Source organism: Manis javanica, chromosome 3 (genome assembly GCF_040802235.1).
Source record: "Manis javanica isolate MJ-LG chromosome 3, MJ_LKY, whole genome shotgun sequence".
In the NCBI taxonomy this organism is placed as follows: Eukaryota; Metazoa; Chordata; class Mammalia; order Pholidota; family Manidae; genus Manis; species Manis javanica.
Window position 1 is genome coordinate 32,296,870 of NC_133158.1, and position 277,583 is coordinate 32,574,452.

The 277,583-nt window shown below is 39.1% G+C and overlaps 2 protein-coding genes and 1 long non-coding RNA gene across 3 annotated transcripts; 2 read left to right on the plus strand and 1 right to left on the minus strand.

Moving 5' to 3' along the window:
* The first annotated feature begins 584 nt into the window (after window positions 1–584).
* Window positions 585–208,254, plus strand: SYN2 (synapsin II). Its single transcript, XM_037000264.2, has 13 exons — window positions 585–1,137; window positions 160,512–160,569; window positions 161,823–161,914; window positions 164,154–164,310; window positions 168,842–168,931; window positions 178,999–179,061; window positions 179,452–179,594; window positions 184,119–184,193; window positions 184,648–184,750; window positions 186,231–186,380; window positions 200,562–200,622; window positions 204,655–204,904; window positions 207,368–208,254. The coding sequence occupies exons 1-13, from the start codon at window positions 749–751 to the stop codon at window positions 207,501–207,503; spliced, it is 1,767 nt and encodes a 588-aa protein (XP_036856159.1). The 5' UTR covers window positions 585–748; the 3' UTR covers window positions 207,504–208,254.
* On the plus strand, window positions 21,934–28,885 carry LOC140848335 (uncharacterized). Its single transcript, XR_012129031.1, has 3 exons — window positions 21,934–22,335; window positions 23,211–23,263; window positions 24,245–28,885. It is a non-coding gene; the product is annotated as an uncharacterized lncRNA (long non-coding RNA).
* On the minus strand, window positions 168,283–176,790 carry TIMP4 (TIMP metallopeptidase inhibitor 4). The gene is made up of 5 exons (XM_017655856.3): window positions 176,568–176,790; window positions 175,392–175,489; window positions 174,849–174,963; window positions 172,003–172,127; window positions 168,283–171,366 (listed from the first exon to the last, which is right to left on the minus strand). Exons 1-5 carry the CDS (start codon window positions 176,704–176,706, stop codon window positions 171,169–171,171), a joined length of 675 nt encoding a protein of 224 aa, XP_017511345.1. The 5' UTR covers window positions 176,707–176,790; the 3' UTR covers window positions 168,283–171,168.
* Window positions 208,255–277,583: the final 69,329 nt, after the last annotated feature.

Here is a 277,583-nt window from a genome sequence, read left to right on the forward strand (position 1 = left end):
TAGTTCTCTTCCGTCTTACCAAAGGGTGTGTGTGTGTGTGTGTGTGTGTGTATGTGTGTGTGTGTGTGTAGTGGGAGCGGATCATTCCTTCTTCCCTCACCTGGGGGTTGGGGAGATGGCACCTTTCTCCCAGCTCTGGGAAAAAAGCTGGTTCTTTCCTTTCCTTTCTCACTACAGTTTGTGTTCATGTGTCTGCGCGCGCACGCGCGGGGTAGAGGGGATGATGAGTCCTTTCTCACCTCCGGGTAAGGAAGCCGACGCCTCTCTTCCCTCCGAAGAGAGCGGGAACAGTTTCCTTCACCTCCATCTCAGTTGGGATGTTTTTTTTTTCTTCCCAACCAAAAGGGTGTTAAGGGCATTCGACTTCCTTTTCTCTATTCTCAGGGAGCAGGACTGGTTCCCATGCCCTCCCCACAGAGCCACAGTCAGGCTCCAGGAGGCCCTCAAGCCCCCAGACGCGAGGGGCGCGCGGCTAGGTGCCCCGAAGGCGGGGGGCGAGCGGGGGCGGTGCCAGCTCTGCGGCGCGGGGCGGGGCGAGCCATGGCCCCGCCCCCGTTCCCGCCCGCTCCCTGGCGCGGAGCCCCGCGCAGCCCGGCTCGCACGGCCCAGTGCGCCGCGGCTGTCTGCTGGGCTCGCGCGCCGCGGACCCGGCCTCAGCCGCCTCAGTCTCCCGGCCGCGGCCGCCTCAGTTTCGCCCTCAGCGCCGGCCGGCCCCGCCGCCCCGCGCGCCCCCAGCCCCTCAAGCCAGATGATGAACTTCCTGCGGCGCCGGCTGTCGGACAGCAGCTTCATCGCCAACCTGCCCAATGGCTACATGACCGACCTGCAGCGGCCCGAGCCCCAGCAGCCGCCGCCGCCGCCGCCCCCCGGTGCGGGCGCGGCCTCCGCCTCTTCGGCGTCCCCGGCCGCCTCACCGGGCCCCGAGCGGAGGCCGCCGCCGGCCCCGGCGCCCGCGTCGCAACCCGCCCCGCACACGGCCGCGGCGCCGTCGGTGGGCAGCAGCTTCTTCAGTTCGCTGTCCCAAGCCGTGAAGCAGACGGCCGCCTCGGCGGGCCTGGTGGACGCGCCCGCGCCCGCGCCCGCCGCCGCCAGGAAGGCCAAGGTGCTGCTGGTCGTCGACGAGCCGCACACCGACTGGTAGGTGCCGGCGGGGCTCCCGGGACCGCCGGGAAGATGGGCCCGGGCGCTGAGGAGACGTTTCCGACCAATAAAAAGGAGGGTCTGCGGGGTCCCGCCGCCGGGAGGTGGGGGACGTGCGAGGCGAGTCTGCGTTGGGGGTGTGGGGTGGGGGCAGAGTCGGCCTGGAAAGGTGAATCCTTTGAGGTAAAACGCGTCCTCACGTGTCTCAGATCCCCCAAGACACGTAAAAGAGGGAGCTAACTACTCTGTGCAACAGGGAAGAGACTTAAGAAATAAAGTTTTTTTTTTTTTTTTGAGGAGGGCAACAGAAGGGACGGATTTTTCAGCCCAGACACATGAAAGCTCAGGGGAAAATGACCCCAGATCGCTGAAGGGCTATTCAAAGGCAAAGAGAAAGGTCTTACATTATGAGGCCAGGAGTGAGTTTGAAATTGAAATAGGGATTTTGTGGGGAGAGGTGATGGGGGTGCTCTTCACCCGCCCAGATGACAGCATTGACATCAAGGTTGGTCACATCCCCGATGTGAGAGCCCAGGTGTAGCCGGGCTTGTTCCTGTGGAGCATGGCTGAAGGCCGTTTCAGAAGAATCAAATTCTTGTATTTTATGCAGCAGGGAGGGGATTCGTGCGTTTGTTTGTTTGTGTTTTTTTTGCTATGTGTGTGTTTGTGTGTGGGGTGGACATGATGGTGTCTTTTTCCAGCTGGAAAGCTGATGACCGAGGTAAAATATTCTGAATCATTAAAGGGACACAAATAAGAAGAGATCTGCCTTAATGCAGTAGACGGGCAACTTCAAGAAATAATGGTTATTTTTCTTTCCTTTTTTTTTTTTAAGGGCTGTTCCAACTTAGCATGGTGAAGGCTGGGGGAAAATGATACCTCTAGTTGATAAAACCATGAATGAGATCCGTTAAAGCATCACTTTTGAAGAGATTTCTGTTTTATGTAGCAGGAACTTGGCCCAGGGAATGGCTGGGGTGGGTGGTGGTAGTGGAATTGACTGAAGCTTGAGGAAATGAAGAGGTGAGGATTTTTCTGTGTTGCTTTTTCTTCAGGAATACAGGAAGGGTTTTATTTTTTTCTTTCTCACAAGTGTTGAGGTTGGAGGCTGGACCTGAGTGTTTCCTCCTGAGGGAAGTACAGAGGGGGTCCACAAAGCTGTTTATCTCCGTTTTTTCTTTTGGCTGCTTCTCGGCTTTCCTCTCTCTATCATTTACTCACTGGGAGACTTGCAGGAAGGGAGTGCTGGCGTGGGTGTGATGAAGTGAGATACAGCTCTGGGGTGCCCTCTTGCTGGCCCCTAATATGTTCATTCTGAATAATCATTTGGGTGACTTGTGTAAGTTGGCTTTTTCTTAGGTCATTGGAGCAGCAAATCTGAAGGGACCTTTATTAAGAAGTGACAGACACACAAACATGAATTTAAAGGGGAAAGTCTGAGAGTGTGTGATGGTGCCGCAGGTAGCCCCCTAGGAGAATTACTGTCAGTTCAAATCAACAAGTGCTTTTTAAGTGGGAAGGGATGCTTACTAATCTTTAATGAGCATCTGAACACTATGCTCTAATATATACCTCATTGAATTCTCACCATGAAACGGATACTTAGGAAAAGTAAGTTATGGGTTTGCAGTCATATAGCTGGCAGTTGGTAGAACCAAGATTTGAACTTAGGGCCATTTGACTCCACTGTTGACACTCTGTAATGTTATATTGCCTCACTACTATATTATTAACAATGTTAATAGTTAGCTCCCTCTAGGGGTTAGGAAGGGTAGGGGACTTCCAGAGAATTCACACTCAAATTTAGGAGACAAAAAAGGCAACGTGGAACCCTTGACCAAAAGGAATCTAAAATTATTAGTTGACACTAGTGTTTTGGGCATTCGATAAATGAAGTGATTAGTGAGAACCAGAATTATTGGAAAAAGCTTCACAAAAGATGAGTCTTGAAAAAAGGCCAGGAAAAGGAGGGGAGAAGTGGGAATGATACTGGTGCTTCATTTTTTATGCAGGAATCTGACCCTCCTGCAGCGTGTTATGATCTCCTATCCTGTTGAAGGTGTTTGTTTTGGGTGTGATTAGGTAGGAATATACTCATTTGTATGAGTCTGATAAGGCTGCTCTACTTCTGTGTTTATTTCTAACTGCTTCAGTGGCTTGAGATTTGAAATGCTCCTTGGATAGTATTATTTTCTAGGAAGACTGCCTGCCTGGCATGAACCAGAGAATTTGCCTTGCCTTGGAGACTAGACTTCTGATGGAAGTAACAGAAGCCACTTTCCTATGGGCTGACTCCCAACTGTTTTCTGATTTTCTCTGAAGTAATAACACTGATTTATTGAAACTCATAAACCCAGTTTGAGTTAGTGCTTGACAACATTCTGTGTTTCTGTATTTCTCAGAATTGCAGAATTTATTATCTTCTAACATGTCTAAATTTGTTAAAAAATAACTCGGTTAAATATCGATGAGTGGTTTTATTGAAAGATCTCTATGAGTTGAGGAGCAGGTGCCTGCTTATGACAGGCACAGTGACTTAAAAAGGTGCATTTTGTTTGGAAGGCTGATTTTAGTAAATTTGTCTCACAGATTAAGTTACTTAGATAGTATTCAGTGAGCAGGTGTAATATTTGCCTGATATTATTTTCCTGGTGCTTGGATGGGAAGTCAGAGTGTAGTCTTGCTGTAGAATTTAAGAATATTGGTCCCATCCGAATTATAGAATGCTAAAATAAGGTATTAACAAGCATTTAAATAATTGGAGATTTAAAAGAAGGGCTTAAAATAGGCAGTCTCTCAGAGCAGCCTTAATACACAGCAGATTTCCTTTGAATTTCTGTCAATGTAATTGTGGGCAATGGAATTTGGGGACTTTACCACTGACTAGGTTGATGGGAAAATTGGAGGGTGTTTCTGTCTCTTTCTTTTGCTTGAAATGTGTTTTACTGGTTGCCTGAGATCTTCACTTTAATTGCACACTGAAGTATCATTGAAAACTATATCTGCCTCACTGAAAAATTGAAATCAAGCTCATTGTATACCTTATTAGTAATTATTATTAGTATTCCTTTAAAATATATATATTGCCTGAAAATGCATGTCTTCTTTTAAGGTTCATACCTAAACTTAAAGTGCAGTTGGTACTGCACTTGAATGATCTTTGAGCTTAAACAAGGAAGAGCATCCATTTGTATGTTGCTTTTTCTGTGTATTATACTCTCAGTGGTGAAGAGGTAAGTTTTCCCTCAGATTCTCATCTGCCTCTAATCCAGCAATTCCAATTCCAGTGACCAAGTGAGCTTTTCATCCTGGCATGTCTCAGTCTTTGATATGAAAATCAGTATAACCCAGGTGTTTTAGATATCATCTAGATTATCTAGAGACTGCAGATATGGTAAGTCCGCAGATGTTTATTGAGCACCTTCTTAGGGTAGAGTATGCTAAGGAAAATGAGACATAGTATCTGTCTTTCTTTTGAGATCTTTCTGTCCAGGTGATTAGATAAGATAAATATATTTCTTAAAAGTTTACTAAAAATAGACCCTTGTATTCAAAGTATGGTCCTTGGATCAACGGCATTGACATCAACCAGGACCTTTATGCACTACAAATGATCAGGTCCTCTTTCATGCTTACTGAACCATAAGTTGCATTTGAGTAAGATCTGCAGGTGAGTCACACGCACATTAAATTTAAGATTCGCTGCTCTCAAGAGTATGTGATTAATGCTAAAGGTATGGTGGTAACATCAACTAGTATCATTTATTCAGCAACTGTTGTATGCCAGATGTTGTACTAAGCTCTTTACCAATATCATTTAATTTCTACAACAGCAATGTAGTATTATAGAAATTTAAGAGTGAGAGAGGAATACAGGGTAGAGTGGGAAGCTTCATGGAAGGAGTGAGATCTGAACTGAGCCTTGAAGAATTTGAATCAAAAGAGATAGGTATGGCTCAGTTCAGACAGTGGATAGTATAAGGTAAGTACAGTGGTAGAAAAGAGAGAGACAAAGAAGAGACTGGATTGAACAACACTATCTAGGCAGCACCTGTTTCCATTCTTTCCTGTTCAGTCTTTGGGTATTTCATTATGAATAAGGAATTCAAAGTACAGTGGTCTGGGCCAGTGCTTATGAGTGGCCCTAGAAAAGTATTTGAATTGGAATTTGGGGGTAAAGCTCGAGTGAAGATTGAGGCTCTGTCTGCCAAATATTTTATCTGTATATTCTGTTTCTGAACTGTGAACACAAACATACTAATTCCATAGAATTTCCTTGTTCATAGCAGCAGTAGCTTAGAGCTTAGAATTAGGTTATTAGAGCTGGAAGATCATCTGTGTATTTTACAATGGAGGAAATTTTTATCTGAAGAAGGAAACTGACTTGTTCAAGGTTAGTCAACTAGTTAATGGCAGAACCGAAACTAGAATCTTGAACTTCAGTCTCTCCACCAAGCTTTTTATCCTCACTATACCGCAGTACCGCAGTAACCCTCTATTTTACTGTCTGTCTTTCTGTCTTCCTAACTTTTGTCTTTGTCCATCTCTTATGCTCTCAAGGACTGATAGTGACTTTCTGATCTTACAATTACAGCATTTAAACCTGGAGGAACCAGAATGATCGTCTAGTCTAGAGAAATGGAATGCTATTCCCAATGTCAAATAAATTAGTGTGAGAATTGACGACTAGAACTCACATATTCTGATTCCAACTGAAGTTTCTATTCTTAAGTCACTTTTTCTCAATTCCCTCAAATTTAATCCTTTTTTTCCCTGGAAAATATTGTTTCTGTCTGCTTCCTGTAGATTCATTGTGGAGTTGTTAGTAAATGCTTAAAAAAGAACCACAGGAGCATATCACACTATTCACACTACCAATTTCACTATCTTATTTGTATTATTGTTGTTTCAACAAAATTCATTGTAAAATGGTTGAAGGAGACTCTTAAAGACCTAGTCATCAAAATCTAGCATATAATAAAGTTAGTAGGGTTGTGCCACAATGATGATCTTCCTTTCAGGAATCCATTTTTACCTTAGTATCTGTATCTACCTACAACTGCTTGCTGTCTTTCTGTACCTAAGTTCAGATCTGTAGTAGAATTAACCTTTTCAATGTCTTCCTAAGCAAAAAGTAATGGAGGCCTAAATAGCAAGTTTTCCAGAACTGCATACCTTCTCCTCAAATCTACAAAACAATTTCAACTGTGACATGTTTAATGCAGTTGAGCATCTAACACATGCCAGGTACTGGGGATGGAAGGATAAATTGGGCATAGGCCTTGTCTACTGAGATCTTCCAGTCCCATAGGGGACAGGACAGACACTTAAATAAGAGTTTAATGTAGTATGGTAATTAGTATGCATAGGCTGCTGTGAGAACAGAGGTGGGATGTCCTGGGGAATGAAGATGGTGTGGTTAGAAATGTTTGTACCATTAAAAATGTGCCACCATTGTATTGTTAGGTAAACCACTTTGTCTCTTTGGATTTTGATTTTCTAAAAGTCTGTCAAATGAAAGGATTGAAACAGACATTCTCTAAAGTCCTTTGCAGCACTACATTATTTCCATGTTACAGTTTTTGTGCCATTTTCTTTCAAAAAACTTTAGCTCTCTAATTTATTCTATGTGGTAATGCTTACAAGTCTTTGAAAGAGGAGGCATAGGTCCATAAATGACTAAAAGTGTCCTTGGGTGAAAGCTCTTCTTAGGTACTCTGCATTCAGTACTTCTTTCTTACAGTGTTGCTTCCATGTGGTACCTTTAGAAAAGAGGCTAATCCTGTAATGCCTGCTATATGTGTTTCTTCCTCAGTCATTGGAGAGTTGTAGTTGAATTCTTCCTTGATCTTAGAATTTTTGTGTACATTTGTTGAAGTGTTAGCTAATAACATTTATATCTGATGCCTGCATGTATACTGTGCTGTACAGTTTACACAATACATGCATCTCCATTGTTTCATTTTGTCTTCACAATGATCCTGAGCAGTAGATAAAATACCCATTTCATAGATGAAGAAACAGATTCATTAAAGTAGTCATTTTCCCAATATTAAATACTATTAAGCTGAAGTGTCAAAATCTGAGCTCAGATTGATAGATCCTAAAAAAGAAAGATAAATTTGATTATTCTTATAAAATAGGTTGTTTCTTTTGCAAAAGGATTTAACACGTGATGCATTTAAATAATAAGTGCTCCACTGCTTTTGAAATTACTTGGTTTACAAAAATGTTATATACACACAGCTTTTTAGGATCATATCTATTGCACAGAATGAGGTCATGGCATGGTTGAACACAGTGGCCTCAGGATGGAGAGTTGCATCCTGTTTTTTGTGTTTAATGGCACTCACACAATGTATCCCCTCTAAATTTTGTGAGTGAAACCTTTTGCATTCTCATTGAATGGCATTGTCATCTGTTCTAGCTTTTCACATGGTTGCAGTTGAGAGGATGATATTGAAGCCTTTTCTGTTCTGCAGGCACTGTTTCAGTGCAGCAAGGGGAAATAGCCTAGCATAGGGCAGTGACACATGGAGAGAATAAAGAGCAAATACCACTGATCCCTGAGCTCTCAGGACGCTCATGCAGCATACCTAAGAATAAGAGAGAATATACTTACAAAAGTGTCCCCTTTTTTTGTTTCCCCAAATTTTATTGTGCAGGTGATTGTCTATTTTACACACTTCAAGAATGGGACATATATATATATATATATATATAGAGAGAGAGAGAGAGAGAGAATGGGATATATATATATATATATATATATATATTTTAGATTGAGGGCTACTGGCTCAAAGACAAAATTATTAAAGGCTTTCTTTGTTATTAAGAGGCAATGTAATTTTGCTTCTTAAAAATAAGATAGAAAAATTACCCATTTGATTTAGCTATATTTAACAGTTGGGGATAGGACCATGTTAATCTTTATTTAATAAATGAAATGAATTCTAAAATAGCTGTACTTCAGTCTCACTTGTGACTAATTAAGGAAGAGTGGTTCAAGATATGAAGGAAGAGAGAGATATAGAATGGCTTTAAAAGGTGATGCCTGTATTCTTTTCCCCTATCTCATCCATCTTTCACATCACTTTCAGAGTATAAAACAAAACAAAAACATTCACAGATCTTAGTTAATTTCCTTCTCAACATTCTTACATAACATATGGTTACTCATTAAACTTATTCATAACCATGCTTTAATGTATCTTCTCAGATTAATTGCTCACTACTCTCTAAATCCTAAACTTTTGTGATGCCCTCTTTCAATTCTGTGGATATCTTTATCACTGGACCCAGCACGATGCTTATGTGATAGTGAGTTCTTTGTGGTCAGGCTTAGTGTTTTATTCATTTTGTCTCCTTAGTACCCAGCAGCATGTTTGACACATCGTCTGATTTCAGTAAATCTTTGCCAAATTGAGTTGAGGAGAAAGAGATTCAGAGAATGAGGGAAGGGGTAGAAGGGAACAATTGTAAAAGTGAATTATTCTAGGATTAGAGGTATATGTTATGATGTTGAAAATTGTCCTTATTCACTACACAAACAAGCTTTAGAATATTTTCACTCTTAATGCTCTTTGAACTACAAATTAACTTTATTACTAATTTTCAACCATTCCAAATCATAAATCTTTAGAGATTTAGCTCTGAATGAGAGCCATAGTAGCCCATAATGCTGGAGAGTATTACCTGGCTCATGGCAGCTCTGAGCAGAGCAAAGGCAAATGGAATGAAGTTGAGGACCAGGTTACTCTTCCTTAAACTATATATTGACACTAGGCACTCAGGGAGCCCATTTTTCTGAAGTTAAACCTGTTATCTTACCATATCCACAGAACCTTTCCCTCCATGTGAAACTCCAATCTTGGGCCACCCAAGCTTGCTTGTTTCTTTCCCTTTAGTGAAAAAATTCCTTTGGGCTATTCAGAGGATAGTTTGGGAGAACTGACTGCATTGTGACTAAGAAACATTGAAAGAAAGTTCACATTGAGCGCTTCATGATCTGACCGCTTACTTCTTCAGTTCTACCTTTTTACCCACTTTGATGAAGTCATGACAAGCTACTTAATTGAACTGAATGTGCCATGCCCCTATATCTTCATTTTTACTCTTCCTACTACCTGAAAGGCTTTTCTTTTCCTGTCTCTTTGCCTGGACAATTCTGGATAATCTTCAAGAATCAATTCAATTGTTGACTATTCTAGAGTCAGGACTAGACTTATTCCTTCCTTACATTTTAAAAATTCATATTAGAAACCATAAAACACTTGCTTATCTCATAAATTATTGTATTATGATAAGTTTTATTTGTCTCTCTTCCCATCTTCCTACCTTCAATGCTGGGATCCACTTGAGGACAACTGTAACTTTAATTTTGGTATGCCCATTATTTGGTATGACGAAAGAGGTTTTTAATAGTTTTTTGTTGAACCAAAGACTTATGAAAAAAATGATTGAAATGTGAATGACCAACAAAAGCAACTCTTCAGCTCCCTATAAATATAAACACCAGCCACATTAACCAAAGTGACTTATTCAATAAGAAGTGGTATATATAAAAATATTTTTATAAACTGTAATATAAACTATAAAGTGCTATAAAACATTAATTATTATTACTAGGTTAGAATGTCCTACACATTCTAATATTCTAATATTAATAATAAAAATACAGCTGAAGGCAGTGTTTTCTTACACTTACAGGTGTCAGTGATATGGAGTGAGTCCTCTATTGGTTGGATCCTGTGATATGACTGTAGGGATACATATGGATATATTTCCCTCTTCAGACCCTATCACCCCCTGATGAATAGCTGATGGTGAGAATTTAGGTTGTATAGAGTTCTATGTTTACTAACATTTTAGCTGTTGGACAAAAAGGCATCAGTGAAAGATCGATCAGTGAGCAAACAGGTACTAACTCCAGTGTGTTAGTTGCCATGAAAGGTACAAAACCAGTTAAGTATTTGGAATAAGATAATTATGGAATATATGATTTCAGTTTTGAGAACTTGTATAGAGTCTTAACGAAGAGAAAATTAGGAATGTGTAGTGGAAAGAGCATTGCAAACATTTAAAATATCTGGAATCAAGTCTACTCTGTCAACTAACTTTCTGTGTCATCATGGGCAATTTAACTTTTTAACCTTCAATTTCTGTTTCAAAAATTAAGGATTTGGACTAACTCATCTGTCTAGAGATTTTCTAGAAATCAAGTGATTTTTTAAGGTTAGGTTGTTTGACACTAAAAGAGTTGTTTAGAGAAGGAAGAAATCACTGTGGACTGGCAAAGTCAGAAAATATTTCACAAAAGGTGTAGATCTGAGCTAGGCTTTGGAGGCTGAGTGGGATTTAGATTAATAAGGAAGGAAAGAGGCATTTTAGTTAAAAGGAAGAAAAAGAGCAAAAGCATAACAGTAATGAGTAAGATGTGTATAGAGGAGATTTAGAGTAGTTAACATAAAGATTTCAGGGCAGGGAAAAGAGACGTTTGAATAAGCATGGTAGGAGAAATGATAATGCCTAATGTACTACATGATAGGCAAGTACAATTCTAAGTAGATGCATTAACTCATTTACGAAGTTATGAAATAGGTTACTATTATTAACCTAATTTTACAAATGAGGAAACTCAAGCTCATGGTGAATCCATGATTTGAACCCAGGTAGTCCATTCTAACGCCAGTCCATGGTCTTAACCCCTGGGTTTTGTAATCCCTAGATAACAAGGTTCCAGACTTCTCCTTGCCAATACAATAAACATCTTAGTGTTTCTTTTCATCAGGGACAAGACACATATTTGACCTTGGGCAATTTTTTGTTCTCTCTGAACTTCAGTTTCTTCCTGGATACAGAGGAGATAAAATATATCTCAGAGGGTTCTTATGAGAATCAGTTGAAATAAACTCTGAAAATACCTAACATTGTGTCTAGGACATGGGAGATTTTCAATAAATGTTCGACCATGACAAGCAGATTTCCATACCAGCTTTAAGACAGTAGCTTACCATATGAGTATTTATAAGAGCCTGTAAGTCAAGTAAAATCATTTGTAGACAGGTTTCCATGACACTAAAAATAATTTTGAAAAATAGTACAAATGTAGATGAACATTCCTTCATTTTGCTTGGAATAGTTTGTTGCACATAGCTTAGAAAACTGATCACTAGTGTTTTGAAAGTCTTTTGGGATGTTTTTGAGATGACTTTTGTAGAATATACTTTGAGCACTGTCACATGCATTGTCTCATTTAATCATCCACATAATACTTTATAATCTGTATACTTTGGCTTGCATATCCTCTCATTTAACTGTCATCTTAACTTTGTGAGGTAAGTTGGTATAATTTGCTATTTTGATTAGGAAACTAAGGCTCAGAGAGATTGTGATTTGCAAAAGTTACAATATGAAATAAGTAGAGCTACATCTGAAATCTAGATTCTTCTTTCTCTACACTCTTTTCTCCTCAGTACCCCTTTTCTTCATGCAGCTAAACTCCTTTCTGAGCTCTACATTAGTTAATTATGATGCTTCTGCCTAAAAGCACAAAGGATGGATAAAAAATTGCTTAAGCTGCAAAGAGTCTGTATGGTCTCTGACAGTTGCTGCTTAGGTTGGTTGAAAAACAACTTAAAAGATTGTCTCCTTTTCCTATGTGTTTTTGATAATGCTTATAATACTTTTATGACTTAAGAGTTCTTCTGGTGTCTCTAGCATATTTCAGTCTAACTTAAGTTGTCAAGAAAGGGGGTTTTCACTCCAGAGCTCAATTCTTTTAAAGTTTCTTATTTCCTTTGAACCTGGAAATTTATTTCTTAGCCAGAGCTCAGGGTGGTCACCAGACTTAAGTTCCTACTAAAAAGACTGACTGTTCGCTGATCTAACTTTTTCTGCTCTCTTTTTATTTTTATTTTTTTACATAGCCAATCCTTCTCACTATCCTGACCTCTAATTCCAGCTGTAGCTATATGGAAGGTTCCAGGAGTCAAAGGGCAATGAGTTTTGGATTAGGGAAAGGATATGAATCACCTGTTCCTTCTGATTCCATGTGTTCCTGAACACCCTGGGAGTACCCCGCTGCTGTGCCCACATCCTGGGGCCCTTTTCCTTTCTCCAGACCCTTTAGGAGCAAAAATCTTTGTAGTAGCCTTGACGGAAGAAAGACTTTCCAGAGATTTTTCAGTGGGGTTGATTTAGTTTTTCCCCATAGTTAGAGCTTAAAAATGGGCACATAGAGATCAGCCTTTTGTTTGTTTTTAATGGTCCACTTTCTGTCCCCTTGGGGATATTTATTTTGAGGATTCCCATGTATTTCATTTATTCTTTCATGAATTATTCTATAGGAGCAGGTGCTATAATGCCAAGCACAAAAGACATTGTCCTGTCTTCACAGAGCTTATAGTTTACTTGGGAAGATAGTCAATTAAACAAATGTAGTAAAGTGTGATTTGTTGTTTTATCAACAATTATTAAATTGATTGAAGTCTTAAATAGAATATTTATAATATTGAGCACTGAGCTTCTCTCATAATTTCACCATAGCAATAGAGCAGCTGCTTTCACATTTTTCATATTCTCTTCCAGTATTTGTTCCTATGCAAATATATTTATACATAATTGTGATTGTTATCTAGCTGTAATTTCACATTTTGTTTTTTCTAGTCTTAGTAATTACATATTCCTTCATAGCTATTGTGCCATGATTTATTCAATTATATTTCTATTAGACAACTGTGTTGACTTCCAGTTTTTCACCATTATTATATAGTAAGACCATAGACATTCTCAATTTTCAGGAAAACTCTACTTGATCAAAGATTATGATGATATATGTAGTTTTTTTCCCCAGTTTGCAGCCCATCAACCATTTTGCACCTCCCTTTCCACACACAGTGTTATCTTTTTGAGTATTAATATAATAGGTATAAAAGCAGTGTTTGACTTCTTTAACATATATTTCTATGAGTACGGGTAAGGTTGAAATGTTTCCTCTAATGTTTGTTTATAAAGATGTTATATGAAATGACTGCTCTGGTCCTTCAGCAGTTTGTGTGTTGATTCACATAAATTACTTGGTGGTTTGATTTTGAATGGCACATTCATTGTTAGTGAGAGGAGCCGAGGACAATGGCTAGAATGTCTTCTTGGGGGTTGGCTCTAACTTGGCAAGAAAACTTCTGTGATTGTGGAGTTAAGAATGAGATTCTTTGGGCTACTATCAGTACTGTGTGTAGGACTGACACCTCTGGGGTCTACACTAGGCTATGAGTTTTTTCAGAGCAAGAGCCATGTTTTATTTTTTGCCTCAGCATTTAATAGTCTGGCAAATAGTAGGCCTCAAAAAATAGTTGAAGAAAAATAATGTTTTGGGGGCACCAGATAGTCTTCTCTAAATATCATTCTCGTATCTTATATTGCCTAAAATTTTACCATGTAAAATTAATTCTTTGGATCTTGAAGACTTTCTATACTTGGAGGCATCTAGGAATGTGTTAGTACCTTAGTACCTATAGGCAATGAGTATGGTGGTCACAGACAACATACTAGAGATTATAATCACAACATGAGAGCAACACTCTGTAGGGATGGAATATAGAATAGATGCCTGGTGGCAGAGGAGTGGAGATGGGATAAGAGAGACGCTAAGTAGAGTAGTAAGAAGTTGTAAGAAATAAACCTCATCTCTTGCAGAGAGTTCCAGTAATATAAGAACTGGAAAGTAATCATGGTGATCACCTACGCCTTGGTATTCTTATGTGTAAATGTGGATAAGAATGCCTACTTTCTTGGGCTATTGTGAGACTTGATTGAAATAAAGTAGGTTATGAAAGTGCTTCGTAAAATCTGAAGTGCTGTGTGAAAAACAACCATTGCTATCATCACTGTCATGTAGGAAACCAAGGAATAGAAGGATAAAGCTACTTTAATTTTTTGCCAGAAGCTAGATTTATTCTTCATATTTTGCAGCCAGTCTTTATCATTTGAAGATGAAATTGAAGTTTCTAAAGTATTATTTTCCCCCCAAGGAAATAGTGAGGAAGGGTGGGGGATGCTGGATAGCTTTGAGAGTGAATACACCTTGTTAAGCTTTTTATCACTTTAGCGAATGATTAGTTTCTTTCTGTCCAAGTCCTTTTCCTAGAGTACAATGAAGTATAGCAAAAAGAGGAAGATAGAACAACAGGGGCATGGCAAAGTGTGAGCCACATCACAGGCAAGTAAGTGATTGACTGAAGCAGTGGGTTAGGATAAGGAGGCATCATGAGCTGATCCTGGAATAGTGGATTGGAATCTGATAAGGAGAACCTTGAATGCCAACCTCAGAGGTTTTTACTTTATCTTTTAATCATTGGGGAATATTGAAGGTTTTGGAGCAGGTTAGTGACTCAATCAGGTATACCTTATGAAGGTTTATCCAGAGACAGTGTAGAAAATGGGGAGGAGGAAGTACTTATGCAGGCCTTGAAACCAATGTAGGAGCATGTTTTGGTGTTCATATATGAGATACTAGAGGCTTATAATAATAGGACCCTGGCTGGAGAAGGAGTGGATATAAGGAAACTAGGCTAAAGTAGGTCTGGGACCTTACGACCTTAAATCTGTTATCTCCATAAACTTAAAAAACATTGCAGTATAAAAATGCACAAATAATAACTGTATAGTTCAATGAGATTTTACAAAATATAAAGTATCACACAAGTCAAGATGTACAACATAGCCAGCACCTGCCAAGCTTCTGTAATACCCCTTTCAGTCATTACTTCTCCCTCAACGTGTAACTACTGTTTTGACTTCCTTCACCATATATTAATTTTGCCTTGTTTTGACCTTTATATAAGTAGACTCATGGAGTATAAATTCTTCTGTGCCTGGCTTCTTTTGCCTGACAGTATTTTCATTTTTCTTGTCTGGAGAATTAGTTCGTTCTTTTTCATTGCTCATTTGTACTCTGTCATCTGAGCTTATCACAATTTATATACTCATTCTGCTGTTGAGAGATCTTTCAAGTTGTTCCCAGTTTGGGGCTGTTATGAATAATGCTGCTCTGAACAATTCTTAGACATGCCTTTTGGTGAATAAGCTCTCGTTTCCCACCCAGGAGTGGAATTTTCTGCATGAAGGCGTATGTATGTTCAGTTTATTAGGTACTACCAAACAGTTTTATAGAGTGTAAACTGAGTTTACCAGTTTACACTCCCATTAGCAGTGTATTGATGCTCTTCACCAATGCTTGTCTCTTAGTCCATTAAGGCTGCTTTAACAACTATCATAGGCTGGGTGGCTTCAACAACAATTTTATTTCTCACAGTTCTGGAGGCTTGAAGTGTAAGGTCAGGGTGCCAGCATGATCAAGTTCTGGTGAAAGTCCTCTTGTTGGCTTGTAGATGCTGCCTTTCTGCTGTATCCTCACATGGTAGAGAGAAAGAGCTTTGGTTTCTTCAACCCCATTTAAGGGCACCAATCCCATCCTGAGGGCTTCACCCGTATGACTGCATCTAAATGTAATTACCTCCCAAAGACCCTGCCTCTGAATATCACCACATCTGAGATTAGGGCTTCAACATACAGATTTTGGGAGGGGCACACAAACGTTCAGTCTACAATGAGTTATACAATAATACTCAGTATTGCAGGATTTTAAATATCAAAGGCGCTTAAACTTGAACAGAGAGGGCCATACCTAACAGAGGAAGAAAGGGATGCTGGTTATTGAATGCTTGTTATGTACCTTGTATTGCCTAGGTGCTTATGTTTGCATTGTCTTGTTTAATCAAGTTAATTCTCATGTACATTGTGAGATCAGTGTTATTGTGTTGAATTTACAAGCCAGGAAACTGAGACTCACAGGTATCAGGCAGCTTATAATTGCCATAAAGAATCCAATCCTAACCAGTTACATCACATAGAAGGTGTAGTTTGTCATTGAAGTGTGTTTTTTTGTTTTGTGTGTTTGTTTGTCCCATGTGTGTGTGTGTATAAAGGGCTCTTCTTGATGACCAGGAAAGCCCATTATATAGGTGGCCCCTGCTGAGTCTTAGTGCTTAGCTGGCCCTGCAACACGCAGCAGCCACTCAACCAGGCACCTTCCCCTACCTTTTACCCCCTCTCCCTCCCCACTGAATCTCTTAGCAGCTGGTCATTAAGACTGTCTCAAAGTAGATATTATACTGGGACATCCTCTGCTCCATCTGGCAGGCTGATGGAAGAAGCTCTCATAGATTTTTTTAAGGCTCTTATTTCTCTCTCTCACCAGTTTCTTCAGGTAACCTTTTCCCCCCAAGAGCTGGAAGGCAGGAATGACATGTAATAGTGCTATCTAGAAGGCAGGAAACCTATGTCCTGGCCATAATACCAAATTGTTGTATGCTCTGAAATACTACACTTCCCTTCTCTTCACCCAGGTTTTCTAATTTATAAAAAGAGGGGTTGGATTGGGTTTAGTGGTTCCATGGCCCGTCCTCATGGCTGGCTGTGGGGAGACCCAAGCAGGAAATACTTTGGACCCTCTGTATATTATTGCCACCAGAGCAACTCTGGGTATATTTGTGGTATATGTATTGAATTTTCTCTTGAGATTTTAGTTAAAGCAAAGGATTATATGACAAATATATGCTTGAAATCCACTAGACTAGACAATCCCTACTAAGTGAAAGTATCATGTTGTGAAAATTTTGTGAAAGCTTAAAAATGGCAAAACTGAAATGAGCAAAATGTTCACCCTTAACATTTCCTTTATATACACAAAACCTCTATGCTATGCTCTGAGCCACCATGGGGGAATGGAGTGGGTATAATTAATTTTACCCAGGCTAAGAAGTTGGGGAGCAAGTAACTGAAGACAAGGCATCTGAGCTAGACTTAAAGGAGGAGTAGAAGTTCACTAAGTAGATTAGGAGATTGGGGGGAATAAGGTATTTCAGATAGAGGAATGAGGGAGAAAGGCATGGAAAGACATTGCTAATTTGAAGATACTGTGTTCTTGGTGTAGATATTATGTATGATGAAAAAGGGGAGAAAGAGTCCCTTTACCTGCTTTGTAAAGGGACTTGAATGGCACAGTGATGAGAACTAATGAGAATTGTAAGTATCATTTGAATTAGCACTGTTTAATGAATTTTGGGCTCCTCTGGACTCAGGACCCCTGATCCACACAGCAGTGTTTGGATGGTACTTATGGCAATAGTGAAGCTCACACGCTCAGAAGTAATATTGATTAGAGATAGCCTAGACCTGGGGTCTACACTAATTTCTTCTTAATTGGCTTAGATTATGGGATATATGTGTAATGCTTGTGTAAAACAAAAGGGTAGGGAATTTTAGGGGAGAGGGGATCTCTGCTGATGGCAGCAAGTCCCTACACTATAATATACACAGTGGTGTCCCTACCATTTGAACCCATCAAGAGGTGGAAGAGGCAAGATCATAATTTTACCTCCTGTGTGATAAATTAGAGTCAGTCTTGTGGCTCAGGCTTCCCAGCTCTTCTCCGCAACAGATCTCCTCTTTCTGTCTGGAAAAATATGTTTATTTGTAATGCATTCCATTTGTGGTAATTGGATCAACATGCTTTCTCATTCTCTGTCAAACACCCATCTCTCTGCCTAGAGAGGCTTAGAGCCTGATGTTAATGAGCCTGTGAATTACATTAGGTTGGGAATCAGGTTTCCAATTAAACATGTATGAAGATGTCTCACCCATTTGCCCCTTTTTATCATTTGTGCCCTTGAGATGTCCCTAGATCCCATGAGTCCTATCTTGGATGATTGGGACACAGTATCTGCCCCGTTGAGTCCAATGTCAGCTTCATCCATTTTACACAACAGTGAGAAGGAATGAACTGACTTTTTAAAAAATTGAGGTATCCTTTAAAAAAATTTTTTTTATTGGAGTATAGTTGATATACGATATTATATTGGTTTCAAGTATACAGCATAATGACTCAGCAGTTATATATGCATTATTAAAAGCTCACCCCAATTAGTGTAGTTACTGTCAACATAGAAAGATGTTACAGAATTATTGACTGTGTTCTCTATGCTGTACTTTCATCCCTGTGATTAATTATATTATGATTGAGATTTTGTGCCTCCTTATCCCCTTTGCCTATTCCACTTACCCACCCCATGATAACCACATGGTAACCACCAATCACTTCTCAGTGTCTATTGAGTCTATTGTTGTTTTGTTCATTTTGTTTTGTTTTGTTTTTAGGTTACACATATCAGTGAAATCATATGTTATTTGTCTTTCTCTGCCTAGCTTATTTCACTGAGCATACTATCCTCTAGGTCCATCCATGTTATTGCAAATATCAGGATTTCTTTCTTTTTTATGGCTGAATAATATTCCATTTATATACATAGCACATCTTCTTTATTCCTCTATATCCATATTCATCTATTGACAGACATTTTGGTTGCTTCCATATCTTGGCTATTGTAAATAATGCAGCAGTAAACATAGGGCTGCATATATCTTTTCAAATCAGAGATTTTGTTTTCTTCAGGTAAATTCCAAGAAATGAAATTATTGGGTTATATGGTATTTCTACTTTTAGTTTTTTTGAGGAACCTCCATACTGCTTTCCATAGTGGCTTTACCAAGTTCCATTCCCATCAACAGTTTAGTAGGGTTCCCTTTTCTGCACATCCTCCCCAAAACTTGTTATTTCTGGGAGTAAACTGACATTGATTAAAAAGTTACTATACCAGGGACTTGACTTTTATTATCTCATTGAATCCTTACACTTTCTTTTTTTTTTTTAGTTAAAGTATCATTGATACACAATCTTATGAAGGTTTCATGTGAATAATATTATGTTTTCAACATTCACCCATATTATCAAGTCCTTACCCCCTCCCCACCCATTGCAGTCACTGTTTGTCAGCGTAGTAAGATGCTGTAGAGTCATTACTTGTGTTCTCCATGCTGTACTGTCTTCCCAGTGACCTATTGTGTGAATCCTTACACTTTCAAAGAGGTGTTATTGCAATTTTACTTATAAGCAGATGGTTAAGTAACTTCCCTAAAGTTCAGTACAACTACAGAATAGTGAAGATTTGAATCTTTGCATTCAAAATCCATGTTTTACCCAGTTCATGACTCTGAAAGCAGACTGACTGCTTTAGAGTCATAGCAGTTTTGTAGCCACATGGAAAAGTTAAGAGGGAGGACTTCAGGCATCAAAGTCAGAAAAGAGGTTTTGGAGAACCAACACTTAATCAGAAGAGTAACCTTTATAAAGTATATGGAGAAAGATTTACAAGCAATTCTGGTATTTTTCTCACTTTGGGAATAAAACCCATTATGCTCTGGCCAATAGTGAGTTCAGGTAATTTCGAGGTGTGAGCTGGAGTAGGGAGCAAGAAACTGATATGATACATAGTTGGGGCTTTAAAAAAAATTGAGATATGATTTGCATACCATAAAATTTACCTTTAAAGTGTACAGTTAATTGGTTTTAGTATATTTAAAATGTTGTGTATCTATCACTACTGATTTTTAGAACATATTCTTCACTTTAGAAACCCTATGTCCATTAGTATCATTCCCCATGCCTCCTTTCCTCAGCCCCAGGGAGCCACTTAGGTTGCTTTTTGTCTCTATGGATTTGCCAATCCAGACTTTTCATATAAATGGAAATATACAGTTTATGGCCTTTTTGTCTTCTGTGTCCACCTTCTTTCATTTAGCATCATGTTTTCAAGGTTTATCCATATGGCAGCATGTATTAGTACTTAGTTCTTTTTTATAGAGTTTTATTTCTTTATTCCATACAATATTCCATTGTGTGGATGTACCACATTTTATTAATTTTATCCATTTTTCAGTTGGACATTTAGATTGTTTCCATTTCTGTGCTATTATGAATAATGCTGCTATGAACATTTGTGTACAAGTTATTATGTGAACATGTTTTCATGTCTCTTGGGTATATTCCGAGGAGTGTAATTGCTGGGTCATATGATAATTCTATATTTAACGTTTTGAGGAGCTGCCAAACTGTTTATCAAAGCAGCTACACAATTTACATTCCTACCAGGAATGTATGACGGTTTGACTTCCACTTTCTCCACATCCAATAACAAGACATTTGTTACTGTCCTTTTTAAAAAAATTATTATAACAGTCTTAGTGTGTGTGAAGTGGTGTATCACTGATCTTGATGTGTGTTTCCCTATTGATTAATGATGCGGAGCATCTTTTTTGTGTGCTTATTGACTATTCACATATCTTGGAGAAATGTCAATGCAAATCCTTTCCCATTTTTTAATTGGGTTAATTGAGTCTTTTTCTTGTTGGGTTATAAGAGTTCTTAATATGTTCTAGGTATAAGTACTTTATCAGAGATAAGATTTGCAAATATTTTCTCCTGTTCAATGGGTTATCTTTTCAATTTTTTTTCCACTTTTGATAGTGTTTTTTTGAAGCACAAAAGTTTTAAATTTTGATTAAGTCCAGTTAATTTCTTTCTTTTATATTGCCTGTGACATTGGTATATTTTAGGAAACTATTGCCTAATTGAAATTTACAAAGATTTACACCTGTTTTCTTCTTATATTTTTCTCCCTTATATTTAGGCCATTGACCCATTGCATTATTTTTGTATATTGTGGGACTGCAACTTCATTCTTATGGATTAAGTTTTACCCAGAACCATTTGTTCAGAAGACTCTTCTTGAATTATCTTGAAATCTTTGTTGAAAATCAATTCAGTGTAGAATTATAGTTTCATTTTTGGATTCTCAGTTCTATTACATTGATTCGGTGGTTCCAATGATCTATTATTATCTGTCCTTGAACCACTACCACATTGTCTTCATTACTGTAGCTTTGTAGTAGAATTTTGAAGTTGGAAAGTGTAAGTCTTCCAACTTTGTTCTTTTCCAAGATTTTTGGCTGTTCTGGGTTCCTTGAATCTCCTTATGGAAATTTTAGGATCAGTTTGTCAATTTCTGCAAAAAGGCAGCTAGAAGTTGGATAGGGATTGCATTGATTCTGTAGATTAATTTGAAGATTACTGACATCTATTAACTCTTCCAATCCATGAATACAGTTGTCTTTTCAATTATTTTGATCTTCAGTTTTTTTCAATGATGTTTGTAGTTTTCATTGTACATGTCTTGTATTTCCTTTTAAACATTTATTTTCAATAATTTAATTCTTTTTGATGCTATTATAAACTGAGTTATTTTTCTAGTTTAATTAGTTTTTAAATTATTCACTACTAATATATGGAAATACAACTGATTTTTGTATATTGCTTGCATATCTTGCAATCTTGCTGAACTCATTTATTAGCTCTAGTAGTTGTGTGTGTGTGTGTGTGTGTGTGTGTGTGTATTCCTTAGAATTTTTTATATAGAAGATGATGTCATTTTCAAATAGAGATAACTTTAGTGCTTTCTTTCCAATCTGGTTGCATTTTCTTTCTTTTTTTTAATCTAATTGTCCTTGCCGGAATCTCTAATAGATGTTGAATAAAAGTGGAGAGAGCAGACATCTGTGTCTTATTATTGATCTTTGGAGAAAATCTTCAATCTTTCACCATTAGTATATGGTTAACCGTGGGGTTTTTTTTTTTAATAGATGCTCTTTATCAGTTGAAGAAATTCCCTTTGATTCCTAACTAGCTTAATTTTTATGATGAAAGATATTGGATTTATCAGATACCTTTTGTGTGTTTATTGAGACCATCATGTTATTTTTGTCCTTTATTCTATTAATATGGTGTATTATATTGACTGATATTCATATGTTAACCAACTTCACATTTCTTGGATACATTTCATTTAATCATGGTATATAATCCTTTTTATATATTGCTAGATTTGGTTTTCTAGCATTTTGTTTCTATTTGGGTTTTTGCAGAGTGTGTTTAATAGATTTACATAGTGAAGAGAGAAATGGGAAGTGCCTCATATTATTTCACCAACTGCTAAATGCTACCACCCTACAAAAGGCCTTATAGAAACTTATCCTATTTACTTCTACCTTTGTGCTAGATGGAGGTCATTTAATGTTCTAATGTATCCTTTGTAGGGGTGCTCCTATCTCACAGATGAGAAAACAAAGAGGCAAAGATTTTTTGGGGGGGATTGTTTAACACTTATCCTCTCTTAAATAGGGATTGATGCTGCAAAGAAAATAAGTGAGACAGAGCCAAATAAGCAATGGATTTTTTTGAAGGTGTGTCATGAGTTTTAAAGCTAATGTTGTGTATGTCATAACAGAATTGGATTTGTTCTGGGTATAAATATAGACTGGAGATCTTATATCAGGTGAGGGGTTGGGGACAGAGAGAAATTCAAGTTTTCTTTTGGAATGGCTGTCTTTTTGGCCACCCTCTTTTGAGACCTGATAGGATTAGAACTTAACCCCTAAATGAAGGCCATTTTTAAGTCTCAAGAAGACATGTTTCCTGCCTTTAAGTACTTCATGGTATAGTTGTGGATGACACGCAAACTGTACAGTGAAGTTCTAGGCCTCTAGAAATGGCCCAGATTAACTGGGTTGGCTCTGGTGTTGGGGAAGCATGGAATACTCATTGAATACTTGGTTATAATAATAAAGTATGGAGTTATTAGGTATAAAGTATGCTGGTTTGGGACACAAGTTGGTGATCTGGGACATTTATGCCCATGTTTGTACAGAGGAGAGACTCCCTGGATATTTCAATAGTTGGATTATCATGAATTAGGATTTAATGGAGATACAGCTTCCCAAATATGATATGATTAGAATTTGATGAGAGCTGGTCTGGCGAGTGTATAGTTGTAGACAGAAAAGGCAGTAGACTTTGGAGTGGAAAAGTAGGAGGTAGAAGGTCTTTGGATTAGTAAATTATCTTATTCTGATGACTAGGAGAGAAGAATGGTAAAAACAAAATTCTGCAAAGTGATTAATTACTTCTGATGGAAGCGAGGGTGGGGCAGGAGGGTGTGATAGACAGCTTTACTGTTATCAACAAGTTCTAAAGCTTCCCTCCCTCCCTCCCTTCCTTCCTTCCTCTCTCTGTCCATCTATTATTCTTTTTTCATTTTGGCCATTGTTTTTTTTTCCAGAAACCCCCTCATCACTGAAGATTTATTGAGATGTAATTGACCCATAACATCGTGTAAGTTTAAGGTGTATAACTCATTGCTTTGATGCAGTTACATAGTGAAAAATGGTTACCACCATAGCATTAGTTAACACCTCCATCAGGTCACACATACAGTTGACCCTTGAACAACGCAGTTTGAACTGTGTAGATCCATTCATACATGGATTTTTCTCAATAAATACTGTATAGTACTGTATGTATTTTCCTTGTGACTTTATTAGTAACATTTTCTTTTCTCTAGCTTACTTCATTATAAGAATACCACATGTAACACATGTAACATACAAAATATATGTTAGTTGACAATTTATGTTATTGTTGGTAAGGCTTTGAGTCAGCAGTAGGCTGTTAGTAGTTGTGTTTGGAGAGTCAAAAATTATTTGTGAATTTTCAGCTACATGGGAAGTCAATACCCTTAATTGCTGTGTTGTTCAAGGATCAACTATAATTACCTTTTTTTTGTGGTGGTAATATTTAAGACCTACAATTTTAGCAGCTTTCAAATATATACTGTATTGTTATTAACTATAATTACCATGCTGTACCTTAGATCCCTGGAACTTATTTATCTCATAACTGGAAGTTTGTACCCTTTGACCAACATCTCCCCCTTCCCCCTACATCCCAGTCCCTGGTAACCAACACTGTACTCTTTGTAAGTTCAGGCAAGCACATTTCTTGAGTTTTTTTCCTGTAGCTTATAAATCATATGATTTTTAAAAAATTTTATTCCAAAATATATCCATTTCAGTGTTTAAATTACAACTGAAAAAAAATGGCATCCAGTGGTTGAATGAACTTTGTTAGTGGAAAGCATAACATTGACTAGCTAAAGCTTAAGGAAAAAGTGACAAGGTAAATACAAAAAAACAGGATTCTTTGAGTAGATTTAATCAAAGGTATAGGGGATATATTTGAAAATTATTAAGAAATACTATGTACAAATCTTTGTTAAAAACAAAGAAAAAATAGATGACTGTATTATGTTTCTAGGAAGATATACATGACCAAAATATATTCTAGAAGTAGAAAACCTGGATTAAATATGGTGGTGTGAGAGGTGAGACAGAAACCTCCACCCAAAACCACATGTAATATGAAAATGTAACAAATACGTCAAATCCTGAAAGAGCAACAGGAAAGAAGGCTGTGGCAGACTGTCTATACCTGGGGAAACCAGCAGACCTGAAGGAAAAGGGTAAGTACCCTGGAGGGACCCAAGCTCTTCCCCCTGCCCAGCTCACCAGAGGGAGGAAAGGAATGGAGCAGGAAAGGGGTGGAGGCCTAGGACTCCTGAACACCCTGCCCTGGAGATCTGCTCTGGGAGCACAAACCTACATTACATGGTGCTCTGGAGATTAGTGGGATTGGAAAGCGAAGACAGGTAGAATACTTGGAGAGACTGAAATTCCAGCTGCTTGTGGAAGACAGGGATCCACATCTGGCCACTCTGGGACAAAAGAAGGTGGGCAGTCTGAGAGACTTCCTAACAGCAAAAGGGCTGCTAAAAGGGCAAGGATTGTACAGAGCTTCCGGCTCAGGAGACAGGTGGACAAAATTGTCCGGGTGCACTCTGCACAGCAGATTGGGAACTTACAGGAACTTCAGGCGCTCCATCTCCCTGGCTGGCTACACAACTCCAAGGCCCCCCCACCATGACACACAGCCTGCTGTGCCTTTTTCCCGGCCAGCATGGACTCACAAATCAGCTGCTCCTGCCATTGCAACAGGCCAGCCACAGGGCAGTGCCACCTACGGCAGCTACAAGTGCAAAGCATAGAGGCTTCTCCCTGCCCACTCAGCTCACTGGCCCTGGCAGTGGAGGCAGGCACTACAGCCAGGAAGCAGGACAGACCTCTTTTCTCCCAACAGGTACTTGCCTGCGACCCCCACCATTGCTCCAGGGGCTGAGCAGCTCCAGAGAGTGGAGCTTCTGGGCACTAGAGGGCTCCTCCACCTACAAATAAGAAACATCAAAGGAACCTGGTTCAAACCAAAATCCCACAAACACCAGAAAGAGGGCCAAGAGAAACAACTCATCAATCTTCCTGAAAGAGATTTCAAACTAAAAATCATAAATATGCTCATGGAGCTACAGAAAAATATTCAAGAACTCAGGGAGGAATTCAGGAATGAGATACAAACATTGAAGAATATAGTATCTGAAATGAAACATACAATGGAGGGATTAAAAGCAGATTAGATGAGGTACAGGAGATAGTAAGTGAAATAGAAATTAGAGAACAGGAATACAAAGAAGCTCAGGCACAATGAGAAAAAAGGATCTCTAGGACTGAAAGAATATTTAGAGAACTGTGCGACCAATCCAAATGGAACAATATTGCATTATAGGGGTACCAGAAGAAGAAGAGAGAGAAAAAGGGGTAGAGTGTCTTTGAGGAGGTAATTGCTGAAAACTTCCCCAATCTGGAGAAGAAGATATTCTCACAGGCCAAGGATATGCACAGATCTACCAACACAAGAGACCCAAGGAGGACAACACCAAGACATATAATAATTAAAATGGTAAAGATCAAGGATACAGACAGAGTATTAAAAGCAGCCAGAGAGAGAAAAGGTCACATGCAAAGGAAAACCCATTAGGCTATCATCAGCCTTCTCAATGGAAACCTTACAGGCCAGAAGGGAGTGCTATGATATATTTAATGCCATGAAGCAGAAGGGCCTTGAACCAAGAATACACTACCTGTAAAGATTATCATTTCAATTTGAATGAGGGATTAAACAATTTCCAGATAAGCAAAAGCTGAGAGAATTTACCTCCTACAAACTGTCTCTACAGTGTATTTTGGAGGGACTGCTATAGATGGAAGTGTTCCTAAGGCTGACTAACTGTCACCAGAGGAAATAAAACCACAGTAAAGAAAGTAGACCAATTAATCACTAAGCAGATCCAAAATCAAATCAACCACTCCCAAAGTCAGTCAAGGGATAGACAAAGAGTATAGAATACTATCGTATCTAATATATGAAGAATGGAGGAGGAAGAAAAAAGAGGAAAGAAAAAAGATTCTTTAGATTGTGTTTGTAATAGTATACTAAGTGAGTTAAATTAGACTGTTAGATAGTAAGGAAGTTACCCTTGAACCTTGGTAACCATGAATATAAAGCCTGCAATGGCAATAAGTACATACCTATTGATAATCATCCTAAATGTAAATGGTCTGAATGGATAAAAAACAAGACCCATCTATATGCTGCCTACAAGAGACTCACTTCAAACCTATAGACATGCACAGACTAAAAGTGAAGGGACGGAAAAAGATATTTCATGCAACTAATAGGGAGAGAAAAGCAGGAGTTGCAGTACTTGTATCAGACAAAATGGACTTCAAAACAAAGAAAGTCACAAGAGACAAAGAAGGACATTGTATAATGATAAAGGGGTCAGTCCAACAAGAGGATATAACCATTATAAATATCTATTCTCCCACACAGGAACACCTACATATGTGAAACAAATGCTAACAGAATTAAAGAGGGAAATAGAATGCAATACATTCATTTTATGAGACTTCAACACACCACTCACTCCAAAGGACAGATCAACCAGACAGAAAATAAGAAAGGAGACAGAGGCACTGTACAACATGTTAGAACAGATGGACCTAACAGACATCTACAGAACACTCCACCAAAAAGCAGCAGGATACACATTCTTCTCAAGTGCCCAAGGAACATTTTCAAGAATAGATCATATGCTAGGCCACAAAAAGAGCCTCAGTAAATTCAAAAAGATTGAAATTGTACCAACCAGCTTCTCACACCACAAAGGTATGAAACTAGAAATAAACTATGCAGAGAAAACAAAAAATCCCACAAACACATGGAGGCTTAACAACATGCTCCTAAATAACCAGTGGATCAATGACCAAATAAAAACAGAGATCAGGCAGTGTATGGGGACAAATGACAACAATAACAACATGGCAAAATCTGTGGGATGCAGCAAAGGCTGTGCTAAGAGGGAAGTATATTGCAGTAAAGGCTTACCTCAGGAAAGAAGAACAGTCCCATATGAACAGTCTAAACTCACAGTTAATGAAACTGGAAAAAGAAGAACAAATGAGGCCCAAAGTCAGTAGAAGAAGGGATATAATAAAAATTAAAGCATAAATAAATAAAATAGAGAAGAATAAAACAATAGAAAGAGTCGATGAAAGCAAGAGCTGGTTCTTTGATAAAATAAAATAGATAAAATCCTAGCCAGACTTACCAAGAAAAAAAGACTGTACCCATGTAAACAGAATCAGAAATGAGAAAGGAAAAATCATGACGGACACCACAGAAATACAAACCATTACTGGAGAACACAATGAAAATCTATATGCTAATAAACAGGATAACCTAGAAGTAGTGGACAACTTTCTAGAAAAATACAACCTTCCTAGGCTGACCCAGGAAGAAACAGAAAATCTGAACAGACCAATTACCAGCAACAAAACTGAGTGGTAATCAAAAAACAACCTAAGAACAAATCCCTGGACCAGATGGCTTCACTGCTGATTTTTATCAAACATTTAGTGAAGACCTAATACCCATCCTCAAAGTTTCCCAAAAAGTAGAAGAGGAGGGAATACTTCCAAACTCATTCTATGAGGCCAGCATCACTCTAATACCAAAATGAGAGAAAGACACAATAAAAAAAGAAAATTGTAGACCAATATCCCTGATGAACATGCAAAATACTCAACAAAATATTAGCAAATTGAATTAAAAAATACATCAAAAAGATCATCCATCATGACCAAGTAGGATTTATTCCAGGGATGCAAGTATGGTGCAATATTCTAAACTCCATCAACATCATCCACCACATCAACAAAAAGATGGACAAAACCCCACATGATCATCTCCATAGATGCTGAAAAAGCATTTGACAAAATTCAACATCCATTCATGATAAAAACTCTCAACAAAATTTGTATGGAGGGCAAGTACCTCATCATAATAAAGGTCGTATATGACAAACCCACAGCCAACATCATACTTAACAGTGAGAAACTGATAGCTTTTCCTTTAAGATTGGGAACAAGACAAGGATGCCCACTCTCCCCACCTTAATCAACATAGTTCTGGAGGTCCTGCCATAATAATCAGACAACACAAATAAATAAAAGACATCCAGATTGGTAAGGAAGAAGTCAAACTGTCACTGTTTGCAGATGACATGATATTGTACATGGAATCCCTTAAAGAATCCACCCTAAAACTGCTAGAACTAATAACTGAATTGCAGGATAGAAAATTAATACACAGAAATCTGTTGCATTCTTATATACTAACGATGAACCATCAGAAAGAGAAATCAAGAAAACAATTCCATTCACAATCACATCAAAAAGAATAAAATACTTAGGAATAAACCTAAACAAGGAGGTAAAAGACCTATACTTGGAAAACTATAAGACACTCATGAGAGAAATTAAAGAAGATACCAATGAATGGAAACACGTCCTGTGCTCATGGATAGGAAGAATTAGTATTGTCAAAAAAGCCATCCTGCCTAAAGTAATCTACAGATTCAATGCAATCCCTATCAAAATACCAACAGCAAGGAACAAAACAGCAGCAGACTCACAGAACCCAAGAATGGACTAACAGTTACCAAAGGGAAAGGGACTGGGGAGAATGGGTGGGAAGGGAGGGATAAGGGGGAAAAAGGGGCATTACGATTTAGCACACATAATGTAGGGTGGAGGGCATGGGAAAAGCAGTACAACACAGAGAAGACAAGTAGTGATTCTATAGCATCTTACTATGCTGATGGACAGTGACTGTAATGGGGTATGTGGTGGGGACTTGATAATGGGGGGAGTCTAGTAACCATAATGTTGCTCATGTAACTGTACATTAATGATACCAAAATAAAAAAAAAATACCAACAGCATTCTTCAATGAACTAGAGAAAATAGTTCTAAAATTCGTGTGGAACCACAAAAGACCCTGAATAGCCAAAGCAATCCTGAGAAGGAAGAATAAAGCTGGGGGGGATTATGCTCCCTGGCTTCAAGCTCTACTACAAAGCCACGGTAATCAAGACAATTTGGTACTGGCACAAGAACAGACCCATAGACCAATCAAACAGACTAGAGAGCCCAGATATAAACCCAAGTACATATGGTCAATTAATATACGATAAAGGAGCCATGGATATATAATGGCGAAATGACAGCCTCTTCAACAGCTGGTGTTGGCAAAACTGGACACTACATGCAAGAGAATGAAACTGGATTATTGTCTAACCCCATACAGAAAAGTAAACTCAAAATAGATCAAAGGCCTGAATGTACGTCATGAAACCATAAAACTCCTAAAAGAAAACATAGGCAAAAATCTTTTGAATATTAACATGAGCAACTTTTTCCTGAACGTATCTCCTTGGGCAAGGGAAACAAAATAAAAAATGAACAAATGGGACTACATAATGCTAAAAAGCTTCTGTACAGCAGAGGACACCATCAGCAGAACAAAAAGGCATCCTACAGTATGGGAGAATATATTTGTAAATGACATATCTGACAAGGGGTTAACATCCAAAATATATAAAGAACTCACCTCAACACCCACAAAGCAAATAACCCTATTAAAAAATGGGCAGAGGACATGAACAGACACTTCTCCAAAGAGGAAATTCAAGATGGCCAACAGGCACATGAAAAGATGCTCCACATTGCTAATTATCAGGGAAATGCAAATTAAAACCACAATGAGATATCACTGGCACCAGTTAGGATGGCCAACATAGAAAAGACTACGAGCAACAAATGCTGACAAGGATGTGGAGAAAGGGGAACCCTCCTACACTGCTATTGGGAATGTAAATTGGTTCAACCATTGCGGAAAGCAATATGGAGTTTCCTCTAAAAACCAAAAATACAAATACCATTTGACCTGGAATTCCACTCCTAAGAATTTAGCCAAAGAAAACAACTTCTCAGATTCAAAAAATGTATATGCCCCTATGTTTATTACAGCATTATTTGTAATAGCCAAGATATGGAAGCAACCTAAGTGTCCATCAGTAGATGAATGGATAAAGAAGATGTGGTACATATACACAATGGAATACTATTCAGCCATAAGAAGAAAACAAATCCTACCATTTGCAACAACATGGATGGAGCTAGAGGGTATTTGCTCAGTGAAATAAGCCAGGCAGAGAAAGACAAGTACCAAATGATTTCCCTCATTTGTGGAGTATAAAAATGAAGCAAAACTGAAGGAATAAAACAGTAGCAGACTCACAGAGTCCAAGAAGGGACTAGCTGTTTCCAAAGGGGAGAGGTGGGGGAGGGTGGGTGGAGAGGGAGGGAGAAGGAGATTGAAGGGTATTAAGATTAGTACACATGGTGTGTGTGTGGGGTCATGGGGAAGACAGTGTAGCACAGAGAAGGCAAGTAGTGACTGGGGCATCTTACTACACTTATGGACAGTGACTTCGATGGTATGTTGGGGGGACTTGATAATATGGGTGAATGTAGTAACCACAATGTTTTTATATGAAACTTTCATAAGAGTGTATATCAATGATACCTCAAAAAAAAAGTAGGAAACCTTAATAGATCACGTTAGAAACTTGTAAGAAAAAGACTAAGAAGTGAATTGGCTTCTCAAAATTGAAATGTGGTTGACATACAATATTGCATTAGTATCAGGTGTACAACATAGTGACTCACCATTTGTATACAATATGAGGTGATCACATAACTCTAGAAATCATCTGTCATCACATATTATGAATTATATTTCCTATGCTGTATATTATATCCCTGTTTATTACTTATTTTATACCTGGAAGTTTTTACCTTTTAAGCCCCTTTGCCCATATTCCCCATCCCCCTTCCCCTCTGGCAAACACCAAATTTTCTCTGTATCTGTGAGTCTGTTTCTATTTTGTTTTTTCATTTGTTTTGTTTTTTAGATTCCACATACAAGTGAAATCATATGGTATTTGTCTTTCTCTGATTGACTTATTTCATTTATTAGTATATTACTCTCTAGGTCCAAGATTTCATTCTTTTTTATGACTGAGTAATATTCCAGTGCAAGCATGCATGTGTGTGTCTGTGCATTACATCTTCTTTATTCTTCTGTTGATAGACACTTAGGTTGCTTCTGTATCTTGGCTATTGTAAATAATGCTGCAATGAATATAAGGGTACATATATCTCTTCAGATAGTGTTTTTGTTTTCTTTGGATAAATATCCAGAAGTGGAATTTCTAGGTCATATGGTATTTCTAGTTTTAATTTTTTGAGGAACCTCTATACTGTTTTCCATAGTGGCTGCACCATTTTGCATTTCTGCTGACCATGCACTTGGGTCCCCTTTTTGCCACATCCTTGCCAACACTTCTTGTCTTTTCAATGCTGGCCATTCTAAGCAGGTGTGAGGTGACTGTGGTTTTGATTTGCATTTCCCTGATGATTAGTGATATTGAGCATCATTTCATGTGTCTATTGGCCATCTGTACGTCTTCTTTGAGATTTGTCTATTCAGGTACTCTGCCCATTTTTTAATTGGGTTGTTTGTTTTTTTGATATTGAGTTGTGCAAGTTCTTCATGTATTTTGGATATTAACCCTTTATCAGAACTATGATTTGCAAATATTTTCTCCCATTCAGTAGCTTGCCTTATCACTTTGTTGATGGTTTTCTTGCTGTGCAAAGGCTTTTTAGTTTGATATAGTACCATTAAAAAATTTTTGCTTTTGTTGTCCTTGCTTAAGGAAACAGATCCAAAGCAGTATTACTCAGACTGTGTCCAAGAGCTTACTGCCTATGTTTTATTCTAGAAGTTTTATGGTTTCTGGTCTTAACATTTAAGTCTTTAGTCCATTTTGAGTTTATTTTCACATGTGTAAGAAAGTGGTCCAGTTCTAGTCTTTTACATATAGTTGTCCAGTTTTTATATTTCTTAAAATGAGTGGTAGGTCCATGAGTGTTCTTTTTATTAGTAGGCTTTCTAAGTTCTATATACATCACATTTAAAAATATTTCCAATATCTCACTTAAAAAAGGAGGAGATAAAAGAAAGAAAGATGGAGGAATAAAGGAAAAAAATCAAGTCCTAGCAAGGAACTAACATGTTAAAAATGAAAAAACCAGACAGCTTTTACTCAATGTATGTTTTATTAAAGTCATCTTGCCCATTTGGAGTTTTTAGGGGAGTGTGTACTTCTGTATTCTCTTCCATAATCTGTAATTGAAGGGTAATTTCTTAGATCTGGGCTTTGAAAAGAGGAGAAAAGATGAAGCTTTGAAACGATTTTGTTTCTACCTCTCAGAGGAGAAAGTGGTGGGTGTGGGGGTGGGAGCTCATGTGTTCAGGCATCAAAATTGGCAGACAACTCCTTCAGAGCAGATGGAGTGAGGCTTTCATCACCTGACAGACTGACTCAGACCTGCCTGCTTGCAGCCAGCCACTACTGGGCATGGCTTGAATTTCTGTCAAAAGCTGCAGGATCATGTTATTCTGCCTTCCACTCTAGCAGTGGTGAACTCTAATCTTCCCAGATGAAGAGCTGCCCAGGACTCAGGCAGACCAGGTCTTCCTGCAAGGAGCTGATGTGTTGACCCGGGTTGTTTGCAGGGATGTTGGCTTTGGTGAAATGGGTGTTTCTTAGGCTAAAGTGTTTAATTAGAGGCTGTAACTACCAATGGATGACTACCCCAGTCCATGTTGCTTCAGAGAGGATTTTTTCTTTGGATTGGATTGCCCATGTGTCCTCCATGCTTCTTTTTTACCTGAGATTATGAAAAATGTAAAGTGGAAGCTTCTATATAGTCCAGTGATTGGTTTAATGAGGTCAGCACAGGAAAAAAAAACCCTAGGAAAGACTTAGAATTATTGCCTAAGCAGTAAGCAGCTTTCCAGAAATTACAGATCTTGCTACCAATCACAATTTTAGCAACCACTGAGGATGAACATGTTCTGGATTGGTGCCCACAGCCTTTTAGTTGGTGTCCTTTCCTTTAGTCTCTCCCCTGCCAATCTAGGCTGTAAATGCTGCCAGGCTTTTTTTCTTAATACCCTGCTTTCATTATGGCACTCTCCATTCAGATACCTCCAGTAACTCCCTCTCTGTTTCCAGTCTAGGCATACTGTCTAGTTTTGAATTTTGTTGTATCTGGCCTTAATGTCTTATCTACCCCACAACATGCATTCCTTTCTTCTGTAGCTAAAATCTACCTGTCTTGTAAGATTTTGCTCAGTTTCTTTCTCCTTCAAGCTAGCATTGATCGCTGTCTTTTCAGCTCTATCAAACATGTATAGTAATTTCCAAATAATTTAGTGATAAATTCTTTCATAATCTTTATTTGTATATTAGTGTTGGACTGTGAGCCCTTTGAAGTCATAGACCATGTTTCCTTCTTTTATCTCCTCATGATACGTAAGATGGTACCTGACATGAATCAGTACATTTTGTTAAATAATTAAATATTGAAAGTTTTATAAATAATAACTAGTATTTGTAAATTATTTTAGAGTTTACAAAATGCTTTCACACTTACATCTTACTTAATTATTCCCCAGATTTTGTGATATTCCCATTTAAAGATGAAGAAATTGTATCTTAAAGAGTGGATATAATTTGCCTTCTCACAGTTGTTAATTGGTCTAACACAGAAGGGAAGAAAAATTAATATTTACTAGAAGGTCTCTTATATACCAGGCATATTTTAGGCACTTTAATGTGTTAATTTACTTTACCTGTTAGCAACTTTATGTGGGTAGAGGTTATTTATCCATATTTTACAGGTCAGAAAAATAAAGCTCAGCAAGATAAAATAGAAAGCTTGTGTCTTACGAATATTCTATTATTCTGTTTTTAGCTATATACTTTCTCCTTCTGTTGATTGTCTGAAGAATTTATTTGATGGCCCCAAGGGTGACTGGGAACTGAATTTCCATGGTCTGTCCTTACTGGATTGGTTAAAGATGGGAAAGGTGAATTAGTTAAAAGAGGGCCAGAAGTCTCATACGACCTGCCATCTGGGGTTTCAGCATCTGCCTCCCTGACATCCTTACCTGTTCTTCGACCCCTACATATTAACACCTCCTTCATGAAACTTTCCTGATTCCTTTTTACTTAATATTCTCTGTCTCTGTCTCAATCTCTGTATCTCTCTTTCTTATCTGAAACTCCATCGCAGTTTATCTGTTTCAATTTTATTGCACTTAAAACAGTCTTATTTTTTATTATGTGATTTTTGTCTGTTTCTTATTTGCCCAGGTATGTTGTAGGCTTTGAGGGTGAGGCTTTTGTTTGTTTTTATATCTTACATATTACCTAGTAGGAATCCTAACTCATAACATCTGCTAATTAATTGTTAAGGTCCATTTTCCTCTTCTCCCCCTACCCTACTCTCTCCAGGTTCCAATGCCAGTCTTTGGAAGGCAATGTTGATCTTTGGTTTCTTCCTGTCTTCCTTCTCAGTGATGTCATTTTCCCTTGTGGTGTACCCCACAGCCTCCCTGGACCTTGTGCCCACTGACTCTTTATTCTGAAGTGATTGCTGTGCTCTGTTCCAAATCACTTTATAAGAGATCTATCATAGCTATATCACAAGGCTGTACAATTGTATTAATGTCTGCCTCCACAACTGCAAACTCCTCAAAAGGAAGGTTTTTCTTGCATATTCTTATACTCAAAATGCCCAGCTTTTTGCTTCACATTCTTTAAATGTTGATTGAGTAAATTAAAGGTGTTTGTCTTCCTACAATGTCCGTATTTTTCTAGGAAAACTGATAGACTGATAGGCCTTTCACACTGATAGACTGATAGGCCTTCCACTTACAATTGGATTTGGTGGTAGAATTAAAAAAAATATTTATAAGTAGTGAGAATAGAGGTCTGGGTTGGGAGTCTTTTGATTCCCCAAATATTCAACCTTATAGGTTACCCTCTAGTTTCTATGGCTGGCCTGCCAGGTACAGATGGAAAGTAGATCATAAGGCCAAGATCATCTTAAAAACTGATGTTGAAACTCTCCATATGGAGCAGAATTATTTCCTGGAGAGTTTTATGGAGCTGTCTTTTCATGAAAATAGCTTTTAAAGAAGCAAGGCAAAACGTTTTATGCTTCAGATAATTCAAGGGCTAGAGCTGATTGAGATTCTCTTTTATATCCTTCCTCCAGGAAGCATAGTATAGTATGATAATCTAGTTTGATATAACACGGAAGTGGGAGCCACAGGCCAAGTTCTGGCCTCAGATGTGACTCCAGTTAGTTACATATTATAGTGGACTTCTGTTGTTTTTGCCTCTCAATGTCCATTTCCCCCTCTTTTACTATCAGTGCCCAGATTTTCTCCTGGGGAGCCATCTCCTCCCCAGAACTCAGGCCTTGTGCTTTGAACAGAGCCTGCTTCACTCCTGGCTCCAAGGATGGGAGTGTAATTTATGCCTTTTTAATTAGAGTATTATGTTCTTCTGATCAGGGAGATTGATGTAGTAATGGCCACCAATCACAATATAGATGGATCAATGACTCAGTTTTGATCAGTTTTTTTTTAGAGCAAATAGGCATTCTCTTTACATTGGACATGAACTTGACAGGATGTAAGACTTGGGTCCTGAAGACAAGTTCTGCTTCGAGTGAAGCTGAGATGAGATGAAGAGCAGCCATGTTCTTTGAGCTCCTAAAGTCTATTGAACTGAAAACTAGACTTTTCAACTATGTAATTTAGTAAGTTATTTTTGCCTAGTTTATATTTGCAAATGGAAGCGTCTTAGTTGAAAAGTTACTTTAAGGAAGCTTTTCTGAGCCTTTATTATCACTCAAATGAGTATACTGGGCTTATTAAGAGGTAGATTTACTTCTATCTTCATACCTGTTTGAAATATATTGGATTAAAAAAAATCTGAATAATCCAGATTGGTGACCTAGATGTTCTAGGTGCTACTCAGTTGTGACTGTGTTTCCCTGTAGTTAAATCTGACCACTGACATTTCAGTGGATTTATAAAATTAAAGCACTGTCATTTACTCTTCTGTAAACTTAGCCAAACCTGTTAGCCTCTATGTTGTAGTTTCTTCTCTTAGGATACTGATGCTGATAATTCTCTGACTCAACTCACAAAGTCAAATATAGAATGAAATCAAAGGGTCAAAAGAAAGTATGATTTAGTCCTTGAATAGGTAGAATTCAGATGAGGAGAGGTAAAGCATGAATGTCAACAGCATAAGCAAAGGCAAAAAGAATGGGAATTCTTCTGTTAGTCAAACTTGTTTGGACTCTGGTGGAATATTATATTTTATTTTGTCTTTCCCATTATGTGGGTAATTAGATTATCAAAAGATTTGAAATAAGATCCTTGGGGAAAAATAAAGGGTTCCAGAAATATGACTGACAACTTAGTAACTATCTAAAATAATTTTGCTCTGTAGTCAAAATAATTCTGAGCAACTACTTTTCATTCTTTTAGAGGAAAGAACTAGGGTGATGGGCACACGATATTTGGAATCTGATGAAGACATTTTTAAACATTAGAACTACTCAAAACAAGAGGAGCCCTTTTATCTTGGGTCATGATCATACAGTTTTTTTTTTCAAGTCACAAAAAGTTGGTTTCATTTTATTATAATTTAATTGCATATTATTAATTTGGAGAGAAATAATCATCTAGTTTTATAGAAATGTGTAGAGGCATTGAAGTTTCTAGACAAGCAAATGGCATCTCTTATCTGTAAGTCTACCTGGTTGTGATTTCTTGTGAACTACAGCACATTCCTGCTGCTGGGAAATAAGAGGAATACTAGGTTTTCTATACTTAATTGTGCTCTATGGCATTGGGTTTATAGAATTCGTAGGATTTTAGAGCTGAAAGAGATAATAAAAATAATATAGCAAATATTTATTGAGTACTAGTTGTATGCTAATGCACTGTGCTAATCTTGTCACATATATAATTCTTCCAATTACCCAATGAAATAGGTACAATTATCATTTCTATTTTATGAATGAGAAGATTGAGGATTAAAGAGGTTAAGAGAGGTACCTGAGGTCATGAAGCTGAGAAGTGTCAGAGCCACTTAAGGAATCATTAAAAGTCTGATTGTGTGCCTTAAAGGTTATATGGTCCAGAGGTTCCCAGCCTGGTCTCTAGGTGTTTAGAAACCTTGGTCATATCCCCTATTTTCAACCCAGGGTCATTCCACTATGCTGCCACCAGGGGCTGTGCCTGTGGTGTAACAAAATCTGTTTTAAAACAGTGGTTATTTTTTTCTAAACTTCAGCAACTGTTTGACGACTGAGACACGATTATAATAAATTAGAACTTTCACACTTTTATTATTTTATGTAATAAAAGAGAGTGGATAAAAAGTAAAATACATAAATTAATTTGTTCTTTGCTGCAAATAGAATTTTATATGTAAAATGAGTTAAAATGAGATGCTAAGAATGAATGAGGAAAAATGTATTTCAGGGTTTTTTTTCTGGCATAAATAAATAAATGACTGTATTATTTTTCTATTTGAATAGATGTTTTTTTTGTCTGTGGAGGATTCCATTGCTTATACCATCACCACTACTGCCATCACCAATAACAAAAATTTGAATAATGTTTTACGTTTACAGAGTATGTTAACTTTTGTTAGTATTCCAGACAAAATCAATCTTTCTATCTTTAGTGTTCTCATAGTCCTCAGCACATAGCCCTGGACTGTATTGTAACTACTTTTTATATGTCATTTACTGCTATGGTCCACCCCACTCCCAGAACAGTGCTCACAGGGAGCTCATTTATGGGCCCTGTGGAGTTAGAGTGCTGCCATGATGAGTAGTGGGGAGCTCAGGACTGCCTCCCAGAAGCACAGGAGAAAGCTATGCAAAATTTAAATCTGCTGAAGTTAAGAAGAAAAAAGTTAAGATCAGTTATGCTTAGAAATAAAAATGAAGCTTGAATTTACAGCATAGTGTAGTAGGAAAAAAGCATAGATTTTGGGGTCAGAAGATCTGGATTTGAATTCCTTCCTTCTCCCATTTGCCATTCATTCATTCATTCTCAAAGCAGCCTCTACCTTCTCCCTAATAGTACTTATGACAACTGTAATTAAAATATTTGTTTGATTCCATTTTCCACTAGGATGTAAATTTAATCAGGAAGCATACTGTCAGTATGTTCAGTTATATTCTCTACATGTAGCACAGCAAATGGTGTAGTTGAGTTGCTTGGTAAATATTTGTTGAATAGATAAATGAATGAATGTCTGGGGAATTGTGTGTGTGGAATAAAATTGTCTTGACTAAATTTGAGTTGGAAAAGGTTTCACTGAGGACATTACATTTAAAATGAGAGATGAAGGGTGAATAGGAGTTGGTTAGGCAAATCAGAAAACATTCCTGGAGAAAGAACATCTGTGAAGCTTCTGAAAGGGAAAGAGCATAGTTAGTTTGAGGAAATATATCACTGTGTGACTGGAATGTGGGGAGCAGGGGATGGTGGTATGAAATGAGAAGAGATAAACAGAGGTTTGATCATGCAGAGGCTTATAGATTTGCCAAGAATTTTGCACTTTTTTCTAATAGAAATAGCAGTTTTGATAGAGGAGAGCCATTGATCAGATATTGCTTTCGAAATGACTGCTGTGGCTGCAATCTAGTGCAGACTCCATTGGAGGAGGGGAAATGTGGATGCCTAGAAGCCATTAAAGAGCTATTGGGGAAGACCAGGTGAGAGGTGATGGTGGCCTGGACAAAGATCGGAGAGAGGTGGGACAATATGAGAAATATTTAACTGGTAAGATTGTCAGGACTTGATTATTGATTAAATGGGATATAGAGAGGGAGGTAGTAAAGTATGTCAGTCAATTAGGTTCTAAGTGGGAACCTGCTATTTACTTAGATGAGGAACCCTGGAGGAGCCTGAAGGAACAGATTTTAGGGGGAGGTGATAAGGTTATTTTAGACATTTTGTGTTTGAAGTGCCTATGAGACATCTAAGTAGAGGATGATTATGGGCAGTGGGTAGATGGGTTTGAACTTCAGGAAAACATATTGTATTTTGTAAGTCTATCTACCTTCATCTTTTTTTCATGATACCATCATATTTCATTGTATATACTAAGGTACCAATTGTGTGCCATAATTAACTTAGTGAAAAGGTTACTCATATGGAGAGAGAACAATAATTGATAATGTGAGTCTCCTTTAAGAGAAAGAGGAAATGAGATCCAGCTCACAGGTGTTTTTGGTTTTAGATTAGAGGAGGGCCACATGATTTATTATTTTAAAGGGATGGAGGAGAATATGGGTGAAAATACAGAAATTTGTGTTGATTGGATGGTGGGAAGTTGAGGATGTATCCATCTGGTGGATTCTGTTTTCTCTGTTAAGTAGAAGAGTAGGTCATATACTGAGAACAGGAAGGAAGGAGAAAGAGGTGCTATTTGAAGGGAATGAATAAGATGTGAAATCACCTTTGTCTTTTGACCAAACACATTATTTATTGATCCAAGTTTGTCCAGTTTTATACCCCTGTTCATGATCATTATAATGGAATTGCAGCAATCAATACAATCATGTCAGCTTTTAGTCATCATAGCAGCTGGTTTATTAATTTTGCAATCACATGCAGACCTGAAAGCTTGTGTGTCAGTCTTTTGAGTTCTGTGTAAGATGGGATTGTCAGGGTTTTATGCATATGAAGGTGAGACATGGTGAAACTAGAGGCACTTGAAGGTAAGAAATGCTTATAGTCCCATAATTATCATCCATTCAACAAACATTTATTGAACACTTGAGGTATACCAGCCTATTGTGCTGGGTGTATGGCACGTAATTCTAAATTCTTTCTGGTGTAGTATAACTTTGGGAAATTTAACATTAGGGCTCAAAAAAGAAGGAAAGGAATTGTAGAAAGAACATTTTATTGAAAGTTGAGAGATATGAGATCTAGTCTGGTACCAGAATGTTATAGATGATATAGGGTTGTATAGGAAATGGTTCAATGTCTGTAAAGTAGCTATCACATGTTGAATGAAAACTGTGGTTTGGAACTCATTTTGTTTTGCAGTCCTGTGATGTTTTCTGTTATGACATTCTTCTCTTTTGTTCATTCATATATTCACTGGGCAGTGCATGTATTTGTGTCTCTGTTTACGAGACTGTTAGATTTGGAGACAAGCTTGCGTCCAGAGGTGTGGAAGGGCAGATACCAGGCGGAGATGTAATCAGTACCCTGGAGAACCCCAAGCGGATACTAGGCCTGCATGACACAAACCAATGTTGGTGGTTCTCAGCTTGTCAGTGATTATACTTGTCTACAAGAACCTTAGAATGTTAACAGATCCTTATGTTACTCCTTTCATGTAGTGGAGATTCCTTGACAGTGATAGCTCCAGTTTGGAATGATTTCATAGGTTTGTAGACTTGGAAAGATCTTTGGAATCGTATAAGTTTTTCATTTCAAATGTAGATAAAACAGAGACCCAAAAGGAGAATAGCAAAAGCTTAAGTGTCTTGTCAAAGGGAGTGGGTGCAGCAAGTCCAAAGGAAAATCTGGATAAGAATCCAAGTCTTTTGACTTGCAGGCCAGTACTTACTGTGTGACGATGGCCCTACCTGTCTTTGATTCTTTGAGTATCCTCTCAATAAAAGCAGTTTAGAATATGAGGATAAAAGAAGTAATAAATCTTACACAATATCTTTAGCAAAAAACTATACAGCTTTCTGAATGAATACCTATTTGGGTTGGCCTCAGAGGACTGGCAAGGGCAAATACAGTGTCAATTTCTGTAGGTTAACTTGTGGCTTTCAATGGAGAATATTCCTTATTATTGGAACATTAGCAGGAGTTATTGTGCTGACAGATGGATTGTTACATTGTTCTACATCTCTAGCAGGGGCACAGGAACCGAAAATTTCTTCTGAAAAGCTGCTGCTGTCTTCTAGCTTTGGATGGTGGTTGTCTGTTCAAAACTGCTACTGCCCCAGTAAGTTTTCTTAGTACAAATGAATCCCCCATTGTGAGAACTGAAAGCTCTTAGAGATCTTATATTCTACCTCCTTTACTTATGGAGTACTTTTAGCTCTGAGCTACTCTCCAACATTAAGTGTACCTTGAGGTTTTCAAACTGAACACTCAGACTTGTTCCTGCATTACCCCACTTGGAAATGACTTTCCAGAGGTCTTCTCTGGACCAGAGGGAATCATTCTTAAATGGGTCAGTTGCAAAGAATGTACTTTCAAGTACACTCAGCAACAGCATTGCTTGAAGGCTTGTGTGTTCCTGAGTATTAGGATCTCACTTCTTCAGACAAAAACTCCCAGGTATCCATTGAGCTTCTCCATGAAAGATGTTTTCTAGAGGTGAGAAATCTCATTAAATACACCATGTATTTCCCATGTGGGCTATTGCTTCTAGGTTGGCTCCCTGCTAGTTTCCTCTTCCATTCTGTTTCTTTTTGCTGTGCTTGTAAATGATGATAATTCTTTGTTTTTGATGAGTGTTTTGGTTTTAAAGTACGTTAACACATCCTTATTTAATCCTCACATCATTCATATGCGATGAATATTATCCACATTTTAGTATTTAGATTCGGCAAAAATTGAATACTAGTTACATGCTAGACATTGTGCTAGACTCTTTCATACATACCATTTTATAAGTCTCACAGTGTCTCTGTAAGATATTATCCACATTTTGTAGAAGAGAAACTAGAAACTTAGAGAAGTTAAGTAACTTCTGTTTGATTCACTCCTGTTTTTTCAATACCTGTCACCAGATCAAAACTATGCTTAGTACCATTTAGAAGTAAAATTCCTGTTTGCTGTTCTTCAGAATTCATACAGTGCTGAGAGAGTCAAGATTTGTAAAGACGGGTAGCATTTGATAAAATATTATGAGTTAATTGTTAGTTATACTTCCAAGAAAAAAAATCAAGTTGACTGTTGGAAGAGGGTAAGAAAAACAAAAATCTGAGTAGACCAGAGAAGTTAATACAAGTTTATGGAGAGATAGAACCTAAATTGAAGTTTCTGGAGTCATTATAGTTCCCTTATCTATGGGTAACATGATAAAGAGTTAGATTAGGAATGTTAAACTAGATAGAAAGATTGATGGAAAGAGAGGATTAGAGGCAGGGAAACAAGTTAGGATGTTGTTTTAATCAAGATCACTCATAGGAGAAAGGTCTGGTCATGACTTTCTCCTTCCTAGGGAAAAGATACTTTTTTTTTTTAATGCCAAAGGATCATAACATTCTTGAAATTCTTAGCATTGCCCTTGCATTTTATCCTTCAAAAAAGTGGTAGATTGGAGGATTTGGATTCATGTCCTATTTCACTTCCTTTGACCCCAAAATGCTGCTTTGAACTTCCTGCTGGTTTTCCATGCCTCTTCAGAAAGATGACTTTTCTATTTTTCAACATACTTCCACACACATTGTATTTGTCTTTACAATAGCCCTGCTGCTAAAAACATGGTAGGCATTGTTCCCATTTGAAAAATGAAGAGTTGGAGACAAAGGTAAATTAGACAATTTGTACAAGATCACACATTGAATTACTTTAGAGCAGGGAATAGGATCCTGAGTGAATGATCCTTCTTTCTCATTACCTGGTAGAGGTTAACTTAATTCTCACACTCATCCTCTATTCTCCATCCATCAAATTTAATTATTCCACAATTTTTACTTATATCAGTGATCAGTGTTTATGTTATTATAATTAGGTAAACACTGTTTTCTTCAGAGCTAGATGATATATTGTATTATGATTACAATGCTTACCTTACGCATCCTTTTTTCCCTTTTGAGTTTGTAGTATTCTGATATTTTTCCTTGGATAATTTTTAAAAACCTGAATTAAGAATTTTCATACTTGTTCTGCAGGAGCACATCTTCCAGGAATTTTTCAAGAAAGGGTGCTTTCTGAAGATGAAGATAAATCTTTTCAGAAATTGCATGTTCAAAATGTCATTCTATTCATATATTTGGTTTGCAGTTTAGTAGAATATAGAATTCTAGGTTGAAAATAATTTTTCTCCTAAATTTAGAGAATTTTTGCTTCTGTCTTCTAGCATCTTGTATTACTATTGAAAAGTTTAATATTGATAGGTCAAGAGGCAGAATTAAGAATTGAAAAGCTTTGGATATAAAGATTTTTATATCTAATGATTTAAGATACACATTTTTATTTATGAAAGAATATGAACAAGTCATAGAGAACACATCAGCAAATTTCAAAAACAAGTATTATAAAGAATGATTTTTGACTACCACAATGAAATTGGAAGTCAATACAAAAAGAAAAATTTTTTAAATTCCCTATTTATTTGGAAAACTTAAAAATGCATTAATGCAAATTTAAACAATCAAAAACTGAATGATGATGGAAACATTACATAGCAATATTTGAGGGGTAAAGCAAAGGTGGAGTTTGGAAGAGAAATGCATACATTAGATGAGAAAACTTTAAAATGAATGGCCTGAATGTCCAGTTTGTGAGGTTAGAAAATGAAGACAATTAAAGTGAAAGGAAAAAAAAAAGACATTAAAATACTGGATTTCCATGCACTGAGAAAAGACCTGCTGGAATTTTTGTGATTGCATTGACTCTGTGGATCAATTTTGGGAGAAATGACATCTTTGCAACTGTGAATCTAATAATTCATAAATATGATGTATTCTACCATTTATTTGATGCTTCTGTAACTTCAATTTCACTCTGTGGTTTTCAGTGTGGAAGTTTTTTTTACATATTGTAATTGCCTTTATCCCTGGGTGTTTGGAGGTTTTTTTTGATGCTGTTGTAAATGGCATTACTCTTTGAACTTCATTTTCTATTTATTGGTTGCTAGCACATAGGAATAAAATTTTGCATAAAAATGACAAAATTTAGAGTATTACGATTTTGCAGCTCCTAGTGAATTCGTGTTTCTAGGCATTAAACATCAACAGCTGTTAATATCACAAAAAGAGAGACAAGAAGATATTATGAGCTCCTGTTAAAAAATATAAAGGGATCTAACATGAGTCTGAGCAAGCCTCTGAAGCCAGCTGCGAATTTGTGAAATCACCGAGGACTGAGGAACTTGTTGATTTTTCTTGTGGAAAATTCTATATATGGATCAAATGCTCCAGGTTCTTCAACAGATCAACCATAAATAAGGAAAAGAAACAGGTGAAGGGGGAAACCTGTGGATTGAAAGGGACTTAGAAGACACATAGAGTTTTCTTTTTTTAATTGCAACTCTTAAGCTATAGGGTCTAAGAATGTACACTGGATGCAAACACAAGGAAGTGACTACTGTAATAGAATAGAGTTTACTTATGGGGAAGGGGAGGAGGTAAAGGTTGGGATAGGGCACTGGGGCAGCTGCTGTGGTGGCAGGCAAAATTCTGTTTCTTAACCTGATGAAGGATACATGGCTGTTTACCTTATAACAACTTATTAAGCTATATATTTTTTGATTTGGCTTTCTATATCTTTGCTTTATTTTACAACATAAAGGTTAAAGAAAAGAATGTCTTCTCTGGTCCAAACTAATGAGAAAGAGGATTAGTGGGCAGAGAGGGGAAAAGAAGGGAGCTTTATATATCAAATAATTTTGTAGACTACCTTGTGCTAGCCTGTGTTCTCATGTATTTCACAGATGTTATCTTAATATTGAAAACTAACTATCCTTGTTTTACCAAGTCTCGTAGAAGTTAAATAAATTGCTCATGTTATTGAGTAGAAGAGTAGAAATTCAAGCCCATACCTGATCTGGTTCCAAAGCAGAGACTTCTACTTTCCTCATTGAGGAAAATGTTGGCAAGTAGAAGTGTGGGTGGTACAGAATTTTTCTGTAAGGTCAGGGTCTATTGTGTCTATCCTTCAGCTAATCACTCTTCTGAAAAGTTGTGTGCTTTGTGTATATTAAAAATTCTGTGGAAATGTGTATATTCTCTTCCCCCAACTGATCTACTATATAAAAAGACTAATTGTATTACCCATTCTAAGAAAAATATGATAGTTCTAAGAAGACAATATCAGATATGAAAATATATTGATTCCTTTAGATCCCCTCTTTTAGGGGATTTGTTTTTCTAGTGAAACATGAACAAAGGTATTTGAAATAAATGTATCTTCAAAAAATATAATGACGATACTTTAATTTCAAATATACTCTAGCAGCTGAGCAGTATACCAAGTAGTCTTAAATATATAGAAATATAAGGTATAGGGAGGGATTTTATTTTGAATATTTTATGTGGTGTTGACTTTAGTCCCGAACACTGTTTAAACTAGGATTAGACATGGCTGTAGGTCAAGAAAGATTCAATCTGTTATTTCTTTGGTTGCAGCTTGATTTGAGCAAGTTGGTTTAATTTTAGTTTTAATTTTAATTTATTTCTCTTAGCATTTTATCGCTTAATTTTATTTGTACTCTTAATTTACAGGAAACTGACCTCTTCTGCTTTCCCTGGCATTCTGCTTTTCTATTCCCTTGGCATGCTTTTATTGTTAATGTAAGATAATCAAGGAAGATTTTTGTGAAAAAATATAATGATGATACTTAAAATAAACATGTAAATTGAATTGGTTCTATAATTTTAAAAGTGTTAAAAAATAATTATACAGGTATACTTGAAATATATTTTTATTCTGATCATTTTAGAGCATAGTCTCTCAAAGTGTGGTACTCTGTCTACCTGGCATTAAAATCACCTACAGTGCTTTAAAAGCATACTCTGTGGTCCCACCTCAACTCTTCTGAGTCAGAATCTCTGCATTTTTTAGCAAGTACATATGACTGGAATTTGATTCTTACCCTTTTTTCATTTTCCCTATTTATTTCTTCACTTGTTTGAATTTCTTCTTTACAATGTCTATAAGGGTATATAGGCCTCAGTAGCCCATCTGGATCTTCATTTGGTAGACTGTTTGCATGTATTTGAGACAATATATTTCTGATGTAAATTGGAGATCTTGACAGCATACATCCATTTTCATTCCAACAAATTAATTATCTCTTTAATGATAGTAAATGATTTTTGAATGATTCCCACCTGCCTTATCAAAGACATTAAATTAAGATATGCTGTTAGGCTGTGTGTACATATAGGACTATAAAAGAAATCAAGACTTAGAATTTTTTTTCCAGAATGAGTGTCGGTTATTCCATTCATTAACCTTTGTGTATTTGTGTGATATATGGTAACAGTAATTTGCTTCTTTTCCTGACAAGCAGTTGTTCCCTCTCTGTTTAAATATACCAGTGGCAGGAAATTTTTTCCTGAAGCAAACTGTTTCTTGCAGTGATGGACAATTTACCCCAATTATTTCCACTTACTCTAGTATTAGCCCTTCTGATAACAATTAAGCTCTAGTATTTCAGTGTGGACCCACTGAATAAATAAATCAAGATAAAGCTTTGGGGAAGGGTATGCGAAGGCAGTGCTGAAACAGGGAGAGGGTCATGGACAGAGAAAAGCCGAAGAAAGGATTATGGGTGCTGGACATCTATTGGATAATTTTGCTTTCCCTGATATAGTCAGAAGATTCATTGTAGTGTCATAATAATGCTGAGAATGGCTTCTAAAAGGAGAACTGAACTTTTTCATCATCCCACCCCTATGTTATCTGAGAGTCCCTTCTTTTTTTTTTTTTTTGAGAGGGCATCTCTCATATTTATTGATCAAATGGTTGTTAACAACAATAAAATTCTGTATAGGGGACTCAATGCACAATCATTAATCCACCCCAAGCCTAATTGAGAGTCCGTTCTTATTCCAGTTCCATGTTGGTTTCATTACTTTCTTGTCTTATAAAACCATCCTCAAATGATAGCACTTGAGCTCCACATCACCACAAGTTTGAAATGAGGGTGTCCTTAGTATCTAGCTAGGAGCTGAATCTCACCATTGAGGCATATCTAAATCTATCTCCCTGGTTACTTGCATCCCAAGTAATACATTGCCCAAGTGATTCCTCGAGAGAGCAATTGATTAAACTATAAGGGTAAAAGTGCAAGCAGCAGGTATCTGCTCCAACATGTAATAAGCTTAGAAGTCATTACTCCCATCCTTCTTTACACAAGAAACAGCTGAGCAAAATGATAGTTATTTTTCTTGCACAGTAAGAAATCAGTAATAAGTAAGTTTTCTTATCAGGGAACTACCCCAAAATATCTCCATATCTCCCATTACCTGGGAGAGACAGGTAAATCTAGAAAGTCATAGTGGAGATCTGCTTTCCTGGAGCAGAAGCTTCTGGAGTCATGAACTGGTAGGAACACTCAATTGGTAATTTAGATGAGTTGCTGGAGGCTGAGTGTGGACAAACTTGAGAGTGAGAAACTCCTGGGGATGCAAACTTTTTACTTTCACAACTCTACCAGGTTCTTACTGTAAAGAGCCAAGAAAGATCCCATCTTGATTCTGGCAGGAAGAGGAGAAAAGTAACCATTATGACATATATCTAGAGCTTTCTTCATAACACAAATCTGTGCCTGAGAGGAAGACTTTACCAGAGCCTTAACCCACATAGGGAAAGGACATTTTTCAGACTCTAGCCCCTTCTAGTTTTACTGCTTCACCTAATTGAGGAGATGGGAAAGAAGCTGAGAAAGTCACAGCTGGAGACACTGGCCCACTAAAAAACTACAATTTAATCATACAATTACAGAACATTTTCTTTCCCCTACATGTTATTACAATACCAGTAGGGCTCCAATATAATAACTGGGTTACAGATGAAAGAGCTGTGACACACAGACTTTGAAAGGGGAGTTATCAGGGAAGCTCAGTGATAACATGGAAGACACAAGCAGAGGCATTAGAGAAATTTGAAGATTCTGGCACCTACTGCTATATAGCAGATATTATACACAGGCAAATGCCTAGCTAGATTAACATAAAACCTCACACTGAAGTCCTCCTTAACCCAGTTCCAATTCCTGTTCCAAGTCATGTCTGGCTTTCAGTAAAAAAATTGCAAGGCATGCTAAAAGGAACAAAACAGTGTGAAGAGAGAAAGCAACCATCAAAACCAGACTCATGGAATTATCCTACAGGAAATTTAAAATAACTATGATTAACATGTTAAGGACTGTAATGGAAAAAGTAAACAACATGAGTGAACAGATGGATAATGTAAGTAGAGAGATGAAAACTGAGAAAGAGTTAGAAAGAAATACTAGAATTGACAACATGATGGTGGCATGAGTTGTTCCTTTTTTCTCTCCTCTTCAATTTGGAACCACAGTTAACCCTTAAACAGTGTGGGTGTTAGGGATGCCAAATATCTGCATATAACTTTTGACTCCCTAAAAACTTAATCTACTAATTTCCTACTGTTGATTTACTAATAACACAAACAATTGATTAACATGTATTTTGTATTTTAACTGTATTCTATATTGCATTCTTATAATAAAGCTGGAGAAAAGAAAATGTTAAGAAACCATAAGGAAGAGAAAATACATTTACAGTACTATATTTATTGATGCCATAAATATGTCATCTGCTTACAAGGTGTGAATCATCTCTCAGTCAGCACCTACATTGATATTGTCTTATGTGATACAAAATACTATAGATGTTTTATGTATTACACTATACATCAAAATAATAAGATAATGTGAAAAAGAAATTCATATTTATTTACAGGTACTGTATGTTTATTGAAAAAAAATCTGTTTAAGTGGACCCACACAGTTCAAACTTTGTGTTGTTAAAGAGTCAACTGTCCATAACCAGAAAATGCACCTTTGCACAGTGTACCAGGATATCCGAGAGATCCACTCATCTGTGCACCTGAAAGTGGACTGGACAGTGGAGGTGGCTGCAGAGTGAGGGAGGTGGAAATAGAGCCAGCAGCGGTGGAAGAGAAGGTAGCAGGGGATCCAGCAATGGGACAGCACAACCTTTCTGGCAAATGAGGTGGAGAGTGAAGGTACTGCTTTTTGTTCTTTGTTAATACACACACTTCCAACCTTAGCAGTCAGCCAGCTCTGGTAAGAGAGACCAAGAACTTGTGTTATAGTACTACCTTCCAAGAAAAAAAAAGAAAGACTCTTTATTACCAATCTGTTGAACTGTTAAAGTAGACAAAGCTTGCCTAAATTAGAAAGGTGTTCATGGCAGCAGTGGTACTTCTTATCAAACAACACGAAAAATCATGATAATATGGTATCAAAAAAAATAAAATGACAATTTTCTAGCAACAAACCCAAAGATATGGAATATTGCAATCTAACTGATAAAGAATTAAGAATAGCTGTTATGAAGAAATTCAGCAAGCTACAAGAAGACTCAGAAAGGCAATACAGTGATTTCAGGAATAAAATGAATCAACAGAAGGAGTACTTTACCAAACATATTGAACTTCTAAAAAAGAAAGACACAGAAATTCTGGAGCTAAAGAATGCATTAGAAAGCATTGAAAATAGAGCAGAGCAGGCAGAAGAGAGAATTAGTGAGTTGGGAGATAGGAATCTAGAAACTATTCAGGTAAAGAAGAGAGAGAACTAAGGTTTTTAAAAACTGCAGAAACCCTATGAGAGCTATTAGATGCCATTAGAAAAGACAAAATAAGAGTAATGTGTATTCTTCCGGAAGGAGAAGACAGGATGATGGTGGCAGAGAATTTATTTAAAGAAATACTAGTTGGGAACTTCCCAAACCTGGGGAAGGAAAACTGGATATACAAGTCCATAAAGGTGATAGGACACTTACCTCACTGATCTCACCCCCATTAGACTATTAGCATATTTCTCAGCAGAAACTCTATAGGTCAGGAGAGAGTAGAATGACATATTCAAAATATTGAAAGATAAAACAAGAAAAAATATATTGAAGATAAAAAGTGCTAGTCACAAATACTCTAACTAGAACCAGCTTTACAAGAAATGTTGAATGGGGCTCTTCAAGCTGAAACAAAAAGTTGAAAGTATGTATAATTCAGATTAAGATGACAAACTGTCAGAATTAGAAAACTATAACTCTTTTTTAGAATACTATATTACACTCTTAATTGTAGCATGATGGTTAAAGGAAAAGATCACTAAAAATTTTGACATAAAAACAAAAGATGAAGAGTAAAAGGATGGAAACTTCATAAGTAAACGAAGATAAATTGCTATCAGCAGGAAAAGGACTATTTAATATATGAAATGTTTTATGTAACCTATGGTAACCAGAAGCAAAAATCTAGAGCAGAGACATGAAACATGAAGAAAAGGGAGAATGAGCAATTACCATGGATAACTACTAACTTACAAAGGTAGACAGAAACTGGAGGAAAAAAAACATTGGAGAGACAAATAATCAGAAGACAAAAGATAAAATGGCTGTAATAAATCTTTATGCATCAGTAATCACCCAAAATGTAAATGGATTGAATTCACCAATGAAAAGGCACAGTATGGCTGAATGGATAAAAGTACAAGACCCAACTATATGCTGCCTGCAGGAGACTCATCTCAGCTCCTTAAACTGAATGCATAGACTCAAAGTGAAAGGATGGAAGATGATAATCCAAGTAAATGGAAACTAAGAGATAGGCATAGTTATACTTATATCAGGCAAAATAGACTTCAAGCCAAGAGGGATAACAAGACACAAAGAAGGTTCTTATGTAAAGAGAAAGGTGTCAGTACATTAAGAAGATAGAACAATCATAAATATATATGCTCCCAACACCTGAGCACTGAAATACATTAAGCAGATAGTTAACAGATCTTAAGGGACAAATAGACAACAATACAGTAATTGTAGGGAACCTCAGTACTGAACTATCAGCAATGGATAGATAGTCCAGACAGAGAATCAACAAGGAAATATTGGAATTGAACTGTACTTCAGAACAAATGGACTTAATAGACATATTCAGAACATTTTATTCAAGAGCAATAGAATGCACATTCTTCTCAAATGCACATGGAGCATTCTTCAGGATAGATCATATGATGGGTCACAAAACAAATCCTAGCAAATTTAAGAAGATTGAAATTATGCCAGCTATCTTCTCTGACCACAGTGGTATGAAACTACAAATCAATATAAGAGGAAAGTGAAAATATCTATATCTACAAATATGAGGAGACTAAATAACACACTTTTAAACAGCCATTAGGTCAAAGAAGAAATCAAAAGGGAAAAAGAATCTAGAAAAAAATGAAAATAGAAATATAATATATCAAATGTGGGACACAGCAAAAGCAATTCTGAGAGGAATGCTCATAGCAATAACTGCATATATTAAGAAATAAGAAAGATCTCAAACAACCTAATTTTACACCACAAAGAACTAGAAAAAGAAGAATCAATTAAGCATAAAGTTAGCAGAAAGAAGGAAATAATAAAGATCAGAGCAGAAATAGAGACCAGAAAAACAACAGAAAAGACCAATGAAAGTAAGAGCTGGTTCTTTGAAAAGATAAAGTTGATAACCCTTTACCTAGACTAAGAAATAAGAGAGAGAAGACTCAAATAAATAAAATTTTAAATGAAAGAGGAAACATTATAAACTGATACTATAGAAATACATAAAATCATGAGACTATTATAAATGTGTGCCAAAAATTACACAACCTGGAGGAAATGGATATATTTTTAGAGACACACAACCTACTAAGACCGAATCAGGAAGAAAAAAAAAATTTAACAGTCCAGTAATGCATAAAGACAGTGAATCAACTCCCAACACAGAACATCCAGGACCAAATGGCTTCACTGGAGAATTCTACCAAACATTTAAAGAAGAACTAACCTAGCCCTCCTCAAACTCTTCCAAAATATCAAGAGGAGGGAACACTGCCAAACTCATTCTACCATGCCAGTGTAGGTTCCCAAATCAGAAACCAGATAAGGATACCACAAGAAAAAAAAAACCTGTAGATCAATAACCCTGATGAATATAGGTGCAAAGATTCTCAACAAAATAGCAAATCAAATTCAGAAATATATTGAAAGGATTATATATCATGACCAAGTGGAATTTATCCCTGAGGTGCAAGGATACTTCAACATATGCAAATGAGTAAATGTAATGCATCACATCAATAAAATGAAAGATAAAAATCACATGATCATCTCAATAGATGAAGAAAAAGCACTTAACAAAACACAACATTCTTTCATAATAAAAACCATTAACAAATTGGGTATAGAAAGAACATACCTCAACATAATAAAGGCCATATATGATAAACCCACAGCTTATACTTCATCTAGAAAAACTGAAAGTTATTTCCTTTAAGATCGGGAACAAAGATGCCCACTCTCATCACACCTATTCAGTATAGTACTGGAAGTCCCAGCTAGAGAAGTCATGTGAGACAAAAAATAAAAATAAAAAGCATCCAAATTGGAGAGGAAGAAGTAAAATTTTCACTATTTGCTGACAATAAATATAGAAAACCCAGAGTCAGTAAAAAAACTACTGAAGTTAGTAAACTTTCAGTAAAATGGTAGGAAAGAAAATCAATATACAGACACCAGCTATATTACTTTATACTAATGATGAAGCATCTGAAAAAGAAACAAAACTACCCCATTCACAATGGCATTGAAAACAGTAAATAGGAATACTTAGAATATAATAAATAATTAGGAATTATTTATTCCTAATTATTATAGAAACACAATAAATACTTAGGAATAAATTTAAGGAAGTAAAAGACCTATACCATGAAAACTTTGCTGAAAGAAACTGAAGAAGACACAAACAAATGGAAAGACATTCCATGTTCATAGATTGGAAGAATTAATATTGTTTAAGTGGCCATACTATTCAAAGTCATCTAAGATTCAGTGCAATCCCATAATAATAACAAAGACATTCTTTACAGAAAGAGAAGAAACAATCCTAAAATTTGTGTGGAACCACAAAAGATCTCAAATAGTCAAAGCAATCTTGAGAAAAAGGAACAAAGCTGGAGGTATCATACTTCCAGATACCAAACCACTACAAAGCCACAGTAATAAAACTAGCATGGTGCTGGTACAAAATAGACACATTAGCCAATGGAACAGAATAGAGATCCCAGAATTAAATCCCAGCATATATCTATTTTCTATTATATAGATTCTATAGAAACTATATATATATATATTGTTTTTCACTATAATATGAAAACAATATGGTGGTTCCTAAAAAAATTAAAAATAGATCTATGATGTGATCCAGCAGTTCTGCTTCTGGGTATGGAAAGGAAATGAAACAGGATTTCTGTAAGGTATAGTCACTCCCATGTTTATTGCAGTATTATTCACAGCAGCCAAGATACGGAAACAACCCAAATACTCATTGATGGATGAATGTATAAAAAAGATGTGGTACATATACACAGTGGAATATTTCTCAGCCATGAGAAAAGAGGATATCCATCCATTTGCAATAATGTTGATGGATCTTGAGCACATTGTGCTAAGCAAGATATGTCAGAGAAAGATAAGAACTATATGATATCACTTATATGAAGAATCTAGAAATGTTAAACCTGTAAAATACATATTAAAATGGTGGTCACAAGAGGATGGAGCTTGGGGATAAGAATGATGATGTTTATAGGGTACAAACTTATAATGAATGGTAAATAAGACATAGATATCTAATGCACAGTATAATGAATATAGACAAAAATTTGTACTACAATCATGTGATGTGATAAATATTGCTACACCAATTAAATTATAATATGTAAATGTATCAAAATAACAGGGTACACCTTAAAAGTTTAAGGTTACGATTTGACAATGTTACATGTCAAATTTATTTAATAAAAAAATTCTAGAAATAACATTGTAACAGAAACAAAGAATGTCTTTGTGGCCTAATATGTAGACTAGTCACAGCCAAGGAAACTTAGCATGCTTGAAGATATGCCAATAGAAGCTTCTCAGACAGAAATGCAGAGAAAAAGCAATGTTAAAAAACAAACAGAAATCCAAGAATTGTGGGGCAATTTCAACAGCTTTGATATTTATCTAATTAGAATATCAGAAGGAGTAGAATGAGAAAAGAGAACATAAGAAATATTTGAATAATAATGGCCAGGAATTGATGCTGAAAAAGCCTTTGATGAAATGCAATGGCGTTTATGATAAACACTGTCAGCAAACTAGGAATAGAGACAAATTTCCTCAACTTCTTAACGAACATCTCACAAAAAACCTACTGGACTCAGTTATGAAAACTGTATGCTTTCCTCCTAAGATTGGCAATAGGCAGAGATGTCCTCTCTCACTATTCTTATTTAACGCTGTACTGGATGACCTAGCTAGAGCAATGACAAGAAAGGGAAATAAAAAGTACACAAATTGAGAACGAAGAAATAGAGCTATTTTTGTTCACAGATGACATGATTGTCTATGTAGAAAATTACTAAGAACTGACTAAAAAACTCCTGGAACAAATAAGCAAGTAGAGCAAGGTTTCAGAATATGAGGTGAACATACAAAAATCAGTTGTCTTCCTAGTGATTCTATAGCATCTTACTATGCTGATGGACAATGACTGCAATGGGGTTTGTGGTGGGGACTTGATAATGGGGGGAGTCTAGTAACCATAATGTTGCTCATGTAATTGTACATTAATGATACAAAAAATAAGTTGTCTTCCTATGTACCAGCAGTGAATGATGGAATTTGAAATTCATAAAACATTACTATTTGCAATAGCACTACAAAAATACAAAAAGAAACACTAAGGTATAAATCTAACAATATATGTACAGGATATACATATATAGAAAACTACAAAACTCTGATGCGAAGAAGTCAAAGATCTAAATAAGGAGAGCTATTCTGTGTTTATGGATTGGAAGACTCAATATTGTTAGGATATCAGTTCTTCCCAATTTGATCTATAGATTCAGTGGAATCTCAACAAAAATCCCAGCAAACAATTTTGTTGCAGATAACAACAAACTGATTCTAGATTGTATATGGAAAGACAAAATACCTGCAGTGACCAAGACAGCATGAGGAAGAACAAGGTTGGAAGATTCACATTACCAGATTGTAAGACTTACTATAAAGCTACAGTAATCAACACAGTGTAGTACTGGTGAAAGAATAGAACAGTGGAACAGAATAGAGAGCCCAGAAGTACACTCACATAAGTATAGTCAAGTGCTCTTTGACAAAGGAGTGAAGACAGTTAAATGCAGAAAGGATAATTTTTCAACAAATAGTGCTAGAAAAATTGGACATGCTATATAAAATAAATGAACATAGGATTTACATATTTGATTAAAATTTATCCAAAATGAGCTATTTTAAACCACAATCTAAAATGCAAAACTAAACCTAGAAGAAAACACATGAGGAAATCTAGGTGACCTTGGGTTTGGCAATGAGTTTTTAGATCCAACACCAAAGGCACAATCCATGGATGAGAAAAACTGGTAAGTTAGACCTTATTAAAATTAAAAAACAAAACTATGCTTTGTAGAAGAAACTATTAAGAGAATCAAAAGTCAAACGACAGCAAAACATTTATCTGATAAAGGACTTACTTGTATCCAAATATATAAAGAACTCCAAGACTCAACAGTAAGAAGTATAGACTTTGGAAAATAGGTAAGCAGTTTCTTTCAAAGCTAAACATAATTTTACCATACAATCTAGCATTCATACTCCTAGGTATTTACCCAACTGGCTTAAAAACTATGTTCACACAAAAACCTACATGTAAATGTTTATAGCAACTTTATGATAGAAACTAGAAGCAACATGTTCCCCTGATAGTAAAGGAATTCATACAATGGAAAATTCTGTAATCATAAAGAAATGTGCTATCAAGCCATGAAAAGACATGGATGAACCTTAAATGCCTATTGCTAAGTGAAAGAGGTCAATCTCAAAAGACCTCATGTTATATGATTCCAATTTTAAGACATTTTGGAAAAGCAAAACTATAGTGACAATGAAAAGATTAGTGGTTGCCAGGGGAAGGGGAGGATGGAACTTGAAAAGGTGAAGCATAGAGGATTTTTTTGTGGGGAGGGGTACTAAAACTATTCTGTATGATACTGTAATTGTGGATACATGACATTATGCACAATCTATGGAAGTCAAAAACGCAAAGTGAATCATAATGTTTGGAAACTTTAAAAAATCATTTAGGAGGTTGGGTGATCCCAGGATGGAATGCAGACTGTAACAGAATACCAATGTGTGAAACAATCTCACTGAAATGAGTGAGGGGAAAAGGTGGGAGTAGAGTTTGTAAGACTAAAAGAAAAAAAGAATGCAAAAATCTTGTACATTAGCACAGTTCTCTAGTTGATAAAATTGTATCCCAGGGGGGTGTGGATTAACAATTCTGATACTGCTAATATGAATACTGAAATTGAACAATTAAGTAAATGTATGGCAGATAGTAGAGTCAGGTTTCCCACTGTTGGAGTGGAAGCTTACAGATAAGTATGGGAAGGAGGCTAGAATAATCCATATAGCAGTGGATAGTGTTGGAGACATTAGTATGAACTCATGTTTGGGTTATATTAGGTACAGATACTTGCATATGGAAATATTTATAAGTATATTAAAAAAGAGACATTGATGGGGGTGTCAAAGAACACAGGAGTCAACTGAAAGAGTTCCCAGTGGCTTAAGCTGGAACAATTTGAGCAATAAAATAAAGTGGCATTATAACCCAAAATATATAATAAATATCCATATTGATATATATAAATTATTTGAATAATTAAATGGAGAGAAGGGAAAAATCTCCCTTATATAATAGAGAAATAATGAGAAATAACTTGTGTAGATACTCTACCGTCAAGGTGGTAGAAGCGTAATTTCCCACTCGCTGAGTGTGAGATAGCAACTTCTTTCCAAAGAGCACAGTATGGAAAGTGGGAAAAAAAGTAATTTTATAGTGGAGAATACTGACAAACACTACTTCAGTCAGGTGGTCAAGGTCATCGTTAACAGTGACAAGTAATGTTGGTACTATAATGGACATAATGTGACTACAGTAGCACTTTATCTCTGTGGTCTTCCTCCCCAAAAGCTATAACTCTAGTATAATCATGAGAAAAACAGATATATCTCAGTTGGGGCACATTCAGCACACACAATGCCTGGCCAGAATTTATTAAAACTGTCAAGATTGTCAAAAACAGAGTCTGAGAAACTGTCACAGCCTGCAGAAGCTTCAGGAGACATGGCATCTATATGTAATGTGGTGTACTGTATGTGATCCTGGAACAGAAAAAGGTCAGTAGGTAAAAACTCAGGAAACCACACTCAGAAACAACCAAAGGAAATACAAATAAATTGAACTCCATCAAAATTAACTTGTGCTTCATATGACACTATTAAGAAAGTAAATAGTGTGCAAAATGGGAAAAATGTAAATCATGCAGCTGAGAAGGTTCTAGTATCCCCACTATATAAAGAACTGTTACAGCAATAAAATTACAACCCAGTTTTTAAAAGGGAAAAGGTTTGAATAGGCATTTCTCCAAAGAACATATACAAATGGTCAATAGCACATGAAAAGATGCTCCACATCATTAGTTATTAGGGAAATGTAAACCAAAGCCACAGTGAGATAGAACTTCACACTCACTGGGTTGACTATAATAAAAAAGACAGACAAGTGTTGGAGAGGATGTGGAGAAAGGACTCTCATACACTGCTGGTGGAAATATAAAATGATGCACTTGGGAAAACATTTTGGCAGTTCCTCAAAAGGTTAAATACAGAATTACCAAATGAGCCACCAATCGCATTCCTAGGTATACTCAAAGGATTTAAGACATGTTCACATAACAACTTATACACAAATGTTTATAGCAGCATTATTCATTATAGCCAAAAAGTGAAAACAGCCCAAATGTCCTTCAATTGATAAATGGATAAACAAAATGTGGTTTAGCCTTATGATGGAGTGTTATTTAACAAGATGGAATGAAGTACTGATAACATGCTACAACATGGATAACCTTGAAAATACTATGTTAAGTGAAAGAAGCAAATCACAAAAGCCTTCATATTATAAGATTCTATTTATATGGAGTGTTCACAACAGGCAGGTTAATAGAGCCAAGTAGGCTAGTGGTTGCCACAGCGTGGAAATGGGGCATTGGTGGGTGACTGTTAATGGGTACATAGTTTCTGTTTGGGATAATAAAAATATTCTAGAATTAGGTAGTTGGTGATGGTTGCATAACCTTCTGAATATACTAAAATCCACTGAATTGCACACTTTAAAAGAGTGGATTTCATGGTATGTGAATTACATCTCAAGAAAAAGTGAAAGTTATCAATACAGTATGTAGTATAGTTAATAACAATGGACAAATAGTGATTTATTAATTATAACAAATGTACCATACAAATGTTAAGGTGTTAGCAGGGGAAGCTTGGTTTGGGGGCTATGGGACCTCTGTACCATCTTTTCAGTTTTTCTGTAAATCTAAAGCTGTTCTAAAAAATAAAGTTAGTTTTAAAAAATCAAAGCGGCTGTTTCAACATCAGAAGTGAAAACAAACAAAATCTCACTTATGGAAACAGAGGGATAATTGGAGCCAGTTGTTTTAGAAAAAAGATTCAGAGGGAGAAAAAAATCTAATCAAACTGCAAGGCATGAATTGAATATGTTCACCAAAACTCTCTGAGGCATTGGTAGAAAATCTGGCTGACTCTTAGGCAAACAGGTATCATATTTGCATAGGTACTAAGTTTTTCAGTCCAAATATTTCTCTCTAAACTTCCCAACATTTGTATACTGATAACAGAATGTTTGTAGCATGTAGGATATGGAAATAAATAGGCTGAAGTCTAACATCACAGAGGGTGGCATGGTAGTTAACGTTTAGAATATAGAGCATTACCTCTATACAAACTGTGTTAAATTCTGTTCTACATCTCTCTAGGGAAGGAAGGACAGCTGCAGATTTTAGCAAAGGAAAAGGAACAGAACAAGCCTATGTCAGATTTTAATGCAAGCTGTTAATTCATAAAAGAGGAAAGTTAACTTTTTATTCTTTCAGCTCTGCCTAATCTCTTCCCTTGTGAAATTCTTTCCATCATTTAGTGCTATTTCCTATATAAGCCTCTGTTTCTCTCTCATACATATTATGTCCCTTTGTTGAATTGTTCTAACTATAATTGGCATCACTACTTTGGTTCTTAAATAAGAGTCTGTTAGAATATATGTTTATTATTTGACGCATCCATATATATCATATATGTATGTTTCCTTTCTGTGAGAATTTATGGGAGAAATTCTTTCCAGATTGTATGATGAGGCCCAACTAACTGGTTTGTTTTAATAATGCTGCAAGTCTGATTGGTTTTCTCTCATTGCTTTTTTGTGCAGAAACTGAGTGCCAAATTTATTGTCCATCACTAACTATATACAGGACCTTAAGGCATGTATCTGTACTGTTCTTCCTCCTGGCTTTATTATTTGCTCCTGCTGCTATTTTCTCTGCCTTAACTTCATCAATAGTTTATTTTTTATTCTTCTCTGTTGTATATGTGTTGGGAATCACTCTTAAATCCTTTATGAAAGGTCAAAAATTATTATTATTATTATTATTATTTTTTTTTTGAGCAGTGAGAAGGCTTTATTTAACACAAAGTACACACTTGAAGAAAGGGGAGTGCAGGCAGCCTCAGAGAGGAGGCACACTTAGAGCTTAGAATTCATGTCTTCTAAGGATAGGGCAAAGGGCAGAGTTGGGGGTGGCATAGGCCTTGACATGTTGTCTCCTTATGTTTGTCTCCACTGAGAGACATTATGTCACATTCATAGTCCATCCTCTTGATGTTATGTAAGATAAAATTAACACAAGGAATTTCTTGATCTTATTCTTCACCAAGATAGTGGTGACCCTCAAGCAGTGGGGACATATCAGTGAGGCCTGCTTGCCCTGCCTTAAGATAGATTTGGTTGTGGGCTAATCATATGAAGTATGTTAAGAATCTTACCTCGTAACTCACTGGCTTTTTTTTTTTTTTTTGAGAGGGCATCTCTCATATTTATTGATCAAATGGTTGTTAACAACAATGAAATTCACTATAGGGGGGTCAACGCTCAATGTACAATCATTAATCCATCTCAAGCCTAATTCTCGTCAGTCTCCAATCTTCTGAAGCATAACGATCAAGTTCTTACATGGTGAACGAATTCTTACATAGTGAATAAATTCTTACATGGTGAACAGTACAAGGGCATTCATCACAGAAACTTTCGGTTTTGATCATGCAATATGACCTATAAACAATCAGGTCAAATATGAATATTCGTTTGATTTTTGTACTTGATTTATATGTTGATCCCACATTTCTCCTATTGTTATTATTATTTTTATTTTTAATAAAATGCTGAAGTGGTAGGTAGATGCAAGATAAAGGTAGAAAACATAGTTTAGTGCTGTAAGAAGGCAAATGTAGATGATCAGATGATCAGGTGTGTGCCTATGGACTAAGTATTAATCCAGGCTAGACAAGGGCAGCAAGACATCCACGGATGCAGAAGATTTCTCTCAAAGCAGGGGGGGGGTGAGGTTCTGAGCCTCACCTCTGTTGATCCCCAAATTCTCACCTGATGGCCCCCTGCGACTGTGCCTGTCTTAGGTTGTTCCTCCCTTGAGGAATCTTACCCGTCTCTGGCTAACCAGTCATCTTCCGGGGCCATACAGGGAAATGTAAAGTTGGTAAGTGAGAGAGAAGCCATATTGTTTGCAAAGGTTAGCTTTTTACTTCTTTGCAGATTTATGCCTTGTGGCTTCTATGCCCAGCACTTGTCTCGAGGTATCTTTACCACCTGAAGGAATTATGATACTCGGTAAATTCGATATGAGGCACGAATTCTATTTAAGGGTTGTAATTAGGAAGGAAGAAGAAAAGCTATAGATGTAGCATATGAAGGAAACATGGGAGGATTGATTATTTCTTTGACATATCTTCTTGTAGAGTACCTTAAGTATGTATAGGTTTTAAACTACTAACTAATTTGCACACACATATTAACATAATAGGAATACGGTGACATAAACAAAGCAAATCTATAATTACCATCCATCTCCAGTGAAGCCAAGAAAACCATTTAGGCACCCTAGGCATTTGTGAAAATTTGTCTATGATATGATGGATATTGTCCAACTGTACTTGAACCATCAGACAAATTAAAGCAGCCCATTTCTGGGATCTGTTCACATCCCATATGTTCTTTTAACCATAGATAGTCTATAGTCATGAGATTTTGGAGTGCTACAACTTGCACCCCTCCCAACTCCTGGTTGAGTTCCAACAGTACAGATCCGGTCAAATTCGTTGTCTCACTGTATGCACATGCCAGCCTAGACATCTCCCTCCTCATTCCTATGGCAAGTCCAGGAGACGGTGGCCTGGATGCAGCCACAACCGCAGCATCGTCCGGATACCTGTGGAGGCTTTTTGATGATCATCCCCCGGCACAAGTCCTCCAGAGAGTGCTGATGCCGGAAGCTCCTCCTCATATCGTATCTTAGTTCATTTTCTGGGTATCCAAGCTAGGCCTTGATCTTCTGCGTAGAAACAAACAGACCCTTTGCCCACGCTTTGACATGCCCTCTATACCACTGTGCAGAACTCATTGGAGGTCAGCACACAGTAACTGCTTTTTTTTTTTTTTTAATTAAGAGAAAGGAATATTATCAGAAAAGAGTACCTCCATAGCTGATCATCTGACACCCTTTAAGTGATCAACATTAAGGATATTTAAAGCATGCGTTGATCTTTGATTTACCAATAGTTTTATCCTGTTAAGGAGTAATCCCCCTTTTCTTTCTTTCTTTCTTTCTTTCTTTTTTTTTTTTTTAATTTTTAATCTACACTTACATGAAGAATACTATGTTTACTATGCTCTCCCCTATATCAGGTCCCCCCTAACAACCACATTACGGTTACTGTCCATCAGCTTAGCAAAATGTTGTAGAGTCACTACTTGTCCTCTCTGTGTTGTGCAGCCCACCCTCCCCTTTCTCCCTCCCCCTCCATGCATGCTAATCTTAATACCCCCCTTCTTCTTCCCCCCCCTAATCCCTCCCTGCCCACCCATCCTCCCCAGTTCCTTTCCCTTTGGTACCTGTTAGTCCATTTTTGGGTTCTGTAATTCTGCTGCTGTTTTGTTCCTTCAGTTTTTCCTTTGTTCCTATACTCCTCAGATGAGTGAAATCATTTGGTATTTCTCTTTCTCCGCTTGGCTTATTTCACTGAGCATAATACTCTCCAGCTCCATCCATGTTGCTGCAAATGGTTGGATTTTTCCACTTCTTATGGCTGAGTAGTATTCCATTGTGTATATGTACCACATCTTCTTTATCCATTCATCTACCGATGGACATTTAGGTTGCTTCCAATTCTTGGCTATTGTAAATAGTGCTGCGATAAACGTAGGAGTGCATCTGTCTTTCTCAAACTTGATTGCTGCGTTCTTAGGGTAAATTCTTAGTAGTGGAATTCCTGGGTCAAATGGTAGGTCTGTTTTGAGCATTTTGATGCACCTCCATACTGCTTTCCACAATGGTTGAACTAATTTACATTCCCACCAGCAGTGTAGGAGGGTTCCCCTTTCTCCACAGCCTCGCCAACATTTGTTGTTGTTTGTCTTTTGGATGGCAGCTATCCTTACTGGTGTGAGGTGATACCTCATTGTAGTTTTAATTTGCATTTCTCTGATAATTAGCGATGTGGAGCATCTTTTCATGTGTCTCTTGGCCATCTGCATTTCTTTTTTGGAGAACTGTCTGTTCAGTTCCTCTGCCCATTTTTTAATTGGGTTATTTGTTTTTTGTTTGTTGAGGCGTGTGAGCTCTTTATATATTCTGGACGTCAAGCCTTTATCGGATCTGTCATTTTCAAATATATTCTCCCATACTGTAGGGTTCCTTTTTGTTCTATTGATGGTGTCTTTCGCTGTACAGAAGCTTTTCAGCTTAATGTAGTCCCACTTGCTCATTTTTGCTGTTGTTTTCCTTGCCCGGGTAGATATGTTCAAGAAGAGATCACTCATGTTTATGTCTAAGAGGTTTTTGCCTATGTTTTTTTCCAAGAGTTTAATGGTTTCATGACTTACATTCAGGTCTTTGATCCATTTTGAGTTTACCTTTGTATATGGGGTTAGACAATGGTCCAGTTTCATTCTCCTACATGTAGCTGTCCAGTTTTGCCAGCACCATCTGTTGAAGAGACTGTCATTTTGCCATTGTATGTCCATGGCTCCTTTATCAAATATTAATTGACCATATATGTTTGGGTTAATTTCTGGGGTCTCTAATCTGTTCCACTGGTCTGTGGCTCTGTTCTTGTGCCAGTACCAAATTGTCTGGATTACTATGGCTTTGTAGTAGAGCTTGAAGTTGGGGAGTGAGATTCCCCCCTACTTTATTCTTCTTTTTCAGGATTGCTTTGGCTATTCGGGGTCTTTGGTGTTTCCATATGAATTTTTGAATTATTTGTTCCAATTCATTGAAGAATGTTGCTGGTAATTTGAGAGGGATTGCATCAAATCTGTATATTGCTTTGGGCAGGATGGCCATTTTGACGATATTAATTCTTCCTAGCCATGAGCATGGGATGAGTTTCCATTTATTAGTGTCCCCTTTAATTTCTCTTAAGAGTGACTTGTAGTTTTCAGAGTATAAGTCTTTCACTTCTTTGGTTAGGTTTATTCCTAGGTATTTTATTCTTTTTGATGCAATGGTGAATGGAATTGTTTTCCTGATTTCTCTTTCTATTGATTCGTTGTTAGTGTATAGGAAAGCTACAGATTTCTGTGTGTTAATTTTGTATCCTGCAACTTTGCTGTATTCCGATATCAGTTCTAGTAATTTTGGAGTGGAGTCTTTAGGGTTTTTTATGTACAGTATCATATCATCTGCAAATAGTGACAGTTTAACTTCTTCTTTACCAATCTGGATTCCTTGTATTTCTTTGTTTTGTCTGATTGCCGTGGCTAGGACCTCCAGTACTATGTTAAATAACAGTGAGGAGAGTGGGCATCCCTGTCTGGTTCCCGATCTCAGAGGAAATGCTTTCAGCTTCTCGCTGTTCAGTATAATGCTGGCTGTGGGTTTATCATATATGGCCTTTATTATGTTGAGGTACTTGCCCTCTATTCCCATTTTGCTGAGAGTTTTTATCATGAATGGATGTTGAATTTTGTCAAATGCTTTTTCAGCATCTATGGAGATGATCGTGTGGTTTTTGTCTTTCTTTTTGTTGATGTGGTGGATGATGTTGATGCATTTTCAAATGTTGTACCATCCTTGCATCCCTGGGATGAACCCCACTTGGTCATGGTGTATGATCCTTTTGATATACTGTTGAATTCTGTTTGCTAATATTTTATTGAGTATTTTTGCTTCTACATTCATCAGGGATATTGGTCTGTAGTTTTCTTTTTTGGTGGGGTCTTTGCCTGGTTTTGGTATTAGGGTGATGTTGGCCTCATAGAATGAGTTTGGGAGTATTCCCTCTTCTTCTATTTTGTGGAACACTTTAAGGAGAATGGGTATTATGTCTTCTCTGTGTGTCTGATAAAATTCCGAGGTAAATCCGTCCGGCCCCGGGGTTTTGTTCTTGGGTAGTTTTTTGATTACTGTTTCAATTTCTTTGCTTGTAATTGGTTTGTTTAACTTTTGTGTTTCTTCCTTGGTCAGTCTTGGGAGGTTGTATTTTTCTAGGAAGTTGTCCATTTCTTCTAGGTTTTCCAGCTTGTTGGCATATAGGTTTTCATAGTAGTCTTTAATAATTCTTTGTATTTCTGTGGAATCTGTCATGATTTTTCCATTCTCATTTCTGATTATGTTGATTTGTGTTGATTCTCTTTTTCTCTTAATAAGTTGGGCTAGAGGCTTATCTATTTTGTTTATTCTCTCAAAGAACCAGCTCTTGCTTTCGTTGATTTTTGCTATTGTTTTATTCTTCTCAATTTTGTTTATTTCTTCTCTGATCTTTATTATGTCCCTCCTTCTGCTGACTTTAGGCCTCCTTTGTTCTTCTTTTTCCAGTTTTAATAATTGTGATGTTAGACTATTCATTTGGGATTGTTCTTCCTTCTTCAAGTGTGCCTGGATTGCTATATACTTTCCTCTTAAGACTGCTTTCGCTGCATCCCACAGAAGTTGGGGCTTAGTGTTGTTGTTGTCATTTGTTTCTATATATTCCTTGATCTCTATTTTGATTTGTTCATTGATCCATTGATTATTTAGAAGCATGTTGTTAAGCCTCCATGTGTTTGTGAGCCTTTTTGTTTTCTTTGTAGAATTTATTTCTACTTTCATACCTTTGTGGTCTGAAAAATTGGTTGGTAGAATTTCAATATTTTGGAATTTACTGAGGCTCTTTTTGTGAGCTAGTATGTGGTCTATTCTGGAGAATGTTCCATGTGCACTTGAGAAGAATGTATATCCTGTTGCTTTTGGATGTAGAGTTCTATAGATGTCTATTAGGTCCATCTGTTCTAGTGTGTTGTTCAGTGCCTGTGTGTCTTTACTTATTTTCTGCCCGGTGGATCTATCCTTTGGGGTGAGTGGTGTGTTGAAGTCTCCTACAATGAATGCATTGCAGTCTATTTCCCTCTTTAGTTCTGTTAGTATTTGCTTCACATATGCTGGTGCTCCTCTATTGGGTGCATATATATTTAGAATGGTTATATCCTCTTGTTGGACTGAGCCCTTTATCATTATGTAGTGTCCTTCTTTATCTCTTGTTACTTTCTTTGTTTTGAAGTCTATTTTGTCTGATATTAGTACTGCAACCCCTGCTTTCTTCTCACTGTTGTTTGCCTGAAATATGTTTTTCCATCCCTTGACTTTTAGTCTATGCTTATCTTTGGGTTTGAGGTGAGTTTCTTGTAAGCAGCATATAGATGGGTCTTGCTTTTTTATCCATTCTATTACTCTGTGTCTTTTTATTGGTGCATTAAGTCCATTTACATTTAGGGTGACTATTGAGAGATATGTACTTATTGCCATTTCAGGCTTTAGATTCGTGGTTACCAAAGGTTCAAGGTTAGCTTCTTTAGTATCTTACTGCCTAACTTAGCTCGCTTATTGAGCTGTTATATACACTGTCTGGAGATTCTTTTCTTCTCTCCCTTCTTATTCCTCCTCCTCCATTCTTCATATGTTGTGTGTTTTGTTCTGTGCTCTTTTTAGGGGTGCTCCCATCTAGAGCAGCCCCCGTAGGATGCCCTGTAGAGGTGGTTTGTGGGAAGCAAATTCCCTCAGCTTTTGCTTGTCTGGGAATTGTTTAATCCCACCATCATATTTATATGATAGTCGTGCTGGATACAGTATCCTTGGTTCAAGGCCCTTCTGTTTCATTGCATTAAGTATATCATGCCATTCTCTTCTGGCCTGTAGGGTTTCTGTTGAGAAGTCTGATGTTAGCCTGATGGGTTTTCCTTTATAGGTGACCTTTTTCTCTCTAGCTGCATTTAAAACTCTTTCCTTGTCCTTAATCCTTGCCATTTTAATTACTATGTGTCTTGGTGTTGTCCTCCTTGGATCCTTTCTGTTGGGGGTTCTGTGTAATTCCATGGTCTGTTCGATTATTTCCTCCCCCAGTTTGGGGAAGTTTTCAGCAATTATTTCTTCAAAGACACTTTCTATCCCTTTTCCTCTTTCTTCCTCTTCTGGTATCCCTATACTACGAATGTTATTCCTTTTGTATTGGTCACATATTTCTCTTAGTGTTGTTTCATTCCTGGAGATCCTTTTTTCTCTCTCTATGTCAGGTTCTATACGTTCCTGTTCTCTGGCTTCTATTCCTTCAATGGCCTCTTGCATCTTATCCATTCTGCTTATAAATCCTTCCAGGGATTGTTTCACTTCTGTGATCTCTTTCCTGACATCTGTGATCTCCTTCCGGACTTCATCCCACTGCTCTTGCATTTTTCTCTGCATCTCATCCCACTGCTCTTGCATTTTTCTCTGCGTCTCATCCCATTGCTCTTGCATTTTTCTCTGCATCTCTTTCAGCATGTTCATGATTTTTATTTTGAATTCTTTTTCAGGAGGACTAGTTAGGTCTGTCTCCTTCTCAGGTGTTGTCTCTGTGATCTTTGTCTGCCTGTAGTTTTGCCTTTTCATGGTGATAGATATAGTTTGCAGAGCTGGTACAAGTGGCCGCTGGAAGAGCTTCCCTTCTTGTTGGTTTGTAGCCTTTTCCCCCTTCGCAAGGCGCTGGGTTCTTGCAGGTGTGGATGTGGTCTGGATGTTGTCCTGTGTCCTGTGGTCTCTATTTTAGGAAGATTTTTCTTTGTTATATTTTCATAGCTCTATGTGTTTTTGGGAGGAGATTTCCACTGCTCTACTCACGCCGCCATCCTGGCTCCGCCCTCCAAAAATTATTTTTTGAACTGAGCATTTTTCCAGGCACTTGTTTCTGTATATGGAGTCATTGTTATTAATATTTTCAAGTTAAAATTATGCATGGGTGTGTGGTTACAGTTGGTATGGTAAGACAGTAAGTAGGAAGTAGCCGATTTGGGTTCTCATGTGAGCTGGGTCATTAATTAGCCACTTGCTTTTTCTAGCCCCAGTTTCCCCATTTACAAGATGAAAGAATTATCTTATATAATTTCTGAGGCCATTTCCTGGTATAAAGTAAGTGTGTATGTCAGTCTCATCCTGCTATGTGAAAGTTCTCTGGCAGCAGAAATTGTCCTTAGTCTCTTCTAACTTCCAGAGCATCTTACATAGAGCTGAATACCTGTTAGGATCTTGATAAATTATTTTTTGAACTGAGCATTTTTCCAGGCACTTGTTTCTGTATATGGAGTCATTATTATTAATATTTTCAAGTTGAGATCAGACTCATTTTACTAAAAGATGGGAAGGTATGTTAATTTCATGTAACACTCAGGAGTATAGATGTTTCTATGCTGTAGGGATATGAGCTGTTTGCATGTATCCTAGGGCATTCTGTAGGGCGTTGGCAAATAAGTGGCTGTGCTTGTGCCAAAATTATTGATGTTTTGTTTGGCCCATTTATCAGCTGAATTCCTGTAACCTCTGTAGTACATACATTGATATAGTAGTACAGGATTGTCAAACATTCAGTGAGATAGATAGCAAGTGTACAAATGTGTTATCAATGATGAAAGACAGGGTAGGAAGAAATGTAAGAGAGTTAAACATAGAGTTCCAAGTTCTGGTTCTGACTCTGCCTCTGATTTTTATTTTTGAGACAATACAGTAGATGTTTTTAAAAATCTGATCCCAACGTTATTGATCCCAAATCATTTTACACAGAATTTCTGATCTTCTTTTAACCTTAGGAAACAATCACTATACCTCTGAAGTCTTTAGATTCTTTATCTTCACCCTGAGGAGTTGGACAAGGTGATTGTTGCAGTCCTTTCCAGAGCTAACACTGGAGAGTTTGTATGGTTTACATATTAGGTAGAAGATGACAGGCTTTGCTTGAAGCTCCTGGTGTGTGATAAAAGTGTAAGAATCACAACCACATTCATTGCTTGAGCCTACAGCACTGTGAAAGTCAATATTTTCTCCTAGATAATACTTCTTCAGTGACTGCCTCTTCTTTTACCCTTTTAAGCACCATCAGCAGTATTACCTCTTAGATAGATACCCTTCATGGTCTTTGCAGCTCTGTAACAGCAAGGTTTATATAAAGTTACACAGATCTAACCTAAGGATCTGATTGCAGTTGGTGCTGATGGTGTTCAGAAAGTTGTTGAAGATTTCATGGGTATCTATTTAGCTCCTTAGGAGGCTTTATGCTGTAAATGAAACCTGGCAGAGCTACTGGATGGGGCATTTCAAGTAGCATCAGTTTCTCCCTCTCTATTAAATCATTCCCGTCAGCATATTACAATCTCTGGACTCATGTATCTTTAAAAAAAAAAAGCTTCCTTGGCTCCTGTACTATTTCCCAATTTCCTTGTCCTTTCCTAGATAAATTTCTCAATCTGTCTTCATGTCTTCACCTCTCAAGCATTCTTTAAAATATTTAAGTTAAAATTTGAACTCAAATGTAGTAAGATATTGCATCTCTCTTTCTTCTTATGGAAACATTTAAAGTTTGACTTTTCATTTCCGAAAATATTTTTATAATACTCTTGCTCTTAATTGATAGGTTGCTGGCTTTAGAATTTTAGGTTGGAAGTCATTTTCCCTTAGAATATTGAAGGTGTTGCTCAATTGTCTTCTGGATTCCAGTATTGTTCCTGGAAAATTCAAAGCCACTTTGATTCCTGATCTTTTGTGTGTGATCTGTTCTTTTCCCTGAAAGCTTTTAGAATTTTCTCTTTGGCTTGCTCTTTTGAAATTTATAATGATGAACCTTGGTGAGAATCTATTTTCATGCATTGTGCTGAGAGCTCTGTGGAGCCCTTTCAGTTTGAAAAACCAGTCCTTCAGTTCTGGGACATTTTCTTGAATTCTTTCATTGTTGATTTCCAATTCATATTTCTGTAGTCTTTCTTTCTGGTCCTACTGTTACTTGGATGTTGAAACTTCTGACCATATAATTTTCTTAAAATTTTTTCTCTTCTGTTTTCCATCTCTGAGTTTTACCTGTGTTTTTAGGAAGATTTTTTAAATTTTTCTTCCAACTGTCCAATTTCAGTGATATTATTTTTTATATTTAAAAATTTTCCCAAAGTATGCAATTCAGTGGTTTCTACCATTCCCACAAGTTATGCAACCATCACCACAATTGATTTTAGAACATTTTCATTACCGCAAAAAGAAACTCTGTTAGTGGGTCATAGTCCAAGGAGCTACAAAATTGTTTTCTTAAGTTGATGGACATTTTATCAATTGATGGACATTTTATTTTTTGGCTGTTATAAATAATGCTGTAGGGAGCATTCATGTGTAAATTTTGTGTGGATATATTTTTTATTTCTCATGGGTATATACCTAGGCATGGAACTGCTGGGTCAAGTGGTAACTCTAACCATTTAAGGAATTGCCAAACTGTTTTCCACAGCAAATGAACCATTTTACATTCCCATTAGATGTATATAGTTTCCACTTTCTCCACATTCTCACCCTTACTTGTTATTTTTTGTCTTTTTGATTATGGCAATCCAAGTGGGTCTGAATTGGTACTCATTGGGGTTTTGATTTGCATTTTCCTGATGGTTAATGATGTTGAGCATCTTTTCATGTGATATTGGCTATTTGTTTATGTTTTTGGAGAAACCTCTATTCAAATCCTTTAATTGGGTTGTCACTTTATTAATTAGTTGTAAGAATTCTTTATTCTGGATACTATACCCTTATCAGATACATAATTTGCAAGTATTTTCTTCCCTTCTGTGGGTTATCTATTCACTTTACTAATAGTGTCTTTTGAAGCACAAAGTTTTTAATTTTAATAACGTTCAATTCATATATTTTTTTCCATTTTTGATTGTGCTTTTGAGGTCCTTTCTAAGAAACTGTAGTTTAATTCAAGGTCCTAAAGATTTATGACTGCTTTCTTCTAAGAGTTCTATAGATTTTGCTCTTATATCTAGGCCTTTGATCCAATTTTGAGTTAATTTCTACATATGGTATGAAGAAATAATTTGTTGAAAAAAACTCCTCTTTATTGACTCTTCTTAGCATCCTTGTCAAAATCAGTGAATCATAAATGTGAGGGTTTATTTCTGGGCTTCTCCTATATATATGTTTTTAACTTCTGAGAACTCTTAGTTTTTCTCTGATTATTCCCTTTTCTTCCTGTTTTTCTATCATGGGTGCATTATCTTTCTAGGACATTAATGATAGTCTTCAGAGCTTTCACTTTCCTGCATAGGCTGTTTTTCCCCAGGTTGCTCTTTAATGTGTTCATGGGGTCAATCTCTTCTTCATTTCACAGTGCCCACTAAAATGTGTATCATCCTTAGCTGCTCTAGTCTAACGATGGGACAGTAAAGGCCTATTGAAAGCTCTGTGAGTTTGGGCAGAGCTTATCTACTATGGGCTTCTCTATAGGGTCACCCATCTAGAACTGATTGGTATGTCAATATCTTAAATCTTTTTTTAAAAAATAACTGAAGGCTCTCTCACCTCTCCTCCTGGGGAATTATAATCATGGCTTCCAGAATTCTGGAATTTCAGTACGGCTGGGGCTAGGGTTTCTCAACAGCTCACCTGAAAGTAAGCCTTCCCTTCATCTACCCTGTTTTAGGTTAAGTATCCCTACCTTCAAGTGTGCTTAGTGGCGTGTAGTCAAAAAAACCTTTTATAAACTCTCCTGAGAATAAACTCTAGTTTTCTACCTGGATTAAGGAGGCTCAAGGGAATTTGTTACTGGACTAAGTGTAGTGGTAGAGGATATAGAGGCTGTTTTTTAACACTCAGTTGATCTGCTCACTTTTACTTATAATGCCATTTCCATGGACCTTGGCCTTTTGGGGGTTCCATTGTAAAAACCAGGCCACTTCTCTGCTTTGCCCACTCCTGGCTTAGGATTCAGCATTCTCAGATCTGCTGTCCATTACCGCTCCTTCTGTTTTCCAGTGTTCACAATTTTGTGGCTGTCATTCCTTCTATTCTCTTTCTCCATGTATGTTTATAACTTCAAAAGAAAGCCAAAAATAAAGCCACCCTTTACATTGATTATAGTTGGATTTCTGGAAGTAACAGAGTTAAGTTCATCTTTAATAAAAATACAATGTTAAAAAATATTTTTGTTACTGATATCTAATTTAGTATATTGGAGCCAGGGATTGAATCTTTGCAATTTGTTGAGGCTTAACACCTTAGTTATATCAATTTTTATCACTGTACCATGTGTGCTTAAGAGGAATATATATTCTTTAATTGTTGGTATCAAAACCATTTCTTAGATCAAGCTTACTAATTATTATACAAGTATTCATGGACTTAATAATTTTCTTCTTGATTTAGCAGTCACCTAAAAAGGTTTGTTAAAACCTGCCACTTTCAGTTATAGGTTTGTCACTTTCTCCTTGCAGTTCTTTTTTTTTTTTTAAGGTATCATGGATATACAATCTTAGGAAGGTTTCACATGGCATCATTGTGGTTACAACATTCACCCACATTATCGAGTCCCCCCGCCACCCTGTTGCAGTCACTGTCCATCAGCGTAGTAAGATGCTGTAGAGTCATTACTTGTTTTCTCTGTGCTGTACTGTCTTCCCTGTGGCCCCCTTACATTATGAGTGTCGATCATAGTACCCTTTAATTCCCTTCTCCCTCCCCAGCCCTCTCCCCCACCCCTTTCCCTTTGCTAACCACTATCCCTTGGAGTCTGTGAGTCTGCTGCTGTTTTGTTTCTTCAGTTTTGCTTTGTTGTTATACTCCACAAATGAATGAAATCATTTGGTCCTTGTCTTTCTCTACCTGACTTATACCTTCTAGCTCCATCCGTGTTGTTGCCAGTGGTAGGATTTATTTTCTTCTTATGGCTGAATAGTATTCCCTTGTGTGTATGTACCACATCTTCTTTATCTATTCATCTACTGATAGACACTTAGGTTCCTTGTAGTTCTTTTATTTCATGTATTTGGAAGCTGTAAATTAGGACCATAAGTGTTTCCAAGTAGTTATATCTTCTTGCAGTTGCTGTTATTAATTGTGTATAATAAGCCTCTTTATCCCTTCATCTATGGTTTTTGCCTTTAGTTTTGTTTAATCTGATATATAGTGTGTGATATTAGTCTGATATTTTTTCCATTCTTTTATTTTCAACTTTTGATGTTTATATATTTTAGGTGTGTCTTTTATAAACAATGTAAATGGGCCAAAAAAATTAATCTGACAATGTTTGTCTTAACTTGAAATTTTTTATAATTACTGATATGTTGGATTCATTTCTGTTTGTGTTACACTTATTGCCCTGCTTTTACTATTCATCATTTTCTTTTTCTTTCCTACCTCCTTCAAGACTATAAGTTTTTTCTCCCTGCTTTACTGTCTTTATTACTTTGGCAGTTATACATTCTGTTTGTATTTTTTTAGTGAATAGTCTTAAAATTATAAAGTTGCAGTTGACTTAAGTCTTAATTCAGTTAATTTATTTATTCTCCTATAGAACAGTTCCACAATTTTAATCTGATTTTTCTTTTCCATTTTCTGTGTTATTGTGTAGTTTTTATACTGCATTTGCTCTTATATTCAGATTAGCTAGTATTATTCTTGTTCTGTGTCCTGGCTTTATGCAGGACAATGCCTCAGTTCCAGTGTATATCTTGTGAGGCCTCACTCTAGTTTGGACATCATCATCCAAGTCCATGCTATTTGTGATACTAACAGATTGGAAACAGCTTACATTTACATTATGATGATATATCTACCCAATGGTAGGCTGTACAACCATAAAAAGGAATGAGAACTTACCTTTCAGGTATAATAAGTGAACAAAGCAAGTTATAGAGCAGTATGTACCAGATGCTTTTATTTAAGAAATAGGAGAAGTACAAATATTTATTTTATTTTTAAGAATAAATACAAAAGGATAAATGAAAAAAATTAATAAAAATGATTAACCTCTGCCAAAACCTTGATTTCAGACTTCGGGCCTCTAGAACTATGAGAGAATAAATTTCTGTTGTTTTAAACCAAAAAAAAAAAAAAAAAGAAGATTAGCTGTGGGAGATGTGGTCACTGGAGAACAAGGGGGCAGGACAAGACTAGTAGTGAGTCTTCTCTGAATATACTTTCTTATTCAGGACCAGGCCTTGAGGAACTCTTTAGGGTCTGGATAAGGGAAGGGGAAGAGCAAAAGGGATTGAGAAGGTAGGTCAGTGAGATAGGAAGAAAGACACTCTCCTGACTTTTTTAAACCAAAAGTTCTAGAGTTCCTTATTATTCTAGTCCTGGCTTCATCATTCTCTCTATCTATGCTCTCTGTGAGTCATGTCACACCATCTATGCTTGACAAAGCTTATTTCCTTCAGTGCTTATGAGTATCAGTAATTATTTATTTGTATATTTATTTTTATACTTGTTTATTCTTTCTCTTTCTCTACTAGAATGTAAACCTTGCCTCTACTAGAATGTTCGGGACATAGGTACTCAGCTAATATTTGTTGAATGAAAAGGTAGAGGGAAGCAGCATGTGCAAAGGCGCAGGGGCTGGCAAATGCACAACATCCGTGGGGGCATAAGCCATTCAGTTGGATGGAGTATATTTGGTGTGAGTTGAAAGGCGGCAGGTAGTTGAGTAAGACAAGGCTGGGAATTGCTTAATACTCGGAGTCCTAAACTTTAAAACAGAATTAATCTTCTAGCTTTCAAGATAAAAGAGAGTTACATTAGGCTTGAGTTAATTATTTAAATAGTTTGCCTGTAAACATGCTTACATTTCCCCTGTTTCCACCCACTTTGGTCACACTGTGTGACCTTGAACCTGGAACAAAAATGTATGTAAGTCCTTGTTTTCAGGGTTTAATATCACCTGTTGAGGTGTTTGTCCATCTTATGATGCTCTCGTTGTTCTGAAAACTCTTCTCTCCTCTACTCAGTTAATTGGACCAGGGTGGACAGCAGAAACTTTCCAGTCAGGTTAATCCCTGGAAACTGGAGGTTGGGCCCAAGAGATGCTATTTTAAAGCAGAGAAAAGCCAGGGATGAGAAAGAGAGAAACTGGTTCCTGATGACTGCAGTTTCTGATTCTAGTTTCTCAGGAGGCTCAACTCACTAGTTATCTGAGATATCCCTGTATCCTTACAGTAAGTTCTCCTTTTTTGTTATGGTAATTTACAGTGGCTTTCTTTCTTGTTATCAAAAGAACTGTAAGATGCCACTTTCCTGCCCAGCTTTACTAACTTAAAATTAATTCTATTATTGCACATATGTTTAATACTTCATAGCTTACTAAATACTGTCATTAATTATTCCATTCTCTTCATAACAATGTGAAGATTAGGTAATGCTTTTTCAATTTGATAAGTGAGGAAACTGAGGCTAAGAGTGATGAAGTGGCTTGCTCAAGTTCTCACAGATATGGTTGGTGAGGTCAGATTAAAGCCGAGGCCTTATTTTAGTTCAGTGGCTTTTTACATATCATTCCATCTCTAAATTAGTCTAACGTTGTTACCCAGATTGTTTCACAACATAGAGCTTCATCTTCTCCAAAGAAGTAGAATTGATATCGTAGGAAAAGCTTTTACATTAAATGTTTAGATAATAAATATAATCAGAAATCCACTATTCTATTTGGAGGAAAATTACTCTGGGTGCATATCAATTCATATGATCTATGGGTTTTTATCTACCTAACACAGGTGGATGCTTATAAAAGGAAGGATGCCCTGCCTTTCAGCAAAAGAGTGAGAGAGCTTACAGTCCACATTTTCTGTGGCTGCTGCTGAGTATCTTTTCTTCTTAACCTCGCAGTTTTATTTAAATTAAAAAATTAAATCTTCTTGGTCCTTATTTGAAGAGATACTGTATTCTCTTTCTTTTCTCTGATAACAAATTCCTTTATGCTAAAAATTACTGAGGCAGTATTTTCTCCTGTATTGGGCTAGTAATTTAAAGAGATGCTTTCTATTTCTGAAATCTCATTAGGAATACATAAATACTTTTTTAAATTATTCACTTTTTAAGAAAAGCATGTATAATTCCTGTTGTTTGCAACCCCAGGTGAGCTTTTTAAAACAATGAGTTACTGTCTTTAAAGAACACATAGCTGTAATGTTAAGTAATAGTCAGCACCCCTCGAGTAGTTACTGTCTGCTAGGTGCTGTTCTGAACACTTTAGAACATGTGTTAATTTATTTAATCTTCACAACAGTCCTGTGAGGTAGATGCTGTTCTTACCCTCATTGTGTAAAAATGAAGATACTAGGGAATAGAAGGGTACTATAACAACACGAGTCTCACAGCTGGTCAGCTGTAGAGCCAGGACTAGAATATAGGTCTGACTTACTCCAGAGGACAGCTTTTCCCATTATGCAATCCTGCTTTTGGAGGGAGGAGAAAGCAGGCCAGCAAGGAGGCTAATGAAGTAGTGCTACCTTGGGTGGTGAGCGCTCTGAGTGCATCTGTGTTACCATAGCTCTTGAATTTTCTCAGTACTATTTCAAAAATTTTTTCAAGTAATTTTTCATCAGACCATGCATACCAATTTTTATTATGGTAATATGACCACCATGGGAAATGAGAATGAAGAAAAAAATAATTTCCAGGGAATAATAGCTATCATTGTAATCAATCATTATTAGGTGCCAGATACTATGCCAAATATTTTACTGTATTAATGAATCCTCACAACAATCCTTAGGTAAGTATTATTCTCTGGTAAGGCTAAGAAAGATTGAATAACTTGTCTAATATCACATGGCTTCTTAGTAGTAGAGCTGTGTTTTAAGCCTACATCTGTGTCATTACAAAGCCCTCGAACCTCCCATTACAAACACACAGGGGTCACCTTTATAGCCCAGGAATGCTAAGACTACAACATATCAAATGCCTGTGAAGTGACAGATGGTTGGGAGGAACAAGATTGATCAAAATTAACTTTGACTTGGGGAATGTGGGTTTAAACAGTTGATAAGACAGAGGAGGGGAGGGTGTTGAGGGAAGGCTGAACCAGTTGCTGACCAATAGAACAGAATTTGACACAGGGAGAGGTGTTGGAAGTAGAGGGACAGTTTTCCTAACTTTTTTCTGATTAACTTTACTACTTCCTGCAGGATTGCTAATCTCACTAGTATCTCCTCTGTAACCTATTCTCCAGAGCTAGTTAGTTTAGTAGGTAAGATTAAACATTGGGTTTGAAGTCAGTGACTCAGTAGAGATTAATTCATTCCCAAGAAAATTCATGTAAGAATAACTCAGCCTGGCACAAATTTCAGTCAAATTTCACATAGAATTTCTCAGACCACTTGCTGTTCCAGTTGTGGTGGGAGAAAAATGTTCTACTATAAGAATTTGAAGACTGACAGTTTAGAAGAAAGATAATTTAATTAAGTAATATGAAGAAAGTAAATAGCATCTATTAATTATTAATGCATTTTTCACTGATGAGAGGATTTATCACATCTGGATTTTAGACTTAGCATTTTTAGACAGCAAAGTTTAGTCAAAGGTTAATGTACACTGTTAGCCTGGTAGTGCTTGGCATATAAATGCCTGATAAATGCTCATTGAATAAGCAAGTAAAAAGCTGCCTTTTTTTATGCAAAACCAATTGTCTTTTCTAATACAGTGCTATAAATATGTCCATAATAACAAATCACAAAAAGAGCTACTTGAAGGGAAAGTGGAATGAATATGTAATACTACCTTTTACTGGTTTCTGAAGGAACAAACTTTTGTTCCAGATATTTTACATTTCTACAATAAAAAGGTAGCTGAAAGATGATTTGCTTTTGGCATTCCTTATTTTAGTGCATATTATTAGGTTGTTCATTTTAGATATTTGAGCTTTTAGTTCCTTCCTTTCATTAACTTTTTTGTTGTTGTTACCAAATGCAAATCACAAATGTCCTGGGAGAATATTTGAGAAGACAATTCAGATGGTGATCGCCACTTTGTAATAGACCCAAAGAATGTATTCTGTACATTTCTGGAGTTGGGAAATTTTCTGTAATTGAACTGGTGATTTCTAACAGTGCTTGAAAACTAGAAAACCTGGATCTCAGAAGTATTTTTTCTCAGCCATCTATCCATCCTTCTGTCACCACATATGCTTCCTCCCCAACCAATTCCCAGCTTTTTCCTATGTTCATATTGTTTGCCTGATCATCTAAATGGATTAATTTGTAATCTCTTTCCTACTTGCCTATATGCCACCTTCTAATTCAAGGCCCAACTCAGTATTTCCTTTAGTCAGCTTTCCTAAAACTCACATTGCTCTTTTTTTGTATGCATACTGGTTTGGCATTAACTTTTGCACTTGTAGAACTGAGGGACCAATGAGCAGAAACTAAGGAAGACAGAAGAAGGTTCTGTATGTGTGTCAGGGGTCCGTAAGACCATCCCCAAGTTTGATGATTACTAGCTAGAAATATTCTCAGGATTCGGTATACAGTATACAGTATACTCACAGTTAAGATTTATTACAGTGAACAGATACAAAGCAAAATCAGCTGAAGAGAAAGATACATGGGGTGAAGTCTGGAGGAAACCAGGTGCAAGTTTCCAAGTCGTCTTTGGTGGAGTCGCATAGGATGTACTTAATTCCTCCAGCAGCAAGTTGTGACAACAAACATGAAACACTTCCTACCAAGGAAGCTCATTGGAGACTCAGTGCCCAAAGTTTTTGCTGGGGGCTGGTCATGTGGGTACCCTCTGCTTAGCACATACAATAAGTCCAGACACCTGGAAGGAAAACTGGTGTTCAGCATAAACCACGTTGTTTATACAAACAGTTCAGGCACAGTGAGCCAGTCTTAGGAGTTCTGGGAATAGTACTTTCCTGAAATCCGTTCCTAGATACCTGCCTAGGGCCAGCCTTGCAAGCAGGCCTTTCTAAGGATAGCAGTCTCAAACCTGCTATGCTAAGTTTTTTTCTGCAAAGTATGGTATTAGGAAGACCTTTCTAAAGTACACTGTAAGAAGATAAAGTAGGCTAACATAGGAAGTAAATATTACCTAATTACTAAAAGGCATGTACAAATAAGTTGGAAAAAACCTGTATGAGAAGTTTTAAAAGGAGCTATCCATTACTGCTATCCAATTCTAGGACATTTTCAGTTCTGTGATATACATTATTTTGTAGTTTCTTTTTTCCATGTGTTAGTCCTTTAATACACAGGAGAATGACACTGAATTAAAAATTAGGAGACCTGAATTTTGGCTTTGTGTGTCACTCTTTCACTTGTCTGCTTATTTTTCTTAGCCTGTTAAGGATTTGAACTTTTTTATCTCAATGGTTCTGCCTAGCTCTCATGTCTACACTTTAAGAGAATCTGCTAGATTACTCTGATTATTAAAAAGCTCTTCATGGTATTGAGTTGAAAATCTGTTTACCAAGGCATCATACAATATGGAAGAATATATTTGTAAATGACATATCCAACAAGGGGTTAATATCCAAAATATATAAAGAACTCACATGCCTCAACACCCAAAAAGCAAATAACCCAATTAAAAAAATGGGTGGAGGATATGAACAGACAATTCTCCAAAGAAGAAATTCAGATGGCCAACAGGCACACGAAAAGATGCTCCACATCACTAATCATCAGGGAAATGTAAATTAAAGCCACAATGAGATATCACCTCATACCAGTAAGGATGGCCAGCATCAAAAAGACTAAGAACAACAAATGCTGGCAAGAATGCAGAGAAAGGGGAACCCTCCTACACTGCTAGTGGAATGTAAGCTAGTTCAACCACTGTGGAAAGCAATATGGAGGTTCCTCAAAAAACTAAAAATAGAAATACCATTTGACCCAGGAATCCCACTCCTTGGAATTTACCCAAAGAATACAACTTCTCATATTCAAAAAGACATATGCACCCCTATGTTTATTGCAGCACTATTTACAATAGCCAAGATACGGAAGCAACCTAAGTGTACATCAATAGATGACTGGATAAAGAAGAGGTGGTACATATACACAATGGAATACTATTCAGCCGTAAGAAAGAAACAAATCCTACCATTTCCAACAACATGGATGGAGCTGGAGGATATTATGCTCAGTGAAATAAGGCAGGTGGAGAAAGACAAGTGCCAAGTGATTTCCCTCGTTTGTGGAGTAAAACAACGAAGTAAAACTGAAGGAACAAAACAGCAGCAGACTCACAGACTCCAAGAAGGGACTAACAGTTATCAATCGGGAAGGGTGGGGGAGGACAGGTGGGGAGGGAGGGAGAAGGGGATTGAGGGGTATTATGTTTAGTACACATGGTGGGAGGGGTCACGGAGAAGACAGTGTAGCACAGAGAAGGCAAATAGTGAATCTGTGGCACCTTACTGGACAGTGACTGCAATGGGGTGTGGGTGGGGACTTGATAATATGGGCAAATGTATTAACCGCATTGTTTTTTCATGTGAAACCTTCATAAGAGTGTTTATCAATAAGACCTTAATAAAAAAAGAAGAAAATCTATTTACCTATAATGTCTAACCATTTCTGTTGTTCTCAATTATGTCTTTTGGACAAATCTCCACTTTTCACGTGATTTCCGTCTATGTGAACTGTAGTGATTCTGCCTGAGCATAAAGAGCCTGTGTGTGGGCTGCTGCCCCCACTGAGGAAGGCGCATCATCATCTGTCCCATCTCGTGGTTCTGGCAAGGATGGGGCAGAGCCAGCCATCTGCTACCTTTAGTCTGTTTGGAAACAGGAGCGCAGTTGGGTGGAGGAAGACCTAATGCCTACATCGACCTAGCAGAATTACCATGACATCTAAATTTTACCCCCCCATGCTACCACTCTGCCAAATGGGAAATGAGCAAAGGTAAGGAGCATGAAATCCGTGGAGGCCACATGATGTTTTTCATGTGTTAGGGTGGGGAGGAGAACGCTGGCACAGTCTCTTGTCCAGACATATCTCTCCCCACTCATATAATTTCAAGACACGATTTATGGCATCCCTGTTAGATAGTCATCTGGGTTTGAATTAAAACTATGTATTCAGCAGGAGTTTATGTCTGCCGCTTGAGACAATCCATTTGATCACTTTGAATATTCTTTATAATGTTGAGGTGAAAGCCACTTCCCTAGAATACCTAACCATTACTAATTTCCCTAACTATATTTCTTCATGTCATTCAGACTGCTCCATTTTTCTCTGAGGAACCCTTCAAAATATTAGAGAGTTTTAATCTCTTTTTGTTATTTGGTATTCTCTTGTACCCTGCAGGCGCCTCTGGAAGGTATAATCCATTATGCCCATATACAAATTAGTTAATCAGGTTCTTTCTTTCAGGACAGTGGATCAGATGGGAATCCAGAAGTAATAATTCACTTTAGGGCAGTCCTGGGTGAATGATTCTGCCTAGAGTCCCTAGGCAGCCTCGAGGGAGCCTAAGGCATTTAGGTAGAGTCAGGGGAAGATAGCTGGAGAGTGGTAGATGGTGCAAAAAGGTAGGTAAGATATTCTAACCTAAAAATGAATGGATTACATGGTGAAAATCCTGGGCTGGATTAAAGAGTCCTGGCCTTTAGTCTTATCCCTCATGAGCTGTGTAATTCTGGCAGTCACTTCTGGTCTTAGTTGTCTTATCTATAATGTGATGTAGTTATAGTAGAAAATTTCATAAGCACTAGGTATCCCTTAAAGCACTGTAGGCTGTGATGACCAGGAAATAGGCTAAAAGCATTAAGAAAAAACTTTTGCATAGATGTCTGACTTGGCCTCTAAGGGACACATCTTCAAGACTAGCAAATTTAATTCTGAACCATTTTTTCTTTTGATGGGCCCTTTGGTCCTTATGAGTTACTAAATCAGTATTTCCTTGAGAGGTCTACATCCAGAGCTGATAAAGAGAGGAAGTCTTTGGTTGTGGCCTTCAGAAAGGCTTAAGCTATTTTCCTGTAAATGTGTTGTGTTGTTATTTTTAAAGGACCATGAGGAAAGACAAGAAGGGGTCCATGATGGTGGTGTGTGAGGATCCTGAGCATACCTCCTCCCACGAATACACCAGATCTACAGCTACATGTGGTCATTTGCCTCTGAAAAAGATCTGAAAACAAGGTGAACTGCTCTCCATAGCAAAGGATAAAAGGACCATATCCAGTTGGGTTAGAAAGGCAGAGACATGGTCTTGCAAAAAACCCCACCCCAGTGTGGTGGCACACAATAATAGGGAAGCATCTCATCAGACAGGTGCTTCTCCTGGAGGAGTAGGGGATTAAAGAGTCCCATATTGGGCACCCCGCCCCTGTGATCTGCACCAGAAAGATGAGCCCCCAGAACTTCTGGCTTGGAAAACAAACAAGGCTGATGTCTGGGGGTCCCAAAGTGCTATAGGAGCTGATATTCCCCTCTTGGAGGGCTCACTCACCCTAAGACCCAGCAAAAATCGAGCAGTTTGAAAAGCACCTAGACTATATGTGAGGGAGATTCATTTTCTGACCTGGTGGCATTGACTGGAGAGTAGGGGGACACTTGAGACACCCCACCCCCCAGAGATGGAAGTACTGGCAGGTGCCATTGTTGCACTCTTCATGTAGCCTGCTAGCAAAGGCTGGTGAGCTCAGATGTGGCACTCCCCTGCTGCCTTGCTGGGATGGGTGGGAACAAGAAGTCAGAGCACTTGCTGAGGCTGTAAAGCATGTGCAGTGCAGTGCTCCCCTACCCCCTGGCAGGGGCAAGCAAGTGTGAACAGTCGTGGACTTCTCCTGCTTCCTAGCTAAAATCTGTAGTATGAGTGGGTAACATTACTCCACCCCTGACTGGCTGGAAACTGTGAACAGTTAGGGCATTCTTATGCTCCCAGCCTAAAGCTGGCAGGTGCTCACAAACAAGGCACTCTATCACTGCCTTGTTGAATCCCACAGGCATATGCAGTCAAGACATCTTCTTGTTCTTTTTCTGCCTGCCTACCACACTGTCCAGCTGCCTTGCTAAAGCCAGTGGTCATGCACAATTCACACAGGAGTCACCTCTTGATCATCTGGCCCTGTGGCCAAGGGGGCTGGCACCCCAGAGCTCCATTGGACTGTAACAATCTGAAAGACAGTTCTTGGCACACCACCACCACCAGGGCTCTGCACAGACAACAGACTGAAACACAACTCCAGGCTTCCCATGAAAAAAGAAACTTTACTTAGCCTGGAGCTTCAGCCTGAGGAACAGCCTGAGCTTCATGTTTTTCACACATCTAGAAGCTAAGAAGGCACTCCCAGGGAAAGTAAGCAGGGAAGTACCATCCTAGTGCGCCACCTTGGCCTTCTTACAGCTCAGCAAGACTTCCCAGAAAAGAGCTTATGCGTTTGTTTGGAGCCCTGATTTTTTGCAATTCTTGCCCAGGAGACAGCTCTAGAGCCCTGGATCTGGAGGCTAGCAGGGATTCCAACTGCAGCCCTACAAGGACTGTATGTAAAAGCTATTGCCTGAGGGTCTGGCTTCCAATCAGCCTGAAACTAGGTGCTAAATGAGATATCTGTTCTTGGATCACTGATATATTGTAGAACATCTCAACAATTTGGGACATATGAAGAATAAATCAGGCAGTTTAGACAATCACAGAGGTTCAGGAAACAATGAAGAGCTAGGGCAAAGTTGAATGCAAAGGACCATAACCTATAGAAGACCACTCCTTCATGCAGAGCTAGCTGTTTCTCCTAATACATCAAAACAAACAGTTAAGCAAAATGAGGAAACAGAGAAATATATTCCAAATGAAAGAGCAAGACAAAACCTCAGAAAAAAAGACCTTAATGATACAGAGATAAGTAATCTATCTGATAAAGAATTCAAAGAAATGGTCATAAAGATGTTCAACATACTTGGGAGGAGAATGGATGAGCACAGTGAGAACAAAGGAAACATAAAAAAATGCCAAAGAGAAATCACAGAGCTGAAGATGAGCTTATCTGAACAGAATTGATCTGAAAAGCACACCAGAGGGGTAACAGCAGGCTGGAAGATAAAGCAATGGAATTCTCCCAGACAGAGCCAAAAAGGAAAAAAGAATTTTAACAAATGAAGATAACTTAAGGGACCTCTGGAGCAATATTAAGCAAAATAACATTCATATTATAGACGTTCCAGGGAAAGAGAGAGAGAAAGGAGCAGAAAATTTAATTTGAAAAAATAATATTTGAAAACTTCCCTAACCTAGGGAAGGAAACAGACCTCCAAGTGTAGGAAGCCCAGAGAGTTCCAAACAAGATGAATCCAAATAGAGCCATAGCAAGACAGATTATAATTGAAATGTCAAAAGTTAAAAATAAAGAGAGACCCTAAGAATGCAGCAGCCCAGTTTGAAAAAGACATATGCACTCCTATGTTCATCACAGCACTATTTACAATAGCCAAGAAATGGAAGCAACCTAAGTATCCATCAGTAGATGAATGGATAAAGAAGTGGTACATATACACAATGGAATATTATTCAACCATAAGAAGAAAACAAATCGTATCATTTGCAACAACATGGATTGAACTAGAGGGTATTATGCTCAGTGAAATAAGCCAGGTGGAGAAAGACAAGTATCATATGATTTCACTCATCTGTGGAGTATAAGAACAAAGAAAAAAAAAACGGAAGGAGCAAAACAGCAGCAGACTCACAGAACCCAAGAATGGACTAACAGTTACCAAAGGAAAAGGGACTGGGGAGGATTGGTGGGAAGCGGGGGAAAAGGGAGGGGAAGAAAGGGTGCACCACGATTAGCATATATAATGTGGGGAGGGGAGGGCTGTACAACAGTGAGAAGACAAGTAGTGATTCTACAGCATCTTACTACGCTGATGGACAGTGACTGTAATGGGGTATGTGGGGGGGACTTGATGATAGGGGGAGTCTAGTAAACATAATGTTCCTCATCTAATTGTAGATTAATGATACCAAAATGAAAAAAATAAAAATAAAAGAGAGACTCTTAGAAGCAACAAGAGAAAAACAAATTGTTATGTACCAGAGAAACCCCATAAGGCTAATAGCAGATTTCTCAGCAGAAACTTTGCAAGAAGCAAGTGCCAGGACATATTCAAAATTCTGAAAAGAAAAAACTTCCAACCAAGAATTCTCTACCTGGCAAGGTTATCATTCACTTTTAAAGGAGATATGAAGAACTTTTTCCAAACAAGCAAAAGCTAAAGGAGTTAATCACTACTAAACTGGTCTTACAGGAAATATTAAAGGAACTTCTATAACTGAAAATAAATGACACTAATTAATAACAAGAAAACAAATGAAAGTAAAACATCTCACTGGTAAAGGAAATGTATAGTAAAGGTATAGTAGATGGCATGGTATGACATGCTGCTGGAATGGAGTTGACAATGGGTGACTTCATAAAGGTAGACTGGGTCAACATCGTAAAGATTCTTGAAAACCAGGCAGAGTTTGACTTGAAACTTTTTTTTTTTAATCCCAAGAATTTCATGATCGTACAGAATTTTAATATGGCTGGCTAGGCCTCAATTTCCTAAATCTTTGAATGCCTGGAAGGACTTTAGAATTCACTGCTTTCTTGGAATCAGAGATTCTTATGATTGGAAAGGACCTTAAGTGTTATCTAGGATAGCAGTTGTTAGGTCTTCCTGTGCAGCAGAAATCCATGAAGAACTTTAAAAAAAAATAAAGATATTCCCAGTTTCTACCTCAGATCTCTTTAATCAGATCCTCTGTGTTGGGGTCCTAGATTTGTCTCCTAATAAGTTTCCAAGTGATTCTCATATAATCAGTCAAACCGCAGGTCTAGACCAATCCTTCTCCTTCTCTTCCAATTCCCACCACTTCATGAGTAGAAAATTTGTTTCTAGCTCTCCTGTTTCTTACTCTATTCATGTCCAAAACTTAACTCATTTAACCTCACTTATCCAACATTTTTTTGACCAGCACTTACCTTTACATACCTACTTTCAAAGAAAAACCGAAACAAAATTATCCACAAAAATGTATCCAGCCATTTATTGTCCAGCTGCTATATCCCTGGTAGATGCTTATCTATGTTTACTTTATAATTCTTACAATAACTCTGTATGGAAGGTACTGTTATTCTCATTTCTATAGAGGTTACATTACCTGCTGAAGGCAACATAACTAGTAGATGACAGAACTGATTCTTGAATCCAATGTTAATTCTGGATTTTTCTTAGTATTTTCTGCTGTTTCTGATCTCATCTTTTGTTGTGATTCCTCTTACTAGACCCCTTTTTGTCAATGATGAGACCTACAAATTTAGATACTTAGCTCCATTAAGGCCTGAAGGGTCTCCACCATCTTCTCTTCTAGCCAAATCCTTATTCTAGTCTGTTCTGGTTCCTCCATGAAGTCTTCTCATTATACTTCTACCTTTGGGCTCTTTTGAAATTCCTCTAAGTTCAGAATACTTATTAGCTATACAACTTACTTTCAGAATCCCTCACCATACAAATTATTCCATTCTTCATATATTATTTCTTATATCCTTGGCCAGAGTGTAGACTTCTTGGAATAAGGGACTATATATAATGTATTATTGCATTCTACAACCTGCAGTGTTTCAAAATGTTTTACATAGTTGGCACACAATAAATTTATTGCTGCTGGCACACAAAAAATTTCTTTATTGATTCGCCACCTAGAAGATTTGGGAGATAGGAGATGGGACTGTTAGGCCAGAGTTTGATGTGACTTTAGAAAAATCTATTAGGTTTCTTGGTCAGTACCAAAGAGCCATAGGAGCTCTGAGAATAGCTCTATAATTTTTTTCCTGTTTCCCTATTTTCATTTCTATTCTTACCAAGGGCCCTTGTGACTCTCTTTCTCCAGGGTCTGTTGGCCATCTTGATAACCCATCTCTCCTGCAGGGTTCCTTTGACTTTGAAGTTATCACTTACCTGCTTTAGAGGTGCCTCTCTGTCCTCATTAGTAAAATAAGGCCAAAATAATCTTAAAGTTTCTCTCTGGATCTAATATTCTTTGATGTCATTTCTCAGAAGTTCTGCTTTCAGAACAAATTATGTATCACATTTCTTGTCATTGAAGCCAAATTGGTTTGTTGAACAGGTTCTGGGAAATAAAAACTTTTTTATCCAAGCCCTAGACTTAGGGGGCATATTAGTATTGGTGGTCTCGGTAGGTTTTTATCAAAGGAAACTTTGGACATGGTTTGCCATTGTTAACACCCGCCCCTGAAGATGTGAGCTAAGAAAGGTGATTGACGTCATTAGACCCATTTTGACTGTGTGAAATTATTCTCAAAGCATTCCCCAGCTTCTGAGTTATTTTTGTTTCATGTGGGTCAGAGTCTGGGGCTTGTTCCCCTTCCCTGGGAAGACAGTAGACACTTTAATGATGGCTCTGCCTGCCAGAACATTTGGTCTTAATAATGGGCTAAAATTTTCCTTTGTTCCATTGGGAACTCAAACTGTAACAAGAAAACTTAGTAGTAAAAATGTTTCAATGTGGGAAAAAATAAGCACCTTTTGCTGAAATCAGGTTGCTTATATCACTGACTCTGAGCTCCTTATTCTCCTTTCCACATCAGTATTTTTTTCTGAGTGCTCTGCCCCTCTTTGCTGATTTTCTTATTATATATCCTAAACTGTTACAATAGGTCCTATTCAAAAACCTACTCCCATCTCCATTCCCCAATGGCTGTCTCTGTTTTCTCTGAAATTCTATTATTGGAAGTCTCTGCCATGCAATTTAGCACTTAATTCTTTACTGTCTTATTATCTTAGTATCTCATTGTTTTATGTGTATTCATTTGTCTCAAATTATTTGCTTCTTGAGGGTAAGGAGCAATATTTGTTCATCTCTGCAATCCTAATATCATTAGGTTGGCCCCAGAAACGGTATAGAGGAAGTAGTGAAAGAGCCGTAAGGAACTTAACCTTTATTGAAATACTAAGGCCGTGTACATTCTAGTTTATTTTTAAATGCTCTTAACAGCCTAAAGATAGGAAATGTTCGATCTGTTTTACTCCTGAAGAAATATGGTCTCAGGGAGGGTAAGTAGCAGGGATCTGAGTTAATCAGTGTGGAATCAGGCATATTTAGATTAAATGTGCTTTCCCTTAAATCTCTCCCTTTCTGCCATTTTGTGTGTTATCACAGTAAGTTATTTAAATTCTCTGATCTTAAGTTTCAAGAGGGGGTAAAACCTACCCTGTTGTAGATAAGGAGCCTTATCTACATAGCCCATAAACAGTCTATAAATGAGACCAATTTGAAGGCAGATGGACAGAACTTGCTGTTGGACTGATTGTGGTACACAAGGGGAGAAAAAATAAAGCATGACTCCCAAGTATCTATCTTAAACAACTGAGAAGATAATGATATAATTTATAGAGAATCTGAAATAATGGAAGAAAACCAGTTGTATAAGGGGAATGTAGAGTTTAATTTTGAGATGTTGAATAAGCAATTGAATATACAAATCTAGAGCTCAGAGGAGAGATCTGAGAAAAAGACACAGTGTAAAATATGGGAGTTGTTGGCCTACATGTGGTAACTGAAGCCCTTAGGTGGAAGAGAGAGAGAAAGAGCAATTAGATGACCTAAATTCTGAAAAAAGTCAGTAAGATAGGTTGGCGAAGTGGGAAAGTAAGGGAAGAAACCATTTCAAGAAAGAAGTGGCTACACATGATGTCTTTTCTTTTTCTCAACTTTCATTTACTCTTCAACTCATTACAGTCTGGCTTTTGTACCATTCCCTGAACTGTACTGAAATGACTCTTTTCAAAGGACCATCACCTACAATGGGACAGATTTATTGGACATTTTTCTATCCTCATTGGACTTTGTCAGCAGCATTCAGCATAGTTGATCACTCCCTCCTTCTTTCCCCTACCTCAGTGGCCACTCTTTCTAGTACCTTTCACTGTTATTACCCCTATACCTGATCCCTAAATGCTGTGGTTCCTCAGGACTCAGAACTGAGCCCTTATTTCTTCTCTGAAAATTCTTTTCTTAGGTGACATCAACCATTGCCATAGATTTGTTACCATCCTGAGCCTATAACTTCCAAATTCTATTTCCAGTAAGACCTCTCCTTTAAGATGACATTACCACTTACATGCCTCATATATATATAATACTTTTTCTATCTTAATAAATAGTATCACCATCCAACCAGTCAAGCTAGAACTTTGGAGTCAGCTTTCACCCCCTCCCTCATTTTTGAAATATAATTTAACAGCAGATTATCTCATCTGTCTCCAGTATTTTGCAGTCACCCCATTTCTCTTTGGTCAAGGTCACCATCAGTTTTTACCTAGATTCTTGAAATAGTCATCTATTTACTCCTCCTGCTTTCAATCTTTTCTTTTTTTTTTTTAGATAATTATTTTTTATTGAAGGATAGTTGACATACAGTATTACATTAGTTTCAGGTGTACAACACAGTGATTGAACATTTATATACATGATAATTCTAGGTACCAGCTATCACCATACCAAGTTGTCACAATATTTTGACTATATTCCTTATGCTATACATTACATGCTGGTTACTTACTTATTTTACAATTGGAAGTGTGTACTTTATTTATTTTATTATTATTTTATTTATTTATTTTATTTATTTTTTGTGAGGGCATCTCTCCTATTTTTTTTGATCAAATGGTTGTTAACAACAATAAAATTCTGTATAGGGGACTCAATGCTCAATGTATAATCATTAATCCACCCCAAGCCTAATTTTCATCAGTCTCCAATCTTCTGAAGCATAATGAACAAGTTCTTACATGGAGAACAAATTCTTACATAGTGAATAAGTTACATGGTGAATAGTACAAGGGCAGTCATCACAGTAACTTTCGGTTTTGATCATGCATTATGAACTATAAACAGTTCAAATATGAATATTCATTTGATTTTTATACTTGATTTATATGTGGATACCACATTTCTCTCTTTATTATTATTATTTTTAATAAAATGCTGAAGTGGTAGGTAGATGCAAGATAAAGGTAGAAAACATAGTTTAGTGTTGTAAGAGAGCAAATGTAGATGATCAGGTGTGTGCCTGTAGACTATGTGTTAATCCAAGCTAGACAAGGGCAATAAAACATCCACGGATGCAGCAGATTTCTCTCAGAACGGGGAGGGGGGAGGTTCTAAACCTCACCTCTGTTGATCCCCAATTCCTCATCTGGTGGCCCCCCTGTGACTGTGCCTGTCTTAGGTTGTTCCTCCCTTGAGGAATCTTACCCGTCTCTGGCTAACCAGTCATCTTCCAGGGCCATACAGGGAAATGTAAAGTTGGTAAGTGAGAGAGAAGCCTTATTGTTTGAACAGGTTAGTTTTTTACTTCTTTGCATATTTATGCCCTGTGGCTTCAATGCCCAGCATTTGTCTTGAGGTATCTTTACCACTTGGAAGAATTGTGATATATGGTAAATTCGATATGACGCACGAATTCTATTTATGGGTTGTAATTAGGAAGGAAGAAGAAAAGCTATAGAAGTAGCAGGTGGAAGAAAACGTGGGCAGATTGATTATTTCTTTGACATATCTTCTTGTATAGTAACTTCAGCATGTATAGGTTTTAAACTACTAAATTGTGCACACACATTAACATAATAGGAATACAGTTACATAACTAAAGCATACTTATAATTACCAGCCATCTCCAGTGAAACCAAGAAAACCAGTTAGGCACCTTAGGCATTTGTGAAAACTTATCTATGATATGGTGGATATTGTCCAACTGAACTTGAATAGTCTGAGAGAAATCAGACAAATTAAAACAACCCATTCCTGTGGACTGTTCACATCCCATATGTTCTTTTAACAGTAAATAGTCTGTAGTTGTAAGATTTTGGAGCTCTACAATTTGCACTTCTCCTAATTCTTGGTTGAGTTCCAACAGTATAGATCCAGTCAAATTTGTTGTTTTACTGTATGCACAGGCCAGCTTAGATATCTCCTTCTTCATTCCCATGGCAAGTCCAGGAACCGGTGAGATGAGTGCATCTACACCTGTAGCAGTGCGTGGATCTTTGTTGGGGTTTTTTGATGATCATCTTCTGGCATGAGTCTTCCAGAGAGTGCTGATGTTGGAAGTTCTTTTTCATATCGTATCTTAGTTCATTTTCGGGGTAGCCAAATTAGGCTTTGATCCTCTGTATAAGCACAAACAAACCCTTTGCCTACACTTTGATATGCCCTTTATACCATTGTGTAGAACTCATTGGAGGTCACCTCACCGGAACTGCTTTTTTTGTTGTTATCATTAATCTACACTTACATGATGAATATTATGTTTACTAGGCTCTCCCCTATACCAGGTTCCCCCTATAAACCACTTTACAGTCACTGTCCATCAGCATAGCAAAGTGTTGTAGAGTCACTACTTGTCTTCTCTGTGTTGTACAGCCCTCCCCTTTCTCCCACCCCCCATGCATGCTAATCTTAATACCCCACTTCTTCCTCCCCCCCCCTTATCCCTCCCTACCCACCCATCCTCCCCAGTCCCTTTCCCTTTGGTACCTGTTAGTCCATTCTTGAGTTCTGTGATTCTGCTGCTGTTTTGTTCCTTCAGTTTTTCCTTTGTTCTTATACTCCACAGATGAGTGAAATCATTTGGTATTTCTCTTTCTCCGCTTGGCTTATTTCACTGAGCATAATACCCTCCAGCTCCATCCATGTTGCTGCAAATGGTAGGATTTTCCCTCTTCTTATGGCTGAGTAATATTCCAGTGTGTATATGTACCACATCTTCTTTATCCATTCATCTACCGATGGACATTTAGGTTGCTTCCAATTCTTGGCTATTGTAAATAGTGCAGCGATAAACATAGGGGTGCATCTGTCTTTCTCAAACTTGATTGCTACATTCTTAGGGTAAATTCCTAGGAGTGGAATTCCTGGGTCAAATGGTAAGTCTGTTTTGAGCATTTTGGTGTACCTCCATACTGCTTTCCACAATGGTTGAACTAATTTACATTCCCACCAGCAGTGTAGGAGGGTTCCCCTTTCTCCACAGCCTCGCCAACATTTGTTGTTGTTTGTCTTTTGGATGGCAGCCATCCTTACTGGTGTGAGGTGATACCTCATTGTAGTTTTAATTTGCATTTCTCTGATAATTAGCGAAGTGGAGCATCTTTTCATGTGTCTCTTGGCCATCTGTATTTCTTTTTTAGAGAACTGTCTGTTCAGTTCCTCTGCCCATTTTTTAATTGGATTATTTGTTTTTTGTTTGTTGAGGCGTGTGAGCTCTTTATATATTCTGGACGTCAAGCCTTTATCGGATCTGTCATTTTCAAATATATTCTCCCATACTGTAGGGTTCCTTTTTGTTCTATTGATGGTGTCTTTCACTGTACAGAAGCTTTTCAGCTTAATATAGTCCCACTTGCTCATTTTTGCTGTTGTTTTCCTTGCGCGGGGAGATATGTTCAAGAAGAGGTCACTCATGTTTATGTCTAAGAGGTTTTTGCCTATGTTTTTTTTCAAGAGTTTAATGGTTTCATGACTTACATTCAGGTCTTTGATCCATTTTGAGTTTACTTTTGTGTATGGGGTTAGGCAGTGGTCCAGTTTCATTCTCCTACATGTAGCTGTCCTGTTTTGCCAGCACCATCTGTTAAAGAGACTGTCATTTCGCCATTGTATGTCCATGGCTCTTTTATCAAATATTAATTGACCATATATGTCTGGGTTAATGTCTGGATTCTCTAGTCTGTTCCATTGGTCTGTGGCTCTGTTCTTGTGCCAGTACCAAATTGTCTTGATTATTATGGCTTTATAGTAGAGCTTGAAGTTGGGGAGTGAGATCCCCCCTACTTTATTCTTCTTCCTCAGGATTGCTTTGGCTATTCGGGATCTTTGGTGTTTCCATATGAATTTTTGAATTATTTGTTCCAGTTCATTGAAGAATGTTGCTGGTAGTTTTCACAGGGATTGCATCAAATCTGTATATTGCTTTGGGCAGGATGGCCATTTTGACAGTATTAATTCTTCCTAGCCACGAGCATGGGATGAGTTTCCATCTGTTAGTGTCCCCTTTAATTTCTCTTAAGAGTGACTTGTAGTTTTCAGAGTATAAGTCTTTCACTTCTTTGGTTAGGTTTATTCCTAGGTATTTTATATTTTTTTGATGCAGTTGTGAATGGAGTTGTTTTCCTGATTTCTCTTTCTGTTGGTTCATTGTTAGTGTATAGGAAAGCCACAGATTTCTGTGTGTTGATTTTGTATCCTGCAACTTTGCTGTATTCCAATATCAGTTCTAGTAGTTTTGGGGTGGAGTCTTTAGGTTTTTTTGTGTATAGTATTATGTCATCTGCAAATAGTGACAGTTTAACTTCTTCTTTACCAATCTGGATTCCTTGTATTTCTTTGTTTTGTCTAATTGCCATGGCTAGGACCTCCAGTACTTTGTTAAATAACAGTGGGGAGAGTGGGCATCCCTGTCTAGTTCCCGATCTCAGAGGAAAAGCTTTCAGCTTCTCGCTGTTCAATATAATGCTGGCTGTGGGTTTATCATAGATGGCTTTTATTATGTTGAGGTACTTGCCCTCTATTCCCATTTTGCTGAGAGTTTTTATCATGAATGGATGTTGAACTTTGTCAAATGCTTTTTCAGTATCTATGGAGATGATCATGTGATTTTTGTCTTTCTTTTTGTTGATGTGGTGGATGATGTTGATGGACTTTCGAATGTTGTACCATCCTTGCATCCCTGGGATGAATCCCACTTGGTCATGGTGTACGATCCTTTTGATGTATTTTTGAATTCGGTTTGCTAATATTTTGTTGAGTATTTTTGCATCTACGTTCATCAGGGATATTGGTCTGTAGTTTTCTTTTTTGGTGGGGTCTTTGCCTGGTTTTGGTATTAGGGTGATGTTAGCTTCATAGAATGAGTTTGGGAGTATCCCCTCTTCTATTTTTTGGAAAACTTTATGGAGAATGGGTATTATGTCTTCCCTGTATGTCTGATAAAATTCTGAGGTGAATCCATCTGGCCCGGGAGTTTTGTTCTTTGGCAGTTTTTTGATTACCGATTCAATTTCATTGCTGGTAATTGGTCTGTTTAGATTTTCTGTTTCTTTCTGGGTCAGTCTTGGAAGGTTGTATTTTTCTAGGAAGTTGTCCATTTCTCCTAGGTTTCCAAGCTTGTTAGCATATAGGTTTTCATAGTACTCACTAATAATTCTTTGTATTTCTTTGGGGTCCGTCGTGATTTTTCCTTTCTCGTTTCTGATACTGTTGATTTGTGTTGACTCTCTTTTCCTCTTAATAAGTCTGGCTAGAGGCTTATTTATTTTGTTTATTTTCTTGAAGAACCAGCTCTTGGTTTCATTGATTTTTGCTATTGTTTTATTCTTCTCAATTTTATTTATTTCTTCTCTGATCTTTATTATGTCCCTCCTTCTGCTAACCTTAGGCCTCATTTGTTCTTCTTTTTCCAATTTCGATAATTGTGACGTTAGACCATTTATTTGGGATTGTTCTTCCTTTTTTAAATATGCCTGGATTGCTATATACTTTCCTCTTAAGACTACTTTTCCTGTGTCTCACAGTAGTTGGGGCTTAGTGTTGTTGTTGTCGTTTGTTTCCATATATTGCTGGATCTCCATTTTGATTTGGTCAATGATCCATTGATTATTTAGGAGCATGTTGTTGAGCCTTCATGTGTTTGTGAGCCTTTTTGCTTTCTTTGTACTATTTATTTCTAGTTTTATGCCTTTGTGGTCTGAAAAGTTGGTTGATAGGATTTCCATCTTTTTGAATTTACTGAGGCTCTTTTTTTGGCCTAGTATGTGGTCTATTCTGGAGAATGTTCCATGTGCACTTGAGAAGAATGTGTATCCTGTTGCTTTTGGATGTAGAGTTCTGTAGATGTCTATTAGGTCTATCTGTTCTAGTGTATTGTTCAATGCCTCTGTGTCCTTACTTATTTTCTGCCCGGTGGATCTATCCTTTGGGGTGAGTGGTGTGTTGAAGTCTCCTAAAATGAATGCATTGCAGTCTATTTCCCTCTTTAGTTCTGTTAGTATTTGTTTCACGTATGCTGGTGCTCCTGTGTTGGGTGCATATATATTTAGAATGGTTATATCCTCTTGTTGGACTGAGCCCTTTATCATTATGTAGTGTCCTTCTTTATCTCTTGTTACTTTCTTTGTTTTGAAGTCTATTTTGTCTGATATTAGTACTGCAACCCCTGCTTTCTTCTCACTATTGTTTGCCTGAAATATGTTTTTCCATCCCTTGACTTTTAGTCTGTGCATGTCTTTGGGTTTGAGGTGAGTTTCTTGTAAGCAGCATATAGATGGGTCTTGCTTTTTTATCCATTCTATTACTCTGTGTGTTTTGATTGGTGCATTAAGTCCATTTACATTTAGGGTGACTATTGAGAGATATGTACTTACTGCCATTGCAGGCTTTAGATTCGTGGTTACCAAAGGTTCAAGGTTAGCTTCTTTAGTATCTTACTGCCTAACTTAGCTCATTTATTGAGCTGTTATATACACTGTCTGGAGATTCTTTTCTTCTCTCCCTTCTTATTCCTCCTCCTCCATTCTTCATATGTTGTGTGTTTTGTTCTGTGCTGTTTTTAGGAGTGCTCCCATCTAGAGCAGTCCCTGTAAGATGCCTTGTAGAGATGGTTTGTGGGAAGCAAATTCACTCAGCTTTTGCTTGTCTGGGAATTGTTTAATCCTGCCATCATATTTAAATGACAGTCGTGCTAGATACAGTATCCTTGGTTCAAGGCCCTTCTGTTTCATTGCATTAAATATATCATGCCATTTTCTTCTGGCCTGTAGGGTTTCTGTCGAGAAGTCTGATGTTAGCCTGATGGGTTTTCCTTTATAGGTGACCTTTTTCTCTCTAGCTGCCTTTAAAACTCTTTCCTTGTCCTTGTTCCTTGCCATTTTAATTATTATGTGTCTTGGTGTTGTCTGCCTTGGATCCTTTCTGTTGGGGGTTCTGTGTATTTCTGTGGTCTGTTTGATTATTTCCTCCCCCAATTTGGGGAAGTTTTCAGCAATTATTTCTTCAAAGAGACTTTCTATCCCTTTTCCTCTCTCTTCTTCTTCTGGTACTCCTATAATACGGATATTGTTCCTTTTGGATTGGTCACATAGTTCTCTTAGTGTTGTTTCGTTCCTGGAGATCCTTTTATGTCTCTCTGTGTCAGCTTCTGTATGTTCCTGTCCTCTGGTTTCTATTCCTTTAATGGCCTCTTGCATCTTATCCATTCTGCTTATAAATCCTTCCAGGGTTTGTTTCACTTCTGTGATCTCCTTCCTGACATCTGTGATCTCCCTCTGGACTTCATCCCATTGCTCTTGCATTTTCCTCTGCACCTCTGTCAGCATGTTCATGATTTTTATTTTGAATTCTTTTTCAGGAAGACTGGTTAGGTCTGTCTCCTTCTCAGGTGTTGTCTCTGTGATCTTTGTATGTCTGTAGTTTTGCCTTTTCATGGTGATAGAGATAGTTTGCAGAGCTGGTACGAGTGACCGCTGGAAGAGCTTTTCTTCTTGTTTGTTTGTGGCCTTCCTCTCCTGGGAGAATAGCGACCTCTAGTGGCTTGTGCTTCCAGCTGTGCGCAGACAGGGCTTCTGCTTCCTACCTGGTTGCTATGGAGTTCATCTCCACTGTTGCTGTGGGCGTGACCTGGCTGGGGCTGCTCCTCCAAAATGGTGGAAGCCTGTTGGAGGGGGGGCGGCCGGGAGGTTATTTATCTCTGTAAGGGGCCTCTGTGCTCCCTGCTGCCCAGGGGGTTAGAGTGCCCAGAGATCCTCATATTCCCTGCCTCTGGGCTACGTGTCCTGTCCTGCCCCTTTAGGACTTCCAAAAAGCACTCTCCAAACCAAAACAACAACAGCAGCAATGAAAGAAAAAAAAATTAAATAAATAATTTTTTTAAAAAAAGGAAAAACGCGCAATTTTCTTTGTTCTCAGGCACCCGCTCACCGGTGTTGCTGCCCTGTTTCCTTAGTATTGGGGTCCCTGTCCCTTTAAGGCTTCCAAACAGAACTCGCAAAAAAAAAAAAAAAGCCGCTCCCTTTTCTTTGTTCTCCAGCGTCGTCCTCAGGCACCCGCTCACCAGTCCTGCCGCCCTGTTTCCCTAGTATCCAGGACCCCGCGCGTGCACTGTGTCAGCGCTCTGGTCCGGAATCCTGGGCGTGGGTGTCCAGCAGTTCTGGGCTCCCTAGCCCTCCTTGCTGACTCCTCTCCACCTGCCGGGAGCCGGCAGGAGGGGTGCTTGGGTCCCACCGGGCTGGGGCTTGTATCTTACCCCCTTCGCGAGGTGCTGGGTTCTCACAGGTGTGGATGTTGTCTGGATGTTGTCCTGTGTCCTCTGGTCTCTATTTTAGGAAGAGTTGTCCTTGTTATATTTTCATAGATAAATGTGGTTTTAGAAAGAGATTTCTGCTGCTCTACTCTCGCCACCATCTTCTCTGCACCTGTCAATCTTTTCTTTATATAATTCTTTCTCCATACTGCAGGGAAAGAGATCTCTTAAAAATATAAATTTGATAGGGCAGGTATGAATTAACACTGAAATTAATCACTTTAATGTCAGAAGACAAATTCTTCCTGGCTCTTTCAGAATTCTACAGTAAGTCAGGGGATGGCTTGGAAGAGAACCCAAATTTCCAAAGAATCAGTCCAGAGATTCAGAAGGACATTCTCATCTCATTCCAACTTAGATTTTCTCAAAGTTAAATAAAAAGAAAGTGTGGCTTTTCTATTTATTCTGTTAATTATAAGACTTCTGCTATTAGATTTATATTATTAAATTCATTTGTGATCATCAGCTTCTGTTTATGCATAAGGGCTGAGTACCTTTGATGAGACTGGTTATGTCAGTAGTAGATTGATAACTTCTTTACGGAGAATCAGTTCAAAAACATTTCCTTAATACTTTCTCTGTTAGATTTTTAGGTATACTAAGATAAATAAGGTATGATATCTGTCCTCAAAGATTCACAGCCTAGTAAGAAGATATAGTATATGAATGTGAGCCATAAATAGATGCATGTAAAGAGGGCTGTAGGAGAAAATGTGGGGGTAATTGATTTGGCTCACAGGTAGATGGAATGAAGAAGATTATCAGAGAAGTTTATATTTGAGCTAGATCATAAAGATGAATTAAACTTTGCCATAATAGGGAGAAGATATTTTGGAAGAGTACATGACCACAGGTATGAAAATACATCAGAGAATAATACAGAAATGTCTTATTAAAGTGCACCATGACCCTAGATCCAAGAGGAAAGAAATTGTGCACCAGAAAATAGAGAACTTGAGAAACAGAAGTAAAGAAAAGTCAGAAGAGGATCAATGTAAGAATAATTGCCTAAGTCAAAAAGGAAATGAAGAGTTGTGTCAGTGAGAATGATAGAGTAAGGGTCTGACAGGTTTCTCTATAAAAGTAACAAGAGTATTGGCAAAAATTGTCAGAGTTCGCTTTGTTAGAGCATGGAAATAAACTGCAGCAATCCAGAGGGCATTTATTTAAGAAAAATGGCTAATTCTCAATGAGGATGAAGAAAGAGCCCCTTCAAACCTCATTCCCCCCAAAATTGCTGTTTTTGGCTTGTCTAATTGTTCCCTGGAAGTCTACTTGCAAAGCTTGTCTTTACTGATCTGACTGGAAACTTGCCCATTGAGAAGAGTCTTTTTTCTGGAGGGCACTTGTTAAAAACAATCAGTGACAATTGTTTAACATCATGGCTGCTTGAGGTGGTAGAAAACAAAAAGGAAAAGCTGAGGAATGAGATATCCATAAAAGGTTTCAAAAAGCTCTGGAATATTTATTGCATTTTGGAAGGCCATGCACGTGTGTAAGGCTGTATGCATGTGCAGGATGTGTAGGCTAGAGCTGAGTGTTGAAGCCCCCAACTCATCCCTCAGCAAAAACTCGGAGACTTACTGGTTCCAGGCAAGGAAATTTCAGTCCAGTCATTTTAAGTCCACTAAGCTAACTGAGCAGAGACTTCATTGGCTGTACACAACACAGAATACAGGCTTTTTTCATGACAGCCACTAAACAAACAGCAGTGACAGCAGAAACAACAACCAAAACCCCAAAACAACAAACTCTGAAGACATGAGAAATTCTGGTTTCTCGAGTTGCTACGTATTATTTAAAACGTTTGCTTTCCAAAAAAATTTCAGAACATGCATATGAACAGAAAACTATAGCCCATACATGGGGGGGAAAAATCCCAGTCAGTAGAAACTGTCCTTAAAGAACCCTGGTTATGGGGCATTTGATAGACATACACTTTACTCAGCTATTTAAAATATGTTAAAATATCTAAAAGAAATTAGGTTTAAAGAATTAAAAGACTATGGAGCTTCCTCAAAACAATTAAAAATATGACTCACCAATTCCACTTCTGGGATTTTATCTGAAGAAAATGAAAACATTAACTCAAAAAGGTGTATACACACACACACACACACACACACACACACACACACACACACACCTACACCTTCATTGCAGCATTACTTACAAGAGCCTAGTTATGTAAACAACTTAAGTGTCCACTGATGGATGAATGGATAAAGAAAATGTGGTATATTGATATACAATGGAATATTATCTGGCTAAAAAAGAGAACGAAATCTTGCCATTTGTGACAATGTGGATGGGCCTTGAGGGCATTTTGGTAAGTGAAATAAGGCAGACAAAGAAAGACAAATACCATATGATCTCACTCATATATGGACTCTAAAACAAAGAAACCAGTGAAGCTCATACATACAAAGAACAGAGGCAGGAGTGGGGGGTTTGGATGGAAGAAATGAGTGAAAGGGGTCAAAGGGTATAAACTTCCAGTTATAAATAAATCATGCATATGTAATGTACAGCATAGTGTCTGTAGTTAATATTACTGTATTACATATTTGAAAGTTGCTAAGAGTTAAAAGTTCTCAGGGCAAGAAAAATTTTAACTAAGGTGATGGATGTTAACTAGACTTTTGTAGTGATCGTTTTGTAATGTATACAAATATTGAATCATTATATTGTATACTTGAAACTAATGTTGTATATCAATTGTACTTCAATTTAATAAAAAATAAAGGAAAATATGAGAATGATGTCTCCCCAAATAAAGAATAACCATAGAAAGAATAAAATTATATAAAGATATGTAAAATAGAAATAAAAAAGATATGTGATGAAAAAGATAAAGATATATAAAATATAAATTCTAAAAGTACAGTAATTGAAATGAAGAATTCACTAGATTCTTTAAACAGACTGAAAAAAGAATCAGTGAACCTGAAGATTTGTAATTTGAGATATAATCTGGGGAACAGAAATAAAAAAGAAAAATGAACAGAGCCATAGGTTTCTAAATACATTAATTAATTAATAGTAACTAATGATGAATAAATAAAATGTGGTATATCCATGTTGCAAATGTAGCCATATACTTTAAAAGGGTGAATATTATGTTATGTGAATTATATCTCAATTATTTAAAAGAGGAAGGAAATGAAAAAGTAGAATGTAGGTAAGTTACTTGTACATTCTTTAAGTGTATTAGAGTATGGTATAAATATCCTTTATAAAAGAGGGGAGACTGAATTGAAGGTGTTATTGGGGCGGTATTGGCAACATCACTGAGAAGGCACTTAAATCAACAGCAATGTCTTAAGTATCTGGGGGATACAGAGATGAGTCAGACACAGTTTCTGCATCTAGCTTAGCAACTAATTGTTAAGATCAAGGCTGAATGTGATCACAGTTATCGAATGATGCAGATGGTAAGAAGTAAAGGAAAAATGAGAGATGGTGTATGATTGGATAATCAGGGAAATTTTCTGGAGGAGGATATGGTATTTTATTTTAACATTGAAGGGTAGAGCAGAATTTGGGCACATGAAAAGGGACTTTTGGACCAAGTAGAGCAATGCCTTTGTTTCAGACATACCACCATTAGCCAGATTCCCAGTCATAGTTCCAGACATGTTCAAACCTTATCACTGCTGTTTCATACTCTTCTTAGGTCTATTGAGAATAGCAGATATTATTCAAATGGTGGTATTATTCAGTGTGGTGTTTAGAAGGATCTAGAAAACCCTGGACACTTTACCGTGTTTTCAGTGAGTCAAGGATAACAATAATGAAGTGAATATATGGATAAATGATGACAGTGTTTCATAAGCCAAGGATTATTACCCAATTTTGGGTACTGTTCATTCAAAAAAAAAATAGAAGAAAATAAAAACAATAGCAATATATCTCATTCTCTTCATTTCAGATTGTTCTGACCTCAAACTGACACTTATTTCTGTCATTCATTCCTGATTTTTAGCCTCCAACCTCTATTCCTTTCCAGATTAGACCCTGAGCCGTTGCTTTACTGTATCTTATTGCAAAGTATTGGAAATAATGTGATATAACCTACAACTGAGTCATATTCTTTGGGTTTATTGTTTCTTCTTCCTTGAGTAAATGGCTGTGAGTTGTTGTCTTTAACTTTTTAAAAGTGAGATCCATGAAACTCATATGGATCTCTTCTCAACTTGATATTGTGAGAATTTAAAGTGGAGGCTAGGGTAAGATGTCTATGCAATTTAAACTCAGGAGATGAAGGGAGAGCAGTGTTAGAGGCTAGGCAGAAGCAGAGGCCACCCTGAATTACAAAGATAGGGTAGGGGAAAGAAGTGTGTTGAGGACATAGTACTGAAGAGTATAGGACATTGAGGGATCAGGTGAGATTTCCAATGGCCCATAAAATGGAATAAAATGAAGGCACAAATAAAATGACAAAATTCTTTATATAGTGATATGGAATAATATCTAAGATATCTTTTCAAATTAAAGATGAAGTATAAAATGTGTATACAGTATGTAACCATTTGCATAAAAAGAGGATAAATTGTAATTTTATTACTTGGATATGCATAGAATACTACTGGAAAGAGGCAAAGAAGCTTAAAACATTTGTTGCCTTTGGGGATGGGACTTGGATGGATGGGACAGAGGTGGGTGATGGGAGACTTTTTACGGTAGCGAACTGTCAGCATGATGGAGTAGATATTTTGAAGTTTCTTCCCACTATAACTAGATCTTTGATAACCTACTGTAAAAATAATATTTGTGACTATTGCTAGACCATTAAAGACATAAGGAAAATCTCTAAAAACTCCCTTACTCCCAATCCCTCCATGACTTTAAAAAAAACAAAGGAAGAAGAAAAAAAGTGAGTGCAGAATGAATTCAAAACTGAGCAATAAACAAACCTAAAAGTTGGATTAGCCTTGGGAAAAAGGCTTATCTCAACCCTGGGATCCACAGACTAAGCCTTGTGTCCTCTGGAAGGTTGTTGCTGATCCTGAAACTTTACTGCTGACCACATTAAGACAGTATCTCTAAGGAGGCTAAAAGATTGGTAATGCATCTCCTCCAACCCCAACTGCTGAATGCATGTATATGCAAAGTCTCTTCTGAAGGAAAACATCCTTAGTTTAGGTTTTCAGGATTCCCACAGATTAAATTCAACCAAATATAAGCTCACAAGCAAAGATCACCAAACATATGAGGAAACAATACAGCCACAAGTGAAACAAATCAGAAATAATAACCAGCAGATTTAGACTTCCATTGACCTTAGACATTAGAACTTTAAAGTAAAGAAAGTAAGATCGTTATAAAAGACTTTATATTTCATTATATTAAGGGAATATAATATGAAATTGCCAGGAAGATTTGAGAAAGAACAAAACAACTTCTAGAAATAAAAGTTATCATGGGTAAAAGGAAATTCAGTAGATTGGATTGAATGGCAGATTAAATACAGCTGCAAGGAAAAACAATGAGTTGGAATATTGATTTGAAGTAATTACCTAGAATACAGCATACACAGAAACAAGTAGATGGAAAATATAATGGTGAAGTTATGTGATACAGGGAGTAGAATTAAAAGTTCTAAAATACATCTAAATTGTCCCAGAGATGAGGAAATAGAAGAGGTGTTATCCAAAAAGTTAATAGTAAGAATTTGAGCTGATAAAAAACAGAATCTTGAGAGGAAGCACAAAATGCGGCTTTTAAAAATGCAAAAAAAAAACACAAACAAACCCCACAAACCTTACACTATATAATTTGTAGTGAAATTAGAATACCAAAGAAAAAAACAAACATCTTTAAAACAATTAGAAAGAAAAGGTCACCAGTAAAATAATGACAGCTAGACATTGGTAGTCAACAGTGCTATCACAAATATTTCATTTCTTTGGTGCATATAGTCAGATTGCATTCCGTCTTACTTGAAGTTAAGTGTCAGAGTTAATTGGACCTGAAGTTAAATCAGAGATCCCAGGATAGAGATCAGCATTTTTCCTAAGGCTAATCCAACTTTTAGGTTTGTTTATTGCTCAGTTTTCAATTCAGTTTGCACTCACTTTTTTCTTTTGGCCAATGAAATGTGAACAAAATGAATGTCACGTCCTCGAGGACCTGTATGTAATTTGTCATTTCCCTTTTTTCTCTAAGCTATTATGGAAGGTGTCAAGACAGAGCCTTTGAAACCTGAGTCCCTGGATCACTATGAGGGACAGAACCTTCTGTTACTAGTGTAGAAAATGTAGTGTGGAGGAGATTCTCAAGATGGAGGCATGAGCAGTGTGGTAGAAATCTCCTCCCAAAACCATATATATTTTGAAAATACAGCAAATACAACTATTCCTAAAAGATTGACCAGAAGATACAGTACACCAGCCATGCTACATCAACATCTGTGAGAACTCAATATCTCATGAAAAGGGTAAGATAAAAAGCCATGACCCAGCAGGACCCAAGCACTCCCCCCACCCCAGCTCACTGGCAAGAGGAAAGGAATCAGAGTGGAGAGGGAGTAGAAGCACGGGACTACTAAATAACCAGCCCTAGTAATCTGCACCAGGAACACAGACACACCTTGCATGGTGTACTGGATATTAGAGGAAGGGAAAAGCAAAATCCAAGACTAAGACTGTGAACAGGTTCCCACAGATGGCTGCCCTGGGACAAAAAAAAGCAGGCACTTTAAAATTCTTAAGGAATAAGGGTTTAACAGGTGGACAAAAATTGTCCTGACACACTCAGTCCTGACACACTCCCAACCAGTAGGCTGGGAACTTTTAAAGAACTTCAGGTGCCCAAACCCCCTGGGTGGCAATGCAGCTCCAAAGCCCCTCACAGCAATAAGCAGCCTGCCGTTCCTTCCCCCCTTCCGGCACTGCAAGCAAACTGGCTGACCCACCATTGCTGCAGAGCAGCCAGGCAGCAGCCCCACCCACAGCAACCACACAGAGGCTTCTCTTAGAGTGTGGCAAATAAGACCAGACCCAGAGGCTGGCCCCTGCCCTCAGTTGACCAGCCCACACAGCGGACACCAGCCTGGAGTCCAGAAGATAAAAGCAGCTTTATTCTCATGGCGAACATGTGCTGTACCCCTGCAACTCCTGCCAGTGCCCAAGGCCATCCACAGGCTATGCCCACCCATGACAGCTCAGGAGATTAAACCAGAGCTGCCACCTGCACATGGTTGAACAGCAGAGTAAGAAGAAACTGGCACAGAGTCCAGGAAGTACATTTGGGCTCTGTTCTTGAGGCAAATGCACTACTTGTCTACAACCACCACCAGTGCTCTAGGCCATCCCAAGGACCACCCTGCCCATGACAGCTCAAGGGATTAACCCAGAGGCTGCTCCCTGCACCCGGTTGCCCGGCACAGACAAAGGAAACCAGTGCAGAGTCCAGGAAGAATGTATGGGCTCTGTTCTCGCAGCAAATGTGCGGCTCGCCTGCAACAACCACCAGTGCCCTAGGCCATCCTGAGGGCTGCTCCGCTTACAACATCTCAGGGGATCAAACCAGAGGCTGGTCCCTGTGTGCAGTTGACTGGCAAGGCAGCAGAGATGGGCAAGGTGGCCAGCAGGCAGGAAAGGACTTTGTTCTCCCAGCTGATACATGAGGCACTTGCCAGCAATCACTTCCATGGCCATGAAAAGGCAGAAGTACCTTGTTCTGCCCCAAATCCTCAAACATCAGAGAGATAGTCTGTTAAGACCGAAATTACCAATCTTCCTGAAAAAGAATTTTTAAAAAAAGTCACAAGCATGCTGATGGAGCTACAGAGAAATATTCAAGACCTAAGGGAGGAATTCAAGAGGGACATAAAAGAAATGAAACAAACAATGGAAGGATTTAAGAACGGACTGGATGAGGTGTAAGAGACTGTTAATGGAATAGAAATGAGAGAACAGGAATACAGAGAAGCTGAGGCAGAGAGAGAGAAAACAATGTCTAGGAATGAAAGACTATTAAGAGAACTGCATGACCAATCCAAATGGAACAATATTCTTATTATAGGGGTATCAGAAGAAGAAGAGAGAAAAAGGGATAGAAAGTGTATTTGAAGAAATAATTGCTGGAAACTTCCCCAATATGGAAAAGGAAATAGTCTCTCAAACCATGGAAGCCCACAGATCTCCCAACACAAGGGACCCAAGGAGGACAACACCAAGAAATATAACAATTAAAATGGCAAAGATAAGGACAGGGTATTAAAGGCAGCCAGAGATAGAAAAAAGATCACTTACAAAGAAAAACCCATCAGGCTATCATCAAACTTCTCAGCAGAAGCTCCACAGGCCAGAAGAGAATGGCATGTTATATTTAATGCAATGAAACAGAAGGGCCTTGAACCAAGAATACTGTATCCAGCAAGATTATCATTTAAATTTGAAGGAGGGATTAAACAATTCCAAGATAAGCAAAAGTTGAGGGAATTTGCCTCCCAAAAACCATCTCTGCAGTGTATTTTTAATGGGACTGCTCTAGATGTCACCAGAGAAAATAAAACCACAGCAAAGAAAGTAGAACAACCAAATACTAACTAAATGCAAAATAAAATCAGCTATCCACAAAATCAGTCAAGGGAAACACAAAAGAGTACAGAATAAAACACTTAACATTTTAAGAGTGGAGGAGGAAGAAAAAGAAGGGAGAGATAAATAATCATCAGACTGCGTTTACAATAGCGTAATAAGTGAGTTACATTAGATGCTTAGACAGTAAAGAAGTTGCCCTTGAACATTTGGTAACCACGAATCCAAAGCCTGCGATGGCAATAAGTACATATCTATCGATAATCACCCTCAGTGTAAATGGAATGAATGCACCAATGAAAAGACACAGGGCAATAGAATGGATAAAAAAGCAAGACCCATCTATATGCTGCCTACAAGAGACTCACTTCAAACCCCAAGACACACACAGACTAAAATTGAAGGGATGGAAAAAGATATTTCATGCAAACAACAGGGAGAAAAAACAAGGAGTTGCAGTTCTTGTATCAGACAAAATAGACTTTAAAACAAAGAAAGTAATAAGAGACAAAGAAGAACATTACATAATGATAAAGGGGTCAGTCCAACAAGAGTATATAACCATTCTAAATATCTTTGCACCCAACACAGGAGCACCTACATATATGAAACAAATACGAACACAATTAAAGGAGGAAATAGAATGCAACGCATTCATTTTAGGAGACTTCAACACACCACTCACTCCAAAGGACAGATCAACAAGACAGAAAATAAGTAAGGACACAGAGGCACTGAAGAGCACACTAGAACAGATGGACCTAACAGACATCTACAGAACTCTACACCCAAAGTAGCAGGATACACATTCTTCTCAGGTGCACATGGAACATTTTCCAGAATAGATCACATGCTAGGCCACAAAAATAGCCTCAGTAAATTCAAAAAGATTGAAATTCTACCAATCAACATCTCAGAACACAAAGGTATAAAACTAGAAATAAATTGTAGAAAGAAAACAGAAAGGCTCATGAACACATGAGGCTTAACAACATGCTCCTAAATAATAAATGGATCACAGACCAAATTAAAACAGATATCAAGCAATATATGGAGACAAATCAAAACAACAGCACAATGCCCCAACTTCTGTGGGATGCAGCAAAGGCAGGTCTACGAGGAAAGTATATAGCAATCCAGGCCTATTTAAAGAAGGAAGAACAATCCCAAATGAATAGTGTAAAGTCGCAATTATTGAAACTGGAAAAAGAAGAACAAATGAAGACCAAAGTCAACAGAAGGAGGGACGTAATAAAGATCAGAGAAGAAATAAATAAAATTGAGAAGAAGAAAAGAATAGAAAAAATTAATGAAACCAAGAGCTGGTTCTTTGAGAAAATAAACAAAATAGAGCAACCCCTAGCCAGACTTATTAAGAAATAAAGAGAATGTACACACATAAACAGAATCACAAATGAGAAAGGAAAATCATGACGGACACCTCAGAAATACAATGAATTATTAGAGAATACTATGAAAATCTGTATGCTAACAAACTGGATAACCTAGAAGAAGTGGACAACTTTCTAGAAAAATGCAACCTTCCAAGACTGACCAAGGAAGAAACAGAAAATCTAAACAGACCAATTACCAGCAATGAAATTGAATCGGTAATCAAAAACTGCCCAAGAGCAAAACCCGCTGGCCAGATAGATTCACCACTGAATTTTATCAGACATTTAGAGAAGATATAATACCCATTCTCTTTAACATTTTCCAAAAGATAGAAGAGGAGGGAATACTTCCAAACTCTTTCTATGAAGCCAGCATCACTCTACTACCAAAACCAGGCAATGAAACCAGAAAAAAAAGAAAACTACAGACCAATATCCCTGGTGAACATAGATACAAAAATACTCAACAAAATATTAGTAAACCGATTTCAAAAACACATAAAGCAGTCATACACCATGAACAAGTGGGATTCATCCCAGGGATGCAAGGATGGTACAACATTCGCAAATCCATCAACATCATCCACCACATCAACAAAAAGAAGGACAAAAACCACATGATCATCTCCATAGATGCTGAAAAAGCATTTGACAAAATTCAACATCCATTCATGATAAAAACTCTCAACAAAATTGGTATAGAGGGCAAGTACCTCAAAATAATAAAGGTCATATATGACAAACCCACAGCCAGCATCATACTTAACAGTGAGAAGCTGAAAGCTTTTCCCCTAAGATCGGAAACAAGACAGGGATGCCCACTCTCCCTGCTTTTGTCCAACATAGTACTGGATGTCCTAGCCATGGCAATCAGACAACACAAAGAAATAAAATGCACCCAGATTGGTAAGGAAGAAGCCAAATTGTCACTGTTTGCAGATGACGTGATATTGTACATAACAAAACCCTAAAGAATCCACTCCAAAAATATGAGAACTAATATCTGAATTCCACAAAGTTGCAGGATACAAAATTAATACACAGCAATCTGTTGCATTCCTATACACTAATGATGAACTAGCAGAAAGAGAAATCAGGAAAACAATTCCATTCACAATTGCCTCAAAAAGAATAGAATACCTAGGAATAAACCTACCCAAGGGAGTAAAAGACCTATATCCTGACAACTACAAGACACTCTTAAGAGAAATTAAAGAGGACACTAACAAATGGAAATTCATCCCATGCTCTTGGGTAGGAAGAATTAATATTGTCAAAATGGCCATCCTGTCCAAAGCAATCTACAGATTCAATGCAATCTGTATCAAAATACCAACAGCATTCTTCAATGAACTGGAACAAATAGTTCTAAAATTCATATGGAACCACAAAAGACCCTGAATAGCCAAAGCAATTCTGAGAAAGTAGAATAAAGTAGGGGGGCTCTTGCTTCCCAACTTCAAGCTCTACTACAAAGCTGCAGTAATCAAGAAAAATTTGGTACTGGCACAAGAACAGACCCACCAACTAGTGGAACAGAATGGAGAGTTCAGATATTAACCAAAGCATATATGGTCAATTAATATACAATAAAGGAGCCATGTATATACAGTGGGGGAAATGACAGCCTCTTCAACAGCTGGTATTGGCAAAACTGGACAGCAACATGTAAGAGAATGAAACTGGATTGCTGTCTAACTCCATTCAAAAGTTTACAAAAGTACACTCAAAATGCAACATTGACCTGAATGTAAGTCATGAAACCATAAAACTGTTAGAAAAATACATAGGCAAAAATCTCTTGAACATAAACATGAGCAACTTCTTCATTAGCATATCTCTGCAGGAAAGGGAAATAAAAGCATAAATGAAGAAGTGGAACTATATCAAACTAAAAAGCTTCTGTATAGCAAAGGACACCATCAGTAGAACAAAAAGGCATCCTACACTACAGGAGGATATATTCATAAATAACATGTCTGATAATGGGTTGACATCCAAAATATACAAAGAGCCTATACACCTTAACAAATGGAAAGCAAATAATCAAATTTTAAAAATGGGTAGAAGATCTGAATAGACACTTGTTCAAAGAAGAAATTCGGATGGCCAACAGTCATATGAAAAGCTCCACATTGCTAATCATCAGAGAAATGCAAATTAAAACCACAATGAGATATCACCTCACACCAGTAAGGGTCACCACTATCCAAAAGACAAACAACAACAAATGTTGGCAAGGTTGTGGAGAAAGGGGAACCCTCCTACACTGCTGGTGGGAATGTAAATTAGTTCAACCATTGTAGATAGCAGTATGGAGGTGCCTCAAAAAACTCAAAATAGAAATACCATTTGACCCAGGAATTCCACTTCTAGGAATTTACTCTAAGAATGCAGGAGCCCAGTTGAAAAAGACATATGCACCCCTGTGTTTATCACAGCACTATTTACAATAGCCAAGAAATGGAAGCAATCTAAGTGCCCATCATTAGATGAATGGATAAAGAAGATGTGATATATGTACACAATGGAATGTTATTCAGCCATAAGAAGAAAACAAATCCTATCATTTGCAACAACATGGATGGAGCTAGAGGGTATTATGTTCAGTGAAATAAGCCAGGTGGAGAAAGACAAGTATATCTGTGGCGCATAAGAACAAAGAACTGAAGGAACAAAACAGAAGGAGACTCACAGAACCCAAGAATGGACTAACAGTTACCAAAGGGAAAGGGATAGGGGAAGATGGGTGGGAAGGGAGGAATAAGGGGAAAAAAGGGCATAATGATCTGCACACGTAATGTAGTCTGTGGGCACAGGGAAGCCTGTATAACACAGAAAAGACAAGTAGTGATTCCATAACATCTTACTATGTCTGATGGACAGTGACTGTAATGGGTATGTGGTGGGGACTTGATAATGGGGGGAGTTTAGTAACTATAATATTGCTCATGTAATTGTACATTAATGGTACCAAAATTTAAAAAAAAAAAGAAAATGTAGTATGCACAAGAAATAAACTTTTGTTGTCTTAAACCACAGAGATTTGGGGGATTATTACTGAAGCATAACCTAGCCTATCCTAATTGATACAGATAACAGATTCTCAATAGTGATAATGGGAACCAGAAGAACTCAACTAATGTTTCCAAAGCGATGTGAGAAAATAACTGACAACTTAGAATTATTTAATCATAATGACTAACACTTATTTAGAGCTCTATCTATATATCTCTGAGGCAGGTATTATTATTATTCTCATTTTACAATTGAGAAAACTGAGGACCAGGGAAATTATATGAATTTCCTTAAGTCCACAGTTAGTAACTGACAGAAAAGAGATTAAAAATCAGGCAGTCTGCTTCAGACCATTAATGTAATACTGTCTTTTAAGAATGGCAGTGAACTATCTAGAGAGCTTTGTTTAATTTAAGGATCTTCAGCAATAAGGAAAATAATCCCAGAAGGAAAGTCCAAGATGTAAGAGACAAAGGGGAGCAAAGACATTAATAAACTTTTCTCTGTAAGTCTAAATAAACATATGAACATTGTCTGTATAAAATAATAATAATAGTGTATAATTATGGAATTTTAAAAGGCAGAATTAAAAACCCAGACAACAATAGCATAACAGTCTAAAAAGGGGTGATGGAAGTAAAGTATTCTAAAGTGTTGCATGTTCGTATCACTGTGTCAATTGAGAGCTTAGAAATGCAGATTGGCAGGCCCTACCTCATAATTACTGAACTGGAATCTGCATTTTAACACACTTTTCAGGTGATTCATAAGAACATTAAAGACTGAGAAGCACTCTTCCAAGGCCCTTGAATTATCTGGGAGGGGGATTATGATTATCAATTAACTTCAAATGTAGTTAAACTCAACAATATAATTTCAAGAATAACCACTGAAAGGAAAGAAGTAGCATGTATGTAACTCCCAAATTAGCACATACTCAGAAAATTAACAAATTCAAAAAGAAGGGGGCAAGGAAAAAGAAAAAATGTGTACACGGATGTAGATAAAGTGGAAATTCCTATGGCCAGAATTCTCACCTGGCCCTAGTTGGCTAGCTCAATAAGCATATGTTGGCAATATGTCATTATTGACTCTATTTAAATAAAGTGCTCTGCCCAGTGCTCTAGGTGACAGAGTGGCACGGCTGCAAGGCTGCAGGAGAGCAGAGCGAGGCTGGAGCCATGACAGTGCTGAGGACAGAGACTGAGACAGCTGCTGGGGCAGAGAAGCCCAGAGGCAGAGACCAGCTTGCTGCGTGCAGACTCACTCACTCTGAGTGGACGGGATTCTAGTCATTGACCTGCCACCGTGGAAATAAAGTTGGGTATAAACCCTTTCACCCCAAGAACATTCTACTGTCATTTCTTTGGTCACCATTGAATCCATAGTGAACTTGCATGGGGCTGAAACCCACTGGCAAGACAACAGCAAATGAAAAGCAAAGTTGAGTTGGGACATAAAAGTAGTTCTAATTAATGTGAGTGGCCAAAATCAACCAGTAAAAGAGAGAGATTATCAAATAGGATTTTTAAATAATCCAACTATACCTTTTTTACAAGAAAAACACCCAAAACATAAGGTCATGAAAGTGAAAATATCAAAAAGATATACCAGACAAATACTAAAAATAAGAATGCTGGGCTAACAACAACACCTCAAAAAAGTTCTTTAGAAAATAAAAGAATGCTAGGATAACTATATTAATGTCAGACAAAACATATTTTGAGGTGAAAAAGTTCAATTCACGTAGAAGATTAAGTAATTCTAAAATAGCTTCAAAATGTAAAAGCAAAATTGATAGAACCACAGAGAAATTTACAAATGCAATGTATCACTAGGAGTTTTCAATACATCTTTCTTAATTCTTTTAAGGTCAAGCTTCAAAACACAGTAAAGATATTACAACATTTATAATTAATTGACATGCATACAATATAATTAACATGAATACTCTGGGAGTCACATACAGATTCTGCATCCCAAAATTAGAGAATATACATCCTCAAGCATGTGTGAAATACTTCTCCAAACCAAACAAAAAAACTTAAAACAACTAATAAGGAAGAGATGGTAGTGATATAAATTAGCATGATAGAGATAAAATGGGCATTAACTTTCTCTTTTTAAATCTTTTGATTTTGAGTAATATCAGCACTAAATTAACACAACGCATATGATCATTGTTTCTGAAGCCTTGATCATCCCTGCGAAACTCATCCATTTTTTAAATCTGCAGACACTGTCATGAATTGAAAGTGAACTGCGTGTGTCTTTGACAACATAATTGAATTGTGTGCAATCTGATTTCATCTGTTCATCGGGTTTAAATTAGGAGAATGCCAGCTCATACAGTTGGTGCAGTATTAGACAAGGGCTATCCATCCTGTCACTGGAGTGAGGAATAGAGATTTTGGAATTCTGGGCATAACCTTTCCTTCATCATTCTTGATCCCTAAACTTTCACCTCTTTCCATATCCAAAAGCGTGGTAAAGTAATTTTTGGCCTTTACAAATATAGTCCTCTTATATAGCCAGAAATATTCTTCATATCCTCAGAATTACCACAGTTGTTTATCTTTGCACAACATTGGACAAATACTGGACTTCTATCATTAGAATAGAAAGGAAAGGAAAAAAGAGAAGATCCATGCCTTTTAGAGGTTTTTGTCCTAAGTGGGTCCAGGAAAGAAGAGAAAATTTGGCCTATCAGATAACAGCTTTGCTCTAAGGCAACTCTAGTGCTTTGTAAGGAAATTATCAGAAGTTTCCAGTGAAACAATCCATAATGCTCTCAAAGACCTTTAGCTGCAAAATTTACACAGCCTCACTTGAAAATTTTCTGTCAGGATTCCTGGAGAATGCATGGACTCTCTTAAAGGGACAACTTTCCTAGCCTGGCTTGAAGGGATGTTATATGTTATCCCAGACCCACCTTGCAATCTTAATAGACATTATAAATGCATTCACTCCCCATGGTAATGGTCTATTGTATTTATTAATTTTCTGTTGCTGCATAACAACTCCTATTTATTATCTCACAGGTCTATAGGTCAGTCGTCTGGCATAGTGTGGCTGGGTTCTCACCTAGGGTAGCGAAAAGTCAAAATCAATGTGCTGGCCAGGCTAACTAAGTTCTCCCCTGGAGATGCAGAGGGAAATTCTGCTTCCAATCTCATTCTTGGTGTTGGCAGGATTCAGTTCCTTGTGGTTATAGGACTGTTTCCTTATTCGCTGTCAGCCAAGAGCCACTCTCAACAGCTAGAGGCTACCTGTATTCCTTAATGTATGGCCTTCTCAATCGTCAATCCAGTAATGGCACATCAAGTCTTCCTTGTGCTTCAGATCTCTGACTGTCTTCTACCACCAGCCAGGGAAAGCTCTATGCTTTTAAAGGGCTCATGTGATTAGGTTAGGCCCACATAGATGATCTCCTATATTAAAGTCAACTGGGCCATATAAAAACTTCTTCATGATAGCAAAATCCATCATAATTAACAATCCTGGTATTAGGGTAAGAAATGTGGGGCCATCTTAGAGTTCAGCCTACTGCACTTGTGTGTATGTCTTAGCTCAGTTACTAGATCTTAAGAATCTTGAGGACAGTTTAAGGCCAAACACATAACAACATTTAGTAAATACTGACATATAAATTATCAATGACTAAAAATCAATGTGTTAGGAGTTATGTATGAGGATTACAATCTTATTTGTGTTTAAATCCTATTCATGTTTAGTATAGTATATGATTTATGGTATAGTTTAGCAAAAATTTAGGTAAATGAAAGAATGAATAATTATATAACTTAGGGCAATGGTCACTTGTGATTATTACAAAGCATGATATAGTTTTCTAAAATGTGTAATTCAGTTTGCAATTTCTTTGTAGTTTTAATATGATAGAGTACAAATAGAGTCATCTAGCTTTTTTAATGGATGCTTTAAAAGCAAAATTTTGCAAATTGCATATTCACATAAGTATCTTCTATATTTTTTTCCCCAGTATTAAGAAATGAGCACTAGAATAGGAGATGAAAGCTAGATTCAGATCTTGATCCAGCCATTAACTGGCTAGAGGGGTGTGTGTGTGTGTGTGTGTGTGTGTGTGTGTGTTTCAGGAATGAGGACAAACTGGATTAGACAATCTTATATGTTACAATGTCTAATGAAACTATTTCATATACTATTTAACTATTTAAGCATACTATTTCATGTAACCATGTGCCTTATACATTTTGATTCCAGATACCCAGAAGAAGTATTCCAACTAAAGGAAAAAAATAACTAAAGTTAGGTATCAGAGGGATCAACCATTTCCTCCTATATCCAGATGGATGCCAACAATAGTTTTGAAGACAAATTTATCTTTGGAATTGAAAGTCTGTTTACCCTGGGACTATCTAATATTAATGTGTTCCTTCCTGCTTGAGTAGCTTTTTAACCTGTAGTTTTGAGTGATGGATGTTGTTACAGTTTAATGACATTTGCTCAGCCCTTATTGACTATCTGCTCAAAAAATAGATTAGCAAATACCCCATCAGAGAGCTTGTTTGTGTAATGATGTCACTGTAATCAGGTTGGGTAATGTAATTCCCTGCTTAGCTTAGTTGCTAATAGCCATCTGAAGAGGTCATTCTCATCCAAGATGATTGAAGTGGAGGCTTCTGGAATATGCTACTGTATTTTAAAGAATACCATGTAAAGAAGAGCAATATGACTTATTCATCACCCCTAACCTTTCAATACAGGGTGGGGTTTAAACCAGCATTTCCTAAAATCATTTGATGACAGAATCATTGCCGCAGAACATCCAAGAAACCTCATAGAGCACAATTTTGGCTGTGTTTTTTCCTAAAGTTGATTTTTTTCCTAATCCAAAAAACTAAGATCAACTCTTAGGAGGATTATAGAATACTTTTATTAAATGTGGCTTTAGATATCTTCTGTTTGAACTACTATATTCCAACTGGAGAATCTGAGGCCATAGGGGACTGAAGAGACTTGCTCAAGGTAGTGAGTTGGTGACAGAGTTCATGAAAATCCTCTAGACGTCTCGTCTTCTATGCTTTTCTCACTATGATGCAATTCTTAACAAACGGATAAAATCACTGAGGTGTACTGAGCCATAAGCCCCTTTTTACTGAAAATGACCACACCTTTAACATTGACTGGGCTTCAGTTTGGGGATAGGAGTGGGAAGAGAGCTTTGACTTAAGGCATATACTGTTTTTTTGTTTAAAGAGTTTTAAAGAGATTCTCAAGATGGCAGCGTGAGTAGGGTGGTGGAAATCTCCTCCCAAAACCATATATATTTTGAAAATACAGCAAATACAACTATTCCTAAAAGAGTGACCAGAAGATACAGTACACCAGCCAGGCTACATCTGTGAGAACACAGCATCTCACGGAAAAGGGTAAGATACAAAGCTGTGACTCGGCAGGACCCAAGCACTCCTCCCACCCCAGCTTACCAGTGGGAGAAAAAGAATCAGAGTGGGGAGGGAGTGGAAGTACAGGACTGCTAAATAACCAGCCCTAGTAATCTGCCCTGGGAGCACAGACACACATTACATGGTGCACTGAGTATTAGAGGAGTGGAAAAGCAAAATACGAGATTAAGACTGCAAACAGATTCCCACAGCCGGGCACCCTGGGACAAAAAAAAAGCAGGAGCTTTAAAATTCTTAAAGGGACAAGGGTTTAACAGGTGGACAAAATTGTCCTGATACACTCAAGCTCAGCAGGCTGGGAAATTTAAGGAACATCAGTTGCCCTAAATCCCTGGGTGACAACACAGCTCTGAACCCCCTCATCGTGATAAGCAGCATGCCGTTCCTTCCCCACTGCTGGCACTGCAAGCAAACTGGCTGATCCACCATTGCTGCAAAACAGCGATGGAGCAGCCCTGCCTACAGCAATGACACAGCTTAACACAGAGACTTCTCCCTGTGTGCAGCTAACCGGCCCAGGCCCAGAGGCTGCTCCCTGCATATGATTGACCGGGACAGACAGCGGAGACCGGCGCAGAGACCAGGAGGCACAAAGGGGCTTTGTTCTCTAGGCAGAACACATGCCACTAAACTGGAACCCATGTTAGTGCCCTAAGCCATCTTTAGAGCTGCCCCGCCTATGGGAGCTTAGGGGATTAACCCAGAGGCTGCTCCCTGCATGCAGTTGACCAGCACAGACAGCAGAGACAAGAACTGAGTCTGGGAAGCACAAAGGGGCTTTGTTCCTGTGGCAGAACACACACACCTCGCCTGCAACACCCACCAGTACCCTAGGCCTTCTCAAAGTCTGCCGCACCCACAGCAGTTTAGGGGATTAACCCAGAGCTTACTCCCTGTGTGCAGTCAAGGGGCACAGAGAGCAGAGACAGGCAAGGTGATTGGCAAGAAGGAAGGGACTTTGTTCTCCCAGCTAACACACATGCCACTTGTGGGTGACCACTCCCATCGCCATGAAAAGGCAGGAAAACTTACTTCAGTCCAACATCTCTCAAACACCAGAGAGAGGGCTTGGTGAGACTGAAATCACCAACCTTCCTGAAGAAGAATTCAAAATAAAAGTCGCATGCTGATGGAGCTACAGAGAAATATTCAAGACCTAAGGGAGGAATTCAAGAGGGACATAAAAGAAATGAAACAAACAATGGAAGGATTTAAGAACGGACTGGATGAGGTGTAAGAGACTGTTAATGGAATAGAAATGAGAGAACAGGAATACAGAGAAGCTGAGGCAGAGAGAGAGAAAACAATGTCTAGGAATGAAAGACTATTAAGAGAACTGCATGACCAATCCAAATGGAACAATATTCTTATTATAGGGGTATCAGAAGAAGAAGAGAGAAAAAGGGATAGAAAGTGTATTTGAAGAAATAATTGCTGGAAACTTCCCCAATATGGAAAAGGAAATAGTCTCTCAAACCATGGAAGCCCACAGATCTCCCAACACAAGGGACCCAAGGAGGACAACACCAAGAAATATAACAATTAAAATGGCAAAGATAAGGACAGGGTATTAAAGGCAGCCAGAGATAGAAAAAAGATCACTTACAAAGAAAAACCCATCAGGCTATCATCAAACTTCTCAGCAGAAGCTCCACAGGCCAGAAGAGAATGGCATGTTATATTTAATGCAATGAAACAGAAGGGCCTTGAACCAAGAATACTGTATCCAGCAAGATTATCATTTAAATTTGAAGGAGGGATTAAACAATTCCAAGATAAGCAAAAGTTGAGGGAATTTACCTCCCAAAAACCATCTCTGCAGTGTATTTTTAATGGGACTGCTCTAGATGTCACCAGAGAAAATAAAACCACAGCAAAGAAAGTAGAACAACCAAATACTAACTAAATGCAAAATAAAATCAGCTATCCACAAAATCAGTCAAGGGAAACACAAAAGAGTACAGAATAAAACACTTAACATTTTAAGAGTGGAGGAGGAAGAAAAAGAAGGGAGAGATAAATAATCATCAGACTGCGTTTACAATAGCGTAATAAGTGAGTTACATTAGATGCTTAGACAGTAAAGAAGTTGCCCTTGAACATTTGGTAACCACGAATCCAAAGCCTGCGATGGCAATAAGTACATATCTATCGATAATCACCCTCAGTGTAAATGGAATGAATGCACCAATGAAAAGACACAGGGCAATAGAATGGATAAAAAAGCAAGACCCATCTATATGCTGCCTACAAGAGACTCACTTCAAACCCCAAGACACACACAGACTAAAATTGAAGGGATGGAAAAAGATATTTCATGCAAACAACAGGGAGAAAAAACAAGGAGTTGCAGTTCTTGTATCAGACAAAATAGACTTTAAAACAAAGAAAGTAATAAGAGACAAAGAAGAACATTACATAATGATAAAGGGGTCAGTCCAACAAGAGTATATAACCATTCTAAATATCTTTGCACCCAACACAGGAGCACCTACATATATGAAACAAATACGAACACAATTAAAGGAGGAAATAGAATGCAACGCATTCATTTTAGGAGACTTCAACACACCACTCACTCCAAAGGACAGATCAACAAGACAGAAAATAAGTAAGGACACAGAGGCACTGAAGAGCACACTAGAACAGATGGACCTAACAGACATCTACAGAACTCTACACCCAAAGTAGCAGGATACACATTCTTCTCAGGTGCACATGGAACATTTTCCAGAATAGATCACATGCTAGGCCACAAAAATAGCCTCAGTAAATTCAAAAAGATTGAAATTCTACCAATCAACATCTCAGAACACAAAGGTATAAAACTAGAAATAAATTGTAGAAAGAAAACAGAAAGGCTCATGAACACATGAGGCTTAACAACATGCTCCTAAATAATAAATGGATCACAGACCAAATTAAAACAGATATCAAGCAATATATGGAGACAAATCAAAACAACAGCACAATGCCCCAACTTCTGTGGGATGCAGCAAAGGCAGGTCTACGAGGAAAGTATATAGCAATCCAGGCCTATTTAAAGAAGGAAGAACAATCCCAAATGAATAGTGTAAAGTCGCAATTATTGAAACTGGAAAAAGAAGAACAAATGAAGACCAAAGTCAACAGAAGGAGGGACGTAATAAAGATCAGAGAAGAAATAAATAAAATTGAGAAGAAGAAAAGAATAGAAAAAATTAATGAAACCAAGAGCTGGTTCTTTGAGAAAATAAACAAAATAGAGCAACCCCTAGCCAGACTTATTAAGAAATAAAGAGAATGTACACACATAAACAGAATCACAAATGAGAAAGGAAAATCATGACGGACACCTCAGAAATACAATGAATTATTAGAGAATACTATGAAAATCTGTATGCTAACAAACTGGATAACCTAGAAGAAGTGGACAACTTTCTAGAAAAATGCAACCTTCCAAGACTGACCAAGGAAGAAACAGAAAATCTAAACAGACCAATTACCAGCAATGAAATTGAATCGGTAATCAAAAACTGCCCAAGAGCAAAACCCGCTGGCCAGATAGATTCACCACTGAATTTTATCAGACATTTAGAGAAGATATAATACCCATTCTCTTTAACATTTTCCAAAAGATAGAAGAGGAGGGAATACTTCCAAACTCTTTCTATGAAGCCAGCATCACTCTACTACCAAAACCAGGCAATGAAACCAGAAAAAAAAGAAAACTACAGACCAATATCCCTGGTGAACATAGATACAAAAATACTCAACAAAATATTAGTAAACCGATTTCAAAAACACATAAAGCAGTCATACACCATGAACAAGTGGGATTCATCCCAGGGATGCAAGGATGGTACAACATTCGCAAATCCATCAACATCATCCACCACATCAACAAAAAGAAGGACAAAAACCACATGATCATCTCCATAGATGCTGAAAAAGCATTTGACAAAATTCAACATCCATTCATGATAAAAACTCTCAACAAAATTGGTATAGAGGGCAAGTACCTCAAAATAATAAAGGTCATATATGACAAACCCACAGCCAGCATCATACTTAACAGTGAGAAGCTGAAAGCTTTTCCCCTAAGATCGGAAACAAGACAGGGATGCCCACTCTCCCTGCTTTTGTCCAACATAGTACTGGATGTCCTAGCCATGGCAATCAGACAACACAAAGAAATAAAATGCACCCAGATTGGTAAGGAAGAAGCCAAACTGTCACTGTTTGCAGATGACGTGATATTGTACAATACAAAACCCTAAAGAATCCACTCCAAAAATATGTGAACTAATATCTGAATTCAGCAAAGTTGCAGGATACAAAATTAATACACAGCAATCTGTTGCATTCCTATACACTAATGATGAACTAGCAGAAAGAGAAATCAGGAAAACAATTCCATTCACAATTGCCTCAAAAAGAATAGAATACCTAGGAATAAACCTACCCAAGGGAGTAAAAGACCTATATCCTGACAACTACAAGACACTCTTAAGAGAAATTAAAGAGGACACTAACAAATGGAAATTCATCCCATGCTCTTGGGTAGGAAGAATTAATATTGTCAAAATGGCCATCCTGTCCAAAGCAACCTACAGATTCAATGCGACCCATATCAAAATACCAACAGCATTCTTCAATGAACTGGAACAAATAGTTCTAAAATTCATATGGAACCACAAAAGACCCTGAATAGCCAAAGCAATCCTGAGAAAGTAGAATAAAGTAGGGGGCTCTTGCTTCCCAACTTCAAGCTCCACTACAAAGCCGCAGTAATCAAGAAAAATTTTATGCTGGCACAAGAACAGACCCGCAGACCAGTGGAACAGAGTAGAGAGTCCAGATATTAACCCAAACATATATGGTCAATTAATATATGATAAAGGAGCCATGGACATACAATGGGGAAATGACAGTCTCTTCAACAGCTGGTATTTTCAAAACTGGACAGCTACGTGTAAGAGAATGAAACTGGATTTCTGTCTAACTCCATACACAAAAGTAAACTCGAAATAGATCAAAGAATTGAATGTAAGTCATGAAACCACAAAACTCTTGGAAGAAAACGTAGGCAAAAATGTCTTGAATATAAACATGAACAATTTATTAATGTACATATCTCCCCAGGAAAGGGAAACAAAAGCAAAAATGAACAAGCAGGACTATATCAAACTAAAAAGTTTCTGTACAGCAAAGGACACCATCAGTAGAACAAAAAGCCATCCTACAGTATGGGTGAATATATTCATAAATGACATATCCGATAACAGGTTGACATCCAAAATATACAAAGAGCTCACGCACCTGAACAAACAGAAAGCAAATAATCCAATTAAAAAATGGGCAGCAGATATGAACAAATACTTCTTCAAAGAAGAAATTCAGATGGCCAACAGGCATATGAAAAGATTCTCCACATCCCTAGTCATCAGGGAATGCACAAGGAGATATCACCTCACAACAGTTAGGATGGCCAACACCAAAAGACAAACAACAACAATGTTGGCAAGGATCTGGAGAAAGGGGAACCCTTGTACACTGCTGCTAGGAATGTAAAGTAGTTCAACCATTGTGGAAAGCAGTATGGAGGTTCCTCAAAAAGCTCAAAATAGAAATACCGTTTGACCCAGGAATTCCACTCCTAGGAATTTACCCTAAGAATGCAGGACCCCTGTTTGAAAAAGACATATGCACCCCTATGTTTATTGCAGCACTATTTACAATAGAGAAGAAATGGAAGCAACCTAAGTGTCCATCAGTAGATGAGTGGATAAAGAAGATGTGGTATATATACACAATGGAATATTATTCAGCCATAAGAAGAAAACAAGTCCTACCATTTGCAACAACATGGATGGAGCTAGAGGGTATTATGCTCAGTGAAATAAGCCAGGTGGAGAAAGACAAGTATCAAATGATTTCACTCATATGTGGAGTATAAGAACAAAGAAAAAACTGAAAGAACAAAACAGCAGCAGAATCACAGAACCCAAGAATGAACTAAAAGTTACCAAAGGGAAAGGGATGGGAGTGGATAAATGGGAAGGGAGGGATAAGGGGAAAAAGGGACATTAAGATTAGTACACATAAATGTGTATGGGGGGCACAGGGAAGGCAGTATCACACAGAGAAGACAAGTAGTGATTCTTTAGCATCTTACTACACTGATAAACAGTGTCGGTAATGGGGTATGTGGTGGGGTCTTGATAATGAGGGGAATCTAGTAACCATAATGTTGCTCATGTAATTGTATGTTAATGATACAAAAATTTTAAACGAGTTTCACAATATAGCTTTTCAAACTGCAGTTCCAGTTCCATTCTTTTTATATACAGTATCCCTCCATGTTTTAGTAAAGCCTTTTTTATCCTTTTCTCGCTTTAATAGTAAAAACTGTTATTAAGATATCAGACTCTACTGTGAACTGATTCAGTCATGTTCTTTCCTAGCATCTGTATTATTGGAATATGTGTTCCAAATGGGGACCTGCATCCTTCATAAATTATTTAGTGGTTGAGTTTTTGTGGTTAAAAAGATTTTGATTTGATTTTGGCTTTTTAGATGTAATCTGTTTGGGAGGCAGTTTCTTAGAGTTTTTACTGATCGTCTATATAAAGAGAGAGGGAGGAAGTAGATGAAATGCTTCAAGGAGGGAGATTGTATGGAGAAAACTCAAATAACTATTTCTAATGTTGGGCAAGTTTTTTAAAATGTGGCATAAAAATTCAACAAGGCTTGCATGTTGCCCCTGCTTACAGTTTAATTCCATCCCCTAAATATCTATTTCTTTACTTGATGAAGATTTTTCATTCTTGCTGTCTCTTGCCATTAAGTACCATTATCAGAAATCATTTTAAGGGAGTATTTTATAAGAAATTGGGATAGGTTGGGCGCATGATCAGAACATGATTGGGGGTCTGTGGACATGGCGAAGTGTAAGGCAAGTTGCAAAAAGAAAGGCACAGAAGACAGCCACCTAAGGCAGAGTAGTATAGAGGATCTGGACTCCCAAGTCACTAGGCTTCCTGGCTTTGAGCTGTGTCATCTTGGACAAACTATTTGGTCTCTCTGGGCTTGTTAGCTGATCTCTAAAGGAAGGATAATACCATTTTTTGAGGTTGTGAATGTTACATAAAGTATGAGTGTTTATTATATTATTATATTATGTTCATCAAATCAATTAGAATTTACCTTTGGGAACTGAGACTTTTTTACTTTATCCTTTAGTTTGAAATTTTATAATAATTATTTAGCACCAGAAAACCAGTAAAGATATTTTTGCTTTAATGGGAAAGAAATACATTTTCATCTCTCCTTTCCTTCCTTCTCCAACCTACTCCTCACCACCAAACTTCCTTGATTTTTTTTTCTTGATAGCAGTTATTTCTTCTGTAAGGAAGAGAAGATCCAACTATACAGTTAACTCCTCTCCTGGGTTTGAGATAGATACAGGATGAGAGGAGGGAACTCTGCCAGTCTGTGCTTTCTGTATTTCACTATTTGGGGGTCCCTATCCTGTGCTCAGACATGACTTGCAGCTGTGGAGGGCATAAATATATAGGCTATGCCTTAAAATTTTTTACAGTGAAGTTACAGTGTTCTAAACCAATTAAAATAGAAGTACGAAGAGTCTTACAATTGTATAGTATTTGCAAGTTTACCCAAAACATTGTACATAATTATCTTTCAGTTATCAGTGATCTCCATAGTCCTTGTTAATTACTATGTAGATTTTGTAGATGAAGACTCTTAAGTCAAAAGAGGAGAAATGTGTCCACCAGAGTCACAGCACACCTCTAGTGAATGACAGACTAAAACTTAAGTCCATTTCTTCTGCTTCCAAGTGAACGCTTATTCCATTTCACCTCAGGTGCCTCCAGGGATTTCTTGCAATGTACTTTTTAAAAAAACAATTAACTTTTAAGAGTTAAGTCATATCATGTTAGTGTGTATCCCTGTGGTACAAACAGTAAGTTCTGTGGTAGTTCAGAGAGGAATGATCATGTGCTGTTCTAAGAAAGACTTCACAGAGTAATTAATGTATGTGCTGAGACTCAAATGGAGGAACTGTCAAGGGGTATTTAGTGTCTCTTCTAGATGACAAGGTTTTCTTGTACAGAGGACTTCATGCAAGTTCTAAACTCGGTGATGGTCTTTGTCATCCTTAAAAAGCATTTCGCCCTCCTTTTCTGTTCCACTCCTAGGAATGAGTGTGGCCCAGATCGGCATCCTACTTCTGTGCATTGTTATCTTTGTGCAGCATTTTTTTCCATCCAAGTTTTCCTATTGAAAAGAGAGTGTATGTGTAACCCAAATAGCTGATTGACTTAACTTTAAATATTTTGAAATCTCATGTTTTGATTTTAAATATGTGTAAAATTTACATTCTATTCTATAATATTTGTAATTGTTTAAAGTAAAAATATTTTAAGGAAAAGGAAAAAGGGAAAAATATCTTTAAGTAAAAATGGTGCTTCAAAAAGACAGGCCCTATTTACCCCTCCTCTTTTTTTTATTTTTATTAAAGTATCATTGATATACAATCTTATGAAGGTTTCACATGAGCAACATTGTGGTTACTACATTCACCCATATTATCAAGTCCCCATACACACACCCCATTGCAGTCACTGTCCATCAGTGTAGTAAGATGCTATGGAGTTACTACTTGTCTTCTCTGTATTATACTGGCTTCCTCATGACCTTTCTACATTATGTGTGTCAATCATAATGCCCCTTAACCCCCTTATGCCTCCCTCCCCACCCACATTCCCCACTCCCTCTCCTTTTGGTAACTGCTAGTGCCTTCTTGGAGTCTGTGAGTCTGTTGCTGTTTTGTTCCTTCAGTTTTGCTTTGTTGTTACACTCCACAAATGAGCAAAATAATTTGGTACTCATCTTTCTCCACCTGGCTTATTTCACTGAGCATAATACCCTCCAGCTCCATCCATGTTGTTGTGAATGGTAGGATCTGTTTTTTTCTTATGGCTGAGTAATATTCCATTGTGTATATGCACAACATCTTCTTAATCCATCTATGGATGGACACTTAAGTTGCTTCTATATCTTGGCTATTGTAAATAGTGCTGCAATAAACATAGGGGAGCACGTCTTTTTGAATCTGTGATCTTGTTTTCTTCAGGTAAATTCCTAGGAATGGCATTCCTGGGTCAAATAGTATTTCTATTTTTAGTTTTTTGAGGAACCTCCATATTGCTTTCCACAATGGTTGAACTAATTTACATCCCTAACAGCAGTGTAGGAGGGCTCCCCTTTCTCTGCATCCTTGTCAGCATTTGTTGTTCCTTGTTTTTGGATGTTGGCCATCCTAACCGGTGTGAAATGATATCTCATTGTGGTTTTAATTTGCATTTCCCTGATGATTAGCAATGTGGAGCATCTTTTCATGTGCCTGTTGGCCATCTGAATTTCCTCTTTGGAGAAGTGTCTGTTCAGGTCTTCTGCCCATTTTTTAACCAGGTTATTTGGTTTTTGGGTGTTGAGGCATGTGAGTTCTTTATATATTTTGGGTGTTAACCCCTTATCAGATATGTCGTTTATGAATATATTCTCCCATACTGTAGGGTGCCTTTTTGTTCTACTGTTGGTGTCCTTTTCTGTACAGAAGCTTTTTAATTTGATATAGTCCCATTTGTTCATTTTTGCTTTTGTTTCCCTTGCCCGAGAAAATATGTTCAGGAAAAAGTTGCTTGTGTTTATATTCATGAGATTTTTGCCTGTGTTTTCTTCTAAGAGTTTTATGGTTTCATGACTTACATTCTACCCGTCTTCTTTTTAAAAATTGTGATATAATAGACATAATATAAATTTTACCATTTTAACCATTCATTGGCAATTCATTGGCATTTAGTATATTAACAATGTTGTACAACCACTACCACTATCTAATTCCAGAACCTTGTCATCACCCCGAAAGGAAACCCTAAACCCAGTAAGCATTCACTCCCATTTCCCCATCCCACAGCCCTGGAAACTACTAATCTGCTTTGTGTTTCTATGGATTTGTTTATTCTGGATATTTAATATAAGTGAAATCATGTGCTATGGTCTTTTGTGTCTGACTTCTTTCACTTAGCATGTTTTCAAAGTTCATGTTGTAGTAGGTATCAGTACTTCAGTCCTTTTTATGGTTAGATAGTATTCCATTGTGCGGATATACTGCATTTTGTTTATCCATTCGTCAGTTGATGGACATGTAGGCTGTTTTTATCTTTTCCCTATTAGAAATAGTGCTGCTATGAATATTCTTGTGAAAGTTTTTTTGAACACTTGTTTTCACTTCTTTTGGGTATATACCAAAGAGTAGAATTGCTGAGTCATATGTTGACTATATGTGTAACTTTTTGAGGATATGCCAAACTGTTTTCCACAATGCTGCACCAATTCACATTTCCACCGCAGTATATGAGAGTTTCTATTTCTCCACAAGCTCACCAACACTTGGTTATTGTTCATCTTTTTTATTATAGCCCTCCTAGTGGGTGTGAAGTGATATCTCATTGTGGTTTTGATTTACATTCCCCATAGTGACTAATGATATTGAGCATTTTTTCATGGCTTTTTGGCTCTCTTTATGTGTTCATGAGGAAATAATTATTTATGTTCCTTGCCCATTTTTAGAATCGGGTTGTTTGTCTTTCTGTTGTTGAGTTGCAAGAGTTCTTCATGTATTTTGGATACTAGACCATTATCAGATAGATGGTGATTTGCAAATATTTTTCCCCATTCTGTGGGTTGTCTTTTCATTTCTTGATGGTATTTGATGCACAAAAGTTCTTTGATAAAGTCTAATTTATTTTTTATTTGCTTAATTGTATATCTGAAAAACCATTGCCTAATCCAAGGTCATGAAGATTTATTCTTATGTCTTCTTTTAACAGTTTTATAGTTTTATATATTACACCTAAGGCTATGGTCCATTTTGAGTTAATTTTTGTATATAGTGTGAGGTAAGGGTCCAGATTCACTCCATTTTGCATATGGATATCCAGTTGTCTCAGTACACTTTGTTGAAAAGACTGTTCTTTCTCCATTGACTAATCTTGACACTGTTTTCTAACATCTTAACAAAATTATGTCCTTCCATTTATTTAAATCATATTAAATTTCTTTTAGCAATGTTTTTTACTTTTCAGTGTACAAGTCTTACACCTCTTTGTTTAAATTTATTCCTAAGTATTTTATTCTTCTTGATGCTACTATAAATGGAATTGTGTTCTTGAATTTCTTCTCAGATTGTTCAATGCTAGTATATAGAAAACAGCTGATTTTTGCATGTTGATTTTATATCCTTCAACTTTGTTGAATTCATTTATTAGCTCTAATTTTTTTTGGTGGATGTGGATTCTTTAGAGTTTCCTGCATAAAAGATCATATCATCTGTGAATTATTCCCTTTTGCATTTTTTAAGAAGTATTACCCATTGTATCATACAACTTAATTTCACAGGGAGCACATATTACCTCAGTGTGAGAAAAAGAATTACTAATGCAAAAAGCAACATGATTCATCTTATAAAAATTACATTGAGTGCAAAAAAGCCTTAAATGATTATTTCATTTACATGAAGTTCTAGAAGGGGTAAAACCAATCTGTCATGGAAAATGTATCAGCGATAGCCTTTTGAAGTGTTAGGATAGGGACTGATGGGAAAGGGGTATGAGGAAGTTTTCTGGGGTGGTGGTAATATTCTGTATGCTTATAGAGGTTTGGGTTCCATAAGGGTGTACTTTTGTGAAAATTCAGCAAATGCTCTTAATATTCAGGCATTTTATTATATGTAAATACTTATCAAAAGAAAAAACCAGATATGAAAGTTAATGATGTGCATGTTACAGTATTGAGAGGGAAGTGTCTTGATGTTTGCAGTTTACTTTGGCATTGATCAAAAAAAATAAGACAGATAGATGGATGGATAGAGGTATTGGCAGTTGGGCAAGTATGTCATAAAGCGAGTATGGTACAGTAGTCTTCCCTTATCCATCATTTCACTTTCCATAGTTTCAACCTGCAGTCAATCACTGTCAAGAAGCAGATAATCCTCCTTCTGATGCATCATCAGAAAGTCAGTAGCAGGCTAGTGCTACATTGTAATACTTACTCACCTTGCTTCATCTCATGTTGTAGGCATTTTATTATCTCACATCATCACAAGCAGTGCTGAGTATAGTACAATATATTCAGAGACACAGAGAAACCATATTCACATAACTTCTATTACAGTATATTTTTTTAATTGTTCTATTATTAGTTACTGTTTTTAATCTTTCTGTGTCTAATATATAAATTTAACTTTATCATAGGTATGTATGTATTGGAAAAAATATAGTGTATATATATATATATATATATAGGGTCCAGTACTATCTGTGGTTTCAGGCATCTACCGGGGGTCTTGGAACATCACCCCTGCAGATAAGGGGGACTACTATATAATGTTAATGGTAGAATCTAGGTGGTGGGTTCTCTGTAGAGTTCTTTCAACTCAACTTTGCTGTATGTTTGAAATTCCCCATAATAAAATGTTGAGGGAGGGAAGAAAACCGAATTTGGAAACTTATTAGTTCCTCTTACCACTCTCCTACATACCTTCTCATCTTCATAAGATAGACATAACGTGAGATAAAGGCAAATGCTGGGAGAGTTGAATGTAGCAAGAGTTCATTCACCAGGCTCCAAGCTAGCATGACAGCTATTATCTCTATCTTCTTCATAAACCTGAGACCTTTTCTATATATAGTCACCAATTCTCTCCTTTGTATATGCCCGCAAGAAACTTTCCAATGCATCCTGATTTTATCTTTAATTATGGAAACTGTTTCTGTTGGAGAAACATCTTACTGCCCTGAAAAGATTTCACCTTTGGCATTCCAAAGAATCATGTAATTTACATCTGAACAAGGTCACTTTTGTGGGAAGAATAGTCAATTGGGAGGCAGGAGACTTATATTTAAGAGTAGACTCAGGTACGTGACTTGTGCAAGGTCAAACAATTGACAGATGGTAGAGCCAGAATTTGGACCCAGGAGTATCTGATTTTAATTTATCATACTGCTCTCCTGTAGGACCTAAGAGAATGTGTGGTGGAGTTTCTATGGACAGCTACCTACATTAAAACTGAGCCCTGGAAGTAAACCAGCTTTTGGGGGAAGAGAGCCCACAGCCAATTCTCAGAATCAGCATCAGAACAGTTTCAACCTTCATATCCTTAGACTGTTTTTCTCCTTTACTCACAAAAAGCTCCTAGAAATATCAGATGTGAAAAACATGAGTTTTCGTGCCATATGTCAGATGATACTTTATAGGGTTCAGGATCCCCAGTGTTAAAGACCTCTTTAATTCTTTATTCATTCTACATTTTTATTAACCTGTTCTGAGGTCCTTAAATAGCCAGTTCCTGGGGAAAGGTGTGCAAGGACCCAGAGTTCCACTTTACGTAGAAACTAAAATCTCAAGAAACAACATGGTGTGTGCAAAGTTGCTAAACATAAATTAGGGTTTTTGATGTTTGTCTCCCTAATTTTACATTATGGTGGGAGTTTATATTTGGGGAGTATTATTTTGCTGCCCAGAATCCCACTTTTTCACCTTAAGGTTCCCTTAATACACTTAATATAGTAAATAGCACAGAGTAGGCATTCTGTGAACTTTTGATAAATTGAGTAATTGTTGGCTTCCTCACAGAAAGGTCTGGACTTTCTCATCTATATGCCCATCTCCCAGTACAGTACCTCCCAGTATAAAATACTCAATAATTTTTTAAAGAGTTGATTGAATTAGATTTTTACTTCACTTTGAGGGTAGTGCCTATCCTTTTAACTAGACATTTCTTTTTTTTAAATTTTTTATTAAGGTATTATTGACATACTCTCTTATGAAGATTTCACATGAAAAAACAATGTGGTTCCTACATTTTCCCATATTATCAAGTCCCCACCCATACCCCAATGCAGGCACTGTACATCAGTGTAGTAAGATGCCACAGAGTCACTATTTGCCTTCTCTGTGCTATACTGTTTTCCCTGTGATCCCCCACACCATGTGTACTAAACATAATACCCCTCAATCGCCTTTTCCCTCCTTCCCCACCCGCCCTCCACACCCCTCCCGTTTGGTAACCACTAGTTCCTTCTTGGAGTCTCTGAGTCTGCTGCTATTTTGTTCCTTCAGTTTTGCTTCATTGTTATACTCCACAAATGAGGGAAATCATTTGGCAGTTGTGTTTCTCTGCCTGGCTTATTTCACTGAGCATAATATCCTCCAGCTCCATCCATGTTGTTGCAATTGGTAGGATTTGTTTCTTTCTTATGGACGAATAGTATTCCATTGTGTATATATACCACCTCTTCTTTATTCATTCATCTACTGATAGACACTTCAGTCCTTCCATATCTTGGCTATTGTAAAAAGTGCTGTGATAAACGTAGGCGTGCGGATGTCTTTTTGAATCTGAGAACTTGTATTCTTTGGGTAAATTCCAAGGAGTGGGATTCCCGGGTCAAATGGTATTTCTATTTTTCAATTTTTTGAGGAACCTCCATACTGCTTTTCACAATGATTGAACTAGCTTACATTCCCACCAGCAGTGTAGGAGGATTCCCCTTTCTCTGAATCCTCTTCAGCATTTGTTGTTCTTAGTCTTTTCGATGCTGGCCATCCTTATTGGTGTGAGGTGATATCTCATTGTGGTTTTAATTTGCATTTTTCTGATGATTAATGATGTGGAGCATCTTTTCATGTGTCTGTTGGCCATCTGAATTTCTTCTTTGGAGAACTGTCTCTTCATATCCTCTGCCCATTTGTTAATTGGGTTATTAACTTTTTGGGTGTTGAGGTGTGTGAGTTCTTTATATATTTCGGATGTTAACCCCTTGCCAGATATGTCATTTACAAATATATTCTCCCATACTGTAGGATGCCTTTTTGTTCTGTTGATGGTGTCCTTTGCCATACAGAAACTTTTTAGTTTGATGTAGTCCCATGTGTTCATTTTTGCTTTTGTTTCCCTTGCCTGAAGAGATGCAGTCAGGAAGAAGTTGCTCATGCTTATATTCAGGAGATTTTTGTATATGTGGTCTTCTAAGAATTTTATGGTTTCATGACTTACATTCAGGTCTTTGATCCATTTCACGTTTACTTTTGTGTATGGGGTTAAACAATAATCCAGTTTCATTCTCTTGCATGTAGCTGTCCAGTTTTGTCAAAACCAGCTGTTGAAGAGGCTGTCATTTCCCCATTGTATATCCATGGCTCCTTTATCATATATTAATTGACCATATATGTTTGGGTTAATATCTGGACTCTCTACTCTGTTCCATTGGTCTGTGGGTCTGTTCTTGTGGTAGTACCAAATTGTCTTGATTACTGTGGCTTTGTAGTAGAGCTTGAAGTTGGGGAGCATAATCCTCCACCCCCACCCCATGCTTTATTCTTCCTTCTCAGGATTGCTTTGGCTATTTGGGGTCTTTTGTGGTTCCATATGAATTTTAGAACTATTTGTTCCAGTTCATTGAAGAATGCTGTTGGTATTTTGATATGGATTGCATTGAATCTGTAGATTGCTTTGGACAGGATGGCCATTTTGACAATATTAATTCTTCCTACCCAAGAGCATGGGATGAATTTCCATTTATTAGTGTCCTCTTTAATTTCTCTTAAGAGTGTCTTGTAGTTGTCAGGATATAGGTCTTTCACTCCCTTGGGTAGGTTTATTCCTAGGTATTCTATTCTTTTTGAGGCAATTGTGAATGGAATTGTTTTCCTGATTTCTCTTTCTGCTAGTTCATCATTAGTGTATAGGAATGCAACAGATTGCTGTGTATTAATTTTGTATCCTGCAACTTTGCTGAATTCAGATATTAGTTCACATATTTTTGGAGTGGATTCTTTAGGGTTTTGTATTGTACAATATCACGTCATCTGCAAACAGTGACAGTTTGGCTTCTTCCTTACCAATCTGGGTGCATTTTATTTCTTTGTGTTGTCTGATTGCCACGGCTAGGACATCCAGTACTATGTTGGACAAAAGCAGGGAGAGTGGGCATCCCTGTCTTGTTTCCGATCTTAGGGGAAAAGCTTTCAGCTTATCACTGTTAAGTATGATGCTGGCTGTGGGTTTGTCACATATGGCCTTTATTATGTTGAGGTTTTTGCCCTCTATACCCATTTTGTTGAGAGTTTTTATCATGAATGGATGTTGAATTTTGTTGAATGCTTTTTCAGCATCTATGGAGATGATCATGTGGTTTTTGTCCTTTTTGTTGATGTGGTGGAATGATGTTGATGGATTTGCAAATTTTGTACCATCCTTGCATCCCTGGAATAAATCCTACTTGATCATGATGGATGATCTTTTTGATGTATTTTTGAATTCAGTTTGCTAATATTTTGTTAAGTATTTTTGCATCTATGTTCATCAGGGATATTGGTCTGTAATTTTCTTTTTTTCTGGTGTCTTTGCCTGGTTTTGGTATTAGAATGATGTTGGCTTCATAGAATGAGTTTGGAAGTATTCCCTCTTCTTCTACTCTTTGAAAAACTTTAAGGAGGATGGGTATTAAGTCTTCACTAAATGTTTTGTAAAATTCAGTGGTGAAGCCGTCTGGTTCAGGACTTTTGTTCTTAGGTAGGTTTTTTATTACTGATTCTATTTTGTTGCTGATAATTGGTCTGTTCAGATTTTATGTTTCTTTCTAGGTCAGCCTTGGAAGGTTGTATTTTTCTAGAAAGTTGTCCATTTCTTCTAGGTTATCCAGTTTGTTAGCATATAATTTTTCATAGTATTCTCTAATAATTCTTTGTATTTCTGTGGTGTCCATAGTGATTTTTCCTTTCTCATTTCTGATTCTGTTTATGTGAGTACACTCTCTTTTTTTCTTGATAGGTCTGGCTAGGGGTTTATCTATTTTGTTTATTTCCTTGAAGAACCAGCTCTTGCTTTCACTGATTCTTTCTATTGTTTTATTCTTCTCGGTTTTATTTATTTCTGCTCTAATCTTTACTATGTCCCTCATTCTACTGACTTTGGGCCTCATTTGTTCTTCTTTTTCTAGTTTCATTAATTGTGAGTTTAGACTTCTCATATGGGATTCTTCTTCTTTCCTGAGGTAGGCCTGTATTACAATATACTTTTCTTTTAGTACAGCCTTTGCTGTGTCCTACAGACTTTGCGGTGTTGAATTATTGTTGTCATTTGTCTCCATATATTGTTTGATCTCTGTTTTTATTTGGTCATTGGTCCATTGGTTATTTAGGAGCATGTTATGAAGCCTCCATGTGTTTGTGGAATTTTTCATTTTCTTTGTGTAATTTATTTCTAGTTTCATACCTTTGTGGTCTGAGAAGCTGGTTGGTACAATTTCAATCTTTTTCAATTTACCGAGGCTCTTTTTGTGGCCTAGTATATGATGTATTCTTGAAAATGTTCCATGTGCACTTGAGAAGAATGTGTATTCTGCTGCCTTTGTGTGTAGAGTTCTGTAAATGTCTGTTAGGTCCATCTGTTCTAATGTGTTGTTCAGTGCCTCTGTCTCATTATTTTCTGTCTGGTTGATCTGTCCTTCAGAGTTAGTGAAATGGTGAAGTGTCCTAGAATGACTGCATTGCATTCTATTTCCCCTTTTAATTCTGTTCATATGTGTTGGGTGCAAAGATATTTATAATGGTTATTTCTTGTTGGATTGACCCTTTTATCATTATGTAATGTCCTTCTTTGTCTCTTGTGACTTTCTTTGTTTTGAAGTCTATTTTGTCTGATGTAAGTACTGCAACTCCTGCTTTTTTCTCCCTATTAGTTGGATGAAATATCTTTTTCCATCCCTTTACTTTTAGTCTGTGTATGTCTTTGGGTTCAAAGTGAGTCTCTTGTAGGAAGCATATAGATGGGTCTTGTTTTTTTTTATCCATTCAGTGACTCTATGTCTTTTTATTGGTGCATTCAGTCCATTTACATTTAGGGTGATTATCAATAGGTATGTACTTATTGTCATTGCAGGCTTTAGATTCGTGGTTAGCAAAGGTTCAAGGTTAACTTCCTTACTATCTAAGAGTTTAACTTAACTCACTTAATATACTGTTACAAACACAATCTAAAGGTTCTTTTTTTTTCTCCTCCTTTTTCTTCCTCCTCCATTCTTTACATATTAGGTATCATATTCTGTACTCTTTTTCTATCCCTTGATTGACTTAGGGGGTAGTTAATTTAATTTTGCATTTGCTTGGTAATTAGCTGTTCTACTTTCTTTACTGTGGTTTATTACCTCTGGTGACAGCTATTAAACTTTAGGAACACTTCCATCTATAGCAGTCCCTCTTAAATAGACTGTAGAGATGGTTTGTGGGAGATAAATTCTCTCAACTTTTGCTTATCTGAAAATTGTTTAATCCCGCCTTCAAATTTAAATGATAATCTTGCCGGATAAAGTAATCTTGGTTTGAGGCACTTCTGCTTCATTGTATTACACACATCATGCCACTCCCTCTGGCCTGTAGGGTTTCTGCTGAGAGTCTAATGATTGCCTGATGGGCTTTCCTTTGTATGTGATCTCATTTCTCTCTCTGTATACTTTTAATAGTCTGTCTTTATCCTTGATCTTTGCCATTTTAATTACTATATGTCTTGGTGTGGTCCTCCTTGGGTCCTTTGTGTTGGGAGATCTGTGCATCTCCGTGGCCTGAGAGACTATCTCCTTCCCCAGATTGGGGAAGTTTTCAGCAACTACCTCCTCAAAGACACTTTATATCCCTTTCTCTCTCTCTTCTTCTTCTGGTACCCCTATAATGCAAATATTGTTCTGTTTGTATCGGTCACACGGTTCTCACAATATTCTTTCATTCTTAGAGATCCTTTTTTCTCTCTGTGCCTCAGCTTCTTTGTATTCCTTTTCTCTAGTTTCTATTAAAGTTATAATCTTCTCCACCATATCTAATCTGCTTTTAATACCCTCCATTGTGCTCTTCAATGATTGGATCTCCTACCGGAATTCATTCTTGAGTTCTTGAATATCTTCCTGTACCTCCATGCGAATGTAAATGATTTTTATTTTGAACTCCTTTTCAGGAAGATTCATGAGGTGGATGTCATTTAAATCTTTCTAATGAGTTGTATTAATGATTTTACTTTGAACCCATTTCCTTTGGCGTTTCATATTTGTATATGGTGCCCTGTAGTGTCCAGAAGCTCTGCTCTCTGGAACTACTCAGCCCCTGAAGCAATGTCAGGGGTCACAGGGGAGTGGTCTTAGTGCCTGGGGGGAGGAAAGAGCTGTTTCCTGCTTCCTGGCTGCTTTGCCTGTCACCACTGCCTGAACCAGTGGGCCGAGCACACAAGTATAAGCCTTTATCTTTGCGTTTGTAGTTGCTGTACATAGATCTTCCCTCTGGCTGGCCTATGCCAGGGTAGGGTTTGCTGGTTTATGATGCAGGTGTGGCTGGCCAGGAGAAAGGCATAGTAGGCTGTGTATCATTGAAGGGGTCCTTGGAGCTGTGTAGCCAGCCAGGGAACTGGAGCACCTGAAGACAGTGAAAGCTCCCCACCTGCTGGGCAGAGTGCACCCAGACAATTTAATCTACCTGTCCTTATTCCTGAGCACTTAGCTCTGTGCAGTCCTTGCCCCTTTAGCAGCCCTCTTGATAAGGTTTTCCCTGTTAGGAAGTCTCTCAGACTGCCCACCTTTCTTTTGTCCCAGAGCAGCTGGATATGGATCCCTGCTTTCCACAAGTGGCTGGAATCTCAGTCTCTCCAGGAATTCTGCCTGTCTTAGCTTTCCAATCCCCTAATCACAAGAGTATCATGCAAGCACCATGAAATGTACGTTTATGCTCCCAGAGAAAATCTCTGGAGTTAGGTATTCAGCAGTCCCAGGCCTCCACTCCCTCCCCACTCTGTTTCTCCTCCTGCTGGTGAGCTGGGGTGGGGGAAGGGCTTGGGTCCCCCTGGGCCACAGCTTTGGTATGTTACCCTGTTCCGTGAGGTCTTCTCTTTTCTCCAGGTGTATGCAGTCTGGCGCAGTCCTCTTTCCTGTTGCTCTTTCAGGATTAGTTGTATTAATTATATTTGCATATTATATGTGGTTTTAGGAGGAAGCCTCTGTCTCAATTCTTATGCCGCCATCTTTTAAACTAGATTTCTCAGCCAAGAGTATCAGGACCCTGAATGAGTCATTGAGTCAGGATCAGAGGGTTAATGATAGCCCAGAAAAAATAGACTGAGCTTATAAGCTGATTCACAGAGCTGCATGTCAGCACTTTTGGAGAGGTGGCCTAGATAAATCACAGACCAGCAGTACTGAACTCATAGCCCCCAGACAGCAAAATCATGTATCTTCCTGAACTCCCGGGGAAAGGAAATTAAAAACTCCTCCTTACTCAGGTTTCTGCAATTGAAGCCAGGGACTTCTGAGGATTTTATATTTCCAATTGCCAGCACAGAAAGGGGAACCACAGTCAGAGAAAAATTGGGAGATGAGGGGAAGAGAATGGGGACACAGTTGGGAGAGGGAAAAGGTCACTGTGAGCGCAGAGGGAAAGAGAGGTAGAAGAGTAGTTGCTGGGGTTTCACCCTGATTTTTGGGTGCAAATTAATTTTTGCTGGAGAACTATTCCCTCTGAGTGGCCAGCACATCCACTGCCTTATGTATAACTTCAGCAGTCACCATCCTCGAGTCTTATGGGGCCCTGGGATCCACAGGAAGCTTTGCATGTTTTGTGGAGAAAGGGGAGGAGGTGTTAAGTACCAGCATTCTCCTCCTCAATAATGCCTCAGAGAAGTTGCTGACATTTTAGTGAGGGTTCTCTCTTGTTGATTACAAATGTTGCTGCGAGCTCTAGAGTCTAGGGCATTCTTGAGGGGGGTTTAACCTCAGGGAAGTTTAACTGCAGCAAAGGTCATTGCAGTTGCAGTGTCACCAAAGAATTGTCTACAAATTAAATATATTGGATGGAAATTACATAAAATCAATGCATTTAGTTGCAGCCACATGTCCCTTTCCCCACCTTCATTCATAAATATATAAAAAGACTCAGTTAAGATGTACCATTACTGTGATTTCTCCTTGTTCACCAAAGCTTCCAGATACAAGATCATTGAATCCAGTTTTTATTTGTAGGGAAAACCACAAAGCAGTTTCTCCCAGTAATGGCTACTGAGTCATTCAACATATATTTACTGAGTGACAACTTTGCTAAGTGCTTTGGACTCGATGTTGAGCTAAATGCATTTAGTTCCTAAATTGTACCTCACCAAGGTACAATCTTTAGGAAAAGGAATATTCTGTCTTCTTTAAATCTGGTCTCAAGATACACAAAGAAATGCTGGAAATAACTTCAGATATACTGCTCTGGGTTTTGAACCACCCAGTGCTTACTCGTATACAATCTCATCATTCATTGTTTATAGGGCCCTGGGACAGAGAACTAAGCCCACCCTCCCCCAAATAACATTGGGATCTGGAACCAACATTATCTGATGACATGAGTGGGTAGTACAGAATCTATTATGTAACCTGCTAAAAATTCTGCCTTGAGGTTACAGTTAGAGTTGTCAAGTTTTAAGTCCTCTCCCTGTGTCTAGATGTTTTCTTCCTTCCCGGAAGTTAGAGATATCTTCTCCAGAGGCAGGAGTCGGCCTTTTTGGAGTGAGTTGGGAAACAGGGATCCCCAGCTCTTCCTATCTTGGCTCTCTGTGCCACATTCTACTTACTCTTAATTCCAAGCTCCTACTACACAGAGGGTGTTAGATGATATGGTGGTTACATAGATGAATATGACACGGACACTGCATTCAGAGAACTTAGTCTGGCTAGGGAAGTGGGACAGATATGGGAAGAGCTAACTAAAAAAGCAAGATCAGGAAGTTTCAGGTGAATGATGTTTGTGCATTCATTGAGAGGCAGCGTGGAGTAATGAGCAGTGACCTTACAGTTGGCAGACCCAGGTCAGAGGCCTAGTTTTAGGTTCATGAGCAAATGAACCTTTTTTTGCCTTGGTTTACTCATCTATAAGATGGGGTAATGATCTTTACTTGCCTAGCTCTTAAGGTTAGAGTACGGATCAAGTGAGACATTATACGTATGAGAAAATGTGGGAAACACAATTTAAAATGCAAACATGGGCTGTCTGTGTGACCTTATCCCATTTTACAGATGAGGGAACAACCGTGGAGAGATGAAAAAGCTTGCTGAAAGTCCTATGTGCTTGTGATGAAATGGCCATCCATTTCGGTGCAAAATGCAATGGCTTTTTCCATTTTTCTTCCAGCTTCATAGATCCTGTCCAGTAAGACTATAAAGTAGCTAGTATACCATTGGCTCCATATAAACTGTGTTTTGGTATAAAGTGTGAGGAAGTTTAGGAGTCCATACTGTATCCTAAGGATATTGGTTTAGGGGTATACTGTCTCCTTATTGGTTGGACTTGGCAAAGACTTAACACAGCACTGGTCAATAGAAATGTCATTCAAATTGCAAATGTGGATCTTATGTGAAATTTAAACTTTCCTGGTAGCCACAATGAAGAAACTAATAATAAAAGGAAACAGGTGAAATTAATAACATAATTAACACAGTATATCCAAAATATTATCATTTTAACATGTAATCCATATGAAACAAGTCATTAACGAGATATTTATGTTCTTTGTGGATGTACATTTTGCCTCACAACACATGTGTCAGCCACACCTCAAGTGCTCAGCAGCCACATGTGACCGGTAGCTCTCCCACTGGATAATGCAGGCTTCTGCCATCTCCTTTTTTCCCTCCTTTAAGTTCTGGCTTTGTAACCTTTATTCCTGTCCTTGCCATTTTCTTTTAATGGATCTGTTTATTTTTCCCTTTCTTTGGTTTCTGGAGAAGCAGGCTTCTCTTCTAAGTGTCAGGAATCCTTCTTTGATCAGGTAAAAAAATCTCTTCTCTTCTAGCTCCTATATGGAGTAAGCTGGTGTTCCCTGAATTGTGCCTTTCTTTCTCTGTGACTGTTCAGCTCTCTTGAATTGAGCTCCCCATCTCATTTTCCTTATGTGTCTGTCTCTTCTACTAAATTTTGTACTCCTTGAGGACAAAGATAGTGTTTTATTCATTTCTGTAGTACCAGCAACCTAGCACAGTTTCTGGCCCCTTGCAGACATTTGATACATTTTTAGTAATTGAACAAATAAATCAGCTTTACCTGGATACCTCGCCAGCTTCTTTTCTCCCTTCAACAGTGATATTTCTCTCTAGTGGTAGTTTTTGTTACAGAGCTATTCTCTGGCACATATAGGCCAGCCAGGTTATTTGTGGTTTTAATTATTTATGAAAACAAACAGCCAGAATTTTAGGCCATATTCCACAGTTCCTTCCAGAAGCCCTTGCTTCCATCACTTTTCAGGTTGTCTTATTTTACCTATGTTGGGAAAGCCTCCAGTCTATTAGGCTTGGCTCTTTAACTGCCTCCATCTTGATTCATGATGTTTCTCCCAGGCTCATTTGCTCTCTTTCTCGCCTTCATGTCTGCCTTTGCACTCTCTGTCTGGACCTTCCCTTCACCATGAGTTTCTTTTGCAATCCCAGCCCCAGCTGACCTTGAGGTGGGTGCTCCCTAACAACATGAAACCACAAAGTCATGGACCACTGACATCTAAAAGATTCTAGTCCAAGGGCCTTTAGATTTTTTTTAAGTAGCTGAAATTTTTTCCTCTTTTCAAACAAAGTTTTAGGCAGAACCCTATATATAAAACTGATGAAAATGGAGCTACTTTGATTGAAAGGAGGTTAGGAGTTCCCAGAGATAGTTTGGGGCTCCACAGAACATGATTTGAGAACCACTAGTCTAATTTAACTCCCTCACAATAAAAATGGGGAAACAGAACTAGAGAAATGAAGCAACTCGCCTAATCTGCACAGCAAGCTAGTGACATGATCTGGACTAGAACCCCAGTTTCTTTTCCAGGTTAGTGCACTTTTAACCACAATTTACTGTAAATAGCCTCATTTCCCAAGGGGAGAAAACAGTAACAATGAATCTTTTCTTTTATTCTCCTTAATGAGATCTGACAGGGTCCACCTCTTCTTCCCAGCTAGTAAATCAAATTTGCCCCCTCTTGTTATTGTTTTTCGCTAGAACCCAGGCTGAGGCTTGCCTTAGCCTTTGTTCTGCTCCCAGTTTTTGTAGTGCCAAGAAGGATAGGGACAGAGCGGATTCAGGCAGGTCATGGTGGCACAGATGTTTCCTGTCCCTTGGCTAGTCTGGCTGTGTCTTTCAGAGGCAGCTGAATGCCATGGCCAGGTGTGTCTTTCAGAGCCTTCCAAGCCCTTGGAGGTGGTAGGTGTTTGTAACCGCAATTTCCTCATTAGCTTCTGTTTTTCACAGGCTTCTAGCCACTACCCAAAGTAATACATCTAAGCCTCTTCTCTGGGAATCATCAATCATTCAAAGCTGTCTATGGTCTGGCCATAATCTACCTGTTTTCTTATTCCCAGTGTCCCCTTTCTGCATCCTGTGTTTTCTCCCTACCTTCTCATCTTCACCTATTAAAATATTACTCATCTTTCCAGATCAAGCTTAAGTGCCACCTTCTTCAATAAACCTTTCTCAATTTTCAACCTTCTACAATCTTCCACTGTTGTGGTATTATAACTCTTTAGCCTCATTTCCCATTATTCCCTGCCTCATATTTTATGTACAGCAACTTTGCACATACAATGTTGTTTTCTCATGCCTTTGCTTTTGCTCTCCATTTGCCTAGAATTCCCTGTCCTAATTTTTACTTCACTTTGTCCTGGCTAACTCCTATGTAAATTTGAGATGGGCTTAGGCATCACTTTGTCCAGGATGGCTTCCCTGACCCCTCCAAGGAAGTTAGGCTACCCCTATAATAGAATATACCTATCTCTAGTGTTGTATTTATGCACTATATTTTATCTATTTATATCTGACTCTCACACTAGTCAGCGTTCCAAGGGAAATATCTATGCCTTATATTTTCTAGTGCTAGCATCATCTCACTATAGTAGATGCTCAGTAAATATCTGTGGGATGTATGAATAATTTCTTATACTATTATAATGGTTTCAGTTATAATCTATATTTTGGGAGTAACTTTGTCTACCAGTATAGTACAAGTCCTAGAGGGGCAGGAAAAAGCATTGAATCTTATTTGTCTCAGGGCCTCGTTCATAGTAAGAATAGCAGTTAAGGTTCTTCAGAGAAACAGAACCAGTAGAAGATATATAGATATATAGATTTATTTTAAGGAATTGACTCATATGATTGCTGGGGCTGGCAAGTCCAAAATATGTAGAGTAGGCCATAGGCTAGGAACTTGGGCAAGAGTTAGTGCTGCAGACTTGAGTCTAAAATCTGCAAGGTAGGCTGGAAACTCAGGGAGGATTTCTGTGTTAGTCTTGAGGCAGAATTCCTTCTTCTCTAAGAAGACTTGGTTTTTGCTTTTAAGGCCTTAAGCTGATTGGATGAGGACCATACACTTTATTAAGGACAATCTACTTAAAGTCAGCTGATTGTGGATATGAATTACATCTACACACCTTTAGAGCAATAGCTAGACTAGTGTTTGACCAAACAGTGATATACCATAGCCTAGCCAAGTTACACATAAAATATCATCATTACAGTAAGTGACCAGTAAATATTTCCTGAATTAAAGTATACTCTGAGCTTCCTATGTGAAATTCAGAAGAGAACTTTCTTCTGTTTCTAGGAGTAATATGAACTCAATAACCTGAAAATCTTCTACCACTAAATTCCTAACAGTTTTGAAAAAAAAGTAACAACATTCTTTAAAGTATATAAATTTACTTGAACTTGCAAGAAGGTAGGAGACTGTCCAGAGGCTAAAAATGAAGGCAGACTGGGTAGTAAGTCTTTAAGATGATGTTTTATCACATTTCTTGGGGTATCTGTTTTGGTAACCTTGGGACTTGGATTTTAATACCCACGCAGAAAAGGAGAAAAAGACTCGAGTTTTTATAAGACAGGCATTAATGCTGAGACCCACAGTGAGACTGGGATTTTCAGTGAAATGGTGGATAGAAAAAAAATATTTTCATTAGTACATGGACACAAGAAAGTTGTGTATCAGCCTGTTCTCTGGATAGAAAAAAATATCTTGCTGAGAATTCAAAATCACTGGTTTGTTTTCAGTTGGTTTAGAGTTTGGATTTATACTACCTCTGTGGTCTGAGATCCTGCAGGTTGATGGATTAACATATTTATATGTATATAAAATAATATATTAATTAAAATAATATATCAATTAACATGTAATAAAGTATGCCCAGCCAGTGATACCCTGGGGTGCCTAGCAGAAGAAAACACAAACCCTCCTTAAGATGATAAGAGATCTAAAACTATAAGATGATTTAAAAATCTATAAAATTAACATATTTAAAATGATTAAGGACAAAAAAAAAGAAAAATATGAGGATGGAACCAGATACCATGAATAATATGAGGCAGATATGACAAATAGAATTTCCAGAAATAAAAAAACATAATTATTAAAATTGCAAAAATAATATATAATTTAAACAGAATAGCCTGTTTATTCACTGCTGAACTGGAAGGTAAGGCAGAAATTACCCATGATGACTCTCAAAGAGAGGAAAATATAAAAGCAGGGTTAAGAGACATGGAGAACAGAATGAGAAGATCCACTATATGTTAAATAATAGTTCTAAAAGGAGAGAATGGAAAAGAGGCAAAATTCAGAGGTAATGTTGGTTTTTTCAAAAATGATGAAAGACCTTAGGAAGCACCTTGAGTTCTAAAGGATAAAATAAAGCCACTTCTAGACATTATCATAGTAAAACTGCTTAGCAGCAAAAACAAAAAGGGTTTCATAAGAGCATCCAAAGATAAATGGGATCTCCTTTGAGAAATCACAACTCTGAGGACAGTGGTAAAACCAAGGAAAAATGTCCTAGAAAGCTTAGAGGGAAAAAACACCACTCAATCTAGAATTTTTTACCTAGTTAAACCTTCATTCAAGAGTGAGAGTAAAACAGAGTCAATTTCAGACAGAAAAAGACATCAGACAGATAAAATTATATCTCAGAAATTATTTCTAAAAGGACCACTAAAAACACTCTTCAGGAAGCAGGAAATTAAATCCAAAAGGAACAGTGATGTGAAAAAAACAGTGTGAGCAGAAAATTAGTAAACATGTAAATAAATATAAACAAAAAACAGGAACAAAAGAACTTGACTGCATAGAATAACAATAAAAATAATGACTAATATAGGGAATATAAAAACAAAGTGAAATTAAAATATTGGGCAGTAGTAATATGTGATATGGCAGGGGAGTAAAGAGAAAAGAGGAGTGGTCACTCTTGAAACAACCTAGTACTTGGGAGGATAGTAGAGTTACTGATTAAATTTATACTAGATGAGTAAAGTTTGCTTGTTTAAAAAAATGTTAAGGGTAACCACACAAAAAATAGAAATCAAATGAATAATTACCAGACAATTAAAGGGGAAAGACTTGCTCGAGGGACTCCCAACAAGAAAGATCACCTCTGCATAATTTGTAATAACATTCAGAATAATCTAACTGTCCATTATTTAAAGAAAAGTTAAAGAAATTATGATATATTGAAACAATGAAAATAAATGAGCCAGGGTTTTATGTTTTACCATGAATACACATCAAAATTACAACATTGAGTGGAAAAGGCAGCTTATAGGCAGAGGGATATAGAATAACCATGTGTATAAAGCCCCCAAATAAGCTATGTATTATGAATAGATATGGAAACATATACATATAGTAAAACTGCATAAATATGTATATGGAAATAAAACGTATTAATTCAGAAGAGTCATCCTAGGGAGGAGAGGTAGGGGAATGGGATTGGAGAGGAATGTACAAGAAATTGCAACAGTGTATCTTTTTTTTGAAGCAGAGTAAAAGTTTTATTTAAGGTTACTTAAAGAGAGAAGAAGTGCAGCAGGCAACCTTAGCAAGGAGAGGTGCCCTGAAAGGTTGGAGAGAGAAAGTTTAAGATGAAAAGTTTACGCACTTAGAAAGTGCAGGCAACCTCAGAGAGAGGAGCACCGCAACAGTGTATCTTAATGTTGTGTTTCTCTTTAAAAATCTGAAGAAAAAATAGAAAAATATTAAGATTTGACAAAGCTGCATGGTGGATAAACATCTATTTGTTATATCATTCTTTAAATATTTCTGTATGCTTGAAATCTTGTTTCATTTACACAAATGTACTTAAATTTAGAAAAATATGTGTAAGTGCTTGAGGATTCTAATTAGTTAAGCTTATTTTTTCTACAGTAAGGTATGATATAAAGTGATGGCAGCATTTAAACAGATATTTCTGCATCTGATTAAAATTCTTAGCTAAAGAAAAATAAACAGGTTTGCATTTCTTCAAAATCATGTTTTCCCCAAGTGGCAGTTTGCCAAGAGAAAGCAACACAATAAAAATCTCAAATTTGTCCAACTTCCAGCATTTGCTTTTTCCCTCAGGTTTCATCTGACCAGTCTAGGAGAAGATTGTAAACCAGGAGCAGGCTGGTTTTACGTGCACAGAGCCAATACCAAACAGCAAAGTTCAAGACAACAAATTTTGGCCCTGTTTAAAACTCAGCTGTCCGGGGAAAGAAAAAAACCTTGAAAAGTAGTAATTTTTCTGGCAACCCCTTGTTATGAAGGTTGTAGAGTAGATTCTTGCATTCTGGGTGGGAGGCAGGTTTTGATGACCTAGTTTTAAGTTTTCTACAGATGAATGATAGACAGACTATTAAGTCTTTAAACCATTCAAGGGAATATAGTCACATACCAGAATTGTTGACAAAAAGGGGAAAAGCTACTCTTGGGTTTAGGATTTTAGCTTTATCTTGGGAAAATCCCTAAAGTACAGAATCTGGAACCCAATAAATAAACAACATTCAATAGAAATCTCCCTTCAAGAGAGTATTGTCAAGGTTTCTGTTTCATTACTCCCCAGATTCCACATTCCTGGATTCACAGGTCTTCAGATGCCCCTTTCCTGGTCACTGGTGAACCCTAGAAGTAAGGACCTGGCTCCCTCCTACCCTTCAGTCTATCCCCACTGCCCTGTCACTTCCTCTGTGCCATGTGTATATCCTGTGTCACACTACAATCGCACCACCACTTAGGCTTTGTGAATGACACTTTCATGCTGTGGTACTTCTGTTTAAGTCACTCTCTACTTGAAATGCTCTTTCCACATCACAATGAAATGCTACTAACTGTTTAACTCCAATACAGTGAGAACCTGAAAATACCTTTAGAAATCATGTGGTGAAATCCCATCATTTACATAAGAAGAAAATGCAATTCAGATGAATTCACAAGCTACACAAAATTTCTACCATTCACCTTATAACCAGAATTTATCACTCCTTTCTCTGTACTATGTAACATAAACAACATCATGTATAGAGAATGTTTGGGGACTTATCTGGTCTAAATCAGCATTATCCTTGAAGTTTATATGTCCCAACTCTAAAAGAGCACAGGGAATTTTTATTTTCAGTTGTGCTAAAATATATAACATAAAATTTACCATTGTAACCGTTTTTAAGTGTACAGTTTGGTAGAGCTAAGTGCATTCAAATTGTTGGGCAACCAATCTCTAGAACTCTTTACATCTTGCAAAATTGAATCTATATTCATCAGACAACAAATCCTCATTGAACATAAGGAATTTTAAAGAGATATTTTATCATGCAAGGTATGATAAAAGAAATCAAAGAATTTTTAAAGTGTGTATGTCTTAACTAAAAAACTGAAAACTTTAATTGCAAGACTTGTAGAGTAATTTAGAAGCCTGGTTGAAGAAAAAGATTTTTCTCTTGAAATCAACTATGGGAAAAAGAGGATTAACCTTTATAATGGTTGATTATTAGTGAGAAAGGTACCAAATTGTATTTAAAGTGTTGGTTGTCTTTACTGTCTTACATAAATATCCATTTTTAAAGCTATATTTTTTATTACAAAGGTCATACTTCCTAGGAAGCCATTTTAAAATAGTGATAGAAATTTATTCTTAATTGCTTATTACAAAATGTTATTTAATCTAAAAAGTAAAACAAAATAGGCATGCACACAAATGAACATTTTAGAAAATCATTAGTAAATTGTGAGATTTTAAAAATGAATCTTCTTTAAAAATTCTCTTTGATTACCAAGTGATTTCACTTATTTGTGGAGTATAAAACAAAGCAAAACAAAAGGAACAAAATAGCAGTAGACTCATACACACTGAGAAGGCACTAGCAGTTACTAAAGGGGAGGGGTTGGGGAGAGTGGGGGGAGGAGGGAGAAGGGAATTAAGGGACACAGTAATTCACAATCACAATATAGGCTGGTCACAGGGACCATAGTACAGCACGGAGAATACAGTTAATTGTTCTGTAACATCTAACTATGTTGATGGCTGGTGACCGCACTGGAGGAGGTGAGGGCTTGATAATATGGGTGAATGTTGAACCACTGTGTTGCGTATTTGAAACCATTAAGAGATTGTGTATCAGTGATACTCTAATTTAAAAAAATTCTTTTTGAATAATTGCATGTTTTTGAACTAGTGTGAGGTGGTTAAGATGTGCTATGGAGTCAGTTTACAAGGTCTCCAGACCTGAATCTATCACTCAGTAATTGCATGACTTCAACAAGTTTATCTCTCTGTGCCTTGGTTTATAAGATTAGGAGATAATGCTACTTACTTTATATTGTGCATGTGAGGATTAACTGACTAAGGTATATAAAGTCAGTATAGTAACTCATGCTTACTAAGTACTTAACAAATATAAGATAAGTTACTAATTTTAGTAGTTTCTGGTATTTGGACTCTGGAATAATTTACTTATGTTAACACAAATTTATTCTTATTGTTCTTTGTGCTAGAGCTGGGTGAGGTCCATAGTATTTCCTTCTCCTAACCCTCACCTAGTATTTTGCATACTGTTGGACAAATTCTAGGTACCTGATCTAATGAATCTTTGTTGACTGAAATCATGAAAATATTTTAAAAGGTCTTTAGAATATATTTCATTTTAATGGCACTGAATAATAGACTCCTTTTCAAAGGGATGTATCCCAACACTATGGATAAAATGAACTGGGCTTTCAGGCAAATCAGTTTGGGTTGTTTATTAAAACTGTTCTTTTGTGCTTGTTGAATGTGAGGAGCATTTCAATGATCATTAGAAGTGGCTGAAAGGATGGAAAAATTTTTTGAGGAGAAGATAGCCAGAACAGCACCATGTATCTTTGCAGTTCTCTACTGAGACATGAGCTTCTATCCATATCCATTCTGAACTAAGCTTGGTGTAACAGAAAGAGCACTGCAACGAGAAGAGATCAGCATTCCCCAGGGCTCCCATGTGTTGTTGGTACAGTGGTGAGCATAACTGCCCTCTGTGGGCTTCCCACTGTATGACCTTAGGACATTTTTCCTCTTTAAGCCTCAGGTTCTTCACGTATAAAAATGAGAAGATAGCATCTAAGGTCCATTTCTCCATTCAGAACGAATGGTTCATGTTGCTAAACTCAGGAGAATCTGGGAGCATGTAGCATGTCTCTTCCAGGACAGAACCAATTCTTCTCCCAGCCTGCCAGAATTCACTCATTAGCACCTATTCTGGTGAATACTATCTCCCCTGAATTCATGCCAGTTGGAAAATTGTAGAATGGAATGTGCCACCTGGGTTTGGATTTGGAAATCTAAAGTGTTGCCTTGAGGTACAAGGATGTTTCTGCTGAGCCATGGTGGCAAGTAGGCTGAGAGTACCAGCCATTGGCAGTTTACACTCGGACCAAGAACACAGGGTCAAGTCTCCTTGACTAATGAGAGGAGAGCTATTTTCTTATTTCCTTCCAGTAATTGGCTGTATGAACCATGCCATGGTGATGCAGGATCACAAACAGAATCAATGCATCAGTAAAGTGATAAAAATAAATAAAACTTACTTATGCTTCTATAATGATTAGCTGTTTATACTATTTATTATACTTGATCTCACAAGCACTCTGGATGAGAATCAAGTCCTCAGTGTAATATCACTTAGGGATCCCTGCCTGTTAAATGCCAGTGTTCTTCAATTTGGGGGAGAATTGCTCTAAGGAGGCAGCATGGTGGAGTAAAGATAATGTGATCCACCTCTAATTAGGTATCTAACCTATAACTAGTCAAGTATTTCCTCTCTTTGGGCTTCTGTTTCCTCATAAATAAAAGGCCTCTAAGCAAAAATTTACCTCTCAGAAGACTAAGGGGATACTATGTTATTTACATCTCATATAAGAGTAAAATCTATAAATATTTCAATAACTGGTATGTTGATTTGTACCTAAAATAGAACATAAAGACAGAGGATGGTCTATTTGCACATTGGAGTAAATGACTATATTTCTGTCTGTATTTATAAATCTCTGATCAGCATTTGAACACTGAATCCATTTTGTTGAAATGCTCTCTATTTCAAAAGATTCACATGGGCACATTGTTTGATCCAGTTATTTTTACATAGAAAACGGAAGAGAATCACCTAAAATGTGTAGATGGGTGCTGTGCTAGATACTTTGCCTACTCATTTATTCGTTCAACAGACATTACCAAGTACCTAACACATACTGGGCATCATAAAAGATCTGGGGATGGGGTTGAGCAAGCAGTTACCATGATAGCAAGATCCCCACTGTCATGGAATTCACATTTTGGATGGGGTGATGGATAGATAAATAGTCAAGAAATTTTTTAAATAAAGATAATGTCTATGAAGGTAATATAGAGAGATCGACTGGGAGGGGTGGAGACCACCTTAGCTCAGAAAGCATCACTGAGGAGGAATGTGTGAACTGAGGCTCAAATAGTGACTAGAGGCAGGCTATGCAAATATCTGGGAGAAGGATGTACCCAGCAGCAAGTGCAAATGCCCAAAAGAAATGGTAAGTTTAGCATGTTTGAGGAATACATTAAAGGCAGGGTTGTTTAAATCTAACACACTTGAGTACGTATTGTCCTTATCTTTTGGATGAAGCTAGAAGAGCCCAAGTTCAGGTAGTAAGTTGAGGACCTGACGTTTAAACTCAGCCTGGCTCTAAAATCCATGCTCTTTCCACTGTGCCGTGCCACTCAGCACTTGATTAAAATGTGGTTTTGAAACTGGCTTGGGTAGTTTGTTTCTGTGTAGCATAATGCGGAAGGTAGATTTTCTTCCTTTTGAGCCCAGCTGAAAGTGTAAATGGCTGTTTGTTTTTGGCATTTGGGGAACATACAATACTGTGAATTCTTGTATGATACAGTTTATGTATTGTGGTTCCTCTTTGCCTCAAGTCCCAGGTGGGTGGGTGACGTCTGCCAGGAATTAAGCATTAGGTTTTAATTTAAGGTGTTATGAGATGAATTTTGTGTCCCCCTATCCCCCCAACAAAATCATATGTTGAAGCTCTACCTCCTGATGTGATGGTATTTGGAGGTGGGGCCTTTGGGGGGTAATTAAGTCTAGATGATGTCATGAAGGTGGGGCCCCATGATGGAATTAAGAAGAGGAAGAGAGACCAGGGTGTCCCTTCTCTCTCTCTCTCTCTCTCTCTCTCTCTCTCTCTCTCTCTCTCCACCATGTGCGAACACAGCAGGAAGGTGGCTGTCTGCAAACCAGCAACTGGCTGGTCTTACCACAAACTGAATAGGCTGACGCAGTCTCTAGAACCATGAGAAATAAATGTCTGTTGTTTAAGCACCCAGTCTATGGTATTTTGTTATAGTAGCCCAAGGAAATGGACATCTGTGTACTTATGTTTATATGTATAGTTAATATATAGTAATAAATAGTTAACAATACCTATATATCTATCTCAATAGATGGAAAGGCCTATAGATTGATAGATTAATAGACAGAATATAGATATACATAGATATATGTCAAAAGAGAGACAGTATAAGGAATTGGCTCACATAGTTTCAGAGGCTGAGAAGTCCCAAGATCTGTCAGCAAATTGCAGACCTAGGAGAGCTGATGGTATAAGGTTCAGTTTAAGTCCAAGGCTGGAGAAGGCTGATGTCCCAGCTCACAGGCAGAGAGTGAATTCTCCTTCACTCTACCTTTTTGTCCTATTCAGGCCTTCAGTGAATTGAATAAGGCACACTAATTGGAAAGGACAATCTGTTTTACTCAGTCCTGATTCAAATGTTAATTTCACCTAGAAACACCTTGACAGACATACATAGAATTTCGCCAGATACATGGGCACCATTTGCCCTGTCAAGTTGACACATAAAATTAACCATCCCAGGTGTGCTTTGTATAAGGCAGTGGTGAGTGTGAGGGTGAGTGGTTGGGATCTAAGAAGGAAGTGTAAGACAGTGAGTGTGTACCCTTTGGGGGTTTCTCATACAGTAGAAAGTAGACACATAGATGAAAAATCAGCAGATGACAGTAAGCCGTGTCTAAAGTGACAAGTGAATGGGTTTCAGACTAAGCTTTCAGAGGAAGAAGAAACCACTGTAGGATGGGAGGATGGGAGATTTCATAAGGGAGGCAGAAGTTGTTTTGACCTTGAAGAATGAGGAGAGGGGTGATTTCTTTTTTTTTTTTTAAGATTACTTTTCAAGAGGTCATTAAGAAGCTTTAGGATACATGCTAAGATAGTTCATAAAATTTGTACCAGAAAAGAAAATGGGGCACTCTCTATCCAATTTCTTGAGGCTAGAATAACAATGACAATAATTTGGATAAGAGCAATGAGAAAATGGTTTTTGTCCCATTTCACTTACAAATCTAGATGCAATCATTCTTTGTAACATATTAACTCACAGAATCCAATTAGGTATTAAAGTGAACATTATATGATAAAGTAAGATTTATTCCTGGATCCAAAGGCTGGAAGTAGAAAATCCCAAAAAACTCTTACTTCCCAGCTCATTCTGTGAAGCCAGATCTTGTCTGGTTCAGGTGACACCAAACACCAAACCAGACAGACACCACAAGAAAACCTCAAATCAATATCCCCAATAAACTTAAGACACAAGAATTCTCAGCAGCATTTGAGCAAATTGGATCCTATCATGTGTAAAAAGAATCATTCATCATGACCCCATGGGGTTCATCCAGGACCTCAAGTTTCAAATAACATTTGAATTTCAATCAATGTAATTAATTCACCACACCAGCAAATGTAATTAAGAAAAACAATGTGATCTTCTCAATAGGTGTATAAAAAGCCTTTGTGATTACCTTTTTTCCCCCTTGTTTTTTTGGCCAGAACACTTAGCAAATTTTTGTGGTGAGAACTCTTTGCAAATTTCAAGTATATAAAACAGTATTGTTTTCTGTCATCCCCAGGCTGTACATTAGAACTCCAAAACTCTTTCAACTTGCGAAACTGAAACTTTGGAGCCTTTGACCGAAATCTTCTCAATTCCCCCTCCCCCAGCTCCTGGCAGCCACCATTCTGCTCTCTGCTTCTGAGTTTGACTATTTTAGATTCCATATACAAGTGAGATCAGCAGTATTTGTCTTTATGTGTCTGGCTTATTTCACTTTATGTCCTCCAGGTTCTTCTGTTTTGCAAATGGCAGGAGTTCCTTCTTTTTTAAAGCTGAATATCTTCATCCATTAGTCCATCAACAGACATTTAGGTTGTTCATATCTTTTTTATAAGAAAGGGGTGATTTCTCAGTGGACCAACATGCAGAGGCAGTAGTTTGACAAGCAACAGTTAGGAAAGATTGTTTGAATAGCAGGCTGATGTCGCTGTCCTCAGGTCTGAATGGTGGTAGGATGGGGCTCCTGCATGTGCTTGTGCAGGTTTTTCATTCACAAGGGCATTTGAGTGAGGAGACAAGTGGAGGATGAAACTCAGCCCCCCTGTTTGCCAAGCCAAGTATCCTTGTGCAGGACTGTGTCCACCTGGAGGAAGGGTTGCCTTGTCCTAATTCACACAAAGACTGCAGCAGTCTTGCAGGAGGGAAATAATGGGAGATGAGTTTGAAATACAAGGGTGGGGCCAGATCATAAAGTATGTCTCTTTGTTTCGAGACCACTGCAAACGGGTGGAAATGTGCAGCTTGTATGGTACTGATGACTGTGGGTGTGATTTGTGATCCTGTGCTTGAGTTAAACTTGCAGATTTGTCAGTGCTAGGAACTGTGTTTATCTAGCATAAAATAAATCTTGTCTTTTGAAAATTACATTTGCTTGATGTTTGTCCAAAGCAAACTTTATAACTGACCCATTTTGCTCCAATATCAAATCAGCTTGATTTGATTGTATAATCCAGTCATGGAAAGAGAATCTGTCCCGTGACTCCTAAGCATTCTGTTCTGTGGCTCCACTATAATTACAGACAAATGCATCTAATCTTCCCCTCATGTGTTCTACTGAGTTACAGGATTCTTTTTTCCCCTGTATTTGATAATCTTGTTATCTTGTGATACTGCATCATTTAATTATTCCCCAAAATAGAGAACTTCAGAAAATATGCTCAGAAAAAGTGATTTTCTATTCCCAATTGAAATCACAGCTGGGGTGTTTACTCAGAGATTAGTCATTTTCAGAGCTTTGAGATTGCTGTTTTTCTTAAGGGGTCTCATCTGCCATACAGGGCTGTTGAATCTCTCCTGCAGATTGCTTGAGAGAATTTTATAAATTCTGGAGAAGAACTAAGTAGTTATCTTCAGAAATCAACAAGCCCAGGACTCTTTCAGATTGAGCATGGCTGCCTTCTGATAATAATGTCCAAATGTCTAGCTGTATTCAATTTAGTAACTCCATAAACATTTCCTGAGCACCTACTATGTGCCAGAGAGTAGTACAGGCATTAGGAATACAAAAATGAATAGAACATAGTCCCCATCTAAGTGTACAGTCTCTAACCATGCTCATCAGAAGTACTGAAATTTAGTTTTACTAATTCTGTCACCTAATAACTGCTACCTTCAGGCGAAGTCGGTTTATCTGAGCCTAATTTTCCTATACAACCATTAACAATGAGCTATTATAAGATTAATTTGGTTCTCTGGGATGAATGATGTGTATGGTCACTCAGTGCTCTTTCCCTCCTTCACACCCTTCTGTGTGTAAAGATCCCTTTTGGATCTTTACCTTTATAGACTGAAGAAGACTCATTATTTCAGTCTTTGCTAAAATCAGAGCCTTTTCATTTGTTTTGTTTCTCTGAGCCATTTCTACTTTTATTAGGTCATTTGTGTTTAGATAAGTGGACCTGACACACTGTATCACTATGGCTTGTGCAAGATGAAGTCAGAGTGTAAGGAACCCTTTATGTTGGGTTTCCAATATACTTTCTTATAACATTTTTTCACCTTTCAGTTTCTGGATATTTTTGTGTTTTGTCTGTGACCTCTCACAGGCTGATGTCTTAAGGAAACAATTTTCTGTCATTTCAGGTTCCTTTACTGGATTGTAGTTGAACACCTCATGATCCACTGATAAGATCATTTCCCCTGAATATGTTTTCTTACACTTAGTCACATTAAAACTCCTCTGCCACTTTTCTGCCCACGTCCACATCTTCTTTCAGTTTATTCCTAATCATTTTGGCATTTTAATCCCTGGGAGAGCTGAATGCCATCTGCAAACTTGGCAATTTCCCCATGCACTCTCTTCCAGATCATTTATATGAATGTTAACTAAGACACCATGCAGCTTGCTTTCTATTTAAAAGTGCCTTTGTTGCAGAGCATTTGATTTAACAACTTAATCACTGAAATAATAATAGCAAGGACCAGCTCCAGAATATTGCCTTTATCCAGAAAAGTGTTCTCTTCTTCCTAGTCTTTGTTTCTTGTTCCTAAATCAATTATCCATAACAGACTTTTCTCCATGTACCAAAAGGAAATTCTGTGGTTCATGAATTAGATAAAAAGTCCATATTTGAATTAAGAACCCCTTTACTTGACTGTTTTAGGTCTTATTTATGTTTCTGTTCTAGAACATCTATAGTAGGAGTCTTATACCACTTCTATCACTTAAGTAAATCCATTTTTTTAATATCATTTCCCAGTTAGCTTCTACATTCCTAGGTCTAATCAATCAAGTGATTACTGAGTTGCTGGCTGAGTGTTGTGCAGTATCTATGGGTTTGCCATGAACCAATGAAACAGCAAGTCATGAAGTCTAACCAGCTTCCCAAATGATCTTGAGCCCTGGTTCACTCCCTCCTGTCTCTTCTGCGTTCTAGACAAAGTGATCTCTCAGGTCTTAAACATATCTGATCATGTCACCTCTCTCCTTAAAATCTTTGATAATACTTTTGAAGAGAGTAGGGAAAATTTGAATATAGATTCAGTAAAGATGTTTAAAATTATTATAATTATTAAATAACATTACATTAATTATTAAAGTTACCCCAGGATAAGCACATTTATAGATAGAAAGTAGATTAGAGGTTAATCAGGGACTGAAAGGTGGACAGTTATTGTATAATGGCTCCAGAATTTCTGTTTGGGATGATGAAGTTCTGGAAATACTGGTGATGGTTGCACAACATAGTGAATGTACTTATTGCCACTGAATTGTACACTTTAAAATGGTTAAAATGGCAAATTTTTTTGTTTTGCCACAATAAAGAAAATTTAAGTCAGTTAGAGATAATACTTAAAATTTACCAGTTAGAGATAATACATAAAATTTTATATAAGTGACATGGTATTTGGGGTTTGCTTTAAAACACTTCAAGACAATAGTCCCAATAGACAGTAAAGGTGATTGAATGAAAAAGACTGGCAAAATGTTGATAACTCTAGTGGATAGAATTTCTCATAATAAAAAATGTTAAAGAATCTTGTGAAGGTTAGCCATTAAGTGTCAGCCACTCAGCCTCACATTTGAACCCCTTTGCCAGTCTGTCTCTTCCTTTCTTAGGAGCCTCACTGAGCTGTCAGTGCTCAGCTTACAGAGAGAGCCTGTCCCTGCTGTCAGCTGGTTCCCTGCCGTGCTCTGTGCTCACGCAGCCTCTGGGCCTTTGCACTAACCTTTCAGTTCTGCTTCTTCCTTCTTCGGTGGCAAGTATCTACTCATTCTTTAAGACTCAGCTCCTTCTCCGGACTTCCCCAGGCAGAGAGAACCCCCTTCTTTGGGTTCCCACAGTGTCGTGTTCTACTTATAGCTTCTCCCTGTATCATGAATCTCTTATTCATGCTTCTGCTCTCTACTAATCTATGAGCTTCTTGAAAGTAGAGGAAACTTCTTTTCACTGCACATCTTTCTGAGCTGTATTAACTATTGTGGTGGTGGTGGTTCTGGTTGCATGCTTTAAATATTTTTTAAAGGAAAAAATTGAAAAGTGGGAATGTGAATACTAGTTATAAATCTGAAGAGTTGAAAGGGACCTTAGCAGTTACCCACAGGGGTATTGTTCTCCTTTTCTAAATTGTGTTTTCTCTACTTGGCAACTGCTAATGCATTTTTACATTTCCAGCACCCACCACTGGGTGCTCAGTAAAATTGTTGCTGAATTTACTGACAAAGCCTTTCTTTGTACAGATTTCAGAAAGCTCACTATCTAGCTTGGGGTATTGGACACATACTTTTCAAGAGAAGCAGTTAACTTTTAGGCATGGTTTGTCAGAGCAGCAAAGAAGTACCTGGAGGGATATCTGTGGGCCAGAGGAGTTGACTGTTCAGCTCGCTCTGTGGCTGGGTGAGCTGAGACTACAGACATCTTGCCAGTGGGTGGCAGCAGGCGCTCACAAACTCTCAGAGACCAGCGGGCCAGATGCTACACCTGGAGTGCAGGGTGGGAAATAGTAATCCTCTACTCTTTCTAGTTTATTTTCTAACTTCTTGATGTCCAGAGATGCTTGGCTGAAAGGAAAAGGTCTGAGTTAGAGACAGTGAGAGTCAGAAACTAAAAAACTTGTTAAAGATAAATGTCCAGACCAGTGTGAGGCATTTACCAGGTGCTGGATTAGTTCGGAGCTCTAAGATAGTCTTCTCCCTAAATGTCTTCTGGAGCCTACCAATGGACTGTTAGTGCTTTCATCTTTTAGCTTGAGATTTTGATCCTTGTGCAAACTTCAGTCAGCTAGGTATGATTTACCTGTAGGCTGTTTGGAGGTCTTTTATTTCCAGTGTAGCTAGAGATTGAGAACAGATTTTCATGTAGGAAGGATAGGGAAAAAAGAACATGACACCCTGGGGTATGCACATGCGAGAAAAGAGAAGATGGCTGGACTTGCAGAGACAGACTCAGTCCGCTCAGTCCTGAGGGTGGCCTTTTCTGGTTTTCTACATCTGTCCAGCCAAAACTGTACTCCTAACATCTCAGTCAATAAGCGAGCCCTGATTATGAATCCACTAAATACAGCTCAGTGAAGGAGTTGGAAATTTTATAGATACAATGATTATATTTGTACAGGCCTTAGGTCAGAGCATGTAATCTGACAATAAGACATAACTGATACCTAAAATCCAAAATGTTCTGGAAAATTCAGTTCTCACATATGGATGGTCCTTGCTCTGAAGTATTATTACATAATCTATTGGTCTGAGGCTGGGAGTGGGAGAAGGGTGTCAAAGATTTTTAGACAACTGAGTTTGAAAGGTGGTATCAGATGGTGGTGCTATAAACAAATCCCAGGAGCTGACAATAAATGGAATGAAAACTCAGAAGAAGCAGCCCTGTTGGCTGTGGCAATAGTAAAGCAGCAATACCTGGTGCAGAAATGTTTGTTGCATTTTGCTAATAGCATTTCAGAGTTCTCAAAACACTTTTGTGCCTGTTTTTCTCATCTGGCTTCCTTAAGTCTTCACAACAACCTGGGAGTCAGGTATTACTAAATGAGGTAAAATTCATAAAATACTTAGGATAATGGTAAGTACATAGGAAAGGTTCATTTAATAATATTAAAATTTTTGTTAAGACCTAATTGATACATGAGGAGACAGAGGGTCAGAGAGGCAGTTACTTGGCCAAACTCAGATAACTGAGAGGTGGTAGAACTATGCCTGAACTCAGCTTCCCTGGCTTCTATTTCTAGACCTTTCTCCATTATCCCATTCACAAAAGGAGTATTTAAGGTGGGCTTGCCTAGGCTGGGCCACATTTTGAGACAGTCTTAGCAGAGAAATCTCTGAAGTCTCTGAAATCAGGCTCTTCAGCCTTTACCAGCACTAGTTGGAATATGGGTGGGAACTGAGGGTATCCAGTGCCTTGAGTAAGAAGAATTAAATCTAGAAGCCTCTACTCATTTTAGCAGTAAGGGGAGATGTTTCATTACTTGATCCATCAAGGAAACTACAAGCCATTAAATTCACATAGATCCTCAGCTGCTAGGCTTGTTAAGAAAATGTTACAATAGGGGGAAATTGACAACACAGGCGCCATAGATATTTTTAGTCCTAGCTTCAAGGATGTACATTTTGGGTTTAGGATTGAGCACAAGGGGGTGAACCTGGATTGCTCTGACCAACCTGCCACTCAGAAAGTCCTTAATGAGCAACTTCTCTGTGCCTTGTTTATTCAACGGACTAGAGGGGATGGGCAGGGAAAGCAGGACTGAGGAAGATGAAGTAATTTCCCAGACTTTCAAACCCTGGGAAGAGTGGTATAATCTTTTTCTTGGTTGGGGGGTCAATGTGTCAATTATCAATAAAAACCTGCATCAGCAACTGCAATAAATTATCCTTGCAATAAATGTAATATATCCTGCAATAAATTATATATCCTATAAACCACTTTAACAATGTGGTTGCTATAGTTAATAATACTGTGTTACATAATTAAATAAAATTTGCTGAGAGTAGCTCTTAAGCATTCTCACCACACTCAAAAAAAGTGGAAACTATGTAAGGTGATGGAGGTGTTAATTAACCTGATTGTGGTGATCCTATTTCACAAAGTATTATGTATATAAAATCATCATGCTATACATTTTAAATACATACAATTTTATGTCAATTATGCCTCAGTACAGCTGGAAAATATTTATCCTATGGATATATTCTTAAACATATCCTATGGATATATTCTTAAACGTAGCACTGTTTATAATAGGAAGACAATCCCAAAACTGAAAATGTAAATGCTTGCCAATAAGTATTCATTAAATTACTACATGACCTTCAAAAGGAATTTCATGTGACTGTTAAAGAGGTCCATTGAAAGCATATCACTAAGATGTATTTTTAAGTGCAATAAAAATCAAAGTTCAAAAAAGAAGAGTTAATGTACTATGATGCTGTATGTATGTTTGAAGCATATGTTTCATATACATATATAAATGCAGTTATATGCACACATCTTCCCCACACTGGAAGGATATGCTTGCAGATAATGGGGAGCATGTAGGATGAGGGAGGAATGGGAAAGGAGAAACTTGTTTCTCATTTTATCTTTCTATGGACTTTAAAGATTGATTGAGTAGTTTAACTATATGACATATTGTTTTCTAAAAACTTAAGCCATTTGCTTAAGGTCACACAGCCAGCAAAGGGTACTGCTAGGATTACCACCCAGACCCTGGTTCCAGAGTCCTGTGATTTCACAGCCCTGCTGGAATCTAGTACACTGCCTCCTAACAGAGTATCAGGACATACTTATGAAACTTGCTTGTAAAGTACAAAATTTTTCATGGAAATACCTGCAATGAAACTGTCTAATGGCCAGGAGCTAGGAGAATGTGCTCATTCTCCAGAGGCAGGCTGTGTCCTATATGCCTGCCATCATGGCTTCTTTGTAAGACTGTGGCTCAGCCAAGAGAGAGGTCAGTGACCCAGAGCCAGGAAGCACAGACTAAAATTTGCAACAGGACAAATTACCTTATGGAAAAGGCATTAAGATAGTTGGAGAGGTGGGGGTGGGGAGAAGGAATGAAAACAGTGTCATTAGCCAACTTGGTCAATGGGCAGGTGCAGGAAGTGGCAGATAAACCCACCCAGAATCTATAAATATACCTCAGTATCAGCATTCAAAACCCACAAAATAAACGAGCAAATTAAAAAACTTGCCAGCGTGTAAGTACCTCAGTATACACTCTTAGTTCTAAGTGTAACTCACATTTTTCTGATTTGGGCAAATAATTGAACAGCTCTGCTTTTCCCTTTCCCATTGGTCAGACTGACAGCCCTATCTGTCCTGGCTGCTTCGCAGAGGGGTAAGGAACAAATAAGGCAAGGAATGTGCTTTGAAAATGCAAGACATCATCAGAATGAGGGCTCATTGTTAATGTCTCTGGGACTTACCTCACAGAGGGGGAGCTATTTTGAGACAGGAAAATGGGAGGAAGCATCGGAAAAGCATTGATGGTAACAGGGTAGACACACCTCACCAACACCAGGAAGAAACCTCATGGGTCATTTACTCCAGTTCCTCCTTTTAATAGCTGTGGGCAAAGACCTACAGAGTCTAAGATCTGCAAAACAGTGATAGTGCCACACGGAGACTAATTTTTAAATCCATAAAGAAGATGGAACTGTTGCCAAAGAAATGGGTATGCTAGAGAGCTCCATTGCCTGAGGGGCTTGCTGAGCTCTGAATGTTGAGCAGGGTCCGATAAGCAAACTAGTGAAGCTTAGTGAGGAATTGGGGCAGAGGTTGTGGATGGACTTCAGTGACACAGCTCCAGGATGGCTGAGTGCCTCTGAGGAGCAATTTGAGGGTGGTCAGGGACTTGGAAGGACAAATGACAACTTCCTAGAACGGATTGTTCTCAGACCCAGAGAGGAATGGAAATAGCCTGGCCTCGTCCTGGATAGTTCACAAGAGGTAGGGTAGGAAGTATTTGTAGTGGAACTAGTACTCATAACATCAAGTCCCTTTTTAGCAGAAGGAGGATAAATGGGGGGGAAATGGGCAGCACAGCACACATGGGTCAGTTTTTGTAACTGTGGGAGTAAAGACAAAGAGAATGAATCAACAGAGGGAGGGAGGGCTGTGCAGTGCCAAGGTCTGGGAATCAGACTTGTGTGTGAGTACTGGCTCTGTCACTAACTTGCCAGGTGACCTTGAAAATGCCATTTTCCTCCTCTGAAACTTGGTTTCCTCACCTCAAAAATGGAGACCTTTTTCCCTATTTCATAAGTTATTATAAGGATCAAATGAGATGTTCTCGAAAGCAACTAGCACACAATTCCTAGGACATGACACCAAATTAATGTTAGTTTGCATCTGTATTTTGGAAAGGACTTCTAGAAAACATCCAGTGAAACGTGCTATTTGAAATTTTAAGCACTGAGAAAGTAAGATCAACCTAGCTAACAGGTACAGTGTGGAAAGTCCCTTTCTACAAATGAAGAAGTAACCTAAATGGGCAGATAAAATCTTACCAGGGGAGGGTAGATTAAGGGCAGAGTAGGAGTGGATATAAATATAAGCATGAACACAGTCCATTTACAAGGGGCTATGAAGCCATTAATGCATTAATGTGAGATTCCTCCAGATCCATGACAAAATCGGAAGATAATAAGTACTGTATAACTCAGCCTGACACATTTTTTTGACTGCTCAGATACAGTACGGTTTTATGTTCAATTATAGTAGTTTTCCTCAGCCTCCTCCCTTTAAAAAATTTTTCCTGGTATAATTGACTCTCTCATTCATCGATTGACATTTAATCCTTGTTTGTTTTATTTGCTTTTTAAATTATTGATTGCCTCAAATCCTTTCTGAAGGAAAGGGATGAAGAGGTGAAATGGTAATTTTAAGGGTGGAAACCAACTAGAAAATCAGAATGAAATGTAGGATGGGGGAAGATAAGGAAACTACAGAGATGTGTACAACTGCCCTAATTTTTACTGGGAATAACATTAAGGAAGTGCCTGCTTCTAGACTTCTTTTGCAACCAAAAGACCAATGATGGCATCATCAAATCACAAAACCCAAAAGGGACAAGTGCTTCAGATTATTTTATGGGCGGGTAAATTGAGTGTAAAGAAAAGTAAGTGGTTTGCCTGAGTGCTCGCTCCTGGTGCGTAGCAGAGTTAGGGTCTAACCATAACCCAGGTTTCTTAACTCTCACTCGGGAGTTCTGTCTGCTATAGTTCTTATCTTTGTGATGGTGAATTTCTGACCTCAAACACACAAAACTAATTTGTATGGATTTTTTTTTTCTTTTTTCCAGGTCCAAGTGCTTCCGGGGCAAAAAAGTCCTTGGAGATTATGATATTAAAGTGGAACAGGTAATCAACTTGAAGGCTAGAGTGGCGTCTTGCTTCATCAGTGTTCCCTTTTGGCATCCCAGAGTGAACCATCTAGTTCTGCCGAGTGGAATACAGTGTTGGCCACTGGGTTCCAGGCTCCCCATCTCCTCTCTCCCACCCTTTCCCCAGGGCTTATCTCTCTACAGGACATGGTGCTGATGGCTGAATCTTTCAACTTCCCTGACTTCACTGTTCTGGTGTCTGTAGAGAGGCAAGCAGGATGGCTCTTAGGGCTCTCTCACAGTGCAGGGTTCTCACGCTAAGAAAGACCTTTGAGGAATGTCTCCCTAGGACACCAGCCACACCTCCCTGTTGTTAGTGGCATGGTATCGCTAGGTTGGCATGTGTTGGCCTCTCAGGTATGTGGCCCCCAGTGGTGCCTACTCTGATGAGCCTGCAGCTACCCATCAGTGAGAACTTAGAAAGAAGACCTCCTTGTTTTAATACAATGAAGTCCCGAAAGGTTCATTTGTTATTATCTTCTGTCCTTTGCTTAACAGAGATTAAATCCACTTGGGTGGAAAGGGAGATGTCCTGTTTAAACAAATGCATGTATTTTCTATGTAATAATATAAATTATCATTCCTTACATAGTATGCTGTGATTTACAGCATATTTTCCTATTCATTATTACATTCAGTTCTTAAAATAATTTGTTAGGCAGGGTTGAAAACTTAATCCCATTTTACAGATGGGAGAAACTGTTCCCCTACAAAGGGCAAGTAACTTGCCTAATGTCTCACACAACTACTTGAGTGCAGAACAGAACTAAAACTCAGTTGCCTAAACTGAAACTTCATGCTTTTATGTTGAAACTGACAAAGGGCATGCTTACCCGGCTCCACATGGGGAGCTTCATGGGGAGGCAGCATAAAAGATGCTGGGCTGTGAGTCCAAACACCCAAGTTTTGACCCTGTCTTTGCCAACAGTAACTTTTGTTTATCCAGAAAAGTCATTTCATTGCTCCTTTGGTAAATGAGGATAATTATTTCTGTCCCTCCTGCCTCACAGAGTTGCTATGAGAGTTAGATGAGATCAGTTTGTGAAAATGCTCTGAAAACCATAATAAATAAATGTGTGGTGGAAGGGATGCTGCTATGTAGGGGACTTGGCAAAGTCAGGACTGTGGTCGCCTCCCCCTGCTGTTGTTTTTATTTTTTATTACAGTAAAAAAAAGAAACCCCACATCATATGAAATCTTCCCTCTTAATCCCCTACTGTAATTTTCCAGGCAGAATTTTCAGAGCTCAATCTGGTGGCCCATGCAGATGGGACCTATGCTGTGGACATGCAGGTGCTCCGGAATGGTACCAAGGTTGTCCGGTAAGGTCCTTTCTGCCCTCAGGGTCACTGTCACTGTCCCCAGAGTCACCGTCTCTGTTTTGCAGAGATGGTTTCAGAGTATAGGAGTGGGACATAGTGTCTATAGAGGAAGTATGTACAGTGTAGAGAATTGAACAAAGTGTGCTGTATAGATGTGGTAGAGGAAGGCAGAGAAAACCAGCTCCTGCCCTCAGAGAGCTCTGTGTCCAATGGCAGAGAAAGCTTCATGAGCTCAGAGCTCATTTAGAGTAACTGGATTCCTTTCAGAGAGGTTCTGAGACTCTGGTCCCACTTCAGTTAGTGCAGCTCTGTGCTTTTATCTCTGCATATAGTTACCCCTGGAAAACAGAATTCCATTGTTTTTTGTTTTTATGTTTGAAAATCTCTGATGTAGTTCACCCTGCTATTTTACCCTGATTTGCTTAGATTCACTCATGGAGTTGAGAGCAGAGACCTCTGTGTTGTATGTGAATTCTCTAAACTCCTAGCCCTGTGTTCTTTTCGATATTCCTCATCCCTCGGAACTCAAGTCTGATAGGAAATACTAGAGTTAGAAGGGACATTGTGGATGGAAGAAAGTCTGCCATTACCAAGCACTTACATGCCAGGTGCTGTGCTGGACAACTCACAGACGTGAGCACATGTGAGACAGCAGTTCTGTGAGGGAGGTGATGGGAATTCCAGATGGGGAAGTGATTTCCATGGTGCCATTCTTTGCATCGGTTCAGCATGGCTTCAGGTTTTCAGGCAGCAGAGCCCTGCTTCAGGAAGTCTTCACTTCACCCTCTTCCCTACCTCAATCCACAGCACCCTGATGCTGAGGCCTCCAGTGTCCAACAGGAACTGGGTCAGTGACAGGGAGGGCAAAACCCAGCTGTCTGGAACCTAACAACAGGAAATGTGAGCTAGTGCATTCTGGAGACTAAGGGAAGAGGACAGAAAAAAAAAGGTGTCTGTCCAGAGACAGAGGGAGCTCAGGGAGATACTATAAGAAAGAATGATGGGTTCTTCCAGCTGCAGGAAGAGGAGTCATAGGGATGCATGCACACAAGCTGGTAGTGACAGCAGGTCCATAGCAGAGTGCCAGGAGAGATCTGGCAAGAATAAGGAAGGCCCTTCCAGGTAGCAAGAGCTGGCCACAAGTCTAGAGCTCCATTCCTATAACTGGAATGTATCAGGCAATACACCTGGAACCAGTTTCCCAAAACAGGGCACAGAAAGGTCAGAGCAAAGCTCCAAAGATATACAACATGCCATACGGACCTGATGCTAAGTCCCCTGAGTGACTGAGGAGAGCTTCCTCCATCCTTACTTTAAAAGACTGGTCTCTGAGCCTGGATGGAACGGGAGGTGTAGGAGGTATTGGATGGGTGCCTGGGCAAAGAACCAGGTAAGTCATTTCACATGGCGTCAAACTGGCAAGCCCTAGAGCCTAGAGGGTGGATGCTGCCACGGAACTGACTCTGGGAACCTGGGGCTCCTCTGGAGTCAGGGCATGAAGACAGGGGCACTGGTCCGGTGGAGTAGCTGTGGCTAATAGCTTTGCTAGCTGGAGGTGAAAGGCAGGGAGCCTTCCCATGCATGGGAACATTCTGTCCTCTCAGTGTTTCCCGTAGGCATTGCTCAACCTCAGTTCTTCGAAAAACATCTGCACCCCTCCCTAGCGTCCGCTTTGGAAGAATAACACTGGGAAGTCTGGCATCTGTTTGCAGCCAGCCTGGTCCCTTGCTCCCTTGAGGCCCTGATGAGGGCATTGCCTATTTTAAGGAGAAGCTTTAAGGAGTCAGAACTTGACACCGAGATCAGGGACCTCCATGGCAGGGTGATGAAGTCAGCCAAGTTATGTTGGCTTCAAAGTCTGCTGGGACTCCTTGGGCACCAGTTCTGGAGCCACAACGGGCTTTGGTTCTCATACTGCCTTGTAGGGACAAGAAAATTTTTGTCCACTTAAGGTGTGAGGATCTAAAATGTTTCTTCCCTCCTGAGGATGTTTGTAGAAAAAGGCAATGCTTAACCCAGAGGAATAAAGGAATTTCAGAAATCCATTCCCCAAATCTCCTTTGAGAAGTGCCGTAATACCTCATTTCCTACTCAATAAAAAAATGATAATAAAATGAGGAGCTTAGACCAAGTGGTCCCTAAGACTCCTCCCCTGTCTTGGGCTTTGGAAATGTGGGACAAGATGATGGATGACCTGACATGCCAGTTGATGGCAAACTTGCCCCTACATTCTTACCAGGTCCTTCCGGCCAGACTTTGTGCTCATCCGGCAGCATGCATTTGGCATGGCAGAGAATGAGGACTTCCGCCACCTGATCATTGGCATGCAGTACGCAGGCCTCCCCAGCATCAACACACTGGAATCCATTTACAACTTCTGTGACAAGCCGTGGGTGGTGAGTGACGTCCCCTTCCCCGCAGGTAACAGGGAAGGATCCCAGTCCTGTGTCTCCCAGGCCCCCATGAGGGACCACTAGTGATCAAGTTGCAGAAAGCACCAGTGGGGAGGATGCTGGTGTATGCAGCAGGGTCGGCTCTCATGGTGCAACATTATCATTGTGGTGGAGCTGCCTGTCCTACAGAGTGGACCTTCGGACTCACGGCAAAGTCACACAAACATTCTGTGAAGAAGCCCTTTCAGGTCTGCAGGTTCTGCCCTCAGCCATAGGGTACAGCAATAAAAATACCTGTTTCTTGCCTCCAAGTGGTCTAACTACTGGGAAGGCCAGAGGCCAGATGGGCCACAGGATGGTCCATCTCAGAGGAATGTTAGTGACAGTCCTACCAAGTGTTTCAACAAACTTAAAGTTAGATTTATCCACAAACATATCAGTCAGACACTTACATGAGATGGAAGTGTCCTTAGAGATGATTAAATCTCACCTCTTTGTGATAGAGATATAAAAATTAAGGAAAGTGAGTAGAATAAAGCCACTTACTTACTATGTGGTGCCAACTTCTGAGATTTTCCTTCATTAACTTCATTTAATCCTCATAATAACCTTACAAGGAAGATATTATTATCATCACTTTTTATAGAGAAATGACACCCAGATAGGATTAAGTAATTTTCCAAAGTTATAGAGCCAGGATTTCTGTAGATTTCACTGCCTCACATAAATTAGATTACCATGTGGAGAAGAAGTTGTTCTTTTCCTTGGCCAGTCTGGAAATCTGGGGGCCAGTGAAACTTTTGAGCAGAGAGAAGAGCGGGGCTAGGAGGGGGAGTGACCTGTGGTGGTTCTGGGGTGCTCAGGCCTCCCCTCTGACAGCTGAGCCCCCCGTCCTATAACTCTGTTGCTCTAAGCTGCCCTCTCAAAGGCCAACACCTGTCCCTCGTCACATCCCCCTCTTCTTCTTCATCAAAAATCATTTCAGCCATCACACACCTGCTTACCAAGGGTCATGGATCTCGTGGCTGGTTGTGAAGTTCCCAGACCCCAAGTGTCTCTATCACCCAGGGACCTGGAGGGGGTGTTTTGTTTTGTTTTTATTTTTAAATCAAATGGAGCGATCACCTCTGCTACTGATTTTTTTTCCACACCTGAACTCACAGCCCTGTCTTCCTCACCCCTTCAACACCTGTTAGAATTCCTCCCTCATAGCCACACAGGGTGATACTGCTATTACCAGTTTTTTGCTGGATGATTTCACTAGTCTCAGCCTTCTGACACAGCCTTCAAAACCCTCTCTGTGCCCTGGTTTGTCTATAAACTAGGAATAATAGTAGTACCTGCCACCAGTTTGCCAGCATGGTTGGTATAGGCCCCTACTCTTTGGGATCCCTTGAAGAAGCTAGTTCCCTGCTTTCTGTTCCAAAACTGTGCCAGAGGCCAGGGAGAGGAGGAGCAGAGAGCCTGTGCCTAGAGCTTTGTGCCTCCTGGGATCTCGGAGTCTGGTGAGGGTTCACATTCTCACTCATTCGTAATCCCAGCACGTCGTTTTTGGCATTCCATGAGAACAGCAGGGTTCCCTGGACAGACACCAAGTTCTCCCTTCATTTTCATTAAGCAGCTGCCACACTAATCACATTTTATGTATTGTCTTCTCTTAATAGGAATGAACAAATTTGGTGACTGTGAGGGGAGGATCCTTTTGAGATGGTGACTTTGGTTCATTTTTTTCTAAATTTCTTTATTTTGACTGCTCTTTATATGAATAGACACCTCAGTTGGGCTGAAAGAAGCTCTACTTTGCATCCCTGTGTCTTTGAGCACATCTGCTATCTCATAAATTGGTTAGGGCAGGCACACTGGGATTTTGGAAGCAGAATTAGACCTATCACTGAAAGCACCATTCCAGATAAAGCAAGAATGCCACCATCCCCTATTGCTGCAAATGTATCTTAAAATTCTGTCATTCTTTCCAGGTTTTTTAGAGACAGATGCACAAGAGTTAAATTAATACATTGTATTTCCAGGAGGGATGAAGATAAGATATTAAATGCAGACTGACCTTAAAATCCCATTTCTTCCAAGAAGTCTTTCCTTACTCATTGGATAAGTGGTTATAATGAACATTATCTTCCTGTTCATTGCCAATACCACCACTAGCTCCTAAATCCAGTCTCTGTCTATGCATAGAGGAAATAACCCTTATCAGATACTACATTTGTTTAACTGGTGACTGTATGCTTGTGACTTAATCTAATTTTCCAAGGAGGCAGGGTTAGATGCCGAGCCCAGTATTTTGAGCATACAGGGACTGCTGAAGATAAGGTGGTAGATGTGGGATGAGCTCCTAGGAACCGAACTAGTGCTTGGGAACTGTCTGCCATTTTAGTCTTGGCTGTCCCAGGACTCTGGGAGTCTTCTGTGGGCCTTCCTGGCATCAGTGTGGTGTCTGTGTAACTCTCCCACCTGCTGGGAAGCTAGGGCCCCACATGCCTTGGTGCCACGCCAGGGCGTGGGCTGCAGCAGGACAGAGGTTGTCACGCAGAGCTGGCATCAGCTCGCTGGGGTGCTGGAGAGCCTGGGGAGCTCAGGCAGGTATCCAGAGGCAGAGCAGGAGTCCAGGCTGAGGTGGGCAGGCAAGTCTTAAAGGTTATATGAGGTGGTGGACAGAATCAGAGCAGGCAGGAGAGGTCTGAGGGGCTGGTCTTGATAGTCAAAGCAAGCTGAAGAACCAAAGAACGGCGAGGGCAGCAGTGACAACGGAGAACACACCAGGCAAGAAGAGGCCAGGCCTGTGCTGGTGCAGCCCCGACTCCAGGTGTGGTCTGGGAGCCTGTTTTTCTTTGCTTCTCTAGCCTCAGTCTACTTGTTTGTAAAATGAGATGGCTGATCTAGAGACTCTCTAAAGTCTCTTTCAATAATAAAGTCTTAGAGGCTTGAGAGTCCATACTTTCAGTCTTGGAGGAGACTTTAGGGACTTAGAGTCACGAACTGTGTGCCACTAAGAAAAGTGATCCAGAAGTTCCAGTGTTTTCCAGCATTTCAAAAATCTTAATGCATTTCTATCTTTTGTGACCCCACAAAAGAACCACAACAGATGATCACTTAAATTGCAATTTGGTAATAGAGTCTGGGAGGAAATAAAAGGAAAAGATGTTCCTTTGTGGTAAAAAAGTTTGAGGAACTGATCAAATCCAATCCTCTCATTTTATATATGAAGAAAATGAGGCCTGGAGAGAAATCATTTGCTCAAGGACACTTAGCAAGTTGAAGGCAGAACAAGAACCAGAAGACTCCAGTTTTCTAACAACCTAGTTCTAAGCTTTTACTACTCCCCACCACCCCTTTCCCCCAATGGCTCATGTGCCAACATCCCTTATAGAAAATAGAACCTGAGCTTTTGAAACAAGCTGTAGCTTTCCTTTCTCTGATAAAGAGAAGGCAGGTTTGATCTGGCAACTTTTCCTTGAATCAGTTCCAGATATCAGTGGCTTAGAGTGTGAACTAATCACTTAGTAGCACTAAAGAGAAAATGGTGGCAGTGCCCTGGGGATGGTTGTGTGGGTGTGTGTGTGTATGTGAATGGATTGAACAGGGAAATCCTAAGTGTTTCCTGTGGGAAGAACATGGTCTCTGCAGTCTGAAAGGCAACTATGTGAAGGAGTAGGGCAGAATTATGGATTTGGAATAAAGGGCCCTGGAATAAGTACCGTGTGACCTTGGGCAAGTAACCTCTGGGCCTCAGTTTCTTCATTGACAGAATGTCAGGGCAGGAGGCACCAGGGGGTTCTAGATGTTTGCCAAAGGCCTCTTTCTCAACCTTGACACTGTAGGTATGTGTACTTTACCTCTTTCTCGTGGAGCTGTTCTAGTTTCTCACAGGTGAAAGGTCTAGCAAGTACAGTTCTCATATGAGTATTAAATCCCAGAAAGGTTGGGTCTGTCTGTCCTACATATGCCATGACCACCAAAATCTTCCTGAAGAATAACTTTATTTGTGAAACTCCTGCTCAAACTCTAATGACTCCATACTGCCTACAGGGAAAAGCTACCATTCCTTTCCTAGCATTTGAACTTCCAAGACTTGGCCCCACCTTACTTATCCAGCTTCACCACTTGCCATCTGTAGAGATGAAGAGTTTAGAGTTAGAGACCCAAATTTCAATCCTGGCTTCACCTCTCTGCAGCTCTGTGACTTTAGGTAACTTTTCCTTCCTTCTCTGAGTGTCATATGCAAAATAAAGATGGTAATCACCTAGTTCATCAATTTGATAAGAGGATTGAATGCAATATCATTAAAATTGAATAGGTACTGAATGAATATTAGCTTACTCTCTCCCCCTTCCCTAGCTGAAGCACAGGTTTCTTGAGAATAGGAATTGTACACTCTCTTATATCCTCAGAATGCTTTGCACAAAGCTCTTAACAGAGAAAATACTCAATAAATATTTATTTGATAGACTGATGTTTTGTCTGGAACAATTCTGTTTCAGAATTGTTTAGATAAGCTGAAATGTTTGTTCCTCTCTTGCAGTTTGCCCAGCTGGTGGCCATCTACAAGACATTGGGAGGAGAAAAGTTCCCACTTATTGATCAGACATACTACCCCAACCACAAAGAGATGGTAAGTGATTTAGCAGGGATTTTAATCTCTGTATTGTTTCCACTCTGATCTTAGCCACATGGTGTCTAGGGGGCTCTGAGGAGGGTTTCAGTGTCTTAACCCCAGAGACTCCATTGAGGTTGAATTACGGACCTGCTCTATAGGGCCAGAGGGGCTGGATTTTAGCTTCTAGCCTGTTGTCTCCAAAATCTGGAGACAGAGTAGGGAAGAGCTGAAACTAGGGCAGCTTATCAAGCTGATAAAGTAAGAAACCTATGGATCAACAAGAAGATCCTACTGCTTTGGGTTCTAGTCTTGGCCCTGCCAGTAACCTGTCACTGGACAAGTTACATTTCCTCACTGCATGTCAGTCTCCTAATCCAAAAGCCAAATGGGCATAATTATTCCTGACCAGGAAATCTAATATGGTACTTACAAAATTTAAGTGAGATTCTTTAAGTAATAGCCTTCTGGAAAGGTGTGAAGTGCCCCTCAGATGTAAGGTGTTGCTCCTGTTATTATTCACCAGCCCTTCCATCCCCTTGGCTTCCTCTAGATTGTGATAAGTCTAAGTTAACACTATGCCTTCTCTGAGGCCATCCTAGGATGTCAAAAGGAGCAGAGAGATGGCATGGTTGGTTGGACTATTGCTAATGATTTTCCTCCATAGTGACTTTGAGCATAACCACCTTCTTCCCTTCTGTCCCCACATCCTCTGCCCCAGCCTGCATGGTCAGTTGGTGATCCTGCTTAACTCACCAGTGGAGAGACTCTTTGCTATAGTATTCCAAGTGTTATACTCTAGGACAGAGATCATGGTTGTTCCCCCTCCTACTCCCTTCTCCAAAAGGAATGTCTGTTTGCACCATTTCTGTGAATCAGGAACCTTCTGGCATGTTGTGCATGGCCCTGCTTATCAGAAAACCACACATAGAACATGAATAACAACCTTAGGCCTTTAAAAGTACTTACTTCCTTCGTGTTTGCCAAAGCCTCCTCAGGGAGAGGCTATGGAATTTTAAGCCCATGTCCTTAATAAATTCTTGAGATCAAGAGTAGGGCTTTCCCTTTTAGGGCAAGCCAGGAAACCTTCCAGAGGCTGAGGAACCCTAAGAAGTCTGTGCTGGATGTTCTCAGGGAGTCCAAGACACAGTGGAGAGGAGACTGAGCTAAAGAGAGGATGGGGAACAAGCTGGATTTTCTCACTATAACATCCAGCAGGGCTGACCACTGAAAATAGAGCAACAGTTGCAAAGTATACTCCCCATCTGCCGTCCTTTTCCCCCAAGGATCCTTGTGTTACTTCTCTCCTGTCCTCTATCCTGAAATTTGCCTTCAAGAGAGGACCTCCTGATCGCTCTCTGAGGTCTCAAAAGCTCAAGGGGAATTTCATCCTTACAAGAGAAAGACTTTTTTTGGCTTTAAAAAATGTTCTTAAGTATGAATGAAGACATTAGTAATCTAGTAGAGAAGAGCTTTCAAAAGGAAACAGGACAGAAGTCTATGGACACCAGTTGAAGGCATTAAGTATAGTTAAGCTGGAGAGACAACACCAAGTCTATTCTTTCCTAAAGAGGTGTGCTAACTGGGCCAGACCCTCTGCCAGGAATGGTAGAGAGGGTATTACAACATGTGGAGGGAGGTTAGGCCATTGCAGATCTCAGGCTGAGTGACCCCACGCCCATGCAGGTTACTCCCCTAAACAGGTGAAAGTGCATAGGAGGAACTAAGATAGGAGTAGGGGATACACAGCCACAGTATCTTGTTCTTTTCATTCCAAATCAGCCTGTTCATGGTACCATCAGCCTGCTTTCCAGTACTGTACATCACAAGTCTACACCATCTCATGTGCATAATATTCACCATTTCTCCCCTCTCAGATCAGTTAAGGTAGAAGAAGATACATTCTCCTGGGGAGAAAAGGGAATAATAGTTCTGGCTTTGGAAAACAAACCCAGAATAAAAACTCTCAGTAACAGGTACCAGCTAGTCTAAAAAAGTTTGGGAGACAGGAGAGAGGGGCTAAGGGCAGAATAGGAAAGTCATGCTTCTTCTCTTAGCCCTTGCCAGGTGCTGGGCTGGAGTGTTGGAAACAGGCTGTAACATGCCCCACCCAGCCCTAAGGCTAGCCAGACCATCTGCTTGGTATTTCCCACTGGCTGGCCATGATGAGGCAGGTAGTCGTGGCCAGTGCTCTGTGGGGAAGAGCTGGCTTGGTCTTCAGGACTCTTGAGGAATATGATGGTCACTGGTAACCGCTAGGGGTGGATTACATCAACAAATTCCTTCTTCAGTGGCAGGCGGCCCCAGTACCAGCTGCAGGTGCCATCAACATGCTTCATGCAGACATAATGCTGGGCCTGGTACCCATATAGCTTCCGTTCTAATAGCCAGTCTGTCCAGAGGCACTCATTGGGGGCCGAGATGGCACAGGGCACTGTATAGCAGGTGGTGATCTAGAGTCATAGCCACACAACATCAAGTGAGTGGAGTGTCCTTTTTCCATTATTGCCATTCAGACTCCTACATGTCCTTACAGCCCACTTAAATGCCCCTGCCTAATGAGGTCTTTCCAGATCTTCAGAGTTCCCCAACTTTTTCTTCCTCTGTAATCCCCACATATGGTATTGCTGCTCTAATGGCATCTCTGGAGTCAGACAGTCCTGAGGGTCCTAACTCTACTACTGACCTTAAGCAAGTTACTTCACTTCTCAGAGCATTAATTTCTTCACCTTAAAATGGAAATCTTAATTCTTCCTAAAGTTGTTATAAAAACTAACTTAAATATTTTAAATAAATTGACCACTGCAGGGCCTGGCAAAGAGTAGACCATCTTTAAATGGTAGCTATATTATCTCAGTCTGCTTTATATGATGGCCACCTTCCCAGCCAAAGTGTAAATAATTTGAGATCAATGCCCATGGCCATCTTGCCTTCCCATCCCCAACTTCATATCTTGCCTGACCCTGGCAGATCTCAAGTAAGTGAATAAATACATGCATGAATAAAGGACTATATGCAGGGTGAAGCTGCAATGCTCAAGACCCTTCCCCACCCCCAAAAGACCCTGGAAATGGGCATTCATTCCTTACTTGGCAGCCACAGTTTAGATGGTAGTGGAGATTCAGACTTTCTCTCTGCAAAAAGGACAGGTTCTCCCAGGGCTCAATGTAGTTGCACAGATGAATGAAGACTTTCCCGTCGTTGAGGACCTGACCTTCAGGGGGAGATGGAGGAGAACCTAACATGAGGCATCTGCTCATGGAGCTCCGGCAGCCTGGGTCCTTGGAGAGCCCAGAATTGCAGCTTCTTCAATGGCTTTCTGGTGGCAGTGGTGACATGGGCCTTAATGAAGGGACCAGAAAGACCTTTATAATCTCTATATCAAGGATATTAACAGACTTTGTATGAAGGACAGTTGAAGGCATGGTTCAGAAAGAAGAACATGGTCTTTAAAGTAAGACTCTTGGTGGAACCCCCTTCTTTTCTACCTGTTGCTAGCTGTGTGACCTTCAGAAAGTCATGTAACTTCTCAGCTGGAAGATGAGAATAAGGCCTCTGTCAGGATTAAATGCAAGAATGTATATAAAATTCCCTGCACAGTTATAGGCCCACAGAAGATCTTCAATAAATAATAGGCCCCTTCCCCTTTCTCAGTATCTGTACAGGCCAGTCTCCTGCCCCACTGATGCCTGTCTTGGTGAGTCTTTCCCCTTGCCCACAGGAGAGTCCCTCTTCTTATGAAGCTCTCTCCCATCTTCCAAAGACCCCTTTCAGTACCATCTCATCCTCAAAGCCATCCGTGACCACACTGGCCCACACCTCTTTTAGAAATTCAGTTGCTCAATCACTTACTCACTGAGCAACTACTATGACCTGGTATCAGGAATACAGAATAAATATGATAGGATCTCTGCCCCAGAAGAGCTTAAAAACTAGTAGGGCAGACAGATCAGGAGGCAAAAATTACACTATAAAAAAAGATGCAGTTTCAGAACAAAGGAAAGCCCAATAATCTCTGTCTGTGGCAGGGGTGAGGGCCAGGAGGAGGAGGAGATGGGGCTTACATCGGGCCTTGAAGGAATAGGTAGAAGTTCACCTGTCAGACAAGTTGAAGCGAGGACTTTGCTTTGCAAAGGTGGAGGGGTGCAGCTCAGCAGAGTGCAGCCCTGCAACTGCAAGTAGCTGTTGGGGAAGACAAGGAGCGAGGAACTATCCCTGACAAGCAGCATGAGCCAAAGCTGGAGTGATCGGCAGTGTTCTGGTTGCAAAGGGCTTTTAACTAACGTTAAGTAAAAGAGTTTGCGCCTTCTCCTGAGAGCATGGTGCCCCCAGTGACTTTTTGGTACACCCATGTTTCGTCAGTTATCCTTACCTTCAGTCATACTTGACCTCCTTGAGGGCAGAGAGCCCAGCTCCTGCTTCCTGAAGCACTGTTGTTCCCAGCAGAGAGCTGGGCATGCAGACGGTAGGTGCTTACAAAGGATGTGGCCTTGCCTGCTGTTCCTGGAACCTGGAGGGCTCAGTGGCATGCCCTGCCTCTGCTTCTCCCACCAGAGGCTCCTAGATCAGAATCATCCCATATCCTTAGAGCTGGGGAGCCCCTACCCTCAAGGCCACCAATGCCTATGACTTCTCAGGAGCCAAGTCTAGACTGTGAGCTCTTTGAGGACTGTGACTTGTTACTGAGTCTCCATTCTCCTGCCCAAGCCCTGGCAGGCAGTAGATGGTCATTCACTGATAAACCTGAGGGGCAGATCGTGGAATTCCTCCTCCTGTTTGTCCCACCTGCTCTGCTTTTCTTTTCCCTGCCTACTTTCTAAATATTTTTCAACTTGTAGGGCAAATTTAGATCCTGCTTACACAATGACGCTTCCCTAATTTACAACCACATGAACATCTCCTTTCTCTGAACTACAAAATAATTTAGTATTGCATTCATTCACTTATGGAGTTATTATTGTGTGGTTCTTTAACTGTTCTACCCCAACCAATTCAGTGTGGAGGAGAGGCCTAAGTTCATGGAGACAGAACCATGTTGGACTCAGACTTCCTGTTAGGGCCTGGCTTTGACTTCCCCCAGAATAGGGCCTAGAGTATGAGTTAGGCACACAGGCTCACTATGAGCCAAGAGTGTGACCTGACATGGCTGTCTAAAGCTAATGCCATTCTAGGCTACAGGAACTATAATGTGTGTGTTGGTGGGCAGTTGCTCACACACAATCCTTGAGCCTCTCCTCCACACTGAATTGGTTGGGATAGAACAGTTAAAGAACCACACAATAATGACTCCATAAGTGGATGAATGCAATACTAAATTATTTTGTAGTTCAGAGAAAGGAGATGTTCATGTGGTTGTAAATTAGGGAAGCGTCATTGTGTAAGCAGGATCTAAATGTCACCTGTAGTGTTGTGTCCAGTTCAAGGTCCTGTGCTAGGGGAAGGCTAGGGACAGGCTATATCCAACTTGAGAAGGTGGCCACGATAGGAAGGGTCTGGGAACCATGCCAGCAAATCTGGAGCTAGAGTGCACTTGTCTATTATCCTCAGGTCTCTGCAGGATCATCACAGAGCAGAAAGCAGAGTTGAACTCACAAGGGGTGGTTTCAGAGGGGCAGATTTTAGCCCAAGATGCCAAAAATTTTTAGTTTTCAATTAAAACTGATTATGGATCCAGTTGTTCTAGGTTGGGAGAGCAACCAGTTCCTAAAATAACAGTGTAGTGGTGGCCAAGATGACTGTAATGAAGGCTCCTGTATTGAAAGGGAGATTGCCAAGGCCCCTCCCAACTCAGTCTGTCTCTTAGTAACACAACACTGTTTTATGCCCAAGGAAATGCCACCTGGCTCAGCTTGCTGCCCAAGGACAGCCCTGGCTCTTCCCTGACTGTCTTCTGGGGAGAGAGACTCTGAGGGCCACTTGCTGGTCTTTAACTTACCAGTCAAGAGATACTGCTTCTGGCTGTTGGCTTCTAGTTTCACACCACAGAGAGAGGAATCAAAAGGTGTGTAGATATACTGAACATCCTGGATTTTCTCGAACCCTTTAAACATCTGAAAGGCAATCACCAAAAAGCAGTATTGGGTCATTAAGTGTACTTTATACCTTAAAAGGAAAAACTTCCTATTTCTAAATCTGAAAAAATTAAGTGTGCCTAGTTCAGGATTTGATTAACACAGATGGTCCAGCTGGGTCATCTCTCTCTATAAGAAAATGGAAACCTTGGTTTATTCCAGCGAGAGGAGAGGTACCTCTAGAAGCTTCAAGCATAGGTTTCTGTAGGACCAGAGAGACACTGAGGGCCTATTCTGCACTGTCACTCAGGCTCTGTGGGACCTGCTGCCAACATGCCATCCATTCGTCTTCAGTGTCTATACCCTAGGACCAGTGACGCAGGCCACCTGACCAGTCCTCCTGGAACACAGGCCCCGCTCTTCCCAACAGCCCAAGGGGATAAACGCCCTGTCCTTTCCCCATGTACCTTTATCTGTTTGATTTCATACCGGATCATTTTTTGAGTGTCAGCAGGGTCTGCACTAGCAGGAACTACCTTCTCACTGGAGATTTTGGCCCGGATGGCTGCATGAAACAGAAAAAAGGGAACCTTCAGCAATCTGTGGGAGCAATCTATCTGGAATCTGGGCCCCTAAACAATTTTGAAGGGGACTTCTGGGTTAAGGTCTTGCTGGGTTGTGAGGAGGAGGAGGATGTGTGTGAGTGGGGACTTGGAAGCTCCTTTGCAGCCTCAGGCTATTAGGTCCTACAGTCTCTACACCTTACCTGCTAGTTTTGAAAGTCTAGTTCTCCATAGCCCAGGGTGCATGGGGGTGGAGGTGGCTGTCAAGGCAGAGGAGGGAGGGGGAGGCCCTTGAAGACAGTCAGTGTGCAGACATCAGCTGATGTAACGCAAGGCCCTAAATGGAGCCCAACCAGAGCTATAGTTCAAATTTGCCATTTGCACATTAATCAAAAACTCTTTATGAAGTTCTTACTCTGTGCCTAGCCTAACACTAGTTATTTGGCTTATAAATGTGATTAAGACAGGGTCCCCCATCCTGCAGAACTCTTAGTCTAGTGGACTTACGAAGATCAACAGCACAGTATAGTGGGAGCCCAAGGACATTAGAGATGCTATAATAGCACCAAGGAGTCAGCAAGCCTTCAGAGGAGAGCAGGTACCTGAGTAAGACCTTGAAGGGTGAATAGAAGTATACCAGGGACTTAAGGGGGCGGGGTAGGTATTTACAGGGGGCGGGAAGAGGAAGGGTAAAAGATGCATGTTGGGTTGGGGCATGGCAGCAACTTCAGTTATAGGCTTGGATATGCAGGGATGTTTTTAATGAAAGTCCAGTGCCCGTGGCACCTGGCTCTCCCTTTCTCCCACCCAGTAGTTCAGAATAATCCCTGGAGAGTTCCTAGGACCTGTTGTTCAGTGACATACCATAATTACAGTAGGCAGAGGTGAGGGGTCGCTATCGAGGCCCTTACAGTCTTCACTTCCTTGCAAGTTATCAGGCTTTGCAAGGTTGCCATGGCGCCGGCCCGCCAGACCCATCAGCAGTAGCGGGAGCGCCTCCCTTTCCCTGCAGACTCCGGGTCTGCATACCAACCCCACACAACCACCCCTGCTGTGGACCTCGCGGGCCTCCGGACTCACCCAGCGCCGAGCGGCAGACGTGCTGCTGGGGGTGCGCGGGGGCGCAGCTGCACGCCTCGCCCAGCCCCGGCGGCCGCAGCAGTGCGAGCAGCCGCAGCCACAGCGCCCAGCTCGGCGCAGTCCGGGGGCTCCGGGCCATGACACCGCAGAGCCCCGACGGAACCTGTGGGGTCTGACCAAACCGCCCTAACAGGGCGCCTTCAGAACGTGTGGTGCCCCTCGCCCCAGGCTTTATGAGTGGACCTAGGGCCAGTCCCGCCCCATGGGCTCCGCCCTCCTCTGGCTGCAGGCCACCCGCGACTGCAGGCCCCGCAAGACCCGAGGCCTCCCGATGGCAGGCTCAGTGAGATGAGGAGGGAAGCTCCATGAGAGACCCCTAGCCTCTATTTCCCTGCTTAAGCAGTTTATAGAGGTAGAGGGAAGGCACTGCGAGAGGGGATGGAGTCACGGCAGAAAGATGGGAGGACAGAGATTGAGGCAGAAGAAACAGTGAGGAGAGGCACAATAGAGACAGGCAGAGTCAGAGAGAGGCAGACGGAATTACAACAGGCAAAAGAGACAGTGACAGAAAAGGACGGACCCCTTGCTGAGCTGCACACTGGGAATGAGACAAGCTACTCCGGGCCTCTTTCAGCTGCAGGAAGTGTTTTCAATGCCCTATTTATGAGGCTCCAAAGCAACAGCAAACAGTAATGGAATAGGACAGAGAAAGTTGGGATGTGTGTGTGTGTCTTGGCTCTGTCGTCTGGGGGATGGGGAGAGATGTCAGAGAAAGCAGCTTTAGGAGCACTTCCCTACACCCGGAGCCTCAGACTCTGCAGATGGCTGAGGACAGTGCTCTTGGTGGGGGCTCCAAGCACAGGGTATCCCATCACTTAGGGCAAACCTGGGACTTCAAAGCCCTCTCCAGACTGTCTCTAGGCTACGCTGATTTCTGTCTCATGTCCCTACTTCCTGGAGAGGCTATGTCTTGTTAAAGAAGCTGGGACAGCTTAGAAATACCATGTACTTGGGAGTGACCAGAGCCATGTACACTCTGACAGAGCATAGTGCTCCGAGGCTCCAAATAGAAAGAGACCCACAGGATTACAACTGTAGGATGTTTCCATACAGTGCGGGACTGGGAGGTAGGAGGCTGGGCTCTGATTCTGTGACTGGGTAGCTTTGCAACCTTTGCCTCCCTGGGTCTCACTTTCTTGTCCATAAGATACATTTGAACCTCATGATCCCTGAGGCCTTTTAAAGCTCTTAGCTGAGCCTCCACTGGCCTCTGCCAGGAATCCTGAAATCCTTAGGTCAGGTACTCCCAGTATCCGGTCACACTTAGGATTCCCTCGGAATCAACTTTTCATCAGAGTTAATGTTATTTCCTTCAAAAGACATCTTTTCAACTTGATAAAGTAGTGATGTTTGAAAAGAAGGAAATTGAAAGCTGAGCCTAAGAAAGATGAGATTTGGTGTCCGGGTAGGTACTTCATACAAAACCCAGACCAAAAGAGAGTCTGATATGTTACTGGACCGGAATCTGAAAAAGCATCCTGCCCAGTCTCTTCATTTGGCAGATGTAAGGTAAGTGACTTGCAGAGAGTTAGTGGCAGAGAGGACTAGAATGCAGGTGCCCTGCTGTCTAGTCTGGTGCCCCTTCCACTCCACTGCTTAAGTTCCTCCAGCACCATTGTGTAACAGCTTGAAATCCTGCCCTTGGAGAGTACTTCTTTTAAGTTTTTATGTTGCTCTGCTAGCTACCTTCAGGGAGAGTTGACTCTCTTAACGATCTCTTTCAAGTAATAAGCATGTTGAATTCTCCTGTCAGTTGGCTTCCAAATGCCAAGCTGGGCAGGACTACTTAGCATACTCAGGTAATCTTAGCCTTAGCATCCTAGCCTCAGCAAGCTAAGCTGCATGTGGTGGTGAGTTTTGGGATGTTGATGAGCACTGCAGAGTGTGAAAGGGGGTGAAAAGCCAGGTACAGCACAGGGAAGCTGGATGTTTGGAGGAGATAGGGTACTAAGAGGTACATGACAAGAGGGGCATTTAAGATTCCAAACATACATTTCTATTTCATTGGTGTTTACTAAGGTACAATTTACATGCAGTAAAACTCACCCTTTCAAAGGTGAATTTTTAAAAAAATTCTCTTTGGCTAAGGGTCAGTCCTGCCCAGTGTTTGTCTAATGCAGCGAAGGTGCAACCGATGAGTTTTAAAGATGTAGAGAGTACCAGGTAGGAGAGCAGGGTTCTTACAGCTCTGCCACAACATGCTGCAGCCTTAGGCAAGTTACTGGTACCGGCCTCAGTTTTTAAATTCATAACAGTTGGACTAGCTCTTTAAAGGGCCCCTCCAAGGGTGTTCCCAAGAAAAATATTTGTAAGATTCCACAGAGAAGCAGGCATATTCTGACTAATTCCTTCCATTCTTCTCTGCTTTCAGCTGACACTGCCCACATTCCCAGTGGTGGTGAAGATCGGCCACGCTCACTCGGGCATGGGCAAGGTAAGGCCAGGCCTGCTGTGCTTTGGGGCTGAGGCCAAGAAGGGTGCTTTTCAGAGTCAGGTTGTAGACTTTCTTCTGCCTCTGTTACTGATGAATTCTTTCTAAGAAGACAATTTGGGCCCTCTGAAGCTATGAATGTTACCCAAACAGACCTCTTTCATCAAGCAGAGTGCAAGTCACTTGCTTAGCCCCTTGGGCCCCTGGCAGAAAGTGTGGCTTCTGAGCCCAGGGAAGGGAAGCTGGAGAGAAGGGGCTTCCCAGGGAGAGGAGGTTTGCTTCTGGCTGGGAAACATCTTGATGGGGTTTGGAGGCCAGAACTCCAGTGACTCTTAGTGTGTGTGTGTGTGTATATGTCTCCCTTTCTCCCTCTCTGCCTTGCTCTAACATTAGGTCAAAGTGGAAAACCACTACGACTTCCAGGACATTGCCAGTGTGGTGGCCCTCACCCAGACGTACGCCACAGCAGAGCCTTTCATCGACGCCAAGTATGACATCCGGGTCCAGAAGATAGGCAACAACTACAAGGCTTACATGTGAGTGGGAGTGGGGTCCCAGCAGATGCTCCTCACTTCCTCCTCAGCCTAGCAGAGAATCTGAGCCTCCAGGTAGCAGCTGACTCTCAGATTAACCTCCTCTGGGCCACAGAGCAGAGAACAGTGACCTTGTCACTAAAGGGAAGATAAATTTTTGGTACTACACTATGGTTGTGACAGATCTCCCTAAATGCCAATTGCTTTTTTTTGGTGAGGGGGAGGGGGTATTATTAATCTACCATTACATAAGGAATATTATGTTTACTAGACTCCCCCCATCACCAAGTCCCCCCCACATATCCCATTACAGTCACTGTCCATCAGCGTAGTAAGATGCTATAGAATCACTACTTGTCTTCTCTGTGTTGTACAGCCCTCCCTGTGCCCCCTCTACATTATGTCTGCTAATAGTAATGCCCCTTTTTTCTTTCCCCTTATCCCTCCCTTCCCACGCATCCCTCCCCAGTCCCTTTCCCTTTGGTAACTGTTAGTCCACTCTTGGGTTCTGTGATTCTGCTGCTGTTTTGTTCCTTCAGTTTTTTTCTTTGTTCTTATACTCCACAGATGAGTGAAATCATTTGGTACTTGTCTTTCTCTGCCTGGCTTATTTCACTGAGCATAATACCCTCTAGCTCCATCCATGTTATTGCAAATGGTACGATTTGTTTCTTCTTATGGCTGAATAATATTCCATTGTGTATATGTACCACATCTTCTTTATCCAGTCATCTACTGATGGACACTTAGGTTGCTTCCATTTCTTGGCTATTGTAAATAGTGCTGCGATAAACATAGGGGTGCATATGTCTTTCTCAAACTGGGCTCCTGCATTCTTAGGGTAAATTCCTAGAAGTGGAATTCCTGGGTCAAATGGTATTTCCATTTTGAGTTTTTTGAGGAACCTCCATACTGCTTTCCACAATGGTTGAACTAATTTACATTCCCACCAGCAGTGTAGGAGGGTTCCCCTTTCTCCACAGCCTCGCCAACATTTGTTGTTGTTTGTCTTTTGGATGGCAGCCATCCTTACTGGTGTGAGGTGATACCTCATTGTAGTTTTAATTTGCATTTCTCTGATAATTAGCGATGTGGAGCATCTTTTCATGTTTCTCTTGGCCATCTGTATTTCTTTTTTAGAGAACTGTCTGTTCAGTTCCTCTGCCCATTTTTTAATTGGGTTATTTGTTTTTTGTTTGTTGAGGCGTGTGAGCTCTTTATATATTCTGGACGTCAAGCCTTTATCGGATCTGTCATTTTCAAATATATTCTCCCATACTGTAGGGTTCCTTTTTGTTCTATTGATGGTGTCTTTCTCTGTACAGAAGCTTTTCAGCTTAATGTAGTCCCACTTGCTCATTTTTGCTGTTGTTTTCCTTGCGCGGGGAGATATGTTCAAGAAGAGGTCACTCATGTTTATGTCTAAGAGGTTTTTGCCTATGTTTTTTTCCAAGAGTTTAATGGTTTCATGACTTACATTCAGGTCTTTGATCCATTTTGAGTTTACTTTTGTGTATGGGGTTAGGCAATGGTCCAGTTTCATTCTCCTACATGTAGCTGTCCAGTTTTGCCAGCACCATCTGTTGAAGAGACTGTCATTTCGCCATTGTATGTCCATGGCTCTTTTATCAAATATTAATTGACCATATATGTCTGGGTTAATGTCTGGATTCTCTAGTCTGTTCCACTTGTCTGTGGATCTGTTCTTGTGCCAGTACCAAATTGTCTTGATTACTGTGTCTTTGAGGTAGAGTTTGAAGTTGGGAAGCGAGATCCCCTCTGCTTTACTCTTCCTTCTCAGGATTGCTTTGAAATGCCAATTGCTTTTATCATAACTTATGAATCATGGTAGTCATTAGACCTGCCACTGTGTTTTTACTTGTAAAATACATTTGTTGTTTATAAAGAAACAGAGTTTTTCCTGATCACAGATTTTAATATTCTGATAACTCTGTTTTGGTAATTGTTTTGAACAATGGAGTTCCTTTATTATCCTATGTACTTTACTTTACACATTTATACATCTTATATATTTTATATGTTGAAAGAAATCCATAGGCTGCCTGTGCACAGATAAAGTTAAGAAATTCCTGATGAAAATATATAGCCCTGAAAAATCCTACAGAGCATTAAAAACCTGGTGATTATGAGAATAAATGACTTTTCCACATAACTGTCCATTTGCTAGAATGGGAAGTTAAAGGTTTCCTCCATTAGAATTTAGAGGAAAAAAAAGAAAAGATTTCAAGACTACCTAAACTTCCGTAATACACCTAAGAATGCAAATGGCTTAAATTCCAGTTTTGGAAATGTAAACCTGCTTTTTAAAAAAATTAAGGTAATATTATCTTTACAAACAAAGAACATGAAAATATATTAGTTTGATCTTTGCCACTCAGGCTTCAGATTCAAGGCTGAGCAGCTTCCTTTCCCTTACCTGTCCATTTCCAGTTTTCTTTCCTCATCCCCCTTTTAAGTGTTTACACTCCCCACCCCTGGAGTGAGTTAGGAGCACCTTCTCTGCACTCCCTTTTCTTTATTTATTTTTTAAGGTATCATTGATATTCAATCTTATGAAGGTTTCACATGAGCAACATTGTGGTTATTATATTCACCCATATTATCAAGTCCCCCCCACACCCCATTGCAGTCACTGTCCATCAGTGTAGTAAGATGCTATAGAGTCACTACTTGTCTTCTCTGTCTGCACCCCCTTTTCATAACCCTTTACAGTCTGAATCTGTGTCACTGTCCGCTAAGCAGGAACAGAGGAATCTCTGCAGCTCCACTACATTGTGCAGCAGCTGGCACATACTAGGCCCCTGATAAACATTCAGGGAAGAGCCCTTGTAGAGAACTGATGCATAAATTGACTAGATTCCTACTTTTGAAAAGTTTATAACTTTTTATTTATAGTCTTGGAATAAAGGTTGCTTTAAAACCATGCACAGTTCAAAGGAGGATAATTATAAAAACTAGCTAAAAGAAGTGGAACAGTCGGTATGTTCAAGCACCTAGGAAAGCAGATCTCCTGTCTTTTCATTTTAAAATCTTATGAAGAAACAAAACATTTATGACAGTAGAGCAAGCGTATCTTGATCCTTAAAAGGAGACACCATGGTTTTAAGGCCATGTTCACTCACTTTCCAAAAACAAATTAAATGATGCATAACAGAAGAGAATTCCTAAACATTGAAGGGTGGGCAACCAGAGCAACTTCAGAAAACATTTACTCAGTGTTTTGTTTGCAAGGGACAATGAATTTGGGAGAATGTTTAGGTCCTCTCAGCTCCTCTGCCTCAAACATTTGGCAAGCCCCTTGCTTTCAGAAGGGATTGTCTTGACAATAGCCAAGGTAAGTTTCGAGTGTCTTCCCTTCTGCCCTGGCTCTCACCCTAGAGATCCAGACAGTAGTCTGGGCTGCCTCAGGGCTCTGAAAAAGGAGCTGAATGTCTAGGTTTCTCAGCATCTGCAGTCAGATCTCTGGGGATGGTATTCCAGGGAGCTGCTGAGTGGAGACGAGCACATCATCCCACCTCTAAGCAGTACTGAGTGATAAGGACAGCACATGGAGGCCTCTGTCAGTGGTGTGAGCGGGCCTGCTGTCCCCCTTTCCTTTGACTGTGTCTGAGTAAAAAACAATAATTAAAAAGATATTTTTTGGTGTTTTATAGTTTGTTTAAAATTGTATGAATTGGTTCTCATGACAACCCCATGTTTACACAGGGGTAAGAGAGCTCACAGAGGTGAAGTCATTTGTCCAAGGTCACCCAGCCAGTCAAGAGTAAATGCAGAACCAGAACCCAGGTCATCTGCCTCCTATTTAGTGCAAGATTAGCGACTCTAACACACGATGTAGGATTCAAGGGTCAGGGGAAATAAAATTGGAGACCTGATTCCATCATCTCCATTTGATGAAGGAGGCAACTTAAGCTTGAAGAGGTTAACTGACTTGTCCAGAATCACATTGCTAATAATTTAGGCCCTCAGAAATTCACTGTTGAATGCATGAATAAATAAGCTAGTAAGGAAGTCATCGGGAGATATTCACAAGAACCCTGAAGATGTTCCCAGGATTCAGTAGAATTAAGTTGTATATACCAAGTCAGCCCAGATAGTAAGTGGGTAAGTAGGCTGCTGGGCATACAAGACATAGTGTATACCCTCAGTGAACAGAAGAATACTTAGCTTGATAACTAATGTAAAAAGTAGATAAAAGATTATGAGATGAAGGTAGAGTCCTGCAGGGGTTCTAAGAAGAACAAGTGCTCATCTGGTTGAGAAGATCAGAGGAGACTCCATGTAGCCAGAGCAGTCTGGGCTGAACTCTTCAAGAGAAGAGGAGGGCATTGCAGGTGAGGTTTGGCAGAGGCAGCCAGGCTTTTGGCTCAGCAGTTAGGCCCCTGGGCTATCTGTGGGAGAAGCAGGTGGGGAAAGCAATAGTGAACTAAAATTCTGGAAGTTTCATGCGCTTCTCTTGCTGGTGCCACTCACTGCCTGTCCTATGCTGGCCGAACCTTGTTACAGGAGAACGTCAATCTCAGGGAACTGGAAGACAAACACCGGCTCTGCGATGCTGGAGCAGATCGCCATGTCAGACAGGTGGGTGAGAGGAGTCTAGTCTCCAGCCCATGAGAGGGAGGCTTCCATGGATGAAGAGGTGGAAGAAAAGAGCCCCACCCACAGGGAGCCTCTGATCAGACAGGGCAGGTAGAACACAAAGGCCCAAGCAACCAGTTAACAAGATAAGGCAGGAGTGGGTTATGTGCTAAGTTGTGTCGGTAAAGACTGGACATACTGTAGAAGCTCCAATAGCAACCAAGGACAGCCACCTAGAGTAGGTGAAACCCTCTCTGAGCCTGCGAAGGTGGGTGGGCTCTGGAAAGCAGAACTGAAGTGCATGATAGGTAAGGCTATGTGTACTTGATGGGGTAGCTGAGAGGGGGCTGAGAAGGAGGGGTTGGAGGAGGTGGAGGCAGCAGGGAGGGCAGGAGCAGCAGGCAGGTTCAATGTGAGCCAATGCCCCAGCCTCAGGGTATCTTCCCCTCCCCTCCAGGTACAAGCTGTGGGTGGACACCTGCTCTGAGATGTTTGGCGGCCTGGACATCTGTGCTGTCAAAGCTGTACATGGCAAAGATGGGAAAGACTACATTTTTGAGGTAAGTTTGGGCCAAGGAGTTTCTCAGCAAGAGAAAACCCCCAAGGCTGGAGGTCAGGCTCTTGGCTTAAGAACTATGTGGGCAGCCTGGACTGCAGCCTCCTGGTCTATGGGGAGGTTCTCAGACAACAAGGTCAGTGGCTGTACATAGCAAAATACCTCTGCCAGTGGGGAGCTGTTGCTTTCAACCAGCTAAGGTGACCCACATCTTAGGTAACAGATGCCAGATCTGTGTTCCTAGGGTCCTAGCCCAGTGCCATATAATCTGGGAAGACTATAGTGGTTTTACCAGTGGTGGTCTCAGAAAGCTAGCCTTGGGAATAATTGGTCCAATCTGCTCATTTTGCAAGTGAGAAAATTGAGGGCCAACACTATGATCATATGCCCAAGGCTGCAGAGTGAATCGGTGTCTCAACCTGGGCTAGAACTCAGGTCTTCTGGATGCAGTACATTCTTCTTAGTATCTCTTTGAGCCTTGGAGACACTTTACTCAGCCTGGTCTTCTAACACAACTTTGCTGATTCCCTTTTCCCATATTAAAGGGAAAATCAGTGGCAGTATGAATCTTTCACACAATTCCTGCCCAGTCTTCTGGGAAACAGGAAAGGCTTCCGCCAGGAGTTGGTAGTATTTGCAGAGGATTAGCGTCAGGAGCCCAAAGTAGGCTTCAGAATCTATATATGATCTGCTTGGTATGTAACACTCTTGGGACAATGAAATCCGAGAACTGAGTCCTAGTCTAGCTCTTCCCCTAAAAAGCTGTGTGAATTGGGGTGAAGTTACTACTTTTTCTAAGGCTTGTAAATGGAAAATATCTCAGAAATCTTTCTTTTAAAGCCCTACTTCATACCTCCCCTGTCTGGGTGGGCCTCAGTTTTCCCATCCATAAATGAGAGTTGGACTACAGAGTCTGTAATCCTGGGCAGGCAGACTCTTCCTAAAGGAGGAGAACGTTGATCTGGACCTTGAGGAACAGGAAGAATCAGGATTAGTGGTGAAAAGGGAAGGCATCCGAGGTCATGACAGAGGCAGGAATATCGTTGTTTGATGGGCAGAGTATGTGTGGAGATAGAGATTATGTGGGTAAAAAGTCACAGAGATGAAAAATACCTGCTCCTAGCCATAGATTTAAAGGAATGACTTCACGTGTTCCTGTTCCGCCTGCCTACAGACCTCTGAGGCCTCGGGCTGTCCTCTCTCCTTGCTCTCTACCTCTTCCCACTACCTTTGGCCACCAGTCTTTCCATCTCACTGAGCCCTGGCCTGGGTGAAGTGGGGAGAAGGGCCCAAGACAAAAGTTTGCAGGAGGAGGGAGCAGAGAGGTCCTATTTTTGGACAGGAACATGCTTCTAGCTGAAGACAGGAACACAGCTTCATCCACAACCTGTCTTTGCTGGCTTAAGTCCTACTCACTCTGGAAGCCTGTACCAGTTCTTTTATGTTGCCAGACCCTTTCCTAACCTGGCCACATCTTCCACCAGGTCATGGACTGTAGTATGCCACTGATTGGGGAACACCAGGTGGAGGATAGACAACTCATTACTGAACTAGTCATCTGCAAGATGAACCACCTGCTGTCCAGAACCCCTGTCCTGTCTCCTCAGAGACCCTTAACCACCCAGCAACCACAGGTAAGCCATGGAGAAGAGATATAAGAGAGTCAAGAACCATTCCCAAGCCCACCACTGTAGGCTCTGGTGGCTCTAGGATGAAGCAGAGGTCAGACACCCACAAGCCTGGGTGTGATCTGTGGAGTCTTGTCCCTCTTCCTTCCCTCCCCTCCTATCCAGAAGCCCAAGTATCCTTGTCATTACCACTGTTCAGTTTCAGCTATAGAACTATCCAGAGATCTAGTGCTGGATCTATTTCCTCTGAACCTGAAGTCTCTAGGGAACCAGACAGCTGCCCTTGGGACCCAGGATGCTCCCACTTTTAAACAGGAAGGTCTCTGAGGAAGGGCTGGCTCAGACCTCTTACCAGCTAGTCACTGTGAAGGTTCTGCTGTATTTGTAGGGAAAGAAGGGGGTTTCTGAGACATCTGCTGGTCTGGAGAAAGGGCAGAGTCAGGTCAAGAGTGATGAGATAAAACTCAAGTGAGAAATTGCTTTCCTTCCTAAGGGAGAGGAGGCAGCTGCAGTGTCTGATGAATGGCCAACCACATGCACAGTGACAATATCCGAGCTGCAGGTCTAGCAGGAAATACAGTGAGGTTTTTGTGGATCCTCAGTTCCTATGGCTCTAGGCAAAGAAAGGCAGGGGCCCTGAACCTGAAGGTCTTTAGTCCCATCTAGGAAATAGCTCGTCTTTCAAAAATATCCCCAAACTCTTCTCTCCACTGAACTTTTGCATAATGAAGTGGTAAGAACTTGGGACAATGAAATCCGAGAACTGAGTCCTAGTCTAGCTCTTCCCCTAAAAAGCTGTGTGAATTGGGGTGAAGTTACTACTTTTTCTAAGGCTTGTAAATGAAAATATCTCAGAAGTCTTTCTTTTAAAACCCTACTTCAGTTAGGGGGTAGCATAGAATAGTGATTCAGAGTATGGGCTTTGAAGGGAAGAACCACCCAAGTTTGAATCTTGGGCCCTCCAGTTATTGGTTTTGTGATCTTGGACAAGGTCCTTATATTGAAGTAAGGAATCTAAAATATAGCACAGTGCATCATAAGCACTCAATAAAGGTCATCTGTTGTTGTTATATAAGTAAGAGGCCTTTGGGTTTGGGTTCCCTACAACCTTAGGCTTTGAGATTACCACTCCCTTTTCTAAAGCTCGGTGACTCACTGGGATTGTACTGCAATCAGAAGCCAAATAGTTGGATTCTCAAAATCCTTCAGTAAGGAAGAAGAAAAGGAGAAGGAGAGGAAGAAGGCAGTGTAAAGTAGTCTGGATCGTTTAGCATAGAACCCATTACCCCACATTTATCTTCTCATCATTTGAGTATCACAGAATCATAGCATAGAAGCAAACTAGAAACCTAATGTATGAGAAATATTTCTGTAGAAAATGACCACAGCAGAACAGTATGACAACTGGTAAGTTAGTTCCCTCTCTGGATTTCAGTTTCTCTGCCTACAGTATGAGATGATACCTAAATACCTTTTCAGCTCTAAAAATTTATCTGAGTATAATACTCCCATACTGAGGCTGGTTAAATGGGAGCTTCTACACCAATAGATGTCAACTCTGACTCTTGTCAGGTATCCAAGTTGAGAAAAGCCCCATGTGGTGGGTGGTATCATACATTAGCTCTTGTGGGCATGTCACACCTTCTGCAGCTGACTCACTCTGTGTCAGACCTCTGGCCAAGTTCAAGAATCTGTTCCTGTACTTCAGGAATGTTAGTCACTAGAGAATTATAGCAGGGTAATTGAGAAAACAGCATTTAATTGTTTGTTAGAGATACAAGTCCATTATTTAAGTATTTTACTTGACTAGAGGTGATAAAAAAAGGATCTTCCTGTTTGAAAAAAAACATCAGACCTGTGGTTAGATTTTATGATTTTGTAAAGCTGATGTAAAGGTATTTGGGTCCTTGTCTTGCCCTTTAGTCCACACCATTTCTCTCTGCGATGGGATAGGCAGATTAATGCTCACCCCTGCTCTAGAGGAAGAGTAATAAGTAGTCCTCTTCTTCCCTTTAACCCTGAGAAATACAGAGAGCGTCTGGTAGCTGCTTTAAGAATGTATGACAGAGTAATAGAGTCTGATGCTGCCCAGACAACATAAACAAAAATGGGCTGCTGTGGGATCCTATGAGGGTCCCTTAAATGGTTTGATAAGTGTGTGCAACACTCTTCTGGCCTTTTGCAGGGAGGTCATTCTGTCCTAGGATGAAGAGGCAGGAGACCTGAGTTCGGCCTGTCCTTGCCACTGACCCACCAAGTGATCTTGGGTAGATTTCTTCCCATTTCTTTGCCTCAGCATCTTCGTGTGTAAAATGAAGGGTTGAAAAAAGATTCCTAAGATCTCTTCTAGCAATAAAATTTAGGTTATACAAAATGATATCTGAAACATAAAAGTTCAATAGCAAAGGAAGAAATATCCCCACCACCACCACAATTTTTCCACCCTGCAGAAAACATTAGCTCTTCTTGGGTACAAGCATCCCATTTTGTAAACATTAAATATTACAACTTAAATATTTTAAAGAAAAATCTGTAATATATCACAGTCAAGGCAAGAAACATAGTTAAGGAATCAGCTTTCATAAATACAGGAACTCCTACCAAAATTCCTTGTGGCAAAGCCAGTCTGGCTCAAGGATAAGCTTTTCTCTGTTCTGCCTCACATTTGAAGCTACAGCAGGATATTGTGGAAAGCACGCCATGCTGGGAGTCAGGACACTCAGGGGCTTGGACATTCTGCCATAATGTTGTGACCTTGTGCACGTCCTTCCCAACTCTAGACTTCTGACTTCTCACCTCCGAAATGGAATTGAATTAGATGATCTTTAGATCCCTTTCAATTCTAAGGTCACGTGAAACCTGGACTCAGCCCAACTGCAAAATCAGAGGGCACAGCCCTCCACAAGAGTGCCCTCACTATTGACACCAATGGGAAGGTCAAAGAGTTCCCCAAAATTTGATTATTCTAGGGAAGGACATGCAGAACTTACTGAAAACAATTATAGTTACAGGTGTACTGTGGGAAAGGATTCAGGTTAATAATAAGCTAAAGGAAGATACATGGGGCAGAGTCTGGGATGATTCCAAGCACACAGCTTCCGTTGCTGTTAGGATGCTGTTACCCTTCCAGCATCCATATGTGACCATACACAGGGAGTACTGCCAATCAGAGGAGCTCATCTGAGCTTCAGTGTTCACAATTTTTATTGGGGTATCATTTCATAGGTACTCTTGATTGATCATTTGGTTGAACTCAGTTTGTAGCATCCTCCTCTCTGGAGGTCAGGGCTAATATCACGTGGCCTGAGGGGCCACTGTGAGTCACCTCATTTGCATATACTATCTACACTATCAGTTGTGGTATGAGGGGCCCCCACCATGAATAACAAAGACAGTCCTATCACTCAGGAAATTCTAGGAGTTTAGATGTTACCTCCCAGGGCAGTGGAGATAAAGGCCAGATTTCTCTTTGGGTAAGGCCAAATTCTTTACTTTATACATGATTAAATTAATTTAGCAAATGTTTCTCAAATACTTTCAGCCCCTGTGAGCAAGGACCATACCTTATTCATCTGTGTTTCCACTGACTCACCAGGCCTAGTTCAAAGTGAGTGCTTAAAGTTAGTTAATAGAAATGGATAATGAAGATGTACATATACACAGTGGAGTATTATTCAGCCTTAAGAAGAAAACAATTCCTACCATTTGCAACAACATGATGGAGCTAGAGGGTATTATCCTCAGTGAAATAAGCTAGGCAGAGAAAGACAAGTACCAAATGATTTCACTCATCTGTGGAGTATAACAGCAAAGCAAAAACCGAAGGAACTCACAGAACCCAAGAATGGACTAACAGTTACCAAAGGGAAAGGGACTGGGGAGGGTGGGTGGGAAGGGAGGGAGAGATAAGGGGAATAAGGGACATTGTGATTAGCACACATAATGTAGTGGCGGGGCACGGGGAAGGCAGTATAGCACAGAGAAGACAAGTAGTGACTCTCTAGCACCTTACTACGCTGATGGACAGTGACTGTAATGGGATATGTGGTGGGGACTTGATAATGGGGGGATTCTAGTAACCACAATGTTGCTCATGTGATTTTATATTAATGATACCAAAATTTAAAAGGTCTTAATAAAAAAAAAGAAATAGAGCTGTTAAGAAAAATAGTACACTTTTGTAAATGTTTAATTTTAATGAGTTTGAATTTTAGCATGTAAACCAGAAAAAAAAAACTAGTTAATAGACTTAGGGCTACAGTGATGAGTGAGTTACAGTCCCTGTCCAAAAGTTGTTCAAATTCTAAATTGAAATCATGACTGAATGCACAGACTTCAGCACCATTTGTCAGCTGGAGTCTTCTCGTATTCTCTTGTTAGTTCCTCCCAATCTTGCACCACCCAAAGACAGGAGACACACCACAGTCTGTCACACTTGGCAAAACACTGCCGCTTAGAACTGAAGTCATGACTGGCCATGTTTTTGCCTCCCATTTCTCCCTGGTAGTAGCACATTTTCACTGGTCATGATTGAGCTGACATTTTGTCCTCATGGTTCCGAGACCATGGTGCATCAGACCAGATTGCCTTCATATTCCCACCTTTACACCTACCAGCTTAGGTGCCTCCTGAACCACACGAACCTGCTTCTGAGGCCCACCCACCACTGATGATCTGGATCCCACCTCCTTTTTGCTTTCAAGTGTCCCTCTCCATCATCAATCCCTTCTTTTCCAAATTATCACAACCACACACAAACATCTCCCATTTGGAAAAATAAAAACCAAACACCTCCCTCAACCCCACATTCTCTTCCAACTCCCCTTCTCTGCTTCCCTTTACAGAAAATCTTCTCAAGTTGTCTCAACCGCCATCTCCTCTCACTACATTGTTTTCTCTTTAACCCACTCCTGTCAGAATTCCACCCCATCTTACTGAAATTGCTCTTGTCAAAGTGACCTCCATGTCACCAAGTCCAGCAGTCAGTTTCCGGCTTAGCTTATAAGACTTCTCAATAGCTTTGATGCAGTTGACCACTCCCTCCTCCTTGAAACACATGACAGCTGGTATTTCCTCAGTCATCCAATCCAAAGCTACCACCTACTCACTGGCTACCACCCTCTCTCTTTTAATTTTCTGCGTCACACTTGCTCTGAGCTAAGATCATTCTTGCCTGTGTGTCTCTTCCACTAGAATGTAAGCTGTTGGAGAGCAGGGACTTGTTCACTGCTGTATCTCTAGGTCCCAGGAGAAGAGCCAGCACCTAGTAGCCATTGAATACATCATGGGTGTACTAAAGAGGGGTAGGTGGGTGTGGTCCCACCGTGGAAAAGTTAAACAGTAACGAAACCAAGTCTGTCTGCTTTTTTATTATTGCCATGTGATAGCAATTCTATACAAATAAGTGATAAAATACTCCTCTCCAGGCAAACCACTCCCCCTCCCCTTGATATGCTGTCACAATACATATTTGTTGAATGTGTTCACAGTTGGAATAAGCATCTTTAACTGCCCTAGCAGAGTATTGGAGTTGATACCAGGTCCTATGAATGATTTCGGTAGTGTGCAAATGGCAGGGGTGTAAACCAAGGGACATTACCTGGGTCCCAGCCAGGGCTCGGCATGGCAGTCTGAGCTCTTAGGTATTGTTACTAAGTCATGTTCCATTCCTCACAGTCACGCCCTCCGCTCACTGGCCTTTCTTCTATGGCTCTGGCAGCTCAGTCTGAAATGGCTTCTGGCCTGAGTCACAAGCCCCAGGAGCTGCTTCTTGCCCGGTATTCTGGGTCAGGACCAAGACAGACTCGGGAGCAGCCATTTGTCTCCCTTTCTATTTCTCTGTGTGTTCGCCTGCAGCTTTACCATTAGAGCTCGCATCTCCTTGATTCTAGAAGAGCACCTAAAGGAGGTTGGCGGGGAGGTGAGCAGAGGGTCACCCTTACCCAGTTGTCAGTTAGTCCCCTACCCCGAAATGGGTTAATTACAGAAAACAAAGAGCAAAGTCTTGAGAGTGGGACCAGGCAAGCTGCTGGGCCCAGACCATTGGAGTGGAGATGGGTAATGGTGGGGTGGGCGGGGCTTGGTAACAGGCACTGCTGGTTGCTGAAAGCAGCACAGCCTTATCTGGCCGGTGAGGGTTCGGCCTTAGCCGGGCTGGACCGCCAGCTTTGTGGCTGCCTTTGAGGGTCGGCCAGAGCAAGTGGCTCTCCTCCATGGACGCTGAAGTGATCCAGGAAGACCGTTCTCAAGGTGGTGGTGACACCTGGTGGCCAGTGATGGCCACAGCCTCAGGCTGTATATCTATTAAACCTCCCGCGTGCCCTGCTCTCCATTCCCCTACCCATTCGCTGCCCCTTGGGGTCTGTCCACGGGGACCTCAGCTGGGCCTTAAATCCTAGGGCTCTGGAGAAGTGTGCGCTGCTCCTACGCCCCCCGGGAACCCGGGAGAGGACTGCAGGTGGGCAAACCCTCTCAGGTCATGCCAGTAGAGTGGCATCCCAGTGCTCTCCTTCATGTGGCTGAGCTTTTCTCATTTTTATTACACGGCTGCCACTCCTTTTATTTCCCTGTAAAATCTTCCAGAGCCAAAGGGCTGAATTGTAATAGCGGGATTTCAGATGTCAGTCTGCTTTCTGTTTGGCTTGTGGTTAGACCCATGAGGAGTGATGATAAGACTCAGCCTTCAGAGGTATCACTGCACATGTGGTGGCCCAGAGGAGGACGAGCCTCTTCCCCTGCCCCCAGCAGATCAGAGCACACCTGCAGTGTGGTCTCCTGTTGGGGGGGGGGGGGTTACAGTTTACCAAAGACAAACTCTAACTCTTAAGGAGAATGCTTTCAGAGGAGAGAAACCAGGATATTGAGGCATCTGGCAAATCGGTTCTGTGATTAAAAGTTAAAAGAGCTACAACTGAATAGCAGTAGTCTCAAGGAGCCCATGATTTCATAGCTGCAGCTCCCTGATAGCTGTCATGACAGATGTCAAAAGTCAAACCCACTGAAGACAGGAATAAACCCAACACTGAGAGGGGACATGGCTGCTCTGGGAAGTGGTGTGTGGCTGCCACATCATTGCTGATGTTCCAGCAGGGGTGGGATGAGCCACTGCCGGGGATATGGTGCAGGGCAGGCTGGGGGCTAGAGGTGCTGGAGCTGGTAACTTTTAAAATCTGCTTCCAGATCTGAAGGTTCAGAACTGATGAGGGTCCAGAACTGAAGGACTGAGGCTTTGTAACCTCTGGCCTCTGGCGGGACATTCTACCAGTCCTTTTTTACTGGCACTCTGGTCCAAAGAAGTACTCAAAACATTTCCAGCCACAAAGGTTTGAAACAGTGAAGTCTCTTGTGTACAGGGAGACCAAGCCTGGGAAGCATGGTCATTGGAGTCTAAAGGGAAGCGCAGTTAGGGAGGAGACCCAACTCAAATCTCAAACATGGGACTGAGATGGCTTCACTTAGCTTAGAAGAAATAAATTTAGGACAAATAAAGGCCTTCCTGCTTCCCACAGAAGGACTGGCTATAGGGAGTTTGTTCCCCAATGATATAAACTGAAAATGTGAGATTTGAGACAGGTTCAGATAAAGTCACTGGTGACCAGATCCCTTAACAGACTATTAAGGGAAACTGACTATTTTGGGGCTCTCTTAACTTTTAAAGGACATCTTTAATCACTTGAAGTGGATATTCTGACCTCGGGTGACCTGGCCCTCAGTGCCCCATAGGTCTCAGGGACAGCCCCCAAGGGAGACATCTTATATCCTTAGGAAATCACTAATTATGGGACTGCTCCAATCCAGGGGGTGAGCTCTGCCCTCAGGGCAGCACAAAAGGATGAGGAACTCACCCTCAGGCACCTTTTATACCCTTTCAGAAGAAGGCAGGTGGGCACTGGTGACCACAGGGCTGGCCTCAGGAAGATCCCAAGGTGCCTGAAAGCATGTGCAGTCCCCTTTGCTCTGACTGGACCTACAGCCTCCCGACCACATTCCTTCCCGCTGCCTCATTCCCCCTGGGCTCCCAGACCCGGGGAGCAGAGCCTGGGGAGCTGATCAGAATAGTCCAGCGAGGAGGCTGGCCTGGCCTCTTTCCTGGGTCAGACCCTGAGACCCTTTCCCAGTTTCCTGTCTCAGATATGCTGAGCAAGCACAGGCCTTCCTCCTCGGTGGGGGCAGCTGGACTCAGGCCAACAACTCTTGAAAGTTGAGTCACTCAATGTCTTTCCTTCCTCAGCTCTCCATCCTGCTGGGATCTCAGATAGGAGCTCCTTTCTCCAAGCTTGTCTGCTGAAAGGCACAGGATGGCAAATTAAAGGTGCCTTTGATAAAAGCCCACAGTCCCTCATCCATGGGCTTGGTTTCTCTTCCAGACCAGTGATTTCCTTTCCAATCACCTCAGGAGTTAATTTACTGTTTCTGAAATGACTTATCTGCATCTTCAGGGACCTTACTAGAACAAGTCAGTGATAACAGAGAGGGCATTGAAGAGCCTAGCCCAGAATCCCCCACATACTGATCTACTAGGCACCAGGTGACAGGAAGCTACCCAATAATACCTTCTCCACTGAGGCATGAAATCCTACCATTAGAGCTTCATTCCTTTGGATTGATATTTATTATTATTTAAATAATAGTAATGATACTCACTTATCATTTTGCCTAGCACTTTACAGTTTACAAAGCACAGCCATTATTTTGAACCTTATGTGAGATGGCTTGGGCTGGTGTTTCCATTTCACATATCAGCAAAGAGAACACAAATGACTTGTATAAGGTCACAAAGCTTATATGCAGGATAGCTGAATTTTTTGGTCCCAGTTCAGGGAGCACTCTATATTACTACACACTGTGTCCTTTTGATGCTCCCACCAAAGCACAGGAGAAGGTAAGCATGGAGAGAGCAGGGTCTTCGTGACTGTGTATAAGGGGAACCCTTGCTTTCCTCCTCACAACCGAGTGCTGAGCCCTCCCACTGGGAGGAGCCTCCCTAGCTCTCTCCTGCCTCCCTGGATTCTTTGATCACTGAAGCCTGGTGGATGCAACATAGCAGGGTATCAGCCCAACAAGGCTTTGATGGAGAGCATCAGCACTCTCTCCTTGCCAAGTCCCTCAAATCCTGTACCTGCAGGATACCTCTGCTCAGGCCCAGTAGCCCTGGGGTCTTGCTGGACTCAATATTTTGCAGCTAAGACAGGCTTGTCTCATGTCTCATGACACCTAAAGAACTGAAAAAAGCATGAAAGAGTGAATGAAGTCCAGAGCCCCAAGAGCTATAGAAATCAGCTGCCTGCATCTACACGAGCTCCTCTACAGCATCTCTGGCCAGAGTTTGTCCTGGCCCTGCTTACTCACCTCTAATGTCAGGAAGCTCACTGCTGCCCAAGACAGCCCTTGACCTTGATCAGATCTACATTTGGCTCACTTTGATCTTCTACTCAACCCTAGGTGCTTCCATGTTTACCTCACTTGCACCTTAATTACAGTTGGCTGGTGTAAGAAACCGAGACTTAGAGACAAAGTAACTTGCCCAAAGTCACATGAGGCAAGGTGTCATTTCCACAGTTCTCACCATCCTATCTCCTCCATGTACCTGTTTGATTCCACCAGTGTCCTCTTGGCTGCAGGTGCTTTCTCATGAGGCTTTTCAGCCAAAAGGGCCATGGACCTGTGACCTCCCCCATTGAAACACTGATGCACCTTCAATTGCATCAAATGTTTGGTAGCAGCTTTATAACAACATCTTCTGAGCCGGTTGTCATTCTGCAAGCCTGCAGTTGTTTGGGGTTCTTACCATATGCTGCTATAAGGTGTCCCCCTTCTTTTTTTGTGTGCATCTGGGCACAAGCATTGGACTTCACATTCTTACCTGTTTGAGTCAACGCAACTTTCTGAGGGAAACTGCAGCCCAATCCGGCCATGAGTTCCTGCTACAGGCTGGCTACAGGCCAGATTTTGTCAGTGACGCCTGAGTGGCCAGACTTCTGTGGAATTCCACATCCCAGCCGGCTCTTGGTGACCGGAGACAGATCCCATGGTAGCCAAGCCCCACAGGGAACAGCCTTCAGCCCCAGCGGATGGAAGGCTTGTGGGTGGAGCAGAAGAGTCTCAGCCTGGCCAGCTACAGTCCTAGGGGACTCTCCTCCCGCCTCGCATAGCTCTTGGGAAGTCTTCAGTCCACAACCTTGGTGGAGCTGGGGACAGGAGAAGCTCCCTAGGCGCCAGACAGGGGTGGCCAAGGCACATTCCCAGGCTCCAGCCCTGCAGACTGCCTCTGGGAGCTCTTCCTCTGGAGTGTTTGGAAGGGAACTTTGGGGCCCAGTTCATCCTCGGGTGTCCCATTTGTATATTTCTGAGGCTGAGGAGAGCTAGGGCCAGCCTTCATTGGAATGATTGCCCCTGTCAGTTCATCCTGTAGTATCTGGAGTTCTACCATTATAAAGATTTTTCCTGGAGTCATAGATTCTCAGGGTGGAAGAAACCATAGTGTTCCCCTAATCTGTCTCATATGTAATGAAGAAATATTCTCTACAGTATCTCTGTTGGGTAATCCTCTAGCCTTTTTGCGAACACAACCGCCCCCCAAGGTAGCCTCTTCCACTGTTTTTATCATAGGAAGTTCTTCCTATAAGTGAAAGTCTAACTTTCTGGAGCTTCTGCTCATTGGCCTTGGTTCTGTCCTCCTGCTGTCTGGTGTTCCATAACCCTCTTTGAAAATAACAATTCTCTGGGAAGAGAACATCTTAAGTTGTTCTTGACCAATGTCTGAGTGATTTATTGGCAGCCTTCAGTGGTATGAGGTGAGGCCCTGGGTGGGCGGCCTGGCAGAAGACAGTCTAGTGACTCCACAGACATGGATTTTGCTCTTTCATCTGAATATCTGTCTTAGTCAATGAGAGGCCATGACACTGATAGCTTACCAGGGAGCACGGCAGAGGCTTTACCATCACAACTGAATAAAGTTCTCCCAAGTCTAGGAATGGGGGCACTGCAGGGGGTCTCCATCACAGGAGTAAGACTTAGGAAACAAAGCACTTCAGAGGAAAGGGCCTCAGCGGTATTACCCTCACTGTCATCTGCTGTATCTCAGTTAGCACCTACAAAGGCCAGGTGCTTACAGATACCTTGCTTCAGATGGATGGATGGATAGATTATCTCACTTTGCATCACAGAAACCTTTTGAAGAAAGGCAGGTGCAGAGGGGCAAAATAACTTGCCTGAGGCCACAAAGCTAATAAGTAGCTGATCTGGAATTAACCCAAGATCTTCCTAACCCAAAAGCCTGAATTCCTGGGCATTCTGCTGCCCAATCTTAAAAACCCAGGTAGCAGCCTGTGTGTGTGTGTGTGTGTGTGTGTGTGTGTGTAAAAAAACAACCCTGGTACACTGCATACCCATTACCAAATAGTGTGTGTTGGCCCCAGACTTCTCCAGTTGGCACCCAAGTTGAGAGAAAGAAGAGATCACAATGGGAAGGAACTCTTGGGCCTCAAATATCTGGCTGGTTAGACAGTCTTGATGGAAGCAATTTCTGCTTCTTTGAGGCTTGTTTTGACTTTACTGTCTGTGCCTGAGATATAGGCAAGGATAGCAGGCCTTAAGTTTAACTCCCTAACCTGAGCCTTTTCAGAGCTGCTCACTGGAGTTGATGACCAGATACAATAGGGTTTAACTGTATTTGTTCTTAAAAGATGTATCTTCTAGTCCTTTTTACATTTTTACTGTTGTTGTAATATGTGTTCATTTATTTAACCAGCATTTGTTAAAGACCCCTTGTATGATCAGCCCTGTCCTTGCTGGTGTTGGAAAAATGACAATAATCTTGAATTTTCCAAAATATTCCTAATTCTAACTATTTTAGCTTTTTAAATAAATAATTCCTGTATTAGACCATGTATCCCAATTTTTATTTGAAAAAAAAATGAGCATTGTATTTGCTATAAATTCATGAAAAAGATGGAGGACACATAGTCTGTGCCCTGAAGGATCTGTCAGTCTTCTTAGGAGCACTGTGCCACACTTCAGGATAACAGGAACACAGGAAGTGCTCCTTTTGTGGTGTGAGTCTCCTCAGTGCTGTCACAGGACTTTGGAGAGGAAGTCACAACCCAAGGGGACAGTCAGAGAGGGAGATTTCATGGGTGGGATGGGGCTGACCTAGACCTCTGGGATGGGTTGTATTGGGTTGGTAGAAAAGGAGAAAAGGTATTCCTGGAGGGTGCTGAGCATAGACAGTGGTGTGGCCTAGACTAAAGTGAGGTCAGGCTGAGAAGAGGCAGGTGTGTTTGGTACATGAGGGAGAGAGAAGGCTGGAAAGAGCAGTCCTCAGGATGCTGAAGCAAGTCTCCAGTGTCAGCCTGAAGAGTGTGGGTGGTGTCCTGTTGGCAATGGAAAGGAAGGGTGAACAGCAGACTGCCCGGCCTCACCGCCCAGCTGCAGCTGCCTCGAATGACCCTGGGCAAGTTTCAGGACTCATTTGGGCCCCAATTTCCTTACCTAAAAATCAGGGCTGTTGATAGAATGATATTACCTCATAAAGCTCATGTGAGGCTTAAAGGAAATACTACATAAAAGTGCCCATCATGTTCCCTCGCCCACATACGGTATTAGCTACAAATTATTTAGAGCACCAAACTGACACAATTAGGGAAGGAGTTCAGGAGGGTAGCAGGTAGGCACAGAGAAGATAGATGGGAGAGACAATTCACCAGAGAATTAGGGGACTATTCTGGTAGTCCAAGTGAGAAGTGACATAGGCCTGACCAGAGTTGCCCAAGGGAAGATGATTCATCTTAGGTGCCAAGAGAGAAAAGCTGATGGGTCTTGATGCCAGCTGGATGGAGTGGTCGCTAGCTGGCTCACTGGGTGTGGGTATTTCAGTGCCAGGGCACAAACTAAACCTCATAGATCCATGAAAATTCTTGGAAGGCAGGGAAGGGAAGTGTGGGTATTCTTGCTGTGATCTGTGACTGGGTGGGGATTTTAGATAGAGGGGGCATGCTCAGATGTGGTGGCACTCAGAACATTTCAGTGAACCCCTTGCCTCAATGAACAGTAAAACCTAGAACAGTTTTAGGTGATGGTTATTAAAAGACCATGATCCTGGAAAGGGTAGGATAGGAGCTGTCCTAATAGAAGCAGGAGGGGAAGACGATGGCCAGAAATGGCCCAAAGGAATGGAGAACAGGGGGCAAAACAGTTTTAATGTGGGAGTAGCGCTGGGGGACATGTCACAAGGGGAGAGAAGCCCTAAAAGAGGAAGTGGGAGAATGCCGGAGAAATGCTTAGCCCGTTTCACAGGCTTGCTCAGAAGCTGCCTTTGACATCACTGTCGCTCACTTAGGCTTCATAGAGCACATCCCCAAACACGCACTGCCTTTAATATACATGTTAGACAAAATGAAGTCACGGGCATCTTTGATCCAAGGAGCATAATCAAAACCACAGCTGGGAGGAGGGGAAGCGTGGGAGTGGAGCCGTGTGGTGGGTAAAATGCGCTTATGTTGTTTGAGAGGGAAAAGCAGCCTGGCCCTGTGTGCTTTGACGAACATGAATGTCTCACTCCTTCTCTCTGGGTAAGAAGGGTTCTGGGACTGCCCCCCTCTTAATTCCCTCCCTATGGGAGCTCCTGCCCCCAGCCAAAGAGTGGATCTGACCCCTGAGTCAGACCCAGAACTGATGCCACCACAGGGTTAACGCCACATGAAAAGTGAGCCAAGTCTAGGCTAGTCACCTGGCCTGCCCCTGTAGCTCTTGGGCCCTTGCAGTCACCTGAAACATGACCCACCCTCTGGAGTTTGGTGTTGAGCCTCTCTTCCCTTTAGGAAGCTGGGCCTGAGAGGATGAGGGGATGTTGGACATCAGGCAGCCACCAGAGAAGAAACCAGATGGTGTTAGAAGACCCAAAGCTCCTAGCAAGAATAAGTCTAATGCGGAGTGAAATGAAAAAGGGCCGTGGAGGTTCAGACACTGCCTACCAGAGAAGGTCTAAGCCCCACTGCCTACACCTGTGCCCAGCAACACCCTAGAGGCTGAGAACTGCTTTGAGGTGTTTCTGGAAGAGTAGAAGCCTCTAGGCCAGATTCCGCTGGATCCCACCAGATCCCAATGCAGTCATGCCACGGAGCCACAGCGTTTCTCTTTGGAATCTGCTTGGAGTTCTGTTTTCATCTCTTTTGCATTTTTGTCTTCCAGAGTGGAACACTTAAGGATCCGGAGTTGAGCAAGACCCCACCTCAGCGGCCAGCCCCCCAAGGTTGTTTACAGTATATTCTCGACTGTAATGGCATTGCAGTAGGGCCAAAACAAGTTCAAGCTTCGTAAAGGGATTGGTAGTTAATTTTTCAAAGCAGAAATTTTAAGCCAAAACCAAACAAGGGAAGAAAGGAAAGCAGGGAGGGGAGCAGCAGCCCCGCCCACTGGTGCCGCTTCTGTGTTCTTGCAGTGCTGACTGGACTGTGTTTTTCCTATGCAGTGTCAGCCCCTCTGTCCGCTTGTTTACCTGTTCCTGTTTGTGCTTGTAATGCTCACTTGTGTTTCTCTGTATAACTTGTGATTCCAGGGCTGTTTGTCAACAGTGTAAAAAAGAGCTGTGCCTCTCCCCAGTCTGGTGTGACTCTACCTTCTGGGTAGTTTGAGAGTATTTTTTAAAGTCTTGCATCATGTGGGGTGAAATAGGACTAGGGGGGTTGGACAGGGGAGAAACAAAGACCACAAAAATAAAACTCAACTCCTTTCCTTCTCCCCCAACCCCCGGTGCAGATTAAACCATCCCCCACCTCCTGCTTACCTCCATGAGTGTGCTTGGGACCTTCAATGAACTATGCTTTTTGCTTCCTTTCTGCATGAGTAGGGTAAATAGATAGAAGTTTAAGAGATTTTCAAGGTTCTATTTCCATAGCTTCATCTGTTGACTCTGAAGGCACCCACCTTTTTCTCCATTGGCTAAAATGTGGTGCAGTTTGAGTGTATGTGAATAGGCTGGCTGTGCCTGTAGAGCTCTTGTGTTTTAGTGATGACGTGAAATATAAAGAACAAGCTATTTCCAGGAATGTGCTCTATATTTTACATCCCAGTGTACCCTTTGCTTTTATTATCAACTAATTAGCTATGAGATTAGACAAAAAAAAGGGGGGGGCCGCTGATGTGCAATATCAAAGTGAACTTGTGAGTATTTTGTGTGTGTTGATCTCAGTCCCCCTCAGTTGTTTCTTCTTTGTTGCTGTTTCTGAATTGGCCATATGTATGCTTCTGTGGAACTGAGGCTGCTTTGTATTCTCCAAAGCTTGACCTGTGTACAGAGATGATTCTTTAGCAATGTTGGACATAGAATGCAGGGAGCAACTGGAAGTCTGGGAAGGATTTGACCATTCTGCTCTTGGCCTCTCCCAAGGCATCCTAACATGAGACCAAATCAAAAATGTCCCATTGCACTCAAGTGGGTACACTGTCCACAGAACCTCGAGGTGGACTCCTGCTGTAGTTTTCAGCTGTTACAAGAGCCCTCTGGAGTCCAGAGAATGAAGAGCTTTACCTTTCCTTGGAAGAACGATCTAGATTTTAGCTTGTGTGTGTTTGGGGTAGAGGCTCCTTAGCCATGGCTCTTGAAAAACCCTCCCCAGTTTATCCTCTTCCCTCCGACACGCAGCTTCTGGCAGCAATGAGGCAGTTCATTAAACCAGGCCTTGGTTTCAGTGCCTCATCTTGCCATCTCCTGGCCAGGCTGGGAACAGGTGGGCTCTACGTGGCCTCCCCTAGTACCAGGTCTGCGGGAGTTCATGCCAGCAATTTGCACATTAGAAGAAATGCTTCTAGCTCTACTTTTACATTCCCTCTCACTTCTACACTGACAAGTCAGTGTTCTGGATTACCAGGCCAGAGGAATGACTAGTGTTGGTAGTACGTAACATGATTTATGTGTCAAGGGGCACGAGTCCTGGTTTCTCCTTTGGTTGCTGGCACATTCTGAGGCTACAGGGAAATGCACTGAGTATGAATGTTTTTCTCTGTGATCCCTCACTTCGATGATGATGGTGGTTGATCTGTTGTAAATATATACATATTATATGCATTTGAGCACTTCCAGGGCTGCATAAGAATCAGGTCCTTAAATACCTCCCAATCTGAAGAAATGACAGAAAGGAATAAAGCAACATTTCCCAGAACAGAGGACTACATTTTATTTATTTTTTCATTTATTTATTTATTTATTTATTTTGATTGATTTTTGTCCCAAGTGGCAAGCTGATAGTGGTGTTGCTTCTCTGCATGTTATCAGTGTGAACATCCAGGTGCTTTTCATGTGACATTTGTGAGCCACAAATAATAAAGTTGCCATTTGAATTCACTCAGGCTCCAGAGAGGTTTCAGCCAAGGTCTCTCAGGTGGGGGAGAAACTGATTAGGGCTCCCACTGCCAAATGTAAGCCGACAGTGTAACCTGACTGTCATGTGCCCTCAGACAGCATGTGAAGGGAGAATTCTGTGACCTGGGGGACATCCATATCACAGTATAGGATTGCCGTTCAGGTGTTTTGTACCCATTTCTTTTCTGATGTCACCCCCTTTTTTTGTACCAGTCCAGCTGAGAGACCCTCAGCCAATGCTGGAAGTGTGATTGAAGTACCTCTCTTTTGTGACTCTCTTGTACAGCTTAATGTGCAATAAAGGAAAAGTTATATCTGTCTTCAGTGTTAAGTTGTAAAGTTTCTGGCTATTCAAGCATCTTTGTACAGGTGGGAAAGCGGTTAGGTTTCCGGTACAAGAGGCTAAGCTGCCAACCTCCAGTATTTGCAAATAAATTGCTGAAACAAATGATGCCAAACTTTGGAAAAGGCAAAAACCGGTTAATGTGAAATAATCTGCTGATCTTTCATCTTCACTAGTTACCTGATTTGAACTTGAAACTTCTTAAACATGCAAAATTCCATTTATGTATTCATTTTATGTATTTATGTGTTACTAACCATGGTATTAATTGGTAATTGGTGATAAAGTAGAGCCCACTGCGATATAGTGGAGACATGGGCTGACATGGATGCACACTGGTGTAAACATATGGTTCTGCCTTTCCAGAGGGTACAGGTGATGTGGTGTTCCTGGGAAACTAAGTTGCAACACAACTTGTAGCTGCTCTTGAGTTCCTATAAGCCCACTTCTTCCAGTGACCCATGCTTGTGGTCTCTGAGCTTGAGATGGAGAAACTGGATCTCCCAGGCCAATTATGCATCATTTCCACTTGTCATTATGTGCTGATGGGGACATCTTTTGACTTCCGAGGTTAGCAACCCCCCCTCAGCAAATCTGAGCCATCTGGTACCACATTGACTGCCTGCTACCCCCAGAGGAAGGGTGGCCTTTTTTCTCTCCGGGCCCCCAGGTGGTTTTCTGTCTCATGCTGGGAAGAAGATACCCTGGTTCTTTTTGGGGGAGTCGTCCTTTGCCATGTGGTGCCCACAGCATCCCCAGGGGAGAACTGGGCTTGGATTTCGGGAGAATTCACCACCCCTGAGAGGGACTGGAGCCTCTAGGATTTTACTAAAAAGGCAAAGGGTACCTGGAAACAACAGATTCATGCTAGTCATGGGCATGAGTTAATGCTAAAATGAAGCCCTGGCGGGGCAGGGTGGGGCAGTCAGACACAGGCAGGCTGAACAGAGGCCAGCTCCATGAAAACAATGTCGGAAATCACTGGTGGTCATAAAGCACAGAATACTTTTTGAAGGATTTTCTCTCATTGATTATTGCCTTTGAAACACTAGCATCTTGAAAGATAACTAAGATGTACTTTTTAAGCCTGAGGCCCCAAAAAGTTGGCTGACATGCTCAGGGAGTCACTCATAGACCACATCTTGGGTTCCCTGATTCCCAAGCCAGTGCTCTTTCCCCTGCCCTGTACCTCGTCTGCTGCCTGGAACATGAGACCTCCTAGTAAACCGGGAGGCAGGTTGGCCTGTACCTGAAGAACCTCTGGAGAAGAGGGGTGGGGTCCCTCTGGTCTGGGGCCCCTTCTGTAAGAGAGCGCGCCTCTGATCGCTCACCCCGTGGTGTCTTCCCTGCCATCCACACTTGTGCTGTGCCTGAGGTGCTGTGTCCCCGAGGAGGAGCAAGTGACGGCGAGGTATGAGGGAAACCAGGGACCTGCTCTGCAGCCCTTCAGAGCCTCGCGGGGCATCTTGTAACAGAGCTTATCCTTTTGGTAATTAACTAACCCCGCCCTTTGAGACATAGATTTTAAGGAAACCCTTTGATATGGTTAAATTATGAAGTTTTTCTTGTACTAAACCTAGGGGGCCCTGGGCAACCCCAAGGAATGCAACCCCCAGGCAAGGTGCTGCCTCCACGCCGGCTCCCCCCTGGACCATCACTGCCACCTTCCTCCTCTTCCTCCTCCTCCTCTTCTTCCTCCTCCTCGGCTCTTCCGCGGCCGGGCGGCCCCAGCACCCACGGAGATGCACCCTCCAGCAGCAGCTCCCTGGCAGAGGCCCAGCCACCCCCAGCTGCTCCACCACAGAAGCCCCAGCCTCACCCACAGCTCAAGTAAGAGACAATTCAGCAGCTCCTGCCCTGCCCCTTCCTGCCCCTCCTCCAGGCCCTGGGCTCAGGGAGATGTTAGAAAGCACCTGCAAATAGGCTGCCTCCTACCTAGCCCCTTTTGGGGAGGTTTTGGTTGGGGGATTGGTTTGGGTTATTTTCTTTGGTTAGGGGCATGTTCAGGGTTGATTGGGGAGGGTATGAAAGAGGAAGTGGAAGTCTAAGGTCTAGCTAGAAGCTCACGCTCTCCCCTTTAATCGTGGGGAGTGGCAATAAGGCAGTGTTATTGCCCCCCAACCTTATTCTTGTACTAGCTTAGGGTTTTTTTTAATCCTGTTTCACACTCTTTTTTCCATTCCTTTTTCTGTGTGTGTGTGTGTGTGTGTGTGTGTGTGTGTGTGTGTGTGTGTTTCTCTCTCTCTAAAAAAAAAAAAACCCTCTTTCCTGCCTCTGACTCACAGTTTAGGGTGTGCAATCAGCAAGGCTGCCCAGAAGGAAAAGGGGGAAGTAGTTAAATCCATTTCAACTTTTTACCTTCAGCTTGGTCAGAGGGAGGTCGGTTTCTGACAGAGGAGGGCCCAGACAGAAACCCTGAGGCATGCCATCCTCAGGGGCTCCTTCATTTCCAGCAGTGAGCACCCGTCACACTGTCCTCCTCCAGAGGAAGAACTCAGGGCCCCTGGGAGGCAGGATAGCCATGCTCGGGAGGGACAGTGCCTTGGTGTAGATGTTGGTCAGTTCCACCCTCTTTCCCAGAGCCAGAGATGCCTCTCTTCAGGGTCCCCAAAGACCTCTGTCCTCACTGTGAGCACACACCGCTGGGCCTTGGGGGGATGGGAGTGATCCAGCCGTGCTTCCTGGAGTGAGGTGATAGGACTCTAGGGGGCAGAAAACGGAGCTAAAGAAGTTGGAGCTCAGCTGAGCCTCTTCGAGACTGCCTGGTCATGGCAGAGGTGAGAAAACATTGCTCCAAGAGACTCTGTTTCCTTTCTCAAAGCCACCCCACTTGTTAGTGGCAGAACCAGGATCAGGGCCCTGGAGGTCCAGGTGACCCCATTCTCTGGGGCTTCCAGTCCTACATGAAGGGAGGGCCATCACCCACCTGCTCCCCAGCTCTGGCCAGTGGCACATTTCATGTCTTTCCTGGACCATAACCCAGTTGTTTTCTGCACACTGCCTTTTTAATCTCTCCCACCTTCTCATTGTCTGACTCTGGCCCCAGTCTGAGGGCAGATTGTTGGGCTGTCTCTGCCTCGGGGCTACAGTTGTTGGACAGAGCCAGCCTCTGACAACAAGCTGGAGGCTTATAGCCACTGCCAGTTTTGCGTACAGAGGCCAGTGTGGTGGGGGCTCATCCCCAACCCAGAGGCAAAGCATCTGTTCACAGTCACTGCAGAAGAGAATCTCGTCCGGCTTCTGTAGGAGCTGTAGGAGGGAGTTTCTAGGGCTGCACCTGAACTTAAGGGAGGGCTGGAAGTTCTAAGAGACCAGGAGAAGAGTTCTGTAGCCAGAAGCCAGCAGGAAAGAGACACAGTGGAAATCAAAGAGCCACGCAGGGCCCCTGGGGTTGCCATGGCCTCCCTTCCACCTTCTTGCCTTCACAGTTTTCTCACTGAATCCCTAGCCTGTCAAGGGAAAATGAGTCCCTAAGATGTGTGTGATTTGTGTTGTTTTTTTTTTTAATTAGAAAACTATGTAATAACCTTGTATAGGCCTGATGTGTATCTCTTTTGTCCCTGGACACCCTGAGCCCCACAGACCTCACATGAGGGCTCCTCTGAGAAAGGCTGCAAGGGTAATTAAGTCCATTTTAAGAACAGGTACATTGAGGTATTAGTTTGTGCCAAGCCAAAAAGTTCTTTTGGAATAAGAGAAAAAAGCAGAACAGAAAGAGCTGGAAAGCCCTAGAGACCATCTTACCAAACCTCTGCATGTCACAGATGAGAAACCAAGTCCCAGAGAGGCACATGGTCACGGGTGAGTGATGGCAGATCCAAGATTTTGGGTGACCCCAGTCTGATGCTGGCTTCACCACTTGACAGGGATGGAAAAAAGAGTACAAAAAGTCCAGGGCCCCTAGCTACTGCATTCATCAGAGCAGATGAGTGTGAGGCACCTACATCAGTATTTACCAAGTTGGGCCTCTGAAATTTAGCCTGTGAGCCCTGTAGCATCCAATTTAAAAACACAAAACCAAAGCCTTGGAGTCACCGCTTCTTCCTGTTTCCCTTCTCCCTCTTTCGCTCTTTCTCCCTCCCTCTCTCCCACGCTGCCCCTGTCTCAGCAGCACTGAAGATGAGGGGACTAGTGCAGGGGCCTGGCCGTGCTGGCTGTGGGCTTCCTCCTCCATCACCCTGGGCTCCCTGGGGTAGGAGAGGGGGTTGCAGTCGTGTATCCTCATGTCGCAGTCCTTCCCTGCCTTACTGGGAACACCACCCTCTCACATTGTCTCTGGTTTTTATCTTCAAGCAAGTCGCAGTCCCTGACAAATGCCTTCAGCTTCTCTGAGTCCTCCTTCTTCCGGTCTTCAGCCAGTGAGGATGAAGCCAAAGCAGAGACCATCCGGAGCTTGAGGAAATCCTTTGCCAGCCTCTTTTCAGACTAGCTCTCCAGACACACGGGGGCACCCAGCCCAACTGGGAAAGGCATCTGAAACGTTGGCCAACACCCGTCAGCCATGCTTGGTGGTGATGTCCCATGACTTTGATGTGTGTGGCCCCTTCCTCTGCTCCATTGTGCTAAGTGATACCGTGCAGCTCAGAAAGGACCACATTGCCAGTCTCAGGGCAGGTGCTTCACCATCGAGGGTCACCTGACATCAGAGAGGATAGGGCTGCTTTCCTGTAGTCATCAGAGCTTCCTCTGAGGTCATAATTTGCTGTGAGTTTAGTGGCCTTATTGTGACAGCGCCATCATGTCTTACTCTTCCTCGTGAAACCAGAATCCCTTTCCTTGAGGACTCCTGGTAGCTTATCGTAGCTTGCCCAGATGCTGTGCTAAGCATGTGCCCACCCCTTGAGTCAGTGCCGCCTGTGTGGGGAGCATATATTTATCCAAAATACTCTTGGCTCTAAGTGTTGGGAACTTACCCACACCTGGATCATTTGTCACACCTCTGTTTAGCTGTTTAAAGCACACCTGACCAGCACACCAGATTTCTCGACTGCTGTCATGGTGAAGCACCTTTAGTCTGCTGATACTAAACACAGAAAACAAGGACCTGCAGCTTCCCCTTGCCCTGTCCTGGGGAGAGCAGTTCTTGTGTGCGCGCGGTGGCGATCTTGAGCTCTGAAACCGCGCTGTAGAGAACGCATGCCACTGTAACAGCAGTATGCCATGTGTCGTGTTCATCTCCAAATAAATGTTAAGACCTTTGGTGTAATAAAAGCAGCCGCGTTAACCAGCACTTGATTCAGCCGTGAGGTCTCCCCTCGGCCACCCTGTGGACTTGAGAGAGTATATTTGAGGCATGTGTGTATGTTCATGAGTACAGAGAAGCGAAAAGTCCAGGATGGGGAAGTTGCTTGTGTCAGTATGTAAGTGAACATGTTTATGTATGAGCAACTGTGGGGGCAGGTGGTTGAGAGTATGGCTGTCCTTTAGATGCCACCAATGCTCAGCCTCCTGCCACCTCCCGGTGAATCTGTTTCCTCTAGGGCAGCTGGACTTCCTTCGGAAACTCAGCATTTCTACCAATTGTTCTGAATTCATAGCCTTTCTACTAGGCAAAGCACCCTTGCTCCTGGAGCGGCCAATTGGGCTGACTTGTCTGGTCCATCAGGCTCCACAGCAAAAGCCCACGGTGTAGTTCCTCCATGGCTGGACCGGCCTGCCCTGAGGAATGGAGTCTCCCAAGCTCGGCCCCAGGCATCCTGAAGAGGACCAGAGGTGGGCTCCAAGGGGTTTCACTCTGGCTTCTTCATGACTCATGCAAGAGTATGTCCCCAAAGACCACAGATGCTGTGAGGATAAATGCCACATCTGCACTGATAAAAAGATACATTAACATCAGATCTATTTCATCTCCTTCACATGATACCCACCCTACTAACTCAACAAAATAACACATTCAAATGCCACTATCTTGCTAACCCTCCTCATAAGCTGTTGGTGCTGAGAGGTCAGAGAATGGATTTCTCTGGTGGCAGGGTCTCCTTTCTAACTCAGCTCATGCTTTCATCATTCAAGGATATAAAACTGTACCCTCTTCTTACACATAAAAACAGGAGGGAGAATCACCCACTGAGATACCTGGGGAAGCAAGGAGTGGCGCAGGGGGGAGTGGAAGGGAGGAGCCAGGCAGAGGGGAGTAGCTCTGCTCCCATCACAACACACAAAACTAGGGAGCACGCTACTAACAAACCAAACAAAGGCAGGGTTGGTGATGGTGGGGGGTGGGGATGGGGGACAGGGAATGTCTGCTCAAGGGAACTGATGTTTAAGGTTCCTTCTGTTTCTAACCAAGAGTCAATTACTTGTGTTCACTTCTGCCCCCCAGATTTCAAATACATTTAATAGAATGCATTCATTTCATGTAAATCACTCATTGAGCATTTACTATGAGCATAAACATTGTGATGGATTCAAATAAATATTTACTAACCCTTCTTTAGTTCTTACTAAGTTCCAGGCACAATTCTAAGTATTTATCAATTCATTTATTCCTTACTACATATATCAATTCATTTATTCCTTACTACAACCCTATATTATAGGTACTACTATTATTTTACAAATGAGGATACGGACGAATATCATGATTCAACACCTTGCTGAGGTCTCTAAGCCACATATGTGGTGGAGCTGGGATTTGAACCCAAGCAGTGTAGCAAAAGACCCGCATGGGCTTTGATTACTTTGTTATATTACTTAGATTAAATCTAGCAGAGGCAACAAGATGTAATTATTAAATTGTACATAATGTGAAAACAAAATAAGAGATAATACACAAAATTCTTTGCACCCTTACCTACCTCCTTCCTTCATCACTCTCTGTTCCTCGGCCCCTAGGAAAGGAGGGTAGGAGGCCAGATAATTTGTTATCAGTGTTGACCCCCTTGTTCTAGAATCATGAGTAACATACACAATGTATCTTATTCTGATCAAGTATTATTCTGGTCTTAAAAAATTACTCATTCTTCCACATGTGATGTCAGACCAAAAACCACAAGCAGCTTATTTAGAAAATGAGTCATCCTGGAACTGCTGGGGTGACAAAAAGGGGAGGCATTTACCATAGGTCAGGCAGCACCCTAGTGCAAAGGACACATGGATTCCATCCAACCCTTAGTAATAGGGTGGGGCCAGAGGCTGAGGAGTTCCATTCAGAAACAGCCCACTTAGTATGTAATGAAGTGGCCCCAGAGACTGGGAAATTTGCCACGCACAAAAATCAATAAATCTTTGATGAATACCATGATAAAAAGTAATCTAAAGCTAGGACCTCCAAAGGTTGGTGACAGTCCACTACAGATATTGAAACTTCCGGTTTATAGGCCAGTTGTAATCACTGTGCAACTGACTGTGTAGCTGATGGGGATTCCCTACCCACATCTTTTACCAGAGATTAATAGGGACAGATGCCTCATCCTGCCCCATGGAACTCCCCATCTCTGTGAGTTGAGATGCATGAATTCTCCTGATCATTTACTTGTTCACAACTCTTTGTTGTGTACTTACTAATCTCAATAGGTTGGGGAGAATACAAAAATGAGTTAAGCAAAGGTTCTGCCCTCATAAAGATACAGCTCAGTAGAGGAGGTAGCATATATACAAATACAAACAAGAAAGTGGTCAGTGCCATAAGGCAAATGCAGTCAAAATGTTAGTTTGCAAAAAATTAAGTTTGATGGATATTGGTGAGGATATGGGAAATAGAACACCACACATTGCAAGTGGGAACACATGTTGGTACCACTCCCTTGGGGAACAATTTGGCAATATCTAATGCACAAGCCCCATGACTCAGTAATTCCATTTCTAGATATTCACTTTAGAGAATCTCTTGCACATGTATTCAAGGAAGCAAGTAAAAGAGTATTAGTCTCAGCACTGTTTGCGAAAAGTAGAAAAAAACCGTCTTTCACAGGAGAATTAGAACATAAATTGCAGTTTATTCATAAATTGGAATACTACACAGGAGTTAAAGAAATAAGAACTATTTGAGGAATTCAGATTAAGTTCAGATAAGCTAGGGAAGGAGAATAAAGATGAGCCAAGTAAGAGTAAAATGGACAAGCCATAGAGCATGACAGTCCCAGCTGGGGTGGCAATCTTCTCTCCTTCCAGAGAAGTTGGCACCCTCTAGGGAGCTGTGAATGGTGCCCAGGATGGGGAAGCATGCCCATCATGGGGAACAGAGTGAGCCCATCAAATTCAGTCACTGAATTTCACAGCCGGAAGTTCCATCTAGACCTATCCCCTCATTTTACAGATGAGAAAACCAAGGCCCAGGCAACTAAGGAGCTTGCCAAGGTCATGAAGCCAGATGGTAATCAAAGCAAAGGAGTCTCAGTCCCAGGTGACTGATGGGCCAGTCCAGACACTGTCCTTAGGGAGATACATGAATGGGTTTCATTTCCAGGGACCCTCCAGGGACGAGGGGCATCCAAAGACACCAGGGAAGAAGTGGCGCAAGACTGTGGTGCAACCAAAGAGGCTGCTCTGAAATCAAATGCGAGTTTCAGTCCCAGCTTCACTAATTATTTGCTAAGTGACTGATTATAAGGCATTCCACTTTTCTATGTCTCAGTTTTCTCATCTATAAAATGAGAACAATACTAATTTTCTGGGGAAGTTGTTTGAAAAATTAAATGAGCTAATACATCTAAAATGTGTCCCTAACAGTAGTTGGCATGTGTAAGGATCGCAAGAAATCCTCCACCTCGTAAAGAACTCCAGCGGCAGCCCCCAGGCCAGGACTCCTCCAGGAGCAGCTAAAGAATGCCAATCATGCCTTTTTGTCATCTTCCGTAACCAGGTGGGCCTGTAGGGCAGTTTCAGCCCACATGATGCCTTTTCCTGGGGGTATGACTCTTTCAAATTGAGTTGGTTAAATTGAGAAGCTGAGGGTAGACACCCAAGGAAGCAAATGCTGCTGCCTAAGCATCCCACTGGCAATGAAAACACACACACACACACACACACACACACACACAGCAAAACCCCCTGCCCCCTTGCAGCTATGGAAATGACAACATAAACCCCACATGACTCTAATGGACTCAACTTTAAACACTCATACTATATGATCATTCCTACAGTGGGATGGTTTCCTTCAAACAATTCCTTTGGCAGGCTACACATTTATTCCAACAAGACTGCTGCTTATGCTCAGAAAATAATTGCCCTCAGATCTCTAGCCTCAAATTTGAATTTCTGTAACTCTTGGAAGATCAGGAGCTTTTTGTTTTTTTGTGTTTTTTTTAACCTGGATATCTAGAGATTATTAGGCAAACTATTCTGTGTGTTGGGCATTTTGGCAGATCCTCAACACGCACACAAAAGATTAAGAGTCATTGCTTTAGGGAGTGGATTTTGATTTTTTAAGAAACACTTAAAATTCTTTTGGAATTGGCTCTAATGATGAAGCTAGATAATACGTGAGGTTCAAAACACAATGTAACAATAAATTATTGAGATAATTTTGTGTGACTTGTAAACTGATTCTGAAGGAAAGTAATCCCAGGAAAGGAATCTCATATGTTTTGAATAATTGTCTTTGAAATAAAAGTCAAGCCCCATCAAGATTACTGATTTTGAAAGAGAGAAGATGCATTTCAACAGGCAAATTCTGTTGTTAAAAACAACCATGTTACTGTCTAGTTCTCAAGTCACACAGAGTACAATCAGAATAATGTTTTCCTCTTCAAATAATCATCAGCATTATCCATTACATTTATATAGTATCTTACAGTTTATTTAGCAACTTGCAAGTTAAAGGTGCTTTACGATTTATAAAGTGCTATTCATCTTTCACTTCATTGGATTCTGACAATAGCCTCATGAGACTGTCCCTCCTTAACAGGTGATTTCCAAGTACCTGAGCTTTGGGCTCATACTTAAATGGTGCTTTTCCTTCTACAAATCTCCTTAGACTTCAAAGCCTGTTGATTATAAATGTGTGGGAAAAATAACACAATTATGAATTCCCTCTGGTGTACGCTCCTCTTATTCAACATCTTATCACTCCATGAGAACTTGTCTTCTATCTTGCTTGGATATTGATAACAGTCACACACACACACACACACACACACACATGCACACACTGGTGCTTGTCCACTGGTCTGTATTTTGAGAAGTCTCTTCTCTTGTTTCATGGTCCATACTCCCCAGCCTGTCACTTTTATCATGGAAACTAGAGAGAAGGGAGGAAGGAACACCAAACAGCTGGTTCAGGTGCCCTGCCCCACATGTAAATGAATATTTCCCAGGGAACACCACCCCTCTGGTCATTTTCATCCACCTCCATATCCACAGACATCTCTTTTGATAAGAAGTTCCACCCTTCAGCTAACTCCTCCAGGCAGTCCATAGCAGAAAGCCACAGCCATCCCAGTGGATCAGGTTAAACTGAGTGGCCCTCTAACAAACCCTTGTTGTTCTAGATCCTGTTCTAGGGGAGGGAGATTAGCCCTATCAGATTACTGGTGATGACAGATTTGGACTTCTTAGATCCCCTCTGGAACACATGGGTAATGACAGAGAATTGCAAGACTAGGCCCAAAGGCACCCATAGTTGGCTCAGCCATGCCTAACTTGCCAATACTCTAAAGACCCTCAAACCAGCCCTGAGACCTGATGGCCTGGTGAATGGACTGTACTGACATTCTAGCTGCCCATTCGCCTCTGGTGCTTCACTAGGCCAACACAATGTAACTCTTGGAATCTACTTTTAATTTGTGTTTAACAGCGCAGAGTTAAACACAACTGTTGCATTTCTCAACAATGGATAGTTAACAGCAAAACAGTGAATGCCTCAATATATTTTGATATAAAATTAGTAGGAATATATCCACTGATTATTTCTTCTTGAAGACTGTTCCTTTCTTCTATCTCTATGGCTATTATTCAGGATTAGGGCCTTTATTCACACCTCTTATTCTGACAGCCTCCTAGTGGGCTTCCGACTTGGGTTTCCTTCAATCTCTTGCCTATTTCTACGAGGTAGACTTCTTTAAAAAGCTCTCATCATTCAAATCCTTCAGTGAATCTCCAGTACATAGTGAAGCCCAAACTCCTTATCTTGGTATTTAATGTCCCCTAGAGTCTAGCCTCAATTTACCAGGGAGGCAATATGTCTAGTGGTAAGGTATTTGAGCTTTGAAGTCAGAAAAACCCGGTTTCAGTACTGGTTCTACTACTTGTTAGCTGTGTGACCTTGGGCAAATGACTGAACTTCTCTAAACCTCAGTTTCCTTACACGTAACAGTGGTAATTGTAATACCTCATATGGTTGGGTGAGAATGAAATGAGATAATGCATGGAAATTCTGTGTGCAGTTACCTCATTCATATAAGCAAGATCCTAAAAAATTTTATTTATCATTCTCATTGCTTTTCAACCTTATACCAGCCTATTTAGCTGCAGCTAAGCTGATTAAAATTCACTGTCCTTGCTTTTGCGTTCTTGTTCCACATATTTGCATACTTTATGATTCTAAGCTCTCCTCAGCTCCTAAAAATTCCTTTTTCATATCCTCATTACCTATCTAAATCATGCATATCCTTAAAGGCCCGGCTGAAATATCACCTCCTCCATGAAGCACCTTAGTAGTCCCCTGTGATTGTTCTCTGAACTCTTTCAATACACTTCTTGCCTCTACTACTTAAATATATTTTTTTGCAAGTACTCACAATTTTATTAAAATGTAATTTTGTCTCTTTGTTCTATTCATAATCTTGAACTCTTGATGATTTTTATACTGAGGCATTTTCTTCAGCTTTTTTCCTACCAAAGTCCATGTCTTAGGCTACTCTGAATCCCACACTTTTCCCCCAACATTTTATTAAGAAAATTTTTAAATACATAGAAAGTTGAAGTCACTAAACAGTGAACATCCTCACCACCCATGTTCTACAATTAACATCATATTATGCTTGTTTTATCCCATATATACCCTTCCCTATATGTACCCAACAATCCACCTTATGTTTTTAATGCATTTCATAGTAAATTGTGAACGTCAGAACACTTCACAAATCATGATACAAATTAATTCCATCTGGTAAGGACTTTGACGATGACCTACTGTTTCCCCTGATTTTATAGACAAAAAAATCTCAATCCCTAAGAAATTAAGTAATTAGTTTAACAAGGGTCAGTTTATCAGCAAGTATTTACCAGTCACCTGGTATGGGCCTGGTAATCTGCTAGCTCCTGGGAATATAGTAACAAACAAAGTCTCTGCCATCAAGGAGCTTACAGCTTAATGGGGTAGACAGATATTGAACAGATTGTTAGAAATAAGTAATAAAGAACATAAGGATCCAACTAAGTCTGGTGGGTTAGAAAAAGGATTCTGAGAGGAGTCATTACTTAACTGTTCTGATCTCCAGACACTTACTGATGCTAATTTCCAAAGGCTTTCATATATAATAATAATAATACCTCTTTTTTTCTACACGAATAAGTGATATAGTGTAGAATTAGTATTGTTTTATAAATAAGAGATACCTCATAAATTCCTGCAGAAGAGAGCAAATGCAGCAAGGCAGAGTTGAAGGTGAAGCCTCTGTGGAAGAAAAAATTCTCAGGAACATAGAGATGTCAACCTGTGCCCAGTAGTTTAAGCTGGAACTAGAAACAGCCTCTTGGGAGCAAGGGCAGAGACGCTCAGATCAGACTACAGGAAGCCTATGAATTCAGGCAAAAAGGACTCTAGACTTGCAGGAAGCTCAGTTTAGGGTGGGACCAAAGAATTTCAGACACAGGGGTTTCATTAAGAGTGGACTCCTGGGCTGGACTTTGTACCTATTTTTAGAGTTGTAATTTCCTAGTAGGCTGAGTAATTGTACGTGAAACCTGACTTTCCCTTAGGAAATTTCTAGAAGTTTCTATCCTATTGAATGGCTTAAGGATTTCACGTTTTCTCTTCTAGGTTTGCTCTGTAGGGATCTATTTTACTATTCTAAGGTTTAAAAAAATGGGCCCATGGCTGGCCTCCAGTCCGGGGAGTAGGTTAGAATTTTATCAAGGCTTTAGGTCTGATCTTTAGACTTCTGAAGCCACAGTTTGACCCCTCAGCTAAGTGCGTGGACTGACTAAGCACATTCGCAACAGGATCCCTTTCCCTAAGAACTGCCATGTCAAAAGGATGTCATTATATCTGGAGAGACTAGCTTTCTTGCCTCTTTTCTGTTCTGTTTCTTCGTTTTTTTACATTTAAAAAATTTTTTATTGAGGTATAATTGACATAGAACATTCATTATACTTGATTCAGGTGTACAATATTCGATGTCTGTATATTTTGCAAATTGATCACCACTATAAGTCTAGTTAACATCCTTCACCACAGTCAGAAATTTTTTTTCTTGTGATAAGATCTTTTAAGATCTACTCTTAACAACTTTCAAATATGCAATACAGTACTGCTAACTAGTCACCATAGCATATATTACATACCCATGAAATATTTATTTTGTAACTGAAGTTTGTACCTTTTGACCTCCTTCACCCATTTGGGCCTGCCACCCAACCCCCACCTCTGGCAACCACCGATCTTTTTTCTGTATCTGTGAGCTCAGTTTTTGTTTTTTGTGTTTTGTAGATTCCACATAAAAGTGAGATCATATAGTATTTGTCTTTTTCTGTCTGACTTATTTCACTTAATATAATGCCCTCAAGGTCCATCTATGTTGTTGCAAATGGCAGGAAATGTCTTCACTTTTATAGCTGAATAATATTCCATTGTGTGTGTGTATATGTATCTACACACCATATTTCTTCATCCATTAATCCATCAGTGGACAGTTATTTCCATGTCTTGGCTACTGTAAATAATGCTGCAATAAACATGGGGGTGAATATACCTTCTTGAGTTAGTGTTTTCATTTTTTTTTTCAGATAAGTAGACAGAAGTGGAATTGCTGAATCATATGGTAATTCTATTTTTAATTTTTTGAGGAACCTCCTTACTGTTTTCCATAGTGGCTGCACCAGTCATTTCCACCAACAGTGCACAAGGGTTCCCTTTTCTCCACGTCCTTGCCAACATTTGTTACTTTTTGTCTCTTTATAAAAGCTAGTCTAATAGGTGTGAAGTGATATCTCATTGCAGTTTTAATTTCCATTCCCCTGATGATTAGTGATGTTGAGCACATTTGCATGTATCTGTTGGCCATATGTATGTCTTTTTGAAAAAATGTCCATTCAGATCCCCTGCCCATTATTTTATTTATTTATTTGTTTGTTTTGGTATCATTAATGTACAGTTACATGAGCAACATTATGGTTACTAGACTCCCCTCATTATCAAGTCCCCACCATATACCCCATTACAGTCACTGTCCTTCAGCATAGTAAGATAGTACAGAATCACTACTTGTCCTCTCAATGTTGTACTGCCTTCCCTGTGCCCTCCAGCACATTATGTGTGCTAATCATAATGCCCCTTTTTCCCCCTTATCCCTTCCTTCCCACCCATCTTCCCCAGTCCCTTTCCCTTTGGTAACTGTTAGTCCATTCTTGGGTTCTGTGAGTCTGCTGCTATTTTGTTCCTTCAGCTTTTGCTTTGTTCTTATGCTCCACATATGAGTGAAATCATTTGGCACTTGTCTTTCTCTGCCTGGCTTATTTCACTGAGCATAATACCCTCTAGCTCCATCCATGTTGTTGCAAATGGTACAATTTATTTTCTTCTTATGGCTGAATAATATTCCATTGTGTATATGTACCACATCTTCTTTATCCATTTATCTACTGATGGACATTTAGGTTGCTTCCATTTCTTGGCTATTGTAAATAGTGCTATGATAAACATAGGGGTGCATATGTCTTTCTTAGGATAAATTCCCAGGAGTGAAATTCCTGGGTCAAATGGTATTTCTATTTTTTAGTTTTTTGAGGAACCTCCACCCCTGCCCATTTTTAGATCAATTTTTACTATTGAGTTGTGTGAGTTCTGTATTTATTTTGGATATTAACCTCTTATCAGAACTATAATTTGCAAATATTTTCTTCCATTCAGTAGGTTAGCATTCACTCTGCTGGTGATTTACTTTTTTATGCAGAAGTTTTTTAGTTCAATGTAGTCCTACTTGTTTGTTTTTGTCTTTATTGCCTTTGCTTTTGGTGTCAAATCCAAAGAATTATTGCAGAGACTGATACTGAGCTCAGTATTTTCACTTAGGAATTTTATGGTTTCAGGCCTTATGTTCAAGTCTTTAATCTGTTTTGAGTTCATTTTTCTGTATGGTCCAGTTTCATTCTTTTGCATGTGGATGTCCAGTTTTCCTAGCACCATTTATTGAAGAGATTTTCCTTTCCCCATTTATATTCTTGGCCCCTGTGTTATAAATTAATTGACTATATATGTGCTAGGTTTATTTCTGGGCTTTCTATTCTATTCAATTGATGTTTATGTCTGTTCTTATGACAGTACCATACTGTTTTGATTGCTAGAGCATTGTAATATAGTTTGAGATCAGAGAGCATGATGCCTCCAGCTTTGTTTTTCTTTCTTTAGATTGTTTTGGCAATTTGGGATCTTTCTTGGTGCCATTCAAATTTTAAGATTTTTCTTTTTTCTTAATTTTTTCATTTGCTAAGTAGGCCATGTGTAGATAATCCTATAAACTTGCTAAATAAATGGATGTCATCAACAGGGAGGATTGTGGGTAGTTTGTATTATTGTGCCCAATTTGCATTCCCTGATGATTGATGTTGAGCACTTTCCTCCTTCTTGAAAGCTGATGATACATTCTCACCTATTTCCAAGTCATGTGTCTCCCTGTGCCACAACATGGGGGTTAGCTGTGGGACCTGCTTTAGCCAATGGCATGGAAACTAACAGAGCTTACTTGATAAGTGCCAACTCATTTGATTCTCCATCTGCCACTAAAATGGTAAGACTTGGTGTCAGAACAGAAAGACAAGTGGAACAGAACCACTGTCAGTTTGCAGCTACTGGCATCTAATGTGAGTTATAAAGGTATGTTTGTGTTACAAGCAATTGGTGTAACAGAGTTGTTTGTTTCCACAGCAAAGCTGACCGATACATATTGACAAAATATATTGAGACTAGACCTTCCTTGAAATTTTGCCTAGAATGGATGAGATTCCTCAAAATCTTAGTGTTTTAAACCATCTATTGCAATATTACAGAAAGGTGTCATGGGATTTAAAAGAGACTAATTCAAGTAAATGAGGGTGATATGGAAAGAGGTGTGAAATCTGTACTGGGAAAAGGAAATGGTGTTTCCTTGACCTTAAGATTCCCATACAATCCTTTTTAAACCCTGGAGTTCAGTTTCTCCCAGAAAAGTCAATGCCTATAGAATGACTGCAGCATTAATGAAAAATGAGGTTGCTTTTACTATTTAATAAAATTACTTGAAGCAACTGTCTAATGACATAGAAATCAGCAGACTTTCTAGATTTTTATCTAAATGTATGGTTATGGAGTGCTATGATAACCCAGCAAAACCTTTTATAAGGTCTACTGAACTTTGCTGGGGTCATTTAAAATGTAACAGTAATGAAAATGAAAGCATCCTAAAAGGTCCTGGATTCCTAACTTCTTATAACCTGGGTCACTGTTTTGGATCCTCTGATGCTGTTTTCAAAATCATAGTACCCTTTTTCAAGTCCCCCAACTTTGTATCCATATAATGTTCTGGCTGCTCCCATACCTGCTTCCCCATCATTTGGAAAAAGTAGGCCAGATAAAGCCCAAAATGTCACTTTCATCAAAGCATATCCCTTACTCATACACCCAGAATAGCTCCCTACTGCCTAAAGCATAAAGGCCAAACCCAGTATTCAGTCTTCACTTCCTAAAACACAAATCCTGTGCTCCAGACTAATGATCTACTCACTGTTCCCCAAATATAACTTGTGCTTTCCTGCCTATTCACCGCTGGTCATGATGTCAAGAGAAAGAGATGTACTCTCTCTTTCTCCTTTAAAAATACTCCTAACCCTTCAAGCCCCACTCACATTTCACCCATGAAGCCATCCTGACAAAACAATTACAAAGGATTTGGGCCTCATTATTATCACAAAGGACATGGGAAGACCCAGGCCTTTTGGAGCCCCATAGTGCCTGACTTAATGAAGTCAAAGGACAGTAATTTATTATTATAACTTTTTAGGGGCAAAACAGCTTGAGCAGAGGCAATTAAAGATAAACTTCCCATTCAAGCCTGTTCTCTGAGGCTGTCTGCGATTTAGTTAAAATTTAGGGACAAATACAACGACCAAAATCACTTTTTTAAAGCAATGGCTGCAGCTCAGGCAATCCTTGCATTACCCAGAGACCCCTAAAGATTGTGAGCTTTTAGAACACATGGCAAGGAAGCTGCGAAAGGCAGGACTATCTGTGCATTCTCTAGAAAATGTATAAAGCTATCAATATTACTTTTAGTACAGTAGTTTTCAAATCTTTATTTTTTAGAATAGAACACCATTTTTTTCCCCCCAAAAAAAGAACATTACAGAGAAACTTAATGTATAAAACAGATCAAAGTAAATTTATTCCTATTGAAGCAGGACAGCAGGTCAGACACACCACTGGCTGACCTCCCCAACTGTCTCTTTACCCCAAGGTGATTGCTGCTCCCTTTCCGTGGAACACCGAGTGTCTAAAAAACAGTTTATCGCTGGTCTAGTCCAACTCTCCTTCCAAGCTACATCTCTGATGATGATTGTTCGCCTAGGCTATCTTTAAATATAAGACTTTAGACTTCCTGCTGGGCTGAATCTGAGCTAGGGTTATAGTACAACCACTATCAAAATGAAGTAGAGCTCCTCAAATCAAAATCCTCCTGGGGTGCCCAGGTCAGGAACCTGAGACTGATAGTAATGCCTGCCCAAGGGGGGGGACGCATGTCAGCCTCCGCATCAGAGCCCACTGCCCAGCCCAGTGAAGGCCGGAGGGACTCTGCAGATGGCACCTTAGAAAATGGGGTTGCGCTCCTTGCCAGCTGTTTGAAATATCATTTTAGTGATAACATTTACCATAAGCCACAGGATCAATCTAATGAAAAATTACAAAGACTAAGGGTAAAGAATATTAAAAATGTGTTTCATACTGCCACTTTGTCACCAACACCCCTTCCAGGTCTCTCCTCCATAATGAAGTCCAAGACTTCAAGAGGAGGAAGTTTCCAGGATCACAAAATACACGTATTTTTCCATGCATGGAAAAGGGAGCTTCTTAAAAACCAATAGGCATTCAGATGGCATTGTGGGAAGAGGGATTCTTCATGCCAGGTTCCACATCCAAACAAGCAGAGAAGAAGTACTATGTGACACATAATCTTGGATAAACACGAGTGGGAAGCGTAACTTCCTAATTGTGGTTGTCCAGAGCCTCTCGGCGTAATTGCAGGTACGGAGGGCTAAAGCAGAGTTCCCAGTCCACCCCTGAGTTAGGGTTACTGCCTTCCAACAAGCCTCCAAAGGCCCCAGGATTGTTAGATGGAAGGGTAGAGAGGAAGACACCACTCTTTATGAAAGGAAATCATTCATTTAAAAAATACTGTATTTAAATACAATGTTTAAAGTGAGTATAGAATCCTACACTCTATTGTGAGTAAGGTTGTGGCTACCGGAAACCAAATTCAGAAACACAAAACAACCCACGTTGAATTTTGGTAGTCGTGGACCGGCCCATGGGTAAAATGCTCGCAGACAAGGTGCCAGCTGGGAGCACGTATATCAGAGAACACAAAAGAGCACAGTGTTTCTGAGAACACACCTGAGGGACCCTCAGAACACAGAAGTCGGGCAATCAAACAAAACCGTGAAACAAACAGCAACATAAAACCTACCGACCAATCCTTTGATTCTTCTGAATGACGCTGCAGCGGTAACGTTCTTCCAAATACGGACAGACAGCTTGTTGTTTAATGGGTAGCAACAAGGCGCTGGCATAGGGGTTTCCTGTTGTGAGTGTATGAATAGGAGTCATTTCTGCTCCTTGCTACGTAATTCCCCTTACTGGAGAAAAACAGTGTGTGTGATTTCTGTTCCCAACAGAACGCAGTGTGATGTGCCTTTCGTGGAATGAAGCGATATCGGGCAATGGCCTGAAAGCAGAGAGCTCCGGTTGGAAATGGCTGAAATAGTATTCAGTCTCCTCCTGTTTTGCCACCTCTACTTTATTATAAACTCACCCCCAACAAAGGTTTTCTACTTGGCTGCAGTCAGTCTGGGTGTGAGACACAGAATGAGGGCATTTGCTTCCTCTTTGGAAGCCATTAAATCTTTCTGAGGAGAGAAATAACCATTAAAAAAAGAAGAATTTAGAAATCTACATTACATACTCATTCAGAATAACTGAATCTTAGAATTGGAAGGAATTTTAGAGGATATCTAGACCAAATTCACCTGGAGTAGTGCATGAGGCTTACAAAGTACAGATAAACAGTAAAACTTCATGCTTTCAGATTCTATTATTTCTAATTTTGCAATGTTTCCTAAGAGGCACGGAAGAGTACAAAAAAAATTTTTTTAAGCCCATGTGATTTATGATATTTAAAACGTATAATCAAAGAGCTCCAGGATCAAAGGGAAAATGCAAAATGATATTACAGAATTTCTAGGAAATTCCGATGCTGAGAAAAACAGACATATCAGAAGCTCTGGAATTTAAGCAATTTTCAAAGAAACTTAATGGTATTAAATACCTATGTTAATAAATATTAAATGATTAAATAGCAACTAAAGAGTAAGAAAGTAACAAATGGAAAGAAAGCAGAAAAAAGACATTAATAAGGATAAAAGCAGAAGTTAATGAGGTTTGACTAATAAATCAAAAAACTGATTCATTGAAAAGATTAACAAAAATAAACTATACAGTAGTCAACCTAATTTTTTAAGAGGGAGAGAAAACCCCAAGACGCACAATAGGAAACGGCAAGGAGAAAGTAACTGTCAAAAGAGAAACAATTTTAAAAGTCACAACATCGGAAAACTTACTTGAGTTAGATGGCTTGGTAGGATGGCAGTTCTCAAAATTTGGGGGCTCCTAAAAAAATTACTGAAGACCCAAAAGAACTTTCACTTATGTGGCTTATATCTATTAGAATTTACCTTACTTTATAATATTTAATTTAAATAATATTTTTAAAATATTTACATACTTAAATATGTGTTTAAATAATATTTAGATATTAATTTTTAAAAATAATAAACCCATTACGTAACACAAATAAGTCTTATGAACAGTAATTCTATTTTCCTTTAAAAATTGCTGAGACAAGTGGCTTGTTTACATTTTTGCAGATCTGGCTTAATGGAAGACAGTTGGATTCTGACCTACATCGGCATCAGTTTGCTGTGATGTGATACAATGTAGCTTCTGCTTAACTCCATCATGTATTAGTGAGATAATGAGTGAAAGAACCTGAGAATTGATGTTCTAGGAAATATAATTTACAAAAAACATAATTGACCAACCAAAAATCTACAGACTAACTTACTTATGAGTATTGATGCAAAAACCTTACGTAAAACATTTGGAAATAGAACCTAACAGCATATTAAGCAGACATCATGATTAAGCAGGACTCATTCCAGAATGCAAGAATGCTTCAATATTAGAAAATCAGAAGTCATCCTAAGCATGTCAAATAAATGTCATATTAATAGATCTAAGCAGTTGACAAAATTAAAAAACATCCCCAGTAGAAACACTCAATAGACTAGGAACCAATGGGTACTTTCTTAAAATCAGAAAATGTAAATATTATCATGTTATTTCCTTAACATGAATTTATATACATACTGTGTTTATGCCTTTAATCTTACATATGATATAAATGTGAGGATAGAGATAGGGATAATCTGAGCCCCCAGACCAGCATTTTATTTCATGAGAAACACTAAAGGTATTCTCACCAAAGCTAGGTTTTAGACAAGGGTGCCCACAATCACCATTATTATTTAACCTGATATTGGAATTGTCTGTCTATGCTGTTTGATAAGAGAAGCAACTGGAGGCCTGGAACTGGGGAAGAGGGATAGAATTGTCTTTTTTTTAGAAAATCCAAGAGAAAAGTACAAATTGATGGAGGACTACAAAAAATTACAGATTTTAGTTAAGAAGCAGATACCATGTTTCCTCCATTCCCAGCTTATTTAACATGTCACATTTCTTTTCACTCTGTTTTCTTCCATTAGCCTATATTTTCTATTTGTAGACTAGGAGCACACAGTTTTAATTACTATAACTTTATAATATATTTTGATTACCATAAATTTATAATAATATAATAAGGTATTTAATTTGCATATTCATTTGCTGGGAGAATTGACATCTCTACAGTATAGAGATGTGTAGCACACATTGTCCCTCTAAGTATGGCCTTCCCTGACCACCCTATTTTAAATTGCATCCCCTACTCCCCTCCGCTGCTGTATTTGTCTCCATTGTGTGCTAACACACTTTATATTTTATTACTTATTTTGTTTATTGTCTGTCTCCCCTTTCTAGAATAGAAGCTCCATGGGGACAAGTAACTTTGCCTATTTTATTCACTGCTGAAATCGCCCCAAAACCTAGGACAGTGCCTGACACTCAACAGGTGCTCAGCAAATATATGCTGATGAATTAATTAATACAATTGAGTCTTCTTTTAGCCTCATAGTTTTTTTCATCTATGATTTACTAATTTCTTGAGGACTTGTTCCAGTTATGTTTGTGATTGTTGCTATTGTGAAGAGAATTTTTTTTTCCATTTAACTTCCTAATTGATTGGAAATTGGGAAATTTTTAGTTTCTTGATTGCCTTGGACTTTCTAGATAGACAACCATGTAATTTGTAAATATTGTCTTTTCCTTTCCGTGCTCTGCATTTTCATTAATTGCGACCTCCAGTAAAATGTTGAAAATTATGAGTAAGGAGCATACTTGTTTAGTAAATTTCATCAGAGTAACTTATTACATATTATTTAAAATAGTAGACAGACTTTATCAGGTTAAGGAAGTTTCCTTTTATTCCTAGGAAACAGAAAGCACAAAAGTTTTACATTTCAATGTACTCAAATTATTAATATTCTTCTCTATGGTTTGTACGTTCTGTGACTTGTTTGAGAAATCCTTCCTTACCGCAAGGTCATAAAGATACTTTCCTACACCTCCTTCTGTGTGTGTGCCTCTACCATTTAGGTCTTTGAAATACCTGAAATGGATATGTGTGTGTTATTCGTGAGGTAGGAATAGTTTCATTTTTTCCCCCACATAACCAGTGACCTCAGCATCACTTCTTGGAGGGTCCTCATACACCTGCAGTGACATGTCTAACTATGTGTCAGTGCTTAAGTCTGTTTCTGGCTTCTCAGATTTGTTCCATTAATTTATACATCTATCCTTGCACAAATACTACACTATTTCCTACCATCAATAAATCTTAAAATCCAGTAGGATAAGTTCCTCACTACATTCTCCTTCAAAATTGTCTCTGTGATTCTTGGCCCATAAAAATTTTAGGATCAGTTTGTCAGGTTGACAAATTGACCCTGCTGAGATTTTTATTGGAACTATATTAAATATATTGATTAATTTTGGAGAGAATTGCCATTTTTACAACTGAGTCTTTTACTCCATAAATGTGATATATCTATTTATTTAGGATTTCTTTTATGTTCTGCAGTAATGGTTTTAAATTACCTTTACATAATTATTTTGCATAAGTTTTCTCAAATTTATTCCTGGATAGCTTACATCTCTTGTTAGTAAAATATATTTTACATGTTTTTATTATGTTTTCTAATTGACTTATTACTGGTGCTTAGGAATACAATTGGTGTTTTTATTTTGGAAACATAGTAGTGAGGGTTGGACAACATTGTGAATGCAGTTAGTGCCACTGAAATGTACACTTTAAAATGGTTAAAAAGGCAAAGTTTATGTTATGTATATTTTATCACAAAAAAATGGAAAAAAAGATATTCCGTTTCTCCCTCCTGCTTTTGTATTAGTGTGGTATGCTTTTTAAATGCTATGCATGTTATAAACACTCAAATCATTGTTATTATTTTTGCTTCAAACAACAATTTATCTTTCAAAGAAATTTTTTAAATCTCTCATATTTACCCACACATTTATTATGTCTGAGACTTATCGTTCCTTTGTGTAGATCCATATTTCCCTCTGATACCATTGTCCTTCATCCTGAGTAACCTCTTAGCATTTCTCGCAGTTCAGGACGGCTGCTGCTGAATTCTCCCAGGACTTGTTTGTGTGATAATGTTATTATTTCACCTTCATTGTTTAGGGTATTTCACTGCATTTCTTTTTCCTGCAGCATTTAAAAACCATCTGGTTTGCATGGTTTCTGAAGAAAAGTCAAAAGTCATTCTTATCTTTGTTTCCTCTGTATTATAGCATGTCTGTCTTCTCTGGCTGTTTTTAAGATATTCCCTTTATAACCTGTTCTCAGCAGTTTGATTAAGATGTGCCTTGATGCAGTTTCCTTTGTATTTATTCTGTTTGGGATTCATTGAGTGTCTTTGATTTGTGGGTTTATATATTGGCTTTGGTTTGTTTATAGTTTTTGAGAAATTGTCCTTTATTTCTTCATATTTGTTTCATCTTTCCTTCTTTAACTTCAATTATGTTCATGATAGACCGCTTAATATTGTCACACAAGTCACAAAAGCTTTGTCCATTTTTACCCCAGTCTTTTTCTTCTGTACTTAACCTATGTAATTTCTGTAACTATGGCTTCAAGTTCCCTGACCTTTTGCATTTCCTAAAGTACTGTTAAGCTCATCCAGTGAAATTTTCCTTTCAGGTATTTTATTTTTCAGCTCCAGAATGTCTATTTTTTTTCCCTTTTACATATCTTTAGTTTCACTCCTCTTTGTGTTAATTTTCCATTCAAGCCCTTGGATGTATTTATGTAGCTTTTAAAGTTTTTGTCTGATAATTCCATCACTTCTGTCCTTTTTATGACTGTTTTATTGACCAATTTTTATTATATTTGTGGATCACATTTCCTGCTTCTTCACAAGTCTCACCATTTTTTATTGGATACTATACATTGTGATGTTTTGTGTCGATTTTTGGATTTTGTTACCTTCCTTCAAAAAGTAGTATGGGATTTTGTCAGCAGTTAAAATACTTGGAGATGAATTTGGTCCTTTCAAGATCTGGTTTTAAAGTTATGTTATGTAGGTTTATAATAGCCTTAATCTGTGGTTAGCTTAACCCTATTTGTAAGGCATGGTGGCTAGTGAATGCCTCAGGTGTTTATAGAGGCCAATACTTGAATGTCTCCTAGTGTTATGTGAGGTCTATGAATTATGTAGCTTATAGTTCCTTAATAATTATGTTTTCTCCAGTAATTCTTATAGGAGGTATTAGCCCTGCCTTGCATAGTCTAATTCTGTGTATGTTCAGCTTAGTTTTCAGGCACAGACTAAAGGGAAACTAATGCAAACTTTGGGAGATTTTTCTTTGGGTAGCTCCCTCCTTACTGTTAATCTACCCAATAAAACTCCAGCTTCCTCAGCTTCCCAGGATGCAAATCTGTCTTCTCACTTAGCAAGACCTACATGTTCTGCTTGGGGTCCCCATCCCTACACTGAGGTCCAAAAGTGCCTTGGCAGAAATCTGGGGCAACCAGAGGACATACCTCTTCTGTTTTTCTTCTCTTAAGAATTACAGTCCTGTGCTCTCTGTTGTCTAATGTCTGAAAACCATTGTTTAATAAATTTTGTTCATTTTTCTAGCTGTTTACAGTGGGAGGAGGACTCTGGTTCCAGTTATTTTGTCATGGCTAGAAGCAGAACTATAATCTGTTTTTCAGTCTCATGGAAAAAAATGATAGTTTATGACTGTGTTCCCACTCAAGATAAAGTAGGAATGAATGAATGAATGAAATACAGTAAAATAATTTGCCAATGATATAATCAGATTTCCTATACCTTGAAGAAACTAACTTCTCATTTAAAACAAGAATACTTTAAGTTATATTGCCAGTTTAATTTAAGATCCTTTCTTCTTTCTAGGCCAAGCATATTCCAGAAATTACCCATTTATGATGGGCCTTTAATCGATCATTAACACCAGTAGAATGCTACCTCCAGTGACATTAGCCATCTTCTGTGATTCCCTTCAACATAAAGGTAGGAACACTGAATATGTTATAAAAGTGCCTTATTTCACTGAGGTGCAAATAATAAGTTTCACCTTACTCCAGTGATACTGGAATTAAGTCATCCAACCCTGTTTTCAAGATCAGGGATACAAATTTTTGCTTATGACTTCATAGAGAAAATAAAGTCTTCCTTTATAAGGCATAAAAGTGTAGGATTCTTCCTTTGAGATTGTGGCCAATTTCCTCACTCAATTTGTGTTGAGTGGGTTTTGTTAACCACGGGGAACATGATCAATAGTTTGAGTGGGTTTTACGTATTTTCATGTATCCTCTCTGATTGATGACCTATGCATCAAAGGCTTTACTCAGATAAAATATCTAAATAAGAAATTAACAGGACAGGTGTGAAACTGAGTTTCTTTCTTAGGTATAAAAATCTATGATCTAATGTGCTTGTGTTGTATCTGGTGAGCACTACACGAGATGTTAAGAAACTTAAAGCAAAAAAGTCAGTAAAAGAGACATAATTATTTTAGCTTATTAATGCTTATTCAAGTGCCCACAGCACTCCTGGTGCTGCGTTGAAAACACAATGTAAGTAAAACTGTTACTTGTGAAAGGAGTGAATTTCCTTAACAGAGCGGGTCCCAGGTATAGAGTAATGTGTTGAGTTCTTCACACCGTGAAAGCAGGGCAATCAAGGTGTATGTTGGCAATGCTGTAGAAGCCAGGAGCCTTGACTAAAGACAAAGAATGATGAGAGAAGGAGATAAGCAGAGAATAAAAATGATTTTTATGCATTTACAATTGAAAGATTCCCTGGATCTTGAAGAGTTATTAGCACTTCCATGTCCATTGCATCACTATTCACAACAGCCTAGATGTGGAAACAACCTAAATGTCCTTCAGCACATGAATGGGTAAAGAAAATGTGGCTTATACATATAATAGAGTATTATTTGGCTCAGAAATGAAGGAAATTCTGCAATATGTAACAACATGGCTATACCTTGAGAATATTATACAAAATGAAGTAAGCCAGTCACACAAAGACAAAAATTGCATAACTGTTTATATAGTATCTAAAATAGTCAAATTCATAGAATCAAAGAGAGGAATGGTGGTTGCCAAGGCCCTGGGAGTGGGTAGGTAAAATGGAGGGTAACTAATCAATGGGCATCAAATTTCAGTTAAACAAGATGAATAAGTTCTAAAGATCTTCTGTACAACCTTGTCTGTATAGTCAACAATATTGTATTGCACACTTAAAATTTTGTCAGGGGGATAGATATCATGATAAGTGTTCCTACTACCAAAAAAAATATATATATATTAAAGGATTCCGAATTGTCTTCATGATCTTACAGGAATGTTAAAAAGAATTCAAGGTTTAAAAAAAATGAAATCCAGTCCTTTAATAACTCTCAGGTTTTCAGCACATGCCTGGTTCTTTGACTTTATGAATGGAAAAAGGTGACATGTACCCACTGGCTTACTCGAAGTGTCAGCAATCCCTCTCTGAAGCTATTGAACTGAGAGGAGTGCCCACAATTACTGAAGATCTTCCAGTGATAAAAGAGAAATTGCATAAACCTCTGGCTAATGCATCAGAATGATTCAGCATTTCACAATAAAATTGACTTCCATTAACTTTCCAGTTAGGTAAATTTTCAGGAATCTGTTCTCATACTTAGCTGAGTCAGTTAGAAAGCAACAACCATTCGCTCCCATAGCAGGCATAGCTTCTGAAGGCTGGTCAGAGATGTGCTTTTATTATGTCTTATTTATATCCACTTTCCCTCTGAAAACAGTAAGAAAGAGATGGAACGGATGACTTAACCAGAGAAAGTTTCCTACCTGTCAGCAGAAAGTTTCTCTAAACTGGGTTGGCAGGGGTGACACAGCTGGTGAGGCAGAGAGCCCACTCAGACCTCCTCACCACTGAATTGTCCAGTTCACCTGAGAGAACCTGTATGTACCTCTTGCTTATCAAGTGCACTCCCTAGGGGACCTGATTAAGGGAGGAAAGAAATTGGATACAGAGCCACTGCCACATATCTTGGCATGAACATTTACCTAAGAAAGCCTTTGCTGAAGCCATTGCCTGTTAACCTTTGCTTCCATGTCTGTGCATATAGTTGGCTTGCAGATACTCAGAGAATGGGATCGAGTCTGGATAGCCTAGTTTTCTGGATAGCTATGAACAAGCATCAGGCTTTAAAAAAAAAAAGCTATTCTAGAAGAAAATAGTTCTGAAATTTGCTTTTCCTATATAAACATAATGTACAGAATATCATTTTCTTGAAGACCTAATCATTATAAATATGATTCCTTGATGAGCTGTAATGTGATCGTCTCCATAGGCAAAGGACCCATTTTCCCTATGACAACTGAATGGATCAGACTCCTAACCAAGCTGTTTTTTTCCTCCCTCATGTCATTTTCTTTGGCTCCTGCCTCACAGATACAGTATTAGTGGTCACAACTTCCTGTTATTAAGAAGCTCTTCATACTTCTCTGAATTTGTTATTTCTCACCAGATATGGGCATAGATGATATATTGCCAGGTTTCTTGTGCAGAGACTCTCAAGTGAATCAAGCTCATTAGCTTTGGTGCATAGTCTTGGTGACATCTATTTTGTTTGTTCAAAGGCATTTTTTTTATCACTGTCTTTTTTTGGAAGATATGTTCCAAATAGGTGAGGTTGCTTAGGAGCTGAACTCTTGTTTGCTGAGGTTTTGTTACTAGTTCGTATAGCTTTTTTTACACAGTGAAGAGTTGATTTTCAGGCACAGTGGTGGACACTGTGGTGCAGGGCCCCAATTCCCCCCACAGGACTGAGGTATTCCTTCCCTGAGCCATTGAGAGTTTTGGCTACTTTAAACTCACAGCTGAGTTTCTCTCTGGGCATTGTCCTCAACCAAGGGAGCTGCTTCTCCCAAGGTCATACTCCCTACCAGGGGCAGCTCATATCCAATGACCAGTTTATGTGAGTGTATGTAGATCCTGCCATCTTACCTTGACTTAAGACAACTATAAAAGGTCATCCCAGCTCTAGAGCTTTCAATGGGATTGGCCTTTATTGCAACTGCAACACAGCTCACCTTCTCCTGCCCAGTACTGCTTCCCTCACTCCCTTCCAGGTGTTGCTCTGGAGAGAATTCCATTGAACCTCCTGCAGGCAAACTTCCATCTAAGGATCTGCTTTCCAGGGAATCCACGCTAAGAGAGGCAATAATGAGTTCCTCAGCCGACTGCAGCTTGGCTAGCCGCCTTCACAGTTCTGTGACATGAACACGTATGTGTTAGGATAGTGCCTCTGCTTTGCCCCTCTTCTGCTCCAACTTCTTGATTTCCATATTTTCTATGGAATTCCTTCTTTGTGTGGAGATCCTGAAGTTTACTAGTTGAAGTCATAAAAAGTAGGCTTCCAAAGTTAGATTATAGGCTAACATTTATTCAGATAACTACTTTTATTGAAGAGATTTTATGTCTTTGCTTACACCTATGAAGTATCAACGGTTTTCTTATGTTACTGTATTTCTTCAGTGTTTGAAATGTTCATTTTGACATCCTCTGTGTTTTCTTTATTCTTCTAAACCAAGGTTTATGTCCCAAAATAAAAGAATACATATGAACATTTATTTTCCTACCATGGTCTTCTTCAAACACCATCACTCTCAAGAGTCTTGCAGCTAAAAACTTAGACATATATCTTCATCCTTTTCTTGTATTTAAGGTCTCTACCCTACTATTTTGACACTTCGATAATCACCCTACCCCATTAAACCTTTTTAAAAATTTTGTTGAGGTATACTTGACAACCCTACCCTATTAATTCTATCTGGAAGTTTCTAATGTTAAACTACTTAAATACCCTGGTTAACCAAGTTGAGTGCAGGGATTAGAAGAACCATTGAAAAAATCCCAAGTATGCTAATGTAGTACAAATTTTAATTTGATTAAATCATGTACAAACAAAAAAAATGTCACTGAACAAAATCAATGTCACTTCATGTCACCTATTTCACAGACAAATAGACTTGGAAGGGGCCTTAAAAATCATCTAAGCCAAGAACCCCATTTTGCAAATAAAGCCCAGAGAGAAGTGAATTCCCCAGAATGTGGCAACAAAAGCTAGGATGTAAAGCTAGATCTCTTGATTATTAATTCAGAAATCTTAACTACTTTACCACATAACCACTGAATTCCTTTTATTTTCTCTCCAAATCACTCCGTGAACCCAGAGCATTTTCTTGACTCAATACTTTGGAGACCACAGTTACTTTAACTTCATTGTTCTTTCAACCTCAAGTGGGTTTCTGTCATTCTTACTTCTTTATTCAGTTGTGCAATCCATCAGCATAATTTAACCAATGCGAGTTATCTTGGGGAAGAAAATATGTAGGCGCTTTCATCAACATCAGTTTGTGTTTTAAAAAATAACCTGGTAAAGACCTTTTAATAAGTTCTACTTGAACCCAATGTACTAAAATAGTTATCAGAAGATGTGAATGTTCCTTTTATAAAGTACCTCACATAATATGCTTCCTTGTGTGAATTTTAGCTTCACTTGGGGTAGGATGAAACTTACTCTGATCAGAAAGTACATGAAGATTAGTTTACTTTTGCATACTTAGGTTTCATCTACAATAAATTGGTTAACTAAATGAGTAACAAACAAACGCTCAGTTATACAGTATTCATCATGGAAGGGAATCAGGGTGAGCTTTCAACTTGAATAAGAGTCTTAGAATTACTCTAGGAAGATAAGAGTGGTGCCAAGTGGAGGGAGCAGGGACTCAGATTCTATTTTACAAATGTTTTCCTTTCATATCTCTGGTCTGTCAATCTCTTTAGGGTCACCAAGGCAGACAGGCAATTGGCAGTTTCTTGGAGTAAATTATTTTGCTTAGAAATCCTGCATAGCAGGTATGGCCTGACTTGGCTGGAAATGATAAACTAGCAATGTTGTTATTCAAGTTAGAAGGACCTGAAGGAGCATACAGCTACCTGCTATGTTTCCATGGTATCTCTTTAGAAGAGTGATAAAGAACTTCGGTTTGGTGGGCTGCAATGTTTCTTTGGGCCTTCAGGGTGACATGAAGAACTAGAATTCTCCAAAGCCTTCCAACTGGGTTAAACTTCTCAAAGAGGAAGCCAAACCTTGGCTTGACCTTAACTATAACTCCATTCTCTAGCAACATCTCCAAAGATACCACAGAACTGCAAAGGTTTCAGTCGTACAAGTGTTTCTCAGTTCTCTGACTTCTTACATGTTATCACACATACCTGGTGTGGGTGAATCTGGGCTTGCTTCTTATATTTGCCTGAAGTGAATGGAGCATACCAGAAAGAATCACTACCATGGGTTTGCAGGCACTGTGGGCATTTCAGCATCATGCAGTTTCTCTGGAGCCAGACAGTCTTATTTAGGAACCCTCACCCCTCCTTCTGCACCAATCCCCCACCCCCTCACCAATGACAACTCTTGGCATTCTTTACTGGGACACTGAGATTCAGGCTGAGACCTGCTTCCTTACAAAGGATTTGTTTCCTTCCTATTTGGCATATCCTAGGTAGAAATCACGTTTCATAATGTTTTTGTCCTTTTGTTCTCAGATGTTCTAAGTCGGCTCCCTGCAGCCATGTCAACATTAGAACACCTGGGGCAGAGCTGGCTCCCAGAACAACAGGAGAGTCTTGCCAACAAGCTTACTTAGGATTTCTCTGCAGTGGAAATTTTGGGACTGGAGCCTGTTTGAAAATACCAGAGACAATTTGGGGAAAGATAAGTGTCAAAGTTTCCTATTAGAAAAAGACAGAAAACCACACAGTTCATCTCAAAGAAGTCAAGCTTTTGACTGGACATGAGCAGAAACATTTTAGAAGAGGTTACAGCATACTTTGACTTTGTTTCCTCAGTCATGATTCAAAAAGGATCTGACACTAACCTATCTATCAAGATACTCATGTATAACGTGGGGTCCAGTATAAGCTGTAAGGGAAGTGAAAAAGCTACCAAATATATGTAGGCAAGAAGTCCTTGCCTCACTCTATCTTTTCAATCATGAAATATGCTGATTCATTAGAGTGCAGACTTCTGCTGGCACCATCCTGGCCTCTCACGCCCTACCTTGGCCTCTCACGGTCACCTCCATAAAATCGATGGTGAGTCAGCTGACGTGGGAAAGAGTGAAGAGGTGTGTTTCCAGCTCCTCCACTCAAGACTCCGAGCAATGAACAACTGCAAACAAAGTCTTCCCATCTGACACTCTGGAGGGCAAGGTGTGGGAAGATATGCTGCCTGGTGCATGTTCAGCAGCCTGGATATATGTACTTCCTTCCATTTAATAATTAGAGAGAAATCAACTCCCCCCCCCCGCCACACTTAAGTGCAGTCCAGATTTTGATGCTCCTCGTGGCCAGTGCCACTAAGACAACACCAAGCTTCAAAACTCTTGTGTTTTCTGACCAGGGATAAAGAGGTCCCTCTTTCCCTGTAGTGATGTTTTCCCCCCTCACTGCTTGTGTTCTAGAATGTTTATTAATTAAATTTGGCCTTTCTGGTTGATTTTGTAGAAGGAATTTTTCACACATTGAGGTCGAACATCTGCACACCCGTGGGTTGACAGTCCATTGACAGCCAAGGACACAGAAAAGATGAAAAAGTCCTTTGCCTCCATGCTGTTTTGTGTGACTGAAGAGCCCTACATTTCATGCAATTCTTCAAGTTCTGCATAACTAGGAGAAGTTATCTGCAGGCTGACAGGGAAGACAACATCTCCTCTCTCATAGCTTTGTGGAATGTTGCCAGGGAAGAAATGAGAATTGTTCACCCAAAGCCTGGGAAGTCCGGTAGTTCTGCCTCTCATGCAGAACCAGCAAATATTTTGTAGGAATCCTGGATTGTTTTCCTTGATGTGAGGCTTAAAGGTCTAGGAAAACATTATGAAAGGTGATTTTTATTTCTATCTACTTGGCAGTGAGAGATGGTGTTGGTATTAGACTTACACTCACACACACACATAAACACACACACACACACACACACACACAGACTGTGGAGACAAGTTTTAGCCTGCACCTTGGAACCCCAGGTTAGGTTCCCAGGAAACCAGAGAAGAGAGGCCATGAAGAGTGGGGGTCTCAGGACATGGACTTGACTGCCCAGGTTCAGATACCATCTCCTTTCCTTACCAAGTGTAAGGCTTCAGGAAAGTCACTTAATCTCTTCGTACTTCAATAAAATATATGTACAACAGTGGTTCCTTCCTCTCAGAGCTCCTATGAGGATTAAATTAATATCTGTGAAGTGCTCAGAAGACTGCCTGGTGCATAGTGAGCACTGGACAGTCACATCTACAGTCAACAGTTATTGTGGGTTCAGTTCCAGACCACCGCAATAAAGCACACATCACAATAAAGTGATTCAAATGAGTTTTTGGTTTCCCAGTGCATATAAGAAGCATATTTTCCACCGTAATGCAGTCTATTAAGTGTACAGTGGCATTATATCTAAAAAAAAAATACATCCCTTAATTTAAAAATACTTTATTGCTAAAAAATGCTAATCATCACCTGAGCTTTAGAATTATATTCTTTCTGCTGGTGGATGGTGCTGCCTCGATGACTGATCAGGGTAGGGGTTGCTGAAGGTTGGGGTGGCTGTGGCAATTTCTTAAAATAAGACAGCAGTGAAGTTTGCTGCATCAGTGGGCTCTTCCTGTCACAAATGATTTCTCTGTAACATCTGAGGCTGTTTGACAGCATTTTACTGACAGTAGAACTTCTTTAAAAATTGGAGTCAACCCCCTCAAACCCTGCCATTGCTTTATCAACCAAGTTTATGTAATATTCCAAATCCTTTGTTGTCATTTAGACTATCTTCCAAGCATCTTTACCTGTAGATTCCATCTCAAGAAATCACTTTCTTTGCTCCTCCATCAGAAGCAGCTCCTCATCCACTCAAGTTTTTTCATGAGATGCTTCAGCTCAGTCACACCGTCAGGCTCCACTTCTAAAATCTCCTGCTGTTTCTGCCACCTCTGCAGTGCTTTCTTCCACTGCAGTCTGGAACCTTCCATTTATAAAAAACACAGAATCTGCAAAGCACAATAAAGTGAAGTGCAATGAAACAAGGTATGCCTGTATAAGTGTTTGTTAAAGAAACAGAAGAAGGTGTGTGTATTACAACTGTATTCATTTGCTAGGGCTGCCATAACAATACCACAGGCTCAGTGGCCTACACAGCAGTAATTTATTGTCTCACAGTTCTGGAGGCTGGAAGTCTAAGACCAAGGTGTCAGCAGGCTCTGCTCCTTCTGAGTGAGGCAAGGGTCTCTTCCAAGTCTGTCTCCTTGGCTGGTGGGTAGCTGCCTTCTCCTGCGTCCTCTCATCATCTACCTTCTGTGCATGTCTGTGTCCAAACATCTTCTTATAAGGACACCAGTTATGTGGGATTAGGGCCCGCCCCAATGACCTCATTTCACCTTAATCACCTTTGTAAAGACTCTACCTCCAAATACAGTCACAATCTTAAATACTGGAGGTTAGGACCTCAACATATGAATAGGGTTGGGGGGACAACAGTTCTGCCCATAACAGTAACCATTTTAACATGAGCTTCTCTATCTCCAGAGGCACTGTGTAGAGTTTAAGCAGCCCCATGTAATAGCAGCTACCAAACCAACTGAGAGGGGTCTCTTTTATCTGCATGATTCTCATTTAAGCCTCTTATGTTCATCTGTCAAATTCTTACTTAAAAACTATATGTATAGCCTGTGCATCTCCCGAGAGCTTGATAAGTTCAGTTAGTACAGACTATTTCTCTGGAGCAGCACATTTAAGTGTCAAGTTTGGCTTATTTAATTAGTCTAGAGTTCAATTTTTGAGTTCTGTTGGATTCTCCTAATCCCAACACTCCTTCATTAAAATCTACTGTTATTTATTAGACTCTAATGGTGTTGCTCATAAGCCTTCATCTTTTTTTTTCAATTTTATTTTGGTATCATTAATCTACAATTACATGAGAGACATTATGTTTACTAGGCTCCCCCCTTCACCAAGTCCCCCCCACATACCCGTTCACAGTCACTGTCCATCAACATAGTAAGATGCTGTAAAATCACTACTTGTCTTCTCTGTGTTGCACAGCCCTCCCTGTGCCCCCCCACACACTATACATGTTAATCGTAATGCCCCTTTTCTTTTTTCCTGCCCTTATCCCTCCCTTCCCACCCGTTCTCCCCAATCCCTTTCCCTTTGGTAACTATTAGTCCATTCTTAGGTTCTGTGCTTCTGCTGATAAGCCTTCATCTTTCCAGAATAAGGGTCTTGATCCTTTAAGATTGCTTGCACGCTACTTGACACATTTTTTGAACAACTTAAAATTTTTGCTTCTAATTCTTCATGATGTGCCTCCCTGGGCAAAATGCAGAACTCTCTGCCCCATGCCATCCTTGCAGGGCCTTTCACTTATGAGCAACTGGATATATGCCAGTGTCACCCAGACAAATATATATATATAGTGTTCTGAATGGGGAAAGACAACCAGAGGAATGTCACAGGATCAATACACTTTAGAAATGGTAATGAAGGTAAAATCCAAGTACAAGTTAGGATAAAGTAAAAGAAATATTTAAAAACCAATAATCCCCCCAAACCTGGGACACAGTCAGTTAGGTTTTGACCTTCTTAAGAGTGAGCATCATTGCTTTAAACTGCCCCCTTTTTTTTTTTAATCCTCCATGGTGACTAACATCATTCTGGACCCAGAAATGTTCAATGAATATTTGTGCATTAAAAACATTTGATTGAGGCTAAGGTTTAAAAGAGACAATTTTAGAGTTTATCTACAGGAAGCTGATGAAATGCATTGCATGTCAGAGGCAGTGCAAGTTGAAATTGTGAACAGACTCATAAAAGGAGCTCAGAAGTAGAAGGCTTTTCTCTTAAAGTATCATTTACTCAAAGGGAAAAAAATTCCAAAATAGTCTCAAGTGAGGAGCAATCTTGCTTTGAGATAAGATTTTAACCTTCATGCTCTAAACCTCAGGAGAAAGAACAAGAAATCACAGACCTTAGAAGGACATTCCTCTATGTCAAATCCCTCCTTCTGCAGATGGACATACAGAAGCTCAGCAATATTAATTAACTTGTCCAAGATCATAAACTTACCTGGATCCCAAGCTGTTAACCAGCTTTCCATATAGGATGCTTTCTCCATTTCTCCTGGTCATTTCTTTAGTAAAGAAATGATTTAAAATATACTTCAGTTTCCTGATGTGCACCATTAAGGAAGAGGAGAAGGTCTAGAATTGGAAACCATGCACAGCAGCAAGTGGTGGAAACACCCCCAAGTGCTCATCGATGGAAGATAAACCAAGAGTGAACCACAATCAGAATATTCTCAGCCTGCAAAAGGAATGAGATTCTGACACAAGCTACGGCGTGGAGGAAGCCTGAGGACATCATGCTCAGTGCACTAAGCCAGTTACAGAAGCTTCCATTTATGTGAGGTACGTACCATCATCAGATTCACAGAAACAGAAAGGAGAATGGTGGTTGCTGGGGGCTGAGAAGAGGGGCGGACGAGGAGTTGCTATTTAATGGGTGTAGTTTAAGATTTGCAAGATGAAAACATACTGGAGGCTGTTGCACAGCAGTGTGGACATACTTCACACCACTGAGCTGTACACTTGGAGATGGCTGAGAGGGGAAACTTTATGGTATTTTTTTCACTACAGTGAAAACAAACAAGCAAAATGGACTGAAGAGACAGACACAAATGATAAGGAAAAGACAATGCCAAAGAAAGGGCAAAAGGAAAGAGCAGGGATCAGTGTAGTTTTTCCCAGTCGCATAGCTCTTTACCATCTGCACCCCCATCCCCCCAAATCCAGGCCTCTGTTTTGATTTTTAGTTCCACTTATTGCACCAGAATCCTTCTGCTGCTCATACCTGAAGTCTCTGCTCTGCTGAGAAATTCCTGATCCCATTTTCTACACTCCCACCCCCACTGTGGGCCTGACTGTCCTCTGGTGCTGCAATCCTTTCCTCCCCAGGGCTGAACTGTCACCAATGCCAAAACCCTTGTCATCTCTTCTACTCTCCCGGTGGCCAAGGGCCAGAACTAAACCAAACCGTGGAGATAAAATCTATTTCAGGAGCTTCTGACTCTCCTTCTTCCCCTGGCTTTGGCTGCCCTGCACCCTCATGCAGCTCCCAGACAGATAAGAGGCACTCACTCTGCTCAACCCAGAGATTCTGAGATCAGAGCCCTTGCTTTGCGCAACTTTCCCTACGTGGGTCCTGCGCCATCTCCGTCCCTCCACCCCTGTGCCAGCCCACTCCCCACTGAGGTTCTCATTGTTGTTCCTACACACTATCCGTATTTGCTCTCAGGCAACTGGCATGCTAAAAACAGAATCAGACTACCGAACTCATAGTGTGGCAGCGTGGAACGATAAACAGTTTATTGATACGTGTTAATTTCAGGGAATATTAGCATTGGTGTGAGTGACAATTCCAAGGGCCATCCCTTTAATGGTGACACTTCCGCTATCAGGCCTCTGGGAGCTGATTTTAGAGCAGTAAGGCCTTTGATGTGCGTGACCCACAGACCTGGAGCTCTGCCTCTCGCTTCTCGCCTGCCTTCCCACTCCTGAGACGACACCCCCTGAGCCAAGAAGAGCTCTTTCCCTTGCTAGTGTCTCCTTAAAGGGAAACAATGTTTTGGTGCTTGGCTCCATCGTCACAGACTTAAAATGACAAAGTCCTACTTCTGAGTAGGTTATAATCTTATTTATTGCTTTGTATTTGCCTGGCTCAGAACTGCTATTTATTAAGATGGTTGATTCTGAAAAAAAAAAAATCTTACTGGGGCAACCAAAAGAATGGTCCGATGAAATGTAATTCTTAAATTCCTGGTAAATAAAATTTCAGCTTCTTCCTCATGGAATTTTTCCCAACCCCGCTGTTTCTGCATAGGATGCAAATTCTTATTACAGCCCCATCTTTTAAAACTGTCCCTATGCTTTGTCGGAGAAGCTAGTGAGCCATGATACATGGTCAAAAATTGCTAGGGAAGGAGGAAGAGAAATGGGGAGGATCGAATTATTAGCTCCTTATTTTACTGGGGACCAACTTGGCCAAAGTGATTTTTTTAAACTCTTGTGTTTCTGATATGCTGGGTTGCAAATAGAGGGGTGAAACCCTGAAAAGAAATTCTTCCCTGAAAAGCATTTCAAGGAATGGCATATATATCCTCCTACATTACCAAAAGAAGCTCAAGCCCTGGGATTGATTCATAGCTGGCCCAATGGGTGATGAGGAGATCAGCTAGTCATTCTGAATGTAGCAATATCAAGATGCGCCACTCCCTGTATGTCTTTTTAATAATAGAAAATCGTTCATTTTCTAGTGAGACACCCAACTATCTTGAGTGTCAGTCTTCGTACTAATAGACTTTCTGTTCTTAGTCACCCTGAGTCGTGAGAATAAAAGATCAGACAATATTCACTGTTTTTAATTCCGCTTGGCCTAAGAGATCTCTCCCTCCCTCCATTTGTCCTTTTTATTGCTCTTGAAGTATCATGTCAAATAAAGCAAGAATCTCTTCCTATGGCATATTTGAAGCCACCCCCTTGTTCCTAGCACCGGTGTAAAGCGGAAGAAAGTTCAAAAGGAGCATTTGTTTTCTAGGAAAGAAAGAAACCATCTCTCTTGACAGAAATTGCAATCAAATAAGCAAAAATGGTGCAATAGCCAATAAACCAATGAAACTATGTAGCCACGCTAATGATTATGATGCTTGATAGCTAGAATGTCTTCAAAGGGCAAATCCAGTTCTATAAGAAGAGGAGTTGAACTAACACTCCTGGGTGGTGTTAGCTTTAAGTAATTCTGCTTTTATTCTACCCAGTCATTTTATTTTTGTCCTTTGCTTATCATTTGGAATGATGACTCATATTTGCTATTGGGCAGTTACCTTTGGCTACTCAACTTTCATATTAGACTTAAGCACACTGCACCCTTTCCAATAACACCAAATTCCTCTTCTAGGGGACATGTAATGGCAGATACTAGAGACCTTAAGTCTAAGCCTTATTTATAAACAAATTGCCTCCTTTCATCTCCTAAGAGGGCTTTTTTCCTTTTAAATACACTTTAACAAGAAAGAAATACCACAGTCTTCCCACGGGCTAAAAATCTTATGTAGTCCGTATTTCGACTATATTTTTTATATACTTGAATTCCAATATTTTTTTAATGGACTAAGTAAAGCCTAACTGTTAGGGGCCAGGAAAGGCAGATGCCTCTCCTAGAATCCCTCTAAACTCAATTAATGAACAGTTTGGTTACAAATAGACCGTAAAGGAATTTAACTCATTTTCTTCTGCCAGAACCAATATTTTATTCTTGATCTTTGAAAGGGAGAGTTAAGCAGAAATAACAGAGAGGTTCCTATAAAGATTTTTTAATGCCAGGCATTTGAGTGCCTACGTTTGCACTATATTTTATAACTGTTGTCATCATCACATCGAAAAATACTTATTAAGCCACTGAGCCTGTATGGTGCTGTGGTAAGCAATGCATAAAGAGAACTGCATAGAAATAATTCCCATTTTGCTGGGTGGAAAAGGGAACCTAAGTCAGAGGCTCAGCATTAAGAATATTGTTCAAGTGGGTAAGGAATTATGAAAGTTAAGAAAAATAGGCAGGGTTGTTTGTTTTCACATTTAAATTTTGTTAAAAAGCAAAATAATCATACAACTATAGAAACTGAAGAAACCTTAAGTTTCATCCAGACCAACCTTTTTATTTACAAGATCAGAAAACTGCACCCAAGAGGCAAAACAACTTGCCCAAAGTTACAGAAAATTAAAGGCCTACTTGGGACCAAATACAACTTTAACCATTTTTCCATTGCACTATTTTGCCGCAGTGTTTCCCCAAACTCATCAGTAAGTTACTCTAGATACTATTTTGGTAAAGATTCCAAAATTTTAAGGTTTGAAGTTACAGGATTAGTTTAAGAGGAGAACAAGAAAAAGATTAAGAGCAAGACAAGAGCCTATCTGGGAGAAGGAAAAATTTAAGAGGCAGGTGGAAGTAAAAGTTAACACGTGGCCCCTCTCGCAAATGAGAGGTAGTGTGATGTGTGGAGTAAAGCAGAGAACGCTCCCTAGGGGGCAGGATGACTGGGCCTGTCCTGCCTTTCACTCCAGGACCACGGACCAGACTGGTTACTTAACATCTCTGCATCGTAGCTCTTCACAGGTAAAGAAAAAGGGTTGAGTTGAACTCCGTCTGATGTGTCCTTCCCTGCTCTCATATGTTACACTTCTATTATTTAACAGAATATTATTTCTTCTATTATTTGATGACCAGAACATAAGTAATTCTGGAAAGAGAACCCTATATTGTCATTGAAGAGCGCGTAAACTCCCCACAGGGTCACATGTGAAAAGATAGTAATCCTGAGCCAAAAAGAAAGAGCTCTTTCACTAAAAATCTCAGAGACTTGGAAAATCAGGGGACCATCTCAGTGACTTCTTTACCATATAGGAGGATTTGGGTTTGGTCTTTATTCATTTGCATGTTAGAACCATGGGAGCTTAATTATTTTTTGTTGGCTTGAGGTCCATATCTGTGTATGTAAACATATATTTAATAACCTTAGGAATACTGATAAGGGAAGCATTTCTTTATTCCTTTTTACTCATTTGGTTAAACTCTCCCCTTTATCCTAACTTCCAAATGTGGAGTAGTAGTTGAGTTTAGCAGAATGTTCCTCTGGTGGAAGGAGCATACCTAACTCTTGACTTTCTCCAGGGGAAGGGGTTAGAAAGGATGCTTATTCTCACACTGCCCTCAGTTGACAAGGAAGACACGTAGGTCACACTTGGTTGACTACTTTCTGTTATGTTTAAAAGTGCAGCTACTTGAGCCCAAACTGACCGCTAAAATTAATTTAACAAACTCCTGATCCCAGTTTGGAAACCCAGGGCATAAATGTATTTGTTTTTTTCTGTTTTTTTCCCCTTGATGTGCTAAACAAAACCGTCAAACGTGTGCATGTGATAATTAAAGCGAAGAACTGCAATCACAACTCATTTCAGCAAAAACTCAAGCTAGCTTACAGGTCAATGTAAGCAAAGCTACACACTTTGCACAGCCCATTTCCTGAGGCTGAGATAAGAGCAATGAGCATCTAGCCCTACCATCCCAAATATTTGGACATAACCTATAAGGTTCTGTGAAATGTCTGTGTGTTTGGGGTAATGTCATTTGTATGTTTTGTCTGCACGACACAGAATATCTAGATGTTTGGAAACATCCAGATGATGGACTTAAAATTTTTTGGTTTTTGATGTGATATTTGGCATTATGACCAAGCAACATTTTCAATAAGTAACACTGACATCATCAACCTTTGAAAAAGCATACACTTCATTTTATTTTAGATTGACACACGAGGGTAAAAAACTCCATAACCATAATACTTTAACTTAGTTTTGTATACTGACTTCTATGTGCATAGAATTATAGTTTGAAATGCCCGAAACTAGAGGCATTTAGAGCAATGCCTCTAAAGTGTTTAGAACCTCCTCACTGCTTGTCTGCTTGTCTGTTCTTTTCTTTTTTTTACATTAAAAATTTGATCTTTGCCTTATTGGAACATGAAGAAATCTAAATCTGAATAGCCCTCTTTATAATACACAGTCATTGTTTGTACTTGCAAAATTGGATTAAGAAATCACTGGTACTCTTACACATGTTTTTTTGCCAAAGAAAATTCAGCATATTTCTGCTTAGCCTTGAAATCTCCACCAACCAGACGGAGTGATTGTGTACCGCCCACACACTCCTCCCTGGCCTCCCCACATCCCCAGGGAAATCTCAGCTTGAAAGCCTTCTGACATGTATAAACTCCTCTTGTGCCTTGCTCTGTTACACCTGTCTTGCAGGTGAAATAATTCCCCAGCTGTACCACATTATGAGGCTTAGTACTTAATATGTAAAAATCAAATGAACATCCTTTCTCCCTTTCCACCCTCTTCTGTACCTGCAGTTACAGACAACCTTCTATTTGTTGAGAACACTTTTCCTCATGCTTCCTTTTATTTTTAGGCATCAAATTCCACTTGGGTCGTAATTAGTTTCTTTAGCATGAGTGTATTATAAAGCATGTAACGAATACAGGTTCCTTCTTTAGTTCTGTAAACACCTGAATTGGTTGAAACACACTCTTCCCTTTCAAAACTAACACACAGACACACACACACAGACACACACACACACACACACACACACACACACCTTTTTAAAATTAGCATAAGAAACAACATTTTACCATGAATACAGTAATCAAAACCTAATTGGCAGCTCCTTTGTGTTACCTAAATCCTAGCACTGTCAAAAAAGAAAATGCAAAATAAATACATTGTTAGTTGTCATAGTACGCAGAAACTCGTAATTTTGAAATGTTTTCCTTTATCCAAACGATGTATATATATGAGTCAAATAGTATTACAAAACTTATTACAACAAGCAAACACACAAAACCCAAAACTACCATTCATTTTCTCACACCACCATCTGAGTTCTGCTTCTGTCACTTCTAAATCTCTTTCACTTCTGCTGCTGTTTCTCTGTTTCTTCTGATAATTCCCTCCATATTTCTAAATGACTTATTTATGCTGCTTTTTCTTCATAGGTCCACATGGGCCTTATCTACCTTGCAACTCTGAGAGCTGTAAATTTAGTACTCTTACGCCCCTACCCACTCCCTTTCATTCCTTGCCTTCATTGCCTGTCTTTCATTTTCTCAATATAGTTTTATCATAATTTTTGGACAAATGAACACTCTGTGTTTACATTATTATTACCATGTAGATATTACTCATGAGTGAGCCAACTAGTATATTACATTCCTTTCCTTTTACAAGTTTATTTTTCCCTAGAGTTAACAATTGCCTTTTTTTTTTTTAACTACTGCTAATTCTTCCCAAATTCTCCCAAAGAGCTGTAAAGCTTGCAACATAGTCAGATGTATCAGGTAATTTGTTGGCGTCATTTTGGGGTCTGGGAGACATCTTTCTGGAATCTCTCCATCCTCCTGCTCCAGGATTAGTTTTCCTTCTTGGCCAGTCTTGCTTTTCCTATCTTCCTGAGAAATGTCCGCCCTTTCTCTGGTGTTTTTTCTCAGTTTGTAGGTTGTTTGCCTTCTTGTAATTGGTTTACTCCACCCCTTCGTTAGAGTATATTGCTTAGTAGCTTCCTAAGAAGAAGTGAGTGGGAGGCAATTCTTAATGACTCTTTATTTGTCAGTAATTTCAAGACTATACAAGTGTAATCATATAAGTTTTCCCTGCTTCTCCTATTCTTAACATTTTGTCCCATTTGCATACACACTTACATTAGAGTGAGTATGTGTGTGTGTGTGTGCGTGTGTGTACATTTAAAATATTTTTTCCTGAACCATTTAAACCATTTAAAAGGCCATCTATACATAATGGCCTTTTATCCCTAAATAGTTCAATATATATTTCACAAGAATAAAGATATTATCTTATGCATTTATAGTTCCATTATCAACTATGATTAATTTAATATTGATACTGTATTTGAATCTACCATCCATATTCCAATGGATTGATTTTGTCAGTTGATGAAAAATGTTTTTTACATAATTCTTTTCCACTAGAACAGGATCCAGACTGTGATTGAACATTGCATTTACTCATCATGTCTCTTTAGTCTCCTTTAATCTGGAACATTTCCACAGCCTATCTTTGTATTTTATGACACTTTTATTTTTTAAGAATAAAGGCCCCACTTTCTTTTATTTTAAATAGAATGCTCCCTCATTTTGGTTCCCTGATGTTTCTTCATGGTTAGATTCAAGTTATGCATTCCTGGTTGGAATACAACATAAGCGATCTTGTGTGCTTTTTAGGGCATCACAACTGGAGGCACTCCACATCCATCCACCCCTTCGTCAATGGTGTTGATTTTGGTCACCCTGTCAAGGTGCTTTTCAACTTTTTCTCCATTGGATAGTTTTTTTTCGCCTTTGCAATAAGCAATCTGTGGGAAGCCATTTTAAGAACATGCTAATATCCTCTCCATCAATGAAATTTCCCCCTAGATTTCAAATCCACTGATGATTCCTGCCTGAACCAATCTTCACTTTGATGATTGCAAATGGTGATTTAACTCCTGTGCTCCCTTCACATTTACCAGTAACTGCTCAGCATTCTGCTGAAAACAAGAACCTTCCCCTCTACCCACCCATCCTTCTGTCTTCCCACCCTCTGTCTATCATCTATCATCTCTGTATTCTTGGTATGGACTACTCATGGATTTTATTTTCAATGGTTTATAATTTATTACTGTCCCTACTCTCTCTTTCTGGAATTCCTTTTTTTTTTTTAATTCTGGCATGATCCTCTAATTTTCTCATCTTTTCTCTCCTGTCTTTTAATTCTGCTTTCTGGGACAGTTTCTCAACTTTATCTCCTAAGCCTTATATTGATTGTTTTTAAATTTAGATATCATATTTTTAATTTTTCAGAATTCTTTCTTGTTCCTGATTGTTCTTATTTCATGTATGCAGTGTGTATTCTTTTGTGTCTCAGAATATTATTGGACCTGATTGTTTCTTCTTCTCTGAGTTCCTTTCTTTTCCAGATTGTTTGTTTGTTTGTTTGTTTAATTTGTGTGTCTTTCATCAGCACCTCAGATGTTCAGTGATTCTTAACAGATCATATCTAGGAGGGAGGCATGGGCAGGCTTGTTGACTGATGGGCTTCACTGTGATATGATTCAGTAGGGCCTATTCATTTCATTGAGATACCTCTAAATGTCAGTGTAAATAGATTTTTATTTCCCTTGAGGTAGTTTCTCTAGAGGAATATCATTTAATCTTCTGTTTGGGGGAAACTGTAGTGACTGGTGGTGAGGAGGGAGAGTTGGAGGGCTGGCTGGAAGGAAGCAGAAGATAGAAGCTGGGATGCTGGAGATCACAGGAGGTGCTTCCACCCAGTGCTCACCCGCACTCCCCGTATGCCTCCAGTCCCTGCTCTCAGAACCTCTTCCTCTCCCGATTTCTCCCAAGAATAAATCTCCATTCTTGTAGAGTGTAAGAGCGGAGTAGTCTCTTAGCCAGGTGGGGTAATGGAGTGGATGTGGGGAACTAAACGTTCTTGATTGGGACTTTCAGTCCTCAGTCCTCCCCCTCCCAGGCTTCACCTGATGCTTCAATTCCTGAATTTTCTAGTGCTCTGTAGAATGAATTAACATTCTTCTCATTGTCTTTGTCTTCTGTAGACTAAGGTTTTAACTTTCTTAAATCGACTAAGTCAGTTACAACTGGTCCTTCCTCTTTCCATCTTTTAGAAATGTGTGGAATATTCTATCCATTGTTGTTCCCCCCACCATTCCCTGTGTCCTTGGAGTGTTTGCCATTTTTAAATCCTATTCTGTCATTTTGGTGATGTTTCACAGGGAGAACAGAAGTAAAGATACTGGGAGATTCACCTTGTTAACTAGAATATAAACAAAAATTTGAACCAGGCTGAGAAAAGCAAAGTCCAAAATTAAAATTAGTATTCTAGAACATGCACTTAATGCTTTGCAATCAAGTGGGAATGGTTCCTGGGTGTGAGTTCTGTGCACATAAATTTGTTTTGTGATCAAGGGGAAAGACAGGATCCTAAGTATCAGTGGAGGGGATATATGATGTAGTTGCTTGGGGAAGGATGTCAAGGGAAACTATTTACATCATGTTTCCTTATATAATATGTAAGATTGTATCTCATCTACACTGACCCACATCCCATTACAAGATATATTTAGAAAAATAACTTAAAGAATCCCCAGTAATGGAAATCATCATATGAATATGATATAAATGATCCACATTTCATCATTAAAAATGATTGTTCAAATACAACATAGGATACAGGGATTTATTCAATATGAAATTCAATCAGAAAACAGAACTTAATTTTCACATATTCAACAACTAATGTTTAACACCTATCTTGTGCCAGGCAGGATACTAGGTACTTATTTCCTAGGTTTTCTTGCTAGGTTATATTAACATCCTCAGCAGGAGAAAATGTGTTTTTAACAGAAACACAGACAAACCCAAGTTACATGATGAAATGAGAAAACTGTGGTTGATTCTACACAGTAATAAAACTGAAGAGTGACTATGTATGCAAAATATAATCTGCCTAGGGTGCAGTTTGACTTATCTCAGAGGGATTTGCCCAATAAAATATTTCCTAGGTATCTAAGGAAACTGTATTTAACAATTCTATAACTAACTAGAAATTAAGCAATTTGGCTGAATCAGTAGTTTATTTACAAATATTCTGTTTTTTGTGGAAAAAAACCCAGCCAGTTTGTAGGTGAAGTTTATCTTCTCAAGCCGTGTAGGAAAAGGAAGATTCATTGAATCGTCCCCTAGATCAAGGGGAAGAAAATACATATATTGTTCAGGATTTTCATTTGAATATTCCATTTAAACTACTGAGTTTAAGTTAAATTGTGTGATAAAGAAAGAAAAGAATATTTTTCCTGCACAATTCCTTCAACAGAATTTGAGGGGTGGAGAGAAGAGGGATTGTGGAACCCTCCACAGTATATTGTGAAATGAAAAACAGATCATGATATGTATCATAATATCCAGTCTGTGTTAAAATGGAGGAAATAGTCATATATTTATAGAGAGGGTCTAGAAATGTTTATATTTGTGCAAATGGTCAAAGGAGGTGGTATTTGCAGGCTACATTAGGACAAGTGACAGCCATCCTCACTTCCCACATGTCAAGTGTGGGCAATGATGAGGAGAAAAATAAATGCTAATATACTGCTAATGGGAGTGAAAGTTGGTAAAGCCACTTTGGAGGGCAGTCTGGGGCTTCACATCAAAAAAATGCAGAATAAAACAGAAATGAGGTACCATTTTGTGCTCATGAGACTGGAAACAATTTAAAAATCTTATAATACTAAGTGTTGGCAAGCAGTGGGGAAAGCTGATACTATGTATGCTCCATGCAGTGTGAATCCAGAGGACCAGTTTAAAGAGAATTTTGGCAGTCTCTACTAAAGAAGTATACTCTGTGATTTAGTCACTACAGGTCTTCATTTTATTTCAACCCTTGGCTGATTGCATTGTATCAAGTAGACTTTTCAGAAATGGTTTATCTCCAGAATCCTTGCTTATCCAAAGCTATCTATTGCCTGTATGTTGCCTTATGTTATCTGTTGCTTGAATAGCACCGGGTATAGAATTTTTTAGTCAAATCCCTTATCACTCAAAACATTTAGATGTTGCTTCACTGTTTTCAGATAAATGTTCCTGAGAAGGAGTCTCAAGCTAGCCTAATTCCTTTTCCCTGTGTAGATGGTTTGACCCCTTTTCCAGGGAGCCTGTAGGAATTTTTCTTTATCTAGAGCAGCTTCACCAGTATTTTTCTTGGTGTTATTTTCTGTTATTTTTTAATAAATATTTTTTCTATTATTTTTTGCCTGAAATTCTTTGATATGCAAATTGAACCAGTGATTTCAGAAACCTTCCTCTCTGTCACTGAACAAGTCTTTGACCTGGTTTTCTACATATTCCTTCCATGCCTTCTTATTCTAACACAGTTCTTTGTTCTGGGACTATATTGTTTTCTCTCAGTTCACATTTGCAGCTCCTTTTAGACCTTATTCTGCTGTTTTGTTATTTCATACTCTCTGTAATTTCCTCGAGAGTGTGAAGAATATAGTATCTAAACATGTTTTCTCTTTCCAAGGTCAGTTTTCTTCCAGTTTGGATTCTTCACTGCATTCCTTTCCTTGTAGGGGGGGCATATGGAGGTGAGACTAACACATTTTTTGCACGGATCCCATTTCAGCTTGTTTTGCATACTCATCTTTGTCATGGCAATCCTATCTTGGCCTTTTTACCCCAGAATCATGTAGGCAAATTCTCCTTGACTCCAGACAACCTTGTTTATCTGGATCATATTTGAATCCTCCTCCCAAAACATGAGTTTAGGAGCTTATGTTAATGGGTTGAGGTTTTGTTCTATCCTTTACTTGCCCACGGGAGCAGGAAGGGCTTGAGAGGGTACCCCAACCCTTGGGGCAGATGAGGTCATGGAGCTTTATCACCGCTCTCCCTAATGAGCCCTGTATGAAGAGGTTATTCTGTTGAGTTGGGGGCAGAGGGTCTGTCCTTGTAGACAGTAGCTGGGGCAATGAACTTGTTTTTAGTTTCAGAACGTTCCTTTGCTTCAGGGTCATCAAGCTGGTGTATTTTGTGTGAAAACATTAGGTATTTTCATCTTTAGTTTTGTGTGGCCTTACTGTTCCTCCCTCCCACACATCATCCACTTCATTTGCTGCTTAAAAAAAAAATTCTTTCACTTTCTACCAGGCCAAAGGGGAAAAGAAGCAAATCCTATGAATTTTTCTAAATTAGGCTCACGAACTATTTATCTTACGTCAGAGGGAGGGACTTCAAATTAGAAGTTCTCTACTTTTTGTGATCTAGATCACCAAACTTCATACCACTAAACCTCAGTGAGGTTTTTCAGAATTTTCTCTGACTACTGATTGCCCTATTGCATTTATCTCTTGAGTAAGTCAAGAATCTATTCCCCCTTCATCTCCTTCTAATTTTTTAAATTTCTAGTTTTATAGTCTTTGCTCTTTTCACATCATTTGTACATTTGGCTTATAACATAGGGGAGGAAAATTATTTTGTGATCTTGCATTTTAACTGGCATCTAAAGGTTTTTCCAAGTTTACATTGTTCATATTCTCTCTGTTGTGAATGTAGTTGGGTTAAGTATAGAAAATTATTTGTGTTGAAAGTTTTCTAAGGCAAATCATGCCCTCAAATCCTTATTCAAATAAGACCATGTTTTCACCTGGTCTTCTTTAAAAAAATCTACTGTGGTTATCCTTGCTATTTCCATATACTTATTCCTATAAGCAGCCTACACCCAGAAGAAGATGGAAGATAGAATTTTTTAAACAAAATCCACTTTATTATTTTTAGCCCTTGAGGAAAGGAGTAACTACAATACTAGCATGCTTAGAGCAGACAATTTTATTTAGGTTAATGAGTAACATTGTCTTAAAGATTATCATTCCACTTTCAGTTTACCTTTAATATCAATAAGTAGAGAATGAAGAAATGTAATAACTTCCAAGATATTCTTAAATTAGGGTTTCATAGAGCAATTTTTGTCAGTTTTTTATGAGTATAATATGTTCCTTTTAGGTACACTCGACTTATACCCATACATAAAAAGGTCACTTGGGCATTTATATTAATATCTAATGTGAAAATTTCAATAGGAAAATCAGAAAATAACACTGACAAGCCATTTAACGGAAAAAAATGCAAATAGCCATTAAAAATTATGTCTACCTCATGGATTACCAAATACACTTAAAATTTTTTAAATACCATTATTTGCTTATCAAAAATATACAAAGATAAAAGGATAATTTTATTCTAAGTGTTGAGAAGACTGTAATTAAATACTCTGAAACAAATAAAAATGAATAAACCTTGATAGAATGAAAGTTGAAAATTCTTAGAAAGTAAAATTTCATGGTTTTGCCCTGTCCCAAAGAAATGATTGGAGAAGAATTATAATTGTTTATGTATGAGAACATTTATTGCACTGTTACTTATAAAAAGAAAAAACAGCCTAATGTCAAGAACTAGGGAGATGCTTAAATAAATCATATGACTTAAGATGAAATATTATTCAGTCATTAAAATTGTGTTTTGTAAGACTATTAGTAGCATGAGAAAAGTACAAGATGTAATGTTAAGTAAAAGAAGTAGACTATTCTACTTATGTTAAATGATGATATATCACACACATAAAAAAATCTGAAAGAAATATACCTAAATATCATCAGTGATGTTATCTAGGTAATGGGATAATAGGCGATATTTATCTTTTTCTTTAAATTTCAGTGTATTTTCCAAGTGTTCTTTAATGAGCATGCATTATTTTATAATAACGTAAATTTAAAAATAGGTATTATATTTATATATGCCATACATAATATCTATATATCCATAATATGTCCTCAGCAGGGTGGAGACATATTATACATGGTCTTTCATGATATGTGCCCTAGTTACCTTACTAATTTTATTGTTTACTCCTCTCAGATCATTCCATTTCATTTTAATTATGCTGAACTACTCATAATCCCCCTGAACGTGCCATGATTATCTACACAGGCCGTGTTTTTCCTTCCTCGGAATGCCCTGGGCTTGATTTCAGGAACTGAGACATTCATTCCTTAGGAAGAAAGACCTGTAAGAACAAGACAAGGCCTAAGGTGTAAGGGGTCTGGGGTATCAGGCAGAGCACCAGGACAGGAACTCAGGCCAAGGGGAATAGGGCGGAACCCCAGCTATCAGAATAGAGATGTCAAGAAACACATTAAATGAGTAGCTAAAGCTGCTAGGCTAAAACACTTCAATTCCTGCTCCCGAAGGGGAGTAGAGACGGCCATATTTTCACTTAAAACCAAAATCAAATTTTAAAGTTAAGTAAAAATGACTTGCAATTATATCTTCATTCATCTTCATGAGAAGGACTGATGGAGGATTTATTATAACCTTAGTCCTTCCTGAATAATCGTCTGGGTCAACCTCTGGCAAGTTTCATCTAAATATGAGCTTCTCCACCTTTTCCACATAGTGGAGCATATAAAAAATGGCATTTATATGACACACAGGAGCAAATCCAAAAGACACTTGCAGACAGAGATGATCAGCTTTGCATCACTGTGGGCCCCAGGCCCTGCCCAGCTTTCCTTAGGGCTGAATGATCACTATCTCTGCACACCTGAGACACATTCCCTGCACACAGCTCTGATCTACATCATTCCAGGCAGAGGTACATCTTGTCAGTTTGGAAATGTCCCCAGGAAAAGAGGTAAATTTTTCCTCTGGCTATTTCCTCAGATTTTGCCACTTGAATAGTAGCCAGAGATCCCTTATTTCAAACCACATGCTCATCTGGGCCACCACTATCATTTTTAAACGCTTTATTCTAGGTGTACAGCCATGATTGCACTCTATAAAGAATCCATTTCCTGTCACATTTTCCTTTGTGTAACGCCCTCCTCTAATACTTGCTTGCCTTAGATACAATGATCAGACTATGACTTGTGTTTTCACAGATGGTTTAATAAGTATCTTTTCAATCAGAAGCCAGCGAAGTTCTATAAGTAGATACACAAGTAAACAGATTCAGTCAATACTATTTCACTCCAGTGTGTGTAGGTTCCTATAATATATCTTTGGGGAGGGAGCAAGGAATAAAAAAAGAAAAGACATGACAAGTTAACATGGACCACTATCTTCTAAGGTTTATTATGCTTTAAAAACAGACTTATTTCTACCTTTCTTATTCTCTGTTGAAGGACTAGGACTAAAAGTACCCTGCTTCATTTTGGTGATCATATTTCAAAGAAAGAATCAATAGAGCCAAAAACTTTTATATGGAACCACTGATAGACTGCTTACCTTTAAGGGAATAATTTAAATACTAATTATTATAAACTACTTGGGTGTAATTTCTTTCCACCAAGACTACGAATATGATGACCTATCTTTTGATTTTTTAAACTTGCTGATTACCTGAACTAGTTCCTGTCAGGAGTGGTTGATGTGAAGGAGTGGCAGTCTAGACTTTAGATTCATTGTTTTTTCTGTCCCTCCCCCATCTCCTGCTTCCCCAGTGTAGAAGTGCCTGTGCTTAAAGCTGTATAATCATGTATTTTTTCCCTTCTACCAAATGCTTCCTTAAAAGGATACGTATATCCCTTGCACTAGAAAGTAGTGGCTTCTGCTATCTCCTTAGTTCCTGTTTTTTTGATAAATAATACTTAGTCCTAATAGTGCTAGTGGCACCCCTAGAGGAGTTTCAGAAAGAGTAAGATTTAGATAGCAACTTACTCTATGTACCTTGACAGATGTCTAGACCTAGGACAGGCAGAGCTTTTTTATAACTTTAACAGAAACTAGTGATATATGGGATCTGTACTTTTTCCGTGCATATAAACTAGGTTATTTGCCATAGGTTATAGAATGGGATGTGTAGGCAGGCTTTTATGATTCTGTTTTCTTTCATCTTAGTCAACATGCTTGCAATTTGGATACCTGCCAATAGATTAGAGGTGGGGCCTTATGTTATGGCTTTATAGGGCAATAGGCTAGGGTTTCCTAGCCCAGGTGGATAATTGAAAGCAAGGACAGCCCACAGCCCTGTCAGCCATGTTTTTCTTATTTTAAAATTAGTTCAATTATACCCAGCAACTCTATGACTAGATATTTGGCCGAAAGAAGTGGAAACATATATCCTCATAAAAATGTGTGTACAAGTGTTCGAAGCAACATTATTCGTAGTAGCCAAAAAAGCAATCAATCTAAATGCCCTTCAACTGATGGATGTGCAAAGAAAATGTGATCTATCCATACAATAGAATATTATTCAACAATAAAGAGCAATGAAGTACTGATACATAGTACAGCATGCATGTACCTTGAAGACATTATGCTAAGTGAAAGAAGCCAGTCACAAAACACCATGATTCCATTTATAGGAAATGTTCAGAATAGGCAAACCTATAAAGACAGAAAATAGATTAGGTTGCCATGGCTAGGGGAGGAGGGGTGGAAAGAAGAAGGGAAATGACTGTTAATGGGTATGGGATTTCTTTTTGGGGAAATAAAAATGTTTTAAACCCGACAGTGTTATGTTTGCACAACTCTGTGAATATACTGAGAACCACTGAATTGAGTACTTTAAGAAGATGAATTGTGTGGTGTATGAATTCTCTCTCAATAAAGCTGTTACTTAAATAAGCTTAATTATAAACTCTCCACACTTTAAGTGTCAGCTGGGAATAGCAACTTGCTTCCAACGGGTACAGCATAGAAAGGGGGGGAGGGGGCGGAAAGAGTCACTTCACAGAGGAGAAACCTGACAAACACGACCTTAGCCAGGTGACCCAGGTCAGTATCAAACAGCGGTAGGCCAGGCTGACAGACTGTACCCTTCATAGGAGGCAATAAAAGTGGCACTTCACCTCTGTGGTCTTCCTCCCCAGAAACCATAGCCCTAGTCTAAACATGAGAAACACATCAGACAAATCCCAGTTGAGGGACACTGTAGAAAATACCTGGCCAGTACTCTTCAAAACTGTCAAGGTCATCAAAAATAAAGACAATCTGTGAAACTGTCAGGCCAAGAGGAGCCTGGAGAGACAGGACAACTAAATGCACCGTGCTGTAATGGGCAGGATCCTGGAACAGAAAAGGACGTTATGTGAAAACTAAGGAAATCTGAATAATGTATAGCCTTTAATAATAATATATATCAATATTGGTCCATTAATTGTGACAAATTTACCACACTGATATAAAATGTTAATAACAGAGGAAACTGGGTGTTACCTAACTTCCCCGTTGCTCATTTTCCTCACCTCTAAAGTGGGAAAGTAATAGAACCTGCTTGATTGGTTTAAAATGTAAGTGACCAATAAATGTTGGCTATTATTACTACTATAGTTACACTGTCTTTCAGATATTTTATTTTTAAATGAGAGAAATTAAGAAAAAAAATCTGCCTAGGGCAACTATAAGGCTGACTGTTTTACAAGAGGTTCAGAAATGCTGCCCTTTTTACAATGTTTATTAAGTAAATAGGTGCCTGTTTCAGAGGAAAGTGATAAGGAACGGAATATGTAGGTACATTTTTCTCCTTCAGTAATCTACATTTTAGATGGAATTAGAAGGAAGTGAAATAAAATATTTACATCTATGTTTAAATAGAAATATTTATATTTAAGTGAAATAAAAATGTATTTACCCAAGGGGAAAATGTAAAGTCAACATATTATTTTGAGTTCAGAATTAGTGAGGGACAAGTAAGTGAGAAATGTTCTGTTCCCTCCCATACTTCATCCCAGAGTAAGTAAAATTAACTAATCTTAATTAATTAATTTAATTAATTTTAGTTTTTCATTGACACCTTTGTCTGATGATCTTCCTCAGGAGCAGTAACATCTCAGAGGGAAAATGCGCAGGAACTCTAAATACAATTAACCCCCAAATTAAAAACACATGGCTTAAAGATATTACATACCTATATAAAAGGTCAATCATAAAATACAGAGTGCCCAGCTAAATTTCTATTTCAGATAAATAACACATGCTTTTTTAGCATGCATGTGTCTCAAATATTACATAGGACCTACTTCCACTAAACAATTTTGTTGTTCATCTGAAATTGAAATTTAACTGGGTGTCCTGTATTTTTATTTGTTAAATCTGGCAACCCTGCCCAAGGATGATTGTGAAAGTTTATGGTATTTTCTTTCTAAAATTACCGTAAGAAACTTAGAAAAATTTAGAGGCCCCTTGGCATATCCCATACATTTTCTAAGCAGTAAATCTGTAAACCATAGTAAGAATGCTTTCTAATTAGGGTCACTGACTCACAGAAAAAAAAATTTACACATTAGAACAATTCTGTCATGAAAGAAATAGGAATTTATCAAATCACCAGTTTTCTCATCTAAATTCAAGAGGGGAGATGTTTTAGATAATTTAGAGGTTTTGACAAGGAAAAGGGAGAAAATGTGAATAAGTGAAAGAAAAAGGACAACAGCAGACATCGGGACAGTGGGAGGCAGGCAGATAGACAGAAGGAGGAAAAGACAAACATGAAAGACAGAAGAGGGAAAAGGAGAGGGGAGCTCTGCCCTGTAGGCTCTGCAATGTGATTCAGGGGAGGCACAGCGCTTTGCAAAGTCTGGGAGAGCCCGGCAGCCCAGTGCAGCAGGGGGTTTGGGGCGCGCTGGCAGGACCATCAGCAAACGTCTCCCTAAGGACCAGATGCAATTAAACTGAGGATTGGATGTGAAGTTATCTTACATACCTTGCTGCACAAAATCGTTTGCTTTTGTCTGAGACTCTTGGAAATGGAGAAAGGAAGGAGAGAGGAAAGAAGGGACGGAGGGAGAAAGAAAAGGTGCCCAGCTTTCTCCTGTTATTTGTGATTTTTTAATCTACTTCAACAAAAGAGAGACTTATAAAAAAAGTGCAGTCTCAAGTTTGGCTTGGGAAATTAAAATGCTCAGTCTCTGTCTTTCGCGCGCGCACACACACACACACACACACACACACACACACACACACACACACACACCATGATCACATCCACACGTTTGACCCTGTCTCAATTCAGCTTCCTTTTTAGCATCCTTGAACCTGCCTAAGTGGCAAAGGTGGGGAAGAGCTGAGTATAATTATAGTGAGTATACTAAAGTATAATTCAAGTAATACATCTATATGAATCATAAAGATTTATTTGCATGTTGAATTGTCACTGGGCCTACAGAGTCAGATTCTGAGAAAAGATTTTGAGCTGCTGTATTTTGGATCATTCAGAAAATGAAAAATGACATAATAGCATTTTACTGAGGATGGGGAAATTCATTCCTAATCCATATATCTTTTTAAAAGAAATGGATATGGAAATTTTAGAGAAAAATTTCCTTATGTATCATCAAAATAAAATATAAATGGTCCTGGTTAAAATGTGGATCTACCAAAACCGTCTTACTTAACATGCCCGCTTCTCTGAAGAGAAAACGCCTAGTATCAAGAAGCACGGATAGTAAGGGTAGTGTTCGAGGTTGTTTAATTTAGAAAGAAGTCTGGATAATAGCCAATAGATTTCTTGGCTTTAAATAAGACTCTGGTGACATGTTTCATTTTGATTTCTCACATTAATTAATTATGGGAAAAATCTTAGAATTTATTTAAAGGGTCACATGGGAAAAGCCATTTACCAGTAGAGGGGTTTGGTTTGAGATTGAGGAGTTCCAAGACAGACTGACTGACACGTGGAAAATTACTAAGAAACAAATAGAGGCTAATGTTCTTGTTTTCCAAAGTGGAAAGGAGAAATTATTTTTTGATACCACTGTAGAGATCGTAAGAACCTTTACAAACATTTTTGGGAAAGAATTTGGTGTGTAGTGAGCTTGGGAAACTTTCTCGAATTGCCCATTGTTGTATCTCCAGTACCTAACACAGTGCATATATATAATAATGTAATACAATATGATGTGATATATGATATGATATGATATAGTATGATACAACATATAATAAAACAATAGATGGTATTACCAAACCTTTAAATGAAACACATCAAATTCAAGAGCAACTTCAAATTCTGATAAATGAAGAAACTGGAAGATTAATAAAAACATTCCATGAAGAAAGAAATGCAGATCAATTTACTAAATGGGAACTGGTTTTAGCAATTTTGGTTCCCTAAGGAAGCATTTGCTAAGGTATTGCAGACAGGACTGCAAAAATGAGTGCAGCCAAAGCATCAGACTTTGAATAAACCTGCAACACTTAATATTGAAATTTAAAGCACAAAGATGAACGTTTTCTCTCTGTCTCTCCTGTACCTATGAGAATAGTTTCACATGCTCCATTTGCTTTTCAGATTTTGTTGTAAACTATAGAATGTTTGGAAGATTTTTCTACCACTAAATGCACCCAAAACAAACACCCAAAAATTCTTTTAAGGAAAAATATTAGATATGAGCAAAAGATCTAGCCTCTTAGCTGTATTTAGCTTGTCTTCTCCTCAATCTTCTCTCTTTGTTAGTCTGAGGTTTTCTGCAAAGATAATAAAAATAATGGCAAAGTCACATGCCCAGTCACACACTCATTCTTCTTTCTCAACTTCCCTCTTTGTCTCATGCCTCTCTTCTGTCAGAATTCTTTTACAGCATTTGATTTTTCTTTAAAAAGTTATACTAACAGCTTGTTCCAAAAAGCCATATTATTAGTTTGTTTCATATATTAAATATTACTTCTTCCAGAAAAATCTTTAGCCATGATTTAATTCTTTTTTAAAATACCAAATGTGCTTTGCCTAATCTGCCTCCTGTATCTCCAGTTCTTGCAGCTTTCTACACACATTGCTTCACATTTTCCAATGAAAAAGGTCACTTTTTTAGAATTGCCATTATGTAAATGTTACTCTTCTTATAGAAAATGCTGCTGAAGCTAAATTCATTCCCACCAAGAGCATCAGTTTAGGTAAACATCCTCAAATACACAGTGTTCTCTTTTGGGACAAGTCATCATTTGGAGGAAAATACTCAAGTAATTCTCAGCCCTTACAGAGTAAATAGCTGTCCTTTAATTCACAATGATCAAATTTTCAGTTATAGCACTGAGTTATATTCTACAATATCCACTCTTCCACTTGAAACTGCTCAGTGTAAAACAACTGAAAAATACCTTATTACTAATAATTACTATCCCACGAATTCTATCATATTTGTGCCAAGAGTAAAACTTTCACTTTTGTGCATAGTAGTAAGTGGAACGGGGACTTCAATTCTTTTTCCTAATTTAGGAAGACTATTCAGTAGCTGTATTTTTTTGGCGCTGTGTGGGGATACAGGTGCAGTTCCTTTCTAGATTTAACGTTGCCTGGAATGTTCCATGTTTGGGTCCAAAATATACTTTATGTTCCACAAATGAAAGGAAGAGCTCAGAGGCCTCGATTACTTTACAAAAGTAGTGTTTAAAATTCTTCGAAAAAATTCAAAATGTTTTATTGCCATTTTGATGATCCCCAGGATACTCTTCCCCATGTTCTACTATTTTGCTATCAGAGTAATACGTGAATTGCTGAAAAATTCAGAAAATACCAATACAAGAAAATTCACCAGTGTTCCACAAATCAGAGAAAGGACCTTATAATAATTTGGAGTATGTGCTGTCAAGTTGTTAGTCAATTTTAAAGTTTATTAAAATTTCGCATCTGCTGTTTAAATAATAAATTGTATGCCCTTCATTTTCAACTTCCTTGGAGGGGAAAACAATTTTGTTAACTAAACGTTCTCCTCAAAAACAGTCCAGGACTTGATTACGTGAAATTGAGGGCAGGAGAAATTCAGAAATTAAAATAACTATCCTGACAGAACAAAGAAAAGAGCATCAAATGGAGTCATCCTAAGGACAATTTGTGCAAACTGACAAATCCTAACTACATAACACAAAGCTTGAAGTGCTTTGAATTTCTGCAGATGTTTGACGTAACTTAAGTAAATTTCACCCTACCAGCCCTTCTGAATCCTTCCCAGTATTTTTTTGTCTGAAAGGTTAATTATGGTCTTGCAAATATTCAGAAAAGTATTAGAGTATGAAAAATGTTCATTGGTATCAGTATTCCAAGTTTAAATAGTAAGTAATAATTCTTAAATATTTTCCAAATACCTTTTTCTTTTGAATAAAATCATGGCAAATAAATTCTTTCCCTTAAAGTTTAGTAACAAAGTAATAGTAATCAAGGCCTGAGATACTGTAAAAGTATGATGCATTTAGTGTTCCTAAGCTATTATATTTCAATACCTAATCATTTTTGAAGACAGTGTTTACTTCTTTTCAAAATTAAACAAGCATAAAGTCTTACTTAAGATTTAAGTGACATAATACAGCATCTCAGGTTTGTTAATTTTTTTCTATGACAATACTCATTTTGTTTTTTCTTTTTATACTTTTTAAAACTGAAGTATAGTTGATTTACAGTATTTTATTGGTTTCAAGTATACAACATACACTCACCTCAACTAGTGTAGTTACTATCTTGTCAACATAGAAAGATGTTACAGAACTATTGACTATATTCTCTATGCTGTACTTTCATCCTATGGCTAATGTATGTTATGATTGGGATTTCATGCCTCTTTATCCCCTTCACCTATTTCACCCCAACCCCTCCCCAATGGTAACTACCAGTCACTTCTCAGTGTCTGTGAGTCAATTACTGTTTTGTTTGCTGTGCATTTAGATTCCACAAATAAGTGAAATCATGTGGTATTTGCCTTTCTCTCCTGCTTATTTCACTGAGTATATAATACCCTCTAGAGCCATCTATGTTGTTGCAAATGACAGGATTTCTTTCTTTTTAAGGCTAAATAATATTCCACTGTACATATTGACAGTACTCATTTTGGATGAATGCTGAACTAACATGTTTATGACTTTCCAATTGGCACACAAAATAATGTTTTTGCTTCTGTTTGGTTTTGTCTTTTACAATCATTCTCCCTCACTGATGGACTGGGTGACTTAAACTTAGACATTTTCTTCATTGTTTTCAATGAAATTTATCAAAAGGACAGCACACATTGCCCTTTGCTCTTTTTTTCCACTAAACATTAGCTAATTCTTTAAACTGGAATTTTTTTGCAAGAATCTAGAAAAAGAGAAGGGGATATCAATTGCCAAATATAATAAATTTCCTATTTTTATAAGTAACTTGTAGACATGTACTGCAATTGCCTAATAAATATTACTTGATTTCTCAGACAATTCACTTCAGAAATTACACTCTATCCCACAATACAAAAAAAGTAATGTCGCAAAGGTGAATTCTGAGATACATATTGACAATAAAGGTCCGTAAGCACACAGTGGGCAAAAGTCCTAACAAACTTGAAAAATATTTAACTGAACAATAATGGAGCAATGCCAAATGCTAAAAGTCACCAAAGATAATTTTAATTGTTGTAGATATAATGGTGTTCAATGACAGCTGTTTTGGAACAAAAAGGTTATTTCCTGCAAATTTCAGTAAGTTTTCTCCTAAAATAAACTCTCATTGATTGTTAAAATTACCAATTGTCCTTAATGGCAAATGGACACCAAAGTTGGCTAATAACTTTGAATATGGAGTCATTCCTACATGTTGATTTGTAAACACTATCTGGAGGAAAAATTAAGAAGACATAATGTGGCCAGTGTTATTTCTCCCTATGGAGATATTACAGGACTCTTATGTAAGAGAAGTAATTGAAAAAAATATCTCAAGCAAAAAGTACTTACGAACTGAATGTTGCAACTTTCCCAGTAAGTGCAGCTTCCTCTCTCCTTTCCCCTCTCTTTTTTTGGAAATGACAAGAATAAGCTATTTTAAAAACTAAATTTTGCGAAGTTATAAATAAAAAGGTTAGTTATTTAACAAAAGAGGTTTAACTTATTAGTAAATAAAAATGTATTTTGTATGCTGGCTTAATAGTACTGAACTACTTTAGATGTTGTGTTTATTTATATATTTTAAGTCTATTTTTAAGTTTATTTGACCCAAGATTAGAATTTTATACACTATGCTTAATGGCCCAATGGGGTTTTTTGTTCTTATAAATTCAAAAAATTGACAGCTACTTGGCTAAAAGTAACGTGGGGAAACGTAAAGAGGGTAGAATTCTTTTCTTAAATATAGACCTAGTTATTCAGTTCATTTCTTATTCAATTTTTTGCTTCAAATTTTTTTTCTAATTAGGAAAACTAACATGTATTCATTATCTTTGAAATTGGAAAGGTCAGAAAAGCATAAAGAATTACAGTTTGACTATATCCCAACACCCAGAGGTGACCACTCTTAAACCATAAACTTATTTTTTCTAAGCATTTTTCTATACATGTGTATGTACAAATATGTTTTTAAACAAGATGTAAATAAGATTTTGTTTTTTAAAAATATTTTAGTTATCAGCTTAATAATGATGAGGGAAGAACTGAAATTTTTAAAAAGAGCACCCCTTGTCTAGGTACCTTAAAAATTCCCATTTTCCTTAGATATTTAAGAACTTTTTTCTTTTATTTCATTCTATTCTGCCTTGTAGGATCCACAGCATTCAATTATATATTTGTTAGATAATACTCCAGCATTTCCTACTTAAATATTCCTCTTAAGAACCCTTGGTTTTAAGCAAAATATTTATGTAAGGCCTTTCATATAACAAAATAATGCATTAAACCTATGCTTTTAAAGGACTAAAAAGGTAAGGGAAAATTTCTTGAGGCTTAATATTCTGAAACAAGTAATTAAACATGGAAGTAATTTAAGAGATAACTAGTGTTTGACACTGAAAAGTTCTAGAACTTAGTCATGTTGTTTCACTTTTTTGTAGGATACATTAAAAAATGTATGTTCTGTAGTAATACTACACCAACTTTAAAATGAATAGATCTATGTGTTCTGATATGAACAGACTTTAATAAGTGAAAAATCCACAGAACAATACATTTGAAACAATTTATGCTAAACTATGCAAGTGTGTATGTTAAAGCATGTATGTACTTCTTTATATGTGGAAATGCATAGAAAAGAAACTAGCAAGAAATGGCTCAATCTGGGAAGGGAAGTGGAAGTGGGGAGGTAGTCAGGGGGAACTTTTTTGTAATTTATTCTAGATATTTCTGTATTCCTTTCAACAAAAAGAAATCCATGCATTAGTGGTGTAGTTGTTTTTAAATAGAAGAAATTAAAGTAACCCACCACATCACCATTTCTATTGGCCCTTTACTACTCAGATTTTCCAGTCATTTCTGTAACCATCTAATCCCTTCTAAGAGAGTCAAAAGCTCCTAGAGAAGATCATGTATTTTGCATTTTCCCAACAGCCATAGCATTCATGCCTTGACACAGTAGGTCCTAGGGAGTCTGTCTTGAGTGTATAAAATCATGATTGAGAAGCCACTTCACCAGAACCGCATGATGAGTATCTTTTGGGAAGGAATCTGCACAGAGCTCTGGGGATGGATTTCATTGTAAGTCCTATATAAGCAAAAAACATTGGATTTTATTGCCCTTTCTGGTATAATTACTAAAAGCTCAGTTTAAATAAAGCCTAATCATGCTGGCATATAGTTTTCAAAATATAAGGAGAACTGAAAGGAATTATTTCTACTACCCCAGGAGGGTCAGCTAGAGTTCTGCAATGGGCACCAATGTTTTTTGCTGCAAAAGAAAGAATTCTGGGCACTTTTCACTTCCCATTGGAGCATAGCAACTGATGGAAGGAAAGAAGGTATTAGATAGTATAATGTGGACATAGGAAGGACAAAATTGTAAATTGAGCCTATCCCTAATGGTTAATATTCACCTTGAACCTAGATAGCTACAGCCAAGTTTATATGGCAAAGTACAGATGTGAATTGTTTAAATAAGAAATTCAGTCTACTTCATCGTGAATTATATTAATTACATTGATGGATTTTCAAGTGAGAAAAGACTGGATGGACAATTTATTGCAATTTCTTCCATAAATCATACTTAACACAGTACCAAATAGCTTCAAACTGATAGCTTCTTTCAAGATATATTTGGATCCAACCACAGAAATAGAAGTAAGGCTAGAAATGCATCAACCCCTGAATTCTGGAAACCCTCCTTTCTTTTTACTGGCCCTTTCTCCTTAGTTTAACATCACATGCAAACCTCTCTCATCCTAAAAACAAAAATAAAAGCAAAAAACCCACCTTACTGAGATTCAGTGGCCTCTTAGTAAAATCTACCATCTTTCCTTCACTGACAGACATCTCTAAAGAGCCATCCACATTCATTCTCTTCACTTTCTCACCACAATTGGTACAGAAGAGGCTAAAAGACTGGAGTGAGGAGTTAGGTTCAGTTATCTTAGATCTGTTGCATATGAGTTGTATGACCCTGGTAAAGGCCATCTGTGTCTCGATCTACTCATAGGTAATATGAGGATGATGATACTACTACTAATAATGCCTCACCTGGAGGGCTGTAGTGAAGGTTAACTAGCATGACCGACACATTACAATGCCTCAGCACATAGTAGGTGCTCCGTAAACGTTTCTTTCTGACATGGCTTCTGCCTCCATTTCATCTTTCACCAGCATTGCTAGGCTTATCTGAAAATGATCTCTGTGCATTCAGAGGCCATCTAAGTACTGTCTGCTGTTTTCCTTTGACCTTGATTATACCAGGCCCTTCTCATTGTCCTTTTTTCTATTTCTCTAGCTGTTCCTTCTCATATTCCACCAGTCCCTTAAAAGCTCATCTTCCCCAGAGATTTCCCCTCGGCCTCCCTGCCTTCTTGGTCTCCCTGGCAATCTCATTCACATCAGTGGGTTCAGCTGCTAGGTAAACAATGATGACTCCACACTGTACTTCCACCCCAGACTCCTTTCCATGGTTACAGGAGTAGATAGGCAATTGTTTATAGCCATCTTTACTTGAATAACCTTCAAAAACACCTAATATTCAACATGTGTCAAACTGAGCCCATCAAGGGTTCAAGGCAGAAACCTGAGCATCAGCTCAGACTCATGCTCTCTAGAGCAAAATGTGTGTTTAAAGGCATTAGACTCTACCTCCTAAATATTTTTGTACAGCTACATTGTACTCATCCTTCAAGATTAAGCTCAGGTATTACATCTTTAGGAGGCCTTCCCATTAACCACCCCACTCCCCAATCTGAGTTAGATTTCTCCCCTTTCTATGTACCCCTATGGATAAACCCATGGCACCAGGTAATACCACTTTCATAACCTTACCACATTTTATTCTACTTTTTTAAAAAACTTGTCTGCCTCCCCTGTAGGACTGTGAGCTCCCTAAAAGCAGGGTTTTGCCCTTCAGTCTTACACAGTGTGTGGCAAAAAGGATGTGCTTAATAAAGATTTGAAAGTGAATGACACCAGTCCACCATTCATTCAGCGTGATTAATTCTACTGCCATGTCAGGCATACTGTCAATAGCCTGGGATTTAGCAAAACGATGGAGAGAAATTAAGTGACATTACAAACAGTTTCCAAAATAGTAAATCTGTTCCTAGATAAGTAAGAGTTAACTATGCACTGAAATTCAAGGGAGCTTTGCCAAGTCAATAAATTACTTGGTGTTTACTGAATACCAACTGTTTTCCCCACATACTGAATATGTTTACTATTTCCATTGCTCACATTTCTTACTGAGAGTAATTGGAATTAAATCTTTTTTTTTTTTTCGTGAGAAGGAAGAGATTCTTTTGGTAAGATATCATCTCAAATAATGACCCTTAAATACTTAAAAAGGCAATTCTACTCTGTCTTGACTGGAACTTGTTCTCTGAAATTCACATGATAAAGAACAACATTAAAAACCTGGCCTTATATTTTGAGTTCTAACAAAATTTTGCAGTTTACCACTTCTGACCTTTGCACTATTACAATGGTTCTCAAATTTAAATGTGCACAAATTTTCTACAAGTCAAGTAGGTAGAGAAAGAACCCAGAGTGGGCATGATGAGGAGAATTCAGTATTATTTGAAATATCCCCATTTATTTATAAGAAAAATTGTTCATATGTAATTTATGTACTTAAAAATAAAAGCTTAAGGAAAACAATTCCATTCACAATTGTATCAAAAAGAATAAAATACCTAGGAATAAACCTAACCAAGGAAGTGAAAGACCTATACTCTGAAAACTACAAGACACTCATGAGAAAAATTAAAGAAGACACCAATAAATGGAAACACATCCCATGCTCATGGATAGGAATAAGCAATATTGTCAAAATGGCCATCCTGCCTAAAGCAATCTACAGATTCAATGCAATTCCTATCAAAATACCAACAGCATTCTTCAACGAACTAGAGCAAATAGTTCTAAAATTCATATGGAACCACAAAAGACCCCAAATAGCCAAAGCAATCCTGAGAAGGAAGAATAAAGCTGGGGGGATTATGCTTCCTGACTTCAAGCTCTACTACAAAGCCACAGTAATCAAGACAATTTGGTATTGGCACAAGAACAGACCCATAGACCAATGGAACAGACTAGAAAGCCTGGATATAAACCCAAGCATATATGGTCAATTAATATACTATAAAGGAGCCATGGACATACAATGGGGAAACGACAGTCTCTTCAACAGCTGGTGTTGGCAAAACTGGATGAAACTGGATTATTGTCTAACCCCATACACAAAAGTAAACTCAAAATGGATAAAAGACCTGAATGTAAGCCATGAAACCATAAAACTCTTAGAAGAAAACATGGGCAAAAATCTCTTGAATATAAACACAAGCAACTTTTTCCTGAATGCATCTCCTTGGCAAAGGAAACAAAATCAGAAATGAACAAATGGGACTACATCATGCTAAAAAGCTTCTGTATGGAAAAGGACACCATCATCAGAACAAAAAGGCATCCTACAGTATGGGAGAATATATTTGTAAATGACATATCCAACAAGGGGTTAATATCCAAAATATATAAAGAACTCACATGCCTCAACACCCAAAAAGCAAATGACCCTATTAAAAAATGAGTGGTGGATAGAACAGACACTTCTCCAAAGAAGAAATTCAGATGGCCAACAGACACATGAAAAGATGCTCCACATGGCTAATCATCAGGGAAATGCAAATTAAAACCACAAAGAGATATCACCTCACACCAGTTAGGATGGCAGACATCCAAAAGAAAAGAAATAACAAATGCTGGTGAGGATGCAGAAAAAGGGGAACCCTCCTACACTGCTGGTGGGAATGTAAACTAGTTCAACCATTGTGGAAAGCAGTATGGAGGTTCCTCAAAAAACTAAAAATAGGAATACCATTTGACCCAGGAATTCCACTCCTAGGAATTTACCCCAAGAATGCAGGATCCCAGATTCAAAAAGACATATGTACCGTATGTTTATTGCAGCACTATTTACAATAGCCAAGAAATGGAAGCAACCTAAGTGTCCATCAGTAGATGAACTGATAAAGCAGATGACATATATACAATAGAATATTATTCAGCCATAAAAAAGAAAGAAGTCCTGCCATTTGCAACAAAATGGATGGACCTAGAGAGTATTATGCTCAGTGAAATTAGCCAGGCAGAAAAACACAAGTACCAAATGATTTCACTCATCTGTGGAGCATAAGAACAAAGCAAAAACTGAAGGAACAAAACAGCAGCAGACTCACAAGACCAAAGAATGGACTAACAGTTACCAAAGGGAAAGGGACCAGGGAGGATGGGTGGGAAAGGAGGGATAAGGGGAATAAGGGGCATTACGATTAGCACACATTACATGGAGGGCACGGGGAAGGCAGTATAGCACAGAGAAGACAAGTAATGATTCTACAGCATCTTACTATGCTGATGGACAGTGACTGTAATGGGGTATGTGGTGGGGACTTGATTAAGGGGGGAATCTAGTAACCACAATGTTGCTCATGTGATTGTATATTAATGATACCAAAATAAAATAAATAAATAAATACACAAAAGATTAAAGCTCACCTTAGACGCTTCTCAAATTTAAGATTCATGAGTTCAACCCTGTGGTTCTAATTAGTCTGGGAATCCTAGATTCCACATTTCTAGGATTAGAAACAAATAAACAAAACACTAAGTGTTTGATGTGCAGTCAGATTTGAGGACCATTGATTATTGCATTTTATTTGGAAACACTTTTGAGTAATCTTGGAAGTAAACAGTTAATATTTCTTTCATAAACAAATAGGCAAAGTAGCAGGAATAAAAATTGCTGGAGAAAATTTACAATTTAAAACATTACATATACTTAACACTGAAACAATTCCATTTTGGGGATTTATCTTAGAAGTAGTTAGTCACTAAATATATCACATTTTTAACATTTCCCTTCTTCCTCTAAAGATAGAATTAGGGACCTATTAAATTGTAAAGCTATTCACCATCTTTAGAAATCACAAATAAACAAAATTGCTGTTAATTAACCGGTTCACTTACAAATATTTGTTGAATACCTACTATGTGCCAGGCACACAAACATTTTGTATATAAAGTACTAGGATTTGGGGGTTCTTCCTGTTTGGAATATGGTGTTATTTTGAACATAATAGTAATTCAGTAAAGTGTGTTGACTCACTGTTTAAATTTAGTGTAGAAAATACTATTATTTGAGCCTTTTTGAAATCTATACAAGGATGCTGTCAGAAAAGTTGATTGTTAGAATAAGTCAGCATCAGGAAATCCTCTTGGTAGTGGTGGCACTTTTGTGATATCAAAATATAAAAACTATCGGAGGATCGTAATGTAAAGTTGAACAATACATTGAATCCTTTTCAAACAACAACAAAAAAGAGGCAAATTTAAAGGAACTATGTAACACACAATTAAAGTAGAAATGTGCTTTTTAAGATTAATTGGATAATTTTCAACCCAGCTTGAAAAGAGAGGGCCAAAGGCTGTTCCATTCTGAAAAGAAATCCATTATAGTGTTACAATAAAATGAGGCGCTTGACTTTTAAACCAAGGCAGTAGACTTAGTACATGTATTTAGCAACCTTCCCTGCTACAAAAGCCCATTAAAATAATTAAACCCATTGCTAATCCATAAGGCACTTTTATGTGAATTAGAAAAAGGCACCCCTTCATTCAGTTACAGTGAGTGGTGCATGGCTAGAATTTTAGACCCTTTCCACCTGGCCAGCACCTTTGGGCAGAATTACAACCTGCCAACCAATCTGATGCAGTCCTGGAATAACAGAGCAACAAAACGAGGTAAGTAGGTGCAGAAGGGAAAAGTGAAAACATGCTAGTTCTTATTCAGTAAGGGAAGGATATAAATAATCATTTTTTTCTCAACATTATTTTTTTTACTGAGATTGTAATTTACATACCACAAAACCCACCCTTTTATGTGAACAATTCAGTGGATTTTAGTATATTGAACAAAGTTGTACAACTATCGCCACTGTCTAATTCTAGACCATTCCATCACTCCAAAAAGAAACAGTATCCATTAACAATCATCTCTTATTTCCTCCTTCCCCATCTAATCTACTTCCTGTCATTATGGATGTGCCTATTCTGGACATTTCCTATAAATGAATCATAAAATATGAGGTCTTTGATGACTGACTTCTTTGACCTAGCATAATGTTTTTGAGGCTCATACATGTGATAGCAAGTATGAGCCCTTCATTCCTTTTTATGGCCAAATAATATTCCATTGTGTATAGACCACATTGTGTGTATCCTTTCATCAGTTGGTGGACATTTGGATGGTTTCCTACTGTGAATAATACTGCTATGAACATTGGTATACAAATGACTTGACTTAGAAATTTATAGTACTTCTGTAATCTTTTTTTTTAATTAAGGTATCACTGATATACAATCTTACAAGGTTTCACATGAGCAACATTGAGCTTTCAACATTCACCCATAGTATCAAGTCCCCTGCAGCCACCCCATTGCAGTCACTGTCCATCAGCATAGTAAGCTGCTATAGAGTCATTACTTGTCTTCTCTGTGCTATACTGCCTTCCCTGTGACCTGCTGACATTGTGAGTGCTAATTATAATGCCTCTTAATTCTCTTCTCCCTCCCTCCCCAGCCCCTTCCCTTTGGTAACTGCTAGTCCCTTCTTGGAGTCTGTGAGTCTGCTGCTGTTTTGTTCCTTCAGTTTTGTTTTGTTAGTCCACAAATGAGAGAAATTATTTAGTACATGTCCTTCTCCACCTGGCTTCTTTCACTGAACATAATATCCTCTAGGTCCATCCATGTTGTCACAAATGGCAGGGTTTCCTTCTTTTTTATGGCCAAATAATACTCCATTGTGTATATGTACCACATCTTCTTGATCCATTCATCTACTGATGGACACTTAGGTTGCTTCCATATCTTGGCTATTGTAAATAATACTTCTGTAATCTTTAAAGTAGTTAGAAAGAAAATGAAAAAAAGTCATTATTTCCACAAAAGGCCAAGATTGTGATTTTTTTTTCTTTTCTATTTTGTTTTTTGTTTTTCTGCCTAGATGTCAATATCCTTTCATTGTTTGGTTGTATTGACTTTAGTTGCCCATATATTATAATTGTTCTTTTATGGTTTTCAAATGTTTGTTTTGTTTTATACAGCACTGTATGCTTTACACATGCTATAGGAGAGATTAAAAAATTTTTTTTGAATGTGTGGAGATACTTTAGGATCCTATTACTGCAAAATCATGGTGAGAATTATGTTTTATAGAGCCAGACTAAATATTGTCCTAAATGCCAATAATTTGCTTCTATTATCAATAAATTATGCAAATGATCTAGGCCACTGCAATTCCATTTGGTAGAAGAACAGTTAGAGAGGTCAACTAAATTTATCTTTTTAAGGCTCTGCACTTGGGAGAGTCAGTTTCCTACTACTGCAGGAATAAAATAATTTTTTAAATTCTGCATACTAGGTGAAGGCATGTAGAAATTAATGTGAAGGAAATTGAACTACTGAAATTTTACTGAGAGGATAAATGGCTAGTTATAAGAGATTAAAATCAGAAAAATACTTTGGGGAAGAAAAAATATCCATGTATTTATGTTATAGCAGTAGGAAGAGATGCTGCCAAGATATCATGCCAATAAGCAAAGTATTACTCTACACTAAAATATATACATCCCTGTATCTCCCTCCCCAACCTGCTCCCACTAGTGTACAAAAGTTTCTGAACAGACAAGTGAAATTCATGACCAACTTACCAGTTACCCAAACATATCAATTGCAGTAGAAATGCAAAACAGGAGGAAAAAGTCTGCCCCGTACCAGAGTGTCACTCCCCAGAGAGGTGTCACCTCCAAGTTTCATGTCCTAGATGTTTGAAAAGTGCTCCTTTAGGTGTCAGTGCCAGGGTGGGCAAGCTGAAGACTGGCAAGAAAGCTATTGTGATGGCCATGGCAGCAATAAGTCTTTTGGTTGCTTAGCTCATATCCTACACCTTCAGGTATTTAGATAAGAGGCACTTCGGTGCTGAAAAATCTCTTTTGGAAAAGGGGATAAGGGAAATTATATTACTGAAAAATCACAGTGGGAAGAGAGTATCTGGAATCACTCTAATAGGAAGCCCATCTCTTGAGTATCAGGCTTAAACCTCCCAGTCCTCAGACTCGGCTTAAAGCAGGAACTGTGTGTCTGATGCACAGTAGCTGTTTGATGTATGAAAAGCAAAGTTGGCACATGGGCCCAAATGCTCAAAACAAAGTTATTTTCATAAAACTGAAAGCCCTGTGGCTACGCAAGTGAGGCTCAAATCAGTAGCTGCGTGTGGGATTTATACAAATTTAATCAATTTTGTAAACATGCACGATGAAAATACAACTTCTAAAGGTGATTAAATTTATGACATTACTATTGTTTTGATAATAAAAATGTATTAAGAGTCTACTATTTGGCATATGTTAGGCCTAAAATAAGCCAAGCATACAACAGTGGTTAAAAAAATCCCTGCCTCAGGGGTCATATGGAAATTCTCAGTACTGTCGTCTTAATCTTGCAGTGAATCTAAAGCTGCTTTAAAACAAACAAGTCTTTGAAAAATTTCTGCCTTGATGGAGTGTACATTCTAGTATGAGGAGACAAACAGTAACAAAAGTTTTAAAAAATGTAATTTCAGGTAATGGTATGTGGTATGAAGAAAAATAAGACCTAAGAAAATACAGAACAACAGAAATGGAAAACTTGATGAGGTGACATTTGAATGATTTACTTAATGGTAGGCTTAGATTTGCAAGTTAAATACGGGGTAGTCAATCAACAAACATTGATTGCTCACTACTCTGTTTCAGGCATTGTAGTGCAGTAGATCATTGGCATAAAAAAGATCAATAAACCGTGGCTTCTGTTGTCAAGGCACTTACATCTTAGGAAAGGAAGATAGACATTTCACAAACAACTTATACAGAAACATAACACATATGATACCAGAAGACTGCCCTGGGCACAGAGGAACAAGCAGGAGTGCAGAGGGACGGGATGACTCCCAGGGAGGTCTTGCAGAAGGGAGCAGTATGGTCTTGCAATTCTTCCCAGCCTTTGCACACAATACTCACTTGCACAGCCTGATTAGGAGTAAAGCAAAAGATGAGGGCTGCCTGCAGCTGAAGGTGACCACTGCCCAGGGCTCGGCTCAGCCAGGCCCCACCCAACTATTCCAAAGCTTAGGCAACCAGTATCTGCTGAAATTGGCTCTTGGCACAGGGACATAAGAATTGTTTCGGTTTTGTTTGTTTGCTTCTTTATTTTTTTATTTTTGGTGTTGCTCTTAGCAGCTGAAACCACCATAATTGCCTTTCCCCAGCTCCCAATTACTTGCTTATTTCTCAGCCTGAACATATTTATGCCCTTAGGTCCTCCGGAACTCCACAGCATGCAGACAATGGCACCCTCAGCAATGAACACATTTTACACCTTGATAGACATTAAGAGTTGGGAAAATTTTAGTGGAGAAATTTTTCTGATAAATCCAAAGTCTCCCAGAGCAAACCATTTGAACCAACTTTTAAATAGAAGACTTAAGAACAACATTTTAAAACTGTTCAAAAGTTTTACGATGAAATGTGTTTTGGGGATTTGCTTCAGAATTACACAGAAAAGCGGGATGTGGATGAAGGTATACATGAAACAGCATTGGCTGTGAACTGAAACTGGGTCATGGGTACATGGGGAGTCATTATACTATTGTACTTCTGTGTATGTCTAACGTTTTCCATCATAAAAAATTTTTTTTTTGTTTTATATGACAAAACCTAGGACCCATAAATTTACGGAGGTACCCTCAGAAAACCATTCTCATACAGAAATCTAGGATTCGTAACTATTTCAAAATCCATTCATTAAACCAGTCATTTTTTTACATGCCAGAAAGATTGTACAGTGTCCATATAGACTGATGACAAAATATGATGCATATATGAAAAAAAATATTTCAATTTAGCATCCAGACTATGCTTTTGTAATTAATGAGTGACTATCAGAAAAAACATTCTCAATTCACTCAATTTCACTCAGTTGATAAACAACATCTATTGAGTTCCTATGAATAGCCTGACTTGGCATTGCATTTCTCACATTATCTCAGTGATGAAATTATGAGAGTATATTGTATTTCCATTGCATAGATGAGAAAACCAAACCTCAGAGAATGTGAGTCTCTCACTCAAGGTCACAGTGAGCAGAGATAAAGGTTAGGGTTCTTTCCATTCTACCAGTACTTAACTAAAACAAAACTCTTGAAGGAAAGACAAATAGAAAATAGAACAACTTTGCCATTCTGAAAACTCTAAGGTGACCAGAAATTCTGTTCTTCCTAACATCTACTCATTTTACTTCCTACTTCTTGATACTTAGAGGCCAATTGATAGATAAAGTCAGTCAAATTTTTTAGGGGAAAAAGTGGAAAAAAATTGATTAAGCAGGGAATGAGACTCTTTTTATTCCCCAAATCAAAGTATTTTTGAGGTTTTAAAAGATGTTTTCAAACCATTAAAACCTTAAAATTTAAATGGTTTAATTAAAAACAATTGAAATACCAAGTAGAGTTTCCTTGGAATTAAATATCATTATTAATTTCATAGATGTTTACAAGTTATGAAACATTTAAAAAAATTTTTTTGAATAGGTGAGTAAAAGAAATATAGGGAGTTATTTCATTCAATATAGAAAAGAGTATTATTGGAGAAATGGCTTTAAAATCATTTCTTCCAATTCTCCAAATTATTAAAAGAAACCTCTAAGTTGGGGTGTTAATAAAAAATAAAATACCAATTTGGTTATAGTTTTATTTTTTAAAATTTGAACCAATACATAGCTCTCTTACATTGTAACCTAATTAGTTGCACATAACCAAGATTAATACTTTTATTATAATGTTCCAGAAAAAATTTTTTTAATTATAGGCAACTGCTTAAAACAGAATAGTGCTGAGTTAAGAAGAGGGGTATAAGGAAAAGATCAAGCAATTGGAAGTCAGAAGTAATGGGCTACACACTGGTACTTAAGACCTTATAATGAATGGGCAAGTCATTCAGTAAGAGGCAAGATAAGAAGTGACAAATATGGAAAGGAGGAAAAAAGAGACCTTAATAAAATTAGTAGTAAAACTGGGTGGTTGCAGATAAAATTTCATAAGTGGATTTTAAAATCATGTATGGGAACATAATAGAGTCATTCAAAAAGTAGATATATTTGTGGAAGGGTGTGTGCGTGTGTGTGTGTGTGTGTGTGTGTGTGTGTGTTTAACCTGTCCAGCATGTTGAACTGGTTGTAATTTTTCAAATTTTAAATTAAGATCTTCTAAATCTCCTGGGAATTTCTGGTGTTCAGAGATTGATAAATGGTGTCTCAGATAAAGAGAAGGAACAAATGTCAGAGCCGTGATTGTACCCAGTTGCTGTAAATAAGTGACTTGAGTGGATATGACTGGACATACAGCCTATTAGTTTTCCTAAACTCAATCTGCAAACTGGTTAAATGTCACTATTAATGCCAGTGGTGTGTTTGCCAAACCATTGGAAAACAAAATTTTTGTCATGATTTTAAAAATTTCCCTTAAAAAGTAATATACCAGTATTTAAAAATACCTGAGGTCTGTCATGGGCCTAGTTATAGTTAAACATGGGAATTAATTCAGTTATGGCCAGCTCCTACTCCTAGACCTGTACTTCCTTCCCAATATAATAAAAATAGTATGGAATTATGAACCTGGGAACAAAGTTCCCCTAGTTGGAAGAAAAGCAAATATGTCTGCAAATCTCAAAGGAGATAAACAACTGAGCATTAATTGCAAAAATATAAGTGTCATGGGATCAAACATCAATATTTGGAAGGCATCCTTGTGGTTGAGGAAAACTGAACGAAGGCACAATCTTTTATCTCTAAAAACTACATATGGATGAGCCTGCATATGTGCACTGTTGCAGGGTGGAGACCATGTGCTGTTTATCATTTTATCCCCAGCACTTAGCAGAGGGCCTGGCACAAAGTAAGCACACAATAAATGTGGAATGAAAGAATCTGCAGCTATAGCTGATACAGTGTTTTTCCAACTTTTTAAAATGTGACCCACAGTAAGAAACACATTTAACACCAACTCCTAGCGCACACACACACACACACACACACACACATATAATACCAAAGTTATGAAGCAACACTTTAATTCAGAAGATACATTCTGATAGTTTCTGTTCTCTTCCATTCTGTTCTGTTCTGTTTGATTTTTAAAAAATACATTGGCATGACCCACTAAATTGATTTAATAACCCACCAGTGGTTCAAGACCAGTAGTTTAAGAAGCAGATTTACACTATTTTTTTACATTGCCTTATTTCTTACATTTATAGACTTCACTAACAGGTCACTTTTGAAAATCACAATTAAAAAAAATCTAGAAGGGAGTTTAGAAAATATTCAGGATCAACTCTAAAATGTTGCACTCGTTATCAGTTCACTGTGGTGGGATTCCCTTTAGTTAGTGTTGTTGAATTATGGAAATTTCCCCACCAAAAGCAGATTGGCCCTACCTCACAATGGATCACAGGCCTAAATGTAAGATGTAAGCCTATTAAATTATTAGAAGAAAACTTATGAGTAAATTTTCATGGCTTTGGATTAGGCATTGATATGACACCAAAAGAAAAAATAGATAAATTTGATTTTGTCAAAATTGAAAACTCTTCTGCCCCAAATGATGCAATGAAGAAAAGAAGACAGCTTATAGGATGGAAGGAAATATTTTCAAATTATATATTTGGTAAGGGACTTGTATATAGAATACATAAACAACTCTTACAAATTAACAATAAAAAGACAAATACCCAATTTAATAATAGGCAAAGGATTTGATTAGACTTTTCTTCAAAGAGGATACACAAATGGTCAATAAGCATTTGAAAAAATTCTTGTATGATTAATCATGGGGGAAATGCAATCAAAACTACAATGAGATACCACTTTACACCCATTAATTTGGCTGAAACAAAGATAGACAATAACAAGTGCTGACAAGGATGTGGAGAAATTGAAACCTTCATACATTGCTGATGGAAATGCAAAATGATGCAACTACTTTGGAAAATAGGCTGGTAGTACCTTAAACATTTAAACATAGAGTTTTCGTATGATCCAGCACTTCTGCTTCTAGGTATATATCCAAGAGAAATGAAAAATATGTTCACATAAAACCTTGTATGTGAATGTTCATAGCAAAATTATTCATAATAGTCAAAGAGTGGAAATAACCCAAATATTCATCAACTGATATATGCATAAGCAAAATGTGATATATCCATCCACACAATGGAATATTATTTGGCCACAAAAAGGAATGAAATACTGATACATGTTACAACCTGGATGACTCTCAAAAACGTGCTAAGTGAAAGAAGACAGTCACAAAAGACCTTGCTTCTATTGTATAATTCCTTTTATATGAACTATCCCAAATAGGTAAGTCTATAGAGACAGAACCTAGATTATTGGTTACCAGGGTTTGGGGAATGACTGCTAAGGGGTAGAAGGTTTCTTTTGGGGGTGATGAAAATGTTTCAAAATTGTGAGATCATGGTGATGATAGTGGCAAAGCTTTGTCAATAAACTAAAATAAAATTAAAATGTACATTTGAATCGTACATTTAAAATGCATGGTATTTAAATTTTAGATGATGTCAGTAATACCTCGATAAAACTGTTATTTTTTAAAAAGCAGATTGG

What these genes read in the sequence shown, in the direction of transcription:
- SYN2 (XM_037000264.2), top strand. Translation starts at nt 749, where the DNA reads ATGATGAACTTCCTGCGGCGCCGGCTGTCGGACAGCAGCTTCATCGCC. An exon ending in ACCCCAACCACAAAGAGATG is followed by an intron (nt 168,932 to 178,998) that starts GTAAGTGATTTA and finishes CTCTGCTTTCAG; the next exon opens with CTGACACTGCCCACATTCCC. An exon ending in TAACCACCCAGCAACCACAG is followed by an intron (nt 186,381 to 200,561) that starts GTAAGCCATGGA and finishes TTTGTCTTCCAG; the next exon opens with AGTGGAACACTTAAGGATCC.
- TIMP4 (XM_017655856.3), bottom strand. Translation starts at nt 176,706, where the DNA reads ATGGCCCGGAGCCCCCGGACTGCGCCGAGCTGGGCGCTGTGGCTGCGG. An exon ending in GAAGCAGTATCTCTTGACTG is followed by an intron (nt 172,128 to 174,848) that starts GTAAGTTAAAGA and finishes CTCCCCCTGAAG; the next exon opens with GTCAGGTCCTCAACGACGGG. An exon ending in ATCTAAACTGTGGCTGCCAA is followed by an intron (nt 171,367 to 172,002) that starts GTAAGGAATGAA and finishes CTATGACTCTAG; the next exon opens with ATCACCACCTGCTATACAGT.